Source organism: Cupressus sempervirens, chromosome 10, assembly GCF_028749045.1.
Source record: "Cupressus sempervirens isolate cs-2001-9-10 chromosome 10, ASM2874904v1, whole genome shotgun sequence".
NCBI classification, from domain to species: Eukaryota; Viridiplantae; Streptophyta; class Pinopsida; order Cupressales; family Cupressaceae; genus Cupressus; species Cupressus sempervirens.
In genome coordinates, this window is record NC_143127.1 from 973494898 (window position 1) to 973783255 (window position 288358).

At 37.3% G+C, this 288358-nt stretch overlaps 1 protein-coding gene across 2 annotated transcripts; it reads right to left on the reverse strand.

Annotated features, from left to right (window-relative positions):
• Nucleotides 1-65421: 65421 nt before the first annotated feature.
• LOC149537230 (rhodanese-like domain-containing protein / PPIC-type PPIASE domain-containing protein) lies at nt 65422-188321 on the reverse strand. 2 transcript variants are annotated; one of them, XM_089807423.1, is made up of 8 exons: nt 188038-188321; nt 187749-187895; nt 177043-177137; nt 154720-154820; nt 154480-154590; nt 154255-154363; nt 102971-103021; nt 65422-65781 (listed from the first exon to the last, which is right to left on the reverse strand). In XM_089807423.1, exons 1-8 carry the CDS (start codon nt 188294-188296, stop codon nt 65701-65703), a joined length of 954 nt encoding a protein of 317 aa, XP_089663549.1. In that variant the 5' UTR covers nt 188297-188321; the 3' UTR covers nt 65422-65700. The 2 variants fall into 2 exon arrangements, with proteins under 2 accessions (XP_089663549.1, XP_089663550.1); XM_089807424.1 differs by lacking the exon at nt 102971-103021 and having other exon boundaries at nt 65491-65781.
• Between the last annotated feature and the right edge of the window lie 100037 nt (nt 188322-288358).

Consider the following 288358-nt stretch of genomic DNA (forward strand, 5'->3'; position numbering starts at 1 on the left):
TCTACCACAGGCAGAATTTGCTTACAATAATTTAGTGAATAGGAGTACTAGTAGATCACCATTACAAATTGTGTATGGGAGTAGTCCAAGGACTACACTAGAGTTGAGGAAGATGGAGCAAGGGGAGAGGGCAAGTGTTGAAGCAAAAGACTTTGCTAAACATGTCAAGAACCTACATGTGGAGGTGCGGGCACATATTACCAAGATGAACCTATAGTATAAGGCTAGGGTAGATCAAAAGAGAAGAGATAAGGAGTTATAATTTGGAGATCAAGTTATGGTATATTTGACAAAGGAACAATTTCTAGTGGGTGCCTACAATAAGTTGAAGATGCAGAAATTTGGCCTTTACAAAATTTTGAAGAAACATGATTTAGGGAATGCATATGAGGTGGAGTTGCCAGATGGGATTCACATTTCTCCTATTTTCAATATTGCAGACTTAATAGAATATCATGATGATGGTGCAAATGAGGAGTTGATGTTGGAGCCATGTCCAATTCCTAGTTCTGTGAAGGAGGAGATTGAAGAAATTCTGGATAGTCATGTGGGTCGGAGTACGAGAAACATGTAGTATGAAGAATACCTGGTGAAGTGGAAAGGATGACCAATAGAATACTCAACTTGGATATCTACAATGGATGTTTCCCATTTGGGTTTTCCTCTACCAGCTATAAAGTGATAGGGCCACTTTTCAATCTACCCTAGGTGTTTGATGTAGGAGCATCTAGTGGTGTAAGGGCAATCCTGTATCACCCAAAAATATTCTTAGTGTTAGTTTCTATTTAATGTGTTTTCATTTTTGGATACCCATTTGGGTCAAATAAAGATTCCAACTCTCATAGTTCCAATATTGGTTTTCTGGGTTAGAGTTTTTGAGCACCTTGGGATATATGCCAATGTAGAAAATAAGTTATTTTGTAATTGAACCATAATTATAATGAGTTAGAGGGTGTAATTTGGAGGGATGATTATACTATTAATTTAAAGCACTCCAGAAAAATAATCAAGTTAAAAGGCTTTATGGTTTGAAAGTTATTGTAGTTTTAAGTTGCCTAGAGACCTCTTAAGAGCACTTCAAAGTCATATTTAAGGCACTAAATGGCCTTGTATGGCCCTAAAAAATGAGAGATGAGAAAAGCTGATCCATAGAGCTATAAAATGCTTGGAGAGATTTTCAAAAATGTAAACGGTTCATCAATCAAAATCTCGAATCAAAAGTTATGCCTCCTGAAAGTTGAACTACCATTTTTGGATTCTTCTAATTTTACATTGACTTCTAATGTGTTTTCTAGAACCCTCTATTTTGGCAGTGGATGTCAAATGGCATATTCTAAAATGTATTCCTAATCCTAAACCTAATTTGGTATACTTAAGGACATCTTTGGCATTGTAAAGGTATTTTTTGGTAGAGTTTGGGAGAAGGTACTGTGAGAAGGGTTTTCTCCAGAATCTGATAACTTTGTAAGCCCATAGGGCATGTCGTGGAGTCTATTTTTATTTTATTGAATTTAGTAGAAAATCACTTCTAATAATAATATTCTCCTTTTCCTATTGCATTCATTTTTGTCTTGGGTTGTGTCTCCATCTATTTTCAAGCCTCCTCTATGGAGTTGTGAAATGTCGTCCTTGCCAGGATTGAGAAGAAGTTGGAATATTGGATCACTAAACCACTTTCACTTGTAGGAAAGTTTCAATTTTTCTCTAAAGTTCTTGCTTCCACCCATTTGTACTATTCTTCCTATTGGGCTCCTTCTAAATCTTCTTATCACGAGTTGGAGCGTCTCCTCTAGGACTTCCTCCAGGCCATTGATGTTATGCATCATGGTTTTCACAGAGTTGCCTGGGATTATTGTTGCTTACCCAAAGACTCAAGGGGGCTTGGGTTTCTCTCCACTCAAAAATAGGGGATTTCCCTCTGTGCCAAATGGGTCATTCTAGCTCTCACTAGAGATGAGGCCTAGAAACTTCTATTAATGCACTACATTTCTTCAGGCATCTTGATTAATCAGCCTACCTAGAAGGGGGTTAGTTTTTAGAACCTTCTTGTGACCCCTGAACCTATTCAGATTTAGGGAAATTTTTTTGTAAAGAGTATTTGGAAAGCCTCTAAAGCCCTCAAACCATGGCTTTTTTGGGCTGGTAATGGGTTCAAAGATGGGCTCTCAATGAACCAACAAAATCATTGGTGGTCTCCTTTGTTTGCCACTCAAGGTGTTCCTTTAGCTAAGATTTAGGGAACCAACACTATGCATTTATTTTGCAAGGGTATTAAAACTCCCAAGGACTTATTTTCTAGAGTTACTATGAGCCTTTTCTCTCGAGAGGATCTGTAGGTTTAGTTCAAGCTTATTCGTATAGATCAGCATATAGTTGATATTCTAGTTTGTGTGGTGCCTCCCAATTTTTTAGACAAACTTGGTATTTACTCATCTCACCCTTGGTGGAAGGATTGGAAGTGGTATCTTGCCACTCCTATGGATAACTACAAGCCCAACCTAGGGTATTGGTGGCTAATACCCCATCTTCTGATAGTTGATACCCTCAATCAGCATTGGCATTTATGTTTTTCTCATAAGTCTTGGAGTCTTAGATTTACCATTGTCTAGAATGCCACTATGGAACCAATGATTACTCACTTTTCCTAGTGTCTCCTCTTTCAGGGCTTGCCTTGGGGCCCTCAACTCTGACGTTTGGGAGTTTTGGATCCTAGATGCCCCTTTTGTGCCAACCTAAAAGCTTCTTGCACATTTTTTAGTTCTATAGGCGAGCCTAGAGATATTGACTCTAGATTCATGAATTTTTCAAGCCTTTCCATCCAAAGGAGTTCACTTGGCATATGGTGGTGCTCGGAGATCTGCCTATACTTCCTTCTAGATATGCCCAGATTTGGCATGCTTTCAAAATGGAAATTTTGTTGACTATTTGGAAGGACAAAAATGCGATTTTATTCTCAGACAATTTTCTTGATATTCATGTTTCTATGTACTCTACAGCACGTATTTGTAATAATGTCACGATGTAGATTCAAGTAAAGACTAACAAAGTCATTTTGGAGGTGGCTCACCTATAGGAGCTACTTGTTCATTAGGGAAATGCACCATGTATGGTTTCCTATGTGCCTCCAAATGCAATTTCTAGTGACTGCACTCCTTGTGGTCATCGACAAGGCTGGAGTAGATCTACATGTCACTCGCACACTCCCTGGTCATAGCCATATCGTCGCTCTCCCAGTGGTGGTTTTGATGGTCATCATCCCTTGGCCTCACCTCCATAAAGGTTGGGCTCATCTTGGTCCGTGGTGGCTCCCCCTGTTGCCCCTGTTGTACGTTGGTAGTTTGTGCAACATGATCCCAAGTGGACTTCCCCTCAGCTGGACTTAGCTATCTCCCCATCTAGGTCTAAGGGAGATAAAGATGATGATGTTGATGCTACTATTGCTAATAGTTGGGCTCCCCTGAGCCAACCACCAACCCCAAGGACTTCTAGGGTTATGATGATAAAGACCCTCCTTCGACTGGCACTACTCTCACTACACAAGGCTTTATTCTTTTCTTTAAACAATTTTTTTGTATGAATAGTTTTTAATCTAGCCTTGTGTCGTTTGAACTCGTGGGGTGATCTTGTATCCCACAGCCCCTTTTGTGTGAATATGTATCTTAAAATTATAAATTAATGGAAAAGCTCTATTCATAAAAATAAAAGAAATCCAACATATTGCATTTAAATCCATATCCCTCCCATCCAAATATTATATGGAACTAAGAAGATCCAATATCATAGGATCACGTGACTAGTTTTCCTCAGGTATTTCAAAATTTGAATGAGATTTATACTAGAAAAAGGGCCCTCTTTTCTAGTATGATGTCCACCTCCTTGGGTTACGTAAACCCAACATCTGGAAGGGCTGCCAAAGGACATGGTATGACCCATCTCTCCCACCATTCGCATATAAACCAAGGCAAGGAAAAGGTTCAGTAAGGTGAGCACTAGTTTTGGAGAAAATGTAGTGTTAGTAGAATGGAGATAATTACTAGATAGTCACACCTTGGAATAAGGTAGCAGTAGGTAAGTAGGTTAGAGTTGGGTGTATTTTACTAAGTTAGTTAGTACAATAGTTAGGATGTAGTATAAGTTAGTTCATAGTCAATATTAAATTAATTACTAGATAAGTGAATGTACTTTGGTTAGTAAATAATTAAATAAGTAGTATAGTTTGGGAAAGATTAGTAGTTAGAATTAAAGTTGCTAGTAAATTAGAATAGGTTAGTATGCAATATTTAAGGAGATAAAGATAGGTGTACTAGTAGTATTTCTTTTGGTTTTTTTTTTAAATTTTCCTTATGATGTGTGTGTGTGTGTCATCGCTCTCCCAATGGTGGTTTTGATGGTCATCATCGCTTGGCCTCACCTCCATAGAGGTTGGGCTCGGGCTGGTCTCTGGTGGCTCCCCCTACTGCCCTTGTTGCAAGTTGGTTGTTTGGGCAACATGATCCCAAGTGGGCTTTCCCTCGGCTGGCCTTAGCTATCTCCCCATCTAGCCCTAAGGGAGATAAAGATGATGATGTTTATGTTGTTGTAGCTAACGGCTGGGCTCCCTTGAGCCAACCACCAACCCCAAGGACTTTTGGGGTTATGATGATAAAGACCCTCCTTTGACTGGCACTATTCTCGCCACCTGAGGCTTTATGCTTTTCTTTAAACAATTTTTTTTGTATGAATAGTTGTTAATCCGGCTTTGTGCCATTTGAACTTGTGGGGTGATCTTGTATCTTGCGGCACCTTTTTGTGAATATGTATCTTAAAATTATAAATTAATGGAAAAGGTCTATTCATTAAAAAAAAACTCCAACATATTGCATTTAAATCCATATCCCTCCCATCCAAATATTATATGGAACTAAGAAGATCCAATGTCATTGGATCACGTGACTGGTTTCCCTTAGGTACTTCAAGATTTGCATGAGATTTATACTTGAAAAAGGGCCCTCTTTCCTAGTATGATGTCCACCTCCTTGGGTTACGTAAACCCAACATTTGGAAGGGCCGCCAAAGGTCATGGTATGACCCATCTCTCCCACCATTCACATATGAAACAAGGCAAGGAAAAGGCTTAGTAAGGTGAGCACTAGTTTTGGAGAAAATTGGGAGTTAGTAGAATGGAGAAAATTACTAGATAGTCATGCCTTGGAATAAGCTAGCAGTTAGTAAGTAAGTTAGAGTTGGGTGTATGTTACTAAGTTAGTTAGTACAATAGTTAGGATGTAGTATAATTTAATTCATAGTAAATATTAAATTAGTTACTAGATAAGTGAATGTACTTTGGTTAGTAAATAATTAAATAAGTAGTATAGTTTGGGAAAGATTAGTAGTTAGAATTAAAGTTAGTTGGTAATAAATTAGAATAGGTTAGTATGCAATACTTAAGGAGATAAATATAGATGTACTACTAGTATTTTATTTGGTGTGTGTGTGTGTGTGTGTGTGTGTGTGTGTGTGTGTGTGTGTGTGTGTGTGTGTGCGCGCGCGCGCGTGTGCATGTGCGTGTGCGTGTGCATGCGTGCATGCGTGCGTGTGTGTTTGAGTTAGTTGTGCATAGTTAATACTATTCAATTTAATATGTATGTGTACATTTTTTTTTAATAGTAATTGTTACATGTATGTGTAGAATGTTATTAAGTTATGAAAATATAGGATATGTAATTTATAATAATTGAAACTTAGCATATAAATATATATTGATGTACAAAGTAATTTTATTGAACACTAAGTTGACTGTACACACACAAACACACACACACACATTTATGTTGTCTAGTTGAGAACCTAGCATTGAATAGAAAAGAAATGAAATAAGATGGAATAAAAAGGTGAAATAAGTAGGTGATACACCTTACCTAGTAACTAGTCATATAACCTTATGGTGGTAATGTATAGGATTTAGAAATTTTTTGGCATGGATCAAATTGAGTAGTAGCCATATTGCCTTATAACAAGATTTCACTTCTAATACCCATACTAGTATAATTTTAATATGTCTACATATGTCGTAAAATTCAGAGTGTATGAAAATGTGATAGATGCCATGACCATAAATATTGTATAAAAGTATAAGAGGATGATTAAATAAGTATGAGTTCAATTATCTAATTACCTTGTATTTGTAGTATGATAATAGAGAAGTAACAAGGTGAGGTTGGTTTATGATGCTACTCATTATTTGGTATGCATACTAATTGTTCATATTTATATGAAGGTTCCTCTTACATATAGATTGTGACCCTAACAGTAATTAGACAAACCTACCATTCTAACATCCAATGTCTTGTAAATTAATTTGCATGTCATACTTGAATTGGATGTTGATGGATGCATGATCACCATTACCAAATCTAAATGCATTATAATACCCCAAACTAGACAATTTTTCCAACACAACTAAGACCTAAGAGTATCACTCATGTTAAGGTATGAGTACCTTTGTGGTAACGATTAATGTCAGAACATGACTTCTATCAAGATGGTAGTACAGAACATGCTAGTGCTAATATTTTCATGGCAAGTAAGGAATTTGTTAGGTTGAACACTTGAAGTAATTTTTTTCAACTATTAAGGTATAACCTTTAATTTGGATAATGATATTAAGTGTGACCCAAAAGGTTAAACTGGTATGACCATGAGTAGATGAATCATGTTATCCTTCTAATCTATAAACTCTTATTGCAACTTGATTTGTGTGAGACAATCTATTTCCTCAACAACAACAAAATTAAAAAAAATTGTACTTGTGTTTTTGCCCTAAAATTTTGGGCATGACAAACCCATTATGATCCCTAGTGATATAATTCACAAGGTTGGAGGTCTTAGTAATGAGGGTATTATCCCTATAGTTGAAAAATAGGTTAATAAAATAGTTGAGATGAACACAAGAGTAGTTTGGGATAGAAGAAGAATGCCATTGGATAAAATAAGGAAAATTGATGTTAGAGTTTTGAGAAAAATAATTAGTTACAACATGAAGTAAAACTCTCGATCCAATTTAATATCAGCTGGATTTATTCATGCAACTTATAAGATGACTATTAATAAAGAGAAACTAAACTTGTATGAAATTTTAAGACAACAATTGACTCAAATTTTTAAGAGGATCAAACAAGATAAATATACACCATTTAGTTTTGAATTCTTAAGTATTAACATCTTCTTTCAAGTACTTAATAAAGTCCCAACCATGTCAAGTTATGAATGCACAATTGGTAAATATACTATGGAATTGATCACAAATTATTATAGAAGATATCCTGAAGCTAGGATGACTGAGGATAAAACTGGAATGGTTAAAGAATTTCAAGCAGTGATGAAACATAAATTTCGAGTTCTAAGGTCAATTGTTGAGAAATACAAAGATGGCATATGTTTTATGGAAAAAATAGACTTTACATATATGGAGGTTGTAGAACAAAGAGAAATATTCATCCATCCAACGTGATATGAAGTAGGTGAATAAACATTGGAAGGGTATGCCAAGGAAATGCTAGAATCAAAGAGAGATATTGAATTCCATAGATGGGGTACTTATGAAGAGAAATCTAGTGAGGTTAGTGAATAGTTGAATGTTTGAGAAAGGAATAAGAAATTTGCATAAGTGGTAGACAAACTGACTAAAGAGTCATGAATGACTAAACAAGAATGGCAAAAAGCTAAGATGATAGCTAGTTAAATGCATAACATTGGATGATCAAACACACTCCACTTGTAGTTGAAGCCACAACAACAAAACTAGGAGCAATAGAAGCCAAAGATGAAGAAGTTGAGATCACAAACATACAAGTAATACCACAAATTATGACATCTATAAGATCTTCTCTTGTAGTAAGGATATGTGAACATGAAGTTGTCAAAGTAGACACAATGGAAGAGAAAATGAAAGAAATTCCTAAAAGATCAACATGGCCTAAGGAAATGCAACATGGCCTCACTCCTAAGTGGTCAAATATTATAGTGAAGAGTGAAAGTAAGAAGGGTTAAGAAGAAGAAGAAGAAGAATCGCAAGAGGAAGACACGGAAGCAACCAAATAAACTAATGTAGAGAAAGTTGCAGAGCAAGGATCAAGTTAGCTTAGTGTAAAACAAGAAAAGGAGAGTCAAGCATATGGGAAGAAATCATGGAAACTAGAGATAGGAATGCTTAGCACCGAGATAATAGATAAAGGAAATTTAGATCAATTAAATAAGCTCTATAATATATATTATGAGAACTAACAAAGGTGGTTGGAAGTTGCAATAATTAAGTATCTTTTGAAATACAAAAGGTTAGTTATTGAATTACAAGGTAGCATTCTAGATTATCCTTAGAATAAATTAGAGGAGAGAATATTAAGAGTAGTGGAAGAGGATACAAAGATAAGAGATGACACAGTTGCAACCTATGGTATCTCTGTAGTGATTCATGTAGGACAAACGGTTAAGTCCACATGGGATACAAAATTTGCAGCATTAAAGAAATATTTGGCAGACTATATGACACTTTTGGCAAGATACCCACCTTGAAGAATCAAGCCTTTCACAAGTAAATAGAAAATTTTGTCTCACCTTTGTAATTGATGTCAAAAGGACAAAAGTAGACATAATTTTTTGTAATTATTATCAAGGTATGTACAGGTGACTAAATATGTAATAAGGGGGAGCACTTAAATAATGAGTATAATTAAAGGGGTGGTACATTCATATGTAAATATTATATGGTTAGATGGAATATAATCATGATACACATTTTGAAATTGGCCACCAAATTTTCAATTTTGTGAAGTTTTTAAAATTTTGAAGGAACATGAAGTTGCCCTTAGCCAAATTTTCCCTATGTTTCCATCAATACCAAATGTGGATATTTTTAGCAATTTAGTTAAGCTAATATGATAGGTGTTAGAATTAATGGTAACATAATGCACTATTAAGGCTACTAAAGACATAAGTCGAGTTTAATATGAGGTTACTTCCAGAAAATTGTCTAAGTATAAAAAAAGAATAAATTGTATAGCTAGACTATTTTTGAATTGGAAAGCTTCATGGAAGATATATATGGTTATGTGGGATTAAGTGAAGCTGTGTGGGACATATTAGAAGATGTGTTAAAGGTTACTAAACTTATTGTTTATATTTGAATATATTTTGATAAGTTTTTCAATAACAATTTTGTTATAGTAGAAATAGGGTAGCTAATAGAGAATTGATATTTGGTCAAGGAATAGTTTTTAATTGTTGAGAAAAGAACTTGAAAAGATAGGGATGACATCCTAGATGCCAAGTTTTGGAAAATGTGTGATGAAGAGTAAGGCCTAAAAATTAAGGTTTTAAGGAAAGAACATTTTGGTTAAACAATGAATGAAATTGCATTATGATAATATGATTTTAATATTACGCACACTTTATTAGTGATTGATAGATTCAAAATTTATGGTTGAAGAAGAGAAGACAATTATATGAATGTTTGTATGCAAGAGACTACAAGAACTGGTAAGCTATTAGAGATATCAACACAGTCAATGTTTTGGTACTTATTTATATAACTTCTAAAGTCGTATATGCCTTCTTGGGTAGTGAGCTCAACTTGTATTTTGTATAGTAATTACAACTCCTAATAAGTTTTAGGCTTCTAAAAAGGCCTAGTCCTCGACCAAGGAAAAATATAGTATATGCCTATAATAGACTATTAATAGGGTCAATATCTTTCACAAGATACTTTTGATTAGTGGATCATTTTTTGAGTACCATCCCCACCAAGGTTTTCCCTTGGTCAGGGTTCTACTAGTTAACAAAATATGGTGTTAATGAGGTTCTTAATGTTTTGCATAGTATTACTTTTCAATTTACTCATATATGCAACTTTAAGATGTGTACATGATATTCATAGTTGGGAAGAAATTTGTTTGAAGTGTATAATTGATTCACTCCCCCCTCCCCCTCTTAGTTATATTGATGGAGTTTACTTTCCAAAAACTAGTATAAGAATTGAGTTACTTAGAATAATCTTAACAACTAGAGGGAGATCGCCATGGATTCATTGGATTGTTTGAAGAACCTTGAAGAAACTCTTCAGGAATTAGATTTGGTTAGAAAATTTTGTGTCACTTTTGTTATTGATTTCAAAGGGGGAGAAGTAAATAGAAAAAATGTGTAATTATTATCAAGGTTTATACATATCACTAAGTATTTATTAATGGGGAGCACTTAGATAATGATTATAATCAAAGGGGAGTACAAAAGTATATAAAGATTGTATGGTTAGCTGGAATATAATGATGATCCACATTTTGAAATTGGCCACTAGAAAAATGCCTCACAATTATATTGAGGCACTCTACAACCTCAATGCATCTCTCGAAGAGACCTTCCTTCCTATGGAAGGTTCCTTGCATTTAATGGTTATGTCCTTACAAGATGTTCACCCTCTTTTATGGGACAGGTTAATCTTGAAACCATAGCTCTTATAAACAAAAAAACACATCCTTGTCAACACCAATCTTTCCAAGATTGGTGGAGAATAAAATTCCATTACCATAGGGAGTGTGCTTCTTCTTGCAACTATAGATAGAAAACAAACAACCCTCCACAACTAAACCTGGAAGTAATATTCATAACACTAGGTTGATTGTTATCAAACCCAATATTTCCATGGTCATTTTTATAGAATCAAAGAAGAAGAAACTTAAGGATTCTGCCATTTTTTTGGTTGCTTAAGATGTTAATAATTTTCCTTCTAGAAAGTATATGAATGAATAGACCCTATATGTATGGAATATGAAATTTGGGTACCAATTTTCATACTTCAAATTTATTCTAAAATGCTTGTTTATAGTGTTTTTCTACAACCATGGGCATAAAATAGTTGTAGTAGATAAAAAAATATTAGAGGATTGGACAAAGTTTCTTTTGTGCCCTACCTTAGACACTCAATGATATTCTTGATGAAGTTATGATCTCATTATGTCCAAGGTAGTTAATAATAGGGAAAATCCATCCATTCCTCTAGAGTTTTATCCATCAAGCATTGGCTCCCATTAGGAATGTCATTAGGCTTGATCAAACCAATAATGTTCCATTACAAAATAATATCCATGTGCTTATAGCCATTAACCATGAGGTCAAAATCCCTGATGACTTAACATTTGGTATTAAGGACCAATTTTTTCATTCCCTTTTACCTTTCTCAAAGAGTTTAATGTTTGTTTCGTGTGCAAGAAAGAAGGGCATAGAAGAAATTATTTTCGTCTTGTATAAACTAAGAATAATCCTAATGATAACATAACTAACCCTAAAGCTTTTCATGTTAAGATCCCTAGTTGACTCTATTTAACTACCAACCAACAATTATAAGAAGAATTTGATACTCTCCAAGCTAAAGTTTTAAATAAAAATAGAGAGGGTGATTTTGTGCATAGCCCTAAACCCCTAATCATTTATGGTCTCTAATTTGTGAATACTATAAAATTTGGCCTTGATGATCCCTCATCCAAGCCTAAACACAAGACATTGAATGTCTAATAGATAGCCCTTAAAAAAATTAGAAATTTATCTTCCTCCAAGAGTAGGTTGAAATCTATTATATGTGGTGGCAATAAGCTAGATGAGGAACAAGCCTGTGTAGTCAGTGTGGAGAGTAGTGGGGTAGGTACTAAGTATGCATCATTGGAAGCACCCTGTTAGAAATAGATAATATTGAGAGGGGGGGTGAATCAATATATCCAATCTTTTTATCCACAATTGAATATTATTAATTACTTTTCCACATGCATAAGTATGAGAACCAATAGTGTTAAACAATATAAACAACCATACAAGAAGAGAACTCATAATACCATTTTTTTTAACTAGGGAAACCCTGGCCAAGGGAAAACCCCGGTGGGGATGGAACCCACAATATGATTCACTATATAAAATATCTGGTTAAGGATATTGACCCTATTAGGAGTCTATGAAGAATGTATAGTGTCTTGAGTCCCTATTAGGAGACTAGGCCTTGTTAGAAGCCTCAATCCTATTAGGAGTTGCTTCAACCCTGTTAGAAGTTGGTAGATCATATACAAATGTGTGTGAGAAGAACCCACTGCCCTAACATGTAATTATATAATAAGTTCTCCAAGAAAATAGATATACAAACAATACTATATTACTTGTTGTACTTTGCAAATCTTTTGATTGTTAATTCTTCGTACAAAGAGTGATTGTGCACTTATCAATCTACATCATATCTCGCATATCACAAATCATAACATCGCATTCACTTGTCACTTACATTTCAAAACATTCGCATTACTTCGCAATTACTAGTTGCACACACATCTCAACTTCACAAATGAAGTTCTTTATTATACCAAGAAAATCAATAATTCTTCCTTAGTTGGATCACATATCATCCTTAGAATCAGCTCATCAAAAATAATTAATTAAAACAATTAATCAAGTCGTTTAACTCATTTTGCTGACATGCTCTGTTCTGCATTGTAACATCACTGCATCACTAATTCCTTCATAACTTGAACTCAATTGATCGTATGAACATGTGCATTGGTATGCATCATCAAGATAACATCATGCATCTTTGGTTAATTGTGCAAGAGAATATTCCACTATCATCAAATATTGTCATGATGTTGTCACACTATCTAATACTTAGACAATTTTCTTTCACAAGTAAACATAACTAAAGTGTAAAAAAGAGTTGGAAAAATGAAAACCACATAACTCACCTTATCTGATTGATTGGTCAAATTGCCAACAATCTCCCCCTTTTGCATTGATGGCAACATTCTAGGAAAATATGCTAAGTCCCAAACATGTCATACTAATCAAAGTGAATAACCATAACACAATAAAAATATTGTATTTATGTTTTGAAAGAACTACATCCCTTATAACTTTGATTACAAAGTTTGATTGAAGCAAAACTTACTACTTTACTTCAAAATATAACTATTATTACACTTTTCCTTATTTCTCCCCCTTACAATTACAATTTTCCATATTTCTCCACCTTTGACATCAATGACAAAGGTGCCAATAAAAGGAAAAGAGAAATAAATGTCAAAAACTGGTAGTTGCATCAAAACTTGGAGAAACAATCACTGAATTCATTCTTCAACTATGCAATGTGTTTCTTCCAACTATCCTTTAGTGCATCAAACACACTGATTAGCACACATAGAGCATATGTGGCTAACTCTACTGCATTCAAATCTGCAGCCACAAATTTGTCATATGAGGACTTTGCTGCCAAGCATTCCTCCAACTGATTTTCTAGCAATGTAATCTATGGGAATAAGTGATCCCTCAAAAGAGTGAATCTTTTCAAAACTTTCTCTTTTTCTGCTTGAGTATCCCTGACGTTGTTATGAAGTGCTTGCATTGTATGCTCAATGGTTTCTAACTTTTGATTCTATTTTAGAAAGTTATCAGTCAGCATCTAAAGCTCAGTTACCTTTTCTTTGATTTTCTCATCAAAACTTTGAAGATGGATGTATGCCAAATTGAACTTAGCATAAGTCTATTTCCCTTCTTCTATATTCTGTCTCAATGCCTTAATGCATACATTCAAAGTTTCTATATCATTCCCTATGTTTGTACACATGGTATTAAGAAGTTTACCATCATGTTATGTTTGCGCTTGAATTGTAGACACATTGGTAAGTGTTATAAACTCATTATCAAACGCTTTACACAAAATTGTTGCTCTCTGTTGGATATTTGCAGGTGTGTCAACAAGGCTTACTATCATTTCCAATCCGTCCAAAACTGAAGTTAAAGTCTTTTCAATGGATTTCACTAATTTCTTCTTTTCAAGAAATTTACTCAAAGAAGATATGAGGTTTTGTGCCTCATCTTCTTCGTTTGATTGTACTACTGCTACTGATACCACTACTACTTGTGAAGGAGGTGTAGGGGGTGTTGCAGCTATTGTTGCTAAGGGCAGATTTGAAGTAGCTTCTTCAATGCTAGATTCAATTTTCTTTCTAGAAGGTACATTCTCTTCCTTTGGCTCCTAATCTTCTTCCTCATCAAATGAGTTATTGTAATCCACACTATTGCCAATAATTTTGGAACCGAAATCCTTAAATGGGTCCTCAGTTCTATCAACTGTCACATTGGTGTTATCCACATGTATAGATTCATTGTCAATGGTAATATGTGGTGAATCACTTGGAACAGGAGTTTCAAATGGTTGCTCAAAACTATGAGGTGGATTGACTATAGTAGGACTTGTTTCATCTATCTGCACACACTCCTCATATTCCTTAGGCATAGGGCTTGCCTTCTCTGGCTGTGCACTCTTTTCTGACACAGGGCTTACCTTTTCTGGTTGCACACTCTTCTTTAGCATGGTAGACATGTATGAGACTATAACCTTTTGAGTTTCTACATTTACTTCTTCATAATTTCCTCCTATGAGGAGAATGGATCTCTTTTTATTATTTAACAATAGTGTTATTCCTTTTAGAATTTCTATTAAGTCTTCCTCATTATTTACAATACATAGCTTTTTCACCATATTAATCCTTATTTGTTTATCTTCCTCAATAACTCTTCTTTTTCTATTTAAAAGTCTATTATACAAATCTTTAGTTATTTGACCTGTTATGCTATCAAACCTTTTATCTTTTAAGATCATATTTCTAACTACAACATTCTCTAGTTGTCTCCTATCCATATTATTATACAAATCATAGTATTTATTTAATTGTACAAAATTATTATCATTAATGATTTGCATGTTAAGATTCTCTACTGTGGGTTTCCATGCCTTTCTTCCTATTGAGGTCTTTGCTTCTTGATCAGTTGGCTCTACTGGTTTGTCACCAGTTTCTTCTTCAGATTCAAAAGAACTAATCTACAAGGTTCTTCTTTTCTTTCTTGGACCACTTGTAGCCTACTTGACTCTCTTCTTAGAAGGGGTTTTGGTCTTTTCAAGCCTTGTAGACTTCCTAGGTGCTAATGCTTCCTCGGTCTTCACTGGATTCTTTAGAGGTTGCTATTGCGCAACTATTACATATGGCACAGTAGGTGCTTGCGCACTTGTTTGGGCAATTGTGACCTCTTCAATAGGTCTGACCACTACAATAGGTGCAAGAGTCAATAGTTTAGATTGACCATTGGCCTTCATTTCCATGGCTATCCCTTTTACCTCATCAAATTCCTTTCTAGACATTCATGATTCCTTCAAAATAGAATCAATCACCTTTTCCAACTTCTTTGAGTCCTTGATTATCTAACTAGTCTTATCTTCTCTCATCTTCTCAATATATGTCCCCCATCTAGGACATTCTAAATCAACTTCTAAGTGAAGGATTATCTGTGCATATCCTTCAATTAATTCCTCACTCATTTCATAACCCATACGTTCAATGAATTTAACTCAAGGAACTACTACCTCCATACATGTGAAATATGTTTCTACCATGAAGCACAATTCATCCTTATATTTTTCCACTAGCATAGAAGATATCCGATACCTTTGCTTCATTTCATCTTGGAAAGATTTCATTATTCTATCAATATCACTGTCTCTGACTATTTCAGGTCTGCTTCTGTATGTGTGAGTGATAATCTGCATTACACACTCACTTCCATCCCAATTCATGATACTAGGAAACTTCTTTGTTGCGTAAAAGAATATATGAGTTAGTAGGTATTCAAACCTAAAGACTATGCTCCTAGACTTCTTGATTCTTGATATATTATCCAATAGCTATGTTCAAATAATGTCGCATAGGTTAACCTCTTGACCCTTAATTGCTAGGTATGCTACATGAAGAAATCTTGCAGGGACTGAATCTATCCTAGATCCATGGTTGAGCTTGTATCCCAAAATTTTGCTAATCAATCTCACTCCATCAGCTATGTTCAAATAATGTCGCATAGGTTAACCTCTTGACCCTTAATTGCTAGGTATGCTACATGAATAAATCTTGCAGGGACTGAATCTATCCTAGATCCATGGTTGAGCTTGTATCCCAAAATTTTGCTAATCAATCTCACTCCATCATCCTGAATGTTGTTAACTTTCATGTTTCTTCCATCAAAACATGTGTTGAGATTTGTTTCAACTATCTTGCACACATTCTTTATGTCCATTGGATTGCATCCTTTATTGTTTAAACCTATGACCTTGTGAATTAGGTCGTTATCAATACATATGATAGAATCTCCCAACCATACAAGATCATCATGTACTCTGCTCAGAATTATCCTTGTCCATTCATGATTGTCAAAGTCCATGTTGAACATATGCTTAACTAGGTTAAGTTGTTCTAGGTATCCATGTTCTGGTTTTAGTGACAAATCATTTTTGCACATTTTCTCCAATTCCTTATGAATCTTTGTATCTCTTATGCTTTCAATTTTGCAATAAATATAACCTCTTATATCTTCGACATGAAGAACATTTTTCAAAACTTACATAAATGCTTCAATAGGGTCATCAAGTAAAGAGACAAATGGGTGTTTCTTGAAATTGTATCTAGGTCTATTGCTGACATTAAAAACTTCTTGTCATGTCATTTCTGAAAAATATGCTCAACAAATTTAGAAAATATCTTAAGTTCATGTATTAGGGTTTCTAGTGAATTTGCATGTCTGTAGACCTCTTTAACACTTCAAATCTTGCTTCAATCTCACACTCAAGATTTTGCACAAAAAAATGATGTTTGCAAATCAATTTGCATCCTTTAAATCTTTCACCATCTATACTTCACATTAAATGCATATCTGCCACTAGTTCTATATATTGTCTCTATATAACAGAGAGTTTATTTTTCTTAAATATCATTATCTTGGTCATATTAAGAAATGCGCACTTAACTATAGACTTTTCTCAATGTCTCGTGCATATTGTTAACTGCACAACCTATGATATTCTCTCTAACATCAGTTATCAATAACTGATGCTCTGTTTCACTGATAATGCTTAATTCTGGTAGAGGGAGTCACAAACAATAAGTGATTTTGTTGTCTTGTAGGATGAGCTTCTTCCTAAACTGTGTGAGAGCTTTCAACTTCTCTTGCTTTTACAAATATTTCCTTAAATTCTTTTGTTAGCTCTTTCATTTCTTCCTTTAGACTATTAGCATGTCTTCTATTGTTCCTTCTGTGATTATGATTCTTATTAAGGTTTCTTCTATCCATTCTGCAAAGCTTTGTTGTGTGTCCAACATTATTACATAATTGGTATATAGGTACATTCCTTCTTTGTTCATTTTTCTAGTTGTCAGGTGCTCTACAATTCCTTGCAATGTGTCCAAGATTGTTGCATCTATAACAAACAATTTGTCTTCTTTCTCTACTTTCATTGCTATGAGACCTTCTGTTTCCTGCATGGTTAGTGTTTCTAAACATTCTACTATTTGCATTATTACTATCAACATTTTATATATATATATATATATATATTACAATCTATTGCATAATGTCCATATCCATGACAATTATGACAATAAAAATTTGAAATAGGTTTGAAAGACTTACCTTTGCAATCATCTTCAGCTTGTTCAAGTTCATCACACCAAGCATGAGATTCCTTTCTTTTGTTATCCTTATCTTGATTAGATTCTTTAGATTTCTCAAAGTGACTAACATTCCCCTTGTCTTTAAATGTATCATTTTTTTTGCTTAGATCCTTCTCGATTTTAGGAGTATCAGGTTCTTTACTCTCAGTAGATTTCTTGGCAATTTGTCCAAGGAAAAATCTAAGTCCAATCTTGTCATAACTAGGTCTTTGTACAGATATTTGTTCTTCAATCTTCTCACTGTTGGTATATAATTTCTCAAGTTGTTGTTTGGTTCATACCAACTCACCTTTCACAATAATGTTGTATTTTTCTAATTCTACATGCTCTAACTTGATAGATTCCAATTAAGATGTTACCTTGCTTAACTAGGATCTTAGATCTGCATTTTCAGCTTTTATTTCAAAGTCATTCTTTCCTCCATTTTTCTTAAGACTTAGCTTGAGTTCAACTATCTTTAACTCATGTTTTAGGATCTCATTTTCTTTCTTTAGATCTTCAATATCATCATCACTGGTTTTCTCAGTAGGTCCTTTTTGCTTTAGATCATCTATCTTGTCCTTCAGTTCACCAATGTATGCTTTTGCATCTTTGTATGTCTTTAAGGCCATCTCTTTCATCAGTAAGGAGATCAATCTGTCCAAGAGCTTCTTCAAGATCCTTCTTCAAGTGTTCCATATGGATAGGGATCTTATTCAAGCTATTAAACCTCTTCTGAATAAGTAGGCTCTAATACCATTTGTTAGAAATAGATAATATTGAGGGGGGTGGGGGGTGAATCAATATTTCCAGTCTTTTTACCCACAAATGAATATTATTAATTACTATTACACATACATAAGAAAGAGAATATCAATAGTGCTAAATAATATAAACAACCATACAAGAAGAGAACTCATAATAGTATATTTTGTTAACTAGGGAATCCCTAGCCAAGGGAAAACCCCAGTGAGCATAGAACCCACAAGATGATTCACTATATAAAGGATCCAATTAACAATATTGACCCTGTTAGGAGTTTATTAAGAATGTATAGTGTCTCGAGTCCCTGTTAGGAGACTAGGCTTTGTTAGAAGTCTCAACCCTATTAGGAGTTGGTAGATCATATACAAATGTGTGCAAGAAGAGCCCACTGCCCTAACATGCAATTATATAATAAGTTCTCCAAGAAAATAGATATACATGCAATATTGGATTACTTGTTGTAATTTGCAAATCTTTTAATTGTCAATTCTTCATACAAAGTGTGACTGCACACATCAATTTGCATCATATCTCACATATCACAAATCATAACATCGCGTTCACTTGTCACTCGCATTTCACAACATTCACATTACTTCGCAATTACTAGTTGCACACACATCTTAACTTCGCAAATGAAGTCCTTTATTTATACCAAGCAAATCAATAATTCTTCCTTAATCAGCTCACATATCATCCTTAGAGCCAGCTCATCAAGAATTAATAATTAAAACAATTAATCAAGTCGTTTAACTAATTTTGCTAACATGCTCTATTATGCATTGTAACATCACTGCATCACTAATTTCTTCATAACTTGAACTTGATTGATTGTATGGACATGCGCACTGCTATGCATCATCAAGATGACATCATGCATCTCTAGTTAACTGTGCAAGAGAATATTCTAGCAAAATCTTCTGCTATCGTGAAATCTTGTCATACTGTTGTAACACTTTCTAATACTTAAACAATTTTCTTTCACAAGTAAACATAACTAAACTGTAAAAAAAATGTTTCCATAAATGACAGCCACATAACTCACATTTTCTGATTGATTGGTCATATTGCCAACACACCCTTGGAGAAGGAAGAACATATCAATATAGTTAAAGATAGTAGTTTTAGTGATAATACTTATAATAGTCTTATGGATTTACAAGACACTTACAAAGGATTTGATTTTGAAGTGGTACTCATTCCTTTGAATCTGACTTACAAACTCTGGAAGTCCTCTCACTGATGGATAGAAGTGCCTTCCCCTAGACCCTCCCCACCCAATGCGAAGGAAATAGTGAATCCATTTAAAACTAATAAGGAAGTGAAGGAATTAGCATAGATGTAATCCCCCTCAAGGAAGGAGAAGAATTAATTGTCAAGGCTCAAAAAAAGAAAAGAAAACCTAAGAAGGAGAGCTTCTCAAATAGAAGGGAGACTGAATGATCTGAATTATGATTCTAGATTACAACACCTAGTGTGATACATATGGCATTGTTATTTCTAATGTGAATAAAATCATTTCTGGACAACAGATTATGGAAGCCAAAAAGTGGTTCCTTTCAATCAATATTAAAGTTTATACAAGGTATGATGAATCTGAAGGGCCACCAACATCTCTTTGAATAGAAATGAACAATCCACATAATGTTTATTACAAAATGAAATATCAAAACTATGAAAACTATTAAAAAATTATTTTAAATTTTAAGTCTACTTGTAGAAGTCATAATTTTTAGCACATAGCTAGAAAATGTACGCAGCTTACACTATTGGAAAGATAATCCAATTATTTATCTCCAAATTTCTATGGCCTCTAAAAATGCAAATTACTAAAACATAGAAAATACCAAAAATTCAAATTTTGATATTTTTTCATTTCTACTTCTACCACCCTCCTTTGGATCATCGTGGATCATGTTCTAATCATTCCTTCCCCCTTGAGAGGCAATGGGCCCTATTGTATCCACACTCTATAGTAGGTGCAAATAACAAATATAAATATATTCATGTGTAAGCCACTTCCCCTGATGAGAAACTGACCTCCTTGCACCACACAATATAGGTAAATAGTCTAGCTCTTCAAGTTCTTCATACACTTCTCCATAACTTGTTCAATTTGGAGTGGATTACCCACTTCTAGATATTTAATTCCATATTACTAATCTCCTTAGCAACATTTGCAATGTTTAGTAATGGAGGAAAGTAAGGTTTCAAAAGTTCAACATTGAAGATTGGGTGAATACCCAAGAATGGTGGAAATTATGTTCAAATGCATTTTCAACAATTTATTTGATAATCTTGTATAGACCATAATGAAGGGGACAAAGCATTCTTTGAGGTCCTTTCAGTCTCTCCTTTTGAAAATGCAATTGTATCTTATCCCTAACATAAAAATTATGAGGAGTTCGATGCTCATCATGCCTTTGTTTATACTTCTTAGTGGTTTGCTCCAAAATTTCATAAACCGCTTATTGCACATGGTGAATTATGTCAATGAACTTCATTGCTTTTTCTTTCTCCTTATCCAAGCATGGTGTCAAATTAGGCTGCATAGTTGGAATATAAATATTTTTTGGTACCAATGGCTAATATCCAAGACAAACTTCAAAGTGGCTATGGCCAGTTGAACTATGAATTACCCTATTGTAGCTATGTTTTACATACGGAAGACTTTCATCCCATGTACAAGGATTTGTTAGAAATAATAGTCCACCAAGATAACTAGGGGGGAGTGGTGAATCAGTTATCCAATTAAAACAATTATCAACCTTAATTAATCTTAACCATTCAATCAAAGTAAACATAAACCATAACAATATGCACATACACAATTACACTAGATTTGTTAACTAGGGAAAACCCTAGTGGATATGATGCCCACAAAGATATATATATATATATATATATATATATATATATATATATATATATATATATATATATATATATATATATATATATATATATATATATATATATATATATATATATATATATGTATGTATGTATGTATCACCCGAAAATATGCTTGGTGTTAGTTTTTGTTTAAATTGTTTTCATTTTTGGATACCCATTTGGGTCAAATAAAGATTCCAACTCTCATAGTTCCACTATTGGTTTTCTGGGTTAGAGTTTTTGAGCACCTTGGGATACATGCCAATGTAGAAAATGAGTTATTTTGTAATTGAGTCATAATTATGATGAGTTAGAGGGTGTTAATTGGAGGGATGATTATATTTGAAATTTAAAACATTTTAAAAAAGAATTAGGTCAAAAGGCTTTACGGTTTGAAGCTTATTGCAGTTTCAATTTGCATGGAGACCTCTTAAGAGTGCTTCTAAGTCAAATTTGAGGCATTAAATGACCTTGTACAAGCCCGAAAGATGGGGGATGAAAAAAGTTGGTCCATATGGCTATAGAGCACTTCGAGAGCTTTCCGAAAATGTAAACAGATCGTCAATTGGAGTCACAAATCAAAAGTTATGCCTCTCAGAAGTTGGACTACCGTTTCTGGATTCTTCTAATTTTTCACCAACTTCTAGCGTGATTTCTAGAACCTTCTGTTTTGGTGGTGGATGCCAAATGGCATATTCTAGAATGTATTCCTAACCCTAAACCTAATTGGAGTTTATTTAAGAACATTTATGTCATTGTAAAGGTAATTCTTGGTGGAGTTTGAGAGAAGGTATTATAAGGAGGATTTTTCTCCAAGATTTGACCATTGTAAGCCCATTGGGCATGTCTTTCGGTCTATTTGTAGGTACTAAATGTAGTAGCATATTTTACTGATAATAATATTCCTCTTTTTCCCCTATTGCATTCATTCTCGTTTTGGTTTATGTCTTCATCAAGTGGTATCAAAGCAGGTTTTCTTGAGTGTGTAGACAAAGCGCCGACTGTGAGGCAGTTTGTACCAGGATTGTGTGGTTGTGGGTTTGAGACAAGAAAATGCCTCCATGAAGGGAGCGTGGTGGAAGGGTCAGAGTTATTACACCTGAGGTTAGAGTCCTCCAAAGACAAGTCCAAGCATTGCAGGAGGAGATCCGTAGAGGGATGAATGTTGCCGTAGGTGATGAAAGTGAGGAAGAAAATGAAGAAGGAAATATTGGGCCAGAAGGGGAAGGAAATGGAGAAGTCCTAAACCAAGTAGAGGAGAGGCTTTTTAGGGTCATTGCTAAGCTTTGAAAAAGACCTAAAATTGGCGTGGGTATGTTTTTGGGAAGTCTAAACCCAGATGAGTTGATCGACTGGATCAATGAACTAGAGGAATATTTTGAGTATGAGGATATCGAAGACCCAGATAGGGTTAAGTTTGCAAATGCCAAAATTAAAGGCCATGTTAAAATCTGGTGACAAGAGGTTCAGCTAGAAAGAAATAAAAGAGGAAAGGAGAAAATCACAAGATGGGATCGCATGGTGGAAAAACTAAAAAAGCAATTCATTCTTGTTGATTACAAGCTTGATTTGTTCAAGAGAATGCAAGGGTTAAAGCAAGTAGGAAAATTTGTCCAGGAATATACAGTGGAATTTTACCGAGTTCTTATCAGGGCAAGACATGTAGAAGCAAACAAGGAAAAGGTTTCATGTTACCTTAGTGGGATAAGACCTAGCATTCAGGAGGAGTTAAGTCTAGTTAGAATGACTAGCATTGAAGACGCATACTAATTTGCCCTACGATTTGAGGAGAAGCTAAACAAAAGGTTTGATGGAAGGCAAAGAGGGTGTGGTCAAGGAGGAAGGGGCGGTGGCAAGTCATTTGGAGGCTAAAATGAGAACCAAAGGAAAAATGAAGATTTGGGTACTAGCCGAAACCAAAGGAACGAGGGTTTCAACCGCTCCCGTGATCAAAACTTTGGAGATCAGAGAGGAAGAGGTAGAGGACGTGGATAAGGTTTCGAAAGAGGAGGCTTCTGTGGTACCTATTTTCATTGCAATGAAGAAGGTCATTGTGCCTTTTAATGCCCTCAATGCCAAGGAAGGATAGATAGGAGAGTTGATGGACAAGCAAGGGTTGCTCATATGGATGAGGATGCACAGTCAGCACTTTTAGAGGATGCAGAAAGAGGAGAGATTCTAGTAATGAAAGGGTCTTACTAAGCGATGAGACTAAGCCTAGACAAAGAAGGAGTTTGTTTCATACCAGCTGCAAGTGTGAGGGTAAATGTTGTGATGTGATTATTGATGGTGGAAGCACTGAAAATTTGGTGTCAGAAGAGATGGTTTCAAAGCTAAAGCTCAAGAGGGAGAAACACCCCCAACCCTATTGGATTGCTTGGGAGAAGGATGATCATAAGGTTCTGGTTAGTGAACAATGTCTGGTGAAGTTCAAGATTGAGAGTTACCATGATGAGGTTCTCTGTGACATCATTCCAATGGATGTCTACCATTTATTGTTGGGAAGGTTGTGGCAGTTTGATATGTATGTTGTACATGATGGTCGTGCAAATACATACTCTCTGACAAAGGATGAAGATCACCACAAACTGAAGCCCTTGATAAAGGAAGGCGAAAATGTATGCAGTAGTTTTAGGGTATGTCTTGTTGATGGAAGAAAATTTTTGGATTAGCATGAAACATCAACGTATGTGTTATGCTTTGACTCTTAGAAAAGATAAGGAAGGAAGGACTGAAATTCCTCTTGAAGTTTCAGGCCTATTAAGTGAGTATGGAGATGTCATCTCTGATAATGTTCCAGAAGGGTTGCCACCAGTAAGGAAAATCAGTTATCAAATAGATTTAATCCCTGGAGCTAGTTTACCTAACAAGGCTACTCATAGTATGACTCCTACTAAAACTGAGGAGCTAAATAGACAAGTTCAAGGACTGTTGAGGAAAGGTTTTATTTGGGACAGCCTGAGTCCATGTATAGCACCTACAGTGTTGGCATCAAAGAAGGATGGAGAGTGGAGAATGTGTACAAACTCTTGGGCTATAAATAGAATAACCATCAAGTATTGGTTCCCTTTGCCAAGAATGGATGATCTTATGGACTGTTTGAGTGGAACTCAGTACTTCACAAAGATAGATCTCAAGAGTGGCTATCACCAGATACAGATATGAGAGGGATATGAGTGGAAGACTACATTCAATACCAAGGAGGGTCTATATGAGTGGTTAGTCATGCCCTTTGGATTGACCAACACGCCAAGCACCTTCATGCAGCTTATGAATGAGGTACTAAAAAAATTCTTGGGAAAATTTGTTATTATCTATCTGGATGATATTTTAATTTTTAGCAAGTCTTTGAATAAACATTTATTGCACATTCATATTGTCCTTGAAAGGTTGATGGAAGAGAAATTGTTGATTAATTTGAAGAAGTATAGCTTCATCAAAAAGGAGTTAGTATATTTGGGGTTTCTTGTATCAGCTGAGGATCTCAGAATGGATCTAGAGAAGGTAAAGGCCATCCTGGAATGGCCTACTCCAAGGTCTACTACTGAGGTGAGGTCATTCCATGGTTTGGTTAGTTTTTACAGGAGGTTCATTAGAAATTTCAGCAGCATATGTCCACCCCTAACTGAAACAATGAGGAGGGATAGAATAGAGTTCAAGTGGACTACAGGAGCTGCAAGGAGTTTTGAATTGTTGAAGAAGAAGGTGACAGAGCAACCTGTGTTGGCACTTCCTAATTTCAATAAAGTATTCCAGGTGGATTGCGATGCTAGTGGCAGTGCTATTGAGGATGTATTGAGCCAAGAAGGTAAGCCTATTGCCTATTTTAGTGAAGAACTAAATGATGCAAAGAAGAAGTATTATGTTTATGATCAGGAGTTCTATGCAATAGTTCAAGCCTTAAAGAAATGGAGGCATTATTTATTGCCAAAAGAATTTGTCTTGTATACTGATCATAGGCATTGTAGTACCTAAATAGCCAAGGTAAATTGAATCAGAGACATTTGAAATGGGTAGAGTTCATGCTAAGCTATACATTTGTGTTGAAACATAGAAGTGGAAGGTCTAATAGGGTAGCAGATGCATTGAGTAAGAGACAGTTGTTGCTGACAGTAATGCAGGTTGAAGTGGTTGGGTTTGATGAACTGAAGAATCTGTACCCTGAGAATCTTGATTTTGCTAAAGCATGGAAGGCTTGTAAAGAACCTATTACTCTAGACAGGACCAAGTGGCTAGATTATTTGATTCAAGATGGTATGTTGTTCAAGGGCAATCAATTATGTATTCCAAGAAGTTCTATGAAGGAGAACTTGATCAAGGAGAAACACAGTAGAGGAATGACAGGACACTTTGGTCGGGATAAGACTACTGCCATTATTAGAGAACATTATTTTTGGCCTCAAATGACACAAGATGTGAAGAAGTTTGTGTAGGATTTAGTCACAATATTGGACTTTATCAGCCATTATATGTTCCATCGAAGCCTTGGGAGGACGTAAGTATGGATTTTGTTATTGGATTGCCAAGGACATAGAGGGGTAATGACTTAGTATTTGTGGTGACTGATAGGTTCTCCAAGATGGCACATTTCATATCATGCCACAAGACTCATGATGCAGTACATATTGCAAATTTGTCTTTTAGAGAAGTGGTGAGACTACATGGTCTCCCAAAGAGTATTGTTTCTAACAAAGACACTAAATTTTTGGGGTATTTCTGGAGGACTTTGTGGAAGAAGTTGAGGACGAAATTGAAGTTCAATTCTACGCATCATCCACAAAGTGACGGCCAAACAAAAGTGGTGAATAGAAGTCTGGGTAATTTTCTAAGGTGTTTAGTGGGAGATAAGCCCAAGGGATGGGATTTAATTCTACCACAAGCAAAATTTTCTTACAATAATTCTGTAATCAGGAGTACTGGTAGATCACCATTCCAAATTGTGTATGGGAATAGTCCAAGGACTGCACCAGAGCTGAGAAAGATGGAGCAAGGAGAGAGGAAAAGTGTTGAGGTAGAAGAATTTGTTGAACATGTCAAGAATCTACATGAGGAGGTACATGCACATATTACCAAGATGAACCAATAGTACAAGGCTAGGGTAGATTAAAAGATGAGACATAAAGAGTTCCATGTAGTGGATCTGGTTATGATATAATTGAGGAAGGAACACTTTCCAGTGGGTACCTACAAAAAGTTGAAGATGAAGAAATTTGGTCCCTACAAAATTTTGAAGAAACATGACTCAGGAAATGCATATGAGGTGGAGTTGCCAGATGGGATTCACATTTCTCCTATCTTCATTATTGCAAACTTAACATAATATCATGATGATGGTGCAGATGAGGGGTTGATGTTGGAGCCATGTCCAATTCCTACTTCAATGAAGGAAGAGATTGAAGACATTCTAGATAGTCATTACCAGAAACAAGCAGTGTGAAGAATTCCTAGTGAAGTGGAAAGGATGACCAATAGAAGACTCAACTTGGATATCTACAATAGAGGTTGCCCATTTGGTTTTTCCTCTACCAGCTATAAAGTGACAGGGTCACTTTTCAATCTACCCTGGGTGTCTAATGTAGGAGCATCCAGTGGTGTAAGGGCAATCCTGTATCACCCAAAAATATGCTTAGTTTTAATTTCTATTAATAGTGTTTTCATTTCTAGATACCCATTTGGGTCAAATAAAGATTCCAACTCTCATAGTTCCACTATTGGTTTTCTGGGTTAGAGTTTTTTTAGCACCTTCAGATACATGTCAATGTAGAAAATGAGTTATTTTGTAATTGAGCCATAATTATGATGATTTAGAGGGTGTATGTTGGAAGGATGATTATATTTGTAATTTAAAACACTCCAGAAAAATAATCAGGTCAAAAGGCTTTACAGTTTGAAAGTTATTATAGTTTTAAGTTGTCTGGAGACCTCCTAAGAGTGCTTCCAAGTGAGATTTGATGCATTGAAGGACCTTGTATAGGGTTGAAAAATGGGGGAATAGAAAATTTGGCCCATAGGGCTATAGAGCACTTTGAGAGCTTTTCAAAAATGTAAAGATTTCGTCAATCGGAGTCCCGGATAAAAAGTTATGCCTCCCAGAAGTTGGACTACCATTTCTGGATTCTTCTAATTTTACACCAGCTTCTAGTGTGATTTCTAGAACCTTCTATTTTGGCAGTGAATGCCAAATGGAATATTCTAAAATATATTCCTAACCCTAAACCAGATTGGGGTTTATTTAAGAATATTTTTGGCATTGTAAAGGTAGTTCCTTGTGGAATCTGAGAGAAGGTACTATGAGGAGAATTTTTCTCCAAGATCTGACCACTATAAGACTATAGGGCATGTCTTTGGGTCTGTTTACATGTACTGAATGTAGTAGCATGTTTTACTAATAATAATATTCCCCTTTTTTCCCTCTTGCATTCATTATGGTTGTGGTTTGTGTCATCATATATATATATATATATATATATATATATATATATATATATATATATATATATATATATATATATATATATATATATATATATATATTTCTTGTTCGATGATGGAGCCTATTAGGATTCTATAAAGACATTCAGTACATAAGAGTCCCTATTGGGAGACTTTAAATCCTTTTTAGGAGATTCCAACCCTGTTAAGAGTTCTAGAAGATAGAAGGACGTATTGTCCAAATAGCTTATGAGGCAAGACCACTAAACTCACTATCCAACTGATCTCTCAACTATTCCTTGCAGAATAATCATATGTATTGTGCTTTAACCTCTTTCCTCTATCCTATCAACTGGATCAATGACTATCAGACCTTGTAAAATAGGTCAAAAATCTTGGATCCAAATATCAAACCTCAAATCTCTTAATAAAACCTCGGCAACAAAGTTCTCTCCAATTTTTCTCTTTTCTGCTTATCCTCACATATCAACTTGTTTCTCTTATGTTCCACTCTTCGTGCTTCTTGCAATCATTCATACATTCCATACATAACAAAGAAAAATGTCCTTCCTTTATACCAAATCCATAAAATAATCCCTAATTTGGCTATTACACTTTCTCAATTAATTATTATAAGACCTCATTAAGAACACATTACACTTAGCAATAACATTAATCTATCACCTTGTAACTTGAACAACATTCCATACGTGTAATATCATGACAAGTGAGCATAGTCACATCATCTCCAACATGTCTTCTACACGCCTCTAGTCTTGCTTCTCAAAATAACAATTCTGCTAAGAGATATAACAAGTTTACCATAACATGCTTCTATAAACTCTATCTCAAAATAGTCTTTACAAAAACTTGCATAAGTTCTTTTAGTTAATATCTTACGCTTCTGAGGTTAGCTACATATACTAGACAGTTAGTAGTATCTCCCTTTAACCTTGCTTAGTGAAAATACTCAACGATCTGTCTATACCAACTTAGTCTTTCAGTTGTTCTTCTGTCAGATACCACAGAAAACTGCTATGTTGACATCAATGACAAACACAGTCATGAATGTAACATATCATCATGATAATATCTAATCATGTTTCTACAATACTCCCCATAGAAGTATCATTATAATTCATGCTTCCAACAATCTTCCCCTTTGGCATTGATGGCAACATAGATGAAAAACATCAAGTTCCAAGAATACCAACAGTTAAAGATTGTTATCCTTTCTTTTCAAATCCTCTTCATCAATCATTCTCCCCCATTGATATACCTCAATGTGCTCTATATCAGTCATAATCTCTCCCTTCAATGTACTCTATATCAAAAAAAAATTCATGATGTAATCTCTCCCCCATTAACATCAATGTCAAAGGTTTCAACAACCATCTATCTCTACAACATTTGTCTTTGACTTGTTCAAGTGTCCAAAGACACTGTTCAAAACAACATCTATCAAGTGTCCTAGATGACTGTCCATCAAAGATACTCCCCCATACAAGAAGCATCAACGTTCAATTCAAACAAATAATAGTGCTCTGTAACACTAGACTTATGCACTCTTGCATCATCTACTCTGATGTAAGTAGGGGCATAACCCCTAGCATACCTCGCAAATACTCAAAAGTCTATTTGGCAAGAGGCTTGGTGAAAATATCTGCAATCTTCTCTTTGGTGCTTATATACTCCAATCTAATTTCCTTTTTTACAACTTTCTCTCTCAACATGTGATATTTGATAGAAATGTGCTTAGTCTTAAAATTCAATACTAGATTCTTTGACATATTCACTATGCTTGTGTTATCACAATGTGTGACAACAAGTTCACTGAATTCTATCCTTATATCCTTCAGCATCTGCTTCATCCAAACAACTTGATTACAAATATTTGATGTTGCAACATATTATGCTTTTGTTGTACTTTGTGAGGTACAATCTTGCTTCTTGCTTAACCAAGAAACCAATCTTCCTCTAAGAAAGAAGGCTCCACCACTGGTGCTCTTTTTGTCATCCATACTGTCTGCCCAATCAGCATCAGTATAAGCATATAGAGTGAAATCATTAGATCTATCATAGCACAATTTGAACTCTAGTGTTCCCTTCAAATATCTAAATATCCTTTTGACTACTACATAATATGCTTCTCTGGGATCAACTTGAAATCTTGCAACAATTCCAATTGTATTTGTTATATCTAGCCTTGTGTTATTCAAATATTTCAATCCTCCAACCATAGATTTGTACTTCTACCCAATAGTAGGTGTCTCATCCTTAGTAGATAACTTGTGTCCAATTATCATAGGTGTTCCAACTGGTTTACATGTTTCCAAACCAAACCGTTTCAATAGATCTTTCAAATACTTAGTCTAACAAATAAAGTTTCCTTCTTTATCCTACAAATTTTTAAATCTTAGGAAGTATTTCATCTCTCCTATCATGCTCATTTCAAATTCCTTCTTCATCTCTTCTTTGCTAAATCCAAGCTTTGTCAAATGCTTGTCCAACTGTACATACCAAGTTCTGGGTTCTTTTTTTAAACCATACAATGCTTTCTTCAATCTGCATACCATGTCCTTGTCATCTATTAAAGGAAAACCTTTAAGTTGTTCTATGTATACCTTTTCTTCAAGTTCTCCATTCAGAAATGTTGACTTAACTTCCATCTGATACACTTTGAATTTCTTATGTGTTGTATAGGCTAAGAATAACCTTACTCACCACATGAGCATAGGTTTCATAATAGTCTATTCCTTCTTGCTATGAGTAACCTTTAAATATTAATCTTTCTTTGTTCCTTACAACTTCACCTTGTTCATTCATCTTGTTTCTGAATACCCATTTTGTTCCTAACACATTCTTATCTACTAATCTGGGGACCAATTCCCATGTCTCATTCTTCACTATCTGATCCAATTCTTCTTTTATAGCTTCTTTCCAATAGTCATCTTTACATGTCTCATCTAAATTATTTGGTTCTACTTGAGCTATTAGACATAATTCTTCATTGATTCTACTTCTTTTCATCACACCTTTATCTATGCTACCGATGATTTGGTCTAGTGGATTATTCTTTGTCATATTCTTACCAAAAGTAGGAGTTGTTTTCTGAACTCTTAGCTCTGTTCTAGGTTTCGAACTTTGTTCCTACCTTAGCTCAACTCCATTCTGCAAATCATTGTTAGTCTCAAAGAATATTTCATCATTTCTTGGTTTAGTAAGAACATTCTTATCATCAAAATTGTAGTCAACTATTCTTTCTTGTATCTTGAATTTCTCATCAACTCTTACATTTTCACTTTCAACAATAGTGTTCTCCCATTTGAAGCTTGTTGCAATCCTTGTTTCTACAAAAAGATTTCTAAGATGTGGAGTGAGGGTCTGAAATTCATTTTGATGAACTAAGTTTTGTTCAAGTTTTGAGACAGTCCATGCATAATATAATTTTGCTCCAAAATTGAATAGAAAGTTAACAATTTCTTGTCTATTTGAGTTGTTTATTGATAGGAATGGTCATCAAATTGTATAAAATTTCAAAGAAGTTAATGCAAAATGTAGAAAGCTAGTCATTCATTCTAGATCTTGTCTCTTCTTTTATCTCTATTTTGTTCCTTGAGATTTGATGGAAAAGTTTATTAAATTTTAGTTGTAATTGTAGAAGTTGAGAAAACCAACTTCACAGATCCCCAAGAACACCTACATGCAAATATCCTGCAATGAAGAGAAACCAAAAAAAGGAAAAAGCAGAGCTTGAAAATTCTCGACAATATGAGAGCAAAAATGTATTCCAAGTTATTAAAAAATGAAAAGTAAAAAGGTTCAACCTTTAAAGGTGAACAAAACCATAAAGGAAAGAAAACTAGGTTTGTGCATTATAATTAATATAAAAATATTAATTATATGCACCTAAGAGAGCTTAAGTAACTAGAGTAATAACTAACTTAATTAACTAAATCAAGATGATCTAATAAATAAGCATAACAAAATAATTACTCTAACACCCCCTTTAAGCGAAGCTCAGGAGGAAGCTAACCTAGCAAAGTTTTGTATCAGGATGACCTTACTGCTTACTCCAAGGATGAAAATGATCATTGCATGCACCTAGAAAAGGTATTTATCAGAGCCGTCAAATATGGAATATCTTTAAATCCAAGGAAATGTAACTTTGGTGTCACTGAAGAAAAGTTGTTAGGACATCTAGTTGGCAAGCATGGAGTAAGGATTGACCCTGAAAGGGTAGAAGCAATAGATAAGATTCAGAAACCCAAGAGTGTTAAAGGCATCCAGTCATTCTTTGGACAGATCAATTTTCTTAGGAGATTTGTGACAAATTTTGCAGTGGTTAGTAGGCCTATATCAAGAATGCTAAAGAAGGGATCTGAGATAAAATGGGATGGTGAACCTAGTATTGCATTTCAAAAAATTAAGCAAGCTATTAAAGATGCTCCTATTCTCAAAGCTCCTGATTATGACAAACCAATGCATATATTTTCTTTTGCCTCATTTCACACTATTGTTGCAGTATTGTTATAGAAAAATGAAGAAGGTTATGAGCAACCTATTGCATTCTTCAGCAAGTCTTTACAAGCAACAGAGATCAAGTATGTCATCAATGAAAAACAGGCATATGCACTGGTGAAAGGAGTTAAGGCTTTTAGATGTTACTTAATGGGAGCTGATGTCATTTCCTTTCTTCCTACTACTGCTGTGAAGGACATTTTTTCACAACAAGAGGTGTCTGGCAGGAGATGTAGGTGGATTAATAGGATACAAGAGTTCAATATTGACATCTAGATTACTAAATTGGTCAGGGGTCAAGGTTTGGCCAAGTTGATGACAGAAGCAAATCTAGAGGCAAACCAAATTAATCAATTGGATGATAATTGTAGAGAAAACCTCTGTGATATGGACATCTCTGATTGGTACAAAGACATAATTTATTATTTGCAAAACATGAAATCTCCATCAAAGTTAACAGATAACCAGAAAAGATCCCTCAAGTTGCAAGCTATAAGGTATGTTATAGTACAGGGTTAATTATGGTGGAGAAATATGGAAGGGATACTTTTGAAGTGTGTAGATGAAAATGAATCTAAAAGAATTTTGAAAGATATGCATGAAGGTGTGTGTGGAGGTCACTATATGGCTAAAACTAATGCTCATAAGATTCTAAGGGTTGGGTTTTGGTGGCCAACACTTTTTAAAGATGCTCATAACTTTGTGAAATTATGTGATACTTGTCAAAGATTTAGTGGGAAGTTGAAGTTTTCTGGAAATCTACCCTTAAGACCTGTTGAGGTGCAAGCACCCTTCCAAAAATGGGGAATTGATTTTATAGGTGAAATCACAAACAAGTCCAGTGGAGGTCATTCTTGGATCTTGGTGGCTACTGATTATTTCACCAAGTGGATGGAAGCAATCCCTACCAAGAATGCAACAAACAAAGTGGTGATCAACTTCATTTTAAATAATATTATAACCAGATGTGGTTGTCCACAGAAGATAATAACTAATAATGCTATGTGTTTTAGATCTGATGAGTATAAAGAATTTTGCAGGAAATATGGCATTACAGAATATACATCCTCACCTTATCATCCTCAAGGGAATTGTTAGGCAGAATCAAGTAATAAGAGTATATTAAAAATTATCAAGAGGATCTTAGGAGAAAACAAGAAGGCTTGGGACTCAAAGTTGCCATTAGCTCTATGGGCTAACAGGGTTACTATGAAAAAGGCCATTAGATGTGCCCCATTTGATCTAGTTTATGGCATATAGGCTAGACTTCCACAAAATAACCTAAAGGACATGTATAGATTTGTCCAATTGTATGAAGATGATATCGTTGATGAGATGCAACTCAAAATGGATGATATATTGAACCTAGAAGAAAGAAGGAGAGAATCTGTTGTTCAAAATGCCAAGTTGTAATCACAAATGAAGCATTTATATGACAAAAGAGCCAGTAACAGGAAATTTGAAATAGGTGACATGGTACTGATGTGGAATGCTAGATTGGAAGATAAAGGAAAGCATGGTAAATTTGACCCAATCTGGCTTGGCCCATATAATATTTGTGATAAAAATGGAGAAGATTCATATTTTCTAAAGGATTTAACTGGAGGTATTCTTGAATCGCCAGTTCATGGACAATTCTTGAAGAGGTACTTTTCTTAAAAGTATCTGTTTTCCATGAACAATAGTTTTAGGGTTCTTGGTTTTCTTGTACATTTTGTATATTTTGTAAATCCCTGTAAATAGTTTCTCTGTACAGTTTGGTTTCCTGTTTCTTGTTTTTGTGTGTTGCTCTGTGCTCTCTGAAAAAGTTGTCATCCCTGTACCAAGTATGTGGTCTGCTCTCCCAAAGATTCTGAATTCTTGCATAGACTCATGTAGTCTATCATCTCCTGACAGAGCCATTGTTGGTCTGATTCTTTACATATTAATTTTTCTTAGAATCATGGTGAAAAAATCAGATATGAGTTCTTTTGTTAGGTCCTAGGTTTTTAGGTTTTGGTCTCGTATATTTGATATCTTTTAAAATTTGTGTAAAACCCTAGGTCTTGCCTTTTAAATCTTATTTTGGCGGAAAGTCTTAACAGAAACTTAATATTATTTTCCCACCTATTTTGAGGTCATTGTTGAGTCCTTTTGAAAAAGGTTTTATCTTGTCGTTGGATCTTATTTGAATCTATGGTTGTCGCGTACTCGCTATAGCAAGATGCTCAAATATTACGCCTAGCGAGGTAGCGACCATCAGAGAACTATGTTGTGATATTGAAAAATGAAGTCCAGCACCAAAAAATGTGTATTAATATGAAGGCATTATGATCACATGCTATGTCCCAGGCTTGTCAGTATTAAGAAGAACGCACGTGGAAAAACTCGCAAATGGTTCTGACAATTCACTAAGTCACTATCGAAAAATCCATGCGAATTGTCGGTGGCGACGTAGCGACTGCTCAGATTTTGCAAAAGGCAGTAACCTATTTAAGGTTGATATGACCGCAGAAATTCCCATGCAGCCTTATAAATATGCACAACTGCATTCTTTGACACTAGTTTTAATTGGTGAAGTCTCAATCAATGTATCTTTTGTTATCCGTCACCAGAATTGTGAATCTATCAGAGGTCGCTATATCGCTAGTCGAAAAAACACCAATTTTCAAGTAGCAACATAGTGAGGGCCTAGTCATTGCAAAAGACAACGTTCTTTTAAAATAAGAAATGATTTTGAGGATCCCGAGGAAAATATTGTGCAAGCTTTGCTTTTATTTATGTGCAAGTTGTCTCACTCATAGTTTTATTTCCCAGTGTCGGTTTTGATGGTTACTAGAAAGTTGCTATATCGCTAGCCAGGAAGTTAGTGTTCTCACCGGTAGTGAGGTAGTGACTACTCAGAAGGTTGTGATGTAACAGAAAATCCTCAAAGGTGGGCCCTGAACGAGTGACTTGACAAAGCTAAGCTATGCAAATCAAACGACACGGTGGCATCCTACTGAGCATCTATAAGCCAAAAATTCTGAATTCATCAAAACTTGCTATATCGCTAGCCAGATAGTTAGTAATTTTGTCGGTAGCGATGTAGCGACCCACCTCAAAATAACAAACATGGCAAGGCCAAGCACGTGTGATGTCATTAGAAATTAAATAATATATATGTGTGCTAGCTTGTTAAGCCAGCTCAGCGACAGCAGTATCTTGGACCCACTACCCATGCATAGAACATGTAAATGATTCTAAATCGTCAGATAAAGCATAAATCGACGATACTCGCTAACTCGCTATGGAAAGATGTGCAAAAGTTATGTATAGCAAGGTAGCAAGTGAGGGACCCACCATTGTTCTCTTAAGGGATGTATCAAATGTCTACCACAGGATCAAAGCAAAATCAATGGTTATCGCTAGCTCACTATAGAAAGGTGCTCGAAAGTTATGTATAGCGAGGTATCGAGTTGATGACAAGTGTCCTCAGTCATCTGTGGGCCCAATTTGAAATGCTAGGATTAGAGGAAAGGTACAGATGTAGGTAGTTTATTGGTTTGACTACCAGTGTGTTAAGAAAAAAAGTGAGTCAGCCTAGTTTTCATTCCTGGATCATAGGAATTTTCAAGGATCAATGACTCAAATTTAAAAGGAACTATGATGCCACTCTGTTTTTCTATTCTGCGCATTTATGATGAATGAAAGCTTCACGTGTGGGAGAAACAGAGTATAATACAGGAGATTTCATTAGTTCTAATCCCGCTCAAACAAAGATTTCATTTTTTTTGAGCACAAGAGTCTGTTGATCATATTGTGGTTAGCCTGGTACGAACATGAACTAATTCCTCATATGTTCGAGAGCAACTACAAAGGTTCAAAGAAGAACAAGTCTAGCAAGGCAAGTAAGTACTCATATATAACCTCTGTAACATTCCAGTTCCTATTATTATGATCAAGATGCCTCCTAAGAAAGCATTTTCTGGGCAAATTAATTATATGGATAGAAATGTCCATGATGATTTGATCAAAATCACTCCCAGAATCCACTACCGTAGTTGCACAAGTTAAAAGGTTAATTTCCTTAAACCCTAGGCTTAAGATTGTTGATGGCCTATATGACAAGGGGAACTGGGTTAGGGATGCAACAACTACGCAAACTGGTCTTGTCTTGTTTAAAAAGTGGTTTTCAGAAAGGAATTCGTTTGCCCCACATGCTAATGTCTGGAATTTTGATTTGGGAAAGCTAGTACTTCCAGGTGTTTTCATGGATTATGATTTTCTTGAAGCCATTGCCAAGAATTATGACCAAGCTATAAGGGTGGTGAGAAGAAATGATGGCGTGCCTCTAATCTCAATTAGTCCTGAAGAAATTAGAGAGGTTTTTCACCTGCAACCATTATCAGATTACCATGTGCCAATCAATCTGCCAGAATTAGAGAATGAATACAAAGCAAAGAAAGATGTAATTAGGGGAGGTGCACTGAGGTCACACATTGGTACAATAGGAACTCTGCCAGTAATTACTGTAGCCTCTAGAGAACCTTTTAAGAAGAGTCTTTTCACTTCCCGGGCTGTAGAGATATACAGGACCCTGTGTCGTGTTTTTGGTGAAGACGAGCAAGATTTCGTGCCCATTGGCCTTATGTATATGATGGTTCAAATTGTTTCTTTTGGTGTAGATGTTATCTTTGATTTTGCTTCCTTTTCGGCTGAAGAAATTCATACCGATTTAGTTGGAATTGCAAAAGGCAAAGTGGAGAAAACTTTTGGTCACTATTCTCTATTAATGCATATGCTCTTGTCCAAGGGGGTGACATATTTTGGTAATGAGATGGAATTGAACAAAGAGGAGAATGCGGAAGCATTGCCAATCCAGTTGTGGAGTGCATATATGACCTGGGATGCAAATAATGCTAGTTTTGTCAGATTTGATAGGTATTTTGCTTCTAAATTGATATGCTTCATATTGAGTAACAATCCCAAGATTCCTAAGGTATTAATGAACCTCCTAAGGCCTATGGACAACCCCCATAGCTTGAAAGTTTCACACAATTGGGGAGATATCATTCCTTACCCTATTTCCACGATTTTCAGAATCTATGGTTTTAAAGGGAGTCCTCATGTCTTGCCTTACCAAGTACCTTTCAAGGTAGGAATGGCTGAAGTTTTGTGGCAATTAAGAGGAGTAGAAGAAATGTTTTTTGTTGAAAAGGTAACTAGGTTCAATTTTCCCTACCTGTACAATGGCCCATGAGTTTGTGATTACCAAAGGGGGTTGGCTCTTTTTGCATAAAATTTTGGATCAGTATATGATCGTTGTCTCCCATCCCCGTTTTTGTGATTCTGAGGGATTTTTTAATCAAACCTTAAGGCATAGAATTAAGCTGGGATAGGCCAAACATGATTCATATTATCCAAAGGACATTATAAGGAATGAATTCTCATTGCAGGAGCAGGAAACTAAAAAAGAAAAATGGAGAGTTTATTCTCGAGTAATAGAATTCATTCATTGTTTTGATCAGAAATATAGTCCTTTAGATAATGCTAATACAGAGGCTGACAGAATAAATAAGCTAATGAGTAACTTCCCTGAAATAATGGAAGCTATGAATGAGAAGAAACATTTTTTTATTGATTCTTATCCTGATAAGGCCAGAGAAGTCATGAGGAGGTTGGTTTTCACTCCTAATATAGGATCTGGTCAAATAATTGTACAAAAGAAGCCTAGTTACACTATAATTCAAAATAAAAGGGCTCCTGTAGATAAGGACAAGCAAATAATGGGATCCACCAATACATCCCAAGAGGAGAGACCTGATGAACCTAGTCCCAAGAGGAAGAAGGTAATGAAAGAAGAGAGGCATAAAATTGAGGAATATTCACCCATTCAATCCCCTTTGAGGATTGGAGAAGAACAGCTCACTCGTGAGCAAATTGAGCAGATGGGATCATAGGGAGGTATCTTTATTACTCAAGTAGAATTGGATGAAGGTAACCCTCCAGAACCTCCTCTACCAAGTTTGGACCTAACAATAGCTGACTATAGAGGCAGGGAATTGGACCCTGTGTTAGAACAGGCAAGTCATCAATTTTTGCCTAATGACAGCTTTGTGAAATCTAGGGCTTTTTAGCAGTTTGCATGGAGGGAAAACATGAATATTTTTTAGGAAAAATGTAAAAGGTTGAAAACAAAGCATCCAGAAATGGATGAAGCTTCCATCCAAAACCAAACAAAAGAAGAAATGATAAAAGAATTTCAGAATATAAGCCCTGAGGATGGAAGGCAAATGGTGAAGGCATCTAACATTTTATTGTTACCAAATTGGGATATTGTTGATGCCTTAGTTTTCAGTTCTGTTTCAAATAAACTGACTTTGCAAGATCAAAATAAAAGGGACTTCCAAGGCACTGCATTCATTCAAGATCAAGCTGCATTGGTCAGTTGGTCATTGAGAAGAGGATCTAGAGCCACATCATCACAACCAGATGAGTTTGGATTGATGGGAAGCATAATTGTGAGAAGAGTTGTTGATACCTCACATGTGCAGGCAGCACATTGGAATGTAGATTCATCCCAATTTCTTTTGGCCACTGCTAAGAAGGAGGAACAAGCTATGTTTGAGTTATAGAAGAAATATGAAATAATTATTGAGGCCTATAATAAGGAGGTAAAAAGGAGAATTGAGCTTGAAGACAAGCTAATGTGGAAGTCCACTAAGCCAAGAATAACATACCCCCGTCCTCCAATGGAACCTTTTAAATCCACCCCCCTTGTAGAAATACCAAACACACCTCAAAGGCTAGAATATTACACAGCTGAGGATTTTGAAGAAGAGAAAAGCAAGCTATGGGCCTTACATGTAGAGTTAAATATGCAATATGAGGATAAGCTTAGAAAGGCTCTAATGTATTTAATAGATAAAATTGAATGGCCCTTGTTCTATGATCAGTTGGCAAGAGTAACAAGTATATGGGAGGAACTGAAAACCCATGATGAAAACCTCAAGCCTATTGTTAATAAGTGGGAAAAAAGGGAGAAAGAAATCGCCCTTTTATGTTATTTAGTTATAAGGTCTTCCCATGACCATATTGAAAAAATGCATGAAGGTCTTCCCATGACCATATTGAAAAAATGCATGATGTTGCTAATGACCTGTCAGATTTTGATAACAAAAGAATTGCTCTGCAACTGAAAATTGTTTCTTATTTAAGTAGATACAAGAATCAAAAATTTGATTTGTTTCCTTGTGCCTTGGATAGAAAGAATAAATTGGAAAATAAGGATGAATGGAGTAAAGAATTGGATGACCTTTTCTACATAAGGATAAATAAAGTTGTAAACGAAAAGGGACATGCCTGGTGGGCCATCACGACAGAGGAATTGGTTAAAGTCCAATTATTTTTTGATTCTTTGAGACAAGAGTTTGTTGGTCTTGAAAATGAGGCTAACTACATATTAAAAAAGCAAGATGATATCCTGCAATTCAGCTGGCCTGATGATGCACAGTTTAACACCTGGATAGCAGATATTCCTTTTGATGAGCAATTAGAAGAAGGTGGTATAGATGATGATGAGGAACAAAAAGGTGAGGTGTAGATCATTGACACATCAGCACCAGATCTGACAGAAGAAGAAGGTGAAAAAGTAATATTGCCTGTTCAAGGTGAAAGCAGTGAAAATCCACCCAAAAAAATTGATTTGGAGGCACCACAGGATAACCCTTCGTTGGCTAGTTTGGTAGCCACGTATTCTGAAGATCCAAAATAGTAGGGGACAAATCAAAAGTTGATGATTTGCAACAATAATAGAAACGGGCTTATCCAAAGAATTGTTGATGCGCTTGGCATTCTGTTATGCTCATTTTTGTCTCTTGTTATGATGATTTGTTTCTTGTTTGGAAGGACACTTGTCAATCACAATTGCCCTTTGCTTGTTGCAACTCATGTCTATATAAATGAGTTTTCAAGGCAATGTGATGGTTTGAAAAACTTGTATAATTTTTGTTTTCTCTCAAGAAAAGTACAGATAGTCGGTCCAATAGTATGTAGTTGTTTTGAGTTTACTTCCATTTATACTCTTTGGTGATATTGAAATGACAAAATCAGCAAGATGTTCTGGGCTTTTCTTTGAATTCTATTGGTTATTGTAGTAGTCATTCAAAAGGATAATACAATGGGGTACTAACACTATATTTGTGTCACCAATTTCTGTCTCCATTTTATGAGTTTGTTTACTTTGAAGTCACTTAAATAAGGTTTAATTGGTTGAATGCAATCTAGATGGATTGTATGCTGGTTTTATTGTTGCTTGTAATTCAAGGAATTATGGAAATGCTTCAATGAATCAATGGGGTTTATGAGTTTATAAAAGGATACTTCGTAAGAATGGAAATGGGTGATTACAATTGATTAATTCATTTACAAGTTATTTGAATTAGATCTCCTGCCAATAGTTAATTTTATGCCCAATGGATAAGGCACTAGTCACATAAGTCAAAAGTGAGCAAGGGTGAATTCTGTTGTTGCATATCAAATCATTTTTTTTTTAAATCAAAACCATTTCATTCCATTTTGTTTAAAGTTACAAATGTTGGTTACCACTCGTTTGCATATAGTTTTCTAAGTCTTAGATAGCCACTAATTCTAGGAATACTTGTAAACTATAGGAGATTTATAACTAGATCTGCTTATAAGAGATACATGTAGATTTGAGAAGCTTTTAGAGAAAATTCATAAACTGTGTATGTGCCTGAGGGTAAAAGATGAGAATCAGAATGAAATTAAGATAATTTCATACCACATTTTGCATTAGAATCATCCCTAGGTATACCTTCCTTGGTTTAGTAGAGCCTAAAGAGTAGAAAACCATTTTTGGTTTTGTTGAAGTTGGGTCAAAGTGGTTTATTCATGTAATTGCTACTAGGAATTGGCTAATCCTTAGATTGTGTGAGTAATTTCACTGTGATATTGAGCATTTTGTTGCTCAGTAGTTTCAAACACTAACACGGAGTATCAAAAAAATACACTCATCTATTTTTTTTTTACCACATCCTTGCAAGACTGTACGCATAGATTTGAACTTCATCAAGAAGTCTTCAATAGTGGGAAAGCTGGTGTGTGTCAAAGAAGTCAACTCTGCATTAAGCTATAGTGCCCGAAACTAATTCGCTATGCCAAACGTGTAGAATTTGGTCCAAATAGCTAGTGGAGTGGTCAAACCATCGAAGTGAAACAGTATACTATCTGAGATGTTCAGTGCAATCAATCCCATGGCTTCATCCATTTTGTTTCTATGCTAAAGAACCTCAAAAGGGCACTGCAGAAAAGGTTGGTTCACATCTAGACATGACAATAAGCCTCTTGACATGAGAAGCCTAGTCATATGTCTTCCAGGTGTGATAGTTGTGCAGCGTGAGCCGGATCACAGAAGGATCCAATGAGAGAAAGAAGAAGATGGAAGTAGAAGGGTCTTATTCTAAATTAAATTACAAAATAGAAAATGCTCTCCCCCAACAACAAATAAATATATCCCCCAAAACCAAAGCAACAACTATTGAAAAACACAAAAACTGAGAAGAGAACCTGGAATTTGGAATCAAAGAAGAGGAAAACATAAGCCTCTACTTCAATGCCAAATTTGGAAGCTCAAATGAAACTAGCACCATCGTCTCCATTTCTGAGTTAGCTTTTCGATGCTTCTTTCAAATAGCAAAAATAGGTCTGTATGCTCAAGTTATGGCCAAAAAACCGACTGTTGTTCCAAAAAAGAGGTTCTCTGGAAAATTATAGAAACTGGCTTAAAATTGACACCCGTATGGCCGTCATACGATGTCATCGAAAAAAATTTGGTGGCCATAATGTTGACGTCAGTGGCCAGAATGATGACATCACCTGGCTGGAAAGTGACATCAGCAACGGCAAAAAGTCACCAGGAAGTGACGGAATGCTGACAGAATGCTGACGTCAGCCGACAATCTGAACAGGTAGCAGTGCAGGAGCAAAGGTGGTGCTCGGGTGGAGATCACCGGTGGCTCGACCAGCGGAGGTGGTCGGTGGGTGGCCCACTAGTGGCGGTGGGGCGGTGGCCACACTACGGGTGGTACGTCAGCTACGGCTAAGCCCAGGTTGGGCACGGGCAGCACTTCGGTGGCTACGGGGTGGGGCTAGGGTGGCCGGTGGGCGGAGCAGCCCAAAACCTTGTTTTTTTTTTTTTTTTTTTTTTTCTTGAAGAATGTGTCCATACAACCTCTTAGGGGGCTAAAAAAATTTTCCAAACGCCCGAAATCCAAAAATGACAAGTTTTTTATGTATTTTGACTACAAACGGCCTTCTGGATCCAATGGTGGCGTTCGTATTGGCCCAAAGTGCACTGAAAAATTTCCCTTCACCCTTTTGAAGAAAAAAAACTCTGAAAAAGCTTGGGTTTCTGATTGTGGCTTCAAGAATCTTTAGACGAGGAAGCAGCAGGTCCACTCTGATACCATGTAGAAGTTGAGAAAACCAACTTCACAGATCCTGATGAACACCTACATGCAAATATCCTGCAATAAAGAGAAACCAAAAAATAGAAAAATCAGAGCTTGGAAATTCTCAACAATATGAGAGCAAAAATATATTCCAAGTTATTAAAAAAAGAAAAGTACAAAGGTTCAACCTTTAAAGGTGAACAAAACCCTAAAGGAAAGAAAACTAGGTTTGCGCATTATAATTAATATAAAAATATTAATTATATGCACCTAAGAGAGTTTAAATAACTAGAGTAATAACTAACTTAATTAACTAAATCAAGATGATCTAATTAATAAGTGTAAAAAAATAATTACTCTAACAATAATTCACTTTGAATTATATTTCAATTTGCTTTTCCTAATGATCTAATGGGTTATCTAAATGCTTAATGTAAATTGGAAGCACGTTATAGTTTTCATTGAAGATTTTGATAAGCATGAGATCTGGAAATGAACATTGATAATATTTTCACAAAGTGTTAAGATAAGATCTAGAAGTAGATGTCTAATTCCTGTGAGTTTATGTCCTAATAGATAAGGCATTGGTCATCCTATGAAGTTGATCAAGTTGGAATATCTTATGCTATGCAGAAATTCATATAAATCAATCTTTTAATTTTTTGTTATTGAAGTTTTAAAATGCTAGCTTGTAATTGATTTATGGAGTTTTAGGGTTTGATAAAACAATCATTTATCATCTCTTTTGTTGTCATAGAATTAGAAGAAATAGGGCTAAATCATCTATTATTTTGGAATTCATGTTGAGTTTTGACTTTTAAAGAAGTAAAGAGTGAATTCCTAGGTGTACCTACCTGAATCTTGTAGAATTCAAAGTGGAGAAGATATCAGAGTCTTGCCAGTTGGTCCTTAAGGTTTATTTTTCAGAATGCCCATCATGATCTCTAGCCAATTCCTAGGTTTTTTTATTATCCTAAAGGTTGTCCAAATTTTGTCAAATTAGAAGCCAACATGTTGTGCCATTCATTTGATTTGAAATTTCCTTTTATTTAATGATTGCTTCAATTTCTCCTTCATCTCATTGATCTAATTCAAGGCCATCCTTAGCTCCAACTTCATATATTTTCTCTAAGATGGTAAAACCCCTTAATAAGAGAACAAACTCGGAGACTAATTGTTGGATTATTTAGGAAAGGTAGGATGCTAAGAGGGGGGGTGAATTATTATCCACTAAAACTTTTTTACCCTTTCAAATCTTATTATCCCTTTGTAGGTTGTTCACTCGATAGACATGGACATACTTTAATTCAGTATTGAAATGAAAGTAAAGATAACTAATCTACTTAACCATATGCATGTAAACATAAAGCATAACACCATAATAATTCAAATAGTGATTTGGTCACGCCAAAACCCTTGGTTAGAGACAATACTACAATGGCAATGATACCCACAAATTCATCACTACTATAGTAAGAGGTTATTTTCTTAGGGCTAAAATGATTTGTCACTTCTTGTGACTTACTTTGTCAGGAGTAATACAATAACATCTACTAAAATCTACCTTTTTTCAAGGATTTTATAACATAATTACAATGTGTGTACTATGTTAAGAGATTTATAATAAGACTATTATGTCTACCCTATTAAAGGATTTAACTTCTACAATGATTAGAAAATAGCAGTAAATTCATCTATGTATTTGTAACTTACTTTTCCATTCAAATCTTTGTTTTTGTTCAATAATATATCACCTCTAGTAACTAATGTATCAAAGCCTTTCTATTGATGCTTGAAACTCTGATCTCTCATAGAACTACCTTCTCAAATCTCTAGCACATCCCTCTCATAACTTAACAACAACAACAATCAACTCCATCAACAACCTTTGAATGGCTGCTTGTAGGTCCTTAAATAGGAATCTTTTGTCTCTTCTTGTCCTTGACATAATTAGGGTTTAGGAGTCATCCAAAATATGTCATAGATCAAAATCAACAATCTAGAATCATCCTTAACTCTTCAAGTTCCTTTCTTTTCCTTTATGTTATTTCATCAGCCTCCAGTCTACCTTGGAATCATAAACAATCAAATTACATTTCTCAATGAATCTTACAAAATCCTTTCATCAAGTTGTATAAACATATTTGTCTGCTCAATGGGATCATTACACATAAGATTTTGTGCAATTCCAAACATATATGTGCTTCTTGCATAACTTAGAGTATACTCTTTTCATGCTCAACAAAGAATGATGTAACTCAATGTCCTTCTGACCTAGTTAAACTTGGCTCACTTGGTATAGTATTTTCTCAGTGTATATAGAACTCCTATGTGTATATTGTGCTTAGGATTAACTATCTCATACTTACATTTCTATCTTGACTTGGCTTGGGCAATCCATCATGGTTCAGTAATAGTGTTTAGTGACCAATACCTTCTTCTTTCATCAACTTAACTGTTTGGTCCTAATGAAAGCATAAATATGTCCAAGAGTAGCACTCAATCACTTGTGTGCTTGGTTACCCTTTCTCTTTCATATGATAACGTTGTGTTGTTCAGGCTTGCTAGCTTCTCCTCACTAGGATAACTCTCCAAAGGTGACTTCATTTTTTCACTCTCATTTACTCCTCGAGATTCTTCTTGGATCGACTCTTCTGGCTCTTTCGATGATCACTCGACAATCTGACCTTTCATCTATTAATCCTACCTCCTTTTATACTTTCCACCATATTCACATGGAATCCCTAATCCGAGCATTGAAATTTTGAATTCTCGCCCCTACTAGTAGCTCAACTTCCCATTGCAATAGTGTGCCTCTCTTTTTTTATACATAGTGTGTTTGTATAGTGTGTTTGTACAAGACTCGCAGGTGTCATCGATCTTCAATGTATTTCTCTAGTTATAAAGAATTAAAATTTGAATTATTTTAACATTTCCTTGAACCATTCTCCCATCACCATTAAATACAACATTAAGTGCTCTCTTACCCTATACATGACTAAGAAGTCATAGGTATCTTGCTCCTTGCTAACTTGACCAATCCAACTCACTAGTCTATCTGCTTTCCCTTCTGCTTGGATTTCTTCTTCTTACATCGACTTCACTTAGCATACTTTGACTAGGTGGATAACCTATGTCATCACCTTTGTTGGGCCGACACTTCTTCTCTTCTTAGATTACCCTTGTGAACTAGATTTGCACATCAATGTGCTTTACTGGTTGTTCCTCTCTACTGTTCTTGGTTCCTCTGTATGTGTTCACATCAATGAAAAAAAATTTGATGACTAAATCTATTGGTTTGTCTTCAAGATAATAAACCAACAATCTCCCCCTTGGGCATTGATGGCAACACTTAGTCATTTTAGCACTCTTTGTTTTGGTGCCTTGTTTTCCTTCTTTCAGCATCTCCGCATAGGATAGTGCATCTACCTGCTTTGACTATTTTAGATCCTCTCATCTTTTCATATATGTGTCACATTTGTTCTTTTTGTTGCAGTGTTCTTCTTTTGTTCCTCTCAACTTCTCCCCCTTTGACAATAATGAAAAAGGAGACCATGTAATGTCACTACTTTAGGGTTAGTTTCGAACAAGTAATACCTACAAAATAATGGTTAGAATCACAACAATAACAAAACTAACTATATTATTCTACCCTCTAATATAACCCCAATGTTAAGGACATCTCTAGATTGGGCTTCCTAGCTCATAGCTACCTCATCGTATTCCCGGGAGTACACCCCTTAAGATTCTTCTTGGATGGAGCATCCTCTATCCAAGGCCAATCACATATGCATATGTTGACATCATTAGAACATTCTGGCACATGGAGATTATCCATTGATTCTAGACCATGGTGGTCAGATGGAGATCTTAACATCTCGCATGCCACATGCTTCGAGTCTCATTAATCTCCATGGTGTTAACCCATGAGCTAACACATTATTATCCATAAGTATGATTGATATATATATATATATATATATATATATATATATATATATATATATATATATATATATATATATATATATTCATAAACATAATTAAACAAATATAATCCATAAACATACATTTCTTACCTTCTTGTTTTATTGGTCCATGTAGCTCTATCCTTAGTTAGCCCTTCAATGAATTCTTCCTTCTATATTATCTCAACTCTATATTTACTTTCTAAAATTCTTTCTTTTCTAATTATAAGGAAAGGATAAAATATAGTTTTTTGTTTCTTCTTTTCCAAAAGTCACAACCATTCCTAATACAAATCCTTTGAAAGTCACAACACTTCATAGTTATAATCCTTTTGAAAAGTCACACCACTTCATAACAAATATCCTTGAAAAAGTCCCAATACTTTATATAAACAATATTTTGAATAGTCGCAACTATTCATAAGTATGACCCTTTCGAAGGTTCACATTCTCCCAATATCATTGATACATTTTGAGAAAGTCACTTCCAAGTTATTTTCTTCATATTACTTTCCTCTTCCAGTTTTCCTTTTTGAACTCCTATCTTCTCATGTTCTTTTTTCCCTCTCTCTAAACTAAACTCTCCTTCCTTGTATATCTTAATTTAAAGGAGGCATGTCTATTTGTTAAACATCTCTTGACTTTTCATTATATATAGTTAATTTATATTATTTATTTACTTATTTGTCTGTTTTTATTATTATTTGTTATTAAATTCTATTTAGAAAGTTAACATACTTTCTATAATATTGTCTCTTGTATTGAATTTTATTTCTTTATTTACTCAGTGGAATTTTGATTTTTCTAAAATTATTTTAAGTATCATACTAAATATTATTTCATTGATAATATAGATTAAATAATTATTATTTCCTATTTTTATATTTTAGGATTAGTTTTAATATAAATTTATTATGTTTATCTAATGACATTGTATTATCTAATTATTATTAAAAATCTATCTTAAAATGGGGATATGATGGACCATCTTTTCTTCTCTTTTGGTCTCTCGACTGCTCCCCTTATGGAGTAGTCCCTTATTCTCATCAACCCACCTTTAAACTTCTCCCTTTCTTCATCATGGATTGATGTCTTCTTGTCTATGCTTGGTTTGGGATGGATACTTCCCCTAACCTTTCTCTAAGATACTCGAAGGTATCCTTTTGAAGTGGCTTTTTAATGGTATCAACCATTTTCTCCTTGGTTGGTACATATTCCAACCTCACCTCTTTTTCTTGCACTTGTTCCCTCAGAAAATGATATTTGATGGATATGTGCTTTATCCTTGAGTGCATAACTGAGTTTTTAGATATATTGATGACACTAGTGTTATCACAGTTGATAACTATCAGTTCCTTGATTTTCTCTTGAATCCCTTCAAGTAGTTGTTTGATCAAAACAACCTGAGTTGAATGCATTGCTAAAACAATATATTATGCTTCATTTATTGATTGTGATATGAAATTCTACTTCTTGTTGGTCCATGCAACCAATCTTCCACCAAGGAAGATTGCACCATCAGTTCTACTCTTTCTATCATCTATGTTCCCCACCCAACTAGCATCAGTGAAGACACTAAGCTCAAAGTTACCTTTGCGATGATACCATAGGCCATACTCTTTAGTACACTATAGATATCTGAAGATCCTCTTCATAGCTACCATATGTGATTCCTTTGGGTTGGCAGAAAATTTGGCCACTAATCACACTGCTTGTGCTATCTTTGGTCTATTGTCCATGATATACTACAATATACCTATCATGGATAGATAAAGCATCTCATTTACTTTAGGGAAGTCATCCTCCTTTGAGAGCATGCAACCAATCACCATTGGAGTGCCTACCAGTTTTTCTTCCTCCATATTGAACATCTTTAGTATTTCCTTCACATATTTTGTTTGCCCCATGAAGATTTATCTTTTCAACTAAGACACTTGAAGTCCAATGAAGAACTTGATTTCTCTAATCATGGATATTTCAAACTCCTTCATTGCTTTAGCAAAATCAACATTGAGCTTATCATCTCCTCAAAAGATGATATCATCCACAAAAATCTCTATAATTAGCAAACTTATTTTTGTGTCTTGCTTCATGTACAGATTGCAATTATCATTGGTTCTTATGAACCCAATATTTATCAAATATGAGTATAGCCTGTCATACCATGCTCTTGTTTCTTGTTTCAATCCATATAGGGATTTTCTCAATCTATATACTTGGTTCTTACCTTGTTTATTTTCAAACCCCTCAGGTTTCTTGATGTATATGTCCTCTTCAAGTACTTCATTCAAGAATGCAAACTTCACATCCATTTGATATACTTTGAAGTTATTGTATTCTCCAAATGCTAGGAGTATCATGACTCCTTCCAATCTGAGCACTAGTGCAAAGGTTTCTCCATAGTCCATGCCTTCCTCATGTACATAGCATTTGCAAATAGGTTTGATCTTGTTCTATCTTTGTTCATCTTGTTTCAGAACACCCATTTTCTACAAATGATGTTCTTATCATTTGGTTAGGAAACCAAGTACCATGTATCATTATTTACTATTTGACCAATCTCCTCCGTCATGGTGTTTCTCCAGTCTTCATCTTTTAGATCTTCCCCTACAGCTTTGGGCTCCATGTGAGAGAAAACACAGTGTCTCTCTTTCCTTTCTTATGGTTATCGCTCTAGCATCTTTGTCACCAATGGTCTAGTTTGTTGAGTGGTGCCTCCTCACATACTTTTCTAGCACTGGTTCTCCTTCAGGTGCATCTTCTCTTTCTTCTTCATTTTGAGCTTTATCTTGCTATATCGTACAACTTCTTGTATAGATTCTATATCTATTGGTACTCTCTCCACTGTGTCAATTAGTGGGATGTACACAGAGAGTGTCACTTAATGGGATGTACTCAAACTGCTTGTAATCTTCTAGTTTTTTCTTGTTGTCTTCCTCACTCTTCTCTGAGAACTCATCCACCCTTACATTTGCAGATTTCACAATCTTGTTTGTCTACGGATATAGACACCAATATGCTCTGCTCTTGGTAGAGCATCCTAGAAAGATACGCTCTTGATCATGTAACATTTTCTTTTGAATACCTTGAAGTAACTGGCAGATGGTGTGTGACCAAACCATAGTTCATAGGGAGTCTTCTCTATCCCTTTCTTCACTTGTACCTTCTTCAAGATGTACACATATGTGCTTACAACCTCTCTCCTGTAGATTTGTGCAATATTATTTTGTATCATCAATGTTCTGGCACAATCTATGATGGTTATGTTTCTTCTCTCTACAACATCATTATTTTGAGGTGTCTTGGGAGCTGAAAATTGTCTTATGATTCCATGCTCCTCATAGTAGCTATCAAATTCTTGCAAGGTGAACTCGTCTTTCTAGTCTGATCTCAAGCACTTCAATGCTCTACTAGTCTCTCTTTCCACTTTCAATTTGTAGGCTTTGAACATGTGGAAGGCTTTTAACTTTTCTTTCAAATAAATGATTTGCATCATTATAGAAAATTCATCAATGAAAAACATAAAGTATCTATCACTAGATACACTCTTTGTCATCATGGGACCATACAAGTTAGTATGAACTAGATCTAGTACATGTTAAGAAGTAAGTGACTTGCTAGAGAAACTTGAAATTGCCAACTTTCCTAGTTAACAATCTTTACACATAACATTGTTAGGTTTAATAATGATGGGTAAACCCCTTAAACAATTTGTCCTTCCTACTTTGACAATGCTTTCAAAATTCACATGACATAGCCTCATGTTCCATAACCAACTATTACCATTTCTAGCTAACATGCAAGTATTACCAAAAATATTTAAGTAGAAAACATTACCTCTTTTGTTTCCTTGTGTAGGTAGCAGCTTGCCCTTCTTGTTGAATATTTTGCAAAACCCTTTGTTAAACTCGAACTTATACCCTTTATCGATCAACTAGGCCATGCTCAACAGGTTATATTTTAATCCTTCCATTAGATATACATCTTCACAAGTAGTGAATTAATTTAGGGTTATTGTACCCTTACCTATTACTATGCATGGTGAGTTGTTTCTGAACTTCACCATCCCTCCATCGTAGGCCTCCACCTCATGGAACTTTCTCATGTGACCAAACATGTGGTGTGGAAACTGTTATCTATTATCCAATTCTTATGGGAATTATTACTAGTTATCAGGGCAATGTCCACCCTTCCTTTATGATAGCGACAAATGATACTTCACCCTTGTCCTCATCATCATCACTAGTTGACTCTTCATCAGTCACACCTTCTTCGGCAATGCAGCATCGCCTCTTCTCCTTTGCTTTGGATTTTGGCCACTTCTTGTTGGTTCCCTTCTAGTTGTCATTCTCCTTCCTCATTGGTTCTGGAAATCTGGCAACACAATGTCCTACCTTCTTGCATTTAAAGAATTTGAAAGGAAGCTTGCCTTTGTACTTACCCTTTCCTCTGACCATTTGTTTTGCGAACATAGCCACAATATCTTCTTATTCGACTTCACCAACATATAGGCTCTCCAGTTCTCTCCCATATCTAGATGTGCTTAACTCACCTCTTTCTCTTAGTGTTGCAATCAATGCAACAGAGGCTTTGAATGTAGTTTCAACCTTGGGTGGTCGATTACTATCGAAGTTGCCAAGCTCAAATGTAATGAGCTTTCCTATCAAGGCATCACGTGATACCTCCATCTTGTCTATTGTTCTTAGCTCTTGAATGGCTAACACCCTTACGGCATATTTGGGTAGCAGGGTTCTCAATACCTTGCTCACACACTCTTCTTCTTGTATTACTTTGTTGCATGCTCTAATGGATTGCATGGCATCCTTCACACGCTTGTTGTTAGCTTCAATCTCTTCGCCTTCTTGTATCCTTATGTCATCAAAATTTCTTCTCAGGCTTTTAGCCTTAGCCCTGAAGACATGCTTATTTCCACCATAAACGACTTTCATCTTCTCCCACATCTTCTATGTTGTCTCAGCTAGTTCCTCCACATCTTTGTATTCAAAGTAGGAAAAGGTGCTTGCTAAAGCATCCATTGTGGTTATGTGTGTCTCCTTCTCCTTCAACGAGTCTTCTTTGAGTTGACCAACTAGTTCAACATATTTGACCTCCACATGGGTCTAGCAAGCATCTCCAAGAGTCTTCAAATGCAAAGCATCTTCCTACAACATGAGCAATAGTTTTCCCTAGAAAACTTTAATGCATCTCTTTTAAGCATATTTTCCTTGAGTTGTTAAACTCTTGTCTCCTAAGGACCTAGGCTCTGATACCAATTGAAGGTCCTACCACATGTCACTATAATGAGGGGGGAGGGGGTATGAATTAATATACTCACTAGTTTCAACTTTTTACTCTAAGTCACACTTCACACTTATCCATGGGTTTGTGTTGCCTATATCTCAACCGGTCAAGATTGAACAGAAATAAAGAACATGACAATAGCAACACATACCACAATATTTATCTCATAGAAACCCACCTAGGGTAAAAACCACAGCATGTGAGCCAATCCTCACTAAGATTGCACTCTTCTGAAGTGTGCACGGTCAAGAGTCTACCCATGTTAGAAGATTACAAAGAAACTATTAGGTGCCACCCGATTAAGGGATTTTGATAAGACCTATTAAGGTCTTGTCCTTTGAGGAGAATTTTAGTTAAAGGATTTTGGAACATAAGTTAATGTGTCACCCTATTAGGGATTTGTACAAATAACCTATTAGGGTCCACTCTCGACAAGATTTACTATTGTAAAGGTTATAGCTACTACACTTATCTTGGAATAGATCCTTCTTCATTTCCCTTGACCAGTCTGGAACCATGCTCTACCTTCTCTTCGCTCTACAACTTCAGACCTCGATCACCTGTGTGCTATGTTTTCCTTGCTCTTGCACACGATAACCTTGTGTTATTCGGTCTTGCTAGCTTCTCCTTGGTATGATAACTCTCTAAAGGTGACTTTTTTTTGTCACTCTCCTTCACTCCTTGAGATTTGTCTTAGCTCGACTCCTCTAGCTCTTTGGCTAATCACTTGACAATCTGACATGTCGTCTTTCAATTCTATCTCATTTTATACTTTCCTCTAGCTTCGCTAGGAAGCCCTAATCTACAAATTCAAAATGTGAATTCTCACCCCACCTACTAGCTCGACTTCTTGTTGTAGTAGTGTGTTGATCTTGTTAGATGTAGCATGTTCATACAGGAGTCACAAGTGTCGTGTCTTCAATGACATGCTCTAGTTAGAAAGAATTCTAATTCTAATTCTTTTGACTTTTCCTCGATCCATTCCCCCATCACCATTAAATACGACATTGAGTGCACTCTTACCCTCTGCATGATTAGGCAATCACGAGTATCTTGATCCATGCTTATGTTGTTGACCTAGCTCATCCAATTCACTAATCTATCTGCTTTCCCTTCCGCTTGTCTTTCTTCTACTTATGCGAACTTCACTTAGCATACTTTTCCTAAGTGGATCATATATGTCATTATCATTGTTGGGTCTACACTTCTTCTCTTATCAAATCACCCTTGTGAACTAGAGTAGCACATCAATGTGCTTTGTGGGTCATTCCTCTCTACCAAATCTTGGTTCCTTTGTATATGTTGACATCAATGGCAATACTTTTGATGACCAAATATGTCAGTTATTATTCAAGATAATTATGCCAACAATATTGCCTATCAATTAGGTGTGAGAGATGGAGGTTGTGAGTAAGAATCTCAGAGCTATTAATATACCTCCAAATATTTGGTTGGTGATACTCCTATAATAAGCCATCTCTACAAGTATATTATAGTTGATTATTTTTTAATAATATATTGGACGAGTTTTGGAGAAAAAGGTTTTTCTCCCAAAAGAATTTTCCCCACATAAATCATTGTGGTGTGGTATGCATACTATTTATATATATTTTTGTAAGGTTTATGTAATTGTTGTAAAGGCTTAACTTTGTTTGCAAAACACTCCTCTCAAAGGTTAGTGGAGAGAGTTGTTCTACTACCATAATTTCTTATAAAATGGTATAAAATATTGATCTCGTTTGGTTTTAGTTATAGGTTATTGGAATTTTTAACTAGTACAAATTTGAATTAGGCCTTGTGTAGAAGATTTCTTTTGATCTTGTTGCAATAATTTTAAGATTGTAAGTTTTTCAGGGAACATGAAGATAGAGAAAAAAATTGATAAATGTTTTGAAATGTGAAAGATGAAGATGGAGGATCTATTAATAGATTGAGATATGTGTGATATTATTGATAGGAATGCCTTGAGATCTATAAATTTAATTAAGGGTACTAAATATGGTGTTGTGAACCATAAAGCCAAGGATATAATCCAATCGTGTTTGGAAGATTTTGTATGGTCAACATCTATGAAGAGACGTCTCCAAGTAAACTATAGCAGAAGTTTGGTGTGACATTTTAAGTCAAATATTTGGCAAATGTGAATTTCTTGAGTAAGAAAATGTATTCCTTGAGGATGGAAGAAGGTGGAAAAAATAGAGACTTCTTAGAAGCATTCAATTTACATCTATTGTCCTTTGCTAATGGAATTCCCTTGTTATGGCTATCAACAATGTTTATGCTATTTTGAAGATTTAAAATGTGGTGGCAAGAGATAAGAAGGAAGGTATCCATGAATGTTAAGGAGGCCTTACGCTTTCACAAAAGATCTAAGGAAAAGGCAAGAAGAATGTGAAGCATAATATATTTGGATCTTCTAAAAAGTCCAGATATTTTTATTTGGACATGGTACACATGGACACATACATACGTACCATACAGATAAAAAAGTAGAAGAAAAATAATGATTTTGATTTTGAATCTAAGAAGGAAAATGGTAATATGTTGTGTGCTACTATGGTGCATATATAGGTAGTGATACATAGTTAGTTGACTTAGGTGCATCGTTCATAAGATATATAATATAGATTGTCTTTGGAATATTAAAATTTTGATGAAGGTAAGGTATACAAGGGTGATGATTCTAAATTATATATCATTTGTTGAAGTAAAGTTAAAATCATCTTTTCTAATGGTAGAATAAGAAATATTATTGGTTAGTTGCATACCCCTAAACTAAGTGAAACTTGTCATCCTTGAGAAAACTAATAGATTAGGATATAGAAGAAGTCTTTTTTGATGTGGGATTGAAATGGTGAGAGGTACTATGATGATTGCTAAATGTATTAGATTTGGCTCATTGTATAAGCTAGATGCATATACTATTGAGTGTTATAGTGCTTTTGTGAAAACCAAATTTGCAAATACTTTGTTAGAAGAGGTGAGGATTTTAGTTTTGGCAAATAACCATGAATTTTTGGTACTTCAGGGTGCTTTTTCTTCTAAATCAAACTTACTTATAAGGGAGACTATGTTATGGCACCAGACTTCAACACATTAGAGAAAATTATCAAAGACCCTTGAAAAGGAAAAACCTTGTAGTTTTGAATGATTGCGATCTTTATTTTGATTTTTGCTAGCATTGCATTTCTAGAAAACAAAATAGTGCTCAATTTCACTTGAATTCTAATAAATCTTGTGGTATGTTGGATCATATTGTTGTGTTTGGTCTTGTAGATGTTCCTTCCATTGGAAAAACCACATATTATGTTTCATTTAATATAATTTTGTAAAATTTTGGCATTCATAATTAGTGAAAACAACTTTATATTACGCACAACTAAATGGAGTAAGGATGAATATGATGTTGATGGAGAAGGCTAGCAGTATATTGAATGGTGTTGGTCTAAAATAAAAGTTTTGGGATGAAGTTGTCACCACTATATGCTCTCTAATTAACAAGTCTCCTGCATCAACTCTTTTTAATAAGATGGATGAGGCATGGTTAGGTCATAGCCCCATTGAGACATCTTAGAATTTCTAGTTGATATTGCATATGCACGTGTCAAAGAAGGTGATAGAGTTATGTGCAAAAGGTTGTAAGCTTTGGGAGCCTATTGTAATGAAGGAGAACAAGGATGTGAAATGTGTCCTCTTCAAATAAAGTTATGTGTAAAAGGTTGTAAGCTTTGAGAACCTATTCCACAGAAGGCGATACATATTAGAAACGTTATTTTTAGAGAAACTAACCCTCCTTATGTTGCATTATATCTAAAATTAGCAGTTTCTGTCTTAAAATGGAATCACCCATAATTTAAGACCTTTTAGCTCCAACCCTTTAGTGATTTTATGGTCCATGGATGCATTTGTGCTCAAACAAGTCTCTCCTATTTTTTTCCTTGTCTTGGTCATGCAATTTTTGAGACCATGGGATTATTCCTCCTTGGCACAACCCTAGTATAGGTCAACCTAGTAAGCCTATACCTTTATAGGTCAACCATGTGCACCTATACCCTAGTCATTTTTGGTCTCGGGGCCAATTTTATTTCAAGGATTAAATTTGGAAAATCAAGTGACCCCATTGGTTTGATTTATTTCTTATCCCAAAAACTAGTATAAAAGGAATCTTGGGCACATCATTTTCATGTAACTAGAGATCCACTAGCAAGCACAAGACATTTATACATGTGAATTCAAGCATTCTTACAACAAGAAATGATATATGAGGTAGTTTCATCAAGCATTCAAGGTGTTCCCAAGATTCAAGGATCCTTTGTGAGCATTTTCTCTTCAAGATCTAGCATTGTGTTGGCCGTAAAGGGAGGAGATCTACATTGTGGCATTCATCGTATTCTTCCTGTTTTGACATCTACATTCATAGCTCCATGATTTGGTATTGATTAGATCCATTTGCATTTGTGGATATTTTCTTCATTCCTATTGAAGATTCTACATCAACAACGTCTAGCAATAACGAAACTCTTCGTAACATAGGTTTCATCAAGTAAGGTGAATCATTGCATTTGTTTTACTATTTTACATGTTTCTTCATACTTATATCTGTCAAGGTTAATTCCTAAACTAGGAAGTAACCCCCACCCACCACACCCCCACCAACCACCCAATAGAAATCAATGTTTCTTGTGTGCAGGAATAGGTTATCAAAATTTACAAATTTAGATTCATATATTTATAGTCAAAAACTTTTGAGAGATCTGGGGTCAACTGTGTTTCTATCCTCTAAGAGCACATATGTCATTCAATAAACCTACCAATATAGGTCGGCCATGTTGACCTATACTTAAAGATTTGATATTTTTAGGGTTTTTATTTTGATACTAGATCTGTAGTCAAATTTTCGGTAGTAGTTTCAGATCTTCAATTTTCTGAGAAGAAATGCATTTGCACATTTTGAGGTCAAATTTCTTCTTCCTTTTCATTTCATATCATTTTCTTTTTCTTTCTACTAATCCTAAGTATTTTTATTCATCTATGTCATTTAATCAATTCAATCAATTTACTTTCACATTGCATGTCTAAGAGTAATGAACATTGCATAAAAGAGCACTTTCTTGTGGACTTCCTTTGTATGATTTGGGTTTAGTATTGGCATCCCTTCATCCTATTTGGGCTTTGCTAATGTAAATTGAGTTGTATTGAGAGTTATGTTTGGAAGCCCCTTTTTCTTTTGTATTGAGTCACTTAGGGTGAAGATGTTTAACTAACGAATTCATCTCATCTAGTTTATATAACTAAATTCAATTTCTTCCATTTTCCCCCTAAACACTTTGGTGAACCTAATGTCCTAAACCTCTTTCTTACATTTTGGAGTTAGATTTTGCTATCATGTGAAGATAGATTGTAATCGTTTTTGTGCCTCTAACTTTGTATTTTTTTGTTCGCATTTATGTTATTTAGAACTTTATTGTGGTTAGCTCTCATTAGATTCTCTTTGTGTGATCTTTCATTTTATGAGCTTTGTTACATTAATTCCACCCTATAACATTCCCATTAGAAGAAGTTGTAGACTTGTGGGCTCTTTTGGTCATGATTCCTCTTTCTTTCCTAGGACCTATGATGATACCAACATTTCACTCATGACTTTAATCCTATCATGGTGAATAACTCTTCTCACTCTTTCCCTGATGAAGGTGAAGCCTTTAGAGTTCCTTCATTCCAGATTGACAATATCAATCACAAACTTGATGAATTGGAAAATTAGCTTCTGCAAGAGAACCAAAACCTCAATAGTGTTATTTCTATTTAAGCTATAAAGAAACTTATCACTCATGATGACATTAAAATTTCTATTATGTGTGGCATTTCTCATCTTATTAGAGCTCGTGCTAAGCCTTTAATTGAATGTTCTCAAGAGTTAGGATACAATACTCCTTCCACAATTGTTGAACCTTCCATTCGTAGCATTCCCACTTATGTACCACCTCTTATGACGACTTCTACACAAGTTTGTAATCCTCTAAGTGTTGATCTTCCTAACCTCACACATCCCACATGTATTCCTCCTAGTTCCATACCTTCTTAATTACCTTCATACAATGTTGTTCTTTTTACATATTTCAATTATCTTCCAGCCTCTTCAAATCTTCCACCTACCACTTTGCATGTTCCCTCTACTTCCTACAAGAACCTCACTAACACATCTAATGTGTCTATGTCTACTATTGCATCTTCCAATCCTACCATTACTAGTTTTCTTCAAACTGTCGTGACTTCACAACAAGTGGCTCAATTCACTCAATCAAAGTACAAGATTCCTACATGTCACATTGTCGATCCTCTCTCTCTACACATTCTTCGTTTTTTATCCTGCAACATGTTGAGATACCTCATCTTGAGAAATATCATGGCAAAAGTGATCTTATTATTCATGTTGTTCAGGGGGGAATGGCACCAATTATAACAATGCAAACAAGACTAAACAAGTTCAACAATTTCTCCCTGAGCCATTCAATACAAGAGAAAGATGGTCTTCCAAGCATAACTCTCAATAAGCCCTAAAATTGATAAGGAAAAATCCCAAAGAGGATACAGGGATGCCAATACAAAATCTAGAGACTTATCAAGGAATTACGCTAGCAAGGTTCTTTTCCATGCAATGTAAACAAGAGATATGATAAATGTCAATCCAAAATATACACAAATAACCCAATAAAGATCTAAAAAATAAGTATATGACAAGAGGGAAATACCTTCCTTGAAATATGTAGAGGAAGATGTATTTTAACTCTAAAAATCGCAGATCGCAACCCTTTTTAGAATATCCAAGCGTGTATCTTGGAATGAAATGATGAAGAGAACAAAAGCTAGAAATCTCCTGGCAAAAGGGCAAAAAGGACTAGGTCGACTTGTTTGAAGGATGTACACATAGTCCAATGACGCTACAATAAACTTCTCTAAGAATACCCCAAGTAGCTTCCAAATCTATAAACTCAAGCTGATATCCTACAAATTTGTAACAAATTTTGCGTGTGGGTGACTATAAAGGGGTTTGCCTTAGTCAACCCCCTATTTGGTGATTTCTACATCCAAAAATATTTGTTCGAAAAAGTGTCGTGTGTATGTGTGTATTCTATATATGTAGATATAGAACGTAAATATGCTAAAATGTTAAGAATCTACTTCGTGAGTGGAACCCTAACATGTAAGTGTGCATATATGTAAATGTATGAAGGTGCAAAGAATCGGATCTAAATTATGATGTAGAAATCATACCAAGACCCTGAGGCTAAAGTACTTTAACCATCTTTGAGATCCCTTCATAACTCCATGTTTGATGTATTTTCCTTTGAATGCTTGATGAAGGATGATAACTTGCTTTGCAATGAAGAATAAGAAACCAGACCTTTCTTTCACCTTGCAATTTCCCTAAGTCAAATTGGGGTGTTCAAACATGTGTGATCCTTGCTCCTCTCGTGTACAAATGCGAAATTGAATGCCTTTTTATAGTATATTTTTGGAATATTCACAAAATTACCCCGCAAGAGTCGGCTACAGAAGCGGGATTTTACTACGAGGGTAAAATAACACTAGGCCCAGAATCACATGAAGCTCATGGACTACATCGACCTGGTCTACCTATTCTTTTCTTCTCATTTTCTCTCTCCCTCTATGTCATCTTTTATCAGTTTAATATCACCATCTACATCATATCTATGCATAGATGTTAAATCACCTTTCTTTCTTTCAAGTTAAAAGCATTATAATTTGTAGTTTAAATGAATTCATTGCAAATCTTGTACGGGGAGATGTACCTGAAATAATTCAGAGGGCGCTTATGCTTTACCATCGCAAAGCGACCCAACTACTAGTGCAGATCAAGTCTTCTTGTTTGAGCATTTAGGGTCAATTTGTAATTATTTTCATTGAAGACAAATTTGTTTACCAACAATAAGAAACTTTTATATTAGTACATCATCTTGTGGGCATCATTCCCACTAGGGATTTCCCTCTAATCAAGGGTTTCCCTAGTTAACATATTTGGTGTTATTGTGCATGGTTATATTTCTATGGTTGTTGCATTTACTAATTACATGTTTTAGATTTAATAAAGATATTGGGAAATGTATTAATTGCATAGCATATTCATATTGCAAGTTGTATCTTAGGCCATTAAGATACCTTGCAACCTACTCATCCTCATCCTCCAATCCACCTCTAATTTTAAGCTTGTAAAATTGCTCAATTTAGGACATAACATTAATATCCTTTTGCTTCAAATTTGGTCTCATCCTTTTAGTTTGAATATAAAAATTAGAAGGAATAAATTGTTCCTTCGTCATGGGCTTCAACCTACCCCATGCAGTGATCTTAGTCATTCATCTCTATAATATTTCCATCTCTGCACACTACCCCACCAAGTTAGAGCAATACCCCTTAGCCTTTCTTTATCAAATTTCACATTTTTCTCTTCGTTCATGTCTTCTAGTTCAAAGTAATTTTCAAGGGCTTTTATCCACCCTAACACTTTTTCATTGTCCATTCTACCTTGCTAAATAGGTAGATTTATAGGAACCCTAATTCCACTCCCTTTTATTGCCTTCAAGATTTCAATTTGTTGCCTTTCTTCCATGGCTCCCTCTAGGAGTACCCGTCTGCCCTTTCTTCCTCCTCAACATACTTATTATTATCATTAGCATTTTGTGAACCCCCTCTAGTTCTTCTCCCCAATGCTTCTAGTTTGGCCAACAATTTTGCATTCATTACTTGTAATGATGCTTGATCAATTCTCAACTACCTTATCTCTCTCTCTTTTGTTGCTTCTCTCACATTTCTTTCCTCTCATTTCCAAGGGTTCCTTTAGTTTTTTGTTTTCTCTTGCAATCTACCCTTTAGAAGACATCTTCACTATCTCTTCAACAATCCCTTCTAGGATCTACTAATTGCTCTGATACCACTATGATGCAAAGTGGTCTTGACCTTTTCCACACTAGATTTTAATATGCAAGATTTGTGCCCCTACCTTAGCAATTAACCTTACTCAAACACCCAAAAACTAATTCCAATTCAGTCCATAAATCTTACTATCGAGGTCTTCGCACATACAAGGGGTCAAAATTCACCTTTTGGGGAAATAGTAACACCAAATTTGGCAACACAAGCATAGCTTTATCCGCCACAATAGATTTTGGGGGGAAACACCATAATTCACACCATAGTAGACCTACTATCAAGTCTTTGAGAAGAGTGTCTAATGAATAAATCTCCACTAGAAGCCCAACCACCAATTATTCCTCAATCTTGATGTCTAATTATGACTGTTGGAGGTGTAATTCACAAAATGCTTTGAAAACCCTATATAAGAGCATTTTTCCAGTTCATTTTAACACAATAAATCAATTTTGCATTGCCATAAACATCTAAGACATCAAATATCTACTCACATCAAGGAAACATTTCATCCCACCATATCCTTCAAGTCCTCTTTATATCAAAGCATTGCAGCTCGAAGCAAGATACAACAATTTGCATGCAAACACGTTTTTTATTATTGTTCTCTTTATCATGTCATGTTATTGCATCAAGACTTGTGGTAATATTCAAATAGCACAAGTTTGAGCTATAAGATTCAACATTCTATTTCAAAGCTATAATTTCAATTCACTTACATTTATATTTCATGGTTAATTATGAAACCAAGATTTCACTTAAGCAAACGCCGACCAACCTAGCAATTGTCCTCCTTTGCATGTTCAAGTGGCAAAATTGAAAAACACAAACCTAGGATCTGAAAGAGAAAACATAGGGCTATAAATTGTGATTTCAAAAATCCAAAAAATACAAAAGGTCGGTGTTTCTCCACCCCACATTATCCCACACTTTTTTGGCAGAATTTGTATGGAAGGTTTTGAGCAACACCTTGATCCTAAACATGCAATTTAGTTTTGCATTTGAAATTTCTAGGTCAAGGTTGCCCCACCCAACATTGACATCCTAATTTCAACCTAGATTTCATACACAAGTTCATTTTTGTCCTCTCTTTCTAGATCTGTGACTCTTATCTACATATTTATTGTCAAAGCTTTTGTACATGTTAAAAACCCCTAGATTTCTCGTCATTAACTCTAGATCTAGTTTCCAACTCACACCCTTTGTATAGTCATTTTCAACTCCATCAAGAAGTGTTGAATTTGGCTTACACTTGGTCCTTTTCAATCAGACCTATGGTTGACCCAAATATATCCACTCTCCTAAATGAAATGAAAGGAAATAGGTATATTTCCTAATTTGCATGCATAAACTAGTAAATCAATTTTCCACCATTAAATTCTTGTCAACTAGCCACTAGTTATGAACTTCAGGCTTCCCAGTCTAATCTATAATGATGGAAATTGCAAAATCTTTTTGGTTTCTTGTTTCACATGTGTTTTTATCTCTTCTAATCTGTATTTACCAAAATCATGTGTTAAATAATATCTTATTTCATGTTATGTTTCTTGCATTCATCTGTAGCACCCTTACATAATGCATAATAAGGGTTTCCAATATAATGCCTACGTACAAATCAATTTTCAAAGTTTTTTAAATTTGATTGAAGCCACTAGCACCTACCTACTTCAAGTGTTCTTCAAATGTTAAAAATGAAAAATTTTAGGATTGTCAAATAAACTAATCCTTAGGTTAAGAGCGCTTGCATTGTTTGTGATCAAATGAAAGGTCAAGTCCAAGTAAAAGTAGTTCTAAGAATACACCGTGAGAGTGGACACCAAAATGAGTACCCAAAGAAAGGATTCCAATGTACATAGCCTTTCACTGTACAAATACATTAGATATGGTGCACATCAAGAAAAGAAAATAAGGTAAGAAGATTGTGCAAGAGAAAAGAAACACTTATTTATTATGCAAGAAAGAATAGACACTAAAGCAAATGTACTACACACTCTAGATGTTGAGTAGTTATTGAGTCCAAAAACATGGCATTTCACTACTTGGCCACTAAAACATTTCAACTCAACATTAGTTTGAAAGGGGAACAAAAGTACAAATTATAGATTATTACTATAGAAATGAGCATTTAGCATTAATGGGCCATCCATTGCACAAATACCAAGATTTATTGTCAAAGCTTTTGTATATGTTAAAAACCCCTAGATTTCTCGTCATTAACTCTAGATCTAGTTTCCAACTCACACCCTTTGTATAGTCATTTTCAACTCCATCAAGAAGTGTTGAATTTATCTTACACTTGGTCCTTTTCAATCAGACCTATGGTTGACCCAAATATATCCACTCTCCTAAATGAAATGAAAGGAAATAGGTATATTTCCTAATTTGCATGCATAAACTAGTAAATCAATTTTCCACCATTAAATTCTTGTCAACTAGCCACTAGTTATGAACTTTAGGCTTCCCAGTCTAATCTATAATGATGGAAATTGCAAAATCTTTTTGGTTTCTTGTTTCACATGTGTTTTCATCTCTTCTAATCTGTATTTACCAAAATCATGTGTTAAATAATATCTTATTTCATGTTATGTTTCTTGCATTCATCTGTAGCACCCTTACATAATGCATAATAAGGGTTTCCAATATAATGCCTACGTACAAATCAATTTTCAAAGTTTTTTAAATTTGATTGAAGCCACTAGCACCTACCTACTTCAAGTGTTCTTCAAATGTTAAAAATGAAAAATTTTAGGATTGTCAAATAAACTAATCCTTAGGTTAAGAGTGCTTGCATTGTTTGTGATCAAATGAAAGGTCAAGTCCAAGTAAAAGTAGTTCTAAGAATACACCATGAGAGTGGACACCAAAATGAGTACCCAAAGAAAGGATTCCAATGTACACAGCGTTTCACTGTACAAATACATTAGATATGGTGCACATCAAGAAAAGAAAATAAGGTAAGAAGATTGTGCAAGAGAAAAGAAACACTTATTTATTATGCAAGAAAGAATAGACACTAAAGCAAATGTACTACACACTCTAGATGTTGAGTAGTTATTGAGTCCAAAAACATGGCATTTCACTACTTGGCCACTAAAACATTTCAACTCAACATTAGTTCGAAAGGGGAACAAAAGTACAAATTATAGATTATTACTATAGAAAGGGGCATTTAGCATTAATGGGCCATCCATTGCACAAATACCAAGATTTGTTCCCATAGGTTATCATGATATGAAGGAGTGATGTCCTTCGAAAAATATAGATCAAATTGCAATTGGCCTTTGACCCAACTAGGAAATGGTCAAATTGCCTAAAATCTCAATTTGTTGGAAGGTCAAGGACATGATAGACAAGATGTTGGAAGTAGGCATTATTTCCCTATTCAATCAATAAGAATGGACAAATCAAATGGTCTTACTCAATTAATTAGAATGGAAAAGCCAAATGGTCTATCTCCATAAAAAAAAGATGGAAGAATTTGAATCTATATAGATTACCATGCATTATACTAAGTGTGTATTACTAATCTAGTTATAACACCATTCAAAGGAGAGATTTCTAGAATTTGTCAAAAAAAGTGTCTATATTTTCATCGTTGGCCTCTCAAGCTAGATCAAAAGCAAACTGAAAAATAATGTAAAGACAACATACACCATTCAATGGAGTAGGTTTGCATACTATGTCATGTTATGTAGATTAAAGAATGGAAAAACAATATTCTCCAAGATTATCATCATGCATTCAAAGACTAATTATGTCGAGTCCTACTAGTCTATCTATAAGATTAGACCATCCATGGAGTGATAAATGAGCACATCATATAAGTTTGTTTGATGTTCAAAATATAAAAGTAGATGATCATTGCATTGAATCTAAGTGCACATCCATTGCCCCCTTTGTCAAGCTTTTGGAGCAAATCATATGTAAGGACGTTAGTTTATCCAACCAAACTTTAAAAAATCTTGGAACATTCTACTAAGATGAATCGTCAGAAGGAAAAAAACCCATCCGTTATCCTGCCTCAATCTCTCTTTATTATTACTCCCTTCTTAGCTAAATTCTGAAAGACATTCCTTATCCCAACTTCAGTCAATACAATGATCTATGAATTTAGATGTTGCTTGTATGTATGATTTAGCTAGAGCATGTAGTTAACTTGATTTCATGGTCAAACCTCTAATGATGCCCAAACCATGTTTCATCTAATATTGATAACTTCACAAAGATTTCAATGATCAACATTCATCAATGTTGTAACTAAGGAAACATAATGTCATAGCATTCTACTAAGCCCCATCCTACAACCTAAATGCTATAATTTACATTACACTAAGGCCACCCATACTTAACAAGTGTGATTGTGGTTCATTTCAACCATAATTTATATATAGTAGAATACTCATATTGAGTGATTAAACATGTTGGAAATAACCAATCAAATTATGAGTTGTAAATTTTCTATTTAGTGGTTCCAAATATTTAGCTAAAATGACAAGCTTAGAACAATATTGTAAATGTTAGCATCGTTACAAGAAGAATAAGTATACATTTAACAGCTTTTCTATTGCCTAAACCATTGTGAAGTGTTTTACTTCTGAAGCAAATTAAAAATGTGACTCAATAGTATATTAGAATAATTGATTATTTCATAGACTCTATATTTTTACAATATGCCTCAGGAAGCTTGTAAGAATGTTATTAAGAGTAAATGAACTTTATCATAATCAGGCATAAATCTCATTGAATATCACCTTATAAAAAAGGTGTTCTGTTTTGTGGCCCTGTATTATATTACACATTCTCCAAACATTTTTTTTTTTTTTTAAATTTAAATACATTGATCCAATATATATTATTACGTTTCAAGAATGCACATAAAAGACTAGCTATAGTTTAGGCTGATCACTAATACGTAGGGATGGAGGAGTCAACAGTTTGTGAGTATTTATGAATTCCTCCTGATATATTGAATACTCGCTTAAAACCCTGCATCAGAAAATTTCAAAATAAAAAACGAGTTTACAAAAACGTGACCCAAAAAATTATAAATTTCATATGAGAATAATTGTAAAATACCTGTACTAATACAACTATACCTTCCATACATCTGATCCCCGGATCAATTCATCAGGTAAAGGAGGCTCAGCTATTCTTGTCAAAAATAACTGGGCTGAGTTTGTGCTGGATTGGGGCATTTTCCCTTGTAACTGGATTGTTTAAATCAAGTGTAAAATCGAGTCAACATGGTTTGACTCTGCTCTATATATGTCTCAAATGACTACAATGAACAATGAGAGATGTCAGTTATGGGCTTGGATGACATCCAATCTCCCCAAAATCTCCTGGTTTATTGCTGGTGATTTCAATATGCTTGAATATAAAGAGGATACGACAGGAGGAAGAGATGGTCTGTGGAAGGGTAATGAAAAGTCTTTCTGGTCTAGGATGAAAGGTCTCTATATCTGATAAATCTCTTTGAGAAGAAGAAAGCTCAATTGAAAGATATCTTGTTCACATGGTGTAACAATCAATCCCAAAACAAAAGAATTTACACCAGGCTGGATAGGTTATGCACATAAGGGTTTTATTTTAATTTTCCTCCTTTGAGCCTAACGATAAAAAGAAGGTTTTCTCCGTCTTCCCTACTATAATGTTTGATCATTCTCCTATTGAGACCTCTGGTGAATTGGGTAACAACATTTCAGTTTCTAAGAGAGCTTCCTCTTCTTTTTACAAAACCAATACTTCTCTCCTTAATAACAGTGAATGCCTGATTAGACAGGCTACTGTAATTTCTAAAAGTCTGAACAAGGATCTCCTTTGCAGAATGGGAATTGTTGTGTCCTCTGTGGGGGGTTTATTTGGTATTGTAGGGGGAAAAGGCCTATGAAAGTTGAGATATGGAGATTGTTTTTCAAAGTAAACTGATAGGACTTGAGGTGAGCTTCAAACGCACAGCGGGGACTTGTCTATGGAAAACAAATTTGTCAGAACCAAATCCTTGCTCAGGAAGAACCAAAATTATCGGATTCAAGGTTCTAAGATTAGAGCCAGGATGGCATGCTTTAATGAAGGGGATTAAAGTTCTCGAGTATTTCTTTCATATTATAAAATAAAAGAGATTCTGAGAGTTGTGAGTGCAGGAGCTCTGTGGGAGGTGAAGTGTCATCCTCTAATTTTCGCTTCCCTAAGCTTCTGCTGTCACAAAACCTTCTCAGATTATTTCTCTCTGTCACTTTGGCATTCTCCATTCTCTCTGTTCCTCTTTTGTTCAGATTGTCACATCTTTTCTTCTGTATTTCTTGTGCTTCCTGATTTATCTTACTTATTTGTCTTGCCCAAGTCTCTGCTTTGGGTGCTTTGTGGTTCTATTGGTACATTCATCTTCCCAACTATCAGTTCATTATACCTTAAATATTTATTGTTTTAGTTCTGTTATTCCTGTGTACTGGGATGAAAGTTGTTGCAGTTGTGGCTTTAATTGCCCAGAACATGCATTAACTTCCCATGGGTTGGCCAGCCTCATGGTGACTTCAAGCAGCAGGCCAACAGAGATGATTGGACAAGGAATAAATTCCTCAGAAATCGTGGTAGAAGAGGCAGTGAATTTTGCTAACAATGTTCCCCCTAAACCGTCTTACAATGAGACTCTCCAAGCTGAGATTGTGGGGGCTGCTCTTCAAAAGGCTGCAGCTTTTGACGTCAGTAACAGTGAACTACTATTGGTGGATCGGTCAATTGATGGGGGAGATGGAGACATCTGCCAAGGAGAAGATGGTGAACAGAAGAAGTCACAAAGGTTCCTGCTCCTGCCAAATTTCCCTCTCCTAACTCTGATATGTTACAAGCCATAAAAACTGAAGAAATGAGGGTCCATACTGTTGCCACCTTTGTTTGCCTGGACTCTGATTCTCTTCAACAAATGTTTTTGATAAATGGATAGCAAATGTTTAGGGAAAGAAATTGGGTATCTGTGTCTTTTTTTTGTATGCTTCAGAAAGCTCTTTTTGTTGTGTTCTTTCAAAGCCATGGTACATGTTGATCCCTAAGAGACTCGCATCTAAATAAGGGCAGTTGGGAAACTCTGCATACAGGGACCTGCGGCACTATGCAGAACAACCTTTGGGATTCTAGAAGTTGGCTCTTTGTTACTTAAACAAAGAAAAGGGAAAAGGAACAAACGAAAAGAAATCTGTGCTACAAGGCGACACGTCAAGGCTTTCTTCACATTTTGCAGGCTCGTAGCAAAATCTCAGCGAAACTTTGGAACCTTTAACTCTAGACAGACTTCCCTCAAGGGTTGACATGATGCAGGTGCAAGGGTCCAAACAAGGGTGAGGGGATACCTACGAGCGTTCATCTCGCACAAGTGAAAGACACAGTGTGGGTATTGGCTTTGTCTATAGAATAGAACCACACCTCCTAGAGGTCCATTATGAGTACTCATGCCTGATCAGCTTACTATGCAGGGAAACGGACCTTATATGGCACAAGCCATACTTTAAACCATAGTTACGGGACTCGGACTTGCCTCTGACTCGGAAAGTCAAAATCTGACTCAGACTCGGACTCGGCAAGGACTCAAAAAATCGGAAAACCCATGAAATTCAAAGATATTTAAGGATTTAAAGATTTTTTCATGCATCATTTAGTCAATTAACATCAAATACACAATAATTGAGATAAATAGAAACTACTTAACACTCATACACAATTTTGCATAGATCACATAAGTTAACAGCGAATTTCTAAAGGAAAATAACAGAATAACATAATATAGAGTTAAACATGTTGTCACTGTCAAATGTCTACGATATATGAAATCCATGGAATCAAAAGTTGAAAACATATATCAAAATATCAGCTAGAGTGTAGAAGACTAAAGTTCATAATAGCCTATGCCCTCCTACGAATATGCCTAAGGTAAAGTCATGGAAGACTCAGATATTGAGAAATATGTTTGTTACAGCTTACGTGCGCATTGTAGACAACAACAGGGCTCTCAAGTATGTCTATCGATTTGCTTGGTGAAACACAACCTTTAAAGGTAAAAGTCTTTTAATAACAATTATAGTTGGCTTACAATTTTTTGCCAATAAAATGATCAAGGACATAGCCTGCTTACCGTACTAGGTAAAGAAATCAACGCATACAGGCAATAGATAGAAATAGCAGAACTCCTATTATTCGCATATGCCAAAACATTACATTATGCTTGATAAGATGATTACAATGCTTCCCGAAGGGAGTATATATACTCACCGAAGGGCCTTTCGAAAGGTTCTCGAAGGAACCTGTCGAGCACAAGTCAGCTACATAACAAATAATGCATACTAACCTACCCGTCGGCTCATTTACAATTATTTACCGACTACATCATCCCCCCCAAAAAGAACAGTCGTCTCTGGACGACAATACAACAAAATTTGACCTCAAACCAGAATCAGGATACTAGGCATGGGGACAGGTCCGTGCTCTCAAATCGCTCAGCTCAACCCGAAGCTTGTAGACCTGCTCCTTCCGAACCTTCAACTTGACCTCCGCTTCCGTCTGAAGCTCCAGCGCAAACTGCATCATCGCTCCAACTTCTCCCATTTCTTTCTCCTTTTCTACTGCCACCTGCACCTTCTCTGCTACCAACTGCTCCTCTGCTGCCAACTGCTCCTTCTCTACTGCCAACTGCCTTTGTCTGACTAACAGGGCTTCCCTCTCAGATTGCCAAGCCGCCCTCTCAGATTCCCAGGCTGCCCTCTCTGAAGCCAACTTGGCAACTGACTCCTCCCGAGCTCTCTCAGCTGCTACTTGATTTGCCCGACCCCTCAGAAGAGTGTAGTACGCCTACCTGTGCAACTTGACTATCTTCTGGAGCAGAACCTCAACCCAGCTGTCCACACCAAAACCTACCGTGGTGGCCCAGTGCCGACGCATCTCATCAGTCTCTACATCCGGCCATTCCCACTCCTCAAAACAAACTGTGAAGGCAACTGGGCATCCTCGTCGCATAAACGAGATGACTCCCTCCAAATCCTTCACAATCGAATCCAATGCTTGAGCCTCCGTCGAATCCAACACCTGATGAGCCTAGGATGCTAGAGCGGCGAAGTCAGCAAGAAATGCCTCCTTCATTCCGATTCCACGTACTAATGGATGTTCCTGCATACCCATAGCCATCTCCACGGCGTCTGCCATACGCTCAACAGTACTGTGCGACAGACCAACGTCTGGAACTAGCTCTGCTACCTAAGGCTGAGTGTCTACCTCGGGAATATCATCTCGTGTAGGAGTCTGCAAATAGGCCATCCGGGGAGCCGGAGCACGGTGGAACCGCATGCTCAAAAAAGTACTGACCTCCGAAAGTCGACTCTCCCTATCCCACTCGGGTGATGCCAACAATGCTGCATCCATCGTCACCACTACATCAGATCCTACGACATCCAAGTGTACACCCGGCGTACTCTGTCTCTCTGCTATCTCTGGTACTAGGAGGTCGAGTACCTCCAAGGACGTCTCCTTTCCTCTATCTGGCACACTCTACTGTAGGTGCCTCAACTCCTGTTGGCTGAGCCACAACAACTTCCACTTCCACTTCTGGCTGTGCTACGGTTGCTGCTACCAGAAGTACGTCAGTAAGGGTTGGCAAGGTCTCTTAGCTGACGGGTGTTGTCGCCCGTGCAAACCCTATGGCAAACCCAACTCCCGGCCGTACAATAATCTTGAAGGTGAACTCCTGCAACAGAAGTAACCAGCGGTTGATTCTTCCCTGAATGATAAGTTTGTAGATCATATACAGCAGAGCCTGATGGTCGACATAAAACACGAACAAAGTGGCAAGCAAGTAATGACGAAATTTATGTACAGCGTAGACCATCCCCAAAGCTTCCCATTTGGTTGTACTGTAATTCTGTTCCGCTTTTGATAGTAGGCGACTAGCAAAGTAGATCGGGTGATCCAACTCGTGGCTTCCTGTCAGTGCGAGGGTTGCTCTGATCACATAGTTCGATGCATTGACACGAACATGAAACTCCTTATTCCAATCCGGATACCCCAAAATGGGTGCCGTAGCCAGTCGTACTTTGAGTCCTTCAAATGCTTCATCCTGTTCCTTTTCCCATCTGAACAATTCTCCTTTACACGTTAACCTATCCAACAGGAATGCTATCTTGGCAAAAAATTTGATGAAGCGTCTATAATAGCCTATATGCCCGAGGAAAGATTTTACCTCTGATACATTGGTGGACGGCTGCATCTCCAATATGACTCTCACCTTATCCTAATCTATCTTCAATCCCTCCTTACAGACTATGTGTCCGAGCAACCTTCCCTGCGGAACCATAACCCTGCACTTCTTCAGGTTTAGGGCTAGACGCGCGCGTCAGCATCTCTCCATACACTCACCCAAAGCTGCGAGATGTTTGTCCTCGGCGCTGAATACCGACCAATCATCTAGAAATGCCTTGAAGTTTCTGACGGACATCTTGTCAAAGATGTGCAGTATGATCCGCTAGAATGTCACAGGCGCATTGCACAGGCCGAACGACATCCGGTTATATGCATATACTCCATCTTCTACGACAAATGTCGTCTTCAGCTTATCCTACTCTGCAATTGAAATCTAATTGTATTCGAAAAATCCATCCATGAATGAGTAGATCTTGTGTCCCGCTACCTCCTCCAGGATGTTGTCTGTGAATCCAAATTGTCATCTCCTTTCAATCATAGGACTCCCTCCTAATCTAGTTCCATACACTGCCTCCTTTCATCCTCTTCTTCTTCGGAATCTGACGACAGAGCTTCTTCCCCGACCATTTGAGTGTGTAAATCGATGATGTATTTCCACCCTTTGCTTTCAAGTGATAAAGTATTTTTCTTCCAATCGTGCTTCACCTTGGCTTGTATCAACCACCCTCGGCCCAGAATAGCATCGTATCCTTTCCGCTTCAATGGGATCACGACAAAGTCCAATAGGAACGACTATGTTCCAATCATCATTGGTTGCGCTGTCAGGACTCCCAATGGCTTGATTCCATGTTGATCGGCCGTTAGCAACTGGAATGTAGGTGGCCACAATGTTGGTTGTCCTAACCTTTTCCAGGTATCTTCTGGTAGCACATTGACAATGGACCCTCTATCCACAATTGTTTCTGTCAACACAGTCCCGAGAATTCCCATTTCGACGACTGTCAAATGTCATCTGGATGAGAGGGCTAGCAGCATTGGATCCTCTGCACTTCCACTACTTTCCTTCTCCCTTTTGTCCGTTGTACTTGCTCCGCTTTCCTGCTCCCTTCCATGTTCTCCTGGTAGTTTAGCAATGGGAATGATGTTTGTGAGTGTTGATCGGAGCTGAGGCATTGTGAGCAGCAGATCATTTATCCCGACAGGTACCTCGGTTTGTAATATTTGTCATACAATGTTTTGTTTTGTGCAGTTCCGTGCAGAAGTACCAGTAGTGTCCTTCAGGTGTGCCTTCTCTACCTGCGTTGCTTTCTGGATCTCTGCCCGCGCATCCTCCAGTCTCTTCTTTTCCTCCGTCGGATCAGAGTATACTTTTGCTTGCTTCCGTGTGATGGCCAAAACCTCTTTTTCGTCCATCCCGACGGTGATCAAATTTACTCCCGACTTTGGGCACTTGGCATCTTCATAATCGCCGGGTCCACACCATCTGCATAATAATTTTGGTTCGCTTGCCGTTGTACAGTCTCAGGCAAAGTGGCCCCACAAATTACAGGCCCTGCATTGAACTATGGGTCGATCGTTCGCATCGTACTAAATTCGGCTCCTGTTGCCATTATTGTTGTTGCTACTGTTGTTGTTGTTGTTTTGTCCTTGTCTATTGTTTTTGTATCCTCCCGATGTGGCACCTTCCATACTGATGTTCCCGTTCCCTCTTGACGCGGACGCCTCCTATGTGAGGAACACTTGTTGTAATGCTCTTGTTTTCAAGTTGAAAAGGCATTCCTTCGTCAAATGTCCCATGATCTGGCAAATCTCGTAAAATTGGTCTTTCGGGCAGGATCCCTTCGTATGGCCTTCTTTCTTGCACTCGGTGCACCACAGCTCATTTCCCTTGGTCTCCTTCTACATGTTCTTGAATTCTTTCATCATCCAAATCATATTCTTCTGGAGAGCGCAGACCTTCTTGCTGCTGCCTTCATCATCGCTGCTATCTTCCCCTGAAGGTTCATCGTCATCTAAATCGAACAAGCTACTCTTCTTCTTCTTTGTCTTCTGCTCACTTTCGAAGTTCATTGCCCGATTGTACGCTTCAATGTATGTCGATGGTGGCACAATCTTCATCTTCTTTCGCAGCTTCGGGTGAAGGCCTTCAATGAACCATCTTTTCTGTAGCCCATCAACCGGTTTATTCTCCATCTTATTGATCAGGTCCTTCAATTTCCTGGCAAAGACTCGGACTGTTTTATTCTTCCCCTACTTAGTATTGAATATCTCCGCTACAATCTCATTATCGTCGCGCAATATTTGAAATTCTGCGATAAACTCTTTCTTAATGTTATCCCAACTGTTTAACTTTTGTGGATCTGTATCAGTAAACCAATCAATCGCAACACCCCATAGGGTGGCCAAAAACTGTCGGACCCATTTGTTTGTCTCTGTTATGCCATTCTGTCATGTCCCCTATTCAAATAATTAAAAAAAAATAAACTTTGTTAAGGCAGGCAGGCTCCAAAAAGGTGAAATTTCGGAAAAAGGGGTTAATCTTTGGAAACCAATGGACTAATAAATAAAAATTATTATTAAATTATATTTTATTAACCCCTCTTGGACGTGAGTTAGGGTTATGCCCTCTTTAAAAGGGGTTTGGAGGCATTTTGGGCTCATTCTACATCTTGATTCTTGCTAATTTTCTTGTTGTTCTTCAGAGGCTGCCAAACCTGTGGAGAAGGAGACCCAAGAACGGGAGTTTGCAGGTTTCCAGGAAGGCTAAGGACGGGAGTTTGAAGCCATTCCATGTGCATGCTCATACAGAGTTTGCCCTTGTGCTGAATAGTGCCGATTTGGGTGTTTTCGGGGATTGTTTTTGGTTTGAATTTGGGTTTTCAGTTGAGTGTTTCATATCAGTTTGGTTTGCTGTTGTATTTCAGACTTTATGATGTTAAAATAGAGCCGAATATATGTATTGGGTCGTGATCAAACTTCTGAGATAATTTATGAGTGTTTTTTGGTGTTTTCGGGCATTTTGGTGTTAATTTCGGGAGCCCGATTGAGCATAGTTTTGCTCTACATTTGTGATCTGTTGTGTAAGGGCTGTACAAATCTGGAAATGTCATTTTGTAGGCTGTTATGCTGCTGAAATTTCTGTAAAAATGTCCATTTTCAGATTTATTAACAATTTGTGAAGTTGTGAAGTTTTTTTTGGCACTAATTTGGACATACCCGATTTGGGTTTTATTGGAGAATTGACAGATCTTTGTAATATTGGTTGTTTGATTTTAAAGTTCTGATTTGAGGCTGGAAATATCATAAAAAATTAGTAAAGGGACATTTCAGTGGTATCAGAGCCGTGATCTTGCCAGCCTGAGGGTTTGTAGAAGTTGCATGTCAGTTTTAACAACTACCCAGATCTTGCATGTCAAGTTTTGATAACTACCCAGATCTTGCATGTCATATTTTATGATTGCATGCAACTAAGTGAAAGAGAAAAAAGATATTTGCAGCGAGAAAAGAATAAAGAAATTTTGATCAAACCCCCAGTTGAAAGCAAAAGTACAAAATCCAAGGAAGAAAAAAGTATGGCTGATCCAGATGAGATGGCAAAGAAATTCTTCCAAGACATCCAAAATACTCAGAAGCAAACAGTGGATGGTTTGGCGGAAACTAGAGAGGCTTTGCGAATATTGACAGAAAAATTACAAGGAATTGCATCTATTAATGAGAAAGGGAGCACTTCAGAGGAGCCGAGAAATGGGAGATCCACACCATCTAAATCATCCAAATCTATTTTCTTGCCTGCAGATGAGCCACCAGTACCAAATCCAGCCATTAATCCAGTGGAAGAGGTTACAGGTAATTTGATTACATTAAGAGCTACTTACAATGGCTTAGATGATGACTTTCGTAGTTCGGTTCCTTTTAAAGAATATGTGGATATGATGAACGCTTTGATGCCCAAGAAAGAGAATAGGAGGGAGCATGACACAAGTGGAAGAGAGCTCAAAAATAAAATAAGCAAGTTTACAGCGCCTACTTTTGATGGAACAAATAAAATTTCAGCTAGAGCATGGCTACAAAAATTACAAACTTTCTTCACACTCAACCCCATGAAAGAGAGTGATGCTATTCAATTTGCAAGTCTACACTTGGAAGATGCAGCCTATGATTGGTGGTATCATGGAATGACTACTCAAGGTCACGATCAGGTAACTACATTTGAAGATTTCAGTCAAAGGGTGATAGATAGATTTGACCTCAAGGATGATGAAGAGTACTTTAAAGAATTGTCAAAGTTGAAGCAAACCAAATCAGTTAATGAGTATGTAGAAGAATTTCAAAAAGTGGCTGTTATGGTACCTGATATGAGTGAAAAGAGGATCGTTTATCTTTTTCTTGATGGTTTAGAAGATTCTGTTAAGGGTTTGGTTAAGGCTTTCTCACCCTCAACCTTACAGGAAGCTATCAAAAGAAGCTTGCAACTTGAAACATGCGTGCCTATGAAATCAATCACTAATCAAAAACCCCCAAATCTTTGGCAACATAAGGGAAATTTTCAGAAAAAGACTTTCCCAACACTACCACCAAAAGATGTGACAAATGTGGCAAAAAAGAAGGTAGATGAAGAGACTAGGAGTGAATTACGAAGGAAAAAACTTTGTTTTACTTGTAGAGAACCATGGGTTCCAGGACACAGATGTTTGGGGAAAGGTCAAGTGCACTATATTGAAGTTGCTTCAGAATCTGATTCAGATGAGCATGAGGAATTTCATGATACTAAGGAGGAGGTAGAAGAAGAGAAAGTAAAAGAAATCAGCAAGGATGGCACTTTAGCAGCATTATCAGGAGTCCCAAGATACCATCCCTTCCGAATTCGAGGGGTACTAGCAGGGCAAAGGTTGACTGTTCTTCTTGATAGTGGGGCAACTCACAATTTTATTGATGAGGGATTTGTCATGAAAAGAGGGCTTAAAGCAGAAGATTTTGAGGGATTCAATGTTACTGTAGCTGATGGATTCACTATGCCTTGCACACGGGTGGTGAAACAACTCAAGATGACCTTAGGAGATTATGAGTTATGTGATGACTTCTATGTGGTTGGTATTGGGGAGACAGATCTTGTATTGGGTGTTCAATGGTTGCACTCTATCGGAGGCTATTACATGAACCATCAAACTATGGAGTTTAAATTTCATTCCAATGGGAAAGAAGTCATATTGAGAGGGTTATCAAATGGAGCACCTAAGGCGGTCTCTGCAAAGAGGATGGAGAGGACTTTTCGAAGAGGACAAGTAACATGGGCAGCAGGAGTCATAATCCAACCAACAAGCTCTCCCAAGAATCAAGGTAATTTCCATTTTGAAATTCAAAATATTCTTGATAAGCATAGTATAGTTTTCAATGACTTGCCTCCAGGATTACCACCAGATAGAGGTTTTGAGCATGTTATAGAGTTAGAACAGGGTGCCAAACCAGTTATAACAACCCCATACCGCCATCCAAGAGGTTATAAGGAAGAAATTGAAAAAACTATTAAAGAACTCCTGGACATGGGATTCATAAGGCCTAGCTCTAGTCCATTTGCATCATCTGTGGTACTTGTCAAGAAAAAGGATGGTACAATGAGAATGTGTATAGACTACAGGGCTCTAAACAAGAAGACCATAAAAAATAGGTATCCCATACCACGCATAGATGAACTCATTGATGAGTTACATGGTGCTGTATACTTCTCAAAAATTGACTTAAGATCAGGCTACCATCAAATCCGAATGAGGAGTGAAGATGTGGAAAAGACTGCTTTCAGATGTCACTATGGGCACTTTGAATTTCTTGTTATGCCATTTGGACTCACTAATGCACCAGCAACATTCCAATCTTGTATGAATAAGGTATTCAGTCAGCATCTTCGAAAATTTGTTTTGGTATTTTTTGATGATATCTTGATATACAGTAAAACATGGGAAGAGCATCTAAAGCACATAGACACTATTTTGGGAATCTTGGAGCAGCAATCCTTCTATGCTAAGCTATCTAAATGTGAGTTTGGTTTGACAGAGATCCTATATTTGGGACATATTATAAGCTCTAAAGGAGTACAGGTTGATCAACAAAAAATCCAGGCAATTTTGGATTGGCCTCCACCCACTAATCTTACACAGTTGAGAGGTTTCTTCGGGTTGTGTAGCTACTATAGGAGATTTGCCAAGGGATTTTCTCAGCTTGCTGCCCCCTTGACTGATTTGACAAAGAAAGGAGCTTTTGTTTGGACAGAAGAGGCACAAAAAACATTTGATAAGCTTAAGGAGGTAATGAGTTCATGCCCTGTGCTTGCAATTCCAGATTTCTCTTTACCTTTTGTTGTTGAATGTGATGCTTCAGGAGAAGGTATAGGGGCTGTCCTAACTCAAAGGGGACATCCAATAGCATTTGAGAGTCGAAAATTAAATCAATCAGAGAAAGGGTACTCCATCTATGATAAGGAAATGTTGGCAATCATGCATGCACTTCATAAGTTTAGACAATATTTGGTATGTGGGAGATTCATTGTAAAGACAGACCATAATAGCCTCAGGTTCTTCTTGAACCAAAGGGATTTGAATGATCGTCAACAAAAATGGGTAAGCAAATTGCAAGCTTATGATTTTGATATTGAATACATGAAAGGAAAGAATAATGTGGTTGCTGATGCTCTCTCAAGAAAGCCCACTTTGTGTTCCTTATCATCTATCTCTGCTGATTGGAAAGTCTCCATAATTTTAGAGTATGCTAAAGATTCATTTGCCACCAAGATTTTGGATAAGTTAGTGGATGATAACAGGTACAAGGTTGTTGATGAATTGATTTATTACAAGAACAGGATCTTCTTAGTACCTGGGTCAAAAACTAAGGAGAGGATATTGAGGGCTTTTCATGACACACCTTTGGCTGGTCACCAGGGATACTTCAAGACATACAGGCAAATTCGAGAGCGGTTTTCATGGAAGGGTATGAAGGAGGATGTCCTTAAACACATTAAGGAATGTATGGTATGCCAACAAAGCAAGAGTGAGCAAAATTTTCCTGCAGGATTGTTGCAGCCACTTCCTATTCCTGAACAAAAATGGGAAAGTATTTCCATGGATTTCATCACTGGGTTGCCCAAGGTTCAAGGTAAGGATTGCATATATGTGGTGGTAGATAGACTAACTAAGTATGCACATTTCTTTCCTATCACATCTGATTTCAAGGCATCACAAGTGGCTGAATTGTTCTTCAAGGAAATTTTTAGATTACATGGTTTGCCTAGAAACATTGTTAGTGACCGGGACAGTAGATTCCTTAGCTCTTTTTGGAAGGAGCTCTTTCATTTGGCAGGAACTGAACTCACTCCCAGTACTAGCTATCACCCTCAAACAGATGGACAAACAGAGATAGTTAATAAATGGATAGAAGGATATTTGAGGAACTATGTTTCAAATCAACAACATGCTTGGGTGAAATGGTTACACCTAGGGGAGTATTGTTACAATACATCTCATCACATGTCTATTGGTATGCCTCCTTTTCGTGCTCTTTATGGTTACGATGCCCTTTCCTTTGTTGATCTAATACTTTCCGATAGCAGAGTACCCGCAGCAAGTGATTTCATCAAGCAAAGCCAAGACATAATAAGGTCCCTCAAGGATAATCTACAACATGCACAAAACCAACAAAAGATATATGCTGACAGGAAAAGGATTGAAAGATCTTTTGAGGTGGGAGATTTGGTATTTGTTAGGTTGCAGCCATATAAGCAAAGCACCTTGAAGAGAAGTGGGGCAGAGAAACTCAAGCCAAGGTTCTATGGGCCTTATAAAATCATCAAGAAGGTAGGAGAGGTAGCTTATGAATTGGAGCTCCCACCAAACAGCAAAATACATAATATTTTTCATGTATCTTGCTTAAAGAAGGTTATAGGCCAGCAAACCATAGTATCTACAGAATTACCACCTCTTGATGATGAAGGGAAATTAGTTTTGATACCAGAAGAAATTTTGGATACAAGAGAGAAAAGGTTGAGAAATAGGAGCATCATAGAGCATTTGGTCAAATGGAAAGGATTACCACTAGAGGATGCAACTTGGGAAGGAGAACATATTCTTGAGAATTCCAACCTTCATTGCTTGAGGACAAGCAATATTTGGGAGGGGAGGACTTGTCATGTCCCCTATTCAAATAATTAAAAAAAAATAAACTTTGTTAAGGCAGGCAGGCTCCAAAAAGGTGAAATTTCGGAAAAAGGGGTTAATCTTTGGAAACCAATGGACTAATAAATAAAAATTATTATTAAATTATATTTTATTAACCCCTCTTGGACGTGAGTTAGGGTTATGCCCTCTTTAAAAGGGGTTTGGAGGCATTTTGGGCTCATTCTACATCTTGATTCTTGCTAATTTTCTTGTTGTTCTTCAGAGGCTGCCAAACCTGTGGAGAAGGAGACCCAAGAACGGGAGTTTGCAGGTTTCCAGGAAGGCTAAGGACGGGAGTTTGAAGCCATTCCATGTGCATGCTCATACAGAGTTTGCCCTTGTGCTGAATAGTGCCGATTTGGGTGTTTTCGGGGATTGTTTTTGGTTTGAATTTGGGTTTTCAGTTGAGTGTTTCATATCAGTTTGGTTTGCTGTTGTATTTCAGACTTTATGATGTTAAAATAGAGCCGAATATATGTATTGGGTCGTGATCAAACTTCTGAGATAATTTATGAGTGTTTTTTGGTGTTTTCGGGCATTTTGGTGTTAATTTCGGGAGCCCGATTGAGCATAGTTTTGCTCTACATTTGTGATCTGTTGTGTAAGGGCTGTACAAATCTGGAAATGTCATTTTGTAGGCTGTTATGCTGCTGAAATTTCTGTAAAAAGGTCCATTTTCAGATTTATTAACAATTTGTGAAGTTGTGAAGTTTTTTTTGGCACTAATTTGGACATACCCGATTTGGGTTTTATTGGAGAATTGACAGATCTTTGTAATATTGGTTGTTTGATTTTAAAGTTCTGATTTGAGGCTGGAAATATCATAAAAAATTAGTAAAGAGACATTTCACATTCGCCCTCCAGATCGGTTCACATGTTTTATAATGTCGAATTGGATCGGCGGTTCCTTCACCATCAAACTTAAGCAACTTTTATTTTGACCCTGCCATTATGACTGGATGTTGTGGGTTTTGTTGTGTACCTGCGCTGTTTTGCACTCCCGCGTTGTTTTGCACTCCCGCGCTATTCTGAATACCCGCGTTGTTCTGCACACCCGCGCTGTTTTGTACACCCGCGCTGTTTCCGACAGTCATATTATTTGGTGGAGAAGGGTTTTCGTCAACTGAAGTTGTCCGTTCCGGAAGTATACTCGAACGAAGAGTTCACTCCATGCTCGTGCTCCCTCGACACTCTGAGCCGTGCGAGTCAATCCTTTTCCTTCTAGATTCTCTTCCCTTAGCGTATGCAGGTTCAGAAACTCCTCCCTTGCTTCTTCCACCAATTTCACCCACTATCAAGTCTCCTCCAACAATTCTTCTGTGCTACGGTGTCCATTAGTAATTTGCTGAAACCTTCGTCTACGTTCAACCTGTTGTGCCAAAATTAAGTTCTCCTGCACGGTGCGTATTTCATCTTTTCCTTCAACTTATTCTTATTCTTGTTCAACTGATTCGGCATTAGTCTTCATCTGTCTACTTGCGTACCAGGTCCATCGGGCAATGGCGCCAAATGTTTACCATATTGGGTAAAGAAATCAACGCATACAGGCAATAGATAGAAACAGTAGAACTCCTATTATTCGCATATGCCAAAACATTACATTATGCTTGATAAGATGATTACAATGCTTCCCAAAGGGGGTATATATACTCACTGAAGGGCCTTTCGAAAGGTTCTCAAAGGAACTCGTCGGGCACAAGTCGGCTACATAACAAATAATGCATATTAACCTACCCGTCAACTCATTTACAATTATTTTCCAACTACATAGCCAACAACACATATACACGTAAGTCTAAAAGTTTATAATTTTATGTACAACACTAGAGAGTTCTAACATTTATGAACATGCAAGTCTTAAAAAAAAATTAAAAACTCATATACATCATTATAGAATTCTAACACAAACATATGTAAATCTAAAAATATATGTACAGCCTTACTGAACTCTACAACATTGAAAGCGACTTCCTCATAATGAAACCTGGATAGTAACCAATGTTGGCAATGAGCCTTCAATTTGGGTAACTATCCTTCATTTTGAGATGCAAGGCTATTCAGTTGTGTAATTTGCTATAACTTGGTTAGCGACATTTGAAGATTTAAACATTAAATTTCCTAAAATAATCAAGATTTTTAGACATAAATTTGAAGATTTAAGATTTAAGATTCAATCCTCAATAAATTCATGACATACCACAACATCATTTTCGGAATTAATAAACACTGAAAAGAAAAACACCTTCCAGAAATCTCTATCTTTTAAACAAAATATTTCAAAAGAAAATTTAAAGAAAAAAAATAAAATTTCTGGAGTCCTAGGCTCGAGACTTGGTGAGTCCATGTGGACTCGGCCAAGTCAGAGTCCAGAGGCCATTTGCCTCCTCGGACTTGCAGAGTCTCGGAACATTGCTCTAAACGAAAGAAGAATGGAAGTCAGAAAACCTACATGGCCCATTACATTCTCGCATAAACAAAGGATATAAAGGCCAGCGTCAGAAAACTGGGTCAAGTGTAAAGAGAATTGACACAATACACCTAATTCAAGAAGAGAGAGGCGATAGAGGCATAGTCTCAAGACCTTACTGTTGTCGGTAAAATGTATAGTGTAGCTGACGGGTAGAATAGTATTCGAACGGGCGCGTGACGCTTGAGTCACCCCTTCAAAAAGGTATATGTACACGTCCAAGATGGACTTTGGAATCATCATTGTGATCATTGTAATCATTGTATTTGGATTGTAATCAATAAATGCATATATGAATAAAGTATCAGTTCTGCGTTGAATCGTGTTATACTACATGTGTTAAGTTTCTTACCCTGTACGGAAAACATTTGGCGCCGTTGCCAGCATACTTGGAACGAAGGAATGATATGAAGATTAATGTTGAATTTTCTTAACAAGGATAGGAACAAGGTGAAAGATAATCATAAACTACGTACAGCACAAGAAGTTTTAATTTTTAGCACAGCAGGTAGAGCGCAGGCAGAGGCTTCAACAGATTGCCGAGCGGCACCGAAGGGGTGAAGAGGCACAGAGGGAGGGAGTGCACTCACCTAGTAGGCTGAGGAGTGGCGAGGAATTGCTGGAGGAGACTCGACAACACTTAAATTTGGTGGAGGAAACAAGGGAGGAGTTCCTTAACCGGTATACGCCGAGGGGAGAGTGTCTGAACGGAAGGGAAGCAACTCGCACGGCTCCGAGTGCCGAGGGCACACGAGCGTGGAGTGATCTCTTTGTTTCCGATACATTGGACGAATGGATATAGGTGGAGAATAGAACATCACTTGGAAGACCTTTCACCAGACAACGTGGTTGTTGGAAACAAGACTGTTATACAGAACAGCACGGGTGCTTTGAATAGCACGGTGCTCAGAACAGCGCGGGTGCTCAGCAAGTACCTCAGAATCAAAGGAAAGTAGCGATGGCAAGTCCGAAAAAAAAATTACCCAAGTTTAACGATGATGGTACAGCAGATCCTATCTGACATTGTAAAACATGTGAAACCATATCAGCGGTAAATGGCGTGATAGATGAGGACGATTGGATCAAATAGTTCCCAGCAACTCTGCAGGGTGTGGCAATTGATTGGTTTTCTGACGCTGACCCTCAGAAACTGACTACATGGGTGAATGTTAAAAAAGAGTTCATAGCAGAATTCAGATTGCTTCGGGACGATAATGAAATAGTAGCCAAGATATATAGTACTAAGCAAGGGAAGAATGAAACAGTACGGGCCTATGCCAGACGACTAAAAGAACTTATTGGAAAGATGGAAAGTCAACCAGCGAACGGTTTGAAAAAACGGTGGTTTGTGGAGGGGCTACAACCAGCTCTAAAAAAGAAGATGAAGATTGTAACACCTGCATCGTACACCGACGCGTATACTCGTGCAATGGATTTAGAAAGTGAACAAAAGACGAGTAAAAAGAAAAAGCATAAATCCTTTAATTCAAATGATTCATCCTCTAAAAGTAGCAGTAGTGATGAGGAGTTGAATAAGGTGGTGCGAGCATTATAGAAAGATATGCTTCAGATGATGAAAGAATTCAAGAATTTGAAAAAGAATCCAGACACAGTAAAGGGAGAACTATGGTGCACAAATTGCAAAGAGGATGGCCATACGAAGGGTTCATGCCCGAAGAAGCAGTTTTGTGACATATGCCAAATAGCGAGACATTCCCTGAAGGAGTGCCTGTTTAACATGAAAGCAAAAGGACACCAGCAAGTGTTACTAACGTAGGAGGCGTCCAACAACAGCAATAACATGAGCAATGATGCAACTTCGGGTGGATATCGCAATAATAATAGATGTGGAAGGGGTGGAAACAATAACAATAACAACGGAGGCCGTAGTAGAATATAGTACGATGTGAGCAGACCGCTGATGGTATAGTGTTAGGCATGCAATCTTTGGGGTCACTTTGCAAGGGACTGTACTATGAAGGAGACACCACAACTACTATGCAAATGGTGTGGTCCAAGGGACCACAAAGATGCAAATTGTCCGAAACAAGGCGTAAATCTATTAAGCATTGAAACGTGTAATGAGAAGGTACTGGTGATCACATGGGAACAAGCGAAGAAAGAAAAATATCTGAATGTGGAAGAGAAGGAGAGGTTACAAAAAGCACGAACACAGATAGAAATGCAGATAAAAGCGGAGAAGTCACAAGTAAAGGACACTACTAAAACTTCGAAAAGAAACTCGGCGAAACAAAACATGGTGAAACAGATAATGCAAATAGAAGCGCTAATTAAACTAAATGACCACCTTCTCACGATGCCACAGTTGTGTACGGCTATTATAAATATGACGTCATCCCCGAGAGTGATAGAGGAAGCAAAGGATAGTAAGGAAACAATGACGGCAGCAACAAACCCGACGCTGCTGGCACTTACAACAGGAAGACACCCGACAGTAGTGGAGATGGGCATTTTGGGTATTGTGCTGCAGATACAATTGTAGACAGAGGAACGGGGGTGAACGTGCTACCAGAAGATATTTGGAAAAAAATTGGACAACCAACGCTATGTCCACCTACTTTCTAGTTACTCACAGCAGATCAAATGGGATAAAGCCGTTGGGAACTTTGGTGGCACAGCCGTTAACAATTGGGACACAACCATTCTTACTGGATTTTGTGGTCATTCCATTGAAGAGAAGAGGGTACGACGCCATCCTGGGATGGGGGTGGCTGGTGTAGGCAAAGTTAAAGCATGATTGGAAACGGAACACCTTGTCCATTGAGAGAGGAGGCATGAGATTCATAATCGATTTGCATACACAAATGATAGGGGAAGAACCAGCGTCATCGGACTCAGAAGGAGAAGGTGAGAGTGATGACGAAGGTAAAAAGAGGATGGAACCAGATGAAGGGGTGTTGAGATTAGGAGGGTCAACTAATGACAACCTAGATTTGGTGAACGGACTGCTACACTGGCAAATGGAGGATTACGAGCTCTTTCCGAATTGTAATATGTTAAGGGTTGACGAAGGTGAGAAAAGGAGAGGAAAATGAATGTCTAAAGGAATATAGAGAAGCGAAAGAAGGAAAGGCGGTTACGGCTGAAGCTAAAGGAAAGAACATATCGTACGAACCCAGCAAAAGGAAAGATTTCATCATGCAGTACACGGTGAGCAGACCACGCAGAAAGAAAAGGTTACACCCCACCACAGATTTAATAAAAAGGTGCTAGCAGCAAGGAAAGCACATCGTATGGGGTGTACAGGAAACAAAGAGGAAGGGCTTAATAAAAACTGCAATTGTACGGAGCGAAGGTTCTAGAATCAAAAATACAATTATTGAAGACAAGGAGTGGCAGCTAACGAAATTCATGGTACCCAGTTTGAGGATAGCAATTGAGAACAAGTTGGGTGACATGGAAAGCTTAAGGGAGAGATTGTACAATTGGAACAAACTTGATGAGCGACGGCTGCAGGCACAATGGGCCATCAAAGTTACACAAAACAAGCGGAAGGCATGGCATGATAAGCACTTAATTAAACAAGTTTCAACCAAGCCAGTTAGTGGTGAAGTATAATAGACGAAACGAAATCAAACCTGGGAAGTTCAAAGTTAGATAGGTCGGACCGTACAAGATACGGGAAGTTGGCTTTAATGGGGTAATTAAGTTATGGACACTAGACGGAAAAGAAATACCAGATGCAGTGAATGGATCGAAATTAAAAATATACCATGGAAGAAATGGTCCCCCGCCGACAAATTGAGAAATAAAACCGACTGTAAATAATGTATATATGTATAATAAGAAAATAAAATAAGGAGTTAGACATAGTTTCTAAGTGTGAAGTAAAGAATGAAGTATTAAAAGAGTAGGAAGTAAAATCAAAATATAATTGTGAAATCAAACTATAAAGAGCAATGGAAGTACGGCCAACTGTACAACCTGAGTCTGTACGGACTTAAGAAGCAAACCACAAAGCTATTAAAGACTCCGTACGGCTACACAAAGGTCAAAAGCAGTAAATTCTGTGGAGCCACGGTGGTAGGAGGAACAGGAAACCCACATAAGACCGTACGTGTACGGTAAAAAGGAAGTAGCCAGAAGCAAAGATCGTATGCCCAACATTTAAGGTAGGACCGTACGGTGGCAAATGGAAGCAAATTTGGGGACCGTGCGGTGGCAAATGGAAGCAAATTTGGAGACCGTACGATGACAGCAACAAGAATTTAAACCATATGGTGGTAGTTGGAAGAAATTTTGAAGGCCGTATGGTAGCAAGAGGATACACCGTACGGCTTAGGGGATGAAACATGCAGAGAACTAAATGGTCGTGCGGTCAAGACAAAAAGATCATGTGAAGCCTGTATGGGTATAAAAAGGAGGAAGGAGACCCATACGACGTACAGCAAGAGAAAGAACTAAGTTGACTGTACGGTATGTGGTCATACGATGTCTGGAAGCTATAACAAATATTGTACGTCAGTTAAAATTGTTTCGAAATAACAAGGAAGTCGTACGTCGAAGAAGAAGTGGGAACATCTTCAATACAGGAAGGGAGCCATTCCATATGGTAGGAACTGGAGAGGGGGAAGAAGATTGCAGTACACTGGTAGACGCAGAAGAAGGGTGACAAGAGGTTTTCTAAAACAAAACAAAAAAAACGACGACAGATTGAAACAGTTCAGAATGAGTAACATATGATGCCGAAGGGAAGGAAAAGACATAGACAGGTAGAAAACGCAAGTGGTTGGCTAAAAGAGTGTGGAATCAGAAGAAAATCACAAAAATGGTGTGTACAATGGAGTTTTATGTGAGTTTGAGGATGCTGATTTGGTCTTGGCGCTGGCGGTGCTGCCCCTCGACCTCACTGGGGACGATGCCCCCTAGACCACCAGTCGGTGCGGTTATCAGTCGTGGGAAGTGTGACCCGTTAATGAGACCTGGAGCAACTGTAGGCATGAGTGTCTGTGTCAGAGGTCGTACTCGGAGTAGGTGTTGGATGTGAAGTTGTCTTGGTGGACGCATACAGAGCTCGAGAGGAGCTGATCATCAAGTTGAAGGCAGTACAACGACACTTGGCTCAGTATACCTAGGAGTTGGAAACAGAGAAAGCAGTATGTGTAGCTATCAAGGCCAGCTTGATTAAGGAGACAGTATTGTGTTAGTAGAGGCTACAGATGCAACGTGGTTTGGAGACTAGTTTGGTGCAAGCACGGGACAAACGTGAAAGTGGTGTGACAGAAACAGATCTATCTTGTTGTAGTTAGTCAGTTAATGTATTTCGTTTTGTAATTGTCATCCAAAGATGACTTTTTCTTTTGGGGGGGATGATGTTGTCAGTAAAATGTATAGTGTAGCCGACGGGTAGAATAGTATCCGAACGGGCATGTGACGCTCGAGTCACCCCTTTGGAAAGGTATATGTACACGTCCGAGATGGACTTTGGAATCATCATTGTGATCATTGTAATCATTGTATTCGGATTGTAATCAGTAAATGCATATATGGATAAAGTATCAGTTCTGCGTTGAATTGTGTTATACTATGTGTGTTAAGTTTCTTACCCTGTACGGAAAACACTTACTAAGAGCAGACATGCAAAAGGTGCAAACCAAGCCACAGATAATAGAAACCACAGTTTGCATCCAAGAACAATAACAATGAAACAAGATTCATCTGTATCGCAAGATATTTACAATTGACAAACTAGCTCAATTGTTGTCGATACACAAAAATATATATATATATATGTAGACCTCTCTTATTTTGACAAACGTTGGGGTTTAAATTGGCCATCTCCTCCTTGGGTCTGAACAATCTGGAAACATCGGTACTCGCTTTCCAGAAACGTTGTCTGAAAGCTGCCTTCACCAAATTCATCATACTCTATGCGCACTCTTAACTGTAGCATCTAGATATACTCTAGAACATTATCCCACATGCGCATAAGTTGATCTTCAATCCTCAAACTACATGAAACCAGACGTTGTTTGTTGCTCTACCAATCTTCACAAAATAATTAGTATGTTGACATCAATTAAAAACTCTGTCATGAATGTAATACACAACCATTGAATCATATCTCCTATACTGCTAAGATACTCCCCCATAGGAATACCATCAGGATTCATGCTAACAATCTCCCCTTTTGGCATTAATGGCAACATAGATGAAAAAAATCTAAGTTCCATAAATACCAAGTGTATCTCTACTGCATTGGCTCCCCCATTCATGTTGTCCATGAATGCCATCTGTATTGTAACCAACATCCATAAGGAAGATGTTAAATCTCCCATACATGATTATCTTTTCACATCCTCTTAATCAATCAACATGAATCTCTCAGGAACATATCTCCCCTAAAGGATAATCTTTCATGTGTTACTCTCACCCAAACATATATAAAGACTGTTTTTCATGTGGTACTCTCCCCCATTGACATCAATGACAAAGGTATCATTATGTCAATTCTCTAAGCATGATCTACAATAAGCTCAAGTGTCCAAAGACACTATTAATACCCATTACCAAAAGTCCTTCATGACTCAGCTCAAACACAGATACTCCCCCATAGAGGAAGCCTCAAGCATCCAATCCAAATAAAAGAATAGTGCTTTGTTACCACTGGACCGATGCAATATCTACATCAACTACTCAAAAGAAGGTCGGGGCATGACCCCAAGCATACCTCTCAAGTACTCAAATGGGTCCTTCACCAAAGGTTTTGTAAATATGTCTGCTATCTACTCCTTTGTGCTAACATACTCCAATCTGATCTCTTTTTGTGCAACTTTCTCTCAAAAAGTGATACTTAATAGAAATATGTTTTGTTTTTTAATGTAACACTAGATTCTTTAACATATTGTACTTGTTTTATCACAATGTATGACAACAAGAACTATAAACTTAATCTCAATGTCTTTCAGCATTTGCTTCATCCAAATAATCTAATTACAATTGTTTGTTGCTGCTACATAATCTGTTTTTGTTGTACTCTGTGAAATATAATCTTGTTTCTTGCTTAGCCAAGATACCAATCTTCCTCCCAAGAAAAATGCTCCACCACTGGTGTTTTTTCTATCATCTACACTTCCTACCCAATTTGTGTCAATGTATGCACATAAAGTAAAATTGATTGATCTAGCATACCATAATCCATAATCCGGTGCACCCTTCAAATATTTGAAAGTTATTTTTACTACTGCATAATGTCTCTTTAGGATCTGCTTGAAATCTTGCCACAATTACACTTGCATTAGCTATATCAGGTCTACTATGTGTCAAATATTGCAATCCACCAATTATAGATTTGTACTTTTTCTATTCAATAGTAGGGGATTCATCTTTGTTAGTCAATTTATATCCAATTATCATAGGTGTTCCAGTAGATTTACAACTTTCCAAACTAAATCTTTTCAATAAGTCTTAAAGATACTTAGCTCGTGATATGAAAATGTCATCTTTGTTCAATACATTCTGCAATCCCAAGAAATACTTCATCTCACCAATCATACTCATTTCAACTTCTTCATTTCTTTTGAAAATACCTTGCTTCGTCATTTCCTCCAAAAATAATGTCATCCACAAATACTACAACAATCATTAATCCTTTATCATCTTTCCTCAATTACAAATTACTAGCAACATTATCTTTCGCAAATCCCAATTTTGTCAAGTGTTTATCCAATCTTGCATACTAGGGTCTACAATGCCTCCTTGAATCTGCAAACCATAAAATCTTCATTTATCAAAGGAAAGCCATCTGACAGCTCAATGTATACCTCCTCTTCAAAATCTCCATTTAGAAAAGTTGATTTAACATCCATCTAATAAACTTTAAAGTTCTTGTTAGCTGCATATGCAAAAACATTCTTATTGCTCCTTAGTTTCTTCAAAGTCAATTCCTTTTTATTGCAAAAAACCTTTACATACCAATCTTGCTTTGTTTCTTACAACTTCATCTTGTTCATTCATCTTGTTTTTGAATAACCATTTAGTTCCAATAACATTCTTGTCCTTAGGCTTAGGAACCAATTCCCATGTTTTGTTCTTCTCAATCTGCTCTAGTTCTTCTTTCATCGCTTTAATCCAATAGTCATTCTTCCAAACTTCATCCAAATTCTTAGGTTCAATTTGAGAGATTAAGAATAATTCTTGTACCTAGTTTCTTGTCATCACTCCTTTATCTCTACTTCCAGTGATTCGTTCAGCAGGGTGGTTCTTTATCAAATTTTGGTTAGGTGTCACTATCTCAACTCTTATTTCTATTCTAGTTTCAGATCTTGATTCTTCTCTTTGTTCTTCATTCTACAAATCAATGTCAATCTCATAAAATAATTCCTACTCCACGTTCTCTTTGTTAGGCCTTGGATAAGTTTCTTCATCAGAATTATAATCAAGTATCCTTTCCTGAATTCTAAACTTTTCATCATCTGATTAAAACATCTATATGTCTTACCTTTCAATGAATATCCAAAGAACATACCTTCACCACTTCTTGAATCAAGCTTTCCGATATCATCATCTCTTTTAATGTAACATTTATTTCCAAAGATTCTAAAATACTTCACAGAAAGTGTATGCCTAAACCAAAATTCACAAGGTGTCTTATCAGTGCCTTGTCTGATTTGTGCACTGTTCATAGTGTTTACTATTGTATTTACTGCTTCTCTCCAAAAAAAATTAGATATGTTGTTTTCAAGCATCATTGCTCTTGTTGCCTTTGTTACTGTTATGTTTCTCCTTTCTGCTATCCCATTTTGTCCAGGTGTCTTAGGGGCAAAAGTTGTCCCTTATACCATTATCTTCAAGAAAAATGTTAAACTCATTCAAGGTAAATTCTCCTCCTCTATTAGATCTCAAACATCTAATTTTCAAACCAGATTCATTCTCAACTCTACTCTTAAATATCTTGAATTTTTTTAAAACTTTAGATTTTTCTCTAAGAAACGCTACCCACATCATTCCAATGAAATCATAAAATACCTTTCACCATAGAAAGCTCATCTTTGTATGACCACTCAAGTTTGTGCACACAATCGCCAACTTCGCTTAAGTGGTAAATTTCTTGCTTGGAAATGAACTTTCTTCTGTTTTATCATTACACATTCCTTACATACCATGTTAGTAGGTTTCACAATCTTAGGCAAATCTCTAACTGCAAATGTAGTACAGTGTAATGTCTGTAATAACCCTCCTCAAATCTGCCCTCAAAAAATGCTGATGAAAGCTCAAGGAATTTCATCAAACAATTCACATGCAAGGGACGTATGACTGATATAGTATTTCAGCTAGCTTCAATTGACTTTTTCTTCAATTCGCATCAATGAGAATCTTGTGCTAGAAGACTACAATGGACTACGCAATGACTTAACATGAGTGTGCTACTAATTTTGACAATATTCAGTGCATATATATGATCTAAGCATGAGAAATGAACACCTACAGCCAACTGGCATTTTTACAAACAATTGATATGCAAACTAACTAGATGATAAATAATGATATTAAATTGCTTAAATGACACCAGCAACTATTATCTTCTTAATTGCAATGAAAAAATACAATGCTCATGAAATATGGCCAAGACTTTGGCATTTACATGGATTACAAAATGATAATGCTGATACAATGCACACTTACAGCTGAAAGCTTATAACACCCTAAAAAGCAATACTACCAAAAGAACCTGATTGTAGATGGCTATAATAATTTCCTTCAATGCTGCCCCTTCTGCTTTGCTTTTTTCGAACTGCTTTTTCGGCCTGCTTTTTCGATTCCGCTTTTTCGGACTGCTTTTCTGTACCCGCTTTTTCGGACTGCTTTTTCGTACCCGTTTTTTCGGACTGCTTTTTCGTATCTGCTTTTTCGGATTGCTACTATGTTGAATCTCAAGACCATATCTTTCAATGACGTCAAGATTTCCAACTTGAAGGGATTTCGTCCTTCAAACTATTGAGACATAATCTCTAGAAAATTCCCCAATTTTTTTGATATTTCCAAGCATGCCTAAAAGAAGCTCTTCCATTTTTTTTATAGTGTTCTCACAAGGGCTCCATCCTTCGTTTTCTAAATGTGGGATAAAACATCACTCCCTTTTATGTAACTTATGTCTCCAATGTGTTATAAAATAAAGGGGACTCTTTTAATTTAAATATTTCCCACAAACTATAGTCTATTCATTAATAAAGTTAAATATTTAAATTTAACTTTATAAAATAGCTTTATCAATGCATAACAAATCTTATCAATGATAAACAAGTCTTCTTGCCGATTTCAAACAATTACCATCGACATACCACTACCACTAGATGTCCGACCATATCCAAGATGACTTACTATAAATAGTAAGTATGCCCAAAGTTGCCTCAAAACCCCTCAGAAAGACCTGCAACTGAAACTATCTAGGCCAAATGGCCTCTAATCCCTTTAATGTCCTGGTTAGCCTAGGAGACTGTGGGGAAATAGGCTAACGACAACATCATGCTATGAATGCTAAAAAGGGGACATTACAATGTCCCCCACTTAGCCAGTCTAGATATATGTTTTCGTTAGCCCGTTCTTTTCATGGTCCCGAGGGCTAACCAGGACTTCAAAAGGGATCCTGAGGTTATTTGGCCTAGTCAAGTCTAATTACAGGCCTAATGGAGTTCATTTATTTGGGTTTTGGGGAGGACTTACTATTTTTAGTAAGCCAACAGGGGATGCAGTGCCTTCATTTTTCGATGGCAGGATGAGATGCATTTTGTCAAGCTCTTTCTGATGAGCTATCATATGTGGGGATTCTGAGTTTATTTGGTATATTATTTTAATGTTTGAAGTTATAACGATAAAGTGACTACTAAAATTAAATATTATAATGTTTCATAAAGTCACTTTATAAAAAATCAAGTCCCCCCTTTTAAAATACATACATGGGCATTCGTAAAAGGGAAAAAGTAACATTAAAACTCATGTATTATCCCACATTGGCAAGAAGGAAGCGTAGAACTAGTGAGGAAGGGTTAAAAGAAAGAGGATAACTCTCATTTGGGCATGCTGAATATTTTTTGAAATTGGAAGTAATTGTGGAGATTATTTCTTCGGGCCTGGAGGACGCAAACCCTCTACGCTTTCAATCTTGACACCATTGAAAGATATGGTCTTGAGATTCAACATTGTAACAGCAAGTTCCTGTAGCGCGGTACTGTGGCAGTCTGAATCATTGTAGCGCGGTATTGTAGCAGCGAGTTACTGTAGTAGTCCGAATCACTGTAGCGCAGTACCGTAGCAGCGAATTACTGTAGCAGTCAAGATCACTGTAGCTGCGAGTTACTATAGCAATTTCAGACCTATTAACACTGATGTAGCCGCAATGGGTATGGACCATCATTGAACTCTATAGTTGATATAATGTGTTGAGTTTAATGAGAAGATATGATTGTTATGGTACTTGTAATTTTCTGATAATCTGAAACAAGAAATTAATGAATGGTCATTGTTATTAGTTGCATATAGTTCTATGTTGCCTCCTATTTGCATCTCATATGAAACACAAAGAATCTTGAGAAACCATTAATCAACATCAAGTTGAAAACTATAAGAAATTTAGTTGCAAGCCAATTGTTTGACAAAATTACAAGAAGAAATAGACATTAAAATAACAGAACAAGGCAGACTATTACATACTGACCTTCCCATGTGATCAAAGTTGAAATGACAAAATCTCATATGCCCTTACCAAGTAACATCCACCTCAGCAACTAAACATGTCATCTCAGTAGGATTCAACAAAAATACATTACCTCTTGTCCTTGTACCAGTACCAATCAATATATCATCTGTGTCTTTGATAATGCAAGTCTTCTCTGTGAACTACAACTGATATCCCTTGTCCACTAGGTGTCCCACACTCAAAAAGGTTATGCTTCAAAACATCCACAAAATAAACATCATCAGTGTTAGTTTTTCCATCAAATGTAATAGATCATTTTCCTTTTATATGACAGGCTGCATTATTTCCAATTTTAACTACTCCTCCATCAAACTTATTCATATCTCAAGTCGTGATGGAAACAACCACCATCAATAATCCAATCAGATTTCTTCTTTTCAACTTGTGATACTAATTTTTTTCTTCTCTGACTTCTTTTTTGCGGCCTTCTTCCTTAATAGCAACAAATCCTATTTCATCATCACTTTCACACAAGATTTCCTCCACTTTAGCATTTAATTCATCTTCATCAGCAAAAAGACAATCCTTATGCATTCTTGAGTTGTGAGGCTTTCTAGTCTTTTTTACTCTCTTAGGGTATTTAGAAGAATAATGACCATATACATTACAAGTTCAAAACTTCAAGATTTTGTTACCTTTATGTTCTCTCTTCGTAAGCAGGGCAAGTCCTTCCTCAATCTTCTTATCTTCTTCAACCCTTGTTTGGCTGCTACTAGCATAATCTCCACTTGTGCTAGCACTTGTTGTTAATATATTTGACGACTTAACGAGCCGAAAGCAGTTTCAACTCTAGGCGATTCTCCACTTTGTCTCATCCACATTTCTGCTGACTACAATCTCCCAAGAAGTGTCTCTCTTGTAAAATCAGATGTCAAGGGAATAATTTGTTGTATCATTTGTGCTCTTTGTCTGTATGTAGGTATCAGAGTCTACAATATCTTCCGTACAACTTCATCTTCAAATTTCTCTCCACCACAAGTCTTAATACCTATAACAATCTATGATATTTTACCAAAGTAACTTCTTACAGATTCATCTTCCATCATTTTAGCATCTTGAAATAAACATATCCAATTCTATAATCTAACCTTCTGAGCATGTTTATCACTTTCAAATGTACTTTACAAAGCTTTCCAAATTTCATGAGCAAGTCTTAAAGATTTTACCTGAGCAAATTCATTTTCAAGAAGAGTTGATAATATTGCTTCTCTAGCAGGCATATTGAACATGAATGTGTCTGTCTTTGTTTCATTGCAACCCTCAAGCTCGTCTTCTTCAATCAAATCCTTTATGCCTGTAGTAATTGACCATTAACCCGGACCCATGCATAGCAAATGTATCTTCATCTTTTCCTTCCAACTATAATTGTTAACTCCATCAAACTTCAAACTTTCTTTCCTAAAGTGCATCATAGATCTCCTTAAGCTATTAACCTTTTCCTTCAAGGACCTGATGCTCTGATAAACCAATTGTTAGAAAGTAAAGTCCACCAAGATAACTAAGAGGGTGACGGGTGGATCAGTTATGCAATTAAAACAACTCTCAATATCTTCTATAATTCCAAAACATATAATCAATAGATGCAACAACCATAAAATGATAACCATACACAATAATATCAGCTATATTAACTAGGAAAACCATTGATCACAGGGGAAACCCCGGCAGGCATGGTACCCACAAAATGATATACTAATATAAAAGTTCCTTGTGAAAGGATGGACCCTGTTAGGAGTCAATGCAATACATTCAATACATATGAGTCCTTGTTAGGAGACTTTGAATCCCTATTAGAAGATTCCAACCGTGGTAGGAGTTGTGCCAACCCTGTTGGGAATTCAAAGGAAGACGGATGGACCAACTCTCCAAACATCTTCAATACTATCCTGATTGAATAATACAAGTGTACATCAACAACTGTCCAACAACAACTTCTCTTGCCAGATATAGTTCCTTGTAAGCTCATTGTGCCTCAACTGCACCAATCCCTTCTCTAATCCAAAAGATATTCGCATGTAATCTTGCATTCTCTCTCAAGTTCACGACATAAAAATGATCTTGTTGATTACAAAACATTCGCAGTGGATACCTATCCACAAGGAAATGATATTTCCTTTATACCAAGTCCTAAAACAAATTATTGAGTCAGCCTTGAGACTTTCCCAATTATAATAATATAGGACCAATTTAAGATATTACATTACATGTTACAATATAATATTACATCTTTTCACAATTACAAGCAATCTCTTATCTCACAGTCTTCATAACTTTCCACTCTATGATCATTTGAATGTGGTGATTAACCAAAGCATCTTCAACATGTCTTCAACCTATGTCTCAGTTTTCTCAACCAAATTTCATCTCTGTTAGGAGATACAATCCAAACAACAATACCTACTTTCCAGAAACGTTGTCTGATAGCTACCTTCACCAAATCCATCATAACTTTGTCCAGTCTTCATATTTCCATACGTGCTCTTAACTGTAGCATCTAAAAATACTCTAGAACATAATCCCACGTGTGCATAAGATAATCTTCAATCCTTGAACTGCATGGCACCAAACTCTGTCTACTGCTCAACCAGTCTTCACAGAATAACTAGTATGTTGACATCAATGATAAACTCTATGATGAATGTAATACACAACCACTGAATCATGTCTCCAATAGTGCTAGGATACTCCCCCGTAGGAATAACATTAGCATTCATTCTAACAGATCATATTCTTGGTCCAGACTACATGAAACGTCATGTGGAGAACTTGCCCATTCTACCTCAGACATAGTCATCTAATGAGAGTACCTTAATCTAGGATTGTTTCCAATTCGTCCTTGCTAAAACTAGTATCTAGTTGAAGAGAAGGGGCCTTAAATGCACCAAAATCAAGCCAGGGAAGGACTTTGACTCTACTAGTATGATTGGTTTGAGGTCAGCAATTAAGGGCAAAGGTAGGGATGACATGTCTACCTCATCCTCAGAGCCTCCAGTTGCATCCATTGCAAAGCTTCCCATCAAAGGAAGCAAGGCTACGGGGAGGGTACTAGAGGTAAAGAATGTGGAGCCTCAAAAGATCCAAATCGATTCCAATAATGACAAGATGCCATCAAACCCAACAAGGTCTACTCTTATGGCACCTCCTCTTGTAGACATGTCAGTTGCCACTGCACTTCTTGGCTTTGCTCTTGTGTCAGATGAGTCTCCTAATTCACTACTGGATACAATCATGCATGCCTTCTCCATAAAGCAAGCACCTCCTTCTATGTATTCAGTTTTGATAACACAAATGTAATGAACCCTTTTTGGGGGTCATTCATTTTTGCGACTTTTCCTTTATTTGTATCCTTTTTGCCATATTTTTCCTAATGATTACTTTGACAGATGCTACTTCAACACTGACACCATTGAAACTAAGAAAGAAAGCTGCTCAATTTGCCATGGGCTGCTGTAATGACCTGATTAGGGCATTTTCTTATTCGCTTCTCCTTTCTATCCGTTTCATAATAATCCATATGCTGAGCTTTCAGTCTACTGTTGTCTTTCAGAGAGATGCTCTTCTAAGATGACTTTGTTTCTACCTCAAATCAGTAGCTTATGCAACTATCGTATTGTCTCAGATTGCCAGTTATATGCTTGCAACTGAAATGTGCCAAATAGGCAGGTGCTCAACCACCAAATCAATATAGAACAAAGATAAAGAATAAGTTGTTATCCCTCTTGTTCTACTGGCAAGGTATCTTCTAATTCATACTTCTCATAATAACATTTACCAATATTTCTGATGACATTGCTGTCTATATGATCACTGGTTCTGCTGTATGATATCTTTATATCTTTAATGGTTGTATTATGTCTAATGCCTTTTCTTGTATACTAATAATTAATTTTTTGTATTTGTTCAATCTGAATCAAATGCTATTTGTCGATGAACATTGTCTTTTTACTTGCTGCTGTGCTGTTTGTGTATTGTCCCTCTGTACTGTTGAACTCCAGATTGTCCTTTCTTATATCTTCCCCTGATATATATCCCTTGCTCTTCATTTATATTTCAATATCAAATAGTCGTGTCCTTTTGGTTTTTCTATTCATATCTTTATTTATTTATTATTGTCAATAGTGTTTGTTTCCTGTTGATCTTGCTATCTGTAATCGCCTCAATTTTCATCTTCAGGATGGGGCTGCAGCTCATAGGTTTCCTTCTATGTCCAGGCAGCTTCACCATCAGAGGAAGGGTCGGGTTAACCGGGATGGGCACTGGACTCCTCCTCCCTGTGGAGTTCTGAAAATTAACACTGATGGTTCTTCCCGTGGGAATCCTGGTCCGGCTGGTATTGGCGGAGTGGCTCGTTGTAGTTTTGGGGATGTTAAATTTTTCTTCTCAGTTCATAAGGGTGATTATATTAACAATCTCATGGAAGCTCAGGCTATTTTATATGCTGTGGAACAGTGTTGCTTGCGGGGATGGAGTAAGATTATCTGTGAGTTTGATTCCCAGGTGGTGGTGAACATGCTTTCTTCGCAAGAGCTTGAGGATGTTAATTGGCAGCTGGCCACTGTTGCTAAGCAGATTATTTTCTTCTCTTCCTCTTTTCAGTTCATTAGGTTCACGTATATTCCTCGTGAATGGAATAGAACTGCTGATTGTTTAGCCAAATGGGCTTCTAGTCATGATCCGGGTTGGAATATTAGGGATAGGAGGCAACTGTCCTTTGAGATGGTGCAAGAATTTGATGATCTTGTTGCTCAGGATTGAGCTCCTTGTTGAGCTCTCCTTGTTGTATTCCTTTCTGTCTTAATAAATTTTTACCCCTCTTTTTGCAATAGTGTTTGTTTATTATCAAACTTCATATTAACTAACATTATTATAATATAATTATATTATTATTATATTATTATTAATGTAATTATATTATTTTCATATTGTCAATATATCAATTGATGTAATATATGATTATATCAATTTGATATCTTGAAATAGCATATACGCTAATAATTTATGTGATAATATTTATTTATTGTTGTTTAATATTACTTTATTAAATTTAGTCTTTGACAATTATTTTTAATATTATTATTATGATTATTATATAATTAATTATTGTTATTATTTATTTATTTATTTATTTAATGTTTTTATCAATTGATATAATATTATATCTATTTGATATAAGATAACAATAAATAATATATATATATATATTTAATACTTGTTTATTTTACTTTATCAAATACAATCATAATTATAAATTATATTTATTGATTTATGTAATTATATTATAACATATCATATATTATATTAATAATATTATTAGTAATATCATTATTCTTAATAGTATTATGTAGTATATTTTCTTTATATATTATTTATAATAATATTTAATTCTCAATTATATTATAATATTATTCTTGAATATGTCCATTTCATAATATAACCCATGTAGGTACAGTATAAAATTATTATTGGTATTTGATATCATTTATAATCAAAATATTTATTTGTTATTTAATTTATTTAACTCATTAATATTATAATTATAATATAATATTTTACATTACAATTATGCTATAATCTTATATATTGTTTTATTTTTATATTGTCAAATATATCAGTATTATATAATAGATTATAATATATTTTACTTTAATATTATTATTCTTAATTATTATCATTATATAATATGTTATTTGAATATTCATATATCCTTTCAATTTGGGCTCATGACAACAAACTCTGCCCATATCCTTAGCTACTCCTGTGATCTTGTCAGTGGACCAGTATGAAAGTTTTGAGACTGTGTTTTACACAGTCCATGACTACCTCTATGATGGTTTCATCCATGGTGATGTTAGATACCACTGCAACACAATTCGAGTAGTTCATGGTTGAGATTACTCACAGCAGTCCCACTCCAGTTGTTATTCAGACAAAGAATCCACCTATTTTGACCACAGTTGCACAGGTTGACTCAGTGTCCACAATGGCTACCACATCTGCGATAGGATCCTCTTCTTTTCCTCTACTTCCATAGTCAAGCCCAATCACTCAAAAGAGAAAGAAAAAGGAAATTTTGCCCAAGGACCATGGGTTCAAACAAGTTGCTAGAACCAAAGCCCTAGAGAACAAAAATGCAAAAATGGTTTCAAGGGTCATGGTTTGAGATGATGAAATCAAGTATGCAGAGGTAGTTGAGCCTCTAGTTAGCAAACCTACAAATGAAATGCAATACACAGATTACAAGTCACCAGAATTGAACTTAGTAAACAGACACAATTGAGTTGTTAGCAAGATGCACAAGATGTTGTCAGCCTACTCAAGAAAAATAATGGAAGAAGAAGAAAAAGTTCACCAAAATTTAACTTGGTAAACAAACGCTTGAGTTGTCAACAAGATGCACAAGATGTAGTCAGCCTACTCAAGCAAACTGTGGAAGAAGAAGAACAAGTTGAAAGAGGAGAATGCACGGCTTCTAGATATCAGAGAGAAGATTAAGGCCCCTTCTCTATCAACTAATCTTGTCCCTTTTGAGGATGTGGTACAAGTGGAACGAAAAGAAAAGGCCGTGAATGAGTGGAGCACCATGAATAGAATCACAAGGTGTGCAAGTGATTTGGAATGCATACAGAGTACTGAAGAATGGAAAGAAAACAAAAGTCGCGTTGAATGAACTTCTTTTGTCATTCGACCATAAGCTCAATCTTTTGGATGAAGATCTAGAGATTTGGAGAAGCATGACAGAGGTTGATCCCGATATCTTGTGTGAATATGAGGTCAACTTTCCAGTAAGATGTATTATGACTATTTACATCTTATGGTCCACAAAGAACAAGTCATGCAAGGACTAGTCATTGAGATCATAATAGCGATAAAACAAAGCAAAAACCAAGAGTGATCAATAAATGTTTCAAGAATTGTCATGCAAGATTTTTTCTAAAAAATGTGAATTGATCAAAAAAGAGGATATTCTAAAGCAGTTCACAGAAGCTATTTGTCAAGAGTTTCAAGCGGATGACTTCAACTTCAGCATGATAGATATATTGGCAAGTTGGAAATCTTCATTGAGTGTTTTAAAAAGTAAGCGGAGGGAATGTAACAATGTTATTTCATAAGGTGCCAGCATACTTCAAAAAGTGACCATCATTACACAACATACCAATGAACCAGATGCTGCAATTGTATGAGAGTATCTACAAAAGTTTGAAAAGCTAGTTGTTACTTTATGAAGATGGCTTTCAAGTGCCCAAGACACTTCATTTCTATGCAATCTAGGAATGTGTGTAGTTTTTATGACAGATTGCATGTCGAAGTAGAACATATTGTATATACAAGAAAGCTTGTACATGTATAGTGACTTCATGCAATCAGGTCGGAAGTGCATTAGGCAGTGCAACTTTGAATAAGTCATAGGTAGTTGATGAATAGGTCAAAGTGGTTGAGGGTTTCCCCTTTCTCTCCACTTTTCTCTTGTCTTTTCCTATATAAAGGAGAGGGCTCATTGTAAATATTCAACTTTCGTTTTAGGCAAGTAGGTTATGCTTGGAGTTCTTGTATTGTTGAAAATTTTGTGTTTCAACATGCAATTTGGAGAATTGAATAAAAGAAGCAAGATTTTCCAAACTTTGTGAGCAAATCTTGATATTAAATAATGTTATTATGTTGCATTGTTTCATCATTCTTGAGTTCATTTAATAACTTCATTGTGTGAATCATTTGAGATTTCAGTTTGTCTTCTGAAAGACTTTGAGCGTCAGGAGAGGAATTTCTATAGTTAATAGTAGCTGCAAATTACTAAGGGCTAAAGACTTTAAGCTTTAGTTTGAGGTATTTTAGTTTGAAGACAATAGTCAAGAGACTTTGTGCCTTGCTAAGTGTTTTTGTTAAATCAGAAATTCGGGCTAATCACAGGAGATTTTGGGTTTCAATTCTTACTCCACCAAAGTATTATAGTTAACCATTGTCATAGGAGTTGTTCTTTGTCAACCACCAAGTTACTAGTATTATCGTAGCAAGAGAAGAGTTTTATAGAATTTAAAGTTGTAGCTACATGTGAATCATTCCTCAAAAAAAGAGGAATAGATTCAGAGAACCACCCTTTTGTAAAATTTCAGTTATAATCCAGTTCAATCCACCTACGGTAAGAAGGGAGCCTCCCCTATTGCTGAGAGGAAAGATTTATCTCATTACTCGTTGCCTAAAGTCACAACTTTGTCAGTTGCAATCTTAGTGACTTACAGAAAATTTAGCCAACACACTCTTTTCTCCACTTAGTGAAATGTAACTGGTTGGGATCAAAGAAAGCTAAAGAATTGGTTTACAATCATACCAACTTGTGTCTTTTGTCACGTATAGAGGATCACTATAAGGAGGGATAGCCAAGCCTTGGGATGTAACCCCTGAGTGTGCCAACTCAGATGCAACAATTCAGGATCTTACTCCAATCATAAAAGATGATGATGATGATGATGAAATCATGACACACGGTGTATCTAGTGCAAGTGGAACCATTTTGGGTTCAAATTATCTTGAACTAGCAATAGTTGGAGATGAGGATGTGGGTTTTCTCAAGAATCCTTATGATTCTGAATCTGATTAGTGAATCTTGAATCATGATTAATAAACATTGCATCATGAACTAAATTTTGACTTTGAAATTGTAATGATTTTCTAATTTGCATTGGAATCATGAACATAGCTGTACATGATATGGCTTATTAGTTATTTCAATTTGAATATTTGTCAACTATTGCATATCTTGATCAATGGTGAAGTATCATACTATCAAATGATTTAATTTTGTATATTTCTTGCATTTCTATACATACATACATACATACATATATATCCCCCCAAAAAATGCGCATCTGAACGGCCGATCCTCACACCTGCATCGGAAACATAGCCATAGACACTACAAGAAAGGAACACAACTTTGTGGCTCTAACTCAAGTGTGCTAAGTGCCTTAAACAACTTTATCACTCTAGTAACAAGGAAATATAAATGCTTTCATTTTCTGAAAAGAGTGATTATATTGTTTTATTCAACTTAAATGCTAATAGAATCTAGACACAACATATTTATTATCATCTCACATGCGTTTCATTTACCTTTACAAATCAAATTGGTCTCTTATGATTGACTCTAATTGTAGATATATTAATTATATGGTAAATATTACTATTCAAAGATGTATCATGAAAGATTTGAAAGATGAATCTTCAACTTTTGTAAAACAGATCTCGCTGCTGAAAACTAAGGACCATTGAATGTCTCGACTGGCTATTTTTGTAGTTTATGAAACATACACGGATTTAAATATTAGTTTTCAGATTATCAAGCCAGTTTCCCTGAAGGCCAACAATACTATTATTTAGCTTGAGAAAAATTGCTTGATATCCAGTAAAAGAGGGAAAGCATCTATAATGACCCCAAAAGAAATAAGTCCCTTCAACAATTAAATAAATTGGAAAACTGGCAGCTTTATCTATGTATGCGTGCATGCGTGTGTGTTCGTGCGTGTCTGTGTGTTGGGGGGGAGATGGGTGTGTGTGTGTGTGTGTGTGTGTGTGTGTGTGTGTGTGTGTGTGTGTGAGAGAGAGAGAGAGGAGAGGAACCTGTGATTGTAGCCATGTAGCGACTTGTAATGATCGCATTCCATGGTGGCACTGCATCATCAGTAATCAATACAGACAAATGACAACAACTCAGTGCAGTTTAGAGATTGTAATAAAAAGGAACTCAAGTACTTACTTTCTTTCTCAAACTTTTAATTAGACAAGCTCAATCACATAAACTTTCCTTGTCTATATCTGCAATAAATCAGTAACTCTGTATAGGGTTTTACCTTTAAATTATAAAAATTATAAAACAAAATTCTTCACATAAGCTTCTTGATAAAATATGATAGGTTAAATGATTCGGCACCAACTGGCAAGGTTTATGATTCAATAAGGCAGGAATTTTGGTTCTGGAAATGCATTGATGTAGTCATCAACAACTGACTCTATTTAAAACAAACCAATGAATGATAAACTCTTCAAAAAGAAAGAAAGTGTGCTGATGATGACAGATGGTTAAAGTGGATCAGTTGAAGCTGCAAGTTCAATCAGACACAAGTACCAAAGAAAACAGAAATTAGATTCTAAGAAGTGACCAAAACAAATAAACATATGCAGAGGTAATTTAGTATGCTGGACAACCTGTTGTGAGGTTTTCACACCATCGCCCCAAAATTTTTGGGACCCCTTTTTTTTTAGTCGCCTTGGCAAATTTTTGGGTTGTCCAACAATTTTGATCTGATTTTTGAGAGTTTTGAGTCTTAGACACCTTCAGGCCAGAAGGGAGAAGGGCTAGATTTATTTTCACCCGGTTTCAACTTGATTTTCCAAAACAACCAATTTCATCCTTAGGCCAGACAAAATTTCAAAAAGCAACACTTGGCAGGATAAAATTGTAAATTTGTACTTGAACATTTTCTTTTGAAAATTTGGATATATCTATGTAAATTTGGAATAATTTTCAAAAGGTGAAATTTTGTTAGATTTGAGTTTTGGAAAATCTTAAATTTTTCTCTAGTAAAAAAAATTAATTTTGTGGAGATGAAGTCAAATTACAAAATCGATTCTAGACTCTAGAAACGATTTTATTTTTGTCAAAAAAAAAAAATTAAATGGCATAGCAAAATCAATTTGGATAAAAAATTGCAAAAATTGGCTTTAATGGATTAAGATTGCCTCGAAAAATTTTAAGTCTTCAATAAAATTGGTAATTTAATAATGAAAAATGGCTTTTGGTTAGCCAAAATCCGATTTTAATGACATATTAATTACTAAATCCTCATTAAATAGAAATATTTAGCATCTCCAAGGCATTACTTAACTTCTTTTGCAATTTTGGTCTAATTGGTAATTTAAAAAAGTAAAATTCATCTTGGCAAAGTTAATTTTGAACTTAGCATTTAATTGGGGGCCATGACTTGTGCATTAATTAATTTATTTTTGCTCCCAAGGTCCCAGTCGGCCAGCTAGGGAGGATGAACAAATTGGGTATAAGAGGAAACTCTTTCCTCTCATTACCTCACTTCTCACTCTTCCTCCTCAAGGTGTTGGCAATTTTGGCAAAGGCAGTCCTCTCTTCATTTTGGGCGAATTTAGACTTGGAGCAGCTCTTCTATCCTTTGGCGATTTTCTCTTGAGAGGCAGATTTTTGCATTGTTGGGCAATTTTTGCTTGCATTTAGGCATTTGCAGACCTTGGCAGATTTTTGTGGAGGGCAGATTTTTGCATTATTTGGTGATTTTTCTCCTCCTATTAGGTGTGCGATTTATGCCCTAGGTGACTTTTGGAGGGCAGATTGGAGACTTTCCATGATTGGGCGAATTGGTTTTTGAGCAAAATTTTCCACTCTTGGCATTTTTAAGGGCAGAACCGATTTTTTATGCCATAGGCGATTTATGATGGAGGTCTGATTTTTTCTGTTTAGGGCTGTATTTTTACATCAGACCTAGGCGATTTTAGTTTGGAGAAGAGATACATGATGAGAGTGATTTTCGGGGCAAAAGGTGGACAATTCCAAAAAATCAAAATTCTTATTTGCAAGGGATTTGAAACTCTCAATGTTTGATCCTAGTTTCCAAAAGAAAGATCCGGCTATTGGTAGAGGTGACTTTTAATCATTTAGAGTTGAAAGGGGTCCTTAAGCTGACTTCCTTCTTTCGTTCTTGTCTAGATATTGTCTCCCTTGATTCTTCTTGCATTCATTGTCCATCACTTTACCATCCCGTAATAGGGCGACGAGATGGAGGATGGTAGTGCAAGCGAGAATCCTAAAGGAACAAATACTAAGAAAGACAAAGAGGATATGATGCCCAAAACAACTTTCTTCTCGAAAATGAAGCAAATAACCGATACCAATGTCAGTACAATAAACATAATACAAGTTAAGGACAAACTGAAGGAAGGCCAATCCCCCTTGGCAAAGAAGATATACAGAAGTGGAATTGTACACGCAGCAGCTTTTTCTCCTACACTACCCTGTCCGGAATTGGTTATGGAGTGCACATCCAGGTTTGATCTGATCAGTAAATCCATCATCTTTGATGATGGGAAGAAGGTGTTGGCCAATATTGGCGGACAAGCAATCGAAGAAAACTTAACATCCCCCAGTACAAGAAGATGACAGTAGTAATGATGGATCGGGCGGCTAAATCATTTCAGGATAACCAGGAGGCCTATTTCACACATCTAAAGCAGAATTGGCTACACGAGGGAGAGAAAGGCGTAACCAAGTCATCAAAGCTTATAGTAATGGACTTCAAATTAGAATATGGCGATCTCATTGTGCTTCTTAGCCAGATCATGGGCCTAGCTCAAGGTATGCAATTTGAAAACTGGATGTACTTCTTCATTGATGAAATTGAAAAGGGAAAAAGAAGATTTGATTGGGCTAGGATCATAAGTGAGAATCTAGAGTTGCAACTTAGAACCGTACAAAATCAAAAGCAATTCTACATGGGATCCTATCTGTTTTACCTAATTGCTAAATTGTATAAGAGTTTGGGACTTAAGACTTTAGAAGAAGTTGGCAAGGGGCCGGGGCAATATTTGGTGCATGAATGCTATCCATAGCTTCATTTGCACAACAAGGAGGATTACAAAATGTTTTGTGATGCCTTTGCCATGAAGACAGTAAGGGTATTACAAGGGACACCTGCCAAGAGACTTTCATCGAAAGCAGAAGCAAAGATAAAGAAGTTTGGGAGTTGGTTCATCCAATTTCCGCAATTCACCTACATTAGAGTAGCAGGGAGCAAAGTTTGTCCTAAGAGGATTCTAAGATACCCACCCGACAAGGTAGTTTTGATGAAATTGGCTAGGCAACTTGAGCACTATGATAGAATAATGAAAAATGAAGGTAAGACAGGGATTACCTTCTCAATCAGAATTGGCAATGATAGTTGACCCAATCGGGCCACCTCTGTAGCTGCGGAGAAAGAGTTGGAATGGTATCATCTAGGGTGGTACAGAGCAAGGCAAGGATTCGATCCTAATGGTCTTATCAAAATATCTCATGGAAATGTATTTAAGCATGTTCCCACCATAGAGGACTTTTGGGCCAATGCCAAGGATGACTTCCATGTGAGGAAGCTTGCTTTCTCAAGATTGTCGGTGAACATGATGAGAGATATCAAATGGAGAGGCTTTGATATTCCTGATCAATTGGAAGATGATGGAAATGTGCTAAGAGAAGATTATGATACAGTAGAAGGAACAAAATTGAATCCAGTAGATTGAGATGACCATCAGGATCCTTCCTTGGAAGCAGTCACAAGGGCAGTTGATTTGCATACCGAGTCGTGGTATAATGAAAGATTAAGAAGGCTACAAAGAAAAAGGATTCCCCTTACCTATGAGAAGATGAAGCCAAAAGAAGGCCCAACAAAATCAGTTGGACAGAGGGGTGAAGAAAGTAGCTGGCAACAGGAAATAAGTAGAGGCAAAAGGAGAGCTTTGGAGGTTGAAAAAAGAAAAGAACATCCAAAACCTCCAGCCAAGAGATAGCATATAGTCCCATCAAGAGAAAACATAATTGAAGCTAGAAGCCAAGAGGTCAGTTCAAGTGATAAAGGGGCCGCAGTAGAGGTGAGCTTTGATTTAGAATCAAGTGGCTACAGTGAGAGCACCGAATACTCCCCTCTCTCAGAAAACCAACAAGGAGATGATATGGCAGTAACTAGTGGAGAAGAAGATGGGCCGATTGACATTGAGGTAATAAGTCAGGCACCTGAGGCCGTTGGTGATGCTTTGTTAGTCAAACCAAATTCAGATTTGGGGAGATGCACTGCACCACTATGGTTAAGGCAAATGCTCATGCCAAGAGGCGAGGTGGTAACTGCCCGAACAGTGGAAGATATCTAAGGATTAATAGAAAAGGGTGATAGCGAGAACCAAAAGCAAATGGCAAAAACGGTGGCAAAGGTGATCAAGAGCGACAATGATGGTCATCGAAAGGTTCAGATTGCTATACCAACAGTCAATAAGGCAGTGGATGAGATTGCAGCCCAGGAATATGAGATAGTAGAACACAACTTGGGAAGAAACATGGATGATATGGAGTGTGAAGAGATCCAGGAGGGTATAGCTTTGATCAGAGAAAGGTTGAGGAAAGAAAATGAAAGGATCGTAAAGTTGGAGGCCGAGAACAAATATTGGAGAGATTGCCAGCCTATCCAACAGTTGCACCAGGAAGCCCTTCCTCAAGATAGCGGGAGCAACCTAGAAGAGATATCAGCTCAACTACATGAAGTCAAGAATTGGATCCACGATACAATCCAAGATGGGCAAAATTTCTTGCCCTCCTTCATCTTGACATTCCAATCATTAGTGGCTATTAGAGACAAGTTCAAATTATTTGAAGAAGAGTGGAAAGATTTCCTTCCCATCAAAGATTTAGCTATTCCCAGGCTACAGGCATTCATTGGGCTACCAGAGGCATATTTGGAGAAGGCCAAATTGGTTGATGAGAGAGGATTGAGTACAGTTGAATCTTGGTTTGTCGCCTTGACTATTAGATTTAGAACACTTGAAGAGATACAGAAGGCAGTTGCACAGCACAGCCCAAGCATCTACGCTTCCATTTCAACCATGATAAGCGACGTTGGGATGGCACTTGATTTTGAAGACATCAAAGAAGAGGATATCCATGAGACAAGACTTGGATCGAGATTGGATGAGCTAGGAAAGGTTGCTATCAAAAAAAGGCATCTGAACACCCTTTCCTCCCTAAATGCTTTCATTGGATTCACAAAAGAGTATGAGAAGGATCATGAAAAGACACTACAAGCAGCAAACAGTGTGATGAAATCGACGGAGCTCGGGATGAAGCACACACCTTGTCCCCCCATGGAAGAGATCAATGAAAGGCTAGCTAGGTTCATTGCCTTAGCTAAAAGAATGAAAGAAAAATGGAGAGTTGTATTAGAAGATCATTTAATGTAAGCCCAAGTGGCAATTTCTCTTTCTTCTAAGATAGGACAAGTGTCTAATTCTGATTGGCCGCCATTTTGGTGCCTTCTCATCGGTTGCCACTTTTACACTTTTTTCATTGGTCCATTGACGAGGTGGTATCTTCTCATTGGCCGATGGGGTGGTAACCTTAATTAGGGTTTCTAGGATTCAATCTGGATCATCGGTTTTGCTTTTGATCTCTACCATCGGTTGTAATTTTGGCCTCTATATAAGGCCATTTGCTCTCATTTGTAAGGGTCGAAGAAAATTGTTACATAAGATAATGCCAAAATTCGCTATTTCTTTCTCATTGTTGTGACTTGCATGGTGATTAAGAGCCTTTGGTATTATTGCATGGTTTCTACTTCCAAATAGTTAGAGTAAATTTCTTTTCAAGTTGTTGAAGCAAATTTCATTTCAAGTTGCTAAGTAGGAGTAAAATAGATGGATAGTTGTATGGTAGCATTAGTAGGTGTTTGATAGGGATCAATACTAGACCACTAGCATCCTAGCGGCTTGTTAGGAAGCCTTGTGTGGAAAACTAGTTTATTTTTCTTTTCAATCATTGCATCTGTGGAAGTGAGGCCGCTGGTTAACTTTCATTAGGTTCGATCCCAATCCATTTGCTAGTCTTCCATCTATAGGAGTAGGAGTAGGATAGCAACTAATTTAGGACTTAGAATTTTGAAGAAGAAAGTTAGAGAGATACCAGTCATAAGAACCATTCACCCTCCACCACCATCACCTTCTCCATCAACACCATCTAGCATTCACACCAAACCATCATCTCCATCATCCCACTAAAGTCCAAGTTATCCTCAACAATTTGCGTAAGGCTGTCTATGTGATTACCAGCAAATCACATCGATAAAACTAAGCGAGTATCTACAAGTGTAAGAAACATTGGAGTTATTCTCATGTCCCATGAGCGTTAACTTTTCAAGAGAGGAATTGTGTATTCGATACTCCGTATCAAATATTCAATTACTAATATGTTATGTAGTGGTACAAAAACTCACATCAACACAACCCCAAAAATATGATCGGCATCTGAGTACAAAATTATCATTGTCGTCAGTAGAAACTGTAGCCGACAGGGTGTTGTCGTCGGTAAAGATTTTGTAGCCAATAGGTAGATTAGTATTGTTATGTAGCCGACGGACCCCTTCATGAAGGTTCGGCGGAAAGTATTTATACTTCGTCTAGGTTCATTGTAAATCATCTTATCTTATGCTTTGTATGTAATCTCTTGGCATATGTGAGTAATAAACGAAGTACTGCTGTTGCTGTTCGTGTTCATTATCTGTGTGCATTAATCAATTAATCTATGCGGTAAACATTTGGCGTCGTGGGCTCAGGAGGAGCTGATCATCTAGTTGAAGGCAGTTCAGCGACGCTTGGCTCAGGGTACCCAAAAGTTGGAAGCAAAGAAAGCAGCACGAGTGGTTATCAAGGTCAGCTTGATTAAGGAGACAGTATTGTGTTCGTAGAGGCTGCAGATGCAACACATTTTAGAGACCAGTTAGTGTATTCTGTTTTGTTAATCTGTCCTGGATATGTTGTAATTGTCGTCCGGAGACGACTTTTTCTATCATCTACCACCAAGCAGTCTAATACAGCATTTGCTAATGTCCAAGGCTAAGGAGGTAAGGCTAGAAAAATATGAGGAAGTTGGGCATGTTCTTAAAGCCTCTCGTAATGCTCAAGGCTGATGCACATTTTGAGGTAAAGAAAAAATAAGCAATGCATGCCTATCTATGTGCCTCAGAGTGTTAGCCAAAAGAGCTACAAGACTGGATTATTAGATTCTAGCAGATCCATAAATCATAGAATAGGTAGAGTGAAAACAGTTGGGGCTTTCTTACTACAGAAATTGATGTTATCTCACTGAGACGTACCCATATGTGTGTGATCAGCAGTAACTAGGAACTGTTTTAACACCTCCAAGACAAGATGAAAAGATATACTTAGCAGCTCTATGGCTCACAAATTCAGTTCAATGCCTCGTACACTCACTTTTCTGAGAAATGGTTTAGGCAACTCTGTTTTAAATAGAAGAAAGAAGTAGATAAAGAGCCACCCTTGTCTCTATACATGTGGTAATGCATCCCGTGAATCTGAATTTTAATAGGATACTTTTTTAAATAAAGAATCCTCAATCTCCTTTTCTTGATGGCATACGATCGCAAAGTCTCACCACCACACAAAATTTAGTCACCCATTTCAAGTGGTAATGGGTGAGACTACCATGTTATCCTACCATCAATAGACCGATGGGATCCTTGAGCTATGTAACCAATAACATTGAAGGTTATCATGGAAGTAATGAGATCTACTACAGTTATGATAGTGAGTATGATAGCATGAACACAGTGGAATTGAGCATTGATGCGATGTATGAGTGGTTTCTATGGGATCTGGGTAATATATCACAACAGAAGTTTGATGGCACTATTTATATCAGAGTGACGTAGCAGAACTTAGATGACAATATGGCACAGTAGAAGCTTGATGACAATATTTATATGGTGCAAAGGAAGTTTGTGGCAATTCCTTCATCTTGTCTGTGTGTTTTGTTTGGGACCTTGGAGCTGATGGTGTTGGTATGATGATGGATTGCTCAAGTACAAGCAATCTTTGGGCAGCAAGGATTTGTGATGTCCCTAAATTTTTCATGTAATAACTATGTTAAATTAATTAATTGAGTGGTCCGAAAATTTAAATAATATAATAAAAGACCTTTAATTAATTATTTTTATTAATAAATAAGGGGGCTCAATTAATAAATTAATAAACTATTATCGGTCCATGTCATGTTGTAACTTTGAAGACACTTGGTGGCCAATATATGAAGTGGTTGGGCATTGTAAATCATCATGTATTGGATGTGATTCTTCTTTATATTTCTAGAAGCTAGAGGTTGAAGGAGTCTGTGCATAGTCTCGGAGGTGGAAGATCATCCCTAGTCTTCTTTCCATAGTTTCAGTGGTTTAGCACCATAGATCCTGCTTAGCCTTTTTCTCGTAGTTTTGTGGTTTAGCACCATCCTCGTCTTCCATTGGAAATGTCACTCTGATATTTCACTTGTGTGTCAAATCTGTTAATCGTCTTCATTTGAAGACAGATCTATAATTTTTCAGCTCTTGTCTGAAGCCTTTGAATCTGAAGTGCTGCCATTATTTGAATCTGAAAAGTATATCTGTGTTGTTGGTTTTTGGTGACAACCAACTCTTGTTCTTTCGTGTGCTCTGAAATAATCTTTGTACATTTGAATACGATCTTATTTTTCTTCCGGCGCCGCTATTAAAGTGAGCATCAATCTCATAAATAACAATTGTTATCCTTCTTTGTCATTTTCCTAACTAGTGTACTCACGTGGCAAAACCTTACAATTCGAGAGGTGAACATTTCAAATGTGAAGGTGAGTTGATAGTCCGTTGCAAGCACCCATAGCTTGGCGAAGGTACACCGATACCATAGGAACTGAAGAGATTTGGAAGTACCGTATAGCACTACAACACCGTATGCCCAAGTTGCAAGTAAATACTATATGGACTAGCCACATACACCACCTGCATTGAAGTCGTACCATACGGTAGTCAAATCAAGGTGACCGTATGCCGAGTTTGTATGGCATTGCATGCCAAGACTGTACACCATCTTGCTGACCATACAGTGAGACGTACTCTTTGTGCGAAAGGAAAGGAGAGGGTGACTCATATCCCTACAGCGTTGTGATCTTGTGAGGACAGTCTTCCACACAGTGCACAGCCCCTCGTCCAAAAGGGACACTACGGCTAAGTTTGCTAATAAGATAATCAAAGGCTTAATTATTGAAAGTTTTTTGTCTTCAATCATAAACAAGAAATCTGTGTATTAGTTTTGAGAACTCAATAAAGGGGTATATTTCTTGGGTGTGCTTGGGTTTTTCCCTCAATTGGGAGGGCTTTCCCCGAATAAATACCTATGCCATGTTCTTCAATTTTTTCTGAGATTTTCTTTATTACATTCTTGAATTCTGGTTCAAAACATCACATGCTATCAAAGCGGGTCTAAAGAAAAGATCCAAAACCAAGTTTCTTAAGCCTTGAAATATTCAAATTTAGGTTTTCTTTTAGATTGCTTGAGTGCATACTGAACCTTTTGCACCATCTGGTAAAGGGAAGTTGTTGTCATTAGTGTACCAAATGTCACTCATTGCAGTGAATATGTTTGGACCATAACAAGTCACGGACAGGTCTTCTTAGTCCGATTATGATCATTCAAGATTGAAGATTGTTCATGTTTATGGGAGGTATTCTTCAAGGAGATGTTCATTGGTATTCATTGTGCAAGATAGTATGCATGCAATGCTATGAGCATCGTATGAATGTTGAACTGTGATTATTGTTCCATATTGTTAAAAGAGATAGTTGTGGATAGATCCTTACGTATGTGAGCTGAGATCTTTCTTGAGGAAAATTAGACAACAAAGAGATAAGTCGGATCGTGAAGCAACGGGATGATTAGAGATTACATGCAAAGTCATGCAAGCTATAAAAATCAACAGAGGACTGAACTGGTGATATAAAACTTCATTAAAAAGGAAGATCCTAAACAAGTTGTTATGATTAGTTTCTTCGAACAAGAAGTGATATTCACAGGGAGTGTGTTGTAGAGGGAGAGTGCAAAAGCTCCTTGCTTGGTCAACATTGGAGCCAATTTATTGTGATATTCAAATTGTGAATATGCTGCCCCTTTTAGAGGGAGTCTCAGCCTTCAAATGATCTTTATGTGCATTAATGAGTTCTTCTCTAAGAGGGAAAAGTTCAAGGTGCAATCCCTTGTTAATAAGTTCTCTATACTGTCCCCTAGGTTTGTAATGCGCTCCTCTAAGAATTGAACCAAATTCTTATAATTCCCTCTCAAGAAATCTCTTCTTGTTTAATTTCTTTGTTTGATAGATATATTTGAATTGTGACAAGGATTCATTGATTGCTTGAGATTGTATAGAATAATTTGGATACGTTCCCAATGCATTATCGCTTCTATTATGTTGAATGTGAACATTCACGCTTAAGAATCTTAGAATCTTATTTCAATCCTTTATTTGATGCCAAGGTAATATTCTTCTTTGAGTGAGATTCTCTTGATTATATCTGATGATGCCCTTTATATATATATATATATATATATATATATATATATATATATATATATATATCTGCCCGATACCACAGAGAATTATATGAAATCTCCAGCTCTTATGTTGGCAATTACTTAACTGCCTTGGAATAGCCTGCTATATATATATTTGTGTTTGATTTATGACATCTACCATATCCTTGAAGCATATGTTGACCCATCTGAACAGACTGTGATTAAGAAGTCTCCTTTGTGCCTGGACCTGTCTTATTGGTGATTGGATTGTGAAGTACTTCTGAAGGACTCTGTATTCAGTCTGGATATCTTGTATAAACTTCTCTACCTTTCCCGGACATGTGCAATCCACACTGTATTATTTAGATACCTTCATGCTTCTTTCCTCTGGTTGTCTTCCTCACGTTATCGTGTTATGCTCCTCCCATGTTCCTCCTCCATTATTGTTGGTCTTCCTCTTATTTGTATTTAATAGAAGATTCTTCTATCACTTGTATTGCCAATTGGGATTATAAACAAATTTATTTGCCTTGTTCAATAATGTTTTAATTGATTCCATCTATTTTCCACTTCCTTTAGTGTCTAGTCAACGATTGAATATATGCATTGATTCTTGTCCTCTTCTGAGATTCTGAATGATGGTCCCTGGCATCTAGATGCATTGTCCTAAATGAAGGTTTTGTTCTCCATGTGACTTCATTATGTCATATGCTTGATGAATGTCCTCTACTCCTATGCCCGTCTCTCCTTAATATTCTTGTGTGATGAGAGGCAAAGAAATATGTTTGTGATCAGTACTGTTATCGATTTGGGAGACAGCTCTGTCCTCTTATTAGATTTCTTTCTATTCCCTTGTCCATCTGAAACTGTTCGTTAGATGTCTGGGTGTCTAGTTATCAAGCAGTGGTCTTTGCCCATGTTCTCAGGATGTGGCTTCCTCTAGTCATAATCTCTTGCACATGTTGTCTGTTCTGTTGTTTAACGAAGGCTCTCTGCCGTTGCAGAATAAGATGTCCGTGGTCTGTGATGACTGTCTCCTCTGTCGATGGTGGCTACTTCCCGTCTCTTTTCCTGTTCTTTTTTACCTGTCTATCCCCCTTCGTTAATACTATCGCTCTCTTAATATATGTGTGAAAGAGACTAGTCACAACTATTGATATTAATTCAATGTATTTATATTTTTTATATTGGTTTGTTATTATAATGAAATATTTATAAAAATCTTATAGGTTTGTTATTATAATGAAATATTTATAAAAATCTTATATATGCTTATACTTCAATCATAATAAATATAATTGCAGGATATGAGTTATTTATACTATTTAATCAAATATGATAATTAATATATTTATAATATATTTCAATAGTATAATTTCATTTATTCATTTATAAGATATTATATTATTATATTAATATAATATATTATGTTTAATTGATAATATTGATTATATTATAATTTATATTTGTTTATTAATATATATTATATATATGTTTTCTCAAGATTATTAATTATTATTAAACTCTATTCTAGAATTGGGGGACATTGCATTCTCTACGAGAGAAGTTCGAGGTGAAATCCCTTGTTAATGAGTAATTTGCAAAAAGTTCGAGGTGAAATCGCTTGTTGATGAGTTCTTCTCTACAAGAGAAGTTTGAGGTGAAATCCCTTGTTAATGTATTCCTCTTCAAGAGAAGTTTGAAGTGAAGCCCTTGTTCTACCCTCTCGTATTAGCTATGGTGGATCCAGCGTCTAGGAGTACTCATGGTGGAAATTGTTGGGTGGATATTTTACATCTGACAGTTTGTTCAAATCCAATCGCAAAATAGGTAGACCAGCCATAGTGTATGAGACAAGGTCTCTCCCTAGGATCAACTCAAGGTAAGCAAGAAGCTGAGAGATTTTGTAAGGGGTGTTACCAATATTCTTTCCTCTTATCTATCAGGAAAGAGTCCACTTACACGTAGAGCGAGTAATGGGCAACATGAAATCTCTAACTACACTCCTATCTAATAGTTGGAAATAGTGATACCGATAAACCAACACCAACTCAAAGGCTGATTGAAAGCATACCGGTTTGGCTTTAAGTCCTATTTTATGTAATGTTCCCATTATAAAATAAATCATTTATCAAAACTATTGTTAATGGGCTGATTGATTTAATATATCTCGGACCCATTTTTGTTTTGTTTCCATAGTTTGCGTCGTTGTCGGCTATCTTTGTACACCCTCAGAAAGTTTTCCCGACGGGCTTTTAAACACGGCTTGTAGGTAATCTTTAGGTATGCATTTTGGATTATTTCTTTGTCCTGTGGATTCTAGTTGGGATTCTCTATTGTTCGACATTTCGGAAGTGAAAGATCTTTCCTACTTGGCTATTACAGTTCTGGTGGGATTTAACCCTCACGCTATTTCGTCGCTTGTAACACTTCACTCAAATCTAGCAAATTGGAGCACCATCTTTCAACATATATTATTCGTATTCAAGTTTCTATTATTGTGTCTGATCTACTTGTGTTTTTGTATGAACGAATTTGCATTCATGGTTGTGGCTCAAACACCTAACTGCGTGGCATCCGAACATCCCCGTACAACTCCTTGATTGCACGTACAGCCTTCCACATATCTTCCACCATACCCCCCCGTACCTCCCTTGCATCCACTCACCATACGGCCTACATGTCCTTCACACTGTACGCCACACTTCCATTGACCACTGTACGGCCTTCATAAACCCCATACGGCATCCTTCCCCTGCTTCCACAGTACAGCTTCAACAACACCTCTACCCACGGTACACTTGGATACCGTACGACCATCATTCTACCTCCCAGACATCATACAGCCAGTTCACGTGCAGCGTACGGCCAATACCTTTGCAATGTATGGCCATCATATCCTCTCCATACCACATATTCCAATTACTTGCCATTTAAAAGAATTCAGATACAGTGAAAGTTTGTCTTCTCTAGGATTGGAATATTACAGTGGTATTAAAGCGCTTCGATCCTGCCAGCTTGTGAACAATGAATGAGAGTTTATAGCAGGAAGAGACAAAGAACCCATTTCGTTGATAGAATGGCTACCAAACCGGAACCAACAGCTACCGAACTCATGGCACTACTGAGAGAACTTGCAAAGAATTAGGCACAGATCACTGATACTCAACAACTCATGGAAGAGACTCAAAAAGTTGCCAAACAATAAAATATCCAAAGAACAAAATGGTCACAGCATGGACTTGGTGTCGGGTAAAACAAACCCTCATCCAATACACTCTCGACCTTCCATGTCGTCTTTTCAAACACCAACCGGAGGGATGCAGCCAACCTTTGAAGAAATGCAAGAACAGCTGAGAGAAGACTGGAAGAATGCGAATTTTGAGGAAGATATATCCTACAAGGTTTTGCAAATCTCAAAATGAGATATTCGGGAGGCGGAAACAAAGGATATTTTAATGATGATCTCAGGAGGAAGTTGAGTAAAGTAAATTTGTCTCCATTTGACAGTCCGGATCCATATCTGTGCAAGCATGGGTAATGAAGGCCGATATTTACTTCCAGCTTAATCCCATGCCAGAAGAAGAAGCAATTAAATTTGCGACATTGCACCTGGAGGGAGTTGCGCATGAATAGTGGCATCACGGCACCATCACACTAGGGCATGATCAAATAAATACTTACGCAGAATTCACTAAGAGATTGATAGATCGATTTGATGGTAAATATCCGAAACTCAATTTCAAACATTTGGCACAGCTGAGACAAACTGGATTAGTCGACCAGTACATTACGGGATTTCAGAAACTCTCTGTTTTGGTCACAAACATTTCTAAAAGAAGACATATAGTGCTCTTCATGAACAGATTGACAGAACCACTAAAGAGTTGGGTAAAGGGGTTCAATCCTGCCACCCTGTCGGAGGCCATTAAAAAGGCACGGAGTATGGCATCACCATTGACATCATCCTCACAAAGTTACTCACATTCCAAACTGCCAATGTTTCTGAGGGACAAAGATAATAAACCTCCGTCCAAGAAGCCATTGTTGGACGAAGCCACTAGACAGGAGCTCTGAAGGAAGAAACTGTGTTTCAATTGCAAGGGACCTTGGGAGCCTGGCCACAAATGCCTCAGAAAAGGGAAGATCCATTACATTGAGGTCGTGTCCGATGATGAGGACGAACAAGAAGAAACACTAGCCGAAGACAACCAACATCACGACGACATCAACATGGTTAGTTTGAACCGTATGGAAAGAATTGCAGCTTTGGTATGGCGTGGAGGAAGTATTGCCCTAGCCGGTAGCCCGAGGTGCTCAATGTTTCGTGTACGGGGAACCCTTCAAGGACAAAGGGTTATGGTGATGCTCGATAGCGAAGCTACTCTAAACTTCATAAACTATCTCTGGTGAAGCGAAGAGCACTATCTACGAAGACGCACACAAGATTTCAGGTCAAGGTTGTCGGAGGGACTCTCCTGCCCTGCACACATTTTGTTCCTCAACTAAGTATCACAATGGCGAATCACACGGTGACCGAAGATTTCTTCATAGTGGATCTTGATGATATGGAGGTTATCCTAGGCATACTGTGGATGGAGACACTTGATGAATACACTTAGAGTTTCAAACAGATGGACTTCACTTTTGTTGTCGATGGAAAGAAGGATTTCTCCACAAAATGCCAAATGAAGGTCCGAAAGAAGTTTCTGCATATCGGATGGAGGCAATTTTTCGGCGTGATGACACTGTGTGAGTTGCACATTGTTTTGTCTCGACGGAACCTATAAAAGGGCAACGGACACCTCCCACAATGATGATCTGCAGAAAATTTTGAGTGACCATGATAAAAAATTTATAAACATTCCCCCCGGCATACCACCGCATCGAGGGTTTGAAGATACTATCGAATTGGAAGCAGGAGCCAAGCTGGTCATAACCAAACCATACTGCCATCCCAAGAAATTCAAAGATGAGATCACAAAAACGATTCAAGAGCTGCTAGAGAAAGGATGCATCCATCCCATTTCTGGCCCTTTCGCGTCGTCAGTGGTATTGGTCAAAAAGAAGGACAGGACAATGCACGTGTGTGGACTACCGTGCGTTGAACAAAAAATAAATAAAGAATAGATATCCCATTCCAAGGATAGATGAGTTGCTGGATGAATCGCATAGCACAGTCTATTTCTCGAAAATAGATCTCCCTTTCGGAGATTATAAGATCCACATGAGGGAGAAAGACGTGGAAAAGACGGCTTTTCATCGTCACTACAGGCATTACATGTTCCTGGTCATGCCGTTTGGATTGACAAATGCACCTGCCAATCATGCATCAATCGCATCTTCAACAAACAATTACGTAAATACTTATTGGTATTTTTTGATGATCTTATTTATAGCAAGACATGGAAGGAGCACCTAAAGCATCTGAATGAAGTCCTAAGGATCATTAAGGAGTAGTCTTTGTTCGCCAAGCAATCCAAGTGTGAATTTGCTATGACAAAAATATTGTACCTAGGGCATGTTGTCAATAAATATGGAGTTCAAGTTCATCAAGAGAAGATTCAGGCTATCCTTGATTGGCCTCCCCCAAAATCACTCACAGATTTACAAAGTTTTTTAGGACTGTTCAGTTATTAAAGGAGGTTCGTTAAAGGCTTCTGTCAGCTCAGCGCACCCTTAACGGATATGACAAGGAAGGGATCTTTCCAGTGGAATGAAAAAGCACAACTCACTTTTGATAAGCTGATAAAGACAATGAGCACTTGTCCCATACTTGCATTACTTGATTTCACTCGATTATTCATTTTGAAGTGCGACACGTCCAGAGAAGGCATGGGCGCGGTACTGATGCAAGATAGACACCCCATAGCTTATGAGACCAGGAAGCTTACGCAAACAGAACGCCAATATTCCATCTACAACAAAGAGATGTTGGCCATCGTACATGCACTAACCAAGTTCCGGCAATATCTGGTAGGTGTCAAGTTTGTCGTCAAAATAGATCACAATAGTTTGAGATATTTTTTGGAGCAACGAGATTTGAACGAAAAGGCAACAAAAATGGGTAACGAAGGTTCAGACCTTTGATTTTGGCATTAAATATGTAAAAGGAAAGAACAATGTGGTTGCAAATGCTTTGTCCAGCAAACCCGCCGTCTGCTTACTAACCCAAATTTCAGCTGACTGGAAAACACATTTGTTGGTAGAATATTCCAAAAACACATTTGCCTGTGAGCTAATGGATGGCAACACCAAGGATGATCAGTACAAAGTGGTGGATGACATCATTTACTATACGAGTCAGATATTTTTAGTGCCGGAATCCAAATTGAAACAGAAAATCCTGAAGGAGGTACACGACTCACCCTTGGCAGGACACTCGAGTTTCCTCAAAACTTACAGAAGTCTCCGGGAGAGGTTTTCATGGAAAGGACTTAAAGGAGACATATTGCAATATGTAAGAGAGTGTGCGGTCTGCCAGCAGAATAAATCCGAACATACTCTACCTGCCGAGTTACTGCAACCTCTGTCGATTCTAGAGCATAAGTGGGAAAGTATCTCAATGGATTTCATAGCGGGGCTTCTCAAGGTAAATGGAAAGGATTGTATTTTCGTGGTGGTTGACAAATTGGCAAAGTACGCACATTTCTTCACCATCCCCTCAGATTTTCAAGCCGCACAAGTTGTCGATCTGTTTTGTAGAGAAGTCTTTCGTCTGCATGAGATACCCCGAAACATTGCCAGTGATTGGGATGGGTGATTCATCAGTATCTTCTAGACAGAACTGTTTCGATTGGCAGGGGCAGAATTGTCACCAAGTATTAGTTACCATCCTCAAATAGACGGACAAATAGAGATTGTGAACAAGTGGCTCGAAGATTACCTTAAAAACTATGTTTTGAAACAACAACGGGCGTGGGTCAAATGGATACACCTAGGAGAATATTGTTACAATACCACGTATCACATGTCCATCAAGATGGCACCATTCAAAGCTCTGTACAAGTACAAACCCCTCTCCTTCATCGACACAACACTGGGAGACAGTCGCGCACCAAGGACGAGGGATTGGCTTCAAGAGGGACACGACAACCTACGATACCTGAAGGAGAACTTACAACGGGCACAAAATCAACAGAAGATGTACGCTGACAGACACCGAGTGGAGAGGAGTTTCGAAGTGGGGGACTTGGTTTATCTCAGGTTCCAGTCATATCGACAATCCTCATTGAAGGAAAAGGGAAAAGAAAAATTGAAACCACAATTTTATGGCCCCTATCGCGTAGTTCGTCGCATTGGAGAAGTCGCTTACGAGCTGGAACTTCCAAAGGGAAGTCGTATTCATAACATCTTTCATGTTTCATGCCTGAAGGTCATGGGGCAAAACGTCATAGTGGCCATAGACCTTCCACCACTCAATGAAGATGGAAAGCTCATATTGGAACGAGCCGAGATCATCGAAGTATGTGAGAAGACCCTGTGGAACCGCACGGTGAAGGAATATTTGGTGTGTTGGAAATATTTGCCATTGGATGACACGACATAGGCAGGAAAACACATTCTCCAACACCCGGTATTGCATTTGCTTGAGGACAAGCCAAATTTGGGACAGGAGGATTGTAATGTTACTGTTATAAAATAAATCATTTATCAAAACTATTGTTAATGGGCCGATTGATTTAATATATCTCAGACCCATTTTTGTTTTGTTTCCATAACTTGCATCACTATCGGCTATCTTTGTACACCCTTGGAAAGTTTTCCCAACGAGTATTTATGCACGACTTGTAGGTAGTCTTTAGGTATGCATTTTGGATTATTTCTTTGTACTGCAAATTCCAGTTGGGATTCTCTGTTGTTCGCCATTTCGGAAATGAAAGATCTTCCCTACTTGGCTATTACAGTTTCGATGGGATTTAACCCTCACCCTATTCCGTCGCCTGTAACACTTTGATCGGATCTGGCATATCAGAGCACCATCTTTCGGCATTTATTATTCGTATTCAAGTTTCTATTATTGTGTCTAATCTACTTGTGTTTTTGTATGAATGAATTCGCATTCATAGTTGTGGCTCAAACACCTAATTGCGTGTCATCTGGGCATCCCCATACAGCTCCTTGATTGCCTGTACAACCTTCCACATATCTTCCACCATAACCTCCCCGCCCCTACCTCCCTTGCATCAACTCACCGTACGGCCTACCTGTCCTTCACATCGTACACCACCCTTCCACTGACCATCGTATAGCATCCTTCCCCTGATTCCACCATACGGCTTTAGCAACACCTTTGCCCACCGTACACTTGGATACTGTACGGCCATGATTCTACCTCCCGGACACCGTACGGCTAGTTTACTTGCAGGGTACGGCCAATACCTTTGCAGTGTATGGCCATCATATCCTCTCCGTACCACATATTCCTGTTACTTGTCATTTAACGGAATTCAGATACAGTGAAAGTTCGTCTTCCCTAGGATTGGAACATTACATTTTAATCTATTATCTAAAAATAGCCTCTACCATTGGGGCGCAAAGACTTCCAAAAGTAAGGAATTCTAACTATTTTGGTGAATTGAGATGGCAATACAAGCTACAGTCAAAGCTTCTAGTCTATGTATCATCACAATCACTCATAGTCAAAGCTTTGACTACGATTGCTTCGTAACTCATTATGCTCTATTATTTAACTTACAATAACAATATGAATCAAAGATAATAGACACAAACTACAATCAAAGCTTCTAATTTGTACTATCGCAATTGCTCTCAATCAAAGTTTACAATCAAAGTTATGCTTGCACAATTTTATCAAAGCCCTCTTGTATAAAAATAAAGATGAGATTTACAATGAGGGGGTCACTTTTTATATATAAGAAGTGAGAAAAATGAAGAAAAAGTGGGAGGAACTCAAACACTTTGACCCAGTAAAATTAGGTGAGAAGAATTAGTGGATTACATGTCATGAGGACATGGAATCGAATTACATGCAATTCATCTTCTCCAAATACAAAGATGAAATGCTAAAAACTAAAAGAAAAAGATGGAGAAAGTTGAATCAACCATTGAGATTATCAAAAAAAGCCTTATATTTGGCAATGCAATCATGAACAATAGGAAGTTTTGGGATCTCCATTGTCTTTGTAATGGCTTCAACTCTAACTACATTTACGTGTGCTGATTTTACAAATTTGTAATTCTTTGCAAGAGAATCCCATAAGTGTTTTTCCACAGATTTGTATATAGAGAACTTGTTCATCGTATGCGATTTGAATTCTTAAGAATCAAAATCAGCATCAACTTTGTCGGTGTACCCGGAGGTCATTTCTTCTTCAGTGAGCAAGTTATCATGTTCAGTAAGAACCTTGCATCCCATCTACTCTAGATCGCTCCCGATCTCCATTTCCACCGCTTGACAGCCTTCTAAGGCTCCCTGTAACTTTGTCAAAAGCTTTCCTAGTGTCTGCTCCTTATGACCCATGAGCCCCTAATATCTGTAGAACATATCAAGAAGTGGAATGACGTCGCATGAAATCAAGACATCCAAATCAACGTCTCCAATTTGATCCAAGATACCTTAAATTTTTTTCAAGATATTGGTCTCTTGATTGAAAGAAGTGATCACGTCATGGAGTATTTCGTCAACACCTCTAATATGTTCAAGGAATTTGACCACATCTTTGATTGGTTGAACTCCTTCTGAGATAACTACTTCAAATCAAACCTTTGTTGCCTCGGCTGTCCAATTCACTTGAGTTGTCTGAGATGTAATGACTATAGGTTGCGAGGATTGTTCGCATATGACCTCGTAAAGACGAGCAATCTACTACTTCGACTAATTCTTCTTTTCCCATAGCTCATGATTGTTTTTTGACAAATTTGAGAGTGCACCTTGGGCATCCTATAAACACCCCAGCCTTGATTGTTTACCAAGTTCATTTTGGTGAGCTTGTAATCTGATTGGTTAAGCTCCTCGATTTTTCCAACAAAGGCTCTACAATCTCAACATATTTGATCTTTTCAGAATCAACGAGGATTCTTGAAACGAACTTGGTTTTTGAGAGTTTAGATTTATTCTTCTTGGCAGGGAGATTATCTAGGGGTAGTACGACCTTAATCCTTTTCATGGTGATTTTTCCCAACCATGCAGGCACACCAAAGCCTTCATCTGTTGAAACTAGAACAGTGGCTACAACAAACATTGATCCTGATTGTATTTCTATCGTCGCAATACATGCTTAAGTTTGCATAGCCGAAACCATGGGTGTCCTTTGAGATGACTCCCTCATAAACATCTCGAACCCTGCAGCTGAGGTATCAAGTTGGGAAACTTGACCTTCTATGAGAGTTGGAAAACCATCAACTACATTTCCCAAGTTCTCACATTGCTCTAATGTGAGGATAGGAGCTGCAGAAGAGACGGAGAGTGTCAACATGTTCACTTCCAAAATGGAAATAGTAGGCGCGAATACAGTGGAGAATGAATCCACATCATTGTCTACGACATCCAAAAAAGCTTCCTCCTACGTAGATGGTTTCTAGTTATTTGTTGGCCACGGAGGACATATGGTCATTATCTCTCCCTCTTCCTCTTTGTCTTCTTAATCAAATTCTTCCACTAATTCTTCCTCCGATTTGTGAGCTTGCATGAGTGCTTAAGAAGACTCTAAAGGTGGTTTTGATCATTTTCCTCCTTTGAGCTTAAACTTGATAGCTTTAGCTAACTCTGAAGAGGATGAACCATCCTTCTTTTTAATCTCCAACTGAGATCTCCTTCAAACCGGCCCAAAGTGATTGCAATCTACCCCAAGCTTTGCATGTACACTTTTGAGGCCTTTGATTTTCAGTCACTTGTTAGTATTCTGTAAGATAGATTGGAATCTATCAAAGACAGAATTTCCTTCCTTTTATTGCCATTGAATAGGGAAAGGGCAAAGCTTGTCAAAATAAGCATTGTGATATTCTAGATCTAGGTTCATGCCATCATCATCAATCTCAAAGCCTTATGGGATCTCAACCATGTTGAGGTTGATGATTTGTTGCAATGTGAGCTTGCGGTAGTCCATTTTCATGATGTCTATCTCTATGCTTAAGTCAATCCACACATCCTCCACGCGATGAACATAGGTGAATGCGATTTTGATCTTCGAATACATCCCTCGGTACTCAAAGTCAAATCTAGTCTTGAATTTCCTCAGAGTAATGAGTTGGAGTTCTGCTTCCATAGCTTTCAATTTATACACTGAATTGAGCATATATTGACCAATTTGGAGTGGTTTGGCAGTGGTAATGCCAAATCCTGGCCAGTGTTGGTTGTTGGTACGATTGCTGGTTTTTGGTACAATTGCAACTCCATGATCTATCTGGCCAACTCCATCAAAATGATCCTATCAATAGGATATCTCGATAAGGTGTATGGTTCTCCTTGAAAATATCCAACTCTCAGATAGGTGAAAGTTGGAAATTGTAAGAAAATGCAGCTAAACTAATTTACCCTTTGCCAGACTTCATCTAATACTATTTTGACTACTAACTATTTGTCAAACAGACACCTAAAATGTCCAAAGAACGAATCTTGGACCCTTTTGTAATGACACTTGCTCTATGTCAGTGTAATCTAGTCATAGTAGTTCTAGATAGGAACTAGAGACCGATCTCCTTTAGCGGATAGTCTTGAGAACATCGCCATGATCGCAGCAATGTAGACCAAGTATGAATTCATGTAGAATGGTGTTCATGTTCCCACATGAATCAATTGTTCACACAATGTTGTGCTTATAAGCTCTCCCTAGTAGATGGGTTCCTTGTTCTCAAAGATCTTAAGGATGAACTTATACTTCTAGGGTTTAAAGTTACCAGATTTTGAGGCCACATATTCTACTAAGGAGAGTTATCAAATCATTAAGTTCTGGGAAGAAGTCAGATTTGTGTATTGTTTTGGGCCATCTAGAGAAATTGATTTTCTTATTCTCCACCTAGTTTTCATTTGTATGCCTCTGATAATCTAATTTTCCCTAATTCCACATTTGCAAAGACATTTCTTTAGACGAATCCAAACATTTTGAAGTCTAGGGGAGTTTGAAGATCTACTCAAGAACATCTAGATCTAGGTTGATAATGACCTTACCATCTACATCCTTAAATTTTTTTGACTTAGGGTTGAAACTGTTGGTTCCCAAAACCGCAGATTGGAAATCCAAGAGCTTGCCAGTTCACTAATAGGATCTCTCAATTAATTCTGGCCAACGAAAGAGAATCACCTTGATTCCCTTGCACTTTACGCTCCGCTACACCCAAGAGGGTAGACCTTCACCTCTAATGTTGACTACCTAGTTCATGGCTTTTCTATAGAAAAGTTAAGCTTTATGAGTTCTTTGGTTGGCAAGGTCCTCAAACTCGATCAAAATAAAACTAAATGTTGAGTGTTTGAATTGAATGAATTGTATAAGGTTTTTAAAATGGATTTGAGATTTGTAAGAAGTTATAGATTTTCTGACTGCATATATAAAATCAACACTTCAATGATATAAGACTAGTGTTTTGGCTTATTTGGGCAACAGAGTCAACTATAATGACAATTATAACATACAAATTTATAATGTTCTACGCACATAAACTATGTAATGTCCCCATTGGTTGCCAGCATCAAAATTTCAGAGATTAGCCTAATATTAGATCCTCGTAGTCTAATGAGGATGGTTAGAGGGTCTTTTGAGGATTGTTTCATCTCCAATATTTAGGGATTTATGGATTTCACCTTTGTTCGATGTCATTTGGACTCCATTTGTCATACTTATTATGTATAGTAAGTCAGGGGTGATAGAGATGGATCCTTTCTATTTTTAGAAAATGTATTTGGTCACATGGGGAATTATGAGGAGAGATTCTTATTTCACACGGCACGGTAATCAAACAAGTATTTTAAGAAATATTAAAGTTCAAGTGACTTAAGTGATTTATTTAAATATTTTAATGTTATAAAGTTATAAAGTTACTTAAGTGACTAAAAGACAAAATAGTCTTTTATCCCACATTGCTAAGTTGTTCGAGCCTCTCCTCATTTCGAAGTTATCAAGGAAGGCATTTGCATTGGGATTGTTACCATGGATATATGTTACTAAAATCCTAAAAGTTGCTTAAATGTGACTAGATATTTCATAAGGACGAAACCCCTTAAGGAAAATAGTGAGGTTGGACACAAACCTAGTTCTCACACTGCACTTTCAGAACTAAGAGTGGAATTGATGCATTGATTTATAGGAAGCTGAAGCTCCACGACTAGTAGAAGAATAGATGATTGAAATCTACAAAGTGATTGGGCAAGTACAAGCTATGATCTAGCAGATTTGAGTGCATTGGACGGAAGACAAGGTTGGTAGTCATTTCCATAGCAACAGAGGAGTACCTAGCGTAAGTTTCATTACCATTATTACAGTTAAGTCTTATCAGCGTTTTCCTAGCATCAAACAATAGCAGCAGAGCTTGCAATAGACAGGAATAGTTAGAAGGCAGCCCAGAATATCTTCATAGTGAACACAGCCTGTGAATACCTTCACTCCAGCAGTGACGGGCATGAGTTAATAGCAGGAGTTGTACGTAGGGACTGGAAGTGATTGCAAGACATCTAAGTATCTTCACAGTGGCTCACCGACAGTTACACAGGACTCCACTCCTCCAATCGAAAGCATTCTGCAACCTCTTATAGAACATAGACTATAAGGGCAGATGATAGCAGTGAGAACACGACAAGTAGGCTGGGAATGATCATGGAAGACCCTCTGGTGGCCTAACAGCGTCTTCCTACAGCAGCAACATTAGTATCACTTTTCCCAATAGCACAATTTCTCTCTCTTCAAGCAGCACGGGTATCCCCTCACCAGCAAACAGCATCATTTATTTGTTGAGGTACAGATTACCAGTTATCTGTGATTATACCAGGTTCCATTATCACTTGTTTGTTTGTAAATTTGTGTTAGTAATGCAAACATAAGTTAGTACAATGGTATACCTTCAGTGATTACTCTTCCATGATTCAAGTTAGATAAAATATTGTATGAGGTCTTCTGTAGAGGAGAATAATATAAATTCAGTATTTGTTATTTCCTGAGTTTCCATATTGTTTGGCAAATCTTCAGTCATATTACTGTATTTCCTGCTCCTATTCGTAATCCTTACACTACTCTTGAGTTCGAACACAACTATACTGAAGAAATTACACAAACAATCTGAGACATTAATTATCATTGCCGCTCTCTATGTTTCAATTTCTTAAGATATCCATCTGGGTTTATGGTTCACTCCATATTACAATGGCTTCATTGTGGACAGTGTATGTGTTTGCTGTAAAAGCTCTTTTCAAAGCTCCATTCGATGCCCCATCAATTAATGCCAAATATGGATAAGTGTTGGCTTCATATACTCAACATGGTTCATCATTCGCAAATGGTTTGCCTTGTGATCTGAACACGTATACATAATGTCATTGTTATCACTACCATCTTATCATTTCTTAGACCAGTTAAATAAGACACATGAGTAGACACTCTATGAGGATGCTTTTTGCGACAACACACACACAATATTTTCTCCCGACTCCTCGATTACTGAACACCCATCTTTTTGTTTTTGGTGTGGAGTCCTCTCCGCTTTATTTCTTGACTCATCTCTTGTCTTGGCTGAGCATTATTGTGGCAGACAAATTTCTTTTATAATGTTATTTCATTGCTGGCAATATATGCCTCCACCTTAGTTTCAACTGTGTTTGTTCTCTGTTGAATCATCATTTAGGAGAATTTTATACATACATATATGTATGTATGTATGTATGTACGTATGTTCAAATTTCTATGTCGATTCTTCTATTTTGCACTTGACAAGCATACATATTTGCGGCTTAAGTTTTCACGAGGGTTGCTGCCTTATTGTTATCATTTACCTATTAGCCCATTTTGTATACATCACATGTCCAAAATGTTTGATTGCTGCAGACGTCTATGACACATCAATTGCTTATCCATTCATTTGTATTCCATATTGTGGTTTGGTAATACTTGGTCTAAAACCACAATATCTTCATCTTTGATTGAACACTTACTAACTTTGAATGTCTTTGTATAGCTATTGAGTTTTTATAGCTATCCGTATTATTTGAAGATCAGTGTCATCCTCTGCTCTTCATCAAAACATGATTCCTCTATCTGTACAGCATAATCTGTTGACTGCCTTGAACTTGTTTAGAGTTCCAATTCGTTTTGGCTGACTTATTTGACCACTTATAGGAATGGCATCAAGTCCAAGATTAAAAAGGATCAAGCAAAGGACTCTCGTAGATTCATATGTACGAATGAAAACCATTTTAGTACTTCCAAACAACTCATTTAAAAGATAAACAAGATGGCAATCAAATCTACAGTTGAATACTTTGAAGATACTTCCACCTTTGCTCACTATTTGCTATAAAAAATGGAGACTAAAGATAAGGCTCCATCAGAAACATCGAGCACATTCCAAGACAAACTCAAGTTCCATAGCAGCCATATGAAAAGTGGACACCAGATGAATATCACTCCTTTTGATACACTTAATTTCCTTGTTAACAAGAGCTTCGATCATCTATAAGAAATCAGTCATGTCTACATGCCCAATCTCCATATCTGATACTTGACCCAGAGGAGATGAAACGAGCAACGCAGTTGTGTGAACCAGCTCCTTATCATACTGATAATTCATCTTCCCTTTTGATTTTGATGGTGCATACATATATTGTGCTGAAACATGGAAAATCCATAGAGTAAATACACCATCCATACGGATTGGATCCATGAAGGCGTTAGTCTTTGATTGGCAATGGCAGATCTATGAAGAACAAAGTGTTCCGAGTATTGATTAGATACTCATGGAAAACATGTGATGGCTGGAAATGAATCTCAAAGCGTATGTATTTGGACAAAAAGGGCCAAAATCGGACTTAGAAGGATGAATTCCATGTGAGCAAAGATGGGCTTTCCTTTGTACGGCCGAGAATGCAAGTTGGATGCATATGGATGTAGTGCCTACCCCTAGTTTGTTTTTCAGTTATTATTGCCGAACTCTTTTAGGCCAGCTTTATGATTATGTTTGATGTTTAGTGGTATTTGATTTTCAGATTGTTGGATATTGTTTCATACTTAGTTGATTATATGATAAGATTACTTTGGTACTAGTTATTTCATATATACATGATTATGCTTTGATGATGATTGTATACAGTGATTTCAGTTATTTCATGATGATAGATAGATTATTGGTATGTGTTTTCTATGGATACTTACCCCATACTTGCATGTGTATGGTGTACTTGTATGTTTACTTTATGTATGATGTTTCTAATATGGTTGAGGGAGGGAGTTATAGTCACCTGCTAGTTGGGATCTATAGGATGCACCACTTCCTACCATTGTCTATTTAGTTTAGAATATGTGTATGTGCATGCGTGGATTTTATGCAAATTGTAGGTACCGGGTATCGACTTCCTTAAATTGCCAAGATGAGCGTACCCTATCGCAATATCTCAATGGTATGAGAGGGGAGATAACTCTTAAGTCCAAATCATATCCCTAAACTATTTGTTCTAAAAAGTAGGGCAAGAATCTGAGTTGTTTACCTTTCAAATTTGTCAAGTGACGTAAATTCGTAATTATAACCCTTGAATTTGATCTAGTTTTCTGTACTTTATTATGGGTTTTCATTTCAGTGTTGTGGGTTAGTGATTTTTTTTGTTATAATTAAATCAAATTAAAGAAATAATTAATGATTTAAATAATGGAAATTTTATAAGGAAGATTTGATATTTAATTATATTTAATTAATTGATAAATTAATTAAATAAAAGAATTAAATTTAAAGATTTATCTAAAGTCTAATTTTGGGCGTAATAATATTTATTTAATTTAATAATAATAATATTTAGGAGTTCATTTGTAAATAAATGTTAAATATTGTTATTACTTAATAAGTATTTTTATCAAAAACATCTCAAGAATTAATTAAAGAAAGAAAGAAAATTATTTAATAAAGATATTTTAACTAAATGGCAGAAAGGTTGTGCATGAATATTAAAATATAATTAAATAATAAAGGTAAAGGGTTTTTCGCATGATTACACAATCAAAGCCCTAAATTGGGGAAAAACTCTTTATTAGCAATTTAGAGTTCATTTCTCAGGAATCGGGTTTTGGAGGAGCAATTTTCCGAGAAGAAGAGTTTTAGAAGGAAAGGGAAATATTTGTGTGCTCCATGTGTTGTCGTATTAGCATCAGCTTCAGTTAGAATCTTGTGGGTTATTTGTGCAATAGTTTTCCATTCTTCATTTTCCCGTCTCCTTCGTGTCTAGATAAATCTGTTTTCGGAATTTTAGATTTGGTTGAAGCCCTCGTGTTGAAATTTACTGTTTTTTTGTTCTTGATTTCATCTATGAACAAATTAAATAAATTGAAACCCTTGTCGAATATTTTAATTGTTCTTCATTCTGAGACTATTTGTATATGAGAAATTGAGAATTGGCACCCTCGTTCTGTGAATTTAATGGATGGGTATTTTAGTCGGGTAGGGTTTTGGGAAGAAATCGAATTATAGAATGATTTGATTGTTTATTTGGGTTTTTCCTATCAGTTTAAATTTTGCAATTTTATAAAAAATATATATAAATAAAAATTAAATTGAATGGGGGGAGGACGAGTTTGTTTCTTTTTATTAAATAATATAAAAAAATTATTATTAAACGTGAGTGGGAGGCGGGCCACCACACCCCACCTCCCCTCCTCTCTCTCCTCCCCATCAGCGGCACACATAAACACTGTTGCGCAGCATGTACTACTGCTGCGGCAGCAAATTCAATGCAGGTCGGCAGGCCTCTAAACACGCCTATCATTTTTTTGTGTTTTTAAAAAAAAAGTTTAATTAAAATTTTATTAATGTTTTGTTTATTAATAGTTTTTATTAATTATTAATTTATTAATAATTAATAATTTATTTAATATAGTTAGTAAATATTAGTTTAATTAATACTAAATATTGTTTAATAAGTTTAAATTAAAATTGTATTATGTTATTATTTAATGATTATGATTATTAATGATCTTGTAATTATTTTAATAAAATCGATAATTATTATTTAATAATTTAATAATTATTATTTAAATTATTTTATGATATTTAATAAAGGCATTTTTATTTTCAAAGGTTAATGGTAATGATGCATTCAAATTTAAATGTAAAAATGGGTTAAGTTGTAAGGGGAAAATTGTAAACTTTATCAAACCAAAAACTTACAATGAAATGAAAACTTGAATCTTACTGTTAACCAAATCTGTGTGTTTTCAAAACCAAACAAAACTATGAAACTACACTGTCAATTGTATGCTTTCTTGTGTGTTTCGTTGGGGTTGACTTAGGGGTTGACCAATTTCAAGATGTCTACCAAAGGCCGAGAGTATATTGTTTTGGTGATGTCATGTGATGTCATGATTTTGTAGATATGTACTTGTTTTTTAATCAATCTTGTTAGGATGATTGTATGGGTAAAATCTGTAATTTTAATCAGTGATGTTTTTTAGTACTTATCAGTTAGTTGTTTAAGAACTGATGTGTATCTTATGGTCGTATGAGACGATCTGCTTCTACTGAGCTTAGGGTAGGTTATCTGTACTTGTTGGGAAGTGGCTTGCAATGAAGATCGGAGCCCTAAAGAGGCTGCTTGGGTGACCCATTGCAAGTTATTTTAATAAGTGATGACATTACATTAAATGAGAGTAAAATGAATTAACAAGAGTCAATGTTCTTCCTCGCCCATGCCTCGAGTGCTAGTACATACTAGGATGAGAGTAGAGAGGATGCTTGGTTGTGACCTTGCTTCGTTAGTGTGCCTTGTTAGTATGAAAGGATACTAGTGCCACATAGAGTCACTAGGGGGTCAGAGTCTAGTCAAGCTACTAGGGTAATCTTAGAGTTGGCTCATGCGATGACACTTGCCCACTTACATAGTAGATTTCCTACGTGTCATTGTTGCCTCTGGGTTTAGATGTCACTTGTGTCTTGGTACCTTGAGTTAGATTGCTTTCAGATTTTCCTTGACCTAGATGTTGATTTTGACTTTTGAGATTGTTATCCTATTTGGGACTTGAAACTATCTCCTCAACGCGGTGGGAGTGGACCCTTTTCGGGTTACCACGAGGTTGGGAGGTAGTGCTTTTTACTTTTACCATTGAGATCCATCAGTTCGATGCCGTGGCTGGAGTTTTCTGTTCTTCATTTCCTTTCATTCTATTCTTGTGTACTATGATAGATGGTTATACCTATTGTATTGTGTTTCATTACATGGGTTTTAAGAGATGATGTAATCTATTTTATGATGTATATTCTTTCAGCCTTTCATACCCTGTAACCTGTACAGTGGATGATTATGCATTCTTATTATTGCCAAGTGGCATTCGGGATAATTGTATATTATTTAAATAGATTCATACTTGTAGTTATTCTTTAATGTGGATGTGTTATATATTGGTTTTAGTATTAATTACACTTAAATATGATTCAACGTCATGGGACCCTTAAGAATTGTAATATGTTTTATGGTATGTGCTTATGTGTATGTTATTGCTTCCGCTATATTATTTCTGTTGTTGTTAAGTTATTATCTTTCAAAAAAAAATGTTTGGCAAACTTAGTGAAACTTGTTAAGGTTAATTTCTTTTGGGTTCCTTGGCGGGGCATTACAATGGATGTGTGCAAAATGACAACTTTGGTATTTAAAAGTGACTTTTTACCGAAATCAGGTTCTCTAGAGGTAATTACCTGTGGTAAAAATGAATCTTCATTACTTGAGATAAACATGTAATCGAGTTCAGAGGATGTAATTGCACATGTTAAAGAATGGATGAAGTATGGATTGGCATAGGAGGCAAAAGATGTATATGCACTTGCATTCTTGGATGGGAATCCTCAACTTTCTTCCAAAAAGAAATCAAAACAAGCAACAAACAAACAAGAAAACCTAAGAAAAAAACAAAAACATACCCCTTTCTATTGACTCGGACTTGACAAACTTCAAAATATTCCTTTACATGCAATTTTAGTTTTTGGAGTTTGGAAGAGTTTTAACATTTGCAAATGAGAGGATTTCAAACTTATTTAAAGATAAAATGCAAAAGATATGGACTGCATTTGAACAAATGGACAAAAACAAGCCAAAGAATGCAATATTGTAGCAAAACAAGTAAAAAGTAGAAACAAAGTTGAAACCTTCTACTTACTTGGAGGTCAATGAGCCAAAAATAGAAGAAAGAGAAGTTTAGATGAACAAGTCTTCTCCAAAATTGAGTTCTCTGAGTGCAAATGCATGCAACAACTAAGAGCATTTGACAAATTCAAAAGTGCAAATCGTGATCTCCAAGGTTAAATGGATGGGTGTTTTGCTTGCAGATGCCAAAACGTGGTCTTCAATCTCCTTTACATGCAACATGTTTTTGAAAAATCTAGGTTCTTGAGCGTTTTTGGAGAAAAAGTGCCCTAGCAATGTAAATGCATGAGGCATTTTTGCATAAAATGATGAAAAACACGGACTTGATGTGCAAATACATGCATTCAAATGCCAAAACATGACCTTGAAATGCAAACGCATGGTCAAAAACGAATGTCTTTGAGATTTTTGGAGAAAAATGTGCCCTTTTGCTGCTATTACATGTGAAGATGTGGTGTTCTTTAAGGAACAATGTCCTTTGAATGATGTTTTCATGCATCCAAGAAGCAAATCGCACTCTTGGGATGCATTTACATGTTTTATTTCCACCTTAAACTCCAACATTTTCAATACAAAGGCCAAATCAGACCCTTAGACTGCAAACATGTGTTTAAAATGGGCATGTATTTGAGTTTGAAGTGTAAATCACATTCTAGAGGAGCCATTACATGTAACGCCCAGCATGTAAAGGCACTTTTTATGCAAACCGAACTCTAGCAAGGGCATTGCATATTTAAAATGACTTCAAAATAACATTATTTAAGTCTTTTAGTGCAAATTGCACTTTTCTTGGAGTGCAAATGCATGTGACATTTTGCATGTAAAAGGCATTCCTCATGCAAATCAGACTCTTCAAAACCTTTTGCATGTTTTAAAACTTTCTTTTTATAATTGCCTAAGTCAAACTTTCTCCTTCAAAGAGAAAATCACACTCATGAAGTGCATTTACATGTTTTAATTTTGGCCTCCAGTGCAAATTGCATTCTCCAAGTGCATTTGCAAGTGTTGAAAATATGCTTTGGCTTTACATGAATTTGGGTTTCCAAGGCAAAATCGCACTCTAGGGATGCAGTTGCATGAAACATATTTCAAAAAAGACATGTTATTGAGTTGCACAACTTAAATTTCCTATTTAGCACATGCTTAATTGATTAGTGTAAAACATCACTTTAAATGGGTCAAATAGAATAATTACACTACATGGTTTACATATTGTGTAAATATTTATTTAAAAGCAACATTTTACTTAAATGTTTTAAATGAAACAATAAAGTAAATCTCAACATTAAATTAGACTATCTATTGCACTATAGTCACTTAAGTGAAAAGTTAAAAAGCAATTCAACATGAAAAATATAAAATAAAGTGCACAATAGTCACTTAAATCACTTCAGTGATAAATCAAAAGTGATAAAGTAACTTAGAAACATAGCATAAAGTCATTTTAAGTTATATTTTTCAAAAAGTGAAACTCAACATTAGAATACAACATCCATATTTTATACATGCGATTGTGCTTGGAGTCCACTTTTTGGGCACTTAAATGGTCATATCTTTTGACTGATAAGTTCGATTAAGTCCTAAGATATACCGAATCGAAGGGAAAATCGAAAGCAAGAAATTGAACGAAACAAAAAGTTTAAAGAATATTAAACAAACACTCGAAAACACAAATAAGGACTTTGAAGGCTTCAAAAATCAAGCATAGGCTAATAAAACGAAAAAACAAATGGAGGACGCATAGCTATGGACAAGGGAAGCAGTAGAGTTTAGGCAAGAATCCGTTCAGATCTCATGAGGGCATTAGGTACAGGGAAACAGCTACAGATGCATGGCCCTTTGTTGGACAAAAACGTCAAAACCATTTCCACAATTGGGGGGCTTTTCTTGAACCTCAAAGGAGACAAGAAGATTGGCCTTTTGAGAAGGGAATAGTGGCCAATGGTAGTAGAGGGCAGGGAAAGTCTACGCACCCAATGAACAGATTTGTCTAGACAAATATGGGGTTAAGGTGGATTTCAAAGTGGTCGCTTAAAAGTTTTGGAGGCCTAAAACAGCAATCGATCAAGAGAAGGCAATGACAGAAACCCCAACTACCATAACGTGCATCGTGACAAGCTTGGATTTCAATACGAAGGTATGGGAAGATTCAATTAGTTTTCTAAAAAGTCATGCTTTCTTTATGAAATGGAGCAGCAAATGGCCTACTATAGGGAAAGTCAAAAAATGGTGTGACAATTAATGGGGAACGGTTAAGGATTTTAAAATCCTAAAAAATGGCTTCTACATGGTGACGGTGGATAGTGAGCAGGATAAAGAGTGGATCTTGAATAGTGGCCCCTATATGTTGGAGGGCAAAGGCTTCTATATGAAACCATGGGTAGCAAACTTTGATCCCATGAAAGAAGTCATACAAACTTTTCCGATCTAGATAGGGCTATGGAATCTACCACAAGAATATTGGAATGAAGCGTCCTACAGAATGATAGGGGATAAGTTGAGTAGGTATTTCAAAGCAGTAGAGATGGTGGATAAGGTGACCCTAGAAATATTCCCTACGATATGTGTCCAATGGAATGCATCTCACCCATTGCCTGAGCTTATTGAACTCTACACTATTGAAGGGGTTTGGCAACAACCACTATCCATGGAGGATAATCTAAAAGTATGTATAGATTGCTTAGGTGAAGACCATGAAGATGACAGTTGCTTGGTCTTTTGATGAAGGGTGCTCCCCTTAATACCATAAACTCATAATAAGAACAAAGAAACAATAGCAAATGTAAGAACAAAATATCGACTTCTTATTTGCGCCACAAATGCGGAACTACAAAATTCATAAGTACAATATGCTAACCCACATGGGCGCCTTTATTACAGTAATCTAAAGACAAGCTGCAAACTATCACCCAAAGCCATTCTAGACAATGTTTGGGCATTTCTTAAATAGGCAATTTTATGCCACCCAGGAAGGTTCTAGATGCTCAAACTTGATACCTAGGGCCGAAAAACCTTAACAATACATATAAACTCGGCTAAATACATTTTTGACAAATTATTTTAAAAAATTTGGCAGCCCAACTTCGGAAGGCCATAACTCTCGAACTGTTGCTCTGATTGGCTATTATAGCCACTTTTCAGAAACACCAACTCTTGATCTACACACTCCAAATTGCTCTAGCGCCCTTCTAGCAAGTTTTCGGACCTCATCCGGGCACTCTAAGGCCTCCAACGGTGAGCCTGAAGATTTTTACCCAGGATGCTCCTGCATCACACACCCGGGGTAATTTGAGAAGTGACTCTCTCACATCTCAAGTGTTCAGAGAAAAAGAAAGACGATCAACCTCCTCCTTTGCTAGCCATGATGAATCCTCAATTGGCCTCCCTTTTCATTTGACCAAATATTCCTCATAAGTTCTATTCCTAGTACTTTTGCCCACACGACTATCCAATATCTCCTCAATCTCCTTTCTAGCCGAACTAGATGTTGGACTACTCCACTGTGCTTCTGCAACTTCATCTCCATCACCTCCTTCATAATACTCTGTCAAATCTGAAATGTTAAATACTGATTAAATATTCAATTCAACAGACAACTCCACTTCATAAGCATTTCTAGAATCATGCCTTTTCACTATCTTGCATGGTCCAAACTTTTTCATCTTCAACTTATTATATGCACCCACTGGAAAACGCTCCTTCTTCAAATGAACCATGACTTCATCTCCAATCTAAAATCCCTTATACTGTGTATTCATCTTTATGATGTGCTTCCTCACCTCCTCATGGATGTTCTTCAAATGTTCAACAAAATCTTCTACTTCAGCACTACTTATCTCTCCTATATCCAACTACCTCAATTCAAAAGCATTTCTGGGACTACTCCCATATACAATCTGGAATGGTGATTTACCAATACTCCTATTGACAGAATTATTATATGCAAATTCCGCCTGTGTTAAAATCATATCCCATCCCTTTGGCTTGTCTCCAACCAAACATCTCAGCAAGTTTCCCAAACTGCGATTCCCAGCTTTTATGTGTCCATCAGTCTATGGATGATATGATGAACTGAACTTCAAATTTGTCTTCAACTTCTTCCATAATGTACGCCAGAAATATCCAACAAATTTGGTATCTCGATCTGAAACTATACTCTTTGGCAGACCATGTAGTCTCACCACTTCTCTGAAAAACAACTCTGCCACATGAACAACATCACTAGTCTTTTTGCAAGGAATAAAATGTGTCATCTTTGAAAACCTGTCAACCACCACAAAAATAGAATCATGCCCACGTTGTGTCCTTGGTAATCCAACAACAAAATCCATGTTGACATCCTCCCATGGCTTTTCTAGTATAGGTAATGGCTGATACAACCCTGTATTCTGCTTTACTCCTTTAACCATCAAACATACTGTGCAACTCTGTACAAACTTCTTCACATCGTGCTCCAACCATGGCCAATAATAATTTTCAGCAACCAAAGCAATGGTTTTATCTCTGCCAAAATGTCCAGCCAATCCTCCACTATGCTTCTCCTTGATGAGATTCTCTCTCATTGAACTTCTGGGAATGCTCAACTGGCTTCCTTTGAACAACATACTATCCTAGATCATAAAATCTAACCACTTTGTCCTGTCAAGTGTAACAGGTTCTGTACAAGCCTTCCACGCTTCACCAAAACCAGGATCATCTGGATACAAAGTACTGAGTTCCTTGAACCCAACCACCTCTATCTACATTTTTGTCAACAAAAGTTGTCTTCTACTAAGAGCATCTACAACTTTGTTAGACTTCTCACTCCTGTGTTTCAAAACAAATGTGTAACTCTGCAAAAACTCAACCCACTTCAAATGCCTTTGGTTCAATTTTCCTAGACTATTCAAATATTGCAAAGCTTAATGATCAGTATACAAAAAAAACTCCATAAGAAGAAGATAGTGTCTCCACTTCTTCAATGCTTGAACTGTAGCATAAAATTCTTGATCATAAACGGAATATTTTCTTTTTGTATCATTCAATTTCTCACTGAAATAAGCAACAGGTCTACCTTCTTGGCTCAAAACAGCTCCTATTACAATACCACTAGCACCACAATCTACTTGAAACACCTTGTTAAAATCAGGAAGTGTTAAAACAGGGTGCTCAATAACTTTTTGTTTCAACAGATTAAAACTCTTATCTGCTCCCACAATCCACTTAAATTCTTTCCTATCCCCTCATTGTTTCAGTCAGGGGTCCACAAAAATTGCTAAAACCTCTTATGAACTTTCTGTAAAAACTAGCCAGCCCATGAAAAGATCTTACCTTAGTCACACTCCTTGGAGTAGGCCATAAAAGCATGGCCTACACTTTCTCTAGTCCATTTTCAAACCTTCTATTGAGACTACAAATCCCATGTACACCAACTCCTTTACAAAACTACACTTCTGCAAGTTTATCAACAACTTTTATTCCCTCAACTTATCAAATACCTTGCGAATATGAATTAAATGCTCCTCCAATGTCGTACTAAAGATCAATATATCATCTAGGTAAACAATGACAAACTTACCAAAAACTCCTTTTGTACCTCGTTTATGAGCCGCATGAAAGTGCTCATTGCATTCGTTAACCCAAAAGGCATGACTAACCACTCGTACAGTCCTTCCCTTGTCTTGAAAGCAGTCTTCCACTCATCACCTTCTCTGATACAAATCTGATGGCACCCACTCTTCAGATCTATCTTTGTGAAATACACAACTACACTCAAACAATCCATAATATCATCCATCCTTGGCAATGGAAATATGTACTTGATTGTGATCTTGTTGATAGCGCCAGAATCTGTGCACATCCTCCATTCTTCATTCTTCTTTGGTGCTAATATGGCTGGTACAACACAGACTTAGACTCTCTCGAATCAACCCGTTTTGCAACAACTCATGAACTTGTCTATTCAACTCTTTACTTTCTGTTGGTGTCATTCTATGCGTTGCCTTGCTTGGCAAACTAGCTCCTAGAACCAAATCCATCTAGTGACTGATCTTCCTACGAAAAAAATACGACTCCTCAATTTTCCCTCCACACTTCGCCATTCTGCAACGGCGAGGAAGTCGTTCCAACTGTATTCTGCAACAACGAGGGAGTCATTCGGTCTTTGTCATTCTGCGACGATGCGAGTCTTCCTAGCATAGTACCTCTTCAGCTTCAACCCGTTCACTACCTACGGCACTTCTTGTCTGTCTAAAGTCCACAATTTTATCGCTCCATTGTCACCTACCTCGCGGATCTAGTATGGCCCAACCCACCTGACCTTAAACTTTCTTGGTTTATTTCATTCATCATACTTCAACACCAACTGCCCCGGCTAAAACCTATTCAGTTCCAGGTGCTTATCACACTGCGCTTTGCGTCTGTTCTGTGTCACCTCCATAGCCCATTGTGCCTGCAATTTCGTCGGCTGCCATCCCTTGCCATCAATAATTGTATTCTTGATTTTAGAACCTTCACTCTGTATTGTTGAAGTTTTTATTAAGCATGTTCTATTTGTTTCCTGTGCAAACCGTACGATGTGTTTTCTCTACTACCGGCACCCTTCTAGTATATCAGTGGTTCGTCGTACCCTTTTCTTCCTGCGCAGTTGTACGGTTGGATCTTTCCTTTTTCTGCATTTTTACTGTATGTTCTTCCCTTCAGCTTCAGCCATAACTACCTTTCCTTCTTTCGCTTCTCTATATTCTTTCGAACATTCATTTTCTTCTTCTTTCTCACCTTCGTCTACCCTTAACATATTACAGCTCGGAAAGAGTTCATAGTCCTCTATCTGCCAGTGGTAAAGACCGTTGACAGAATCCAAATCGTCGTCTGTTGATCCTCCTTCCAACCGCAAGACTCCCTCCTAATTTGGTTCCATAAGTTGCCTTCCTTCATTTTCTTCTTCAGAATCTGATGACAGAGCTTCTTCCCCCACCATCTGGGTGTGTAAATCAATGACAAATTTCCGTCATTTGCTTTCAAGTGATAAAGTGTTTTTCTTCCAGTCATGTTTAACTCTGGCTTGTATAAGCCATTCGCGGCCCAAAATGGCATCATATCCTTTTCTCTTCAATGGGATCATGACAAAGTCAAGCAGGAACGGTTGTGTGCCAATTGTCACCGGTTGTGCCATGAGGATGTTGAGCGGTTTAATGTCGTGTTGGTCCGCTATCAATAACTAGAATGTAGGTGGCCACAATGTCGGTTGTCCCAACCTCTTCCAAGTATCCTCGGGTAAGACATTCACGCCAAACCCTCCGTCAACAATTGTGTCTGTCAACACACTTCTGAGAATCCCCATCTCAACGACCACCAGATGTCGTCCGGATGCGAGGGCTAGCAACATTGGGTCTTCTCCACCCGCAGCAATTTCCTTCCCTCTTCCTAATTCTCCTGATAACTTAGCTGCTGGCGCGATATTTGTGAGTGCCGATCAGAGTTAAGGCATTGTGAGCAACAAATCGCCTATTTTGACAGGTACCTCAGTTTGTAATATCTAGCGTACAATGTTCTGTTCCGCGCAGTTCCTTGGTGAGGTGCCTGCGGTGTCCTTCAATTGAGATGTCTCCGCCTGTGTTGCTTTCTCGATTTCCTTCCGTACTTCCTCCAGCCTCTTCTTTTCTTCCGCTGGGTCGGGTTATAATTTTGCTTGTTTCCGCGTGATTGCCAGCACCTCCTCTTCGTCCGTCTCAACGGTGATCAGATTCACTCCAAACTTCAAGCACTTGGCATCTTCATGATCGTCGGGTCCGCACCACCTGCATAATAATTTTGGTGTGTTTGCCGTTGTGCAATCCCAGGCAAAGTGGCACCACAAATTACATGCTCGACATTGAACCATCGATCGGCTGTTTGCATCATACTGAATTCGACTTTGGCTGCCATTGTTATTATTATTGTTTGCATTGTTGTTGTTTTGCCCTCTACTATTATTTTTGTACCCTCCGGACGTGGCACCCTCCGTACTTGTATGCCCACTCCCTCCGAATGCGAAAGTCTCCTGTGCCAGGAACACTTGTTGAGGTCCTCTAGTTTTCATGTTGAAGGGGTATTCCTTTGTAGAATGTCGCATGATCTGGCTGATCTTGCAGAACTGGTTCTTTGGATAGGAGCCCTTTGTGTTACCTTCTGCCTTACATTCTGTGCACCATAGCTCACTGCAATTTGTTTCTTTCTGTATGTTCTTAAATTCCTTCATCATACGGATCATGTCCTTCTGGAGTGCTCAGACCTTCTTGCGGCTATTTTCTTCATCACTGCTATCTTCTCCCGAGGATGTGTCTTCACCTGAATCGGATGAACTACTCTTCTTTTTCTTTTTTGTCTTCTGTTCACTTTCTAAGTTCATTGCTCGGTTGTATGCTTCCGTGTATGACGACGGAGGTACAATCTTCATCTTCTTCCGCAACTTTGGGTGTAGGCCTTCGATGAACCATCTCTTCTGCAGCCCATCAGCGGGCTTATTTTCCATTTTATTTCTCAAGTCTTTTAATTTCCTAGTGTAGACTCGAACTGTTTCATTTTTTCCTTGTTTTGTGTTGTAGATCTCGGCTATGATCTCATTGTCGTCACGGAGTAGTTGAATTCTATGGTAAACTCCTTAAGGTTGTCCCAAGTGGTTAATTTTTGGGGATCTACATCGGCAAACCAGTCAATTGCAACACCCCATAGGGTTGCCGGAAATTGCCAGACCCATTCGTTTGTATCGGTTATGCCATTTGCCCTCCAAATCGTTTTGCATGTTTTACAATGTCGGATCGGATTGGTAGTAGCATCACCATCAAATTTCGGCAACTTTTCCTTTGGTCGTGTCATTACTATTGGATTTTGTGCACAGGCGTTGTTCGGTCCTGCAATAGTGGCGCTATTCACTCCCATGATGGCATTTTGTATTCCCACACCGTGGCTTTGCACTCCCACACCGGCGATTTGTACTCCCACACCAGCGATCTGCACTCCCACACCGGCGGTCTGCACTCCCACACCAGCGCACTCTCCAACAGTTGTCTTATCTCCAACAACTGTGTCCTCTAGTGAAGAAGGGTCTTCTCATTCCGGAAGAGTATCGCGAACGAAGAGTTCACTCCACGCTCGTGCTCCCTCGACACTCCGAGCCATGCGAGTCGATTTCCTTCCGTCTGGATTCTCTTCCCTCGGCAAATACAGACTCAAAAATTCCTCCCTAGCTTCTTCCACCAATTCCACCCATTATCGAGTCTCCTCCAACAATTCCTCAGTGCTTTGGTGTCCGTCGACAATCTTCTGAAACCTCCTTCTGCGTTCTACTTGTGCCAAAATTAAATTTTCTTGCGCAATATGTATTTCATCTTTTCCCTTTATCTTATTTCGATAATTGTTACGCTGATTTGACATTAAGCTTCATTCCTCCCTCCTTCCAAGTTCATAGGGCAACGGCGCCAAATGTTTACTGCATAGATTAATGGATTAATGCACACAGACAATGAACAAGAACATCAACAGCAGTACTCCTTTTATTATTTACATATGCCAAGAGATTACATACAGAGCATAAGATAAGATGATTTACTATGATCCCAAACAGGATATAGATACTTCCCACTAAACCTTCCCGAAGGGGTCCGTCGGCTACATAACAATACTAATCTATCCGTCGGCTACAAATCTTCACCGACGACATGAACTGTCGCCTACAAAATCTTCACCGACAACAACACCCTGTCGGCTACACAATATTTACAAACGACAAATCTTTCATGTCAAATTCGAATGCAGGATCTTGTTTACATTTAGGTATGAGAAGATCTTCTCCAGTGATTAGCAAATCATCAACATAAATAACTAGAACCAACGTATCTCCATTTTGTACCTTGAAGTATAAGTTTGGATCTACATCATTTTTGAAGAAATCAAGTTTTAATAGATAATGTTCTATCCTTTCGTACCAAGCTTGGGGAGCTTCTTTGAGACCATATAGAGTTTTCTTCAATTTAAAAACATGAGACTACTTCTCATGCCCTACAAATCCTTCAAGTTGCTCTAAGTATACTTCTTCAATCACTCCATTCAAGAAGGCAATCTTTACATCCATTTGATGAATTTTCCATCCCCTAGATGCAACAATGGCAATTATAGTTCTAACTGCGATATACCTAACAGCTGGAGCAAACGTTTTTGCATAGTAAATACCTTCTTTTTGAGAGAAACCTCTTGCAACAAATATCGCCTTGTGTTTTTGAATGCTTCCATCTACTGCATGTTTGATTTTAAATAACCACTTGGAGGAGACCATTGGCTTGTCTTTGGGTCTGGGTACAATACCCCAAACATCATTGTTGAGAATAATTTATACTCTTCTATCATGACATCCTTCCAAGTTTGATGTTGAAGAGCTTCCTCTTCATTTGAAGGTTATGAATTTAAAAGTTCACTCATGGGTACAATATAACTAGAAAATTTATTTGTCATTTTTCTTTCTCTAAAAGTTCTTGAAGGTGCTGTATATTTTTTTGCTTCTTCAATCATCTTCCTAGACCATAAAGGTCCTTTCTTATTTTCTCTAGGTTCATGAAGGTATCCATGGATTCAATGAAATTACTATCTTCTATTACATCTTGATTCTCCCTCTGAATCTGAGAAGAGGGATCCTTTTGAGAATCTTCATTATTTATTTCATTTTCATCCTTGGATCTTTTAAATGTAATATCTTCATCAAATATTGCATCTCTACTTAGTTAAATGTGTCTTTGTCCAAGAATGTAAATTTTGTATGCATTAGAAGTTTCACTATACCCAACAAGGATTCTTTTTTTTCCCTAGAAGACTCTAGCTTAGTTCTTTTCTCTTTAGAAATATGAGTGTAAATAGGTTAGCCAAATATTCTCAAGTGGTCGATGTTAGGTTTTAACTCTAGAGAATGCTTCTTCTAGGGTTTTGTTTTCTAGATTTAAGTGAAAGCATCTATTCTGGATGTATACAACAGTACTAGAGGCTTCATCCGAAAGGTGAGTTTCTAAGTTTTGATCATGCATCGTGGCTTATGCAGCTTCAACAATGGTTTTATTCTTTTTTCTGCTACTCCAATTTGTTGAGGGTTGTAGGGAACAAAGAACTCCATCTTACTCCCATCATTTTTACAAAAAAATAAAAAAAATTCTGATGTGTAATTCCCTGCCATTGTCTGTTCTTAGAGTTTTGATCTTCTTTCCTGATATGTTTTCTACTAGTGCCTTAAATTCTTTGAATCTTATAAGAATTTCCTCAAATTCTTTAGATTTTAGAAATTATATTCATGTCTTCCTAGAGTAGTCGTCTACAAAGATAATATAATACAAAAATCCTCCTATGTAGGGAACAGACATAGGTCCACATAAATCAGAATGAACAAGTTCTAGAACATTTTTAGATTTTTTTCACTATTGTGAAAAGAGCTTTTGGTATTCTTCCCTAATGCACAACCTTTGCATGTCATCCCTTCATGTTCAAGTTCGAGTTTAGGTAATCATGTTACCCACAAAAATGAAAATGTCCTAGTCTCCTAAGCCAGATTTCACTTGCATTAGTTGACTCATGAATTAATTTTGAAGAGGGAGAAGTACATAGCTTGTAGAGGCATCCATGCCTTATTCCAATAGTACGAGCATTTTTTATATATGAGTTCTTGGGCAATGCTAGTACTTTTCCTAACATGAAAGTAATTATAATACTCCTATAAGTTCGAGTGAGATGCCTAATTTGAGGTTGATAGTGCAAGTCCCAATTCCCTTTACTGGATAATTTGTATCATCTCCAATAGTCACTTCTTCATCATAATCTTCTTCTATGGAATCTAGATGTTCTTTGAATCCTATTATGTGTCGAGAAGCCCCGCTATCTATTACCCAAGTGTTTAGTTTGTTTGAAACTTTACTAGATAGGGCGTGTTTACCGCATAGATTAATTAGGAAACGCACATAGATAATAAACACGAACACGAACAGCAGAACTCTTATTATTATTATTCGCATATGCCCAAAAGTACATTATTCTTGTATGATATGATATCCTCTTTACAATGCTTCCCGAAGGGGTTATAAATACTTTCTGAAGAACTTTCCCGAAGGAGTCCGTCGGCCAGATACATTATGTCCGCTACAAACTATTTACCCGTCGGCTACATAACAAGAACTTTTCCGAAGGGACCCATCGGCTGATACACAATTTCCTTTCCGAAGGGACCCGTCGGCTGATACACAATTTCCTTTCCGAAGGGACCCATCGGCTGATACACAATTTCTTTTCGGAAGGGACCCATCAGCTGATACACAATTTCCTTTCCGAAGGGACCCATCGGCCGATACACAATTTCTACCGACGACATCATCCCCCCCAAAAAGAAAAGTCGTCTCCTAACGACTATTACAAAATCTCTGAGACAAATCAACAACCAAAATACATTGACTAACTAACTAGTCTTCAACACTGTCACCTTAGCCAATCTGACATCTGACCCTGATAGCCACCTGTGTCGCTTTCTGCCTTCCAATTCAGAGTACACTAAACCAAGTGTCGCTGCACTGCCTCCAACTGGATGATCAGCTCCTCCCGAGCTCTCTACGCATCCACCAAGACAGCCTCACGGCCAACACCTACTCTCAGTGCCTCCGGTACACAGACACTCCATGCCTGCAGCAGCTCTAAGTCTTCTCAACTGGTCAGACTCCCACGACTGATATCCGCAACGACTAGGGGTCCAAGGGGCAACACCCCCGGCGGCGTTGAGGGGTAGCGCCTCGGCCAAGACCAAATTAGCACTCTGAAATCCACACAAAACTACACGGAACACACCATTTCTGTCATTTTCTGCCAATTCTACACTCTTTCTGGCAATCGTTGGTTCTTCCTCTACCCTGTGGCATCATCTGATACTCATTTTGAGCAATCTCGATTTGTCGACTTTTTCTTTTTTTCTTTTTTTTTTTAAGAAAACCTCCTGTCACCCTTCTGTGCTACAAATGTACAACTACACCATACATCCTGCCATTGTATCGACTCCTTCCTTATGCAATATCCTGTAACATCCTCCAAAGTCTGAATGCAATAGCAAGTAGAAGCCGTACACCAAAACCCCACTCTTCAAAATCTGTAATCTCGCAATCCAAATCCGTACGCATGATATGCTTGAAAAATCCGTACAACCACCTCGCATTCCAAATTGCAATTTCCATACACTGTCTTTACTTCCAAATTTTGTGCACCGTACGGCCAAAATTCGCAGTGTCAATGGCTTTCCTCAAAAATCCATACAGGTATACCGTACGGTGATTTTACATGGTTAAAATAGCTAAAAATCCGTACGCTCCAAATCTTCATAAAATCTATACGGTGAGTAGTGAAATCCACACAGTGAAAAAGTCCGTACTTTCTCAGGCTATTCAAATCCGTACGGTGGTCTCAGTGTTACAATATGCAAAATTTTTTTTAAAAAACCGTACACTGTAAGAAAAAGTCGTACTACAGCAAAACCGTACACCAACCTTTGAAATGGAAGCCGTACGGTATTCTTCCCTTCGACTATGAAATCCGTACGGCACTGTTTTCTTCAATATGAAAACCGTACGGCACTTTCCATCGGCTATGAATTCCATACGGTACTGTTTTCTTCAATATGGAAACCATACGGTACTTTCCTTGAATTATGAAAACCGTACGCCACTTAAATTATGAACATTTTCCTCCAACCATGAAAACCGTACGGCACTTAAATTATGAAATTTTTTCTCCAATCCTGAAAACTGTACGGCACTTTTTTTTCTCTCTTTTTTTTTTTTTTTTTTTTTTTTTTTTGAATAATAATGAATAGCAAAGTCAGTTTTCCCTTCGACCATCGTCACCGTCGGTCTGCAATGACGAAGGGGTCTCCCGAAGGCCATTCTGTGACACAGAAGTCTTCCGGCCGTGGTATACCTTCGGCTTCGAGCCATTCAAAGTCCATAATTTTATTGCTCCATTGTCCCCTACTTTCCGGATCTGATACGACCCGACCCACTTAACTTTGAACTTGCCTAGTTTGATCTCATTCCGATCGTCGTACTTCAACACCCACTGTCTGAGTTGAAACCTGCTACGCCTGTTCTGTGTCATCTCCATATCGCCCAATTTGTTCCCGAAGCTCGCTACCATGGACTCCGTCAGCTACCCCTTCTGTCCGTCAATAACACTTTCACTCTATACTGCTACAACTTTTATTGAACCCTTCCTCTTTGTTGCCTGTGCAGACCGTATCTTGTGTCTTCCTTGCTGCCGGTACCTTTCTGCTATATCTGTGGTTCGACATAATACTTTCTTCCTGTGCAGTCGTACAGTAGAATCTTTCCTCCTTTCAGGTTCGTACTGTATGTTCTTTCCTTCAGCTTCAGTCATACCCGTGTTTCCTTCTTCGGCTTCTATGTGTTTCTTCGAACATTCATTTCCTCCTTCGGCTTCTCCATGTTCCTTCAAACATTCATTTCCTCCGTCAGCTTCTCTATGTTCCTTCGGACATTCATTTCCTTCTTCTTTCTTACCTTCGTCGATCCTTAGCATATTACAACTTGGAAAGAGCTCGTAATCCTCTATCTGTCAGTGGTAAAGACCATTTACTGAATCCAAATCGTCATCTCCTTCCAATCGTAGGACTCCCTCCTAATCGGGTTCCATACTCTGTCTCCTCTCATCGTCTTCTCCTTCAAAATCCGACGATAGAGCTTCTTCTCCAATCATCTGAGTGTGTAGATCGATGACATACTTCCGGCCTTTGCTTTCAAGTGATAAAGTATTTTTCTTCCAATCATGCTTCGCCTTGGCTTGTATCAACCACCCCCGGCCCAGAATGGCATCATATCCTCTCCACTTCAGTGGGATCATGACGAAATCCAACAAAAATGGCTGTGTTCCAATCATCACTGGTTGTGCTGTCAGGACTCCCAATGGCTTGATTCCATGTTGATCGGCCGTTAGCAGCTGGAATGTAGGCGGCCATAATGTCGGCTGTCCCAACTTTTTCCAAGTGTCTTCAGGCAACACATTGACACCAGACCCTTCGTCCACAGTTGTTTTCGTCAATACAGTCCCGAGAATTCCCATTTCAACGACTACCGGATAGCGTCCGGATGAAAGAGCTAACAGCATCGGATCTTCTACACTTGCACCACTTTCCTTCTCCTTTTTGTCCACTGCACTTGCTCCACTTTCTTGCTTCCTTCCATGTTCTCCTGGTAGTTGAGCAGCGGGAACAATGTTTGTGAGTACCGATCGGAGCTGAGGCATAGTGAGCAACAGATCACTTATCCTGACGGGTATCTCAGCTTGCAATATTTGCCGTACAGTGTTCTGTTCTGCGCAGTTCCGTACGGAGGTACTCGGCGTGTCCTTCAGGTGTGCCGTTTCTACCTGTGTTGCTTTCTGGATCTCTGCCCGTGCTTCCTCCAGTCTCTTTTTTTCTTCCGCTAGGTCGGGGCACACTTTTGCTTGCTGTCATGTGATGGCCAGAACCTCTTCTTCGTTCATCCCGACGATGATCAAGTTTACTCTCGACTTTGAACACCTAGCATCTTCATGATCACCAGGTCCACACCATCTGCATAACAACTTCGGTGTGTTCGTTGTTGTACACTCTCGGGCGAAGTGACCCCACAGATTGCATGCGCGGTATTGAACTATCGGCCGACCATTGGCATCGTACTGGATTCGACTCCTCCCACAATTATTGTTGTTGTTTTGACCGCACTGATTGTTTCTATATCCTCCCGATGTGGCACCTTCCGTACTGGTACTCCTGTTCCCTCCTGACAGGGATGCGTCCTGCGTCAGGAACACTTGCTGCAGTGTTCTTGCTTTCAAATTGAAAGGGCATTCCTTTACCGAGTGTCCCAGAATCTGGCAAATCTCACAAAATTGATCTTTCGGGCAGGATCCCTTTGTATGGCCTTCTTTCTTGCACTCCGTGCACCATAGGTCATTGCCCTTAGTCTCCTTGTTCATGTTTTTGAATTCCTTCATCATCCGAATCATGTCCTTCTGGAGGGCACGGACCTTCCTGTTGCTTCCCTCGTCATCGTTGCTATCCTCTCCTGAAGATGCATTGTCATCTGAATCGAACGAGTTGTTCTTCTTCTTCTTCTTTGTCTTCTAGTCACTTTCGAGGTTCATTGCCCGATTGTACGCTTCATCGTATGTTGATGGTGGCACGATCTTCATCTTTTTCCGCAGCTTCGGGTGAAGGCCTTCAATGAACCATCTTTTCTGGAACCCATCTGCCGGCTTATTCTCCATTTTACTGATTAAGTCCTTCAATCTCCTAGCAAAGACCCGTACTGTTTCATTCTTCTTTTGCTTGGTATTGAATATCTCCGCTACAATTTCATTATCGTCACGCAGGAGTTGAAATTCTGCGATGAACTCCTTCTTAATGTTATCCCAACTGTTTAACTTTTGTGGATCAGTATCAGTAAACCAATCAATCGCAACACCCCGTAGGGTAGCGGGAAATTGTCAGATCCATTCGTTTGTATCTATTATGCCATTTGCCCTCCATATGGTTTCACATGTTTTACACTGTCGAATGGGATCAGCTGCTTCATCACCATCAAATTTAGGCAACTTTTCCTTCGGACCTGCCATTATCACTGTATGTTGAGGGTTTTGTTGTGTACCTGCACTGTTTTGCACTCCCGCGCTGTTTTGAGCACCCGCGTTGTTCTAAGCTCCCGCACTATTTTGAACACCCGCGCTGTTCTGCACACCTGCGTTGTTCTGCACACCCGTGCTATTTCCAACACCCGCGCTGTTCTGCACACCCGCACTGTTCCGCACACCCACGCTGTTTTCTACACCCGTGCTGTTTTCGGCTTCCGCGCTATTTTCAACACCCGAGCTATTTGCAACACCTGCGCTGTTTTCGACTTCCATGCTGTTTGGTGAAGAGGGTACGTCAACCGAAGCTATTCGTCCCGAAAGTATATCTCAGACGAAGAGGCCACTCCACGCTCATGCTCCCTCGGCACTCCGAGCCGTGCGAGTCGATCTCCTTCTGTCAGGATTCTCTTCCCATGGCGTATGCAGGTTCAGAAACTCCTCCCTCGCTTCTTCCACAAAATCAAGCCGTTGTCGAGTCTCCTTCAACAATCCTTCCGCACTCCTGTTTCCGTCGGCAATCTTCTGGAATCTCCTTCGGCGCTCTATCTGCTGAGCCAGAATTAATTTTTCCTGTGCAACGCGTATGTCATCTTTTTCCTTCAGCTTACTCTTATCTTTGTTCAATTGATTCGACATTTAATTCATATTCGCCTGCCTACGTACCAGGTCCATCGGGCAACGGCGCCAAATGTTTACCGCATAGATTAATTAGGAAACGCACACAGATAATAAACACGAACACGAACAGCAGAACTCTTATTATTATTATTCGCATATGCCCAACAGTACATTATTCTTGTATGATATGATATCCTCTTTACAATGCTTCCCGAGGGGGTTATAAATACTTTCCGAAGAACTTTCCCGAAGGAGTCAGTCAGCCAGATACATTATGTCCGCTACAAACTATTTACCCGTCAGCTACATAACAAGAACTTTTCTAAAGGGACCCGTCGGCTGATACACAATTTCCTTTCCGAAGGGACCCGACGGCTGATACACAATTTCCTTTCCGAAGGGACCCATCGGCTGATACACAATTTCTTTTCCGAAGGGACCCATCGGCTGATACACAATTTCCTTTCCGAAGGGACCCATCGGCTGATACACAATTTCTACTGATGACAGGGCGGAGTAGAATACAAGTTTCTCTAAATCCATATCAATGCTTGTTTAACTGACTTCAGCAAAAGAGGCTTGAAGTTTGGGTCTACCAGGACACTTCACTGCAAGATGACCATATTTTTCACATCTATAGCATTGCACTTTTGATAGGTCCCTTCTTTTCTTGAATGGTTGTTTCCCATTTGCATCCTTTCCCTTTTTCCTTTTTAGGTAAGCCTTCTTCCCTCTTTTGTGTGCTTGAGTTGTGAGAATTTGAATGTCTTCCTTTTTGGAATTCATAAAGATAACTATAGTTATTAATCTAGACTCTTCTTGAATGCAATCAACTTTCAATCGGTCAAGTTTGGGGAGTTTGGAGTGAGCATTTACCCCTTGTATAAATGTTTCCCAGAGACGAGAAATCCATTTAAGGCTATCATAGTTAATTCCTTACTATCAAAGGCATGACCAATTGTGGAGACTTGATTTCTCAATTCTGTTATTCTCATTAAGTATGAAGTGATAGTTTCTCCCTGACTCATCTTTATATGGTGATGTTGATTTTTAAGAGCAAGAACCCTACTAGTATTATTTATCTTGAACATATCTTCTAGAGCTTTAAACATAGCATATGCTGAGTCTAATTTTATGATAATAGGCAGTATGTGAGCTGTCACTCCATCTACCAATAATTTCATTGCTTTGGTGTTGTTGTTCTCCCATTGAAGCTTTTCTTCTTTCTCACTGGGTTCAAGGACCGAATTTTCCACTATCGTTTTTAACTCATGTTCTTTTAATGTGAGGATCATTTGTAATTTCCAAGCTTCAAGATTTGAAGCACCTTAAAGTCTGTATTCAAGTCTAATTCCATTTACCATGTTGACGAATGCAATATTTTCCAAAAGAAATATTTTTAGTAATTATCTCAATATAAAAAAACTGATTAGATCTTTTTCCTTACACCTGCTCTGATACCATGTTAAATTGGACCAGATTTATATATGGTGAATACTAATTTTCTTTGATACATTTTACAGAATTAATTCTCTACGTATATGTTTTCCCTTTTTTTCACATTATATCTGATATGGTACTGTAATTGCAGAAAGCACCTTTTAACAAACAATGCCAAAGCACTCAATACTTGAAGGCTGTATAAAATTTATGTGTTTGGTTTTGTTTATGTTTGGTCTGCACATATAAGTAAGGGTGCGGACAGTCGGAAGACATGTCCATGAATGAACATGACTCCACAGTACATGGAGACATGTTCCTTTGTGGGCATGTCTCCACATCACCGTTTTAGTTTGTCGATGCCCATTAAAACTGCACTAAACCATCAATATGAAATCGGTCTAAATAAGTTTGAAACATAGTTCCGCTATTGTTCAAACCAATTATATTAATTAATTTAATTTACTTCAGAATTATAATGATATATATATATTTCTGTATTATTATTTTATATTAATTTCTTCAGCATTTGATTTAAATTTCTCTATTAAATATATATTATATATATGAGTTATGTATATATAAATAAAGCATCAATCTTTATTATATTTTATAGATACTCATTTATATCTACGAATAATTTAAATAGAAATTTAATACATGAATTTATCCGACTGAAGCTACAAATCAATAACAAGGTGTGTTAGGTTTGTTACTGCAGGATCTGATTTCATATTATCCCACACATAGAATGGCAACATTTCTACAAAGTTACATCAAGGATGGAAAAGATTCTTGTAGTAAATTATGTGATGGAATGCCCACACAAATTGCTGATCATAAGGTGAGAAACTTATAGCATATTGTCATGGCTCAATTATGATTTTTATATTTTCAGATTTTTATTTTTCCATATGGAAGTTGGATTCCTGTTTTAGTTATTTCACGGTAATAGAACAACCACACATTTAAAAGTTTGCATCTAATATGAAAGCCATGGTGTTCTATTTATATTTTCAATGCAGCTCTTCAGAGTGCTTAATGATATTTAAATAGCTAATGAAAAGCTGTATTATAGATCCTGTTTTATAACCTGGTCTGAGGCAGTATACATCATAAAAGCAATAATCTTTATAACAACATGATCTCATCTCCATGCAAGTTTTTCCTTGAAAATGTCAGTTAAACAAGATTTTGACACAATCGTCATTTAATCATGGGCGAATCTTAATTAAGTAGCAACGCATAATTACATTGTGATTTTCCACAATTATTTGGCAATTTTCACTCAAAAAATTAAGGATTTATGGGTTTTAATAATTTCTGTGGCAACTTTTTCTGATTTTTCATCAAAACTTAACCCTTTTTTCTACTGATTGATCCAATTTTTTTAAAAACAATTATCCTTTGGTTGGCCACTTTATTTCTAAGAACAACTTTTTCTGCTACAGTATATAAATAAAAAGTGCATTTTCAAGGGTGTGCTCTCTTGACAAATAAGAGAGGTCAACATAAGTATATTTCTCTAGATATGAAAAGCTGTTCCTAACTTCCAGTAACAAGAGACAATGTTGATGTGCATAGCAATGTGGAGATTTTTTTATTCTTTCTTATTTCTAACTGTATTCTAAGTGTCAATAATTATATTCATGTCATTTAGGGTAGATTTATGACCTTTTTTCCTGATTCCTTATTCAATTTAAACAGAAGGATTAAATCGTAGAGACATTTGTCGGAAAGGATCCATTACAAAAACAACCCTTACCAAAACATAAGTGTCCTTCAATGGATCAAGGTCAGTTGTTATAGTTGGGCCCCAATTTCCGAATTGCCGGAGAGGGTAGATGTTGAAACCCGGTAAGGATGCAATATCTCTGCTAACAGTCAATCCAAAAAATGAGTTGCAGTAACATTAGAACAATGATAGAAATATTTGGAAAAGAATATTTTATAAAAGAAAAATAAACAAATTGTCCACTGATTCACATACACTTCATCTGGCTCACGAACATCCATTAATTGAGCATCATTTAGAAAATTCTCCTCAAGCATTTTAAGATGAAGCTCTTCTGGTTCAATATTCTTAAGAAATCCTCCCTGCCTGAAATTATTTAAAAAATTAAATTTAGCAATTTACAATAATCAATGGCTAAATTATTTTCTTAGAAAATATTGCCACACAAGAAAATTAGAAAATGGTTAACAGTAAAGCATGAACATGTGTGTGTACCTTTCAGATAAGACTTGCAGCAAGTGCCAACCAAACTTCGTTTTGCATCTAACTGGTTTATTTAGAGGTGCATTAAATGCTGCTTCTTCAAATTCTGGAACCTGTATGAGGCTTCCATCATCCATGATTCCCAAAACACGTATATTCTTATCCTTAATGTACATAGAAAATGGATATTTGCAAAATTAAAAGAGAAAATTTGAAGAAAAAACCATTTAAATTGTCTTCTTAAGTAATAAAAGGTTCACAACTAACACCAATGTCCCTAGCCAGTGCATTTAATTACAAGGAGTAAAAAATTGCAAAATTTCAGACCCATGTTTCATGGCATATCAGGGATGGGGACGGGGGAGCAACAGTCGGGGAGGCATTTTTTGGGGATGGCATGGGACAGCAATATACAAATTTTCAAATATATATATGGCATTTTTTAAATACATATAATTTGCAAACTCTTCGAGTTGCCAAGTCCTCTCTATGTTTTTTCTGGGTGAGTTTTCATAAGTTTAACTCCCGCATTTTTATAGACACAAAACATGGGTGAAAATGTCGATACAGGTAAAACGCTGGTAAAATGCATTTTTCAGATGTTTTTTCCATAAAACCATGCATTTTCTCTTTTGCAAAGTCAATTTTTAATTTAATACATTTTGCAATTGAAATTTTCAAAAACAAAATGTTTCTTTAAGAAATTTAAATTACTAGTACTTTCTAAGTTGCTGAGTTAAAAAAAATGGGCTTGATAAGTACTCTCAATACACATGCACAAACACAGAGGAAGGGGTGGGGGAAGAGAAAGGGGAGGAGAAGAGGGAGAGGGAGAGAGATGTCAATAAATAATAATAACATCAATATGTAAATAAATCACGAGAGCGGTAGTATAACAGCATAATAATTTTCAATAAAGCAGTGTAACAGCAGTTTTAAACATCAAAAAACAAAAGCCTATCAATATTGAAAAGCCTCAAACATGTATCCAAAAGTCTCAAACATCATAATACAACAGTCTATAAAACTAAGCCTCATTTGAGCAATCAATATCCAAAGGCTGTTCAAATGAAAGAGAAAAATGGCAAAACAATTTGTTGGTTAGTGTTTTGTTTTGGCTTTAACTCTTTAGGCCATTTAGGATTTTAGTATGGTATGGTCATGAGTGTGGGACACTCACACCACATTAGAATGGAAAAAAATGAAAAAGCCCTTTCTATTAAAGCCAAATAGTCCTCATCTGCAAGAGGATGCCTAGCAATCTCTACGACAGCCAAGGGGTGTCTCAAATGTCCCTCAGGCATCCCAGGGATGACTAGGCATTCCCAAATAGGCCAAGGATGGTTCATGTGTTTCCTGACAATATCCAAACATGACAAAAAAGGGGGGTGCATTCCCTTTGTTGAATATTTCCACATTGACGTCAAAGCTAGTCAGCAACTTTCTTAATTAGTAGCAACTATATTTAGTTGTGCTATTGTTTGGTGAAATAAATATTACTTGCTGGATCTGGTAATGTAGTGAGCCAATATGGTATTATTTGGTGTATGGCGAGTGCAGGTGTTTGTATACTCTGATAGTTTCAACCTTTGACTCTTGGCAGCTTGACTTAATTATTCTTTTTTGGGGCAACGGTTTCACATTCTTCCGTTGACTAGAGTGGGCAGCTTATTCCTGATGACAGATGAGTAATGTCAGCATTAAAAAGAAAATAAACCAGCATTATAAATGGAATCATTTTGAATTCTAAAGTAATTTATAATTACTTTGGCTGTTCTTTTACTTGTTTAGAGTTTATAAAGACAAGCACGTATGTTGCATGTTAAGCTTTTCAAAATTGTTTTACTGCTATTAATCATTTTATTCATTTTGGTGTGGGATATATTTTTGTTGTATTTTTCAAGTTGCTGCAGTTTGGTGATTTTTCTCTGAAGTCTCTCAATTTCATTTAGAGCATTTATTTGGCTCTCTTCAAAATCTAAAACCAAACTATATTGACAATGGTTGTTCTAGGCATACAACTAGAGACGAGCAAGTTTTTCACTCTCAAAAGGACAAATAGAGGTATAGTAAGATTTGATAATAATGTATTTGCAAAACTCAAAGGCACACTTATTTTGGATGATGGTGAGAACAAATTTGAGAATGTTTTATATGCAGAAGGTCTGAAACATAATCTACTAACTGTGTGATCAAGGACACACTTTAGTTTTCAATTCAGCAAACGGAGGGTTTAGCAGAGCAACAGATCGGTGAAACGGGTATAGCACTGGGTTAGCATAACAAAGAAACTAGCAGTGGGTTAGCAGGAGCTTATTTAATTGGAGCTCTTACCAGCGACAATAAAAAACTCATGATGGTGGTCACTTACACATACACTTATAATGAGAACATAATAATTCATTACAAGTAGATGTTATACCATCCATTTCTATACATTTTCCACACAATATTCTTGCTGTCCGCATACACAATCACACTCCAAAAACCCATTTTGGGTTTTTCCACCATAAAACATATGTTTTGAGCCCAAACACATTCATTCATTCGAGGCCCCGAAAATTCCCAGCCATACCTCACATGCAAAAGTTCTACAATTCATGCCTCCCACTCAAAAACATGCAATGGATCCCCTCTTGAAGAAGTACTTAGCTTGTGGAATGGAATGAACATGCGTGGAATAGAATGAACATGCAATGGATTCACCTCTTGAAGCTTGTCATGACTAAGAAAACTGTACCAACTAAAGGTAAGAAAAAGAAAAAATGAAGTATCATTATGATCAGTATTGTAATTCCATACCTCCTTCAAAAGTCACCGCATACTGTGAAGATATCAGAGATATAGATATATTACACTTAGCTATCAAAGACTTTTTGAGTAGAGTAGACATTGCTGCTACAAGTGAAATGTCACACATAAAACAGAGCAGCATCCATTTTGTTTCTACTTTCCCTTTGGCTGCCCATGAACGTGTGTTTATGTGTACCTGTGCAAAGAACTTTGATCTCCCATCAAGGACTTTTGGAGACCAAGATGGGAAGACCATTATCAGTCTTGATCTAGAGACCATTGACAAAATCTTCTGAGTTCCACCAGTTTCAATGGTAACCAATATCACAAAACAAAAAGCCTTGGAGAGATGGAATAGTGACATTGCAGAATGCAGTGGGTATGTGAATGATAACTAGTTGATCAACAAGAGGCCTAATCTTGTTAGATGGCCAAGGGAGTGTGTTGTTCTAATTTCAAGGAAGGGATCAACGATCTTAAGTCACTACTTAGTCACATTGGTGGACTGAAAGAATCCAACACCGTTGAGCCATGGATGTATAAGTACATTTATCTCATTGTTCGCTCCATACAAAAGAACATCTTTCCGGGAGAAATGATTAGTCTTATGTTATTGGAGCTGTTGGTTTTCCTGATTGCTGTCAATGTATTAGCACTGCCTATTCGATATGTGTTCCAAAGGCAGCAACCTCTTGTATTTATAGTGAGCATAAGCTACAAAAAGACATGTCCCTTCATGGGACATGTCAGTTCGTTTATTAGATAATTAATATAATAATAAATTTTAATTATAGTTTATATATATAAGATTTCCATGAATTATTATATTAATTTCTTACATAATAATGCTTACATATATATAAATTTATATCTCATATAAATAAATATATGTAATGTCCCTATCTCCATGCTAGACCTTTTGGTGCCTAGTTGATCTATCTTTCCATCCGGATAGGCTAACAACATTTGTTTCGAGGATGCCACTCAGTCACTAGGATATATTTGGTTTCAGTGGGGAAGATATGCAAGTGGGAACTCCTAAGGTTAAGTCACTTTATTCTAGTAAGTTGATTTATAAAGTACTTTATCTTTTAAAAGAGTCACTTTATAAAATAGGCCTTTTATCCCACATTGCTTAGTTATTCGCACCTACCCTCACTTCGAGGTTATAAAAGCAAGCATCTACTTTGGGATTATCACCATGAGATATATTAACATATTATTTCGAAAAAAAGGTTGCCTGAATGTGATTGGTCTTTTCTTAAGGATGACAACCCTTAAGGAGATTAGTGAGATGGGATGCAAACCCAGTGGCTCACATTTCATATCCAGAACTGGAGTTCGATTTGACATAGAGGAAATCGATGGGAAGTTGGAGTTTCAATAGCAGATAGAAGTAATAGAGGTTTGAAGATAACCTCTAGTGTTGGTGACATACAGGCCAGCAGCAGCAGGCAGACTTGAGTGCAAATGGCAGATAGGATGATAGTCTCTCCACAGTCAAGTTTGCAGAGGTAAATCAGTTCATTGAAAGTAACACTACTTGGGTGATTGACCAAACCAAAACGTGGCCATTCTTAACATCAAAACCGATGGCAAGGTTGATGTGAGAGTGGGAATTGAACACAAAGGTAAGGGTGATTGTGGAGGACTGCAAGGCAGCAACAAGGCATTCCTATGGCAGCAGTACAGGCATTATATCCTCCAGCAATATGGGTGTTCGTTCCTCCATACAGACGGCATTCTCCAATGGTAAAGCAGGTATCGGAGCTAGTGTACAAGGCGGCATCATTCTGAAAGAGACACAGACGGTGGCTTGGGCAAATAGCAGGTAGTGTGAATCACTCACCAACCGCAACACATGCTCATTATAGACATCGGGATCTGCACATCTATTCTAGGTTCCTTCCATCATATTTCCTCTCAGCATATTAGGATTGTCAACATGAGAGCTAAGAGTTATTTCATTTAATTTCGCATTCCAGTTGGTAGTTTCTTTCAACACTTGTATTAGAAATTATATATATTAATGCAATAATATTGTCCTTCTTGAGCCGCCATTGGTACAAACTATCTTTGGATGTCCATATATCAATTGTTTGATCAGTCACACCATATATTTTAATAACAGTCCTAGCAAGAATATCACAGTGATATCAAAACTTTCATTTGTTTTGGGGTTGCACACAAACAGTTCATAAAAATGTCACTAGACAAGTTTTGAATTCTCTACAAAACTAAGGGATTGGATATTACAATGGTATCAGAGACATAAGACCTGCCAACTTGTGGGAAGGATTATCATGTAACAGGCTGGGTCAAATAGAAAAAATGACGGTTAGGCATAAGGAGGAAACCTTCTAAATTTAGTCACTTCCAACCTGAGCAGGCAAAATCTTCAAATCAGATTGATATTAAGAATAGTTATTCTATTGATGAGGAGTTAACTTTTGGGAGAGGTGAACAGGTTGAACAAGATGAACAGGTACGTACAGGACACTCAAATAGCTCCTAATGAGAATGAACAAGAACGAGAAGTGAGGGAAATTTTGAGGGCTATTAGAGATGGGCAGAACAATATAACTACTGCACTTCAGTAGCTTACAAGTGATATGCAGCAGTTAGCTCTGCCTCGCAGGGCAGCCCTGAGTCATCACAGTGGAGGTGGTAGTGTGGCAAGATCACCCCAAGCTGCTAGGGGCCCCACACGGAACACTAATAGGCCTTTGATGCTCATTTTAATGCAATGGCAGACGTAGCACCACCCGCGGCACCAAACTTATTGCCAGATAACGTTATGGCAATGTACAATGAATGGGATTTATTCCCTGATCCGGTTAGCAGAATTTGTCCTTTGTTCAATACTTAAATCAAAAAAGGGAGACAGAGAAACCACAACAGGACAGAAGACCTAGAGCACAAAACAGGGACTTGAAGCATGCCATTAACAAACTATCTCTCCCTACTTTTGATAGCAGCAATAAGACATCTGCAAAAGCTTGGATTCACAAGCTAGACACCTACCTAACACTTAAGCCCATGTCAAAGACAGAAGCCATTAGATTCGCTACGATGCATTTAGAGGGAGCGGCATAGGCTGGTCACCCAGGATCATGGTCTCATTACTTCTTATGAGACTTTCATCTCTAAGCTAATCACTCGCTTTCACAGGAAGGATATAGAGGTCTATTACAAGAATTTGGCGCAATTGCGACAGAGTGGATCTCTAGATGATTTCATTGATGAGTTTCAACAAATTTCGGTGATGGTTTCGGATATGTCAGAAGAGCGTAAGGTAATGTTGTTTACTGAGGGTCTACAGGACAGATATAGAGGTTTGGTTAAGGTACTTAAGCCAAACACCTTGGATGATGCTATTAAGATCACACACGATCTAGAATCACCCTCTTCGATATTACAACCTTTTAAAAAACTTTATAAGGGATCCACTTCATTCCAAAAGAACAAGAACCAGCATAATGCTACACCTCCCAGGATGGACTTTGAGACACGAAATGAACTCAGGAGGATGTTTACCATACAGGGTAAAGGCTTAACACATGTGTAACATGATTCAGCGCAGAACAGATACTTTATTCATATATGCACTTGCTGAATACAATCCAGATACAATGACTACAATGATCACAATGATAATTCCAAAGTCCATCTCAAACGTGTACATATACCTTTCCGAAGGGGTGATTCAAGCGTCATGCGCCTGTTCGGATACCACTCTACCCGTTAGCTGCACTATACATTTTACCGACATCATTCCCCCCCCCCCAAAAGAAAAGTCGTCTCTGAACGACAATACAACAAAATTCAAAATAACAAAATACATCAATGCATAAGTACTAGACAGAGGGATGCATCCACGTCCTCAACTCGTTCAACTCCATTTGTAGCTTGTAGACCTGTTCTTTCCTAATCTTCAACTCTGCTTCTGCTTCCATCTGAAGCTCTAGGGCTAACTGCATCATCTCTCCGACTTCTCCCAACTCCTTCTCTGCTGCTATCTTTTTTTCTGCTAACATGGCTGTCCTCTCGGATTGCCAAGCCGCCCTCAGATTCCCAGGCTGCCTTTTCTGAAGCTAACCTGCCAGCTAACTCCTCCCGAGCTCTCTCAGCTGCTACCTGATCCGCCTGACTCCTCTGAAGAGTGTAGTACACCTCCCTATATAACTTCGCTATCTCATGAATCAAAACCTCTACCCGATTCTCCATCTCAGGGTCTCTCATCGTGGCCCAGTCCTACTGCATCTCTGCAATCTCCACATCTAGTCATCCCCTCTCCTCAAAACAAACTTTAAAAGCAACTAGACATCCCAACCTCATGAAGGATATGACTCCCTCCAGTTCCTTCACCACTGACTCCAATGCCTAAGTCTTTGTCGAAGCTAACACCTGGTGAACCTAAGATGCTAGAGCTGCGACATCATCAAGAAAAACTGCCTGTCATCGCTATCTCCTGCGCTATTGGGTGTTCCTGTTGTGCACCCATAGCCCTCTCCACTGCCTCTGACATACGCTCAATAGCGCTATGCGGTACTCCCTCACCCTATGCCTGCCCAACCTCCTATAATGGGTTCTCCAGAACTGCTTCCCATGTGGGTGTCGGCAAGTATGTCACTCGAGGTGCTGGGGTTCGATGAAACTTTGTACTCAGGAAAGCACTCACCTTCTAGGTTTGGCTCTCTCTCTCTCTCTGTCCTACTCAGGTGATGCCAACAGTGTCGTATCTACTATGGCCACCACGTCAAAACCTACTACATCCAATCAAACACCTGATGCCCCCAACTCCTCGCCTGCCCGTACCTCCATCACCCCTGTCTCTATGTCCATCTCCATGTCAGGTACCAAAGTCTCTCCTCCTGTATCTAGTAGAGTCTCACGAGTCGGCTCCATCGGTACCTTCGGAGCTGCTATCTCCGTCGGTGACAAATGTGACTCCGCTACAACTCGTGTCTCTATGGTGGGCTACGTCGTAGCTGAAACTAGTGTCATCACCACTGGCTGCATGAACTGTCCAAACCCTCGGATACCATGTATGCCTACAAGAACCAAGTGTGTCATAGCTGAAAGCATCGGTCGCAGAAATCTCAAAGGTGTAGCCCTAATCACTTCTACCTCCTCGTCCTCTTCCTCTTCCCCCTCAGACCCACTCTCCTCTGAAGATGTCTCCTCTTAGCCACTATCTGTGTTTCCACCATCCGGCCTTGGTCGCTTCTGTCCTAAGGTTTTGGTGTTGAGAGTATCCAAATGCCTCCACTACATAATAGATGGTTCGCCAGGCGCGAGTGGTCCCGGTTTTGCCTCCAGTGCATCATTCGGGATCATTCGCGTTGTCGCATCCAGGAACAGACCAATAGCATAATGTGGCATATAAAACGTTTTATGCTGCAAAGTGAGAAACTCCAACATCCATTCGGCCAATAATCCTACCCAATCATAAACCCTGCCGTGCAAAATCCCGTTCATCATGGCTACATGGGGAAAAGAGATATCTGAAGCGCGGCTCGAACTTGTGAGGCAACTTTTCACTATATCGATCAAACAACGCCAATGACCCTCCTAAATATTAGATTTTTTTAATCCTCTGCCCTTGGATGTGTCTAAAAGAGCCTCCGGTTCCGCCTGCGACAAGTCTCTGCACACAAGCTGTATCAACTTCAACTTCACTTCACGGCTCATCTTTTTTGGCTTGAATTCTATTTTTCACCCGCCCTGAGCATGACCAGGTATGCCAAACACTCATGTAAAATCAGTCAGTTTGAATGATACTACTAAATTGCGATCAAGATATTCAAACGTACTGGTTCAAGAGAATCTATCATACGTTTCAATCATAATGCGCAAAAACCCTTTGTAGTCTCTGATGCAAAATACTGGCATTTGCACTACCCATTCTACCTGAGCTTTCCGAATACTAGCCTTCACCGAGTGGTTGTCTAGAGTCTCCAGCCACCACTTCGGGCACTCTGCACCATTTAACCCTTCGAATGTGATACTTTTTATTGTAGGAATGTCTCTCGACTGCTTCGGTTGCTTAGCTTTCTTCTTATTTGCACCTACACTAGTCCCTACATAGGTCCCTCCTGCTACACGAATTCTAGAAGGTAGTGTCTTCACATTTTTGTTCATGGCAATGTCTTCGTCTAGTTACCTCTTCCAAGCTCTCTTTCTAGCTAATTGCATAACTGTCACTTCTTGTCGTTTTGTGAATCAATCTCAAACCGTTAAGGCAATTACTACTTCCGTACAAACTTTTCACAATTCCCTCTCTTGTGCTGGCTTCTGTACTGTACGGCTTCCTCACGCTTAGTGAAGTACAGCTACAGTTCCTTAAGGTTAGCCGTACGGCTTTTTCTTCCCTTCAATTGTAAGAAAATTGTCCACTTATTTTCCAACAACTATGACTCCTTACTATCTTCTAGCTGTACGGTTAATATGATTCCATTCCTTATGACTCATACGCCGTACGGACAACCTTTGTCCCTGTCGTACATCGTACGGCCTTCCTTCTTTCTCCCTTCTATGGTTTTCACACTGCCTCCAACTCCAATTCCGTACGCTATTTTTATGTTCTCCTATCTCCACTTCAACTTTATGTCTTTCCTGGCGATTACCTTTCGCCTGAGAAACTTCAAAATATGCAGTACGGTTCTCTTTTATTTTGAACAAATTTTAACTGTACCCTTCGTATGGGTATATACCGTACAGTTGTCCTCAGCTCTCCTCTGTCGTACGCCTTCCAAATGCTCCTCCTGCTTCCACCGTACGGACCTTTCCCTCCTTGAATTCTTTTTCAATTGTGTTGTACGATTCCCTGTATCTTGAAACCAAGTAAATTCCTTTCCTCGTACGGTCCTGCCTCTTCTCCATATGGCATGTGATTTTAATGATTCGTACGGCTTTGAAATACCGTATTCCTAGTCACTCTTCTTCCGTATGACGTACAACATTCCTCCTTTCTATTTGCTGCCCCCATACAGTGCCTAGTAAATTTGCCTTTTGTCTCTGTATGGTGTATGATCTCTGTTGTTCGGTCTCCAATTTGTTCTTCTAATCCGCATGGCCGTACGGACTTTAGTTTATTCCTCTCTGTGCTTCCTAACAGCTTCAAATTATCTCCTACATATTACTGAGACTACTCTTCTGTGCTTCTGCCCATACAGTGTTTTGACTTGCTTCTATGTCCTTCCGGAGTCTTTTTGTTTTCATGTCCCCCAAAGGTTGTATGGTCTTCTTTTGTTCCTCGACAATGGTGCCAAATGTTTACCATACAAGGTAAAGGCTTTAACACGTGTAACACGATTCAACGCAGAACAGGTACTTTATTCATATATGCACTTGCTGAATACAATGACTACAATGATCACAATGATGATTCCAAAGTCCGTCTCGGACGTGTACATATACCTTTCTGAAGGGGTGACTCAAGCGTCACACATCTGTTTGGGTACTACTCTACCTGTCGGCTACATTATACATTTTACCGACACCAGAGGAAGAAGCTGTGTTTCACTTGCAGAAAGCCACAGACCCCAGATCATAGATGCCTTGGCAAAGACAAAATACATTATGTTGAGGTACTTTCAGAGAAAGATGAGCAGCAGCAGGGCAGCAATGTTGATGGCAGGGATGAGGAAGAAAGCGAGGAATGATCACCTAGAGAGAGAAAGAAGGAATCCATTCAAGGACAGCCGCCTATCATTCCCCTTCCAGCGATTCCACAGGACATCCCTTTCGTTTGAAGGGAATAGTTAGGGGACAGTGTATTGTGTATCTGTTAGATACAAGGGCATCACATAACTTCATAAGCACACGTTGGGTTACAAAGTAAAAGTTACAGATTGATGACATACCCAAGTTTGAGGTTAGAGTGGCAGGAGGTGTGAGATTGAGGTGCACATGGAAAGTGTCAGGAAATTCCGATTCATTTTGATGACTTCTTAAGGCAGATTTTTATGTGGTCCATTTGGATGGATTAGATGCCATGTTGGGAAAATAGTGGTTGCAGACTATTGGCGGATACACAGTTGGTCACGATAAGATGCAGCTCGAATTCTTACAGGATGGCCGACAGGTGATCCTCAAGGCTATGCCAGAGGGTGAACCTAAGTTGATCTCAGCCCACAAGATAGAGGCTATATGAGGCATAATGACATGGAGTGGGCAGCATACTGTTTCATTTCCTCTAAGGCTACCATAGACTTAGTGCAGCAGTTGCATATCAACATTCAGTCAGTGCTTGATAAGCATAAGAGGGTTTTTGAGGACATACGTTTGGGCATTCCCCCAAATAGAGGGTTTGAGCATATCATTGAGTTAGAGGAGGGCACCAAACGAGTCATCACTACACCTTATCGTCATCCCAAGCACTATAAAGAGGAGATAGAAAAGACAATTAAGGAACTTTTAGACATGGGACACATCAAACCTAGCTCCAGCCCCTTCGCTTCACTTCTTCAATCATATTGGTGAAGAAGGATGGCATTTTTCGCATGTGTATTGATTACCGTGCTCTCACCAAGAGGATCATCAAGAACAAGTACCCTGTCCCTCACATTGATGAGTTACTGGATGAGATACATGGGGTAGTTTACTTCTCGAAGATTGACCTCAGATCGCAATACCATCAAATATGGGTTCACAAGGAGGATGTGCATAAAACAACTTTCCAATGTCACTATGGACACTATGAGTTCTTGGTTATGCCATTTGGACTCACTAATGCACCGGCTACATTTCAGTCATGCATGAACCATATTTTTAGAAAACAACTGCGAAAGAGCGTGTTAGTATTTTTTTTATGGCATCTTGGTTTTCAACAGAACTTGGAAGGAGCACCTACAGCATTTAGATGAGATACTTAGTATTATAGAGGAGCATTCATTGTTTGTGAAGGAGTCAAAATGTGAGTTCGGATTGACTGAGATTCTTTACCTTGGTCACATGATTGGTGTAGACGGGGTGAAGGTACACCAAGAAAAGATTCAAGCAATCCTGGATTGGCCACCATCGAGGAATGTATCAGATTTGAGGGGCTTCTTGGGTCTTTTCTCTTATTACAGGAGGTTTGCTAGAGATTTTTCACAAACAACAGCTCCCCTCACTGATCTCACACGGAAAGAGGCATTCATGTGGATAGTTGATGTAGAGGTGACCTTTGATAAGCTCAAGCAGGTGATGAGTACATGCCTAGTCTTAGCACTGCCCAATTTCTCTTGGTCATTTGTTCTAGAGTGTGATGCTTCAAAAAGCAGGATTGGCGCAATTCTAATGCACGATAGGCATCCAATTGCTTATGAGAGTAGGAAGCTCAAGGATGGTGAGAGACTGTACTCCACCTATGACAAGGAAATGTTGGCCATTATGCACACTTTAGCCAAGTTTATACAGTACTTGGTGGGCGGTAGACAACAAAAGTGGGTCCGCAAGATTCAGGCCTGTGATTTTGACATCGAGTATATCAAGGGTAAGAACAATGTAGTTGTTGATGCGCTTTCCAGGAGACCTTCAATGGTAGAATGTTGTGCTATTTTTGACATATCGTAGATTGGAAGTCCCAATTGTTGGTTGAGTATTCTAAGAATACTCAAGCATGTCAAATTATGGATGGACAGCTTCAAGACAGCAGGTACAAGGTCATCGATGATGTGATTTTTTATAAGGATAAGATCTACCTCATACCAAGATCTAAACTCAAGGGTAAGATTATGGAAACTCTTCATGATGCATGTTGCCCCACTTTTCGTTCCCTAACCGATTAGCAAAAGTGAATACTTGTGTTTAAATGAGAGGAGCGAATTCTTGGTTTTGTTTGAGTCTAGGTCTAAGCCCTCTTAGCTTGGACGAGTCTCTCGGATTTTCCCTTTTCTCCCTCTCCTCATTCCTAGCCAGGTGGTTTTTCATTTTGTCAAGTGATCTTACGGGTAGGTTAGTGCCCAGTTCGATGGAGATTCATGTTACTCATTCAATGATCAACTACAAGTTATATCCGTTTACGGCTTATCACTATTTGAAAATATGATGCTTGCGAAAATTTGGAAATTGTCTTCTCCTCGGCGGGTTTTCTACTCGTGAGGATGATTTCCTGTGAAAGGCACTAAATGATGTACACATATCAAAAACATGCAAATAACAAGGCATCCTACAATGAATCAATGTTTCATCTGCGATTATGACTTTAGAAAATGGTCTAGGTTCATTGTGGCCCTCATAATCATCCCCGGCAAAAAACTCAAAATTGACTTCTTCTCGGCAGGTTTTCAACCCATGAAGCTAGTTTTCCGAAAAGGCAGTTTGGAATGCAAAGGAACGTTAAGTGGTCCTCGAAAAGGCCTTTGCATCTCTTTTAGACATTTCTGAATTCAAGAGGGGCAATTGTCCAAAACTCCAATTAAGAAAGGAAACATTAACAGAGAAATGGAAACTATCTTCCCCTCAGCGGGTTTTCAACCCATGAGGACATCTTCCCGAATTCCAAAGGAAATCAAGTTAATGATCAGATTGGATTCACAAGTCGTGTTTAGAATGTCTTAGAATGATAATAAAGTGAACCTAAACATTACGGGAAAGAGATAATGATCAGGATCTAACTTGGCGGACATTCTCCCACGGAGTACCCTAATAGTAACTTCCTGAAACTGAAAGGAAAACGGGAAAGTAAGTTATGGAGATACAGAAAGTTACCGTTGAGCCCAACAGAACAATGAAAAGACCTCTAGATGACCGTTAAACACTCGTATTTACTATTCAACGGGTATCCCCTTAAATTCATTCATGTGGCGCGAATTCTGAAGACCAACAGATGGATTGAGGCTCCCATATATATGGAAACATAAACAATTGAACAAACTACCATTCTTTCTTTGAACTGTTATTTTGTTAATGTGCATTGCTTTTTGAAAATCTAGTAATTGTTGCATTTGCCATCCCTTTCACTTTCTCAATTCAAATCTTGTTCTCAAAGTCATGGCAACCAGGTTTGCGGGTTTTGACGAATTGACTAGGATCAAATCCCAATTGCAAAATTTCACCGACACTTTGAAGGTCAAAAGATTGAAAAGTGATCAGGTCCTAGATGAAAGCACAAAAGGACATAAAGAGGGCAAGATTCTTATAAACAATGAAAATAAAAAGATATTTTGCACCGCTCTCGTGACATCGCGAATACCAAGGAAAACAGTGATAAGAAACGTCATATCAGCAGTAGCTCGCTAATCCCATTAATTCAGGGAGCACTGAAGGGTTGTAAGAGAACAAAGACAAAGAAGAGCATCTCAAACACCTTTTCGGCTAACCCATGGTATGATAAAGAATGCAAGGCTGCAAAAAGAAAATTCAAAGGGAGAAAGGAAAACAAAACAATCATAAGAGAATACAAACAGCTGATCAAAACCAAAACAAAAAAATATGTGATAAATCAGAGAAAGGAGCTAATCATGTTAGGAAAGCACAATTCTAAAGATTTTTGGAGGAAGTTACAAGCAGCTAGGAAACAAGTTGAAAATAAAATCACGGATTCTGAATGGTTAGAGTATGCAAAGTCTCTTTATGAGAGATTGGAGGACGAAGCTTCACTCCCTGCAACCAACAATTCAGACTAAGACATTATTTTAGGGATAAGGAGATTAGTGAGTGGAAAAGCTCAGGATATTGATGGGCTGCAAGCTAAATTTCTAAAGTGGGGGATAGATTTGTAAACTCCACAGGTTAGGAACATTTTTAATATGGTCGTGCAAGGCTGCTTTCCCACGGAATGAACCACCAGTGTAGTCATTCCTCTCCATAAGAGCAGGGATGTCAACAACCCTTCCAACTACTGCACCATCATGGTGAACCCCCTATTAAGCAAACTCTACAGGAGTACGGTAGAGCGGAGAATCAACGGATGGGCAGAAAAAGAAGGGAAAATTCAAAAGAGTCATGGGACAAGCAAGTTTCAGACCAAAACATTCCACTATTGATCACTGCATTACCCTAAGGTTCCTCATCGAAAAAGCGAGGGATAAACAGGGGGAAGAGGCTTTTTGCTGCTTTGTTGACTTTAAGAAAGCTTTCGACACCGTCCCTAGGGATACGTTATGAAATAGGATAGAAGAATTGGAGGTCCCAACAGAGCATAGAGCTGCTGTTTATAAACTTTATGAACAGGTTAAAGCGAAAATTAGAACCAAAGTGGGCATGTCAGAATGTTTTGGCAGTGACATAAGGGTCAAACAAGGGTGCCCATTATCTCCTACCTTGTTCGGCCTCTATATTGACAAGTTAGAGGAATGGCTAAACAAAACCAACGGAGAGGGCATTCAGCTCGCTGAATATGTGATCAGATTGCTTTTGTATGCTGATGACCTCATTCTCATTGCTAAAACAGCACAGGGGCTAAGGGAACATTTGAAGAACTTAGAAACCTTTTGGATGGAAGTAGGGATGGAGGTCAACACTTCTAAAGACCAAGGCCATGGTCTCTTCCGTCAGGAAGAGAAAACAACAATGCACTTTCATATTTAATGACAAAGCGCTAGAAATTGTAGAAGAATACAAGTATCTGGGAATAGATTTCCATTACCGGCTCAGTTGGGAATCATGCAAATCAAAAAGGATATAGGGAGGATGGAAGGCTTGTTATCTTCTTCAAAACAGGTGCAGGACAACAGAGTTATGAGATTGGAAGACTAAGAAAACCCTCCTTGGGTTGCTAGTGATACCAGTTATTTTATACGGCAGCGAGGTATGGGCGAGCAGCGTATCAAACCATTAATGGCAACAAATTGAAAGAATTCAAAAGCACTTCATCACAACTAATCTCAAAATCAAATCTACAATTCCATACGAGATTAGTGTAGCAGAGGCGAGCATATTCCCAATGGAGGCCTCGACAATTATTAGATTGTTGAGCTATCTAAAAAAAGTGAGTAAAATGGATACACAATGCTGGCCTAATAGGGTGGTTGACGGAGAACTGGCTCGTCGGAAGAAGACATGGAAGAAACAAAATGATAAATGGTTCAACAAATGGAACATTGACTACCAAGAGTGCCCAAAAAACAATTTTGAAATTAAAAAATGGGTGCCAGGAAAAGTCAAATCTGTCGTGTGGGCAAATCAGTTAGGTAGGAAAAAAGCCTATTATGTCAAAGAATTTAATCCACATGCGAACATGACGACAAAGAATATTTAGGAGCCGAGATCAAAAGAAAGGCAAAAATTCTAATCGCTCAATTGAGATTTGGTTCCCACCGTTTGAGATGTGAAACTGGTAGATGGAAGGTCCCTAAGAAAGAGTGGGAGGATAGAATTTGTAGATTTTGCAACGAGGGTGTGGTGGAAACAAGATGTAATGTTCTTGACCTCCGGATGCGAAATGGGTGCAACTCGAATGGTATTGTACAGTATACAATGTGTATGACAATGGATGGATTGGATTATGTACGGCTGAGGAGAGTTACTGGCGCTGTACAGATGAGGAGAGCAGGTGGAATCAAGGGCGTACGGTATCCTTGGTGGCCATACGATGAGATGAATGGAGGATGTCGTAACTGAAAGCAGAGTCATGTGTTATCCTTGGTAGTCGTACAGTAGGATGAAGGAAGAGGTCGTACGGCAATGCAGCCATACAGTGAGGAGGCTTTGATGTACGATGGTGCAATTCAGTGTACAAAGAGGATGGAGAAAATGGCGTACAGCATGATGCTAGATGGTCGTACGGCAGGCCGTACGTTGGGGTTGATGGAAGACGGGAAGAATGTACAGAGTTGTGGGTGGAAGGTGAAGGTCATACAGCCAAGGAAGAAGCAATTACGGACAAGGGCAGGAAGCAGTACGGTTAGATATCTGAGCCCCATGGTGAAACACTCTTGTTCATTCACAAACACATAGATTTTGATGGAATCCAAACACAAAATAATAGACTCGAATACAGATAATTCCTTTAAGAAATATATATGCCGAAAGATGATGCTCTGATTTGCCAGATCCGAGCAAAATATTATATGCAACAACAGAATAGGATGAGGTTTGAATCCCACCAAAACCGAATGAGCCAAATAGGGAAGATCTTTCACTTCCAAAATGGCGAACGATCTAGAACTCCAATAGGAATTCGCAATACATAGAAGTAATCAAAAAGCATACCAAAGGACTACCCGCAAGCTGTGCTTAAATACCCGTTGGGAAACTTTCTGAGGGTGTACAAAGATAGCCGACAGTGACACAAACTACGGAAACAAAATAAAAAATGGGTTCGAGATATATTAAATCAATCGGCCCATTAACAATAGTTTGATAATTGATTTATTTTATAACGGGAACATTACAATCCTCCTGTCTCAAATTTTGTTTTTTCTCAAGCAATTGCAATGCCAGGTGCTAGAGAATGTGCTTGCCCTCCCATGTCACATTGTCTAATGGAAAGTGCTAAAGGTCAATAATTTTTGCTTGGGGGGATTGCAATTTCTTCTTAGGGCAATGATTTTTTGCCCTAGCTAGGTGATTTTGAAGGTCTGAAATTGGTTAAAGGGCAACAAGGTTGTCTTGGAAAGTCTGATTTTTGTAGAGCTGGGCGAATTTCACAAGGGGGCAGAATTTGCATGAGATCTGATTTTGTATATTAGAGAATTTTCAAGAGAGGCAAGGTTGGTGAATTCTGATTTTTGCTAGAGATTCATTATTTGCAAGGAGGACTGAATTTTTTGAGATCAGATCTGAACTTGAAGAGGCTCGATTGTTGGTAGAAGGCAGTTTTAAGGTAAGATTCTCATTCATTTTTAGAGGTGAAGATTGGTTTTAAAGGCAGATTTTATTCCTTGTTCTTGCTTGGTTCGTTTCCCTTATCTTCTTCTTGCACTATTCATCCACTACTTCATCATCTCTATTGATAGGCTGAAGTTTGGAGATTGATAAGTGTAAAGATAGGATTTGGAGAGGCAGAAATAAGCTAGATTCCATCGATAGAAAGAAGTTTGGAGATTTATAAGTGTAGTCCATATCATTTAGAACAAAGGGGCAAAAATAAGTGTTTAGGAAGCAGGAACCCAAAGGGAACAAATACCAAAAAAGACAAGGAAGACATGATGCCAAAGACCACCTTCTTCTCAAAAGTGAGGCGAGTAAGTGACACCAACAATCGGCACAGTGAACATGGTACAATTGAAAGGCATGACAGTGGTAATGATGGATCAGGTGGCCAAGTTCTTATAGGATAATCAGGATACTTATTTCATTCATCTAAGGCAAAATTGGTTACACAAAGGTGAGAAGGGAGTTACCAAGCCATCAAAGCTCACCCGATCAGATTTTAAGTTGGAGTATGGCGACCTAATTGTGTTTCTCAGCCGGATCATAAGCATGGCTCAAGGTATGCAATTCGAGAACTGGATGTACTATTTTATTGATGAAATTGAAAATGGAAAGAGAAAATTTGATTGGGCTAGAATTATAAGTGAAACTTTAGAGTTGCAACTTAGGACAACGCAAAATCAAAAGCAATTCTATATGGGGTCCTACCTCTTTTATTTGATTTAGAGGTGGTGAAAATTGAAAAGTGAATCTCAAGGAAGAGTGAATTTCAAGGAAGGGCAAATTTGGAGGAAGTGATTTGAAAATATTTATGGCTAGGCAAGGCTTGGTTATTCATGCAAACCAAATTCAAATAGGAAGGTTAGAAAAGACCAAGAAGGTTAAGGAACGCAAGGATAATGAAGGAGGAAAGCGAGACGAAAGGTTGAAAGAGGTCAAGTTCGATTTCAAGGTGGTGGCCAAGAGAAAAACTCTCAAATTGCAAGGAAGTTCACGTCTGGGCAAGCCACCGAGGCCAAGGCAAGATTACCCCAAGTGCATGGAGACCTCACAATTTCAAGGTCAAGACATCACGTACAAGCAAGTTCAAGTGGTGATGAGAGAGTTTCTAAGGATGAGCTCAGCATCCAAGGCTTCACCTCATCTCAAAGATTAAATAGATTTACAAGATAAGGTTGATGAGGTGGCAATTTCTTGTGCATGCAATCAAATCATGCCAAGTGTCCTATGTTCTCATTGGCTGACAAATTATTGTAATTTTCTTATTGGCCCACAAAGTTGGTGCCCTCATGTAATTGGTTGAATGATGGAAACCCTAATTAGGGTTTGTATGGTTTAATCTGGATCCTTCATTTTGCCTCTTAATCTTGGCCACTTGTAATTTTGAGCCCCTATATAAAGCCATTTTGTTCTCATTTGTAAAGGAGAGTTACGTTGGAGAATTGTTGCCAAAATACTATCAAAATTGTTATTTATTCATTGTTGTGGCTTGCATGGTGGATATACATGATCATTTTGGTGTATTTGCATGTTTCTTCTCATCTCTCAAATTAAAGTAGGATTTCATTTCATGTTGTTAAAGTAGAAGTAGATGACTAGTTGTATGATGATGTTAGTGAATGTTTGATAGGGATCTATATACTAAGTCACTAGCATCCTAGCAGCTTGTTAGAAAGCCTTGTGTGGTAATCTAGTCTTGATCGCTCCCAAGTTCTACTTGCATTTCATCTTTCCACTTCTACTTCAAGTTGGGTTGGGAGATAGGTGTTAGTGTGAAAACCCTAATAGTATCCCTTAGAATCATTGCACCAATGGAGGTAGCGCCGCTGGCAAGCTTTCATTTGGTTGGATCCCAGTCCATTTGCTAATTTATTCATTCATAGGAGTAGGAGTAGAGCAATAAGCAATTAGTGGTAGGAGGTGGAAGACAAATCCAAAACTCTACATGCTAATTTATTCTCTACATGCTAGCTTAATCCAAAACTCTTCAACATCAACAACAACAAATCTGGATGATAGACAATGAGCCCTCGATGCCTATTTATTCTTTTTCCTCAATAGGTCGACCTCCTTCTAGAACTTTCTCAAGTCACCTTCTAGAAGGAATATTATAATATTATTTTATTATTTTAATATTGCACTTTATAATTATAAAATATAACCTAACTCCTAAAGTGCAATATAACATTATAACATAAAATAAGGTTTCCAAAATTAGAAACATCCATGGTGATAATAGGAAAACCTTCATATGACCAAGAAATGAGCCAACCAAGCAACTGGGTAACTGCCGCACAATCTTCTTATCAAGTCCCATTAGCCTACAAGGATCAGGAATAGGCTAATATCTCTGAACTCCATGGCTCACGAAAAAGGGGACATTACACTCTTGGTTTCACATGGGCAGTTTCTGATACCTTCTGAATCACCGGGGGACTCACTTGGCAAGAATGTTGAGACATACCTTGCAGATGTGGTAGCCTGAGGTCACCAGGTGGTGATCTCTGCACAAGCTCGGCCTCTAGAGGGGATTATTCAAGAGTTGGAGCAGTTACTAGCGTTCATGAGAGTGGGTTGTTCCATAGCTTTTTCCACTTGTTTCAAGGCTCAAGGACGGCCAACCACAGAGACTTCACAGATGCTACAAGACTGGGTTGTTGGCGAACTAGTAGTTGAGAGCCAAGTGGAGACCCTCAGCCAAAAGATAGAGCAGGTCTTCAGAGAGACATACTATACTCTGCAGCGAAGGGAGGCAGATCGGGTAGTAGCAAAGAGAGCTCGAGAGGTGATGGCTACCCACTTAGCAGTTATTGAGGGGGATTTGGCTAACCAAAGGCAGGAGTTGGCTGGCCAGTAGACTGCCTAGGCAACAGAGAACAAAATTGGTAGCCTAGATGGAGGCTGCTAGGAAAGAGAAGGCCTTGTGTCAGCAGCAGTTGGATGAGGAGAGAACGAAGTCTATTGCAGACCCAATTGGCTCAAGTGACCAAGGATTCAAAGACCAAGGAGCCAAAACTTATGGAGGTTTCCCTTGTGGTAAAGACAGCATTGGAGAAATAGATGGAAGCAGAGCAGGACCTAAAGGCATGGACTCAACAGGTCTATGAGTTGCAAGTGTGCATGGCTTCTTCAGTGACATCATAGCCAGCATCTTCAAGGATGCTCTCTCAGCCCCCTTCTTAGTTTTATTTCTCTCATGTTTATACTGGTCAAACATTGTCTCCATTTTTGTTGTCAGTCATCAGAGACTACTTTCATTTTGTGGGGGATGATGTTGGCATAATTGTACTTGTCAGGAATGGGTTAAGTAAGTTGTTAATGAGTCATCAATGACCAAAGGGTAATTTGTTATGTCACGACGGTCCCTGCATATTCTTGTAATCAAACATACATATTCTTACAGTACTTGTTGATATGGTAGCTCTACAAAAGGACAAAATTTCAAATTCCTAATAGCAGATGGGACCAAGGGTCTAAGTCAAAACATAGACTTGCAGTTGTATACAAAAATCACTATCCAATAGCATTTGATGAAAAGTATACAATCCATTCTACCAAAAGCAAATCAAAAATAAACTTATAATTGAGTTAAATCTAGAAACACGAAAGCAACCCTCCAAAATTAGCACTCAACAAAAATTGGCTCCATGTGCTGCCTTAACAGAGATATACCTCTCCCCATATGGCTCAAGTACCCCTATAATGTATTTAATCCATGTCCATAAAGGCACAAAATCTCGCTGTATGGGGTGCTTTCATTTACATACTTTCCTATCTTACATGTTAGATTTGCATATTAATAGGGTTACCTATAGTATCTAATATGATAATATCGAAAAAAATAAAATTAACTAAAATAGTTTAATATGGCTATGTTGATATTCCTGATTTATTACAATTTAGTTATATTTTCTGTTTCCCTCTTTTCTGGCAAACAGATATGCAGTAATCTACAAACATAAGCTCCAATGGTATTTGGTGGGAAGAATGCAATCCCTTTCTACCAGAAGCCAATCCAATATCCACTTATAATGAATGAGTAAAGTCTAGCAACACAAAAACCACCATTAAATCTTACAACCTACCCTTTTGAAAGGCATCTTTGTTTCTCATAATAAATTGACAAATAGCATATTATTAAATGATGGTATAAAATTTATTATCCATAACAGTGGTCAACGGAAAAAGAAATTATTAGAGCAGAATCATTTCCATGATCTTTTCAAAAGTGAGAAACACACAAGGCAAACTGTTTTAAAAATGTGTAATTTTTTTTCTAGTCATTAGCAATAAGGGGTACAAAAGTTGGCCAAAACCACCATATAATAGAGATATCTTTGTTTTTGGAAGACGTTTGCAACTCACATGTTGCTCAATTCTTCAATAAAGCTCTACGGATTGACAACAGAGTTTTCCACAATCAAACTAATAATTTCTTGTAATAAAGTTGAAAGAAAGTAAATACCTTGTCCAAATTGGTTATCATAGTTTGATCATGTAAACATACATGGAACAGAATTTGCAAGACTATGGGAGTTTATTTTGGCTTTTTCATGATAGATTTAGTTCAAACTAATGGAAAATAATGTGCATAAATACCCATTATGATTGATTGAAAAGTTCATAATTTCCTAAGAAACTTTAATGTTACAATATATTACAATCATCTTTTACATTACAGGAAAGCAACATCATGATATTTTTTAATGAGTAACAGCATCCCATAAGCACACATACCATTTGACCCTTTCTTACCCACCCAAGCATTCCACCTTCTTTCTTCGACGGGCATATGGAGTGCTCTGTTGCCAAGTCACTCAGGTCCACTCCTTCTAAACACTTCAACAGAATATACAAGAAACTGATCAGCAATTGACTGTTTATATAATAGCTTAACTTTAATTAGAAAGAGGAATGTAAACAAATGAATTATATATTAAATTATCCAACTAATCATCCTCACTAATTAGCAAGAAAACCAAAAAACACACTAACCACCTTCTGAAGTTTCTTACACCCCAAGCACTCACCTTACCTTCTCCTCAAAACAGTCAGGAAAATTATATTATTCAAGGAGTAGCCAGAATCTCCAATGTGCCTCCTTGAGCGTGTGTATCCCCATATCCATATCCTGATATGGATACAATATAGCATGGATACACATCAGATTCCCTGCCAATGTGGCCCCAAAATCCATAATTTCTTGACTGTCACATACTATGTGATTTTAATTTTGATAAATTTGATATTAATCTTCCTTAGTTTAAAACAAACTTCAATCATGCAACAGTTGTTAGTTGGCATAACTGTAAACAAAACCTACGCCAAATGAGGAAGGTAAATGAAATGTTTTTCTATTTCAGCTAAGCCAGTTTTTGGGGTTATCTTCCAAAGCAACTCTTTCTGAAATATTGTAAATATTTAAAATAACTTATTATTATGTGTGTAGCAATTATATGTCTATATTGCTTATAGTGCTTTTGAAGTAATGAAAATATCCTCTAATGACTTAGAAAATTGTGTTAAATGTGTTTTTTTTTTTTATGAGTGTCTATCGAAGATGATGCTAAAGCAATATTGAAAAATACTGAATATAAATTCACACAACTGAAACTGAACTAGTGGTATTCAATCCCCAAAAAGCAGAACATTTATTGATTTCAACGCTCCCTATATGGATTGGATCTGCATTAAGTATTCGTGGAAGAAACACATCCCATGAAAAGACATGTCTCCACAAATAAATGTCTGTCATGATATGTCTCATGAATGTGCCTTTTCATATCAAATTTAGACACCGGCTCTCTAATCAGGATTTATTACTTAACAAACACGAATTTATTAAGTTCAATCTAATTTTCTCTTGCACAAATAAATAAATATCCAATCTGGAAATGGTCACCTATAATAATGCTCGATTGGATCCTATGTGAAACATGAAATAGCAATAATCTGCAAGTAATAATCTCTAAATGCAGATCGATAATATACTTGGGACATATGGTGCTTCAATCAGTTATATGAATATTAATTGACTTCCATAAATAACGATATCAACAATTTGAATATGTGTGTGTGTGTGTGTATCAGTACACACACACACACACATTCATGTGTATATATGCAAAATACAATCAATCATCATTCTATATCTGACCAAAGCTATCACCCTCAACACTCCCTCTTAGCTAGGGAAGATAAAGAATCTAACAAAGTATATTTATCAAAATAGGCTTATCTATTGTGAGAAGTGATATCACCTAACTCGTGGTATCGGAGGATATAATATGCTCAAGAATATCAAGTCAAGTGACATTCTTCTTATATATCCAAGCTATGGTATGTGCACCGACATCAAGTCTCATGATGTCTACCATAACCAATCATGGCATATCCACAGATACACTTATCTACCATATTTCATCTCATAAGGAACATAATGATCTTCAATTGATATCAAGTCTCGTGATATCTATCAAAATGTCCAAGAGATACTTAACTATCATGACATGTCCACAAATATCAAGTCACATGATATTCATCATGATAGAGAACTAGTCATTCTAATGTCATCACCTTACAATGTCGATACAAGTGTATATTATCTGAAAGATCGTCACCTTTCAATAATGTAACAGGGGGCTCATAAAGTCATGGAGTCACACACATGACAATATCAGATTTTTCTCGAAATCCCATGGATTCTCTCACAAGGTGTTGTCACGGCGTCACACACGTGACATCCACCATGAACCATATCAAAGGGTGGATCAACTATAGCTCAATCCATAGGGTGAAAACAATGGCTTTCACCTCAAACATCTCTCTCAAAGGAAAGAATATGCAAGGTACAAATAATAGATCCCTAATGCTGAAGTTCCTTTTCAGCTAAGGCTTCATTCTCCAACATATCAAGCTTGTCCCATAACTATACAAAACTTTTCGTACCATCTTAAATTGGAAGCACTTCAATTTATGACCATTTAGCACCTATATAATGCAATTTAATGTTAAATCTGCATTTAGGATGCATTTGCATTTTTCCCTTGCACTTTTCTTAAATGAGATCTAGGTAAGACATAATAAGTCTTCCTTGGCTTTCCTATCCTATAACGCAAAACTCAAGGTAGGATCAATTTACTCAAGTCCTCCCCTTTCTCTCCTTCCAATCATCTTAACTCCTCTTTTGTAGTGAAACAGGATTTTCTCGAAATTTGCAAAGTTTTTCCAAGTTCCGTAACCTATTCTGGTAATTTAAGATAGTCTCAAGGGCTTCTGCACTTGATTGGTAGGGACATAGTGCATCCCTGCCCAATCAGGGATGCAAGGGGTCCCTAATGAACCAATCAGGGACACAATGCCTCCCTGCTTGGGACCCATTTTTAGTCCTCCCTTTCCGGCCCAACATCAAGGGTAGATCTAGGCTTTTGTTTCTTGCCTGATTGGCCGATGGGAAAGTTAATCTGGAATACTTTATAAGCACCCTCAATTGCTTCATTTGGCATATGGCATGATGATATGTGAGCATGCCTGAGCAATCAAGCAAGCAAGAGCAAGAAAGCACGCACATACTTCATGTTGACAAGCCATTGTGGACATCCCAATTTGTCTTAGTACATTTGCAAGAGGAAAGCAAGGAGGCTTGGAAACATCATTTGAAGCAAGAGAGTTCTTCATTTCTCCATTCTATCATTCAAGCATTCAATATTCGATTATGGAGTAACAAACACGGAATATGACTATGGCTTAGAGTACTTTAGCCTTGGGGGCTTGGTATTCTTTCTAGGTTATCCTCAAATCTATGTATTGTTACTTCATTATCATTCAAGTTCAAAACGTCATGCTAGGGTTTGGATCTAGGGATTTAGATCTTGGCATTGTACATTCAAAGCTCATACACGAGCATTACACACATTACAATTGATTCAACGACTATCCGTGGAGGTGGAAACCACCAAAACGAGGGGTTGACTAAGGCAAACCCCTACATAGCCACCCAAAAACCCCATTTTCAAATATTAGCAGATTTTGGAAGGTAGAATAAGTATAGATCTGGATACCCTTTCCGTTGAACTTCCGAATTGTGAAATTAGATTCGGATTCGGACACAATCAATCAAGGAAGCAATTCTTCACTGCATAAGGAAAAGTCACCCCTGCTCAAAAAAGTCGACTCTACCCGAAGGACAAAGATTTCTGGGTTTTGAAGATTGGACAGTTTTAGGCCTAGATCCAGCTTTGTTTGTTGACGGGAGTAGCATAGCAAATAGAAATTCAAATTCAATCATTTGGCTCCTTTTTTTATAAGTACTTCACTTGTTTTTGTCAATTCAGTAATTTGTGTTTTACTCTATAGCTTCATTTCATAAATTTAAAATGATTTACGTGGATTGCAAAGACTCGGTGCATCTTCATAACCATTAGATCTTGGTTTGAGTCGGTGCTCTGTTATCATTGGGCTTGCATTGACCTACCTTATAAGATTTAATATCCTTGAGGATAGGTTGGAAAGAATCCTTCTCCTTGATCATATCCTCTTCAAGTGTGAGGCTTTTGTGATGAAATTAGGGTTTTAACGCTTGATTCACATTTCCCACTACACACTTATCTCTAGCATAAGGCTTGGCAAGAATGTTGATGATCTGTTCTTCAATGATAATGTACCTCAACTAAAAGTTAAAGAAACTATCTCATCATGGTCTACTCACTCAAAATCAATATCATCGAATGTCAACAGATGTAGATCCTTAAGTTGCTCCCTCTGTCACGAAGGCATGTCTTGTCCATATACTCCAATCACGAAAGATATTAACGCAGTGCAAGGTAGAAGAATCTCCAAAGGAGATGTCCAAACCCCCAACAAATAACCACACAGCAGAAACACAACAACAATAATGCAAGATAAACTTGATTCCAGCTAGTCCAGATCCACAACTGGATAAGAACACCAAGAAGAATCCACAATTGTACCCTCAAGTCCACCAAGCAGTCCTCTGGTTTTCAAGCCGTAGCCCTAGCTCTTCAAAATTCGCATCTATACTTCATCCCCTTCTCCAAGCTGGAATGAATAACTACTACCTAAAGACTCTGCAAAACCCCTTACTTATACCCAACTAAGCCACAAGTCGGCCCAACTCATTACAAACTAAATTAAATCTCTTACATTGAATATAGGTCGAGCCACAAGTCGGCCACAACACAAATTAAATACCCATACATAAATTAATGCCAATAGTCGGCTCACAGACAACTCAGGACGAATAGATCCAAGACCAATACAAGCACACGGCACATACAAGAACACTCAACACCCACTAGGTGCTACAGTAACTTGGCATCCACTAGAAGCTACAATAACTCGACATCCATTAGGAGCTACAGTAACTCGGCATCCACTGGAGCTACAGTAACTCGGCATACAATAACCAGCTCAGTAGCAACAAAAAATTGGAAACCACTGGCACTCGGCTCCAACATGCAGGATCACAAGAAAGCATAGGATGCTCCCGCATTAGACACCCCAAGTTCAAAAAGATGTTCTAGTAACTGAAAGAACATCTTTTGGGATTCAACACATAAATCCCAAATTGGTTCTTCACATACATACATATCCTCCAAATCTTCAACTTGTACACTTTTTCGCTTGTTCTTCTTATGCTTCTTCACATCCATCTTAGGTGTGCTACAAGTTTGTTTTCCACACTGATCTTCAACCTTCTCAGAATCTGCCAACTCAACTCGGTTGCCAATACTTAGGTTCCTCCTACCAAGCTCTTCATTCTACAAAGGAATCAAGGAAAACTTCCTGCCACCTTTCTCAATAGTAAACACATTCTTGACACAATCATGTGCAACCCTGCAATCATACTGTCAAGGTCTACCAAGCAACACATGTCAACTGTTCATGTCCACAATATCGCACAACACTTGATCATTATACTGCCCAATCTGGAAATCAACAAGGCATTGCTCCCTCACTTCCAAAGCATGTTCACCATGCAACCAGCCAATCCTATAAGGATAAGGATGTCTTACTCTCTTCAAACCAAGTTTCTGAACCATCTCCTCAGCAACAAGGTTATCAGTGCTACCACCATCCACAATCACCTTGCAGACTTTACCACCAGATCTACAACAAGTCCTAAACAAACTAGTCCTCTGACAAGAACCCAATGGCCTCTCAACAACCAATACTCGTCGAGCCAGCAAACTTTCTCCTTGCTCAGGCTGACTGTCGTGAACTACAACATCATTTACAACATCAGTTGTCCTTCCAATCGGACATTCAAAAGATCTATGCCCTTCTTTACCACATTTGAAACAATTACCTCTGCATCCACCTCCACCTGTTCTTCTTTTCTGATCAGCAAGTTTTGGTTTACTTTCAGCACTCAGTTTAGCTTGTGCCAAGCTATCCTGCTTCTCCTTCCCTCTAGCATTACCTTGACTTTTCCTTTTCAACTTATCCTCTGCCTTCAGGGCATACTGATAAGCATCCTCAACTGAAGAAATATTCAGCATACCAACGATGTCATGAATATTGAATCTCAAACCATTAATGTACCGAGCTACCTTTTCCTTTGACAATTCTCTATGATCAGACCGAATAGTCAACTTGTAGAACTCCTCAATATAATCTTTCACAGACATATCTTTCTGCTTCAGATTTTGCAATCTCTTAAACAACACAAGTTCATAATCAGCAAGAATGAACTTAGCCTTCAACTTAGTCACCATCAACCTCCAACTAGTGATCTTCATTTCACTTTCCTCTTCTCTGTCTCTTTGTAATTCTTTCCACCAAAGAGCAGCATGTCCTTTCAGCTTAGTTTGTGTCAACCTCACTCTGAGTGGATCCTCAATATCCTCAAGCTCAAAGTAGTCTTCCAATTCACCAATCCAATCAGTCAGGTCTTCAGGAGTCAAAGTACCTAAGAAATTAAAAGCATTCATCTTATGCTTCAGCTTTAGCTGAGATCTAGGTCTAGCAAACTGACCAGCCCTAGTTCCAATAGGTCTCTCTACACAATCAATTATGTCCTCACCACTAGATCCAACAACTTCAAAGTCTTCAGCAACTTCCTCATAACTACCTTCAATGCCCACATGCCTACGTAGACCACCTAAAGCACTTACAATTTCAGCACTCATGTCACTTTTCATCAATGCAATCTCAGATCTGAACTCTGCTCTAATCTTCTCTGAGATCCTTTCTTCTACAGCATCACTAAGATCATCAATTGCCCTAGGGTCCAATCTTCTTGGAGGCATCTTCTAAAATTTTAGCAAACCCTAAGCAATAGATCCACCAATCCAGAAGATCAATCAACCACAAGATCAACCTTCTCTGTAAGTCCTGGTGTAGATAACCTCAACTTTGGCGATCTGTCAACACATTCAAGAACAACCTTCGCTCTGATACCATCTGACGCAATGCAAGGCAGGAGAATCCCCAAAGGAGATGTCCAAAACCCCAGCAAATAACCACACAGCAAAAACTCAACAACAATGATGCAAGATAAACTCGATTCCAAGTAGTCCAAATCCACAATTGGATAAGAAAACCAAGAAGAATCCACACTTGTACCCTCAGGTCCACCAAGCAGTCCTCTAGTTCTCAAGCTGCAGCCCTAGCTCTTCAAAATTTGCATCTATACTTCATCCCCTTCTTCAAGATGGAATGAATAACTACTACCTAAAGACTCCGCAAAAACCTTTACTTATACCCAACTAAGCCACAAGACAGCCTAGCTCATTACAAACTAAATTAAATCCCTTACATTAAATATAGGTCAAGCCACAAGTTGGCCACAACACAAATTAAATACCCATACATAAATTAAATACCAAAATTCGGCTCGCAAACAACTCAACATGAACAGAACCAAGACCAATATTGGCACACGGCACATACAGGAACACTCGGCACCCACTAGGTGCTATAGTAACTCAGCAACCACTAGGAGCTACAGTAACTCGGCATCCACTAGGAGCTATAGTAACTCAACATCCATTAGGAGCTACAATAACTCGGCATCCACTAACCAGCTCAATAGCAATAGAAAATTGGCTCCAAGATGCAGGATCGCAAGAAAGCCTAGGATGCTCCTGTATCAGATATCTTGTTCCAAGGGACTCATCATTAGGCACGTGATTTATTAGTTTAATAAGAGCAACTTCCCATACACAAATGTACTTGTCTGATTCAATAGTAACATGAGTGAATGTAATAAACTGTGGATTTATGCCCAAATTTGGCTACATCAGGCGTTCATGCTAATTTGGCTTCCTTCCAAAGCTCCAAGTACATTCGTTGACCTCCTAACTTTCTCATCCAAGGTTGCTTCTAATATAATGTCAAAGTCCCCTAAATCCTATTTTTCTCTTCTTCAAAAATGTTTCAGCCATCAACTTAGTCCCATGACTGTAAGCATTTAAGTATCCATCTATCCTCGAAGATCAATTGAATCAGATCCTCTAGTTGCTCCCTCTTGTCATAGAAAGATGTCCTTACATAATTCCAATCAAAGAAGATAATTTTCTTTAATAGACTCACATCTTCTAGCATGCTCAACATATGACTAAGATCCAAAACCACTTTGAGCTATAGTCCTAAGATTGAGTCCTCTACAATGCCTTGGTAGCATACCTAATGCACCATTCTTCTTTTCCTATAAGAAAATCCCTAGAGGCAAAGGAAAAGATCAAGGCAAATAGCTCGTATAGTACATACACAAATACATATAAGAGAATGTCTACAATAAGCAAATACATGTAATATTCAAAAGATTGAAAATACGTATCTCGTTATTCAGGAGTAGTTTCTTGTACACAAATGTTTCAACACATATTTATTATGCAAAGGATCTATCACTACAATTTTATATAGTCTAGCTCCTTTACACAATTATGATGCGCAAGTTGTTTGACAGTCATTTGAGTTTTGATAGTCTCCTTTCTTACCTCCTTGTTATGAACTGAAATTTATACTTCATGTGTACGTCTAGTACAATTCTTTCTTTTCCCAAACGGTATCTTGCCAAACAATTGCTTCCTTTTATTCACAAGTTTACTCCTTTATGCAATTCTTCAAGAGTCCTATTACAACTTATATATGGCCTCATCTTTCATCCATTAATTTAATTGGAGATTTTACTCATAAATTTATCTTCATCAATTTTATCTGTCATGCCTCCAACAAATCAATTTTCTGCAATTGTTACATTCCTGAGAATCACACACATGCAATGTCTATACTTTTGGATTTTGTAAAACACATTTGCCAGGGCATTATGTCCAACAATTAATCTAAAGCATCTTAGGTGTCTTATTTTATCAAGCATAAAAGTTGATAAAGCCTCTTCCACATATCCATGGTGCATATCCTGCAATCATTGCAGGCCATGAAGCCGCATCTCATTTCTCAAAAACTTGTATTAATACCAATTTCATTTTATGCATATCTTCACGACAATTATATTTTAGGCAACTACAGTATTTGATGAATTTTTCTTCTGTGCTTTTGATGGATAAATTCAAACTAATTCACTAATATCAATGATATGAAGCTTTCTTATGATAAAACCAATTTGACAACAGTGCACTCAGCAACCCGATATTCATATAAATCTGCAGATCACACGCAGGCATCACATAACATTGTGGACATTCACCATGGATCTACAACTCCATGTGCAAAAGCTTGACACCTGATTTTATAAGACGCAACATGTATTTGTTGATTACACATGGAATGAAAGCCTTCAAATGAACTTCAAATTTGATGTTTGCCTCTACAAAGATATTCATTCATCGAGAGCTTCCTCAACCATTTTGTAAAAACTGTCCACATAAACAAGAGGATGAAGAATTTCGTCTTCTCACACGAAATCGATTTTCCACAATCTTCCCTAATGGTGCAACAGTCACCTATTCCTTAGAACATTGAATTACTGCAATCACCGAAGTAAATAGGTTTTGCTTTCAAATTCTTTTTACAGATCACATCGGAGAGTGATGTGAAACAATTTCTCTCTATTCAATGTTAAAGTTTCACAATTTAAAGGTGAAGAGCACACGATTATACTTGGGGGGGGGGGGGGGGGGGGGGGGGGGCGCCGGTGAATCAGTAATATAACAACTTTGCCAATTTATAACTTTTTATCCAAACAATTGCTTTAATAACTTCTAATGCTAAAATCAATAATTATGCACATGAACACAATAACACAAGATTTACGTGAAAACCCAATGCAGGAGAAAACCACGACAAAATAATTGCTTTTATATAAACTTGTTCTTTTACAAAAATTTGTAGGCTCCAACCTACTACAAGCTTCAACCCCTATGTTTATGAGCACCGGCCCATTGGAAGCTTCAACTCCCACACTTCGCAGGCTCCAACCTACAAGAAGCTCCAACTCCCTCTGCTATTTTTGCGAGCACCAACCCACTATACTTGAATTTGACTTTCCACCACTTTTTTTGTTGCTTTCTCAACTGATGGTGGTCACTTGTGATGAGAGCCATTTCTAATCCATTTTTATGCCATATTTTAATCCATTTCATGTACCCTCATACTCACTTCCATGTTTTATTTCAATTCTAATTCATCCCATTTTACCATTTTGTGTTGCATGTGATTTAATATATTTAAGTAGCATCTAATGTGGTTTTGGGATTAAAATATGGAAAATCTATTATTGATTAATTTACTAATAATCAAGTTGATTGGAAAATATATTATCCATGATTCTTTACATTCACTTAGGAGTAAAAGTAGTTGGAGTTAGCAAGTTTCAGTTTTAGTTGAAGCAGAAATGTTTGAAGTTCAAAAGTTATATTTTCATTGCACATTGGGAAGCCAAATCTTTAGCAATGCAGGTAGTTGATGTCCATTCAATGAATAGCGTAAGTCCCCTGTGATTACGAGTGAATCACATTATTCTATTGAGTGAATATCCACGATAGAAAGAACCTTGAAGTCATTTCATGAACTTATTTTGCAAGCTTAGCATGAGAGATGACCTTATATCAAGAGAGGATTATATAATCGGTGTTTCAGAGAAACATTGATTGTTTGATTCACATCTACGGGCCCAAAAAAAACATCAGTAGAAATCCCAAGCTTCGGATTCAATAGCTGAGAACTTTGATTTGGCCTCAAAGCATCTGAAGACATTCCAAGCTTGGGGCTTATTAGTTGAGAACTTTGGATTCATGGTTTTCCTATTCCGACTCCTCTAAAACAAGAAGTCAAAAGAAAATATGCATTACAAAAACAAAGTGAGATGGGGTCTGGCTGTACAGCATCACGTTCAATAATTGTTTCAACTGCACCTAGAAGCCAACTTGGAAGGATGTCCTTATCATTGTGGAACGGAATAATTATCTACGAAGGCAAACGAATACCTATCAAACCAATGTCCGTATAAAAATACTTGCCTTGAATTATTCTCATCTGCAGCTCTACGAGGAGCTTGAGCTGATCTTCAGGTACTAATAAGTGCTGCACAAGTATTTCCCTGTCCTCTAGCGTGCTAGGTGATTCTTTGATTGAAGCGGCTGAAACGCCATCAGCACTGAACGAAACTGAAACAAGGTGATGAAGACGTTACCAACAGCTTTATTTGGTTCCAACCCGGCACACACCCAATACCAAATGTTTATTACCCAGCTGATTTTTTACGTTAAAAAAAAAAAAAAATTTAAAATTGAGCAGATTCCGAATTACCTCTTCCTGAAGATAATCTAGGACCCATTCCGTGACTTGTCTGCTTGACAAGAAATGATGCCCTTTTTGAAGTTAAACGAGTTAAAGTGAAAATAGGGGCGATGGAGATCTTGGGTAATGATATGAAACTAGTTTGTTCACAAAATACTGAGTGGGAAAGCTTTCTGATGAAGACTCTACAGCCCAAATGCAGCTTGGAAGGAGAGGGAGAATAGCAATGAGCAGACATGACACCAGATACAATGGGAGCCCTTGCCATGATTATCAACGTCTACTTGCGTCGTGAGCTTTTTGGCTTTTTTATCTCTAAATTTATATTGCAGGGCCTTCACTGGCTTAAATTTTGATCATTGAATTAATCAGCAAATTATTAGATTAAACATATTGTCTGTCGAACAAAAAAACCAAAGAAAGACGTTCCGATTAAATGATGCAAGTTCGGATGTTCCAAATATATGATTCAGTAGTTTACCTATTTTGTATTAAAATTGATTTTAATTTTAAATGTGTTACCTATTTTAAAGTTGATTTTAATTTTAAATGTGTTACCTATTTTAAAATTGATTTTGATTTTATTTTATTTTTAAATTAATTGATTTTATATTTTTTTGCATTTATGTTATATTTTGTTATTTGTGGGAGCTTTTTTCCTAGTTCTACTTTTTCGTACATATAATTTTATTATTTATTTTTTCAATATTTCAAATTTTCACTCATATTGTGTGCAAGTTGGCAGAATCTCTAGGGTAAAACTTGTTAGGTAGATATTTTGCTACTGTTAGCTTATGCAAATTTGGTTGCAAAATAGGGTTACTAGCCACAGGGTGAGACAAAGTCTCTCCTACCTTCAAGGGAATGTTGCCCCTTCTTACCGTTCCTTGGATCAACTCAAGGTAACTAAGAAGTTAAGAGATATTTATAGGGGTGTTACTGATATTCTTTCATCTTATATCAAGAAAGAATCCACTCACTCACAGAGTAGGTAATGGGTAAGATTGATCTCTTTAACTACATTTCTATCTATCAGTTGGAAACAATGATATCGATACCAAACACTAACTCAAAGGCTCATTGAAAGCATACCAACTTAGATCTATTCTTGGTTTTCCTAATTTATAAGAACAAATATGTACCACTATGCAATTCTTTTAAAGATAAATCTCTACCATTGGGGCGGACAGACTTCCAGAAGTAGATGATTCTACATTATAATCCTATAAGTTATTTCAGTTCAAAGACATGAAAGTAATTTAATACTAACAAATTGTGTGAATATGAAATAGTAATATAAACTATAGCCAAAGCTTCTAGTCTATACCACCACAATTACTCCCAGTCAAAGCTTTGGCTCCAATTATTTCTTTTATGCAATGCTCTAATAAGCATACAAGAATAATGTGAATTAAAAATAATAGCCACAAATTACAGTCAAAGCTTCCAATTTTCTCTACTGCAATTGCTTCCAATCAAAGCTTAGAATATAATTGTTTCTTTTTATTCACTTTTCTTTCAAAATTGTACTACTCAATCAAAGTTATACTTGCACAAGTTTGGCAGAGCTATGTTACATATTAAAAAGATGATTGTTTACAATGGTAGGCACTCCCTTATACATGAAAAGGAGTGAGAGAAAAGAGAAGAAAAAGGTGGGAGAAACTCAACCACCTTGACTAAGTCAAACTAGGAAAGAAAATTAATTGGATTACATGATCAAAGGTTTGTGTAATCAAATTGCATGCAACCTATGTTGTAAAACTACAAAGCTAAAAAATGCTTGAAGAAAATGTTGAAAGTGTTGATTATGAATGAGTCAATCTTGTAGATTATCAGCAAAGGCCTTGTACTTGGTGATGCAATCGTAGATGTGTTAGTCCCACATGTTGTTAATGTATGTGTAAGAGTCATATCAGTTGTTATGTTGCCATTGATGTCAAGCCTTAATTGGTTAGACATTATTCTAATTTAGTAGAGTGTCGTATCATTTGATTGATGAAGAGGATTTGAAAAAAGTATAATATGTAAATGTTGAAGTAATATGTAAATGTTGATTAGTGTATAGTATTCAATGGGCACTTGAATGAGTTAGACTCTAATAGTATAATGTTGGTTTGACGGTTTTAGATGATCTCAAGCAAGATTTATAAGCAAGACAGTTTAGTCAATGAATGAAGGAATACAGTATTAACTAAGCTATTATAGTTGTCACTGAACATCTGATAAAGAAGTGAAGGAACATAGTGTTAACTAAGTGATTTCAGTGTTAACCAAGTATAGTATTGACTGAGCAAGTTGTAATGTTCACCGAGCATGAACATGAAGAACAAGTTTAGAATAGATTAATATGAGGCTGACATTTGATGAAAATTAAGAATGTGCAAGAAGTTTCAAGGATAGGGATGAAGTTAGTTAAGCGATCAACAACTAGAGAAATTCAAATAAGATCTAATGGAAAAGATTTATCAATTTGAAATGGAGCACAAAGTTCAAGGTGGAAGTTTATTTCCTAAGCATCTACATTTAATGAATTTGAATTTGATGGAGTTCTACAATTGTGATTAAGTAGCAAAACTTGGAAGATTCTAGAATGGAAAAAAAATCTATTTAAGAGATGAAATACAAAGTTTATTATTGTTGGTTGTTGTTGATGATAATGTTGTTGATCGAGTTGTTGAAGAAGAAAAGATAAGGTAAACCAAGCATAACAGTAGTGTAAAGATCAAGCAAAGGAAGTGCTAAGTTAAAGTATGAAGTGTGTGAATCAGCCAGAAAGGGATCAGAAGAAAGAGATTGAGTAAAGCATGGATTTGAACAAGCAAGGTGTAGTGTTAATAGCTAACAAATCATTTCATTGTTACTTTGTTACCATTGTACCAGAAAAATCTCTTAAAAGAGTAGACCAAACAACATTTTGAAATCCTATATGGTAACATTCAATAGTAATGTTTGTAAGTCCTTTAGAGCGGGCCACTCTTTAGAAATGTCATGGAGTGATAAGGTATAGATAATCTTAGGTGTAAATTCTCTAACAAGGTCACATTAACAATGTGTGTGTAACCTTTAACATGGTTGGTTCCTAATAGAGCTCACTTCATAAGAGTGAAAACATTTGGGTTGTCGGTTCCTAGGTGGTTTTTCTCTTTATAGGGTTTCCATATTAAATATTTGTGTCAAAATGTGTGAATGCTTATTGTATTACGTAATGCCCCGCCTGGAGATCCTTGGAACAAGGATGAAATACAAGCCAAGATAATAAAAAAATTTACAAGTATGAGTGCACATGACAACATCGTACACGGATCACATAGATCGCAACAAAAGACTTCACTACCATCCCAGCAACCAACAAATCTCCAAACGCCACAACAGGAAACATAAAGCCAAAATGACAACAACACAAAGAATCTAAGATCTATCTAAGTATGGAAAATTAAGTAAACCCAAGGGGTACTAGAATCAATAAAAATTGATCCCTGAAAACCAGTGAAGATGCCCCTTGCTTTTTGCGTGAGGACCAACAATAGATAGAAATCTCACGCAAAGATGTGCAACATGCCATGCATGGAAGTGCTTTCCGCGCGAGGATGTGCACCAAATGATGTGAGAAAGTACTTGGCCAAATAGCCAAGGCACCCCAAATTAGTGTTGGGTTTCACGCAAGAAGGTGCCAAAGGCCCCACGAGAATACCCAACACACCACGCAAGATCTTGCATTCACGCATGAGAAACTACAATTTCGCGCGAGAATCCACATCAACAAGCCATAAAACATTAAGGTAAAAAGCAAGAAATAAAGTTTCTCCACACTAGGGAGTACCAGATCCACATTTTGAGGCAAGGACACTCAAACAATAACTAAAAGACAAAAAGCCATAATCTAACCATTTAACATAGCAGAGAAGGGAAAGTACAGAAGAAAATATTGCAGTGTACGAAAACAACATCGTAATAAACTAAAGCAACATTGCAATGAATAGAACAACCAAACTAAGTATGTAGTTCCTCCAAACCATAATAGCATCATAAGATCATCATGGGCCCTAGCCATACCCCACACATAACATCCCAAACTATCGACTAGATCGTCAGTGCTAACTTATGAGGACGTCACTACTAAAATGTGCTACAACATAAGCATAAGGAAATGTAACATGCTAGAAGTAAAACATAAGATATTCCTACAAATCAACTCATCACCTACATATGTGTAATGTCCCCTTTCTAGCATTCATAGCATGATGTTGTCGTTAGCCTATTTCCCCACAGTCTCGTAGGCTAACTAGGACATTAAAGGGGCTTAGAGGCCATTTGGCCTAGACAGTTTCAGTTGCAGGTCTTTTTGAGGGGTTTTGAGGCAACTTTGGGCATACTTACTATTTATAGTAAGTCATCTTGGACATGCCGGACATTCAGTCACAGTGGTATGTCGATGGTAATTGTTTAAAATCGACAAGAAGATTTATTTATCATTGATAAGATTTGTTATGCATTGATAAAGCCATTTTATAAAGTTAAATTTAAATATTTAACTTTATTAATGCATAGACTATAGTTTGTGGGAAATATTTAAATTAAAAGAGTTCCCTTTATTTCTATAACACATTGGAGACATAAGGTACATAAAGGGAGTTATGTTTTATCCCACATTGAGAAAACGAAGGATTGAGCTCTTGTGAGAACACTATAAAAGAAATGGAAGAGCTTTTTTTATGTATGCTTGGATGAAGATTAATGTTATGTTGCTGGATATCTGATTATCGGGCTTGGAGGACGGAATCCCTCTTTGCTAGCATTCTCTTCGCTGTTGGAAGACATAGTCAGGAGGATCAAGGGTGTTTTCACTTTAGGAAACACACTGGGTTTCATTTGGGGCGTTTGCATAAAGAAATTTACAAGGGTTTGAGGTGCAAATCTGAAGTTAGTTATTGCTATAGTGCCGCATGAACAGTAGTTTGCTACAGTCTGCATGAACAGTATTTTGCTACAGTATGGTGTGAACAGTGTTGGTATCAAGTTTACTTGTTTTTTCGGCTGATTAGAAGTTTGGAGGGCTGGTCGACTACATCTGCAAAATACTACGGCAACTAATTCTAGGTTTCTTCTGTCAAATTTTGATATTTTGCATAATAATTGTTGAATACAAGTCTGAATAGTTGTTGCAGCCTTTAAGGCAGCTATAAGTGCACATCTACATTTAAAAATCACCCTTTATTAGCAGATTGAAAGAGTTTCCAGATTTCTCATATACTATTGAATGTGTACCAAGTGTTTGTGAAAATGTTATGATGTGTATTATGCATTTTAATGTCACTTCATAGTTGTTCATAAATCTACTCATTGGAAATCAATTTATTGAGGAAATCAGCTTTATGAGTTTGCATACAAAGTGTTTGACAATATTCCTTAAGTTAAATTTCTGCAAGTCAAAGTTCAAATCAGGGGAGGATATTACAGTGGTATCAGAGCTATAAGTCATGTCATCCTGTGGAGGTCTTATAGGAAATTTGGAACTAGCAGATAGAGGGGAAAGTGTTTGATGAAATGTCAAAACACTAAAATCAGAGCATTTATGTTTGAGCATGCGACAGGGGCCTTATAATTTCCGCAATACCAGAGCAAGACAAAGTAGGAGTTCAGACCTGCAAAGAAAACAGTCTAGTTCATCCGTACAGGGGGGTATAGAATCCAGTCATACAGACACAGCGGAGGTATTCTTTAATCAAGACAACAATATGGGTGACCGAGATGACAGGAATACAAGATTAGGTGGAGGCGGGAATGCCGGTCCAGAGCTTGGAGAGGAAAGATTCTTACAGTTATTAGAGACCTTGGTACAAGGTCAGCGAGTAGCAGAACAAAGGGCACAGGAACAGAATCAGAGATTGGATCTTATGATGCAGATGATGGCTCGTCAAATGGGGTTGAATGCTAACATGGGTGGAGGAAATAATCAGAATGGTAACAATTAGAATGGAAATGATCAGGATGGGACACATAATGGAGATGAACAAGTTGGGAACAATTTCGGTCATGCACCCCAGCGAGCTAGGACAGTGAGTTCAAGGCCCATGATTCCTACATTTCCTCCTAGAGCTCCAGAGCAGCTCGTACCAGAGCCCTAGATTACTGATATACAGGACCAGTTGAGGAGAGATTGGGAAGCCGGAGGGCCAGATTTTACTGCTGCAATTACCTTTAGGGAGTCTATGGATGTGCGGATGAAACATATGCCACGTGGACATGACAGGAACTAGAGCTATGAGCTGCGGAAGAAAGTAGGGAGACTTGAGTTACCATATTATGATGGCTCAGGAAAGTCTACAGCAAGAGCTTGGGTTCAAAAGCTTGACACATACTTTCAATTGAACCCTATGCCCGAGGAAGAAGCTATTAAGTACGCAGCAATTCATCTGGATGGGTTAGCACACGAGTGGTGGCATCATGGTATGGTCACTATGGGACATGCACACATTACCTCATATGTGGAGTTTACAGAGAGGCTGATTGAACGTTTTGATAGGAAGGATCCAGAACTCCATTTCAAGGAGTTAGCTCAGCTTAAACAGTGGGGCTCATTGGAAACATACATTTTAGAGTTTCAAAAACTTGCAGTGTTAGTAACAGATGTATCTGAACGGAGGATACTAGTTCTATTTATGGATGGGTTAGCTGATCCGTTGAGAGGGTGGATTAAAGCTCTCAACCCTCCCACTTTGCAGGAAGCCATTAAGAAATCTCGTGACATGGATTCCTCTTCATCTTCAAAAAATAAATTCCAAGCAAAGAGTTTCCCTTCAAGGAAAGATAAGGACAAGAAACCTTTTCATAAAGAGGTTCAGCCAGCTAAGGAGGAAAGTAAGAGGTTGGACAATGAGACACTTAATGATCTCAGGAAGAAGAAGCTTTGTTTTCATTGCAAGGAGCCTTGGGATTTGTCACATAAGTGTCCATTGAAAGCAAAAGCTAAGCAGATGGAGTACTTTTCAGCCGAAGAGTCAGTAGATGGAGATTCAGAGCAGTCATCTGAATCAGATGGAGATGATGATAGTTCTTCACAGGAGGAAGCACGCGGTGATAGCATGATAGCTCAGTTGTCAAGTATACAGGAGGCCGTTACTTTCAGAGTTAGGGGAACCTTGGATGGACAGAGAGTTGTGGCACTCATTGATACAGGGGCGACACATAACTTCATTGATGAGAAGTTTGTGACACGCAAAGGGCTACATACAGAGGAGCATAGGGGATTTAAGATGATGGTTGCCGATGGCTTCAAAATTGAATGTACCAAGAAAATCTCCAACTTGCAGCTTCGTTTGGGAGATTATGACATGACATGAGATTTCTTTGTGGTCAACATTGGTGATCAAGATATGGTGCTTGGGATGAACTGGATGAAGTCTCTGGTAGAGTTCACATTTAACCTTGAGAAAATGGAAATGAGGTTTGAGGAAAATGGTAAGAAGATAGTGCTCAGAGGTTTGTCAGATGGGAGACTTCGAGTGGTGTCACTCAAGCAGATGCAGAGTTTCTTTAGACATGATCAGGTGCAGTGGGCAGCAAAGTTTAGAGTAATGTCTGAGATGACAGAGCAGCATAAACTAGAGTATCCACCTGATGTACAAAAAATAATAAGCAAACATACTAAGGTGTTTGGTGAGATACCTCCAGGGAGACCCTCGAATAGGGGAATCGAGCATATTATTGAATTAGAGGAAGGGGCTAAGCCAGTTATCATCACACCTTACCGCCATCCAAAGAGATATAAGGATGAAATAGAAAAGGCAATTAAGGAGTTGATTAACATGGGACACATACGACCAAGCAAAAGTCCTTTCGCTTCTTCAGTAGTATTGGTGAAGAAGAAGAATGGTACAATGAGGATGTGCATTGATTATAGGGGGCTAAACAAGAAGACAATCAAGAATTGATACCCTATCCCGCACATCGATGAGCTTATTGATGAATTGCATGGTGCATGCAACTTCTCCAAGATTGATTTGAGATCCGGCTACCATCAGATACGGGTTAGAGAAGTGGATGTGGAGAAGATAGCTTTTAGATGCCACTATGGACATTTTGAGTTCTTAGTCATGTCCTTTGGGTTGACAAATGCCCCTGCCACTTTCCAGTCCTGTATGAATAGAGTGTTCAGAGATCAGTTGAGGAAGTTTGTGTTGATATTTTTTGATGATATACTGATATACAACCGTACTTGGGAGGAACATTTGAAGCATATTGATACAGTGCTCAGTATTCTAGAGAGGGAGTCATTATATGCCAAGATGAGTAAATGTGAGTTTGGGATGACAGAGTTGCTCTATCTAGGGCATATTATTAGTGCAGGAAGTGTTCGGGTTGACCCAGACAAGATCAGGTCCATTCTGGATTGGCCACCACCAAGGAACACTTCACAACTCAAGGGATTTCTCGGGCTTTGTGGGTTCTACCGCAGATTTGTGAAGGGATTTTCACAGATAGCAGCACCAGTTACAGATTTGACATGGAAAGATAGTTTCAAGTGGTCAGAGAGGGCTCAGGATTGTTTTGACAGGTTTAAGGAGCTGATGAGTACATGTCCTGTTTTAGCCATTCCAGATTTCACCAGGCCCTTTGAGCTGCAGTGTGATGCCTCGGGAGAGGGCATAGGAGCTGTTCTCATGCAAGACAAACATCCCATCGCATATGAGAGTAGAAAATTACGAGGTGTGGAGAGAACCTACAACATCTACGACAAAGAGATGCTAGCAATGATGCACGCGCTAGCTAAGTTCAGGCAGTACTTAGTGGGAAGTCGATTCACAATAAAAATAGATCATAATAGCTTGAAACATTTCCTTGGATAGAAGGACCTTAATGACAGGCAACAGAAATGGGTGAGTAAATTACAGGCCTATGATTTTGACATAGCCTATGTCAAAGGGAAGAAAAATATTATTGCAGATGCTTTATCTAGAAGGCCCCATTTGCTTGCTGTTGGGATAGTCATGGATGATTGGAGAGAGATGATCTTGGCAGAATATGCTAAGGATAGTTGGGCATCTAGCATTATTGAGGGAGCTATTCAAGATAGTCGATACACTGTCGTAAATGATCTGATCATCTACAAGGAAAGGATTTATTTAATACCTGGGTCTGCTATGAAGCAGAAGATTTTGAGGGCATTTCATGATTCACCAATGGCAGGACATCTCGGATTCTTTAAGACATATCGGCAGGTGAGAGAGCGCTTCACTTGGAAAGGACTCAAATCAGAGGTGCTTCAATTTGTTAGGGAATGCCCTGTGTGTCAGCAAAACAAACAAGAACATTCTTTTCCAGGTGGTTTACTACAGCCCCTATCCATACCAGAGAAGAAGTGGGATAGCATTTCCATGGATTTTATCACAGGCCTCCCCAAGGCACAGGGTCGGGATTGTATCTTTGTTGTGGTAGACAGATTGACAAAATTTGCACATTTCTTTGCAATTTCGTCTACATATTCAGCAGCACAAACAGTAGAACTATTTTTTCGAGAGGTATTCAGACTACATGGGATACCACGGAGCATAGTCAATGACAGAGACAGCAGATTTATGAGCCACTTTTGGCAGGAGTTGTTCAGGTTATGTGGAATAGAGCTCACTCCGAGTACCAGCTACCACCCCCAAACTGATGGGCAGACAGAGATAGTGAACAAATGGGTTGAGGGGTACCTTCGAAACTACATTGCAGGAGAGCAGAAGGCTTGGGTGAAGTGGCTACATTTAGGGGAGTACTGCTATAATACCTCTTTCCATATGTTTATTCAAATGTCCCCTTTTATGGCACTGTACGGGTATGATGCTCCTAATTTTTTGGATTTGTTATTTGGGGACAGCAGGGTGCCTAAGGCCAAGGATACTTTGCAGGAGTGTCAGGACATTATGCGATCCTTGAAGGAAAATTTGCAAAAGGCACAAAATCAGCAGAAGCAATATGCTGACCAGCACAGGGTTGAGAGGTCTTTTGAGGTGGGAGATATGGTGTGCCTCATGTTACAGCTGTATAGACAGTCCTCTCTCAATAAGAGTGGAGCAGAGAAATTGAAACCACGCTACTATGGACCGTTCAAAGTAATCAGGAGAGTGGGCGAAGTAGCTTATGAGTTGGAGTTGCCTGCAGACAGTAAAGTGCATAATGTGTTCCATGTGTCACGCCTTAAGAAGGCATTGGGTCACAATGTGGTGCCTTCAATAGTATTGCCACCTCTTGATGATGAGGGGAAGCTTATCTTGGTTCCCGAGGCCATACTTGACTCCAGGGAGAGGGTGCTTCGCAGGAGGACTATCAGGGAGTATCTAGTGAAGTGGAGGAACCTACCTGTTGAGGATGCTACTTGGGAAAATGAGCAGATATTGCAGCATCCAGAGCTGAAATTGCTTGAGGACAAGCAATTTTGGGAAGGGCAGACTATAATGTCCCCTTTCTAGCATTCATAGCATGATGTCGTCGTTAGCCTATTTCCCCACAGTCCCGTAGGCTAACTAGGACATTAAAGGGGCTTAGAGGCCATTTGGCCTAGAAAGTTTCAGTTGCAGGTCTTTCTGAGGGGTTCTGAGGCAACTTTGGGCATACTTACTATTTATAGTAAGTCATCTTGGACATGGCTGGACATTCAGTCACAGTGGTATGTCAATTGTAATTGTTTAAAATTGACAAGAAGATTTATTTATCATTGATAAGATTTGTTATGCATTGATAAAGCCATTTTATAAAGTTAAATTTAAATATTTAACTTTATTAATGCATAGACTATAGTTCGTGGGAAATATTTAAATTAAAAGAGTTCCCTTTATTTTTATAACACATTGGAGACATAAGGTACATAAAGGGAGTTATGCTTTATCCCACATTGAGAAAACGAAGGATTGAGCTCTTGTGAGAACACTATAAAAGAAATGGAAGAGCTTTTTTTATGTATGCTTGGATGAAGATTAATGTTATGTTGCTGGATATCTGATTATCGGGCTTGGAGGACGGAATCCCTCTTTGCTAGCATTCTCTTCGCCGTTGGAAGACATAGTCAGGAGGATCAAGGGTGTTTTCACTTTAGGAAACACACTGGGTTTCATTTGGGGCGTTTGCATAAAGAAATTTACAAGGGTTTGAGGTGCAGATCTGAAGTTAGTTATTACTATAGTGCCGCATGAACAGTAGTTTGCTACAGTCGGCATGAATAGTATTTTGCTACAGTACGGCGTGAACAGTGTTGGTATCAAGTTTACTTGTTTTTTCGGCTGATTAGAAGTTTGGAGGGCTGGCCGACTACATCTGCAAAATACTACAGCAACTAATTCCAGGTTTTTTTTGTCAATTTTTGATATTTTGCATAATAATTGTTGAATACAAGTCTAAATAGTTGTTGCAGCCTTTAAGGCAGTTGTAAGTGCACATCTACATTTAAAAATCACCCTTTATTAGCAGATTGAAAGAGTTTCCAGATTTTTCATATACTATTGAATGTGTACCAAGTGTTTGTGAAAATGTTATGATGTGTATTATGCATTTTAATGTCACTTCATAGTTGTTCGTAAATCTACTCATTGGAAAGCAATTTATTGAGGAAATCAGCTTTATGAGTTTGCATACAAAGTGTTTGACAATATTCCTTAAGTTAAATTTCTGCAAGTCAAAGTTCAAATCAGGGGAGGATATTACAATATGCTAATCATCATAACAAGGAAATGCGTCAATAACTAACATCATCTAAACATGATATACAAGCATTCCAATGAAAACATAAATCACAAGAAAGCATACTTTGAAACTCGAAGTACCAAGTGAAAACATCCAGAAATGGTCGCATTGGAATAGTAGACCGTCTCTATACACTAGTCCCCAGCAGTGGTATAGGTAGCTACACCTCTCATCCACATGGAACCCGTAGGTACACATCTGTTGTACTAATGGAGATAATGATCCAACCACAAACACACATAAAGCAAATATCCATGGCTAACACTCACGCCAGAAAATATGATGAATGAACCAAGAACATAGACAATGCATAAACTACAGGTCCTGGTTAGACACTCAATGGGATACTAAGTAGGGGTTGACATCATGGAGAGTTGCTTGGCATTGACAAGCCCAAGCTGAGATCGTGCAAATTCAACTCCCTCAATGGAAGGCTCAAGCACAAAACATTTTTCATTATCTTAAGTTTTATTGCCACCCATTGTTTTATTTAGTTATCAGTTAATTAAAGCTCCCTCTGCCAAACCTATGGCGCCATGATCACCAAGCTATGAGATCGAAGCCCCCTCCATATGCTACCCTACCCTACCCATGCTCATCCAACAACGAGTGCCCATAGGCATACAAATTCCCAACCCAACCTCAATGAACATAACTTCCAAAAGTACCACAAAAGATCAGGCCTGTCAAGGCACTTGACAAATGTACGCACACGTACTCATGCATGGTGCACCATAATCACGAAGATGATAACACAAGGATTGGATGAGAACACAATGCAAGAAGTCACTCAACTAAAAATAGACTCGAGAGGACAGATGTGGTATGCATCCCAATGCAACATAAAAGTGCAATAGTGGTCTGTCTGACATCCAAATAGATGATCCAGGTTCACAACCAAACTCATGCCAAGAAAATTTGAGAAAACAAAGTGGCACACAAAACAAGGTAAAAATCCCCCAAAATTGGAAAACTTCAAAATTAAAACCCATTTGGCCTTTGGGTACAAAAACCTCGAAAATCCAATAATATTTACGTTCAGACACCATATACAAAAACAACCAGCATAACAGTGCAAAACTCCAAACCCCCATCCCAAAAACAAGGAAAATGTTCATACCTGACCAACCAGGTAGAACCAACAAACAAAAACAGAAGGGAACACTAGTTCTCAACCTCCAGACAAACAACTACCAAAAACAAAAGCTAAAACGAAGAAGAAACAAGAAAACAGGAAAGCCCTGCTTGACAACAAAAGGGGCAAAAAATGAAACCCGCACAATAAAATAAAATGCTCATGGAAATTTCCTATAATCATGGCAAAGCAAGGTCGACCCAAGCCAAATCTAATGAGACTAACCTCGTGAAAATAGCATGCTCACAACTCTCATACTCGCTAGACTCTGAATCGATCCAAACAAAAATAGGTTATTCCTCGTAACATAAATTCATTTAAGGAAAAGCTACCAGAAATTAAACTTAATAAGATTTAAAGCCCAAAAATCCAAAATCACAGAAAAACCCTTAATAACTTTCACAACAATGTGAGCCTCTAAATGCATAGACATGCTCACTGATCTAATCACATAATGCAGATGAGTTCAAATTTAATAATCACTAAAAGGTTTTAATTAAACAATTAAAATAAGGATACATCGACCATACAGGGATGACATTGTTAAAAATGAATAGTTGAATCACTAACTCCATGTGCCACTGCCAAGGATATAAGTCTTGCACTCTAAAACACACGATCAAGTGCAATTGCATATAATATCATAGCCAAAGCAATAAATACATTAAATAACTAATTTAACCATTTATTCAATTATATCTAAATAATCCATTTGCATCACTCATGTTCACATAAAGCATTAAGATACAAGAACGAAGTAAATCACCATAGCATAAAATCCATCACATAACAGAAAGAGATATGCCCAAATACTAGATAATTAGATATCATCATAGACCTATTGTCATCTCAAAATGGCATCAACATGCAAATATGATAAACTGAACATCATAGCAATATAGCATCTATGATACTGAAATCAAAGTAAAACATTTGACCCTTAGGTCATCTCAAGGTACATAAAATAAGAGTATCAAGTATCTCTCGAATCAAAATAGACAAGGTACAAACTGCAAACATGAGAGGCACTACATATTACATGTTTATTTCATGTTAATTGTTTAATGTTGCAACTCTATATAAGCTAGATGTTTACTCTAATACTTGATATATTAAGGAACAATAAGTTGACAAATTAAAGAAAAGTTTTTATCAGTTTAAATTGTGATGCTAGATCTAGTTATTGAGTTAAAGGTCTAGTACTGAGTTAATGATCTATAATTTTAAGAAGTTTAAGTTGGTGAGAAGTGTTTTTAAGGCCTGTAGGATAACTAGTTATAATTGATTTAACCCACCCCCACCAAGTTATCTAACAGGACAATCATAGGATTGGGAGTTCGTGTATTTTGTCTCACTCCATTCACCTTGATAAGTGCAGTGTTGCATCTTTTGTTAGCCTATTATTCTTTTTGATGAATTTCCAGTTGTCGTTTGAAATTTTGATGTAATCAAGATTTTCTCATTCCATAGTTGTTGTGAATTCTCTTTTCTCAAATTCACTCATTCTACATTTTCTAGCACTTTGAAGACCTTCTTAATGATGTCTAGATTTAAACCCAAAAAAAATTTCTTGTTAGCATCTACAACTTTAAAAAAAAAATTGAAGTGCTTGACATATTCCCACATGAACTCAAGTTCTAGGGAAGTCATTGGGCAAGTGGAGACTAAATGAATGTCATAGCTTTTGACTTGGAGCATGTCTTCTTCACATGATGTCTCTATTTTCTAAAGAAATTATGACATATCTTGAAGAGCTCGCTTCAACATAAAGATTCCAAATAATGAAAACTTCTTCCCATGGGATTGAATCCATGAGGATTTCAAGATTCGAACAATGATGACAAATCTATAGAGGATAAATGTTCTAGGTATGATTTGGATACTTATTGAACACTTTATATGGATGGAAATGAATGGACTGACTTCTATTTTGAGCAAAAATGGCCAAAATTAGGTTTTAGAAGATGGATTGCATGTAGGAAAAATATGTCTTTTCTTTGAATGGATAAGAATGCGAATTGGGAACACATAGATGTGTGTAGGATGAGAATTTTTTTGTTTAGAAATGTGAGTTTTTACCAAAATTGGATTTTGGAGAAGCATTTACATTTGGTAAGAAACTCATCATTTTTACATGGTGTAAATATGTAATCGAGTTTAAGGAATGTGATTGCATAGTTACGAGTATGGAGTCTGGATGAATTTGAGTGATGGATGAAACATGGAAGATGAAAGCATGAAGGATACTTACATTCTTTTGAGGGAAGATATCCAACTTTATTCATAAGCAAACCAAAAAAAAACAAAGACAAGCAAATAAATATATACAATAACTAAAAATGAAAAATAAAAATATTCCCCTTGTTTTGACTCAACTTGATAAGTTCAATACTTCAATCTTGCATGTAGATTCATTTTGATTTGGGGAACCTTTTGCATTTGCAAATGATGAAAGTTTTAAACTCATTAAATAACTTGCAAAAAAAGTTAGGGTTGCATTTGAATAAATGAATGATAAAGAGCAGAAGAATCTACAAATAAGCAATTTGATCAAGAAATGGAAGATAAATTGGAATATTACATTTACTTGGAGAAAAAAGAGTAAAATTTGGAGGAAGAAGAAGTTGGAATGAACTTGTTCTCTCTAAAATTGGGTTTCGCAGGTGTATGTGCATGTAAGGATCAAATGCCTTTGAAAAATTAAAACCTTAGCTCCAAATTGTGGTTTATAGATGCAAATGCATGTGAAATATGATGCAAATGATGTTGCAATTGCATTCTTAGGTGCAAATCACACTTCTCCAAATTATTTTCATGTGTAAAAATGCCTTCCCAAGAGAAAATTATGGTTTGAAGGTTGCATTACATGTGCATGAGAGAGCATCAAAGTCTTTGCAAATATTTCTCTTCACCAATGTCTAAGGAAATTGAGGTTCTTCAAATAGTTTGCATATTCCAAATAAAAGTCTTGCTTTGGAACATGGTTTCCCAACCCTATTACATGTGACATTTTTGCATGAAAGACCCAAATCATGGTTCAAATGTGTTATCCCTAACTAATAATGTAATTGATAATGATATGAATGTACATAAAAGAGTCATATCAATTGTTATGTTGTCATTAATGTCAAAGTCTTAGTTGGCTAGACATTATTCGAACTCAATAGAGTGTTGTATTAAGTTGATTGATGAAGAGTATTTGAAAAAATTATGTTGAAGACAAGGTTGATAAATATGTTATTCAATGGGCACTTGAATAAGTTGGATAGTGATAATGTAATGTTGGTTTGATTATTTTACAATCATGTAATATTGTAATGAATTAAGCTACACAAGATAAACTAAGTAACAAGGTTAAGGAAGGAAAACAATATTTATTGAGTGATTATAGTGTTCACCAAGCAATTGACAAAGTTAAGTTGAAAGTTTAGTATTGCTCGAGCAAGTCTAGTATCGACCAAGTGCTATATTACCCGAGTGAAATGTTATGTTCACTGAGTAATAGTAAGAAGAACATTTTTTTTAACATGGAATCTGAGGCCAACTTTTGATAGAAATTTGGAATGTTTGAGATGTTCAAAGGTGTGATTCAAAGTTTGTTACAAGATCAGTGACTGAGAAAATTCAATAAGGATATGATGATGGAGATTGAAGAAGGATAAGGATAGACACAAAGTTCTATTTTCTAAGTATCTAGATTCAGTGTATGAGGTATGAATCTAAGATCGACAATTATGATTAAGTGACAATAAATGGAAGAATCTAGAAGCACAGAGATGAATGTTTAAGGAGATATTCAAAACATTTTTGTTGTTTTTGATCGTGTTGCTACCTGAGGTTGATTGTTATTGTTAACGTGCTAATTGTGCAAAGTTGTTGATGCTAAAAGAAGATAGTTGAGTTAGGTGAACTAAGCAGAGTTGAAAGGAGAAAGAGTTGAAGGAGTGAATTAGCTAGTCAAGAGAATAGAGTAAAGAGGTTAAAGAATAGAGATTAGAATGAGACCAAGAAAAAAGGAGAATTGAACAAACAAGGTAGTGCTATACCTAATAGATCATTTATACTATTACTTTCTAATCATTGTAGCATAAAATCTTATAAACTAAGTGGACTTAAAAAGTCTATGAAATCCTATATGGTGACATCAATTAGTGAGGTTTGTAAGTCCTTTAAAGCATGCCACTCTTTATACACAATCTAGGAGTGATAAGGTCTAGATGATCTTTTGGTTAAAATCCTCTAACAAGGTCACATCAATAATGTGTATGTAACTTAGAATAAGGTTGGATTGTAGATGACCTGACTTCAAAAGAATGAAAATCTTGGGTTACCAATCCTAGGTGGTTTTTCCCTTTATAGGGTTTCCACATTAAAAATCTTGGTGTCAAATGTGTAAATGTTGTTATGTTGCAAGTTGATTTACATGTTATTTTCATTGCATTGCAACTTGGTAATAACTAAGTTAATGGTAGGTATTAACTAGGATGTATTATTGTTAGTCGATTATAACATTATAATAAATAAATAATTTGGAGTAAATTGATTGAATGAGTTAAATGAGTATAATGAGTGAATGCTTATGATGATTATGAAGTTTGTTTGATACTAAAATATTTTGAAGGGAGTGTAGGGTACTTAAACATAACTGATTCATCCCCCTCGCAGCTATCTAACAATTGGTATTAGAGCACAATGCTTGGAGAAAGAATTTTAAATGAACTTGAGCTAAAGATCAACGATGTATAAGAGAGAGGTACCAAGAATGAACAAAGAGAACTTCTCATCATGTAAAGATAGAATGCAGTTGCATCTACCTAGAAATGGAAATAATGTCACACATTGGTTGGAACATGAATATGTTACCCCTTATGGTCCTTTGACTATGGAGAAAATGGATGAGAAGAGGAATCATAATATCTTGATGATTAAGATTGCTTTACCATTTAATGATGTCAAATTTTATGATATCAAGGGTTGCACTACTACCAATAGATGTGCAATAAATTGGCACTTGTACATGAAGGAGATGATAATGTAAGAAGAGCTAAAGCTAAAAATCTTAAAGGAAAGTACGATGCCATGACAATGAAAGAAGGTGAGAATGTTGCACAATATGTAAACAGAATTAAGGAAGTTGTTAGCACAACCAAAGGTGTTGGAGGAGCTATCAATGACTATGAAATTATAAGTAAAGTTTTCATAAATCTTATACCTACTTTTGTTATCAAAGTTTCTATAATTCAAGAAGTGAGAGACATTCTTGGTAATGTATTGACACTTGACAATTTAGTTGGTCAATTGATTGCATTTGAATTGAACAATTATAACATAGCATAGTTACAATTGGAAATGCTTTTAAATCTTCACCAACCATTGGAAGTTCCCAGAAAGAAAAGAAAATTAAGTAAGAAAGTGAATCTGAATACGAGGATGATCTAGATGAGCTTGAAGCATTTCTTACAAGAAGGTTGTCAAGAGGTAATGGTAAATACAAAGTATATTCCCCCTGATTTGTTTCAGGTGTGATGAGTTGATCATTTTGTTGCTAAGTGTACGAACAAAAGTAAGAGTGATTGAAATGACAAGAAAGATTTCAAGTATAGAAAGAACAAGGATTACAAAGACAAAGGGAAGAAATTATGTTGCATTTATAATGAAGAGCACACCGAGTTTAGTACTAATGAAGAAAAGGAAATAGTTGAGATGGTATATGTTGCAATCAAGGAATATCCTAATGGAGAAAGGTATGAAAGTAAAAATTCCCTTATTTCACATGTTAGCTAGAATTATTCATGGATCATAGGTAGTAGATGCTCACATTACATGATTGGTGATCTATGTAAGTTTGATAAGTTTAAAGAAATTAATGATGGTGGAACTATTAAGCTAGGAAATGATGTTCTATGTCTAGTGAAAGGTAAAGGATCACTAATGTTAAATGATAAGATTATATATGATTATGCATACTGGGTACATGGACTAAAGCATAATCTTTTGAGTGTTTCTTAGTTGAATAATTTAGGTCACATGATGGAGTTTTAGAATATAAAAGTCAATAAATTTGATGGCAAAGGTAATCTGATTAGAATTGGAATGAAAATAAGGGGTACCTTATTTTATCTTGATCCTACTATTGAGACATGCTTATTTTTTTAAAGTCGAGGATGTATGGTTATGTCATAAAAGGTGTTGATCTCCAAGTAATGTTTCCTATTAGTGTCAAACACTTAGTAATTTCCTAGGTAGAGTTGGTTGGTCATCACTACAACCAAGCCACCCAATGCAAGTCGAGTAATGTATATGACTTGTTCACATTTTAGTTTGAGTCGAGCATGTCTTAAGTTGTCGAGCACCACAATATGTACTGAGTGTCAATTTATATTGAGTAAGTCGAAAGTTAGTAGATGCTAAGCTAAACAGAGTTAGTTCATGCTAGGTCCCATAGTTATTACTGAGCATACTGAAGCCAAGGGACAATATCAGTACTAGTTGTGATCGAGTGTCATGGTATTCAAGTGTTGACTAAACCAGTTGTGGTATATGTGTTTGTGATGGCACAAACACTTATGTAAACCATTTTGGTTGACTTCTATATAGGATTTAAAGATTGTGGAGACAATTGAGGAGTTGTTTACATATTTTGTTAGAGGTCATCAATCCCTATATAGACAATGTAACCAATCAGAAAATTGAAAGGACTAAGAAGCAAAAGGGAGAGATTTGGATCATTGATTATGATCTAGAACCTCTCTAGATGGTTATTTAAGAAGGGTACAAACCCTAAATCAGTAGAGTGAAAGAGAGAGAATGAGAAAGATAAAGGAGAGATTGAAGAGACAAGTGTGTATGTGAAAGGAGGTTATGTTTGATGATTAGAAGTAGAGATCAGATAGAGCAACCTAATAGTGAAGGACATAATAGAGTTTATCATATAGGAGATTAGATCAAAATTAGAAAAAGGAGATTTTTTATGTAGCATCAAAGTGCTAACTGAAAGATTAGGTTATGATATATTCTAGCAAGTGAATCAGGGTAAATCTCCTAACCAAGTGGTCCTAATAGTCCTATTTAAATCTCCTAACAAGGTGTTTAATTAGTTACAAGTTTAAATAGTTTTATCAAGGTAGACTGAATAATTCTTGTAAGCTCTTAGCAGGGTAGACCCCTCATAGGATAGATCACCAGAAGTGATAAAACATTGTAGACTTAACATGCACACTTTATTGCTACAATAGTGAAGATTTGTGGGTGTCATCCCCACCCCAATTTTACCTTCACCTTGGAGGGTTTATGGGCAACCAAATTTTTTATGTTATGTGTTTACATTTACTTTCATGGTTGTGAATGTTATGGATAGATCTATTTTAGTTTATGGTTATATGATTTATGATACTGATATGAGATGGGTTAATGGTGAATGCATTTGATTTGTTAAAAGAGATAGAAGTTTTTATAGATCCTGATTCACCCCCCTCTCCCCCCCCTCCTCAGTATCTTACCTTCCCAATAGATTTCCAATGATTGGTATTAAAGTTTTTTTTCTCTTAAAAGAAGTCTAACAACTTAAGAGTTGAGATCTTGGAGATGGAGGCTTATAAGTTGGGAAGGATCATTGAGAATCAAAAGCTTGACATACAGATCATACTACAACAACTTGAAACAACAAAAGAGGATTTGAGGAAATCCTTGAAGAGAAGAAATAAATTTATTATCCAATAGAATGATACTCTATATCTAGAAGAAGACATTGAAGGACTACTTGATGAATGCAATTCTAGTGAAAGTGATGTAGCAATAGCATACCTATTGGAGAGAAACAATATATTGAATGAAGAATTAAAAAGATTGAAACGAGAGCATGAAATCCAATCGATAAGACTATGTGAAGTGATTGAACTAAAAATGAAAACTGAAGAAGACAAAATAATGTTAGAAGATGACAAGAGGCAAATGGTTATAAGACTTTATGAAAGGACATTTGATGTGCAGAAGTTCACAAACTAAAAGCTATATGGTGAATGAATTGCTGCTTGCAAATCAAGAAATGATTAGAAAGGACATGGAAATTGCAAATTTGAGGAATGAGTTGAGATCTGAAAAGGAACTCATTGAAAGGATGAACAAATCCAATGAAGTTGTGAAATACTTTGAGAAATTGATGAGAATACCAAGAATACCTAGTGACACCTTTGGAATAGGATATAACAAGTACCTAGCATCTATTAAAGAAGGAGAATCATTAAAGAGTGGAGAACAAAGGAATGCAAAGCCAAATCACAACAAACCTACATGTCATCACCGTGGGAAACTAGGACATACAACAAATATCTACAGAAGCAAGAATGGTAAGCAAAATCCTAAACCAAAATTCAATGGATATTATTTTAATTGCAAGAAGCAAGGACACCAAGCACATAAATCTAGATCAAAGGCCAGTAATACACTCGTTGCACCTAGATTTGAAGGGCATTGCTAAAACTGTAAAAAGTATAGACATAGAGATCAAGAATGTAGTTCTAAGAAAAAACTTAGTTTGACAATCAAGAATCAAGGGAATGCATCCAAGCTAGGTAACTTCCACACTTGGGATTATAACACAAGGTACAATTGCCATTATTGTGGTGGATATGGTCATAGTACAAAAAACTACATTAGGACACATTTTAGAGGCAAATCCAAGAGTTGGATGAAAGGAAGTTTGGCTTGTTATGTTTATTGATGAAAGTATAAGCATGATAACAAGATACTAAGGGGGGGGATGTTAATCAAAATCTTAAGCACTTTTACTTTTCAACAATTCATTCACACATTCACTAGTTAACTCTTGCATGTAAACTTTTAATTTTAAACTTGTTGTAACATGTAAATATGATCTATCACATGCATGAAAATAAACACATAACACAATATTTGTTACCCATAAGCCCTCCGAGGTGAAGGTAAAATTGGGGTGGTGATGACACCCAAAAATCTTCACTAGTATAGTAATAAAGTTAACCTTTTAGGGTTACAATGTTTAATCATAATATATGATCTACCCTATTAAAAGCATTTGAGACTGCTAGGTCTCACCTTGTTAGAAGATTTAGTACTTATAGTAAAGTAAGGACTCTGCTAGGAGATTTACAAAGATCTATTAATACCACTTTGTTAAGAGATTTACCCTGATTCAAATTGGTTAGAACTGATTTAGTACCTAACTCTCAGTATGCTCTGTAAGCTGATTTTGAGTTTTCTCCTTGCTAACTGATCCTTTCTTCTTATTTGATAATACTTTTCTTCCCCTTTACTACTCTAATTAGGTCACTTGCTTTGTTAAGAGATAACATAATACTTTCACTAACTTCTAATATGATCTCGATCTTTCACTTCATCATTCACATAATTCTCCTTGTTCACATGAAAACTCTTCTTCTCTCATTCCATTGCCACACCACGATCTAGGTTAAGATCTTCTCTATTTAAGGAGTTTCGTAAAGAGTTTTGTAGATGCTTCCATAATTAGCCTCTCCATCTGAATCATTGATCACAAAACATAGGGATCTGTGATCCACGTCATTAATGTGTAATTTTTTTTGTAACAACCTCTACGTATATTAAATGTTCCTTCCATGTCAGCTTGAATATGGTTTACCTCAAAATCTGTATCATTCCTGACTTTCATGTAAACTCTACATTGCTTGGCCTTTACTATTTTGTGATTGTGCTCAACACATACTATGTAACTCGACATTTGTATGTTTGAAACTGCTTGATCGATGTTGAGCTCAGCTTGTATAGAAAATGCTCAATGACCATACACTTACTTGGCTCCTATAGAGCTTAGTACATACTTACTTATGTACATGACTTGACCTATATAGAGTAGCTTGGTTGTAGTAATGACCATCTGACTTTGCCTTGTAAATGACAAAGTGTTTGACACTAATAGACAATAGTAATTGGAGATACAAACAATCTCCCACTTTTAAATTAGTGGAAAAAACACTTTGTCATTTTTACATTATTACAAATACACTATGATATTGAACTCTCCCCCTAAGTCTTATGACTTTTGCCAAAATGAATAATGAATAAAAAATGCAAAATAAATATGACAACAAATTCATTTCCTCCTTCATCAAATCCATTTCCCCCTTTATTTTGAACACTTATGTCATGGCTATTGGGGTTGAATGAGTGGAAGACCATATTTATCAATTAATGTCTTATGAACTCTAGTGATTATGGACAATGCATGGTCCCAGGTGGTTCTTGCTACCTCCATAATGTGATTCTACAACTATAATTTTGTAGCTAAATCAATTAAGTTGTTAGCCACTGAAAGATTGTGATCTTCTTTGATAAGATCCTAGGATGATTGCATCTCCCTTTGCATGAATACTAAATGAGGTATCAACATATCTTGAATAGAGATAAATTTAGATCTCATGTTGCTTTCAGTTGTCTAAAGCTCAACCAATGTGCCTTGAGCATTCAATAAATTATTGTAATGATCAATACTAGGTACTACTGACTATGAAATAATGTTGTTAGATCTCTTCATTTCAACTTGAATCTGATGTATTTGTGCCTGAATATCATTTGTGAATCTTGGTGCATTTGACAAAATGTTGTACTTTGGTATAAGTTCTATCATAACCTGTACACACTCTTGCAATTGCACTTTCTGCTTGGCAGTGGTATGAAAACTTTTTCCACAACCTTACACTTGAATCTTATGGCTAACCAATCCATCAATTTTTCATTTGATTCCATAATACTAGCATTTACTTGTTCAATAATATGTACAAATTGGGTAATGATTGGGGCTAGTTCATCAAAATTTTGCATATCAAAAGCATCAACAAAATGTCTTTCACATCATAAAGTACTTGCTTTTGTTTATGCTCTCTCTTTAACTCTTCTTGTCATTTCTTTTTTGCCAAAATCTTTAGTAACAAAATTGTTTGTTCCAAGGTGAGATTTGCCAAATCTAACCTTGGCATCTCAATTTTTTCATCCAAATTGACTTCAGTATCTAGTGAATTATCCTTGATTGCTTTTCCTCTTCTTGATGAAGGAGTGTTGCTACTCGATGCTACTTTGGGAGTTGTTGAGGCAGTTTCACCACTCAGTCATACTAGTGCATCAGTGCTTGAGACAACAATGGTCATACTCCATTCAGCTCTACGTATCTCTTTATTTTCCTCAATATGAGGTGTTGAAATAGTTTGACTATCTATACTTGTGTCTTTTACCTCAGTTCTTGTCTCTATACCTATGAGCCTTGATTGCTCAACCTCTAGAGTGTTAGGGGTTTTAGCATATACTGGTGACATGCTTCATTGTGGACTCGAGACACCTAAACTTTCTCCACAATTGTGATCATCTTCAATGATCATGATTTTAGTTTCTTTCTTTGTCTCAGCTCCCTTGGTTGATAGCCCAAAAAAATTTTTCCAAAGAAATTCATCCTGCTATGCTACAACTTCCATTTTATTCTATAAAATAAAAAATATTCTATACTTAGGAACAAATCTACTCCTATACTTCACCAAAAATGTTTCATGTTGATCCTGGGATAGATCAGGCATGACTTTGACTAAGGAGTTAGTCCTTATCTTTTTCTTTTCTTCTTCTGCCTACTGAAATCTTCTTTATAGTCTCTCATATAAGTCTTTGGCTATCTTCTTCTCAATTTCACTTGGGGCTCGCTTATGATTAGCAATCATATCTACCATAGCTTCCTCAAATTTGGTTCAGTTAGTATTATCCAATGTATCATATTTTACAAATCTAAAGCTAGATAATATTGTAGATCTTCTCAGATTTGCACATACCTCTTCAATAGACTTTGTGTGTGCTTTGGGTGGTCCTCTGATCAATTTCTTTCTCTTAGGTTTAGGTGCATTGGGCTCAATAGTCTCTACTACTCTTTGTTTTTGCAATATTCTTGGCACTAGCAACTACCCTAGTTCTTGGCTTAGTTGGTGGTGGAGGAGAGAGGTGTGTCACTACTGACTTCTTGTTAGTTATTTTAGTCTTCTTATTCAGTGGAGTGAAAACAACTAGGACTTTACCCTTGTCACCTTCTTCTTATTCCTCTTCCTCATCACCACTATCTTTTTCTTCATCATCTCCAAGACCTTATGTTATCTGCAATGGTTCCTTTCCCTTGCCTAGGGTGCCCAATTTTGCTTCTAGGTCTTCAATAATTCTTTTCCTTTTCTTCTCCTTAGAAGATATCTTGATATTTACAGTTATTCTAGCCTTAGCCTCCTCATATTTTCCAAAAGATTCAGCCTCAGTGTCTATTTCTTCGTTCAATAGTGCAACAATGTTTGTACTCATTAAATCACTATCAATTTCATAATGAAAACTTTGTAGCCAAGCCTTCCTCAACTTTACTACCTATAAAAATGTGTTATCTATATCTACAAGAAAACATATGTCATTGTAATACCTTATAACCAATTCTTCTGGTATCCTCATCCTCATCTTCATTCTTTGCTTGAATTTCTCAAAGGAAGCATCCATGACATTCTCAAAATTTTCTCCTAATGGAGTAACGTATTTTCTTATCTATCTAGTCATTGATTTTCTTTGTTCCCAAACAATATCACAAACACCAAGAAAATATTTCTAGATATAAAAGAAAATATATACAATGAGGGATCTGAACTTACACATTGAATTCTTTTCTTTTTTGATAGATGATAGATTCTCTGCTAATTATAGTCTTTGGAGCTTGATAAGATCATATTCATGATCTTTCATCACTATCTTCCATGCTTGATCCACTGCCATACACGACACAGCGTTCAATCTTCTTGATTGGTAAAAGTTGTGAGCTATAACCCCCACAAAAAATTCAATTAGCGGATCAAAAATGTTTGTAATGGACAGACGTCGTCCATTCCACTCAGCACCTGTGTTTGCGTCAACTTCCTCTCAACTTAGGCATCACATGGTTTTCTTCTTTTCTAGGGTTGGATAGCTTGTAACTGCATGCATCATTATCTTCATGATCTCCATAGGTCCATTCTATAACCAATACTTCATATCATGGATTTTGCTCAAAATAATTTTAATCCATTCAATCTTGAAATTCTTTGGAAATTCTAGGGCACGAGTTAACCATTTCCTTTCAACAACTTTAAATTCATCCTTCAAGGTTCCTTCATTACATAACTTCTTATATTCTTCTCTTATCTCACAGTCTCCTACTTCTCTGATCTTAGACATGTAACAAATCCTAACATCATGGATCATAATAACTTTGGGTAGTATCAAGGATAGTGTTGGTGTTTTGGAACTGCTAGGTTTCTCTAAACCCAATACTAGGATGCAAAAGAAAAAACTTAGTCTAAGGATTGGGTATTTCCTATATTCAACTACATTCATCTAGGATTTGGACCAACTTCAATAAAGCTCATAGGGGCTTTCTAGACTTTAGGCTCTGCAGGGCCAAGACAAGTGCACCTTAGGGATTTAGATATGGCTTATTTTCTTCTATGGTTTTCTTCAAATACTTGCTCACTAATATTTCTTTTAAATTTATCCCCTATAGAATATAATTGTTAGAATGGGGTTGTCGTTGCACCAAAAGACCGATCTGTCAATGCCTGATACAAGAACTCAACTTATAGTATAGAAGGGGTGGTTAAGCCCTTGTCACAAATCGTGAGGGGGGCACTAAACAAATTTCCAACAATCTCCCCCTCAATGTTACCTGAGGGTCTAAGGATTCAAATATGTGACCAAGCTCTAATACCACTCATTATAATGGGGTTGTTGTTGCACCAAAAGACCGATCTATCAATGTCTGATACAACCACTCAACTTATAGTACATAGGGGGTGGTTAAGCCCTTGTCACAAATACTGAGGGGAGTGCTGAACAAATTTCCAACAATAATGGTCAAGATTCTTCTTAGATTTGAAATAAACTCTCCTTGATTATAGTAGCTAGTTATAACTCAAAAGGAAAGCTATTACAAATAAGTAATGACCAATAATTTTAGTTCATCATTACATAAATGGAAAATTGATTTTTGATTGATATATGTATTGTGCAACCATATGAACACATCAACTTGTAATTGAATTAATTGATTAGTGCCTTATCTATTGTTATACAAAGTCAAACTAGTAACTCTAGACCTGTTTAATTAACCTGCAATTAAATCTATCAGTAATTAACTCTGAATTTCATTCTCATGATATCCCTCCTATATACCTAAAAACCCTATCAATTCAAAGCATTTACTTAACTCTTTGAATTAAAAGTAATCAATAAAATATATACAACTCATCCAAGCTGCATTAAAATGAAAGAACTTTGCTCATTTCAATCCCAAGATTATAGATATATAAAGATGGAGACAAAACTCAAAGACATAGATATGCAGAACTTCTTCTTTATATTAATTTTCCTTGAAAAAAAATACAATACTAATATAAACTCAAAGTATAACTTAGAACTTGACAAACTTAATCATTTAATGTTTACTATATTCTTAGATTTGCAAAAATAAATATAATCATATAATTGACAAAAAATGGACTGAGTGTGAATAAAATAAACACTGAAATTCTATAGATTTTGGACCCTCACTCCACATCTTAGAAATCCTTATATAGAAGGATTACAACAAGCTTTAGATGAGGGGACACATGTCAAAACCCTAATGGAAAAAGGAAGAAAATATATGTCTGGAAAGTTACAGTTAAAATATTGTATGCATTCAAACCCAAAATAGGAAGCTAGTTGCAAGATCAACAGGTAACAATTTATCACAGGAGTCTTCACTTTAATTCCCTTTGTCTTTTATTGCATTCTACATGTAATCTTCAACTACTTCCCACCGACAGAGCCTTAATCTTTCCCACCAGCTCCTAGACATATATCTCCCTTTTTGTGGGCCATTCGATTGTCTTAACGTCATCCAAGTCCCTTGTTGTTTTAATCCACATGGAATATGTTATGGCCCTTCATTCCAATGAAAATTTATTCAAGTTTATCTCAACCTTAAATAATGAATCAATCAGGTTATTGAAAGTGGTATCACTATCATCTTCAAAAATTGATGTTGTGCCTGCTTGAGTTAGTACTAAATTAAAAGAATTTGACTATTGTTGCCAGTCTTTCAATTTACTGTTAGCATCCAAAATTGGTAGAATGCAGGGCTCAATCCCTTGTGATAAGACTTTCATCTTCCTTGTATAGTTTGCAACTTGCCAGTAAAGAAGCCTATTAATTCTTTCACTATCTCCAGACCCTCCTTTACTATGATTATTTTGTTAGGTAGATTTGGCTTCTTCATTATCAACATGATTAGCCTCTCTAAAAATTGAGTGTATGGAACCCATAGATTAAAAGTGGGTGATAGCCATCCAAGTGCTTCATCATGAACATGCTCAACATCTTGTAAAGAAATAAAAAGAGCACGAGCATGTTGAGATATATTTTTTAGAGTTTCCACTCTATGGCCTATCATGCTATTAAGGACACTTGTCCTTACCTCATCACCCTACTGTGGAGATGGAGCATCAATGCTCATTCTTCTTGGCTCAGTTTCCTCAATCTCTAGCTCCTCTATTTGTGTAGTTGTTTCCACTGTGACCCCCCAGCTGGTTATTCTTGGATGCTATGTTCCTTATTTTGCTCTGTACTAGCTAGTTTCTCTTTCAAAAATAAAACTTTAGCTTCTATCCCTTGAGCTTTGGCCTCCAATTCCTCTACCCTCTATTTATACACATGTCTCTTTCTGAGCTCTTCCTCATAAATCTTCCTGACATCAATATAGTCATGGAAAATCCTAGACATTTTTTTCTCTATCTCCTCCACTTTAGCCTTATTCATGAATGGTAAATGTTTCATTGCCTTGGAGATTTCTGTACCTGAGGTACCCTGTAGAGTCCATATTATTATGTTTCCTTGGGTAGTGTTATGCACATCCATCAACTTTGGCTTATTTGTGCAGGAGCCATGCTCCACACTGCTCAAGACTTGGAATCAATATTGAATCTTGACCCCCTTTGAAGTCCACCAACACCATATGCCTCATAAGATAGTACACTTTCTTGTCTCCTAATCTGGTCAAGCATGAAATCTTGTTCTAGATCTCAGCCAGGCACTAGAAGCATACCACTTCTTTGTACTAAGTCTCTAGCCTCCTCAGGAGTCATTACCTCACTCTCAGGATCATAGGGTTGAAGCTTGTCAACTAATTCTTGCTTCTCCTCATCTGATTCTCCTAGCTTCAATTTCAAAACCAGTTCACTCTGTTTTACTTTATAGAGGAAGCTCTTGAACTCAGTGTATTTGATGAATTCTTCATCCTCTATAAACTACCAAGCTTGGATGATCCTATCATCCAACCTTGCTACTGCCAATTCTTAATTAGTTAGAGAATTCTTTGCTACATTGACTCTTTCCTATATGTAGTTCTTCCTTAGATCAATAAAATATTGGCCTCATCTAGGTAAGATCTACAATGTCCTTTGCTTTACCTTTTTAGGTATATGGACTATCCTTTGCCTTATGTTACCCTTGGTAACCCATGATGCTTTAACACGTTCATCCTCTTCAATTTCTAGAGTTACATCTAGCTCCGAGCTATCATGGTTTACCCTTTCTTCTTCTCCAATGGCCCCTCTGGCATTTGTGCCATGTTCTAAACATGATTATTCACCATCTTCCTTATCCTTTATGGGTAAGGGACATCTACATAAAACCCTTGAAATTTGGGTCTACTCTCTTTAGTTCCCTCTCCACCCTGAAGACATCATCAAACTTTTCTAATTTATCAACAGCCTCGCCTTCAGCAATGATGTTGGGAATTAGGTCCTCATGTGGTAATTCTTTTGTGTTTGGCAACACATAATTCCTAATTTCTTTCAGGGTGTTCCTCATCCAATTGTATGGGTCATATATTCTATAAGGGGCAGTTAATAAATTAAAATGATGGAGGAAAGAATGGATTTTATCTAAGGATTCTTTTCCAATTGAAAAGTCTCCTATTCTAAAGCACCTACACAAAAATGTTCCTGTATCCACTTTAGGCCCTAGATATTCTCTATTTACCACCACTAATTGCCACATGAATTCAATGATGGCTAGTCTAGGAGGGATATATTTGGGCAATATATGGGAAGGCTAATGGAAACCATAGACTCTCATGAGGGAAAACATTGGGAACAAGAATATGCCCCCCCAATTGTGGTCTAACCTTTTACTCTCAGGTAGAAGGGTTGGTCTTAACAGACTTTTCAATATCTGAGGAGCCCTAAAGTAATTGGGGGCTAACATCTTCATGATAAAAAAACTAAAATTATTGAAAAAGGAAAAGAATTATCCCATACCTATGTCCATAGCTGAACTGGTAGCTCTCCATTTGCATCAGATGTTTGATCAATGAAGTTTGGGCTAACATACCCACATTCTTGTATAAGATCAAGTGCATTAGTAATGAGTAATAATGGAATTTGAAAATTTCCATCTCTCTTCTCTGTGTCAGCCCAATGTTATCTTTCATCTTTTCTAGAATATACTCCACATAGTCATACTCTCCACCATGGTATGAGTCCTATACATCTCTGGCCACAATGTACTCTGCCCCATAGACCAAATCAAATCCATCTTTGCCTACCACTTTGTGGGCACCATATATTGTCTTCATAAAATAGTTTTTGAATTTGTCCAAGGCATCTTTTTCTCTATTTTTTTAGGGCAATATCCCACCCTCTTGAGGTCCATTGGGATGTACTCCAGCATAGATTTTCCTATGTACGATTTGGTATTCCTTTCAAACTTTTCTTGAAGGTCAATTAAATCTACTAGTTCGCTCATTGCACCCTCCAATCCAAAGGTTTTAATGAAATAAGCATAGTCTAATGCACATAGAATGGTGCCATTATGTCTATGGAATGATTTGGTAGCTGGATTGTATGATTTAATTAGAGTCTTTACCAAATTAACTTCTATGAATACTTCTGGAAAGATGAGCTTTGCCAGATTCTTCTTCCATGGGTTGCAAATAGGAATTTTATCTGTCTTATTGTGATATAAATACCTAAACAACTCATAACCATTAGCACCAGAGAAAATAGAATCCCTACAAAAAGAATAAGGGTCTCAAAAGTCATGGTCATTTGTAGAGATGACATTTGAAGATTTGGGAAACAACTTGAACCATTCATCTACAAACCATTTTGGTTTCCTCTACCTCTTTCCTTCTTTTGAAGTAGAAGTCTCTATAACTTCTATATTTGAAGCTTGAATCTCCTCAACCTCCTTATTAGACATCTTGACTATAGATTGAAAACTAGAAAACTCTACAATTAGCACAGAAAAATATGAATCCTTTGTACTAAAAACTCTGCAATTTATGGAAACCCTTTCTTTTTGTAAATGATAATTTGTTTTGTATGAGAATGTTTTTATATTGTATGTACTTATCAATGTTTCTCTATGCATTGATTTCTTGCATGCTCAAGCTTTAAATTCAACATTCTTTGTCACCTCAAAGGAGCATCGACATAACTCTCTAGCTCAAAATTTCCTGTACTTTACTCAAACTTCATTGGTTGAGAGCATATATCATTATTCCGGCTTCTAAGAAAGGAAAAAAGTTCTTTCGTGTCTTATTTTAGGGCTTACTATCTTACAATCCACTTTGAAATGTAAACCCTTTATATCATCTTAGGCAAGGAATTTTGGCTTTACGATCTTACAATCATTTGGAATTCAAACCCTTATTGCATTCTTGTAAACTTGGAAAATGGCCTTTACGATCTTACAATATACCATTTCTCATGTCTTCAAAGAGACCGTCTAATTTTCTCACAATCTTATCAGACACAACTCATCATAAGATTAGAACAATGGAAACAAAGTCACTTTCTAAAGTTGCAAACTTATGTTGAACAATTTATACACATTTTCATAGCATCACCAACATGCATCTTATGCCATATGATCTTATGATCATAGCCTTTCATAACATCGCAATAGTTCTTAGTCGTTGTCTTTACCTCCCAACCATACACTGGGTGTTATCCTTTCTTCATTGTAGCATTGGTAGCTTTAACTTTTAACTTCACGATCTTATGCCTACCATTACTTCATATCTTTGTTAAGCTCATGATTTTCCCTCATGATCTTAAAATTTACTATTCTTCATAGCTTCATAAGATATCAATTGCCACGTGCCTCAAAATCTTATGCTCATGTGCCTAGCCCCACTTTGCATCACTCTATCACTTAACATTTCCTATTTTACGATCTTACAATTGCTTCCTTATCCTAGCCTTAAAAGTTTCTATAGGAACCCTTATGATCTCATGATCATCCATCCTTCATATGGTCGATAGTCTCCTTTTTTCCCTTTACGATCCTATGACTATAGTCTGTCATAACATCACAACACTTTCTATTTACCATAAGATACTTACGATTAAACAATAAAAGGATGATCATAAGGTTGGAACCTTCATAACAAACACCTGCAATGCTACAATCACCTGGTATATCATAAGATTGAGAGACTCAACACTTTACCCCTATAATCCTTTGCTAGCCTAAATTTTGTAACATCGGGAGAGGGAAAACATAAGCTTATGACTAGATGCTTGAAAACCTCAATTGTAAGATCGTATCACTTGATGGAAAATATGAAAATCACATACAATCACACGCTTGAACTAAAAACCTAGGGTGATTTAAAAAATGATCACGGATTTAAGAAAATTCTCCATGACATGGTAAAGACATAAATCTTAGGATATTAGACTATCTTGCTAGGATAAGATTTTTTCAAAATGGGCTAGGGAAAAAATTGATCAGGTTAGAGTTGTTTTCTGGTAAATTGACAACAAATAAAGAACAAAACCTAACAATACAACACACTTCAAAGTGAAAATAAGGGCCGTCAGATAGTACACTCATTAGTTTCCTTTCAATGCAATTTCTGGAATAACATGAAACTTTGGTGGAGGACAAGTGTCACTTTTCACCAGTTGGATTTTATTAACCTCTTGGCTCATGCCAGTGGTAGATGAAGCTACCATATTCTCTTTTAGGGTTTGAATTATTTTCTTTCTCTTGTGGATTACTTAGCATAGTTCAAATCTTCACTTGTTCAGGCTTCTTGTCGAACTCATTCTTAAAATCTTTTCCTAGTCACTCAAATTGCCAAATCTCTTTGTGCTCTTGAAATTTGTATGCAAGGTATGAGATAATGTCTTCAAAATTCAATATATACCTTCTTTTGATCAATTTAGGGTCTCCATTAATGATGTGTACTTAGATAGGTGGAAGCCAACTATCTCAATTGATATTGGTGCCTTTAAATCTAGGTCTTTAATTTACAGCTCGTTCTCTTCCATATCACTCGATCTCTACCATTTCACTTCTGAAGTGCTCGATCCATGTTGCAATGCTTGGTCAACATAGAAAATTTTACTAACTTTTGACAACCCTTCATAAATTTGTTCTTATGCATCTTTATATATGCAAATATGAACTTTGGCACACTTCATGTAAGGAATTGATGTATGTTATATTAATCAAATAAAGAGTTCCATACATACCTCTCTTGCTTAGTTTGAGATGACATGATCACCTTCTCCATTGGATTGGGTGACCTTAGCTCCATTTGCTCCACTATTTCCATCTTTTGCTTTCTTTTTCCATTTTTGATTCATTTCCTTCCTAATTTGCTCAATGTCTACTTTTCCTTTACCTTTGTCTCTTGTTTGATTTGTTGAATGTACTTGAGTTCAATTATTTCTTAGATTTCCAAACTTGTGACATTTGGAACATGCATTTCCAGGTGCATAATTCTTCCTCTAATTTATTCAATGAGGTTTTGTCTAAGATCTACATTCATATGCTTTATGTCCATACTTATGACAGTTATAGCAATATCTTTTAAATATAGGTGTAGTAGATGCATTCCGCATTCTTGACTTACACTCATGTATTTGATGTCCTTGTTTCTTGTAGTAAAAACAATAAAGAATAAACTTAGGTTTGGGATTTTCCATACAATGTTTGCTTCAAAAAATGTTTGCATTATGATCAAGTTTGCCACAGTGATAACATGTTGGTTTGTTCTTTGACTTTGCATTCCTCAACTCTCCATTCTTGGATGATTCTCCTTGCTTAGTGTGTGAATGTCTCGACCCATTAGTACTGCTAGATGACTTCATAATTTCTTCAAAGTATTTCATTGCCTCTTTTGGTTTGTTGAATCTCTCCATAGATTGTTTCTTAGTTTTGAGTTCATTCTTTAGTATGTCCTTCTATGATTTGAGATTTGCAATGTCCACATCCTTGTGATTCAATTCTTGATTTGCAAGCATTAAAATCTAGTCATGTGTTTGTGAGATTTTTCACATCTAATATCCTTTCTTCAAGTTTGGTAGCCATTATCCTTTTGTCTTCTTCAACCGTAGTCCTATCTTCTTTAGCTTTCTTCTTTTGTTCAGTCACTTTACACAATCTTAGTGATTGGATTTCATGTTCCCTTTTTAGTCCTCTTATTTCTTCATTCAAGAGTTTTTTCTTTTCAAGTAGATCTATAGATTCTTTGTCATGTGGATTGATTGATTCAAACAGTCCTTTAGTCTCAACTTGTTTATAGGAAAATTGTTTATCCTAAATAGCTAATTCCTTTCTTCTTTTAAAGGATTTTTTTAGATCTTGTCTTGCTTTCTCAAGTTTCTACAGTATGAGTTGGATGTCAATCACTTGATTTTCAATGACCTTATCTAGTTTAAAAGTCTCCATCTCAAAGATCTAATCTCCAAGTGTTTAATCTTCTCTTAGAGAACCAATGCTCTAATACCAATTATTGATTGATGGAAGTATAAATAGGATAACCAGATACTGAGAGGGGGGTGAATCAGAATCTTAAGCAATTTTAATTTTCAACAATTCATTCACATGCATAAAAATAAACACATAATAGAATATTTTTTACCCAAAAATCCTCTAAGATGAAGGTTAAACTAGGGTGGAGATGACACCCACAAATCTTCACTACTGTAGTAATAAAGTTAACTTGTTAGGGTTACAATGTTTGATCATAATATATGCTCTACCCTATGAGGGGTTTGCCTTATTAAAAACATTTGAGACTACTAGTTCCAACCTTGTTAGCATATTTAACACTTACAATAAAGTAAGGACTCTATTAGGAGATTTACAAAGATATGTTAAGATCACTCTGTTAAGAGATTTATCCCGATTCAAGTTAGTTAGAACTAATTTAGTACTTGACTCTCAATATGCTCTGTAAATTGATTTTGAGTCTTCTCCTTGCTAATTGATCCCCTCTTTTGATCTAATAATACTTTTCTTCCCCTTTATTGCTTTGATTAGGTCACTTTCCCAATTAAGAGATAACAAAACACTTTCATTGACTTCTGATCTAAACTCAATCTTTCACTTTATCATTCACATGTTTATCCTTGTTTGCATGCACACTCTTCTCCTCTTATTCCATCACCATGCCACTCATCATACAATCTCATTTAAGATCTTCTCTATTTAAGGAGTTCTGTAAAGTTTTTTCTAGATGCTTCCATAATTTGCCTCTCCCTTTGAATTGTTGATCACAAAACGTAGGGATCTGTGATCCACATCATTAACGTGTAAAAATCTAAATAACAACCTCTACATATAGTAAATTTTCCTTCCATGTTGGCTTGAAAATGATTTACCTAAAAAATTATATCATTTCTGACTTTCATGTAAACTCTGCATTGCTTGGCCTTTACTATTTTTTGATACTCAGTATTGTTGTTGTTCGGTTTGTATTGTGCTCGAGACATATTTTGTAACTTGACACTTGTATGCTTGAAACTGCTAGGTCGATGTTGATATTAGCTTCTATTAAAAATACTCGATGATCATACACTTACTCGACTCCTATAGAGCTCAGTACATACTATAAGAGTTGATAAAATTCAACTCCACAACTCGCCAAGATCACCTACATGCAAATAGCTTGCTAAAGAGAAACTGAAGGAGCATGAGCTTGAAGCAAACAATGCAAGAGAAAATATTTCACAATAGGAAAATGAAATTGCTATGTGAATGGATATTAATTTACAATGAGAGAGACCAAATATAAAGGCCTCAAGGAAGCTTTTAGAATAAGCTAGAAAGTGGTAGAAGATAAGGTTGACAACTAAGCATACACCCACAAAAAGGTGGAACATGCTAGAAGGGAACAAAATCCTATGTTGTCAACAACTCATCACTATAACTAATAAATGAATGCATTAACCTACGTAAACTTAAATAAATAGAATAAATAAATAATTATTAATTATTTACTCTAACACCCCCCCCCCCCCCCTTAAGTGCAACTTAGGGGAATGCACTTAAGCTCACAAAAGCTAAGATAAAATGAACAAAGAGAGATCATGAAGAGCATCAATGAAGCATGAAGAAGCCACAAATTCTACCATAAAAAAGAACTGATCCAAAGAACCTCCGTGGAAGAAGAAGGCACAAACTGAGCGTGTCTATATGGTAGATGATCCATCTCATTGAAATGCATAGGTAGCCAGTCACTGCAATCGCCTAGTATATAGGATCAATCACTGAATACATAGCTCACACTATCAAATCATCAAACCAAGGATGCATTAGAACATCAGAATAAGCCCCCTTAATGCAGACGGGGTGAGATGATAGGCAACTGAGAAGGTGGGCCAAAATCCTTTACAGACAGAACCAAGAATGACGAGAGAGGGGAAGAGGTAAAAACACCTATAAATACATGATCACACTGATGCTGCATGGGAAAACAAAAAGAAGAAGGCCAAAAACAACAAATAACTATCCTCCCGTGGTCCTTTATAAAAATAGTGCAAGTACAACTATCTCAAAACAATGTTCATGAACCTGAAATGCAAGAGTGGCACTTTATCTTAGTACATATACATAAAGGTGCTTACAAATGATGTCTATAATTATCAAAAAAGGAAAAAAGCTGATACAAAAAATAGTACAATCCAAAACAAGAGATTCCATGCTAAGAAAATAATCCTCGAACCTGGAACACCCAAGATATCCACCATAGAGAAAAAATTTCAAAAACATGATAAAAAGAGCATGGTACAATATCTAAGCAAAATGACAACATTTCTAAAAAGATGACAAAAACAACTTTTCAAAAATATAACATTTTCAAAAAATGGACATGGGACACAAAAGATATGTATACTGGAGTCAAAAATAGAACTTTGGACATCAACTACAAAAATTAGTAACTAAACTACATCAAAACCTAAAAATAACTACAACAATGTCTCCATCTTGGAACCAGCTTTTTGACACTTCTTTTGGATCAAAAAAATACCTCTATATGCTTAAGATATGGCCAAAAAACTAATTGTAGGTCAAAAAGGACCCTAGTGAGGTGTTGGAGGGTTGATGATGTAGTGCTGACATTAGCAATCTACTAGCTTAAATTTGATAGCTTCGCAACCATCGCAACAAAAAAATATGACACGTGGCATGCCACGTGGTAGGGTCCACATGGAAAAGTGCCATCGTGGCACCCATGCCATGTGTCACCCCCAGATTCAGCAACTGTTGCTGACTGTGCAGAATAGTCTCCACATAAGCTACTGACATAGGTAGGTAGAGCAGAGTAGCAGACGAGTCGCAAACATCAGTGGAGGTGGTGGAAATAGGTTTTAAGCCATAATAGAGGAGGTGAAAGGGTGGTCCACCGGTGGAAGCCAGGCCCGGGCTACCCTGTAGTGGTGCAGCCAGTTGCAGTGGCTTGCAAGCTGATTGCAGGCTATGCGGCAGTGGCCACCCGGCGGTGCACCTTGTTTAAATTTTTAATTTTTTTTTTTATCAAATCGTCTGTACAGTTCGTACGACAGGGCTGCTACCAAATTTTTTTTGCCTCCTAGAGCTTTGTCACCAAAATTTGAAAATTTTATATAAATCCTAACTATAAACAGCCTTCCAGATCAAATGGTAGCGTCAGTTTGGGCCCAAAGTGCTCCAAAAAATGCTCTTCCCCCATATTGAAGAAAAACACACAAATAAACTAGGGTATGTGTCTCTGAATCATAACTTCAAAAAACCTTAAGCCAAGAAAGCAATAGGGAGGCTCTGATACCATGTAGGAGTTGATAAAATCCAACTCCACAGCTTGCCAAGATCACCTGCATGCAAATAGCTTGCTGAAGAGAAACCAAAGGAGCACGAGCTTGAAGCAAACAATGCAAGATAAAATATTTCACAATAGGAAAATGAAATTTCTATGTGAATGGATATTAATTTACAATGAGAGAGACTGAATATAAAGGCCTCAAGGAAGCTTGTAGAATAAGCTAGAAAGTGGTAGAAGATAAGGTTGACAACTAAGCATACATCCACAAAAAGGTGGAACATGTTAGAAGGGAACAAACTCCCGTGTTGTCAACAACTCATCACTAAAACTAATAAATGAATGCATTAACCTAAGTAAACTTAAGTATATAGAATAAATAAATAATTATTAATTATTTACCCTAACACATACTTATATACATGATTCAACCTATATAGAGTAGCTTGGTTGTAGTGATGACTGTCTAACTATGCCTTGTAAATGACTAATTGTTTAACACTAATATACAATAATAGTTAGAGATACCAAAATGTTATAGTTGTCACAAGATTAGACATGTAAGAAGAAACTGCAAAACCAAATCACCAACACCGATCAATGAACAAAGAAAAGGTGAAAAGATTGTTGAGATGACAAAGAACTAGATGAATCAAACCTATAGAAAGAAGGAATAAGTAGGTAGTACTGGAACCAGTGAAGCTGAGATCACCCAATGTAATGGATCATGTGATCACACTACTTCTAACTAAGACAAGAAGGTGTGTAAGGAACTTTACATTTGAATGCTACATTATACACCAGTTCCTGACATAAGATGTGTAAAAAGTCCATATCTGCACAAATCAAGATGCATTAGGATAGATTTGAGGCAAGAATTGAGCAAAGAGTCTATATGTATAATTAATGTGAAGTATCAATATTAGCGTTTTTAACGACCGAGTATCACTATGTGAAGTAGGCTCACATACATACTAAGTTGATATGTTGAATAAGCCATGTATGGAAATGGTAATGGTGACTGGGTGTGGTGTTTGTTGAAAGAAAGGTATTGTGTCAACCAAGTTTTATTTTGAGGCCAAGACAACTGTAATGCATCTACCATTGTACAAAAAAATTATTAAAGACCTAATTCAACCATTTGAGACTATGTAGAAACTTGTATTTATCATTTTTCTCACCTAGCGATCATAGAACCTATAGAGCAATTAAATTGTGATTGATAGAGAGATTTGAGTGAAAAATTGTGTGATTGAATAACATGTCATCAACAATTACAAGAAAAAGTAAGTAAATTTTGTGAACTGAGCTCAGTTGTTTCACAGAATTGTTGTATTTTTTCAAACCCTATTTTTCCATGACATCGTTTGCATCTAGAAGTGTAAAGGAAGATTTGAAAGATAGTAATGTACATATTGTGAGGAATGACACATGCCTCCACCAAAATTCAAGGCACATCCAGAAGTTGCAATGACTGGAGATGTGTTAGGCATATTATCATCTATTCCTTCCTAAGTCATCATTGTGCATGACATGCGTTCATGCTATATGTATAATATTGGTTAAATCAATGACTTTGAGCTGAGAAATGCTTATGTGAAATTGTGTAAGAATGAAATATTGAAAGCATAGAGTAACGTTTTGCTAAGAAAGGGCTTACCCATGCTCTAGATTTTTCAAAGGTTTTCAAGGTTGAATGGATAAAATTTGTGTTGAGTAGGGTACATTACATGAAGATGTAGCTAGAGAATGGGCTAGTAAAGATAACAAAGGTAATTCACATCAAGTAACTAGGTACCCTACCCTAGATCATGTAAAGACCCTGCATTGCTTAGCCAAAAATATAATAGACGAACAAAAAAAGGCCAAATAGAATGGCGAGGAATTTCAATTGATGATATTAAGAATCCTATTATTTAGTTTGTAGTCCAAGGGATTGCCCACAAATTCTATTAGTCTAACCAACTGAATAGTGTACCATGCATTCTAGTAGATTTGAGATACAAAATTGTAAAGAAGGATCAGAGCTACAATCTTGTAGAGCTACAGTTGACCTAATTAGCATAGAATCTTGGAGCTACCAAAAAGGATAAGAACACATCATGTAAGTTTAGCTAACTACTGATGTGCATATTATTTTATGTATAAAATTCATTCCCTACCATAGGAGATATTTTCTGGGTTAAATCCAGACCTGTAACCGAGAAAATCAATGTTTACATTGAACAATTAGGAGTGAAATTTGAAACAATTTTAGATGGATATTTTGATGAATTCAAAGGTTAAATGAAGAAAACATTGAGAATCCCCAAGTTAGTTGTTGATCATTACTAGGACCAAATTTTCTTCATGGTGGACACTAACTACACCTATGCACAAGTTGTATTACCAAGGGTTGCATGGCTAAGGACAATGCAATATTAAGTGAACATTGATGAAATATCTAAAGTAGTGACAACCTTGATGTCTGAAGAAATTGATCAACACCAAGGCATTTGATATATATGAGTCAACCAAGATCAAAATTCTTATGCAAACTAAAGTACACAAGATGGATAGGAAGAGAAAGAAAATGATTGCAGATCTTGAAGGAAAACTATGTGAGGCACCCTTGTAGATTACAAAAGGAAAAGGGGAAGATGATGGGACTGATGAGGATGAAGAAGATGAGTCAAAAGGAAAAGAGTTAGTGGTTGTCAAGTATTAGGCACTAAAACAAAAGAAAATAGTGATTATAGATCCTAAGGGGAAGAGAAATTTGAAGATAGGGGTTACACATCCCTCCTTAACACCATAAAGAAGAATAACTAGACAAGGATCCAAGGCAACATCTCTTGTAGCTACCAAACCAAAGAAAGAGATAGTAAAGATCACAAAGTGAGCTAAGGTAAAGTCCCTATTAAAGAGGAACCAAGTAACTAAAGGGATTGAGTAAGGTCAAAACAAGAAATTGAGGAGAAAACATGTAGTTATGCCTGATGATGAATAGGATGAAGGAGAAAGAACTAAATCAGATGATATGAGAAAGTTTCAAATTGTTCCCACAAAACCTTCTCAAGACATTGATAAGGTATGTGATAACATCAAAAATTCAATAGGGATTTTAGATTTCAAACATGTTAAATATGATTCTTTAGAGAAATTTGATAAAGAAAAGGTGGAGTAAGCAGTTTCAAATATAGTGATAAAGTTTAAGTATACACCTATAGAATTGGGTAAGGCAATCCCTAAAGAATTGTACAATAAAATAAATACAAAGTGGAAATGGGAATTGTTTACTGAGAAGCAAATAAGAGAAACCACATTTACCCAAACTATGCCAAATTTAGGGAAGACACATATGTCTATAGCCCTAAGGGATTTTGCCAAGAATTTTTTGCCCAAGACAAGGGATTATAAAATCTTGAAGAATACAATTGAAGATGTAGTTTAAGAAAGTATATTAGTTTGGAAGAAGGCATTTGGGTTGTTAACATCAATAATAACAAAAGAAAAGGAGGAAGAAGAAGTCAAATTTTATCTGGATAATAAGGAAGATTATAATGAGCTAGATAATCTTGAGGAATAAATAAGGAGAAAGGTAGAGGAGAGTGAAAAACAATATGGTGTCACTATTGAAGACATACCTGAAGAAACATAGACAAATATTAATGTCTTAACTAAGGAAGAACTCAAAAATGAAGCATTCATTAATGCAACCTTAGATACACCTCTACCATGCATCAATCTAGTGATGATACAAATTCATTATTATCCAAGGATTGAGAGTGCACCAACTATGGAGTCAACACCTATTCATTCAACAATCACAGTTGAAGAAAAGAGTCTACAAGATATAAGAGTCAAGGAACATGGGAAAGTAATAATCACACTTTTACATCCAATGCCCATGAACAATCTTGTCATTGACAAGGAAGAAGGAGAAGAGAAAGAGAAAGAAAATAAATCTACATTTGATGCCTCAGAATCCCATGTTGAGGGAATAAAGGAGGTTGTGCAACAAAAGGGTAGAGGAAGCAAATGAACCAAAAGAGTAAGTGTCAGTTTAAGCATTGGTTTAACTATCGAGTGTAGTACCTTATACACTAACAGAGACAACTACTACACCTGATCAACATGTGCTATCTACTCAGAAGGAGACAAGGTCAAGTGTTGAAGTGACACCATTGCAGATCACATTGCTGAGTGCCAACACACCTAAGTCAAAGAAGAAGAAGAATAAGGTCAAGTCATAGCAAGCCAGTGACATTAGATCAGGTAATAATAATTCCCAAGTAAGATCTTGACAATATGACTCTTGATTAGATGCAAATATTGTAGGATTTATTGGCTAGGAAGACAAAGCAAGAAGAAATAAAAAGGGAACGTCAATAAAGGCAAGTATTGCATGAGATTAATGATATCTTTGTTGATGCATTTGATATACAAGGTATTAATGAGCAAACACCTCTTATAGACTAGTTAGTTCACATTGTTGAGAAGGTTAAGAATGATGACATTGAAGCTAATGAGAAATTATTGCATTGTTCAAAGAAGAAATTTGAGAAAGAACTTTTGGAGAAAGTGTCAACCAAGATTGTTATAAGGAAAGTTGAACTTTCTAACTTGTAAAAAATATAGAGGGAGTTGTAAAGAATATTCAAATTTTGTATAAAATGTTGTGTGATGTATAGAGATTCATACAAGACATTCAAGATTAGATTGAGAAGGTGCAACTAGATCTAAAATCTATAGGACATTCTTTGAGAATGGACGCAAGTTCAAGCTCTATTCATTTTAATATATTAATTTTTTCTCAAGGTAGCTTAAGTGAATTACAAGCCACAAATGGACTCATGAGAGAAAAATTAATTTCTATAAAATCAATGTTGATACCTCATTTGGATGTTTAATGTAGAGAGAGCTAGCATTAGCCAAGGAGATAATAGGATGAGATTCCCATCTCTCTACTACAAAAAGCTTAGTTTAATTTTTTACTTAAGTAGACATTAAAATATCAATTTTGGAATCTGTCAGAACAAGTTGGGATAATGCACTTGCTATAGTTATATAGATTCACAAACCATTTTTCGATAAATATGGTTCAACCCCTTCACTCGAGTAGCCATAAGTGACAAACACAAGGGAGAAAATAGAGAGAACACACACACACACACACACACACACACACACACACACACACACACACACACACACACACACACACACACACACACACACACACACACACACACACACACACACACACGAGGGAAAATAAGGTGAAGGTTGAAGGTATGACATAATATAATGTATTACTCAATTTTGAAGCCATGTATATATGATGTATATAGTGTAGGCTTTATAAAGACCGAGTCATAATATATGAGTGAATACTATTTTGAAAATTTTGTTAGGATAAACCACAAACATAAATAAAAATTACATGAAAATATAAACAATATCATAAAATAATAAATCATATAGAAGAGAACACAAGACACCAAGATTTAATGTGGCTCACCCAATTCTTGAGCTACATCCACCAAACAAAAAGTCCAATATTATTATGATCTGGTGATTACAACCTGATTACAATCTATGATACCTCACAACTCAATATTGCTACAAGAAGAAATTTTTGCATCACACCTAATGAAAATCCCTAACCCTAAGCCCTTTTATACAAGTATTTTTTCTACTTTAGGGCTAAAATTAGTTACAACACGTTAGCCCAAAAATGTTGATAAATTATGGAGTATGTATAGTTCTTCCTTGATTAGTCACCACAAAATGGAATGACTAGTCATGACAAAGTGTTTTTGTCACTAATGTCAAAGTGGGAGACTGTTGATCTCCAAGTCATGTTTCCTATTAGTATCAAACACTTAGTCATTTCCTAGGCAGAGTTTTTCGATCATCACTGCAATCGAGCCACCCAATGCAGGTTGAGTAATGTGTAAGATTTATTCACATTTTAGTTTGAGCCAAGCAAGTATTAGGTGTCCAAGCACCCCAATATGTACCAAGTGCCAGTTTATGTAGAGTAAGTTAGAAGTCCATAGACACAAAGCTAAATAGAGTTAGTTCATGTCGTGTCAGATAGTTATTCTCGAGCATACAAAAGTCAAGGGACAACATGAGTATTAGTTCTGACTAGGTGCTAGGGTATTCAAGTGTCTTGTAAACCAATTTTGGTATATGTGTTTGTGATGGCACAAACACATATATAAACCATTTTGGTCAACTTCTATATGTGATTTAAAGATTGTGGAGACAACTAAGGGGTTGTTTATGCATTTTTTTAGAGGTCATCAATCCCTATGAAGGAAGTGTAACCAATCAAAAAATTGGAAGGACTAAATGATAAAAGGGAGAAATCTTGATCATTGATTATGATCTAGAACCTTCTCTAGATGGTTATTTAAGGAGGGTCTAAACCCTGAATTAGTAGAGTGAAAGAGAGAGAGAGTGAGCAAGACAAAGGAGAGATTGAAGAGATGAGTGTGTGCATGAAAGGAGGCTATGTTTGATGATGAGAAGCAAAGATTAGAAAAATCAACCTAATAGTGAAGGACATAACAAATTTTATCAGATAGGAGAGTAAATGAGAATTGGAAAAAGGAGATTCATTATCTAGCATCAGAGTGCTAAGTGAAGAATCATGTAATGATACATTCGAGAAAGTGAATCAGGGTAAATTTCTTGACAAAGTGGTCCTAACAGGCCTATTAAAATCTCCTAATAGAGTGCTTGCTTAGTTTTAAGTTTGTTGGCAAACAGATTGTTCTTTTCTTTTACTCTTTGGATGCCCAATGTTTGTGAACAATAACTGATTACAACAATTGGGAAGTTGTTGTTAAATGACTAATCTCCCTCTGAATTCTTAGGTACAACTCCCTTTTGTATTTGTAATTTGCAATGAATTATGTTTGTTCCTAGCTCTAAATGGGGTATGTTCTTAACTTGAGGACAAGAAAGGTGAACCAAGTTAGGCTTAAATATGAACTAACTTAGGTAAGGATTTCAATCTTAGGATTAGTCAAATTTGTGGATTTACACATCTTATAAACCCACAAATTTTAATGATTCAACAACGAGTGCTATCTACAACTAAACTGATATCAATAAGATTCTAGTTCTAGGAATGGAAAAGACTAATTTAAAAGAAAATCGTGAGAAAGAGTCTCTCTTAAACTTCCAATAACAATATTATTATCTTTGGCTTGCTATTTTGAAATAGGGGAATAAAACTCTATTCATTCCTTGACTCAATTCAGACCAAAAGAGAAACATGAAACTAATATAAAAACAAATGGAACAAAAAATGATTGATACAAAACATCTTCAAATTGTCTCTTCAACATCAAGTATTTCACACCAAAAATTAGCCAACCTTCTATTAATATTTTTTTTTGATGAATAGTCCCTTCATTATATTAAAAAAAAATACAATAAAGTTACATATTCACAGAAAAAGGGGCCAGGGAATACAGGATCTAATGTAGAGTCAACAACAATGGAAGCAAATAATAAGCCCAATCTCAAAACAACCTTCACAAGGTTCCAAAGGCTTGAACAATTGATTTGGTCTAATTTCACAAGTGCCTACCTCTCCTAGGGATCACTAAGAAAGGTTTCAAGTCTCACCACCCACAAGTAAGACTCAAAGCAACATGAACACAAATTGAGCAATAAGGACAAACTCCCTTAAATTGGACGAAATAGAGATTTCAAGGTTTTAGACCTTACAACTTCCAAGAAAGGCTTGAATCCACTTAGCTTCAACCCAAATAAGGAAAATCAACCACTAGTTGCACTCCCAACAACCCACAACCCAATTTTGCATGAATAGACCTAGAATCCTATTAGGTCTTCCAACACTGATTTTTGTCAATAACTTGAAAAATCTCCAAAAGACCTGAGGAAAAAACTATAGTTTCAAGTACCCTTTTTCAAGTTCTTATAGACTCCAAAGTTTCATAACAAAAGTTGCAAAATTTGCTTAACAACTTTTTGCAATTTTAAGAAATAATGAAAAACTTTGCAAGAAAGTGTGGCAATAGGATTTTATTGACTCCTAGGAGCTTAGTATGTTCCCAAACTCCTAGACACACCTATAAAACTTGAAATGACTTAGAATCCACCCATTGGACCAATTGATGCCCAAGGTTTATAGTCACACTGAGGGGTCTTGTGTCCATTACAAGATGGATGGGTCATAGGGAGATCATTAGATCTATCGCTATACCTTATTACAACATATAAATGAATGAGAGTTAGGTGCTCTGCATCATAATCCCCTGCATAAAAGGAACTCCAGTCTTTGGAGTAGTGAAATGGGAAGGATCAATTCCATATGCCTTAAGAGCCTCCTCAGTCAACCAAGTAGCATCTGCTACTGTTTTCCCCTTCAAATGAACTAGGTACTCATAATATGTGTGCCTCCTTGTTTGCTTGCTGATCCTCCTATCCAAAATAGTATCCACCACAAGTTTTGGCATGGTTTTCTTTAACTCTTTTTTTAGGATCCTTAAGTGTACATGCATCCACATCAGTTGAAAGAGTACCTTTGAAAGCATACAAGTCAAAAATATTAAATATAGGAGACAAATTGATATTAGGGGGTAAATCAATTTGATAAGCATGATTGCCACATTTTTTGACTATCTTGAATGGGCCAATTTTCTTCATTTGAAGCTTGGTAGGCATCTTTTTTAGGAGCCTTACTTTATTAAGATGAACCATTACCGTGTCCCCCACTTTAAAGTGTACTTCCCTCCTTTTCTTATCTGCCTGCTCCTTATATTTTATGGAAGAATCCTTCAATCTGTCTTGCACTTGTTGACATATCTCTTTCATGACCTCTGCAAAATCTTAAGCTTGACCACTTTTCTTCTCCATCTCCTTAATATCTTTGAGTTCCAATGTACCCCTTGGATGAGTGCCATAGACAGCTTGAAAAGGTGTGAGGGTTGTACTCCTATTAATTGAATCATTAAAGGAAAATTTTGCCTGAGGCAAGACACAATCCCATGAAGTTTCATGCTACTTTGAAAGACACCTTAATATGTTTCCTAGGGAGCTATTAACTGCCTCTGTTTGCCCATTAGATTGAGGATGGTAGATAGATGAAAAACATAAGTTAGTCCCTAATTTCCTCCACAACGTTCTCTAAAAATGCCCCAATTTTTTTGGATCTCTATCAGATATAATGGACAAAGACAAACCATGAAGTCTAACAACTTCCTTGAAGAACAAACCTGCTATGTGGGAGGCATCATGAGTAGTTTTTCAAGCTATGAAGTGAGCCATTTTGGAAAACCTATCTACAACTATAAAAATACTATCATTACCTGACTTGGTTCTTAGAAGTCCAACCACAAAATCCAAGCTTATTGAATCCCAAGGCTTATGAGGTATTGGAAGAGGTGTATAAAGTCCTACATTTGATGTACTCCCCTTTGCTTACTAAAAAATAAAATGCCCTTCAACAAACTTTCTGATATCAGTCTACATTCTAGGCCAAAAGTAGCATCTCCTAACTTGCTCTAGAGTCTTGTCAACTCCAAAATGACCTGCCAAAATGCCACAATGCTTCTCCTTTATAATGTTCTATCTGATAGACCCCTTGGGAACACAAAGTTGACCACCTTTGAACAAAAGTCCTTCTTGTAAAATGTATTCATTGAAATTAGTATGGTACCTTTCCCCCATGGATTTGCAGACTTGATATGCCTCCTTGAAGTCTTGATTATGCTCATACATATCCTTCATTGCATGGATGCCAATGCTTTCTAACCGAACTTCTTGGATTGTCAAATTTCTCTTGCTAAGTGCATCAACAACCTTGTTTTTTTCTCCTTTTTTATGCTTAATGATGAAGGTGTAGGCTTGTAAAAATTCTATCCACTTCATATGCCTATGGTTCAAGTTTTCTTGCTTATTCAAGAAGCTTAAGGCTTAAGGCATGATTATCAATGTACACAAAAAATTCTTTAGGCAATAAATAATGTCTCCATTTTCTAAGGGACTGCACCATAGCATAAAATTCAAGGTCATATGTTGAATACTTTTTCTTGGCCTCATTGAGCTTTTCACTAAAAAATGCCATAGGCCTACCCTCCTGGCTTAAAACACCTCCAATGGCTTTCTTACTAGCATCACATTCAACTATAAACAACTTACAAAAATTAGGGAGCACCAAACTAGGTTGGTTTGCAATCTTTTTCTTCAAACACTCAAATGAATCATTAGCCTCCTTAGTCCAAGAAAATACACACTTTCTTCCTCCTTTTATGGTATTGATCATAGGAGCACACATAGCACTAAAATTTCTAATAAATTTCCTATAAAAACTACACATACCATGAAAACTTTTTACCTCTAATGGTGTGGTGGGAGGTAGTCAGTTAAGGATGGCTTCAACCTTGGAAGGATCCATTTTCAACTCATTTCTTGATATCAAAAACCCCAAGAAGATCAGCTCTGTCTGCAATAATGAACATTTTTCCAAATTTATCATTAGTTTATCCTCATGAAGTCTATGTAAAACCAAATCTATGTGCCTCAAGTGTTCATCCTTGTCCTTACTAAATATTAGGATGTTAGCTAAATATACAACAACAAATTTATTCAAGAAGGGCTTCAAGACTTCATTCATAAGTCTCATAAAGGTGCTAGGTGTATTGGACAAGCCAAAAGACATCACAAGCCATTCATAAAGGACTTTTGAAGTCTTAAATGCTATTTTCCACTCATCTCCACCTATGATCTTCATTTGATGATATCCACTTTTGAGATCCACCTTTGAGTAAATGCTTGCCTTCCCCAAATAGTGCACGACGTCTTCTATCCTTGGCATGGGAAACCTATATCTAATGGTTATCCTATTGATTGCCCTAGAATCTGTACAATCTCCTAATAAACCCCTTAACCAACAATTCTTCATTTTTTTTTGCTATCTCTTCATTTTGTTTAGGGCTCATCTTGTATGTTGCCTTGTTTGGAAGTGTGGCTCCTAGGAAGAAATCTATGCAATGACTAATGTCTCTTTCAGGTGGTAATGTTTTTTGTTGGCTACCTACAACTATTCCTCCATACTTTTCTAACAAGTCTCTTACCTCCTTGGGTCCCACATTGATAACCTTGGATGGGCTTTGTGATTACCAATGCAAAACAAGGGGTGTCCTTTTCCTTAGTGACCCTCATAAACTCCCTTTCACCTACCAACATCACCCTATTTGTAGCAGGTTTCCCATCATCTGGTAAAGGTGGCATAGTATATTCAACCCCATCCTTGGTTATGGTATAAACATTTGTCTTGCCATCATGCTTAGCACCTACATCATATTGCCATGGCCTCCCAAGAAGCAAATGGCATGCATCCATCTCTACCACATCACACAAAACTCTATCATTGTACTCCCCAATCTTGAACTCCACCTGCACTTGTTCATTTATAAGCATTTGTTTGTCTTTTGTTAACCATGATACCTTATATGGGTAAGGGTGAGGCCTTGTGGTTAGTTTTAACTTATCAACCATCTTCCTAGAAGAAACATTATTAGATGAACCAAAGTCCACTATAACTCTATAGACCTTGTTATTTACCTTGCAATAAGTCCTAAACAATGACTTTCTTTGTGGTGGTTCTACTATTGCAGGGGATTTTAACATTTTTCTTTGCATCAGCAATGATTCACCATGCTTAGGAAGTGCAGGTCTAGAGGTGGCAGACTGATATGATGTAATACTTTGGTTGTCTTCCTCTTGAGTTAACTAGATTCTCCTATCCCCTTCTTGTTTGTTCTTTTTAGGACACCTAAAGGACTGATGTCCTACTTGGTTACAAGTGAAACATTTACCAGTGAACACACTAGGCCCTCTTCTAGTAGACCTTCCTCTACCATTAAATCTTCTGCCTCTAAATGACCCTCTATTAGTAGACTCACTTTTAGCATTTGAACTAATAGATTCCTCCTAATTTTTGTTAAAAGATCCCCTTCCATGGAACCTAGCTCTACCTCTATTGTTATTTCCTCTACCTCAATTGTTTGTATATCCTCTCCTTTTATGTTTTTCTTCTATTTTTAGAGCCATGTTAAAACACTGATGCACTAAACCAAGAGTAATTAATGTTAATTCATCTTGAATACTATATTTTAATCCATTTACATACCTTGCTAGCTTCTTATTTTTAGTCTCATATACTTTGTCTCTAAGGGTCAAATTGTGGAACTCTTGTGTGTAAGTGTTGACATCTAAGTGCCTTTGCTTATGGTTCTGCAATTTTTTGTGCACCAACACCTCATAATCATCAAGTATGAACTACTTCATGATCTCAGCCTTCATATTCTTCCAAGTGGAAATTTGTTCTTTATTCTTATCCAATCTCTCATTTTGCAAGAAATTCCACCAACTCAAGGCAGGGCCTTTGAGTTTGGCTTTGGCAATTCTGACCCTCTGATTTTCAGGAGTTTTATCACATTCAAAGTGATTGTCTAGGGCCTCTATCTAGTACACACATTCATCAGGGTCCAACTTACCATGGAAGGTAGGTAAGTCCCCTTATCCCTTCTTTCCAACTCTCTCCAATGCTACAAGAAAAGGTCTCTAATCAACAGGGATATTATCTTGTTCCTCACTCCCCATTATCTCCTCTAGCTCATATTCTTCATCACTTCCTTTCCTCATTTTGTTCTTGAGTTTATCTAACTCCCTCTTCATAGTCCTATTTTATTCCTAGACTAATTTTCTTTTAGCCATTTGCTACTTGACTAGCTTGGTGTCATGTCCCCTTTTCAAATAATTAAAAATAATAATCTTTGCTAAGGTAGGCAGGCCCAAAAAGGTGAAGTTTCGAAAAAAGGTGATAATCTTTGGAAGCTAATGGACTAATGAATGAAAATTATTATTAAAATATGTTTTATTAACCCCTCTTGGACGTGAGTTATGGTTATGCCCTCTTTTAAGGGGTTTGGAGGCATTTTGGGCTCATTCCAGAACTTGATTTTTTGCGCATTGCTTTGTTGTTCTTCAGAGGCTGCCAAACCTGTGGAGAAGGAGACCCAAGAATGGGAGTTTGTAGGTTTCTAGGAAGGCTAAGGATGAGATTTTGAAGCCATTCCATGTGCATGCTCATGCAGAGTTTTCCTTTGTGCTGAACAATGCAGATTTGTGGGTTTTCGGGTGTGTTTTTTGTGAGAGTTTGGTGTTTCCGGTTGAGTATTTCATTTCAGTTTTGGTTGCTGCTGTATATCAGACTTTTAAATGTTAAAATAGAGCTTAATATATTTATTTTGATATGATTATACTTTTGTGATAGATTATTAAGTTTTTGTGGTGATTCCAGGCTATTTTGTGCTATTTTCGGGAGCCCGATGGGCATTGTTTTTGTCCTCCGTTTGGGAGCTATTGTGTGCATGTTATACAGATCTGGAAATATCATTTTATAAGCTGTTATTCTACTCAAATTTTTGTAAAAATTACCACTTTCAAATTTATTAATAATAGGTGAAGCTGTGAAGCTTTTGGCACTATTTTTGGCATACCCGATTTGGGGTTTATTGAGAAATTGGTGGATCTTTGGAATATTGGTTGCTTGATTTTAAAGATCTGATTTGAGGCTTGAAATATAATATAAAATCAGAAAATAGACATTTCACTGGTATCAGAGCTATGATCTTGCCAGCTTGAGGGTTCATAGAAGTTTGCATGTCAGTTTTGACAACTACCCAAATCTTGCATGTCATAATTTATGGTTGCATGTTGCTTCTAATCAGCTGCATGTCAAAAGTTATGGTTGCATGCTACTTCTAATCATTTGCATGTTAGTTCTTGGTGTTTGAAGAAGTTATAACCTATTGGGGTTACACTCTACTTTATCCAGAATGGATAGGTATAGTACAGAGTCTTAGAGGACACGATCTTGGACTATTGATATCCAGAGTCAGAATAATAGAAAGGATGGTTATTTAGACATTTGAGATAAAATTAGGAAAATAAGCCATGACATGTTTGAATAGTTGGTTGAGCACCACCATATAATGAATGACATGTTGTCTGACCTAGCTAAGGTGGATAAGTTGACTGGATTTCTATTTGGCAGATTTTCTCACAAGGTAGATGACACAATTACCAAGAACTTGCATGAGGAGTTTGAGAAACTAGCTTATAGCTAGGTAGAGGTCTCAGATTCTACTCTGCCATAGGAGGTAGTGGGTTTAGATGATGATTATGAGGATGTTGTTGTGCATGATGGTGAGATACCTAATAGAGATGAGCAGACATTGAGCATTCATGACTTTGCTAAGAAAGAGTACCAGGCATAGTTAGATGCTTTGTCACATGAGGTTGAGGCTGGTAGTACTTCACATGATTTTTCTAGCCAACCAAAAGTGAACAAAGATAGTATTGTGACTTCATTATCTCATCATGACAGGTATGTGGAGTTAGTTGGTATTGGTCATATTACTCAGGTGAGGAGTTTGTTTGAGTTACTAGCTGATTCTAGTTTAAAGATATGGACTCGAGATTGTTATATTGGCGTTTGGGGTTCAGTTGACTGGAGATCTTTAAAATTTTTTGGTAGCAGTGTTTATTTGGGTGCTATCATGGATTTGATTAGCAGATTGCACGGTGTTGTCTTTTCTTGTGCTAGCAACTTGTCTGATGTTGGTATTAGTTTTTATACACCGGTGTTGGGCTTTCTTCATATATCTAGTCGACCATACTTGCTGGAATGTGTTGATGATCTTTCATAATTGGCAGTGTGTACAAATGAGTCCCAGGATCATATTGGCATTGATGACATCCAAGAGGATGCAGTGGGTAGTTTTGAAGACTTAGTTTCCTTGGCAGTTTCTTTTGGTACAAAGGAGTTGGACAACAGTGCTATAGTTTTTGATACTTTGTATGTTGATATGAGCTTTGGATTTGATTCACAGGATATGGATGGTAATACTCTAGAGACTAGTAACTTTGAGGATATTCCTTTAGATAGTGCATCAGAGGAGGTTTGTAGGAGACAGTCTAGATAGTGCCATCATGTGTCTAATCAGTTGAGAGTTAGTGAGCGAGACATTGCTATCGCTTGCCAGCATTTTGATGCTGCTCATCAGTTGTTAGCAGTTTATGGATGGGGTTCTCCTACTAGTGATGAGCAGGAAGGCAGTTATCTTTCCTTGACAGAGATCCACTCTTTATGGGAGGCTATTCAAATTTTGAGACAGAATTATATGCAATTGGTAGTTGATAGAGATTATCTTATGGAGTGGGGGAGTACAACATATGATGCATTATTGGCCAAGTAAGATGAGGTGAGTGAGCTTACTCAGCAACTTGAGGTGACTTCTGAGATTCTCTAGAGTACATAGTTGGCTTTCAAGGAGTCACAATTTCATTTGGCTAAGGTAACCATGGAGTTAGAGCAACTACAATCTTTACCAGATTCTATACAGTCACAAGCTATGGTGTCTGGTGATCTGAGGATGTCCATGGTCGAGATTGTTAAAGACAATGGAGATGGAGATGCATCCATCCTTGATACTAACATTAGCATATCAGGTTCATCCCCACTAGAGTCAGATTCAGTTGAGTTGGGTGCTGCAGTAGATTGTTGTTGTATGCCTGACATGGTGGTGACCTCTAGTACTAATGGCACGAAGACTAGAGATGTTGTATCAACGACCATGTGTGATGTTGGTGAGCTAATAGTTGGCATGGTTCTTGCTAGTAATACTACTCCCTTGGTGATGTCTTTAGAGGTAGTAGTCAGTTCCAACCTGGTTAGTGATCGATTGCAGTTAGCTACATCTGGATTACAGTCCAAGCCACTGATTGAGATTGGTGCATTCTATCAACATTACATTGTGAGGTATGCTCATCAATTCACCTTTGATGACCATGTTGATGAGATGATGATACAGAGATGTACTTTGGTTCCTAGTGCTTATCATTAGTTATGAGATAGTTTGATGCCTCGAGATGAGAGTTGTGATGGGCATGACATGGCGATAGGTCCTGCAGTTGACAGCTTGATAATACATGACTTAGAGCAGGAGTTTTGGAGTGATGCTTTAGCGGGTGTTGTTATTGATTCTACTCCTTTGTCTATGACATCTCCTGACTTAGCTGGTGATCAATCACAGTGGGTTGTATCACTTGTTCATGGTGAGCTATTGACTAAGGTTGGTTTTTCTAATCAACATTATATTGCAGGGTATGTACATCAGTTAGCATTTGATCCTTGTGCTGAGGAGTTAATGGCAAACAAACTTGGTTTGGGTTCCATTTCTTGCTGTTTATCTTGTGATGGCTTTTCACCATTAAGGGTGCATGGGAGTTATGGTTATGAGACAATGGCCGGTGATGTACAGAGTTGTGTTGACTGCAAGAGTTGTACAGTGTGTGGATTCTCCATACTTGATATAGTTTCATTCGAGAGCGTTCACCATTGTTACAGAGTTGGATTGTACATTCCGTATAGGCCAGTGGGATGCGTTGATGGTATTTACTATGTTGACAATTTGATTTGTCCACTTTACTTGAGTTTTGATGTTCTAAGAGTTTGTGTCTTATGGGTTTTTGACTGTGGAAGTTGTGACTTTGGAGTTTGGTTGAGCAGTAATTATCAGTTTGATTATGGATTCCTCTTGGTTATATTGCAGAGGATATTGCAGGAGCCTGTGTTAATTGATAATAGTATAGTTCATGACTATATTTGGGATCCAGGTGGATTGATTGGTCTATTGTTCAGCCATTTCTTGAGGACAAGCAATATTTGGAAGGGGAGGACTTGTCATGTCCCCTTTTCAAATAATTAAAAATAATAATCTTTGCTAAGGTAGGCAGGCCCAAAAAGGTGAAGTTTCAAAAAAAGGGGATAATATTGGGAAGCTAATGGACTAATGAATGAAAATTATTATTAAAATATGTTTTATTAACCCCTCTTGGATGTGAGTTAGGGTTATGCCCTCTTTTAAGGGGTTTGGAGGCATTTTGGGCTCATTCCAAAACTTGATTTTTTGCGCATTGCTTTGTTGTTCTTCAGAGGCTGCCAAACCTGTGGAGAAGGAGACCCAAGAATGGGAGTTTGCAGGTTTCCAAGAAGGCTAAGGATGGGATTTTGAAGCCATTCCATGTGCATGCTCATGCAGAGTTTGCCTTTGTGTTGAACAGTGCAGATTTGTGGGTTTTTGGGTGTGTTTTTTGGAAGAGTTTGGTGTTTCTAGTTGAGTATTTCATTTCAGTTTGGGTTGCTGCTGTATATTAGACTTTTAAATTTTAAAATAGAGCTAAATATATTTATTTGGATATGATTATACTTCTATGATAGATTATTAAATTTTTGTGGTGATTTCGGGCTATTTTGTGCTATTTTCGGGAGCCCGATGAGCATTCTTTTTGTCCTCCGTTTGGGAGCTATTGTGTGCATGTTATAAAAATATGGAAATATCATTTTATAGGCTGTTATGCTGCTCAAATTTCTGTAAAAATTACCACTTTCAGATTTATTAATAATAGGTGAAGCTATGAAGCTTTTGGCACTATTTCTGACATACCCGATTTGGGGTTTATTGAGAAATTGGTGGATCTTTGGAATATTGGTTGCTTGATTTTAAAGATCTGATTTGAGGCTTGAAATATCATAAAAAAATAAGAGAAAGGGACATTTCACTTGGCTAGTTCCACATTGGTGATCCTCAAAGGAATCTCCCTCTTAGGTTCTTCTCCTCCCTCAGCCATGGTGTCTCCTAATGTCACAACGAGATCAAATTCTCTCTGATACCACTTGATGCATAGTCAACAAAAATGGAAGAAAATAATAATCCCAATCTCAAAAAAACCTTCACAAGGTTCCAAAGGCTTGAACAATTGATTTGGTCTACTTTCTCAAGTGTCTACCTCTCCTAGGGATCATTGAGAAAGGTTTCAAGTCTCACCACCCACAAGTAAGACTCAGAGCAACATGAACCCAAATTGAGGAATAAGAACAAACTCCCTTAAATTGGGCAAAATAGAGATTTCAAGGTTTTAGACCTTACAACTTCCAACAAGGGCTTGGATCCATTTAGTTTCAACTCAAATAAGGAAAATCAACCATTGGTTGCACTCCCAACAACCCACAACCCAATTTTGCATGAATAGACCTAGAATCCTATTAGGTTTTCCAACACTAATTTTTGCCAATAACTTTAAAACTCTCCAAAAGACATGAGGAACACACTACAGTTTCAAGTACCCTTTTTCAAGTTCTTACATACTTGAAAGTTGCATAACAAAAATTGCAAAAGTTTCTTAACAACTTTTTGCAATTTTTGTGCTACAACAAGAACTAATGAAAAATTTTGCAAGAAAGTGTTGCAATAGGAGTCTATTGACTCCTAGGAGCTTAGTATGTTCCCAAACTCCTAGACACACCTAGAAAACTTGAAATGACTTAGAATCCACCCATTGGACCAATTGATGCCCAAGGTTTATAGTTACACCAAGGGGTCTTGTGTCCATTACAAGATGGATGGGTCATAGGGAGATCATTAGATCTATCCCTAGACCTTATTACAACATATAAATGAATGAGAGTTAGGTGATCTGCACCAAGATCACCCTACAAGTTCATACAATCACTGGCTGGAAATCAACTATTCATCAATTTTTTTTCAAAAAATAATAGAAAAAAAAGAAATCCTCATGCTGCCAAACCAACACCAGTCGAGGAAGGAGGATCCTTATCATTAGAGCCCCACCCAAAAGTGGGGTAAGTAGATGGATTAGGGGGAGCCCAACCATCATCAACAACAACAACATTATCTTCATCATTTTCTCCCTCAGGCTTGGGAGGAGAAATGGCTAAGTCCAGTTGGGGAAACACCCACTTGGGGTCTAAGTGAGCAGAGGGCCAATTGGTAGCAGGAGCAATAGGAGGAGCCATTAGGGACCACCCCAAACTAGACCTTTGGGGAGGTGAGACTAAGCAGTGCCGACCACCAGAAACTCTAGAAGTGCGGTGTCAACCAAAAGCACCACCGCTAGGAGAGCGGTGCTGCTGAGAGTAAGGTGTGTGTGAGTGGCTAGCAAAATTGCTACATCCTCGATGGTGATCGTGAGGAGGGGTACAGTCACTAGATGCCAAATCTAGTGGAACATGAGCAACCGTACAAGGGGCATTTCCCCAATGAGCCAAAAAATTCTGTAGGTGAGCCACCTCCAAAGCCACTTTATTTATCTATACTTGAATCTGCAACATGACATTGTTATAAATACATGCTTTAGAGTACATAGCCACATTAATGTCAAGTGTGTTGTTAGCATAAATGACTGCATTGTGATCTTTCCAAATGGTAAATAAGATCTCTAATTTGAAAGCATGCCATATCTAGGTGTATTTGAAGGGAATCAAAGTATTATCACCCAGAAGAACCATATGCTAAGAAAAAGGTTCTGGGTGGAAGGGGCAAAAGAGATCATGGATCCATCACCAATAACACCGAGCCCATCTAAAAAACCAAAAAATGTGCAAAAAGGACTTTGGTTGACCATAGAAGGGGAAATGGGGGTTAAGAACTCCCAGATGCTGCAGCTGGGAGCCCAAAGGCAAGCCCTAGAAAAGAATACGTGAAATGTACAATTTTGGGTTCAGTAATGGTGTGCCACACATTGGAGAACCTAAGACTCCAAGCGCGATGTGAGGATTGCAAATGCCAACGTTGGTTGAGCACATCAACCATGGGCAAGTGAGGAACTAGCCATTGGTAACCTAGCTTAGGTTTATAGCTAGTTACTAGAGTGTTTGGATACCACTTCCAATCTTTCCACCAAGGGCAAGAAGATTAAATGCACACCTTGTGTAACAAATGTGAGGGCACTGCAAAAACTAGAAGATCAAAAGTCTGTCGATCGGGTCGAGTGAGCTAGAATTGCACTCTCATGTCTTCCCACAACTGCAAGCTCATAGTAACTCTGGAGAAAACATCTTTAGGGGTCTTTATGCCATATTAAAAAAAATGCAGAGCACTAGTCCCACGCACCTTAGCCAGGGGAACACCTTGAATATCAAATAAAGGTGACCACCAGAGATTATGCTAGTTCAAGGAAAGGCTATCTCTGAATCCATTGCCAACCTAGTGAAGCTAGGGCTTAACTACTTCCTAGGCTTTCCAAATACTCTTGGCAAAAAAAGTACCTTGAATTTGAATAGGTTCAGGGGTAACCAGAAAGGTTTGAAATTCAATCTCCTTCCAGGCTGGCCGGTGAACGAGAAAGCCTAAAGAAATGCAATGCCTTAACAAAATCTTCCAGGCTTCATTGCCAAAAAGAGCTTGAATCATGCATTTGGCACATAAAGTAGTACCTTGCTTTTGGGTGGACAGTAAGCCAAGGCCACTAGACTCCTTGGGAAGACACCATAAATCCTAGGCAACTCTATGAAAGCCCTGGTGAGAAGTGTTTGATGCCTAGAGGAAGTCATGTAAAAGGCGCTCAAGTTTGAGGTACGAGGCCTTTGACGGAACACAACAGAATGAATAATAAAAATGGGTGGTGGCCAACACTTTGGAACAAATCTAGAATTTTCTTGCTAGGGAAAGAGGTTTGGTGATCCAATACTCTAGCTTCTTCTCTATTTTGGCAAGAACCACATTCTAGAGCTCAACAATTGAGGCTTGGAAGGCAAAGGGGATACCTAGAAAACAAAAAAATTCCCCATGTTGAACACATTTCCTTTGGTATTTCTCATGCCAACTAGGATGAGGAAGGTAAGACTGCCTATAACAAAGGGTTTTGTGCTACTGAATGCTAGATCCTGAAGTAAGATAGAATGTGTTAAGACATTGCAAAGTGGAGGCAATATTCTCTTCATCCTAAATGAGAGTGAGGAAAGAGCCATCTACAAAATGACCATTGACAAGTTTATTAGGGGAATCTAGAAGGGAAATACCTCAGACCCTTCTTTGGGAGGTGACATTTACAAGCAAATACCCAAAACCTTCTACTGCCAATACAAATAAAGAGGGCACCAGTGGGCAACCTTGGAGAATTAAATGATAAAGCGAAAATGCTTAAGACTGTCGACCATTAATGGAGATGCAAGTAGAGGCATCTCTATAGAGCATTTGGACAAATTGCAAAAAGGTAGGGCCAAACCCAAGAGCCTGAAGCATGGCCGGAATGAAAGGCCACTCAATCCTGTCATAAGCTTTGGCAAAATCAATTTTGAGAAAGATGGCCTGTTGCTTGGAATGATGAGCCCATTCCATCCCTTCCCATGTAGCAATTATATTGTCCAAGATATAATGGGACTTGAAAAATCTTGTTTGTTTAGGGTGAAAAATTTAAGGAAGAAGATGGTAGATTTTTAGCGAGAGCTTGGCAATGATCTTATAAGAAACATTCAACAATGTGATAGGCCTCCAATTATAGATGTCTTCAGGGTTACCCACCTTAGGTATGAACTTAATATTTCTTTTGTTAATAAGATTGCCCAGAGAATGGGAATTGTATGCCTCAATATAAATCTTATGTAGGTCTAGACCAATCTCATCCCAAAATGCTATGTAAAATTCACAAGGGAAGCCATCACATCCAAGGGCCTTATCATCCACCATGGAGAAGATAACTTCCTTGAGGTCCTCTAGAGTGAGCTTCTGCTTATAGAACACATATTGTTTTGGAGTGAGTCTTTTAGGTGTGACAGCCAAACAAGCCTTGCAAGGCTTGGTCCCTGGCCACCAAGGGACCCTACACTGTGAAAACTTTTTCATAGTGGTGAACAAAGGCTTGAAGAATATCAAGAAGCTCATAGAGGGTATGTTGACCCTCCCGAATGTGCTTGATCCCCACCACAGAGTGGCATGCCCTTAATACATTAAAGAATTCCTTGGAAGCTTGATCACTAACCTCCAGCCAGTGAAGGTGGGCTTTGAGTTGAGGTCCCTGGGTAGTATAATTTTTTGCAACTTGTTTCTGATGGCAAAGGTTGGCAAGCCAAACCTAGAGATTCGTATCAAATGGATTCATGGCAAGAGCTTGAGTGACCGTACAAAGATCTTTGATAGTATCCTCATAGGATCTCTTGTGGTACGTGGCCAATTGCCTCCCATAAATGTGAAGAAACCTCGTAATACAGGTGATGGCATTATTCCACCACTAAATCCACCTAGAGGATGAGTGGGGCCTAGGTTCAAGGTTCCAAGTTTGTAAAATATGGCTGGTAGTGGGAAAATGGGACAACATAGAAGTACTAAGGTGAAAATTGAGTTTTATAATTACAAGGAGGGGCAAAATGCCAGGTAATGGAGAAGTGGATGGGAAAATGGTTTGAAAGAGTCATGTCAGGGAGCATAGTGACAGGTAGCAGACTCGTGTGAGAAAAAGAAAAAAAGGATTGAGTAGAAATCATAGCATGGTCTAACCTTTTAAGGACCCTATTAGTTCCCTCTCAAAAGTTGGACCATGTGTACTAGATGCCATTAGTTCTGTGGCACTGAACATTGGGATCAAAAAGACCCAACTTGTTCTGCATGTAGAACTAGGCTTCTCGCTCACCAGCTAACCATCAAAAAGGTAGAAGGCCCACTTTATCAAAAAATAGCTCAACCATATTAAAATCTCCATAGGATAACCAGGTGGTAGGTGGCAAAGAATCAGCTAGCCACCTCCACAAGTGTGAGCGCTCAATAAAATCATTAGGGGCATAAATATTGACAATGTCAAAACAATGATTTTGAAAAGACAAAAAAATCCAAACTACTCTCTGCATGGGGTCAGAACCATGGGAAATAACAAAAGGAAAAAGCTGAGGGGAGAGGAGAGTGACTACACCAGCTTGACCAGTTTCATGTTGAGAAGCAAAACTAACACCATTAGGCCATATCACATGGCAAGCTGAGTTGAGAAGGAATCTAGAGACTTTGACTTCTTGCAAACACAAAACATTAATATTGCCAAGCCTACGCTAGGTATCATGAAAAAATACTTTCTAGGGAGGTTTTCTAGCCCCCACACATTCCATGAGAGAAAATTCATCATAAACCAGCTTGCATATTCTCCTCATCCTCAAGTAAAAAAAAAACTGTGATGTCAGAAAGAAAAGGATTCAAATGAAGAGTCACCTAAAGTGATGGCTCTTTAGTTATTTTCTTTAGGGTTGCGAGAGCAACGAGGAGATAGAGAAGAAATCATAGAAGCTGCTTGAGGCACCTGAACCTAGGTAGCTCGTACCTCTGGCTTAGTTGTCCCCTACAATGCAGGTTTTGAAACAGGTGGCAACATGACCATAGGACCCTCTGGTGCCAAGGGCACAAGAGGAGCCACACTAGAACTAAGGTGGCTAGGTTCTTGAGAGACAGGGTTTGGCTTTGTAGTGCCCTTGTCGTTCTTGACAACCATTGTCCACTCATCTTTTCTAATAGCCTGAGCTAGCTTGGGTTCCTGCACCGGAGAGCAATTGTGCTCAAGAAGAGTACAATCCCTTATCTTGTGACTCAGATTGATAATGAAAACAAGCATTCAGGAGATTCAAGTAAAGCACCATTTAAGAAAAGGTGGTAGCACCAATCTGAATTTCCACAGTCTCTTTGAGGTCCCTAGAAAGGTTAACCTCAACATAGACCCTCTGCTGAGGATGGGCATTCAATTTTTTTTTCAGTTCCATGTAAATGACTTTACCCACAGTTTGGGAAATTTTAGTGAGAAAAGACCAGCAAGGGATGGGAAACCCAGGGAACTCTACCGAGACTAGAACCCTAAGTTTGTAGTCATCCAAGATGCAAAAGTCTTGAGAACATCTCTGGAAAACAAGCAGAGACAAGAAAACTATCCATTGCCCATGGCTGAAGATACTCTCAACCTGGGAAGGGTTACCAACATGAAACAAGAAAAAACCTTTGTTGAGGTTTTGAATCCCTTCAAGGTGAATCCCCTTGGGGGCCTAGGCCTTGGATACCCATTCAAATAGTGTGCTTTCAGATGGAGTGCTACCCATAAGATACCCAATGAGGGTTTGGGTTTCTAGCCATTGGCAAGCAAATTCAGAAGCAAAAATATTTAGAACCAGGTTAGGAGAGAAATTACCTCATGAAATATCTTGGACACAAATTTGTGTGGGTCTTTTCTTGGCAGGGCCATTTTCACATGTAGTAGTGACTCCAGCACCAGGAATAATTGCTGAGCAAGAGAGGGCCTAGGCCATTATAAGATAAAATAAATTTGTGCACTAAATGCAAAATGATAGATAGTAATGTAGAAAGGGTTTAGACACAAACCATCTTCTATTAATCTTTCAATTAGATACATAAAGGATTTTGAGATGACTATTACAAAATGGGATTCAAAATGGTTCATCTCCACAAAATTGACAAATGGAAAGGAGATAATTGTTAGTTACAATCATTACATCAAAAGGTGAAAGGGTGGGATAAGAATCACTTCACCTTCTTTCCTTTTTCTAACTTCTCACTATAGTATTTAGCAATTACAATGATTGGGATCAATTCCTCATGTCTATGAATATGAATGTTAGTGTATCTCAAGAGCCACTTGGAATACTCTCCGGCTAGATCTTTGATGACATTCAACCACTCCTATATTTCCTCCATAGCCATATGTATATACCCACTAAGTTTTTGGAGCTTTGACACTATGCTTAAGTGATCAGAAGATTTCTCTTTTAAGATATCTGGATAATTGGAGAAATTCTTTTGCATGATAGCCACTCCAATTATCCCTTTTCCTTGTCCACTACCTTGGGAATCTATATGTAGACCCCTTAATAATTTACAGTCTTTGTCTTGATCCTTTTAAAATTTAGCTTCGATTTCCTTCAATCCTTCTTCTGCCACTAAGATCATTTCAAATTTTAATTGTATGCTCTATAGCCATTCAAATAAGGGCTCATCTCCCCTAGGTAGAGTATTTTCCTCTACAACTTTTTTTAGCCTTCATGTGAATGATCATCTTTAATAAGGAAATGCAATCTTCACTCTTGGCTCTCTCTACTACCAAGGTAGCTCAATTAGTTGAGATATTATCTTTCTCTATTTCAAGCCTTAGTACTACATTGCTGATTTTCTCTGCTACCAATTTGTCCAAAGTTCTTGTCTTCATATAATTGGGAGATGATAGCCTAAATCTAAGTGGTTGTAGGATCATTAGTGGTTGACATTCCTAAGGTGCTTGCCAATTGGGTGACTAATTTCTAGATGAAGCAATTAAGTTCATGAATCTATGCCTTCATTTTTACTTTAGCTAGCTTAAGGATTTCAGGTTTTCCTTCTATCACATTGTTTATTGACTTCCATAGGCCCATCTTAGTGTCATGTATAACTTCTCTGATATCCACAAAATGTAAGGTGCAATTATTTGTAGACATGTCTTCAATCCTACCTTATTGAGTGGGCTTAGCAATCTCCATAGTCAGAAGCCCTATGTTAGGATCATGTCCAAGAATTGAGAGGGTCTTCTACTTCTTAACTTTACTCAATACTGATCCAAAATGGATAGCCAGAGATAAAGTTTCTTTTGTTGGGAATTCCCTCTTCCTTCCTTTTCCTCTTTCTATCCAAGGTGTCTTCTAACCAAGATTCTATGCCAATCACCTTGGATGTAGCCTCAAGCATATCTAAACTAGACATCTTTCTTTTGATCAGGGTCAAAGTCTTTCTAGCTAAAGAGAAAGGGTTCTTTGAGTCTTGGGAAATGAGTTTTGAAGCTTTGGGACCTTTCTCTATTTTTTTAGTCTTCTTTGTGGCTTCATCAGACTCAGTAGACTCACTTTCACTACTTCCACCATCTCCAAGGTCCATTAGTTGTACTTGGGGACTACTTGGTAGGAGTAGTATAACATTCATAGATGGGATCAGACTGCTATGGGGTGAGAGAGCCATTGTGACTGTGCTATCTTTCAATTCCTCCACCTTCTTCTTCTTAGCCTTTGTTTTGGTTCTAATTACTGGTATTGAACCATCTGACATGTTTTATCAAGGGGTATGTTCTTGTTAGGCGGTTGGTCACCTCCACCAGCCAATTGAGCACACCTTTGAGTGATAGGAAATATTGTGTTTGAGGCACCACTTTGGGAGGAGGAGGTTGTAGCTACATTTGGAGATGCTTGGGCGGCTGTACCCTTGCTCCTACTTTGTTGTGCCATGGTCCATTCAACTCACTTTCTGGTCCTCTTGTATGTTCGAGCTATCATTACACCCAATAACATAGTGCAAAGTAGGAGAATCCCCAAAGGATATGTCCTAGCCCAAAAAAATATAACCACACAATAGAAACATAATAGCAAGAAGCAACAATGCAAGATCTGATACAAAATTACAATACTTGATTTGTAAAATATAACTGATTACATGCAATATGCTTGGCTATAAGGCCTTCTAAGTTAGGGCCAAATAAAAATAGAAATTAAAAAATCAGTTCGACAAGATCCAACAAGATCCAAATTACAACCAATCTTAGCTAGTCTAGATACACAACTAGATAAGAACACTAAGAAGAATCCACACTTGTACCCGCAGGTTGACCAAGAGATCCTCTAGTTCCTAAGCCACTGCTCTAGCTCTACTCCAAATTCACATCTATTCTTCCTCTCAAAAATTAATAATGACTAAAAGAATCCACAAGACCCCTACTTATACCAATATAAGCCACAAGTCAGCCCAAAACACAAATTAAATACAAATACATAAATTAAATGCCACAAGTCGGCCTGCAATAGTAATTAAATGTCCAGAAATTGATATTTGAGTAAAATCATGATATCTCCTAGCTCCAATTGAATTAGAATTCATGATTCAAACTATAAGTATAAATATAGGTCCTCTAATACCCCATAAATTCATAAAGTCAGATTTCTCAAGAAAAAGTGTACATCCATTCTGAAAGTCACCCACAAAAACCTATCGTGTAGTTTGCTAGAAATTGATACTGTAGGAGAATTGCCATATCTCCCAATCTATAAAGAGTTAGAACTTGTGCACTTGAAAAAAAGAAGTAATCTAGGCCCTCTTAAAACCTTGAAGTGTGAAAATTCTCATTCATTAAGGAAAATTAGTTATACACTTTGCAACAGGCACCCAAAAACTAGAAAAACATAGTTCCAACAACAAGGTTCAAAATTCAACTTAATCCATCCAATCTCTATGCAATCATGTGGAAATGTTCTCCAATGTGTCTCCAAAAAATCCCTAACCATGAAAACATAGCTCCACCAAAATCTAAGCTCGATGCTCCTCAATATTCAACCAAAATTCTTCCAAACATGCAGGATTGTAGGAAAGCCTAGGATGCTCCTGCATTAGACACCCTAGGTTTGAAAAGATGTTCTAGTAATTTGAAGAACATCTTCTTGGATTCAAAACATAAATCCAAAATTGGTTCTTCACATACACATCCTCCAAGTCTTCAGCTTGCACACTTTTTTCCTTATTTTTCTTCTGCTTCTTCACATCCACCATAGGTGTTCCATAGGTCTGCTTTCCATGCTGATCTCCAACCTTCTCAAAATCTGCCAACTTTCCAATACTTAGTTTCGTCCTACTGAGCTCTTCATTTTGCAAAGGAATTAGGGAAAAATTCCTACCACCTTTCTCAATAGTAAACACATTCCTAATGCAATCAAGCACAACCTTGCAATCACACTGCCAAGGTCTGCCAAGTAACACATAACAGCTATTCATATCCAAAATATCACACAACACTTAATTGTTATACTACCCAATCTGGAAATCAACAAGGCATTGCTTCCTCACTTCCAAAGCATGCTCACCTTGTAACCAACCAATCCTATAAGGATAAGGATGTCTCATTCTCTTCAAACTAAGTTTCTAAACCATCTCTTCAGCAACAAGATTGTTAGTACTATCACCATCTATAATCACTTTGCAAACTTTACCACTAGACTTACAACAAGTTTTGAATAAACTAGTCCTCTGACAAGAATCCAATGTCCTCTCACCAATTAGTAGTCATCAAGCCATCAAACTCTCTCCTTGCTCTGGCTGACTGCCTTGGACTTTAATCTCATTCAAAATAGCAGCTATCCTACCAATCATACATTCAAAAGATCTATGCCCTTCTTGACCACACTTGAAACAATTACCTCTAAACCTACCTCCACCTATCCTCTTCTTTTGATCAACAGGTTTTGGTTCACCTTCTTCTTTTTGTTTAGCTTGTGCTGAACTATCCTTGTTCTTCTTCCCTTGGGAACTACCTTGATTCTTCCTCTTTAGCTTCTCTTCTGCTCTCAAAGCATACTGATAAGCATCCTAAATTGAAGAAATAATTAGCATACCAACCTCATTCTAAATATTGAATCTCAAACCATTAATGTACTGAGCTACCTTGTCTTTTGAAAAATCTCTATGCCTAGAATGAATAGTCAACTTGTAGAACTCCTTTGTATAATCTTTCACAGTCATATCCTTCTACTTTAGATTCTACAACCTTTTAAAAAACTCAAGTTCATAATAAGCAAGAATGAACTTAGCCTTCAATTTAGTGACCATCAATTTCCATCTAGTGATCTTCATTTCACCTTCCTCTTCTCTGTCTCTTTGCAGTTGCTTCCACCAAAGAGTAGCATGTCTCTTCAACTTAGTTTGTGCCAACCTTACTTTGAGTGGATCCTCAATATCTTCAAGCTCAAAGCAGTCTTCCAATTCACCAATCTAATCAATCAGGTCTTCAAGATTCAAAGTACTTGAAAAATTAGAAACCTACATCTTATGCTTCAGCTTCAACTGAGGTCTAGGCCTAAAAAATTGGTCATCCCTAGTTCCAATAGGCCTCTCCACATGATCAATTTTGGCCTCACCACTTGATTCAAAAAATTCAAAGTCTTCAATAGCTTCTTCATAACCATCTTTAGTACCCACATGTCTAGGTACACCACCTAAGGCACTTACAATTTTAGCAATCATGTCACTCTTCATCAATGCAATCTCAAATCTAGATTCTACTCTCATCTTCTCTGAGATCTGTTCTTCTACAGTATCGCTGAGATTAGAAATTTCCTTAGGGTCCAATCTTCTTGGAGGCATCTTCCAAAATTTTAACAAAACCTGAGCAACAAATCCACCAATCAAGAAGATCAATCAGCTACAAGATCAACCTTCTTCAACACAAGTCCTGGTGCAAATTGCCTTAGCTTTAGCAATCTGTCTACACACTCAAGAACAACCTTTTCTCTGGTACCACCTGATGTAATGCAAGGCATGATTATCCACAATAGAGATTTCCTAGCCCTCAATAACATAACCACACAGTAGAAACACAACAACGAGAAGCAACAATGCAAGATTTGATACCAAATTACAATACTTGATTTATAAAATATAATTGATTACATGCAATATGCTTGGCTATAAGGCTTTCCAGGTTAAAGCCAAATACAAATAGAAATTACAAAATCAATTCCACAAGATCCAACAAGATCCAACTTACAACCAATTTTAGCTAGTCTAGATACACAACTAGATAAGAACACGAAAAAAAATCCACACTTGTACCCATAGGTTGACAAAGAGATCCTCTAGTTCCTAAGCCGTAGCTCTAGCTCTGCTCCAAATTTGGATCTATTCTTCCTCTCCAAACTCAATAATAACTAAAAGACTCCACTAGATCCCTAATTATACCAATCTAAGCCACAAGTCAGCCCATAATACAAATTAAATACAAATACATAAATTAAATGCCACAAGTCAGCTTGCAATAGTAATTAAATGTCTAGAAATTGATATTGGAGTAAAATCATGATATCTCCTAGCTCCAATTGAATTAGAACTCATGCTTCAAACCATTGGTAGAAATATAGGTTTTCTATAACCCCTTAAATGTGAAAAGGCTGATTCCTCAAGGAAAAGTGCACATCCATCCCGAAAGTCACCCATAGAAACTTGTTGCATAGTTTTTGTCACTAAGGTTTGCACCCTTGTCCAAGGCTTATGCATGAGGACAACCTAGTGAAACATGGAAACAACCTCCAAGCTGTGGGACTTGAACTACGAGGTTGAGTCTCTGGAGAAGGCCTGCTTCCTCTTACTATCAGGGCGCACCTAACTACTCTCAGAAGGAAAAGGGGAAGAAGGAGATGTGGAAAACAACTCTACCCTACCTAAACTATGGAGGTGATGCACCAAAATAGAGTGTTCAGACCCATTTCTGCCCATATATGCACTATTGAACCGGAATAAAACTAAGGATATATACATACAGGCTTGTTTTGATCTAATAACCTCATGCAGATCAAGAAACCAAACTGAATAACACAAGGAAAGGAATTTCACTTATATATTATCCAGTAGGCAAAGATAGATACAGTATGCAGGCTACAGATCTCAAAAATACACCAATGAGAGGCAAAAGGGATGCACATGCACATTAATGGCTGAAGGAGATAAAATAGAGAATCATTCAGTTCAAAGGCACAGGGAATGTTACACTGAGAGTTGTAGAGCAATATCAGAGAAATCAGAAAGAGTCGACCCTTTGGAAAAGATTACAAAATTGCCTTTATAGTTCAGGCATAACTGAGGGAAATGATTCTGCATTAATTGCTCAACTATTGCCATTGAACCCCAAAATATCTGATCAAAGATCACACTCGAGCATGGTTCTAAAGTACAAAATCAGATATTTGACTAAAGGAATGCCTCAAGTAGACAGAAGCGACACCAATGAATGATCCTAACACAATAGATGGATCGACTGAGATGGTGGAGTGTTTCCCTATGCCTTACATTTATCTCTGGTAGGTTAGAATTGATTGTGAAGATCAGATCGCAAGATAACATTGATCATCTTTGCTTCCTGGTTCATGAATCAATAGGGTTGAAGCAAGTCAAATAGGCTATACGACCCAGCTGGGTCATGCAGGCCAATTACCTTTCTTCGTTCTGCCACCTAGGGAAGTCTTTCGTGGTTGACCTTCCATCATTGAACTAATCATGCCACCCTTGCAGATATTAATATTAACTGTGACGATTACATTAACCGCTAGCCACCGACCGTCCTTCCTGACCGGGCCAACGAGACACATGTCAACAAGGCGCTATGTCGCCAACATAAACCTTGAGTGACTTACCCATAGCGAGGTGGTGAGGACCATCGATCGGCCTTGATCTGACGATCGTGAAGACTCGTCATACTCCACGCTGTCCTTACCCTGGGCCCATCATTTTTGGTGCCACCCTTGTAACTGTTGTCGTATCCAACCAACACCTGGCAACACCTCAATGACCGTACCCTGGTGAGACCTGGCCCCACTGACACGTGGCGACTTGTCGCTACGTCGCTATGGTAAAGATTGCACATCTTCACCATGGTGACATGGTGACAGTCATTGATCTTCTCTAATCTAACGGTCACGAAAACCCACCTTCCTATGACCTTTCACCCTCATAATTCGCTGGGCTCGTGGTACATGTGGCACTTCCCTGTTGGTCCGTCGGTTATTTAATCCCTAATGTGCTGGCAGCATGAAATATGGTCCCACTAGGACACATGGCACCCTATCGCTATGTCACCATCGTTATCTCTTGAGCGGTTTCTAATGGCGAGATAGCGCCAGCCGTAGATCTCTGCAGATCTGACGATTGTGAAGACTCGTCTCTTGGCTGTGCTAGCTGAACTGAAGATCTGGCACACGTGGCTCCCTCTGATTTGTCACTGTGACAGCAAACTCTACCAACTGGGCAAATGAAGTACTTGACATAACCCAACCGCTTGCCTGAAACATCGCCGTTATCTTCTCTGGCCTGCCAAACCTTGCCACCAAACATACTGACTCACCGTTGTCGGCACACTTTTTCTGACAGGTGCTATGTCGCCATAGGAATTTCTCGGCCAATGCGTGATAGCGACATAGCGCCTATGGTGCCACAGAACATTTTTGATTCGCGATAAAACTTTTTCGACTCGCACCATCCTTTGCCTAGCAAGCTGGACCCATCGGACATGCGTCGACCAGACACTATGTCGCCATTGTAACCTTCGCAAAACTTCATCATAGTAAGATGGCGACGACCATTGATCGGCCTAGATCCGATGATCGTGAAGAACTTGCGAGGCATAAAAATATCATAAGGTTCGAAACTTAGGTAATTTTGATATCTTCATGGGTATTAAAATATTAGTAATCGAGGAGGTGGCCGCTGGGCGGGGTAACATTCAAATTTTGAAATTTGGCAGGGCAAACAAAATATGGTAACATTCTGGTGACTCACAAGGGGCATGAGCCTGCTCGATGCATAAGACCAGTGCCTGTAAACAATCCATTGGGCTATGGAGTCAAAAATGGGTCTAAAAGGTACAAGTCTGAGAACTGCAAAACCCTAACCCCTCTGCAAGGAATTAAACATAAAAAACCCTAGATCTGCCTTTGTAACTGAAACAAAATAAAACTTTCTCTGCAACCTGAGACTGTCAAAACTTTGAAAGCTGGCAACTCAAAAGGAGAACCCTGTGCACGCGCACTTCTTGAAAGGCAGGAAATAACAGAAAAGGAACTAGACTAACTATGTACATAGATTCACAATCTTCATCAGAAGCAAGCTTTAAGATAAATCCCATTGACTGGGATGGGCAGAACTTCACCGTTGGGTCTACTCAGTTGGAATGCATTAGCCTGTTTGCAACTGGCAATTAGGTAAGGGCCACTCCACAATGCATCAAACTTAGAATGTCTTCCTGGTTTCGCCCTATCAGCATCCCATTTCAGAACTAGATCCCCCTCTTTGAAAGTCCTATCCCTGGCCCTCCTGTCAAAATTCCTTTTCACCTGTTGCTGATGCAACTCCAGGGTCTTCATAGCTTTATCTCTTTTTTCTTCTAGCTCCATCAGCTCTACCATTCTTACTAACATGGCACTATCTTCAATCAATTCCAACTAATGAGCCAACTCCAAGGAAGGGAATTCCAGTAAAATTGTGAGTCTAGCCTCCCTACCATATACCAGCACAAAAGGTGAATTCCCAATAGATCTCTTGGGTGTTATCCTATCAGTGCACAGAGCAGTTCTTAATTTCTTATGCCAGACCCTCTGATTGTCTTCTATTGTCCTCTTCTTGATTTTGATCAGATTCTTGTTGGAAGACTCAGCCAAACCATTGCCCTGGGGATAATAATTTGATGATGTGCTTAGGTAGATATTGTGATTCATTGCCCATGCACAAATCTGGGTTCCAACAAAAGATTTAGCATTATCTGAGATGATCGTAGAAGGAGCACCAAACCTAGACACAATCCCATCAAGGAATTCAACAAGTGATGGTTCTGCGGCATCTTTCAAGGCAATTGCCTCTGTCCATCTAGTGAAATAATCAGTAGCAGCTAAAATCCATTTATGACCTGCACTAGATGGAGGATTAATAGGGCCTATAAAATCCAACCCCCACTGGGTAAAGGGCTGATCCACCTGAATAGGATGAAGGGGGAGAGCTGCAAGCCTTTGTTTGTCTGAAAAGAAAGCACATTTCTCACATTTTCTCACATACCTATAAAAATCATGGAATAGAGATGGCCAATAATAACCAGCCCTCATGACCTTCATGGCAATTGTTCTTGCAGAGAAATGGCCACCATCAGGGCCATCATGAAGTTCTTTAATCATCCTTTCAGCCTGGTCCTCTTCAATGCATCTCAATAGGGTCCCATTAAAATCCCTCCTGAATAGGATACCATCAATCACAACGTAGGGAATGGACTGCAGTCTATATTGTCTCCTTTTAGTTCTATCCAATCCCTGAGGGTATCCATTCCCTGATAAGAAGCTCTTCATATTATTTATCCAGCTCTTTGGGCTGCCAACATTTCCTTACTCCTGCTGCTCTGTTAATACCATAGCAGCCTCTTCATCAGAATCCTGACCTGATAACATTTCTTTGCACAATCCTCTCCCTCTTACTAGCTTGGTAATCTGAATATCAACATCATATTCCATTACCCTAGTGATCCATCCAGGTCTCTTTTCACTGATATCCTTGCTTAACAGAAAATCTTTTACACTGGCATGGGGCACCAACAAATGGATCCTATTGTGGGATAAGAGGTGCTTGAATTTCTTCAAGGCTCTGATGACTGCAAGGGCTTGCTTCTCAACAAAGCTATACTTATCTTCATATTCTTTGAGCCCTTCACTAAAGAAAGCTATGGGCTGCTCCTCATCCTTGCCATTTGTTTGAGTCAAGACAACAGAGATACTTGACTCACCACCTAAAGTGTAGAGGATGAAATATTTCTCAAAATTTGGGTTCATGAGAGTAGGGGTTGAGGCTATGGTTGTCTTGATCTCTTCAAAACTCTCCTTCCCCTCCTTGGTCCATGAGAAGACGATGTCTTTCTTAAGCATTGCTATAAGAGGTTTCACGATGGTAGCAAGATTAGGGATAAACCTTCTCACAAAGTTTATTCTACCAAGGAAACTTTGCAGCCCCTTCTTGTGTTTAGGAAGAGGAAGGGAAAGTATTGCCTTTGTTCTTTCTGGATCAATGGTAAGACCATCCTCAGATACAATGTGTCCCAATAATTTTCCTTGGCTTGTAGCAAAGACACACTTGGCTGGGTTTAGGGAAACCCCAAACTCTCTACATCTTAGAAATACCTGCCTTAGATGATCAAAATGATTTTCTACATCTTTTGAATATACAGTTATATCATCAAGGTATACTAAGACAAACTTATCAATTAATTTTTTGAAGGCCATCTCCATTGCCTTCTGAAATGTGGCACCTGCATTTGTTAGTCCAAATGGCATCTTGTAGTAAGCATAGGTGCCCCATTTAGTAGTAAATGCTATTTTATGTCTATCAGATTCTTTAACCAGCACTTGGTTGTAACTAGAGAATCCATCAAGAAAAGAGAATCTCCTTGACCCACTGAGCTTGGATAGAATTTTCTCCATGGAAGGGAGAGGATGGTGATCTTTAAGAGAAGCCTGATTAAGATCCCTAAAGTCCACACACAATCTGATTTCCCCATTCTTCTTCCTTATAGGGACAAGGTTAGCTACCCATGATGAGTGTTTGATAGGAAATATTATATTGGCCTCTATCAACTTGGATAATTCTTTTCTCATTAGGGGCTCAATCTTAAGATTCACTGGTCTCTATTTTTGCCTTACTGGTTTGGCCTTATCAACTAGATCTATGGTATGCTAAAACAAACTAGGGTCAAACCCTTTTAAGTCATCATATGTCCAAGCAAATACATCATTAAATTCTTGACATAATTGAATTAAGTTTTCTTGTTCAGTTTTAGAACATACCTTCCCCATATTTAGAGATTTTCCATCAGCAATTGTAACAGGGGCATAATCATCCTTTTTTGTAGCTAGATTCATTTCTTTGCCTCTTGTTTGATCATCAGGATTAAAAAAACTCTCCAAAGTAATGAGACCCTTGGGCAACTTGTTAGAACTAAGGTGAATGATCTGATCACCATACTGATCTTGCAACCTTGACTGGTTTCTATCTGAGAATTCTGCCTCATTCTGCAAGAAACTCACAATTTGTTCATCAGAGTCAAACACTTGCCAATGAGTGTTGTTGTCAAGGATGGAAAGCCTCACTACCACCCTAATTTGTTGCTTCTTCTCCTCCTCAAGATTCCCTGGTACATCATAAGCTACACCCACCGCTGCAAGTCTATCAGCATGTTTATTTTCTTTCCTAGGAATGCTCTGAATATTAAACGCATTGAAACCCTCAAGCAAATCCTAGACTTTGTGTCTGTAAGACTTGAGTAGGCCATTTTTGGTGATATTCTGGCCTCTCACCTGATTCACTACCAAGTCACTATCTCCATATACTTTCAAGGCTTGAATCCCTCTCTTTTGGGCAAGTAGGAGACGTTGAATCAATGATTCATACTCGGCCACATTATTGGTGCAACTGAATTGGAGCCTGAAGGAGAAGTAGTATCTTATTTGTGTAGGAGAGACCAACATAACATCAAACCCTGATCCATTTCTATTCCTTGAGCCATCAAAGTACATACTCCATATTCCATTTCTATCATCATTAGTCCCAACAAGATCAGGAACTTGAGCCTCTTTCTCTATTATGCAATATGTACTAAGGTCTGTCTCAAGAATTTCTGACATAGGCTCAAACTGATATGCATTTGCCCACTCATCCAAGAAGAAATTAGGAATCTCTGCTATGGAAGTGACAGGCTCATTTACTATGTCATTTTCATCCATCTCTAGAATAGGGCAATTCATATTGATGAAGTTGGGGGTGTAAGATTTAGTGTGATGAAGGGCTTGAGGTTCTGTTCTAATTGAGGCATTGGCTCCATATCTGGTCTCAAATGACATATATGACCAATCAGTAGATATGAATCCACCAATCTGAGTAGTGAAGTCTCTTGAAAGATAGATGGCAAAATAGGGCTTGACTTCAGCAACAGATATATCTTGAAACATAGTGCAACCAGGGCATGCATGTAGGGCCATCTCCACATTCCTAAGGATACCTATGGTTTTGACAGTACTACCATCTAGTTGTAACACATCCCTAACAATGGGCTCATATTTCATCCCTAAAGCATTAGCAACACACCTAGGCATTACTGAGCTACTAGCCCTTGAATCTATCATGCAATTGTGGACTAATTTGCCTCCTATAATCAGGGTAACATAGAATGGGGGAGGTCTAACCCTTTTATTTGTCTCCACATCCCCTGCTGGTTGTACTAGGCTTGTGGCATTCTCCATGATAGATGGCTGATCCTTGAGTTCAATCTTCTCTAATTCTTGCTGTAGCATCCTCTTCTGTATTGGTATGGTAGCAACAGCATCCCACATAGAGATATTCACATTGGTTTTCTTCATTTTCTCTACCACATTGAAAGGTGCATTAGGAGCTTTGGTAGAAACTTTGGGAGCTGCACTTATAAGAGGTTGAGGTGGGGCAACATAAGGATCACCTGCATCTTTCTTTCTTGGATCTTGCTTTTTTTTTGTTGTGAAGTACTTGCTTGTTCATTTTCTGCTGTATATGAGGTGTAGCACTTGAAGTTGAGGCCTATTTAGGAGGAGGGGCAGCATGTTCCATAGCTCTCTTCCTACTTCTTGTGTTATGAGCAACAGAATCCTAGTTTACATTACAATGCTCCCCATCCTGATGATTCATGAAAGAGCAATCATCACGTCCTTGGATATATGATGCCTCCTTGGGATGATCCTCCTTGTATGATTACTTTGCTGCAAGTTCTTGGACAGTTAGGGCCATATAAGATTTTTCCTTCTGGCACATGCAATAGGTATAAGAATAGTTGCAAGAAGGATAGAAATCTTGATCTTGGGCCAAGTTATTTTGAGGGACTATAGCTCTGTTCTAATTTGAGCTTGAAGCAGAAGCATGACTATTTTGCCTACCCTGATCAAAGGAGCTATTCCACTGATTAGGAAGCCTACCACCACTTGGAGATTGATATTGCAATTGGGAGGCTTGCCACTTTGAGCTTGCTTCCTTTCTAAGGTCACCACCTTGTTACTCATCTTTTGTATCATAGAGAGACTATCCTCTAATCTCTTCCCTTGGTCGTTCAACTCCCTCCCCTGCTCTTGCAATTTTTTATCCAGGGTCTTCTCTCTTTTATCTATATTCAGCACTAGACCTTGGAGCATTTCTTTGAGCTCATCTATCCCATTTGAGGATGTAGAAGTTCGAGGGACTAGAGTAAGGGTTTGTGATGTAGAAGTTGTAGGAAGAGGGGCCATTGCTGGTTGGTGATTAGGAACATTAGGAAAGAAAGGCATAGGAGGCCTTGGAGCCAATTTTCCTCCTTGTATTAGGATGTTCTCAGCTTTTACGGCTATCTCATAAGCATTAGGCAAGGTATCTCCTCCCATAGTTTGGATTTTAGTGGCAATATCACTGTTAAAAGCTCTAAGGTAATGCAAGAAGGCATTACCAGGGGTAGGTTTCACTGCAGTAGTTATTCTATCCCATGTCTTTTGGAATCTATAATTAAAATCAGTCATACAATCATGGGGGGCTCTTTTTATTGTAGTCAGCTGCTCTAATAGTGACAAATGGTCACTCTTATCCTCAAAATGTTTGCATAATCTTGCTCCTAATTCATCCCAATTAGTTATAGAACCATGAGCTAAGCCCCTATACCATTGTAATGCTTTTCCTTTTAAAGATGAGGCTAGAAGTCTGACAGCAACATCATCCTTTGTAATACCATGAATATTACAAACATTTGCTACTTCTTGGATATGCTCTAAAGGGGAGATGGAAGTTTCACCAGTAAAATTAGGTATACTTTTTAGTGCAGATACTGGTATATCATGTCTTTGGGCTAACAATAGAGGACTCCCACCATTAAAGGTGGCAAAAGCATGAACTCTTGGCTGTGCCATGTAAACAAGTGTTCTATTGATGAGTGTTGATGGCAATCTAGGCTGAGTTCGGACAGTAGGAGGAGTAGAGATAGATCTTATAGGTATATTAACTATTTTTTCACCCTTAACTGGTGATAATGAAATTCTAGTCCTCCTTCTTCTAGGATTTGAAAGGGAAAGCTCTTGATATTGAAATTTACCTCTAGAAGACGCCCTTGTTTTAGCTCTGGGCATGAATCACTGCAACTTTGGCCTGGAACCATGTTTGTTGATGTTCAGAGTCACCAAGTACTTTGAAGGACCAGCCTCTTGAAGGCTTGAATACTAAAGCCAACACTACCTCTTTAGCATTAATCTCTGAAATTCTTCCTTCTTTGACACTAGTAGACTTTAAATCTTCAATAGGACTGTCCCATCGGGCGTGCCAAAAACTGTTGTCACTAAGGTTTGCACCCTTGTCCAAGGCCTATGCGCGAGGACAACCTAGTGAAACATGGAAACAACCTCCAAGCTGTGGGACTTGAACTACGAGGTTGAGTCTTCGAAGAAGGCTGGCTTCCTCTTACTATCAGGGCACACCTAACTACTCTCGAAAGGAAAAGGGGAAGAAGGAGATGCGGAAAACAACTCTACCCTACCTAAACTACAGAGGTGATGCACCAAAATAGAGTGTTCACACCCATTTCTGCCCATATATGCACTATTGAACCAGAATGAAACTAAGGATATATACATACAGGCTTGTTTTGATCTAATAACCTCATGCAGATCAAGAAACCAAACTGAATAACACAAGGAAAGAGGAATCTCACTTATATATTATCCAGTAGGCAAAGATAGATACAGTATGCAGGCTACAGATCTTAACAATACACCAATGAGAGGCAAAAGGGATGCACATACACATTAATGGCTGAAGGAGATGAAATAGAGAATCATTCAGTTCAAAGGCACAGGGAATGTTACACTGAGAGTTGCAAAGCAATATCAGAGAAATCAGAAAGAGTAGACCCTTTGGAAAAGATTACAAAATTGCTTTTATAGTTCAGGCATAACTGAGGGAAATGATTTTGCATTAACTGCTCAACTACTGCCATTTAATCCCAAAATATTTGATCAAAGATCACACTCGAGCATGGTTCTGAAGTAAAAAATTAGATATTCGACTGAAGGAACATCTCGAGTAGACAGAAGCGACGCCAATGAATGATCCTAACATAGTAGATGGATCGACTAAGATGGTGGAGTGTTTCCCTATGCCTTGCATTTATTTTTGGTAGGTTGGAATTGATCATGAAGATCAGATCGCAAGATAACATTGATCATCTTTGCTTCCTGGTTCATGAATCAATAGGGTTGAAGCAAGTCAAACAGGCTATACGAGCCAGCTGGGTCATGCGGGCCAATTACCTTTCTTCGTTCTGCCACCTGGGGAAGTCTTTCGTGGTTGACCTTCCATCATTGAACTAACCGCACCACCCTTGCAGATATTAATATTAACTGTGACGATTACATTAACCGCCAGCCACCGATCGTCCTTCCTGATCGGGCCAGCGAGACATGTGTCAACAAGGTGCTGTGTCGCCAACATAAACCTCAAGCGACTTACCCATAGTGAGGTGGCGATGACCATCGATCGGCCTTGATCTGACGATCGTGAAGACTCATCATACTCCACGCTGTCCTTACCTCGGGCCCATCATTTTTGGCGCCACCCTTGCAACTGCTGTCGTATCCAACAGACAACTGGCAACACCTCAGCGATCGCACCCTGGCGAGACTTGGCCCCATTGACACGTGGCGACCTGTCGCTACGTCACTATGGTAAAGATCGCACATCTTCACCATGGCGACATGGCGATAGTAGTTGATCTTCTCTAATCTAACGGTAACAAAAACCCACCTTCCTATGACCTTCCCCCCTTGTAATTCGCTAGGCTCGTGGTACATGTGGCACTTCCCTGTTGGTCTGTCAGTTGTTTAATCCTTAGTGCGCTGGCGGCATGAAATACGGTCCCACCAGGACACATGGCGCCCTATCGCTATGTCACCATCGTTATCTCCCGAGCAGTTTCTAATGGCGAGATAGCACCAGCCATAGATCTTTGTAGATTTGACGATCATGAAGACTCGTCTCTTGACTGTGCTGGCTGAACTGAAGATCTGGCGCATGTGGCTCCCTCTGATTTTTTTCCGTGACATCGGACTCTGCCAACTGGGCAGATGAAGTACCTAACGTAACCCAACCACTTTCCTGCAACCTCATCGTTATCTTCTCCGGCCTACCAAACCTTGCTGCCGAACATGCTGACTCATTATCGTCGGCACACTTTTTCCGATGGGTGCTATGTCGCCATAGGAATTTCTCGACCAACGCGTGATAGGGACATAGCGCCTAGGGCGCCGCAGAAAATTTCCGACCCGCAATAAATTTTTTTTGACTTGTGCCATCCTCTGCCCTGCAAGCTGGACCCACCGGACACACGTCGACTAGACGCTATGTCGCCATCGTAACCTTCGCACAACTTCATCATAGCAAGATGGCGACGACCATCGATCGGCCTAGATTCGACGATCGTGAAGAACTTGCGAGGCATAAAAATATCATAAGGTTCGAAACTTAGGTAATTTTGATATCTTCGTGGGTATTAAAATATTAGTAATCGGGGAGGTGACCGTTGGGCAGGGTAACATTCAAATTTTGAAATTTGGCGGGGCAAACAAAATATGGTAACAATAGTCTACCAGAAATTGATACTATAGGAGAATTGCCATATCTCCCAATCTGTAAAGAGTTATAACTTAAAAACTTGACACAAGGTATTAATCTAGGCCCTCTTCAAACCTTGAAGTGTGAAGCTTCTCATTCATTAAGAAAAATTAGTTATACACTCTGTAACAGGAACCTAGAAACCAGAAAAACATAGTTCCAGCAATAAGGTTCAAACTGTTCAAACTTCAACTTAATCCATCCAATCTCTATGCAATCATGAGGAAAGGTTATCCAATGTGTCTCCAAAACATCCCTAACCATGAAAAAATATCTCCACCAAAATCCAAACTTGATGCTCCTCAACATTCAACTAAAACCCTTCCAAACATGCAGGATTACAAGAAAGCCTAGGATGCTCCTGCATCATCCAGCTCCTCCTCCATGATTTTGTAAGGCTCTGAGCTTATGGGAGTTCTTTTGAGCTTAGTCAAGTAAGTGTTGCTATAAATATTTTGGCCATCATCTTCCACTCCTTCTACATCAATGTTAACTCTGTATATCTTCATCTGATCAACTATTAATCTAGTGAAGGATCGATCATGACTCTTGAACTCATCCTTGCAATCGGCCCAATAATCTTCAATGGTGGTGATATGTTTTATCACACTTCCTATCTAAAAAACATTCCTGGCATACCCATTTGGGTAGAAGATGGGCCTCAGGACTTCGTACATATCCAACTTATACTTCTTCTCAAATACCTTCAACATGTTCTTGGTGTCAGAGTGGGTGTCATAGCTGAAAGCCCCCACCTTCATGGGAAATTCATATCCTGTCTTCTTCAAGCTCCTACTCAATATGTTCACTTGAAGGGATTTCCACACAACCTTGATCAACATGAGCATGTCACTGGAATACCTTGGTAGCTTCAAGGGGAATCCATCGAAGGCTGCAAGATACAAATAAGAGAAAGATGAGAATTGAATGAAATAACTCTTGAATTGGTTGATAGCGACCATAGCTTTAGGACTAAATCTCCTCTCTAGACATCCTTGAAGCTCCTTGCAAATCCTCATAGTAAATGCATAATTTACTTTCACATACTTCACATAACTAGTCTATAACTGTAAGCATGGATAAAACTCATAAGATTTCACATCATTAGGAAAACTCTCTAGTCTTGGGAGGCCTAGCCATAGTTATAATTAAGTGAACATATAAATTAGGAAATAATACATATAGAACATATTGTAAAAATTTTCCACTCAAAGAGCATTGGACAAAATTTTTCTTACCTCTTGAGCCTAATCAATGTATTGAGTGTCAAAGAAAATGACTTGTACTAAAAAGAAATACTACTCAACAAAATTCAAAGCTTCTACCTCACCTTTCAACCTATGTAGGAGAACTAAAATATCAATAATCTCTAGTTTGAAGTTGGTCCCAAACAAGGTTTTAGGAACTTTACTCTTAGCACCCCGTGGTTTTTGGAACCATGTCTGCATGATTTCTTTACTATTCTTTGTAGAGAACTCAGACACAACTCCCCCAAAGGTCAAGTCTAAAAAATCTTCCAATTTTGGCATGTAAATGCAATTTACCATAGTTTTCTTATCAATTTGAATTAACACTGTGTCATTAGGCAACACAATCTACCTTACCTCTGGGTTGTAATGATGTATGCACTAGTAAATTAGCTCTGGGGTTTGAATTGCAGCCAAAAAACTAGCGGCTTCAACTAACCTACATCCTCAGAGTTTCTTGGTGATGGGGTGAATCCATTTAGACTTTACCCTCTTTTGAAAATCTCTGATGTTGCAGAAGCAAAGAGAAGTGTCTGTGACATTCTGTAATTGAGATTTGATTCCAGTCAATCCATCAAAACCCACGGACTTGGTTGCCATGATTTTGAGGACAAGATTTAAATTAAAGATGGTGAAAGGAATAAAAAATGAAATAATTAGTAGTTTTTCAAAAATTTATGTGGTAAAAAAATAATAGTCCAAAAAGTGGTAGCTTATTCAATTGTTTACATTTCTATATATGAGAGCCTTGATTCGTCCGTTGTTCTTCAAAGTTTGCACCACACAGATGGAATTTAAGGAAATACCCATTGAGTAGTAAACGTAAAAGCTCAATGGACCTTTTAGGGGTCTTTTCACTATTTTGTTGAACCCAACAGTAACTTTTTGTAAACACATTTCTTGCTTTTCCATCTTTCTTAAGTTTTAGAAAGTTACCATCAGGGTACCCCATTGGAGAAAGTCTACTAATTGAGATCCTGACTATAACTTCTTTTCCATAATGGTTCAATTCACTTTAGTATCATTCTAAGATGTTCTAAATATGACTTGTGAATTTGAATTTATCACTAACTTGATTTTTCTTTGCAATTCGAGAAATTGTCCTCATGGGTTGAAAACCCGTCGAGGAGAAGACCGTTTCCTTTTCTCCACTAATGTTTCCTTTTTTTCGTTAGGTTTTGGATGATTTCCCATCTTGAAGTTAGAAATGTGTAAATGAGGTGTGATGACCTTTTCAAGGACCAATTAACATCACTTTTCATTCCAAAATGCCTTTTCAGAAAACTAACTTCATGGGTTCAAAACCCACTGAGGAGAAGTTAGTTTGAGTTTTCTGCCGAGAATGATTATGTGGGACACAACAAATCTGAACCATATTTGGGAGTCATAATCATAAATGAAAAAATTGATTGTCTACATGATTCCTTGTTACTTGCATGACATGATTCCTTGTTACTTGCATGTTTTTGATATGTGTTTATCATTTAGAGCCCTTCGTGGGAAATCATCCTCATGGGTAGAAAATCCACCGAGGAGAAGATGATTTCCAAATTTCTGCTAGCATTAGTCTTTCAAACAATGATACACCACAAATAGATATAGAATGTAGTTGATCTTTGAATAAGTAAAATGAATCTCTATTAGACTAGGTACTAACCTACCTATAAGACCACTCAGCAAAATGAAAACCCACCTAGCTATGAGTGAGGAGAGGGAGAAAAGGGAAAATCTGATAGAGACTCACCTAACTTAAAGGGACTTAGACCTAGACTCAAACAAGATTGAAACTACACTCTTTTCACTTATATACAAGAACTCACTTTTTCCAATTAGTTAGAAAACAAAAGAGGGGCAACAAAGTTTAAATCCTTTAATCAAGTTAGATTGAATAAGTCTTGTAAGCTCTTAGCAGGAAAAAACCCTCATAGGGTAGATCACTAGAAGTGGTCAAACATTGTAGCCTTAATAGGCATACTTTATTGCTGTAGTAGTGAAGATTTGTGGGTGTCATCCCCACTCCAATTTTACATTCACCTTGGAGGGTTTTTGGGTAACCAAATCTTTTGTTTTATGTGTTTACATTTACTTTCATGTTTGTAGATGTGATGGATAGTTAGATCTATTTTAGTTTATAGTTATATGATTCATAGTACTGATATGAGATGGGTTAATGGTGAATGTATTTGATGTGTTATAAGGGATAGTTCAATTTTTATAGATCTTGAATCACCCCTCCAGTAGCTTAACTTCCTAATAGACTTCCAACAAAAGGTTGTGTCATGTAAAACTTGAGAACATGTTGAAGGTTGGTAGAAATAGAAGAGTTAGAAGCTTATCAAATATGCAAGAAACTAAGAATGCTATGTGTAAAGAATGTCAGCTAGTGTAAGAGCATCCTAGGGAAGTTTGCAATCCTTCATGTTAGAGTGATTTGACCTTGAGGTTAGAGATCTTGGTAAAAAAAGAGGTTTTCTCATTCGGTATTGAGCAATTCTTGATTGTAGTGTTGGTCGAGGGGCTCAGTCTTTGAAGGATCTTAGTGTATATTTGGCTCAACATATACTATATTTCTTGACATATAACGTATTACTCGACATGTGTTGGTAGCTTGACACGTATTATTTCTCGACAATGCTTGGTAGTTTTGCTAATGTTCAGTAGTTTGGCTTTTCGCATGGAGTTCTTGCAAATTGTATCAATTGACTTGGTGCATTTAATATGCATAGGAAATGATCATGACATGTATCGATTTGGAGGTGTGTGTGGACTTATTTAATGGGTATTGTAAGGTGACTAAGGAATTTTTTATTTAATAGCTTTTGCAAGCTGACTTGTGGCTTAAATATGTATTTAATGTAAGGGTTTATCTAATTTATAACTAGCTAGATCAACTTGTGGCTCAGTTGGGTATAAGTAGAGGGTCTTGTGGAGTTGTGAATCATTATTCATTCAACATGGAGTAGGTGAGAGGAGAAAAGTTTGTGAGTAGAGCTAGTAGCTATAGCTTGGAAAACAAGGAGGTTGCTTGCTGGCTTGTGAGCATAAGTTCAGATTCTTCTTGAGGTTTTCTACCAGATTATGGACCTAGGCTAGCTAGGAATTTGGATCTTGCAAGGTCATGTAGAATTACTACTATAATTGCTTTGTATTTGGCCATAAACTAAAAGGCCTTACAACCGAGCATGTTAGATGTAAATCTTATGATTATATTATGAGGATTGGTATCATTGTTTATATTCTAGTATGTGGTTATTTGTTGGGGGCTAGGACATCTCCTTTGTAGATTCTCCTTTCTTGCACCATGGTAGGTGGTATCAGCGTGAAGGCTAGATTTGGTTGATCTTGTGGATTTGTTTCTTTAGGTTTGTGAAGATCTGGGAAGATGCCCTTGAAAAGATTGGACACTAGGGAAATTGATGATCTCTTTGATGCTGTAGAGATTAGGATTTCAGAGAAGGTGAGATCCAATTTCAAATTTGAGATGGAGTTTATGAAGAATGATATCATGAGGGCTATTTATGGTGTACCAAGGAATGTGGGTACTGAAGATGGTTATGAGGAAGCTACTGAAGACTTTGAAGTTGCTAGATATAGTGGCAAATACATAACTGATCACATGGATAGACTTATGGAAGATAGAGTTGGTCTATTGGATAGATCTAGATCTCAATTTAAGCTGAAGCACATGATGGATGTTTCTAATTTCTTAGGTACTTTTAATCCTAAAGAACTGATTGATTGGATTGGTGATTTCGAAGACTATTTTGAGTTAGAGGAGATTAGAGATCTACTCAAAGTGAAGTTGGCACAAACTAAGCTGAATGCACATATTGCTCTATGGTGGAAAGAATTTTAAAGATATAGAAAATAAGAAAGTGCAATGAAAATCACTCGGTGGAGATTTATGGTGACTAAATTAAAGGCCAAGTTCATTCCTGCTGATTATGAACTTGAGTTGTTTAACAGATTATAGAATCTAAAATAAAAGGATATGTCTATCATGGATAACACTAAGGAGTTTTATAAGCTAACAATTCAATCTAGACATAGAAAATTGTGTAAGGAGAAGGATTACCTTTAATTAATCATTCATAAGAGAATGGGTAAGGTTGCCTTTAAAGGTAATTATTTTTATTGTGGTGAAGAAGGGCATAGAGCTTATGAATGATCCTAGAAGGCTAGTGATAGAAGAGCTCCTATGGTGAATTAGGTTGATGACTTGGTTAATGAACTTGAGTAGGTGTTAGAGTAAATGGTTCTTTTCCATTTAACTCTTATATTAAGTTTACTTAGGTGAGCTCATAAATTAGGAGGGATTATATATTCTTGGATTTAATTTTTAGGAGGATATCGTGAGTCATTCTTTTAACTCCAACTACTTCTAAGATATTACATGTGGTTAATTCCAATATGGACACTACCCTTCTAAATTGTAGGTGGATGGTAGGTGGTTGATTCTATTAGGACTCTACTTCCTCCAAGTTGAGATACTTGTCTCAATCTTGTCCAAGTATCCTTCCAGGTCTTGCCTATATAAAAAGGTTAGGCCTTATGTATCACACATTAGGAAATATTGATGCTATTATGCCTTTGAGCATTTACATCAAAGATTATTCTTGTATTATTAGTCTAACAATTTTATTTCCACATGATTAATCTATGCCTTTCATTAGATTTTAGTTTTTTATTTGAATTTCACAAATTGTAACATGGTATTAGAGAAATTGTTATAGAGTAGATTATTGTTATTAGAGGTCTTGCAAAATTTGGTATTGCTCTCCTCTTGCATTTCTATATGAACTGGAGAATTAGAAAGGATTTATGAAAACCTAGTAATCCCTCTTTCACATATATGTATATTTTCTTGATTTGTTGAATGCAGCACTTTGGTGGATTCATAGAGCCATTTTGATAGTTACATTTCATCCAAAAGATTTGAGAATGTCAAAATTAGATTTTTTTCATCCAAATTGGAGCCTAGTTGCATCAATTACAAACACATCCTTGTAGCTCTAAATTGGAGGAGTGTACCCAAAATAGAACATTTTTAGACCAAATAGACCCTACCATTGCATCTAGAAGGATCAAACAACAAATTTTCATATATAATATGTCTTGTTTTGGTGCCCAGAGCTCTTTGTGGCAAAAATGTTTTCCCATAGTCTTAGCACGCAAAATAAGGTAGCAATAGACTTTTGAAAAATTAAATAATAAATATTTTTCAAAAGAGATGGCCACCCATTTGAAGCAAGAGCACTAACCATTGGAATGTGCCACAAAGGCCAATCATTTTGCAAGTGTCAACCACAATCAAAGTCAAATACCCCAATACACATATTTTCTAAGGGCCATCAATATGCATTCAAAGGAATGCCAAGCACATTTGAAATGCACATTAAACCAACTAGGTAGGACCACTGTTGAATACCCTAAATCAATTTACAATGGAGCACTCTTATTTTTAATGTGGTAGAAACCCACTTAATTATTGAATATGGGACAAAAGCTTTTTACAAATGCTACCATCTGAATGTCTTAAATTTGACGTGTATATGACCATTATTGCAGGTGATTTATCCTTGCTACGATGTTTTTTTTGGTCATAAAATTTATGTTTATGTTTTTCTTTACCCTTCTTTATTTGCATTTCTTATTTGGTAGTTCAATTTTGAAAGACCATAACTTGGTCACACAGATTCCAAATTGAATGCAATTATTTTTTGATTTGGGGTAGAATTCTCCAAATAATGTAGTGGCAGTGTTATTTTTGAGTTTTGGATGGATATGGTAATCCTAAATTTTAGGTTTTCATGATAGTACCTATATAATCCTATATTTTGCAACTTTGAGAGCATCATTCGTGCTCATATGAAGATGTTTGAGTGACATTGTTTTTAAAAAGTGCATGATTTTTCAAGAATAATCCAAATATTTTATAAAAAGGTAGTCTTATTTGGATGAAAATTGTACTTTCATCCTTTGGCCAAAATTGGCACTTATAATAGTTTGGATTTATAGAAATCCTTTGTCTAGATTGAATAAGTCTTCATTTTCTTCAGATTGGAAGTTTTAATTGCAAAATCAAGTTCACTTTGATCCATATTTTGTAAAAGTGGAAATTGTACATGCACTAAATTATAAAGTGTCAAAATCATTGTATCTTGGGGGTGTTATTTTTTTGATCTAGTAAAATAGCGGGTACTCTCATGTGTACTCTCTTGTAGTCTCATTACTCTCTTGTGTAAACCTTGCTTCTATTTCATTTCACACAACAAGCTTTGTTTCTGTACTAAAATGGATCAATCAATAATACCATTACTTAAAACCTATAACTACTATGAGTGGAAGTCTAAAATGATAATCTATCTTAAGAAGATTGGGTTATATAGAGTAACAATGGGTTTTAAAATTGAACCAACATTACTTATATAAAAACCTAAATGACACAACAAATATGATGAAACATATGGTACCTTGTGCATGGATATATCAACTAGATCTTCTCTTTCATATGGAATCATCTACAATTCCTAATAACATATGGACAACATTAGAAAGATTATTTGGAAAGCAAGATGAATTGAGAGGCATTGATTGGTGAATTAATTGATAGGATTAAATCCATGTAACTTTGATACTATTCAAGAATTCTTCACTAAGTTAAAAAATCTAAGATTGTAGTTAAAGTAATATGGAATTGAGAAGAAAGATTCACAACTAATTTTAAGTATTCTTTCCAAGCTTGGTCCTACATATTCTATTTTTGTCTCCACCTTCTATGCTACTAAAAGTACATTAGGAAACAACTACACAATGCCTTCTCTTGATGAGTTTGCAAATCAACTCACAAAGGAGCAAGATAAGTTGATCCCTATGTGTGAAATCAAGCCATCTAAGTCTCACACATTGACTACAAATTAGGGTACAAAAGAACAAAGAGGGCCTCCTAAGAAACAAAAGAAACAAAAGTACCAAGCTGAAAATAATCAAGAAAATAAGTTTTCTACTCCAAGAGAAGCAAATGAAGTTTCTTCTTCAAAAATAAATAAGCCAAGGTAGGAGAGAACAACATGTTCCTATTGTAAGAAACTTGGTCATGATGAAGATAAATTTTTGAAGAAGCAAATTGATCACTTGTCCCATCTTATTGAAAGGAAAACTATCAAAGTTCATGATTTAGTCAAGTCAAATTCATCCCAAGAATCTTCTAAGGAATCAAGTAAAGGAAAAGGAAAGGGTAAGGCCCCAATAGTTGTTGCCTCACAACCAAATTCATGGATTATTTATTTGGGTGCATCACACCACATGGCTTCATCAAAAGAGTTTTTTCCCTCATTGTAGTCATGTTCTATGCCATCAATTCTTTTGGGTGATGAAACTCCTAATAAAGTGCATGGTAGAGGTTTGTTGATGTGAGCAAAGGGACATTTCATAATTTTCTTCATGTTCCTTCTTTGCCAACTAATCTCCTATCTATTTATCAGATCACTCACACAAGCTTTGGAAAGTGAGTTGATTTTACTCTAGATATAATAGTTATTAGTGTGATGAGAAATGGGTCAAAAATTGTAGTACAAAAGGTAAAACATCAATCAAGATTGTATCACTTCTCTCACTTTGTTCTTGAGGCACCTTCAGTTTCATTACTCACTCACTTTGATGAAGTGAGTCATTTGTGGCATCAATGATCTAGCCACTTGAACTTACCCTACTTACAAAAACTTAGTCAACATGATATAGTTACATGGTTTCCTTCTATTTGATTTTCTAATGGAGTTTGTCAAGGACACATTCTTTACAAGCATCCTGAAGAAAAATTTGATAGAGACAAAGCATGGAGAGCCACACAACTTTGGGAGCTAGTACATAGTAATTTGGCAAGACCATTACCACATCATTCTTTTAGTAAAGCCAAATATGTTTTAACATTAATTGATAATCTTTGCTGATACACATTTGTATATTTTCTCAAATAAAAGTATGAAGTCTTTGAGTATTTCCAAGAGTTCAAAGCTTTTGCAGATAAATAAAATGGGAAGTTCATCAAAGTCTCACACACAAATAATGGGGGGAATGTGTCAATCAAAGGTTTGAGAAATTCTATATCTCAGAAGGAATTTATCTTCAACACATAGTTCCCTATAGTCCACAACAGAATGGAGTTGCATAAAGGAAGAACATGTTCTTAAAGGAAATGGCCAATAGTATGTGTTGGCTTATTATTTGATAGATTTTAAACTACCTTTTAAAAGCTGAAAATACCTAGGAGTTAGCTAGAAATCATAATAGGAATTCTAAGAAATAGATAAGAAGGACAAGCTAACAAGACTCTATAATGTCTTCTCCACTTTGAACTCAACAAGATTCAGGTGGGTTTACCTAGGAATTCACTTTCTCTCTTCAATTTTCAATTTTCAATATGAATCACAATATAATAGATAACTAACTTATTTTCTTCTAATTCTAGGATTATCAAGAGGGTGACAAATAACTAATCTATCAAACTCTAAGACTCCATGAATTGTTAGAAGATTTTTGCAAGCATGAATGCTGATGATATTCGTACAGGGGAGTATTGTAGATATGTTACTATGATGATATGTTACATTCATGACTAAGTTTGTCATTAATGTCAATGTAGTAGTTTTCTATGGTATTTGACAAAAGAACAACAGAAAGATCAAGTTGGTACAGATAGCTAGTTGAAGGTTTACATATCCAAGGTTATGAGGGATACTTTTAAGTATCTAGCATATGTAGTTAATGTCAAAAGAAGAAAGGATTAGTCTAGATGAAGTTATGTAAGTTTTGGTGATGTCTATTTGGAGATAGAGTTTATAGAGGCATGTTCTAGTAGACTTGTTATATCTCTTAGTAAAGTTGTTATTCTAAGGATTGAGGTTGAGGACATGAAGAAGACATATTGAGGATGGTGTGGTTAAGTTTGATCATTATAATATTGAGTGTACTAAAAGTTATTCAAGTTGCAAGGTGGAAGATCAATGTTATCACTAAGTGTAACATGTTCTTAAAGTGGTCCTATAATAATTAATTGAGAAGGTCTAAAAACTAACTTAGGGAATTGATTTGAGGACTTGGTATAAAGGAAGGACATTTTCCTTTATATTCGTACATATGAATTATATTAATGATAAGAAATAGAGAGTGTGGAATGTGAAGTGAGTAGAGCAGTGTGGAAGTGAAGGAGACTTCATTGCTAAGGCTTTGTTGAGTGATCTGAGGCTTGATATTTGGATATGAGGGTCGTGACCTAGTCTACAATGTCTGATAGTGATTGGTCTAGTTGAAAAGACAAAGGAATGAGGAAGATAACAATAGATTACTTGTTTGAGCATTGAGCTCTTCTTGTAGTTGAAATTGCATGTTTGGGTAGTGGGCTCATCTTGCATACTTTGTACTACAACTCCTAAAAGGGTTGGAATCTCCTAACAAGGATTCAAAGTCTCCTAATAGGGACTCATTGTACTAAATGTTGTAATAAACTCCTAATAGGGTCCATCTTCTAACAAGGAATATTTATTCTTAGTACATCATCTAATAGGCATCATTCCCACTGGGGTTTCCCCTCTGATCAAGGTTTCCCTAGTCAACATATGTGGTGTAATTGTCTATGTGCATTTTATTATGGTTTTTTTTTTGCTTTGGTTGAATGGTTAATTATGTTTAAAGAAGATAAATGTTTTAATTATTGGATATTGATTCAACCACCCCCCTCCCCCCCTGCAATTATTGATGGAGACACAAATAAAGACCAGAATGAACACATAGGAAAAGGGAAATCTTATTATCAATGAAAAATGACCTATGGGCTTACAATAGTATGATTTTGGAGAAAGAAATCCTCCGTACAATACCTTCTCTCTAACTCCACTGAGAATTGCCTTTACAATGCTAGAAGTGTTCTTAAATAAGCCCCAAATGATTTAGGGTTAAGAATACATTCTAGAATATGCCAGTTAGCATCCACACCCAAAATAGAAGGTTCCAAAAATCACGTTAGAAGTCGGTGTAAAATTAGAAGAATGTAGAAATGGTAGTCCAACTTTCGGGAGGCATAACTTTTGAACCATGACTCCAATTGATAAACTATTTACATTTCTAGAAAGCTCTCAAAACACTCTATAGCCCTATGGAATAGCTTTTCTTGTTCCCTATTTTTCAACCCTATACAAGGCCATTTAATGCCCCAAAACTAACTTTGAGGGGCTCTTAGGAGGTCTCCAAGAAAATTAAAACTATAATAACTTTCTAACCGTATAGCCTTTTGACCTAATTCTTTTTCTAGAGTGCTTTAAATTACAAGTATAATCATCTCTCCAACTTACACCATCTAACTCATCATAATTATGGCTCAATTACAAAATAACTCATTTTATGCATTTACACGTATCCCAAGGTGCTTAAGGTGCTTAAAAATTCTAACCCAATGGGTATCTAGAAATGAAAACAAATTAAACAGAAACTATCTTTAAGCATATTTTTTTGGGTGATACAGGATTGCCCTTACTCCACTAGATGCTCCTGCATCAGACACCCAGGGTGGATTGAAAAGTGACCTTGTCACTTTATGGTAGAGGAAAACCCAAATGGACAACCTCCACTACTAATATCCAAGTTGAGTCTTCTATTGGTCGTCCTTTCCACTTCACCAGGTACTCTTCATACTACCTATTTCTGGTACTCTTGCGCACATGACTATCTAGAATCTCTTCTATCTCCTCCTTCTTAGAAGTAGGAATTGGACATGGTTCCAGTATCAACCCCTCATTTGCACCATCATCATGATATTTTGTTAAGTCTGCAATGTTGAAGATAGGAGAAATGTGAATCCCGTCTGGCAACTTGACCTCATATGCATTTCTCGAGTCATGTTTCTTCAAAATTCTGTAGGGGCCAAATTTCTTCATCTTTAGCTTGCTGTAAGTACCCATTGGAAACTGTTCCTTTCATAAGTGTACCATAACTAGATCCCCTATGTGGAACTCCTTATGTCTCCTCCTTTGATCTACCCTAGCTTTATACTGTTGATTCATCTTGTTAATATGTGCATGGACCTTCTCATGTAGGCTCTTGGCATGTTTAGCAAATTCTTTGGCCTCGACACTTATCCTCTTCCCTTGCTCGATCTTCCTTAATTTTGGTGGAGTCCTTGGGCTACTGCAATACACAATTTGGAATGGTGATCAACCAATAATCCTATTTATAGAATTATTGTAAGCAAATTCCACTTGTGGTAGAATCAAATTCCATCCCTTGGGCTTTTTTCCCACTAAACACCTTAGCAAATTGCCCAGACTTCTATTTACCACTTCTATCTATTCGTCAGTTTGAGGATGATGTGTAGACCTAAACTTCAATTTTGTCCTCAACTTTTTCCATAAATTCCTCTAGAAATACCCCACAAATTTAGTATCTCTATCGGAAACAATACTCTTTGGGAGGCCATGTAGTCTTACCACCTCTCTGGAAAACAAATCTGCAATATGTAAAGCATCATGTGTCTTGTGGCATGGAATGAAATGTGCCATCTTGCAGAACCTATCAACCACCACAAATAATGATTCATTAACCTTTTGTGTCCTTGGAAATCCAAGAACAAAATCCATACTTATGTCCTCCCATGACTTCAATGGAACAAGCAATGGCTGATATAATCCAGTATTGTGACTAAATCCCTTGGTTGCTTAATATACTTGACAACTCTGCAAAAACTTCTTTACATCTTGTGACATTTGAGGCCAAAAATAATGTTCTCTAAGAATGGAAATGGTCTTATCTTGACCAAAGTGTCCTGCCATTACCCCACTATGTTTTTCCTTGATCAAAATTTCCCTCATGGAACTCCTTGGAATGCATAATTGATTGCCCATGAACAAGATACCATCTTGAATCAAATAATCTAGCCACCTAGTCTTGTCTATAGTAACAGGTTCTTTACAAGCCTTCCACAGTTCAACAAAATTAGGATCCTCAAGATATAGATTCTTGAGTTCATCAAACCCAAGCACTTCAACCCGCATTATTGCCAGCAACAATTGTCTCCTACTCAATGCATCTACAACCCTATTAGACCTTCCACTTCTATGTTTCAACACAAATGTATAGCTCTTCATGAACTCTACCCACTTCAAATGTCTCTGGTTCAATTTACCTTGGCTATTTAGGTACTACAATGCCTTGTGATCAATATATAAAACAAATTCTTTTGGCAATAAATAATGCCTCCATTTCTTTAAGGCCTAAATGATTATGTAGAACTCCTGATCATAAACATAATACTTCTTCTTTGCATCATTCAATTTTTCAATAAAATATGCAATAGGCTTAGCTTCTTGGCTCAATACAGCCCCAATAACATTGCCACTAGCATCACAATCTACCTAGAACACTTTACTGAAATTAGGAAGTGCCAACACAGGTTGTTTTGTCACCTTCTTCTTCAATAGTTCAAAAATCCTTGTAGCTGATGTGGTCCACTTGAAATCTTTCCCATCCTCCCTTATTGTTTTAGTTAGGGGTGCACATATGCCACTGGAATTCTTAATAAACTTCCTATAAAAACTAACCAGACCATGAAGTGATCTCACCTCAGTACCAACCATTGGAGTAGGCCATTCCAAGATGGCTTTTACCTTCTCTAGATCCATTTTGAGACCTTCAGATGATACAATAAACCCCAAGTAGACTAACTCTTTTTTACAAAGCTACATTTCTTCAAATTAATCAACATTTTCTCTTCTCTCAACCTTTCAAGGACTCTACGAATGTGCAATAAATGTTCATCTAAAGTCTTGCTAAAAATTAAAATATCATCCAAATAGACAATAACAAATTTTCCCAAGAATTTTTTTAGTACCTCATTCATAAGTCGCATGAAGGTGCTTGGCATGTTGGTCAGTCCAAATGGCATGACTAACCACTTATATAGACCTTCCTTGGTCTTGAATGTAGTCTTCCACTCATCTCCCTCTTGTATCCATATCTGGTAATAGCCACTCTTGAGATCTATCTTTGTGGAGTACTGAGCCCCACTCAAGCAGTCCATAAGATCATCCATTCTTGGCAAAGGGAATCGATACTTGATGGTTATTATATTTATAGCTCGAGAGTCTGTGCACATTATCCAACCTCCATCCTTCTTTAGTGCTAGTACTACAGATATTGCACATGGACTCAGGCTCTCTCGAATCAAACCCTTCCTCAATAGCTCTTGAACTTGTCTATTTAGCTCCTTAGTTTTAGTAGGAGTCATCCTATGAGTATCCTTGTTAGGAAAACTAGCTCCAGGGATTAAATCTATTTGATGACTAATTTTCCTTACTAGTGGCAATCCTTCTAGAACATTATCAGTGATGACATATTTGTACTCACTTAATAGGCCTAAAAATTTAGGTGGAATTTCACTACCACCTTCCTTATCTTTTCTAGGAATCAAAGCATAACACATACATTGATGTTTCAGACTATCCAAAAATTTTCTTCCATCAACAAGGCACATCCTAGCACTATTTCATACCTTTTCACCTTCATTTATCAAGGGCTTCAATTTATGGCAAACTCCATCCTTTGTCAGAGAGTATGTATTTGCATGACCATCATGTACAACATGCTTATCAAATTGCCATGGTCTTCCAATAATAAATGGCAGACATCCATTGGAATGATGTCATAGAGAACTTCATCATGGCAAATCCCAATATTGAAATTCACCAAACACTATTCATTGACCAAGACCTTATGATCATCCTTCACCCAAGCAATCCGATAGGGTTGGGGGTGTTTCTCCATCTTATGCTTTAGCTTAAAGATCATCTCCTTAGACACCAAGTTGTCAGTGCTACCACCATCAACAATCACATCACAACACTTACCCTCACACTTGCACTTGGTATGAAACAAAATCCTCCTTTGTCTAGGTTCAGTCTCACCGCTTAATAAGACCCTTTCATTTATGAGAACCTCTCCTCTTTTTACATCCTTTGGATGTGATGACTATGCATCCTCATCCACATGAGCAACCCTTGCTTGACCGTCAGCTCTCCTATCTATCCTTCCTTATCATTGAGGGCATTCAATGGAAAAATGACCTTCTTCATTGCAGTGAAAATAGGTACCACAAAAACCTCCTCTTCCTGATCCTTGTCCACATCCTCTACCTCTTCCTCTCTGATCTCCAAAGTTCTGATCACGAGAGTAGTTGAAACCCTTATTTCTTTGATTTTTGCTAGTACCCACATCTTCATTTTTCTTTTGGGTCTCATTTCTACCTCCAAATGACCTACTACTACCCCTTTCTCCTTGACCACACCCTCTTTTCCTTCCTTCAAACCTTTTATTTAGCTTCTCTTCAACTTGTAGGGAAAACTGGTATGCCTCTTCAATGCTAGTCATTCTAACTAGACTTAACTCCTCTTGAATGCTAGGTCATAACCCACTAAGGTAATGGGCAACCTTCTCCTTATTTGCTTCTACATGCCCTACCCTAATAAGAAGTCGATAAAATTCTTCTGTATATTCTTGGATAGATTTTTCTGCTTGCTTTAATCCTTGCATTTTCTTGAACAAATCAAGCTTGTAATCAATAGGAATGAACTACTTCTTCAGTTTGTTCACCATGCAATCCCATCTTGTGATTTTCTCCTTTCCTCTTCTATTTCTTTCTAGTTGAATTTCTTGCCATCAAATTTTGGCATGGCCTTTCATTTTGGCCTTCAAAAACTTAACCCTCTCTAGGTCCTTGATATCCTCATACTCAAAATACTCCTCTTGTTCATTGATCTAGTTGATCAAGTCATTTGGGTTGAGATTTCCTGAAAACATATCCACATCAATTCTAGGTCTTTTTCCAAGCTTAGAAATGGCCTTAAAAATCCTTCCTCTACTTGATTTAGGACTTCTCCATTGTCTTCCCCTTCCTATCCAATATTTTCTTTTTCTTCATTTTCTTCCTCACTTTCGTTGCTTGCGGCAACATTCAGTCCTCTACAGATCTCCTCCTACAATGCTTGAACTTGTCTATAAAGGGCTCTAACCTCAGGAGTAACAACTCTAGCCCTTCTGTATATACTAATATGTTAGCAAGAAACACTAATCTATTAAGATAACAAAGCATTAACTAACAAGACTAATATAACTTTTAAGAGAGACAAAGAGGTAACAAACTCAAATAAGAATGTGAGCCATTGAGAGGCTCTCTCAATGAGATTGTTCTCTTGATTTTGGGATGAGTCTAATTTGGATATGAATTTAGGATGTATGCTCAAGATACTCAAAATATGCTTCAATGGAGATGAAAAATGGCAAATTGGTAGCTTTGTGAGCTCTCAATTTGGCATTATAAGGGTATGTTTAAGGGCTTTGGCTTCTCAAACTAGCATTATAACTTTAACTCAAGGATTGTGATGAAATGGCTTGGGAGGAGATCCAATTTATAGGCTAAGGGCTGGAGGGTTTGAGGGCTAAGATGCAAGGATGGGAAAATGGTTAAGAAGGGCTAAGATTGCATGAGAGGAGAGCACATGGATTGTGCTTCCTTACAGCCAATTAGGGAGTGACACATGTCACAGGGTGAGAGGATGGAGGAAAGGGCAAGGATGAGTCAACAAAGGAGGCTCAAGGCCTTAAAGACCCTCATAAATAGCTTGTAAGAGTAATGAATGGGTTTGTAAGAGTCTTTATGGCCTTGTAAGAGCATTGAAGGCTTAGGTGGTTAGGATATTTTGGAGGGAGTTGAGATTGTTGACTTTTCTTGGTTTAGGAAAGTCTTAAGCTTGCTTAGTGAATGTGACAAGGTTAGGGGGGAGGATTAGAGGTGATTTAGGATTAGACTAAGCTTGTTAGAGATATGCAAGTGGATGGCATTCAATGAGGGTGGGTGAGTTAGTAGCTAAGCTTGGTTAGTATGGGTGGATGGGGTGGATTAGGCTAAAAATGGGGTTTAAGGATAGGCTTAGGGTTAGGATAAATAAATTTTATTTATCTCATAGGTTTGGTTTGAGGAAATATTTATTAAAACATTTTTAATAAACATGAAGATTGATATTTAACCTTAGTTAAATATTTTGAGTTGGGATTAGGGGTAGGAAATGATGGGACTAGCCTTTAATCGAAATTAAAGAAGGATTAGAAGATTTTGGAAGAGGTTAGTGGTCTTAAGGAAATTGGTCAAGTTTTGAGAAAAAAATAGATAAATTATTTATTTTGGGATTTTTGGTCAATTTATTAATTAAATAATTAATAAATAAAGAAATAATGTTTAAATAAGATTTAAACATTTTTGGGAGGGATTCCTTAATTAAATATTTTTAATTAAGATAAAGAGATTTAATGGCATAAAAATAAATTAACTAATTAAATAAATAAATAATTAATAAATGATGATGTCATCAGGGACTTTTTTAGAAAATAAAATTACTTTATTTTCTAAACGATTTTAGGTGTCTACATTTTGCCCCTCTTTGATGTGATGCCGCAAGTGGCATGGCATCAAAGATAAGAAAATAAGATGCCCAAGGCTAGAGCAAAAGAGGAGAGAATGGACTACGAGATGCCCCCTCAAGAAGGTGAAAAGGAGAAAAAACAAGGCTCGATGGCTTCTTGAAAAGTACAAGAAATCGAGATGAGCAAGGAGACTCAGATTGGCAAAGAGAAGGGGCTAAACTAGCTCAAACTCTCACTACGGGAGAATGATAAAGGAAGAATCAGAGGCACAAGAGGAAGCAAGCTTAAGACTTTAGGGAAGGTGGAGGGAGGATGAAGGAGCAGAGCGCTATAAAAAGGAAGCCAAGATAGGGAGATGGATGATGGGATTATAAAAGCTGATGCAACTGGATTTCAAAGAGGCAGATTGGCGGAAGATGGGTTTCGGAGATCCCTAGGACTAGGATTGTGGATCTCGAAAGATGAGGCTTGGTGGAGTGATTTGATTGGTGGATCCCTAAGACTAGGATTGTGGATCCCTAAAGCTAAAAGTGAAGATTGATTCAAAGAGATACTGATGCATAAGTTGGGGTAGGAGAGACAGATGCTAGATATGGATGGGGGATAATGGAGATGAAGGGAATCTATTGAAGCTTTTTGAGCAGGGGGATACTTCAAAGAGAAGTACCACCATGTAGTTGAGCACTAGATTTGCTATAGGACTATTGGTTAATTGCCAAGGTTACCAAGAACATCAAGGCCTTTTCACCAACTATCTAGAGGACTGACGGACTGACTCAAAATAAACACACAAGGGTTGCCCCAACATCACACATGAATCTCAGAGGAAGTAGCGTAGAACCGACACTGGGTAACCCACAAGCAGAAAAAAAAAACAAATAAAAGACTTAATCAAGACCTTATGTTCAGATTGCCCCATTCGCAGTATACCATGATATGTAAGATCGTGGCAACCTTGAGGAGGGAACAAAAAGATTGTTTGGAAAAGATACTTCAAGAACCAAAAGGGAAGATTCCAAATCAAAAGAAAGTGAAAATCCAAAAGAGAACCATTTTCCAATGAGATGGGTAGGACGAGGTACTAATAGACCAAGATCACACATGAGGAAAGCTATGTCCTACAAGGATCTACCGAAGAGCACCTAAACTGATGGATCTGGATGAGTGATGTGTTTGGCAAGCTGAACTAAGAAGGATAACACTTTGGTGACAAGAGATCTACATAAAGGATGCATTGGAATAGCTAAATGAATGATTGTGCGATGTGTGCAAGATGATGATCAAGGAGGAACTGACACGAAAGCTGGATAGATACAATGGTACTAAGCTAAAGAGGATGTACAAGCTGACAGACCAAGATATGTTACAAATGTACAAGGTTGTTCATGTTTTGGTTTTTGTGAGATGGAAATGTTCATGAAGGGTGGGATGTCTATAATAGTGGATAGGCAGATAGGTAGATGGTTTGCAAAAAGCTTAAGGAAAATGGGATTCTTTGTGTGCATGTGATAGGATACAAGCTAGGATACAAGATTTGGCATATAATACAAGCTAGAATATGGTACAAGCTTTGGAATAGATTTGGATATACAAGCTATGGTACAAGATTTACAAGTTGGGGTATGAGATTTACAAGCTGTACAGGAGGTATTTACAAGCTCCATTAGATTTTGGATATTTGGTCGGAACACCAAGAGAACAAGCAGGTGTGTTATGGGATGGTGGGTGAATGGATGAGGGATAGGATAGTGATAGATAATGGATTAGTCTTAGTACACAAGGTGCCTAAATTACCAAGTTTTCACCAAGGTACCTATCCAAGGTGCTTGAATTGCCAAGTTTTCACCATTGGACGCTTATTTCTCTTTACTATTTTTTTTTTGTATTTTTCAAAAGCTGGGTATACCAAGGATTTTGAAGCATAGAACTTCTTGAGATGAATGATGTTAGTAGGATCATTCAAGAGTTCTCCTTTTGGTGTAGATAGCTGATAGGCTTTGGAGCCAAAGGAGGCAATGACAACATATGGACCAAGCTAGGTAGGTTCAAACTTGCCTTTCTTTTCTCGATCTGATTGGACTTTCATTTTTTCTTTGAGGACCATGTCACCCAGCTGAAAGTGTCATGGAAGAACCTTCTTGTTGAAATTCCTTTTGAGACGAGTTTGATAGACTATGAGATGATCATAGGCTTGTTTTCACTTCTTGTCTAAGAGATCTAGCTAGGTGAGCCAAGCTACTCTGTATTCGTCATCTGATATTTTCCCTTGCAAAGATATGCGCAAGGAGGGAAGTTCAACCTCGATGGGTAGTGCCGGTTTGGCACCATAGACTAGGGAGTATGGAGTTGTTCTTGTGGATGTATGGAAGGAAGTTTGATAGGCCCATAGGGCTAGATTTATTTGTAGGTGCCAATCGTGGCCGAAATCATTGACAACTTTCTTCAAGATTTTGAGGAGGGTTTTGTTAGTTGCCTTTGCCTGGCCGTTACCTTGTGGGAAATATGGGCTAGAAAAGCGATGATGGATGCATAGGGAAGTGCATAATTCTTCCATGTTGAGATTTTTAAAGTTACCTCCATGATCGGTGAAGATGGTGGATGGGATGCCAAAGCGGCAAACAATGTGGTACAAGATGAACTTGGAGACCTGAACTCCTATAGCTGAGACTAGGGGGACTGCCTCCACCCATTTAGTGAAATAGTCTGTAGCAGTTATTATCCATTTATGTCCATTAGATGAGAGAGGTGTGATAGTTCCAACTAGATCAAGGCCCAACAAGCGAAAGGCCAAGGTGGTGCAATAGGCTAAAGATACTGTGCTGGAGCATGCACAAGATTTGCGTGTTGCTGACATGGGAGACATTTTCTGACAAAGTCACAGGAGTCTTCTTCGATGGTAGGCCAATAATAGCCTGTGCTAAGGATTTGTTGTGCTAGGACAATACCACTCGTGGGCACCACAAAGTCCAGAGTGTACTTCTTTTAACGCCATCACGGCCTCGTTTTGGTCTAAACATTGAGAGAGAGTATCGTGATAACCCTAACGATATAGGGTATTGGCTATGATAACATAGCAGGATGATTTTCGGATGAGGTTCTGGCATTGGGTACGTGTGAAGTGAGGGGATATGATACCATCATTAAGGTAAGTGTGAATATCATGGTACCAAGGGGATTGGGGACCAACCAAGATACAAACACAGTTTGAATCCTCATTCGCATAGGCAGGTGTGAGGAGTTGCTCGACTAAAAACTCATAATGTGTTGCTGTTTGGAGAATTTCCAAGAGTGAGCCAATAGTAGCCATAACATCTGCTGCTTTGTTCTACATTTGAGGCACTTGTGTAAACTGAAGCTTTGTAAAATGCTGGGTTAGCTGATCAACTAGCTCTTTGTAGGGTAATAGCTTTTCATCTTTGGTTTGATATTTATTGAGGACTTGCTTGATGATGAGCTGAGAATTGCCAAAGATTTCTAACTTAGTAATGTTCCATTCTGCAACTATCTTTAATCCTGCTATGAGAGCCTCATA

What these genes read in the sequence shown, in the direction of transcription:
- LOC149537230 (XM_089807423.1), bottom strand. Translation starts at nt 188,296, where the DNA reads ATGGCAAGGGCTCCCATTGTATCTGGTGTCATGTCTGCTCATTGCTAT. An exon ending in GGGTAAGAAAGGGTCAAATG is followed by an intron (nt 154,821 to 177,042) that starts GTATGTGTGCTT and finishes AGCCTCATACAG; the next exon opens with GTTCCAGAATTTGAAGAAGC. An exon ending in CTACATGGCTACAATCACAG is followed by an intron (nt 65,782 to 102,970) that starts GTTCCTCTCCTC and finishes TTTCTGATGCAG; the next exon opens with GGTTTTAAGCGAGTATTCAA.